The following is a 288,358-nucleotide window of genomic DNA, read 5'->3' as shown; positions in this document are numbered from 1 at the left end:
TTAGTAGAGACAAGGTTTCTCCACGTTGGTCAGGCTGGTCTCAAACTTCCAACCTCAGGTGATGTCATGAACTTCTATGTCATGAACACTTGAGATATATAATTTATTTCTGGGAAAAAAAGAATGAAGTCTTATTTAGTAGATGGGGAACTTCATAGAACAAATGATTTTCACCTTCCCTATGTCTCTATTTTAGCACAAATTTTATGTTGCAATTTTTTTTTTTAATATACTAAATTCTTTTTTCTTTGAGTTGGAGTCTCAAGCTGTCGCCTGGGCTGGAGTGCAATGGCACAATGTCAACTCATCACAACCTCCACCTCCCAGGTTCATATGATCCTCCTGCCTCAGCCTCCCAAGTAGCTGGGAATACAGGCGCCCACCACCATGCCTGGTTAATTTTTGTATTTTTAGTAGAGACAGTATTTGACCATGTTGGCCTGGCTGGTCTCGAACTCCTGACCTCAGATGATCCGCCTGCCTCTGTCTCCCAAAGTGCTGGGATTACAGGTGTGGGCCACCGTGCCTGCCCAGAAGCATAGAAGTAAAAAATTTCGTTTACACTGGGTGTGGTGGCTCATGCCTATAATCCCAGCACTTTGGGAGACCAAGGTGGGCGGATCACCTGAGGTCAGGAATTTGAGACCATACTGGCCAACAGGGTGAAACCCCGTCTCTACTAAAAATACAAAATTAGCTGGGCATGGCGGTGCATGCCTGTACTCTCAGCTACTTGGGAGACTGAGGCAGGAGAATCACTTGAACCGGGGAGGCAGAGAATCACTTGAACCGGGGAGGCAGTGAGCCAAGACTGTGCCATTGCACTCCAGCCTGGGCAACAAGAGCAAAACACCATCTTAAAAAAAAAAAAAAGGCCGGGTGCGGTGGCTCAAGCCTGTAATCCCAGCACTTTGGGAGGCCGAGGCGAGTGGATCACGAGGTTGAGAGATCGAGACCATCCTGGTCAACATGGTGAAACCCCGTCTCTACTAAAAATACAAAAAATTAGCTGGGCATGGTGGCACGTGCCTGTAATCCCAGCTACTCGGGAGGCTGAGGCAGGAGAATTGCCTGAACCCAGGAGGCAGAGGTTGCGGTGAGCCGAGATCGCGCCATTGCACTCCAGCCTGGGTAACAAGAGCGAAACTCCGTCTCAAAAAAAAAAAAAAAAAAAAAAGTCAGTGGCTGGAACAGAATTTCAAATCTAGAGGAGCAACTGGGATTGATTCTGTATTTAAACCAAGAGTCAAATGACAGTGGATTAGGGTTGACAGGCATCTCCTATTGTCAAGAAATCCAAGAATCTGTGGCTGACTCTACCCATTAGATTCCCCTTCCGGACAACAGGGCTTCCTAGCCAAACCATAGCAAAAGTCACGTCTGTAGGAACATTCTGAGCCTGATTTTGCAAGCTCATTCTTCTGCTGCTCATCAGACATAAGCTCAGCTAACATGCAGTACAAATTCTCTGCCTTAGAGAGTACCCTTTAGGTAGCAATTTGTCCGACCTTAACTCACACTAGAAGAGGATCCAGTGATGCAAATCAATCTCTTAGCCTTTTTTTTTTCCATGATAAAGCAAAAAGTTCATTTCATTCTTTACTTAGCTTCACAAGTAAAAGGTACCCAGAAATGGTTGTGTATGTGATATGTAAATTCACCAGTAAAGCTGAAGCTCCTCACACCCTCATTTATGCCCAGCAGGTGAGTCAAGACTGCACACTGGCAAGACGTGATGCCGTTACTTGGCTTTTTTTTTGCTTTTTTTTTTTTTTTTTTTTTGCTCTCTGATTTAACTGAGATCTATAATGATATTTGATGCAGGTTTCTGTATTTAATTAATTTAACATTCCAGATTTTTAATTTGCATTTAATTTAACATTTCAGGTTTTTAATTTACCAGAAATTGTTTATCAAATATTCATTTCAGAGACTTTCACGGTATATACAGTACACACCGCTCTTTAATTACTGTGTGGTAAATTAATTCTTCTACCTTTGCCCCTTCATCAGATATTGGATTAAGGGCGTTGCACTGTTTCAACACAGCACATAAACTCGTTTATTAAACCAAGATGGTAAATTGCCTCATGCATGTGCATCGCTAGTCTGCTTACATGCTTAACCTGATAAAAACTGTTAAGAGTTAAAACAAGAAATCTCTTATTATTTTAAAGCCAGCTGCTTGGCTTGACAATGCCAGTGTTAAATTTTATATTCAATTCAGTTATTTGATCTAATTTTGTTCTTCTCTCAGCCCTAAACCTTTAACTCTGCCGTCTCCCTTCCCACCCTTCTTCCTCTTTCTCCATCCTTATGACTATCCTCTTCTTTCCTGGGGAATTCTTTGAAATGAGATTACATTTATCATAGCTCTTGCTAACTTTTCTCCGAAACTTGGGCTACCTCGGATTATAGACTTACCTTCTCATCTAAATTTTACACACTACTTCCCTCTTACCCCCTTTCTACTTTTCTGCAAATAATCAGTCTTCTCATTTATGCCACATTTAAATTCTGTTGGTCAGGATCATTTTGGAGGGAGAAAATCTTCTCTCTCCCGTTATATTGTAAGCTATTTGAGGACACATTTTATTCAACTTTGCATTGTGTCTTACACAAATAGGCAAATAGTAAATGTTTGTTGGATGTGTAGATAGATGACCAAACAGGTAAGTGATTGGGTAGATGGGTATCTGCAGTGTGCCTAGTGCCATTGACATGATCTCGGCTCACTGCAACCTCTGCTCCCAGGTTCAAGCAATTCTCCTGCCTCAGCCTCCCAAGTGACTGGGACTACAGGCACGTGCCACCGCATCCAGCTAACTTTTGTATTTTTAGTAGAGACAGGATTTCACCATATTGGCTGGGCTGGTCTCGAACTCCTAACCTCGTGATCCACCCGCCTCGGTCTCCCAAAGTGCTGGGATTTACAGGCATGAGCCACCATGCCCAGCTGCCAAGCTCGTTCTTTAAATCACGTTTTCCCATTTAAGTATTTCTCACAATGAGAAATTGTCCCCACTTAACAGATGAGGACACTGTGGCTTAGAGAGTTAAGTGAAGATTTATTTATGACGTCACAGCTAGCAAAGATCTGAGTCTGAATTCGAACCCCAATCTGTCTGATACTCCTGCACTACACTCCAGCCTGAATGACAGAGCAAGAAAAAGTACATAAACTAAAGGCAATTTTTTTGTGTTAATTTGTCTAAAAAACCAAAAACTTTTAAAATTACTATAAATGACTGCATACTATTCCATTACATCAGTTTATTTGGAACAAACCATCTCCAAATTGTTTCTATTTTAAGTAACATAGTGATAAATACAAACCTTTGGCTGTAATTATCAGGTCTTTGAGGGAGCATTAAAGGTGAGAAGGGGCTGGGCGCTGTAGCTCACACCTGTAATCCCAGCATTTTGGGAGGCCAAGGCAGGTGGATCACAAGGTCAGGAGTTAGAGACCAGCCTGGCCAATATGGCAAAATGCTGTCTCTACTAAAAATAGAAAAATTAGCTGGACCTGGCAGCAGGTCCCTATAATCCCAGCTACTCAGGAGGCTGAGGCACAAGAATAGACCGAACTCGGGAGGCGGAGGTTGCAGTGCGCCGAGATTACGCCACTTTATTCTAGCCTGGGCGACAGAGTGAGACTGTCTAAAAAAAAAAAAAAGTAAAAAAGTATAGGCTTTGTTTTGAGGTATTTGATATATGATGCCATATTCCTGATCAGAAAGGATATTAACACTCCCTCCAGAAGGGAAAGCTCCAACTTTACCTGTACTATGCCTTCTGTCTTCCCTTTGACATCCTCATCCTACTCTCTGTGGCTGCCCTCAGTTTCCCTGTCCTCCTCCAGTACAAGCAGCCTGAGCTGTCAGCCTGCAGCCCTGAGCAGCCCTCTTGGCTGTCCACCGAGGCATGCCATGTACCTCCCACCAAAACTCCTTTCACTACGTGCATGCCACACACTCATCTCACTTCAGAGTATCCCATCCCCTCGGGGCCCTGCACTTAATTTCTCTAAGCCCAGCTTCCCGGCTATAAAACTGGCACATTCTAATCATGACTGCAAATCTTTATGTGGTGTTTGCATGTTGACAAATCGTTTTTTTTTTTTTTCTTTTTTGAGACAGAATCTCGCTCTGTCACCCAGGCTGGAATGCATCGTGTGATCTTGGCTCACTGCAGCCTCCGCCTCCCGGGTCCAAGCAATTCTCCTGCCTCATCTTCCTAAGTAGCTGGGATTACAGGTGTGTGTCACCATGTCAGGCTAATTTTTATATTTGCAGTACAGATGGGGTTTTACCATGTTGGTCAGGCTAGTCTCGAACTCATGACCTCATGATCCACCCGCCTCAGCCTCCCAAAGTGCTGGGATTACAGGCATGAGCCAATGTGCCTGGCCGAATGTTGACAACTCATTTTTTTTTTTTTTTTTTTTTTTTTTGAGATGGAGTTTCGCTCTTGTTACTCAGGCTGGAGTGCAATGGCACGATCTCGGCTCACCGCAACCTCCGCCTCCTGGGTTCAAGCAATTCTCCTGCCTCAGCCTCCTGAGTAGCTGGGATTACAGGCACGTGCCACCATGCCCAGCTAATTTTTTGTATTTTTAGTAGAGACGGGGTTTCACCATGTTGACCAGGATGGTCTCGATCTCTCGACCTCGTGATCCACCCGCCTCGGCCTCCCAAAGTGCTGGGATTACAGGCTTGAGCCACCGCGCCCGGCCCTGTTGACAACTCTTGATTGCTCCTAGAGAACCAAGCTAAACTTCCATGATCTCAGAAGGTGATACAGGACCATGAAAAGTATATAAACTGAAGACAGTTTCTGGTGAACTTATTTGAAGACCCACTCTTTTTAACTCCCGATATTTCACCTTGTTCTTGTGAGTACAAGCATAAGAGATTGCCCCTCATTCGGAAAAGTTCACTGTCTTTATCCTACCAAATGCAGTGATAGGTACTGGAAACAATATGGTCTTTGAAGGTGGACAGACCTGGGTTTAAAAATTAATGCCATCGGCTGGGTGTGGTGACTCACACCTGTAATCCCAGCACTCTGGGAGGCTGAGGCCGGCAGATCACAAGATAAAGAGACTGAGACCATCCTGGCCAACATGGTGAAACCCATCTCTACTAAGAACACAAAAATTAGGGGCCGGACGCGGTGGCTCACGCCTGTAATCCCAGCACTTTGGGAGGCCAAGAAGGGTGGATCACGAGGTCAAGAGATTGAGACCATCCTGGTCAACGTGGTGAAACCCCGTCTCTACTAAAAATGCAAAAAATTAGCCGGACGTGGTGGCACACGCCTGTAATCCCAGCTACTTGGGAGGCTGAGACAGGAGAATTGCTTGAACCCAGGAGGTGGAAGTTGCAGTGAGCCGAGAATGAGCCACTGCACTACAGCCTGGGCAACAAGAGCGAAACTCCGTCTAAAAAAAAAAAAAAAAAAAAAGAATACAAAAATTAGCAGGTGGTAGGTGCCTGTAATCCCAGCTACTTGGGAGGCTGAGGCAGGAGAATTGCCTGAATCTGGGAGGTGGAGGTTGTAGTGAGCTGAGATTGCAAGACTGCACTCTAGCCTAGGTAATGCAGTGAGACTCAGTCTCAAACAAAAAAAGAAGAAGAAAGAAAGAAAAAATGAGTGCCATTATTTGTTAATTATGTGACCTTGGACAAGTAATATAAAAATCTCTTACAGGCCGGGTGCGGTGGCTCACGCCTGTAATCCCAGCTCTTTGGGAGGCTGAGGCAGGTGGACCATGAAGTCAGGAGTCCAAGACCAGCCTGGCCACGATGGTGAAACCCCATCCCTACTAAAAATACAAAAATTAGCTGGGCATGGTGGCGGGTGCCTGTAATCCCAGCTACTCGGGTGGCTGAGGCAGGAGAATCGCTTGAACCCAGGAGGCAGAGGTTGCAGTGAGCTGAGATCACATCACTGCACTCCAGCCTGGGCAACAAGAGCGAAACTCCGTTTCAGAAAAAAAAAAAAAAAAAAAAATCTTACAACCCAAATTGCTCATCTCTAAAGTTGAAGCACTAATAATAGCTAAGCCGTGGCTGGATGCAGTGGCTCACATCTGTAATCCCAGGACTTTGGGAGGCCAAGGCAGGTGGATCACTTGAGGTATGGAGTTTGAGACCAGTCTTGCCAACATGCTGAAACCCTGTCTCTACTAAAAATACAAAAAAAATTAACCAGGTGTGGTGGTGGGCACCTGTAATCCCAGTTATTCAGGAGGCTGAGGCATGAGAATTGCTTGAACCCAGGAGGCAGAGGTTGCAGTGAGCCAAGATCATGCCACTGCACTCCAGCCTGGGCTACAGAGTAAGACTCCATCTCAAAAATAAATAAATAAATAAAAATAAAAAAATAGCTAACCCTTGAACAGAACCTTTAAGTAGAGTATAGCACGTGCCAGACACTGTTGTGTCTTATTTGTACTGACTCATTTGATCCTCAATGCGATCTAATGAGGCAAGTTAAATTATTATCATTCCCATTTCACAGAGAAGCAAACTAAGGCAAAAAAGGGTAAATGGCCTACTCTAGGTCATGCAGCTAACAAAAGGCTGTGACTCACACCTAGAGAGACTGGTTCCAGAGTCTGTTTTGTTTTGTTTCTGTTTTAGAAGACAGGGTCTCATGTAGTTGCCCAAGTGGATTGCAGTGACATGATCCTGCCTCACTACAGCCTCAAACTCCTGGGCTCAAGCAGTCCTCCCACTTACTTCAGCCTCCCAAGCATCTGGGACTACAGACATGTGCCATCGTGCCTGGCTAATTTAAAAAGAAGAAAATTACAGCAGTGGGGTCTCAATATTTTGGCCAGGCTGGTCTCAAACTCCTGGCCTCAAGGAATCCTCCTGGCTTAGTCTCCCAAAGCACTGGGATTATCGGTGGACCCAGTGTAAATTCCTAACCCCTACACTACACGTCCTCTTACTGATACTGCATGAGATAATTCTGAGCATTAAATAAAACCACCTGTATTAAATAAAACCACAGTTCATGTCACACAGTCAATTCTATGCTGCATCCATTGTAACCCCGTTGCCTTCCTGGTCTTGGATACTCAGATCTCAGCCAAACAAGTAAAGAACAATCATACCATTTTGCCTACAGATCAGGCGTAGCATGGCACACACAGGGAGCTCAGAACAGTTCAGGCATTCCTAAAGGGAGCTGTGAATGGAGAGAGATGAGCCCGTTTCAAGGCTAGGAGCGAAGCTAGGGAAAACCTTGAGTGTCCATGGGGAGGCACTGTAATGTAGGGTAAAGAATATGGGCCTTGGCTGGGTGCGGTGGCTAACGCCTGTAATCCCCGCATTCTGGGAAGCTGAGGTGGGCGGATCACCTGAGGTCAGGAGTTCAGAAGCAGCCTTGTCAACAGGGCGAAACACAGTCTCTACAAAAATACAAAAATTAGCCAGGTATGGTGGTGCATGTCTGTAATCCCAGCTACTTGGGAGGCTGAGTTAGGAGAATTGCTCGGACCCGGGAGGCGGAAGTTGCAGTGAGCTGAGATCCCACCATTGCACTCCAGCCTGGGCAACAGAGCAAGGGAGACTCTGTCTCAAAAAAGAAGAAAAAAGATTTAGATTAAATAACCCTTGCAATTCTCAACCATGCACTGCTCACAGTCTACATTTACCAACAGCCTTCCAATTAATACCTAGATCCCCAAAAGGGTGTCCTGGTAGAGTGCACAGAAATATTTCTGGCCCTAGAAAGACAGTTCTCTGTTATCAAAACATAGAAACTAGTCTTGTATGAATTAGGAGTTATTGCTGCCCAGAGCTACAATAGTCTCTTAATGTTTTTTAACCCCTTTGGCTCTCTCATTGGAGAAATTTTGGAAATCACACTCTGAATCTCTGGCTGCCTGAACACCTACCATGTGACAAGCATGACCTTGGTGGACACAGTGAGGAATTCAACACTGAAAATGACACTGTCCCTGCAAAAACAACTTAAAATCTAGTTGAGATAATAAAGCAAATATACCAGGAACTAAAATAAGGCACAAGTTGGACAGAATGTCATCTCATTATCACCTCGGAAACCCTCCAAGGCCAAGTCTAGGCCTCCTACTTCTATTCAGCTTAAGGAGGTGATAATGAGGAGAAAATGCTCATTAAGAGAGTTCTGAACGAGCGGACCCGGACTGGCAGCTAAACGGTGGCGTTTCACTTCCTAAGTTACACAGGTATGACATTTACCTTTCACGGTATGTGCTTTAGGAGGACTATTTCTACAAAAGGAGGAGAAAACAGACCTGCGAACGGAGAGGAGCAGGGGGATAATTACGGACAGACAAAGAAAAGGCAAGAGGAGCTGGTGGCAAAGGCCATCTGTCCTCCAGTGACAAACGAGGAAACCAACAGGCACAGCTCTGTAGTGCCCGAGCCCAGCCAGTGCAGGCAAGGCTGATGAAAACCCCTAGCCACACCCCACCCTCAGGCATGGACCACACTTCCCTGATGCGCACACAGACGCCTCCTGTTTGCCTAGAACCCCCGCAGCTCAGACTCCAGCACTGCCTTTGACTTCAGCTTTCCTTGCTCTCAGCCAACAGAAGAACCCTCTTCCTCCTCCACATTCCCATATCGGTTGCCTCAAAAGCCTTAGTGGCGTTCCTCACTTTTTATCTGCAGGTAGCTAAGAGGTAGCAAAAAGAATATTGGAATTTGACTCAGGAAAACCTAGGTTAGAATTTGGATTTGCCACCCACTACGTATAGAACCATGGGGAAATCACAGTTCTCCCATGTCAACAAATGAAGAAATTGTGTCCACTTCAAAGAGGGGTCTGGGAGGTTCAGATGAGGTGCTTTATGGTAATGATGGGCCAGCCAAAAGTCTGCGCAATGGGAAGGCAGGAAGGCAAAAGGATTTGCATTTTGTCAAAGATGGCTTCCAAGGAAACAAATCTAATTTTTGGCCAGGCACAGTGGCTCACACCTTTGATTCCAAAACTTTGGGAGGCTGAGGCTGAAGGATCACTTGAGGCCAGGAGTTCAAGACCAGTCTGGGCAACATAGTGAGACTTCCCCACCCCCTGCCCCCCACACAAAATTTATAAATTAGCCGGGCATGATGGTGTGCACCTGTACCCCCAACTGCTCTGAAGTGGGAGGATGGCTTAGCCCGGGGAGCAGGTAACTGCGGTGGGCTATGATCTCCTGCTGCGCTTCAGCGTGCGCAATAGAGTGAGACTGCGTCTCAAAAAAAAAAAAAAAGGGCTGGGTATAGTGGCTTATTCCTGTAATCCCAGCACTTTCGGGGCCATGGTGGGAGGATCCCTTGAGGTCAGGCGTTCAAGACCAGCCTGGCCAACATGGTGAAATCCCGTCTCTACTAGAAATACAAAAATTAGCCAGAAATCTCTTAAATCCAGGAGGTAGAGATTGCAGTGAGCTGAGATTGTGCCACTGCTCTCCAGCCTGGCCAACAGAGCAAGGCTCCATCTCAAAACAAAAAAAAAAAAAAAAAAAAAAAACAAATTCAAGGCCTGGCGCAGTGGCTCACGCCTGTAATCCTAGCACTTTGGGAGGCCAAGGCAGGCGGATCACAAGGTCAAGATATTGAGACCATCCTGGCCAACGTGGTGAAACCCCGTTTCTACTAAAAATACAAAAAAATGAGCTGAGCGTGGTGACACACACCTGTAGTCCCAGCTACTCGGGAGGCTAAGGCAGGAGAATTGTTTGAACCCAGGAGGCAGAGGTTGCAGTGAGCCGAGATCACACCACTGCACTCCAGCCTGGTGCCTGGCGATGAAGGAAGACTCTGTCTCAAAAAAAAAAAAGGAGAAAAAAAATCCAGAAGACAGAAAGGGGTATGCAGGCAGAGGCTGCTTACAGTAAAACTGATGAAACTGCAGCTTCAGAACATGAGCTGTTCCAAGATCTTGGGAGAACCACAGCAATGGGTTCACATGATGACACACTTATATGCAATTTGCAAAATGAGGTATTTTTGCATTATTTTAATTTAATTTTTTTAAGACAAGGTTTCTTTATGTTGGTCAGGCTGGTTTTGAACTCCCAACCTCAGGTGATCTACCCACCTTGGCCTCCAAAGTGCTTGGATTACAGGCATGAGCCACCATGCCCGGCCTATTTTTCTTAAAGAAGGCAACAAGACTGAGGCCTGGCAAGGCACAGTGGCTCACGCCTGTAATCCCAGCACTTTCTGAGGCCGAGGTGTGTGGATTACCTGAGGTCAGGAGTTCGAGACCAGCCTGGCCAACATGGTGAAACCCTGTCTCTACTAAAAGCACAAAATTTAGCCAGGTGTGGTGGTGCATGTCTGTCATCCAAGCTACTTGGGAGGCTGAAGCAGGAGAATCGCCTGAACCGAGGAAGCAGAGGTTGCAGCAAGCCAAGATTGTACCATTTCACTCCAGCCTGGGCAACAAGAGCAAAACTCCACCTCTCCCACCAAAAAAGACTGAGGCCCTATAAAACTTGCAACCAGCCCTATATTCAGAGAAGAATTTCCTCCCTTCTCTCTCCTCTCCTCCCTTCCTCTCCTAGTTCTCCTCTTTTCCCTTCCCCTTCCTTCCTTCTAGGACTAGAAGGAAAAGTTGTTTGATTGTTTTTATGAAAATGAATAGATAGGAGATCAAGAATGCAGAATAAAAATAAGAAGGGGCCGGGCACAGTGTCTCATGTCTATAATCCAAGCACTTAGGGAGGTCAAGGCAGGAAGATTGCTTGAGCCCAGGAGTTAGACAGGAGCCTAGACAACGTGGGGAGAGATCATCTCAACAAAAATTTTAAAATTTAGCTAGGCATGGGCCAAGCACAGTGGCTCATGCCTGTAATTCCACCACTTTGGGAGACCTAGGTAGGTGGATCACCTGAGGTCAGGAGTTCCACAGCATCTCTATTAAAAATAAAAATAAAAGATTAGCCAGATATGGTGGCAAATGCCTGTAGTCCCAGCTACTTGGGAGGTTGAGGCAGGAGAATCACTTGAACCCGGGAGGCAGAGGTTGCAGTGAGCTGAGATCATGCCACTGTACTCCAGGCTGAATGACACAGTGAGAATCTATCTCAAAAAAATAAAAAATAAAAAATTAGGCCAGACGTGGTGGCTCATGCCTGTAATCCAAGCACTTTGGAGGCCAAAGCAGGTGGATCACCTGAGGTCGGGCGTTCAAGACCAGCCTGACCAACATGGTGAAACCACGTCTTAAAAAAAAAAAAAAAAAAAAAAAAAATTAGCCAGCCTTGTTCACGTGTTCCTATAGTTCCAGCTGCTTAGGTGGCCAAGGTGGGAGGATGTCTTGAGCCCTGGAAATGAAGACTGCAGTGAACGATCATACCACTGCACTCCAGCCTGGGAGACAGAGAGAGATCCTGTCTCTAAAAAGCAAACAAAATCACACATACCCTATAGATATGTATAAATATTATATACCAATCAATAAACAAAATCTAAAAGAAATAAAAAGTGAAACAGATTCATTTGCTGGCACAGTCATGAGTTCTGCTGGTGAGGTTTTTAAAGCAACTACCAGGTGCTGGGCTCAGTGGCTCACATCTGTAATCCCAGCACTTTGGGAGGCCGAGGTGGGTGGATCACCTGAGCTCAAGAGTTTGAGACCAACCTGACCAAACTGGTGAAACCTCATCTCTACAAAAAATACAAAAATTAGGCTGACGTGGTGGTGGGTGCTACTCGGGAGGCTGAGGCAGGAGAATCGCTTGAACCCAGGAGGCAGAGGTTGCAGTGAGCCAAGAACACCTCACTGCACTCTAGCCAGGGCAACAGAGAAAGACTCCATCTCAAAAAAAAAAAAAAAAAAGAAAGAAAAGAAAAAGAAAGAAAGAAAATTACTCCTAGGAAAATCCCAGCAGAAAACTCATTTAACTTTTATCTTTTCTTGCATAAAAAGAGAAGTAGCCAACTTTAATTTCTAAACTTCATGAACTAGAACCTTCTGTTTGGGGATATCTACTTCATAGTCAATGAGAATACCTTTTGTACAGGAAGGGTATTTTGTTGTGCCCACTCAGGATACCACATAAATACATTCTGCTTGTAACCAAGCCTCTCCCCTTGAGAAGCCCGTATGCATCTGTTAGAGGAAATAGGGTGTGGTAAGTTGTGAAACTGTAAGAGTAATTGAATTATGTAGCTGTTACCAGATGCTTCTACCCATTATAACATCAAATGTTACATATTGCCTCACAAATTTCTGAACTCTGCAATTAAAATGAAAACTTCTGTGCAGAAACAGCAGACATTTGATTTCCCTTGTCCTAAAAAGGAAAGAAAAGCCAAATATCCTAAGCGCATGCGTCACACTCGTGAAGCCAGACGAAGACCACTAAGGGTCTATAAAGGTCTTGTACCGAATGACACCCCGGACATGGAGATCCCTGTCATTCTGGAGACTGACATTTGCCATTCCAGGTGGAAAAGGTCAGCCTAAAGACAGGACAACTCAGTGAAATATCACTTTCCTCTCAAGATTCTAAAACACTGGGTTTCCCAAACTTGACAGATAAGCATTACCTGAGGCCGTTTTTACAAAGCAGATTTCCAGGCAAGGCTTAGGTGGAGTCCAGGAATCTGTATTTTTAACAAGCATCCCAGATGATTCTTATCACTATCACAAAGCCAAGGCCCATGGCTCCCAGAGTCATCATTATTGGAATAAATATAGCAGCTGTGGGGAAATGTACTTTAACCCGCACACAGCTAGAAAGCGGCTGGGATTCACGACTTAGAATTCCAACTTCAAGCCAAGATGGCAAACACATCAATGAAGGTACATTCCTTATTGTCACCCACACTGGGTTCCTTCTTCGCATCTTAGAGTGCCGTATGCCCAGAGTTTCCGGCAGCAGAAAACCAAAATATTAACAGAATGAATTACTTCAAATTAGATATGTGCTGCTGAACTACTGTCAGGTATTTGGAATATGGGCACATATTGTGTAGTGTTTTGTTTTGTTTTTTTTTTTAACCTTTTTTTTTTTTTTTCAAAGATGGGGTTTCACCATGATGGCCAGGATGGTCTTGAACTCCTGACCTCAGGTGATCCACCCACTTCGGCCTCCCAAAGTGCTAGGATTACAGGTGTGAGCCACAGCGCCCGGCTATATGGGCGAATTTTGGACCAGGCGGAGGATCGTTGACGGCATGTCCTCTGAGCATATGCATTGCTTTCAGCTACCCCAGTGTTAGCGTCTTCATCGTCACACGAAGAAAGCAAGGCGTTGGTTTTGCCAGCTCATCAAAGTGCTTCCTCAGTGATACCTACAGTCAGAGGCAGCTCACCTTGGGGACAGTGCCAGAACTCGTGGCTGCCTCCGCCCCTTGCCTGCCAGCCTCTGCAGTGCCAGTGCCAGCATGATCCAGACAGCTAAAGAATGTGAGGGAAACAGAGGAGGGACTGCCTGCGGGAGAGGAAAAGGCTCTCCCTTCCTCTGCACGGATACCCTCCAACCAAGAACAGCAGCCAAGACACGAGGTCAAGCCCATCACACATATCAACAGTGGGAAGAATCCCAGAATTATGAATAAAATAGAAACCTATAAGAAAGTGCCTTCTTGTTACCAGGGACTGGCCTCTATTCGCACGCTATTAATATGTCATGATTCTGTTTCCTGAATGCAAATGCAACTCTTCTAAAATATTGTTATTAGCCTGGCATGGTGGTGCACGCCTGTAATCCCAGCTACTTGGGAGGCTGAGACAGGAGAATCGCTTGAACCCAGGAGGTGGAGGTTGCCATGAGCTGAGATCCTGCCATTACACTCCAGCCTGGGCAACAAGAGCAAAACTCTGTCTCAAAATAAATAAATATAAAATATTGTTATTAATTTTTTTTTTTTTGAGATGGACTCTCCCTCTGTAGCCCAGGCTGGAGTGCAGTGGCTCAATCTTGGCCCACGGCAACCTCCACCTCCAGGGTCCCAGTTCAAGCAATTCTCCTAGCCTCCCGAGTAGCTGGGATTACAGGCACAAGCCACCATGCCCAGCTTGTTATCAAAGTTTACGAAGAAAATGCATTCACATGTTTGAAACAAACAAGATACAAGGTAACAATCTTGCTCCTACCTTTGTCGGCAATCTGCCCAGTCTCCTTCCTCCTATCCAAATAGATTACTACTGTATTTAGTTTCTTGTATGTCCTTTTAGAAGATATGCAAAAACTGGCAGATTCAAATACAGATTTACATTCTTCTTTTTCTTTTTCTTTTTTCTTTTTTTTTTTTTTTTTTGACACAGGGTCCTACTCTGTCACCCAGACTGGAGTGCAGTGTTCATAGTTCACTGTAACCTCAAATTCCCGGCCTAAAGTCATCCCTCCAACTCAGCCTCTTGAATAGCTGGGACTACAGGCATGTGTCAGCATGCCTAGCTAATTATTTTAATTTTTGTTGAGATGGGGTCTGGTTGTATTGCCCAGGCCAGTCTCGAACTTCTGGCCTCAAACAATCCTCCCACTTTGGCTTGACAAAGTGCTGAGATTATAGGTGTCAGCCATTGCACATGGCCCTATTCTTCCTTTTTTTACATAAAACAGAACGTCCTATGCACACCATTCTAAACTTTGCCTTTTTGCACTCATTAACTCTATCTTGTAATTTTTCCACATTGGTACAAAAAGAGCCTCTTCGTTCCTGTTTGCAGTTGCATGTAATCTGTTTCCGTGTGCACCTATTTGCAGTGGAACTATTCGTCTTCAGTTTGTTTCCTGACAGTGAAATAAAGGTCTTCACTTTAGAATGCCTGAAAGTGAAGAAAGTCCAGAAACACCAAGAAGTTTTGTGAAGACATACATGCAGAACTTCTAGATTCTCAGGTTATGATTTAATAAATACATTCTGGTTCACATCATTACAAAAAAAATCAATGTTATAGAATAACAGCAACCAGAAAGCATCAAAAATAAATTAGAAAATATTTTAAACTCGAATATTGGTCAATTAAGGTAAGCAATGAAAAAACAAGAGAGACAAGCCCAGCTTCCTTTCTGAACTCCCTTCCAGTTTTGTCACACTCCCCTCAGCTCTTGGAGAGACTAAGGCTTGTTAGAAAAGCCTCCCGAAGAATATGTATCAAGTGGTCCATCTAATTAGGAGGGGAAAAGAAGCGGTTAGGGAAAGGGAAGGCCAGGAGAAGATCAGGAGAGCAATTTCCTAACATTTTTATTATAAGAGGCTAAACTGTTTCCTAAGTAGTCTACTTCCAGGCTGTGAGTTTACAAAAGAAAAACTTTTACCTTATAACTCAAGTGTGTTTGACCACAACGCTATTTAAAGATACATCCTTTATTTTTTAACAAGCCTTGAACTGTTGAATCATGCAGGGATTTGTGATCTCTACTTTCTAGGGTTTCCCTCTCAGAAGACAAAAACAAGATTTCACCTCCTGCTATGAATTTACGAGTATCTCAAAGTAATTTTAAACATCAGAATAAAGCAGCTCCAAATATTTCCAAAAAGTTGGGATAACTTTAACCTGATCTCCACCTTTGCAAGCGTAGCTTGTGCTCACTGGTCTATAGCCTGGGATGTTGGTGAATTCAGTCAAAATTAAATGGGCATAGTCATCCACATGTATGACTATATATAGGTCTGGGACACAACACTCAAAAATTTTGTCAGTGATGCACTAAAAAAAAACAAAAAACAAAAAACAGGAAGAACAGCGCCAGACACAGCCAGCGGCTCACACCTGTAATCCCAGCACCTTGGGAGGCTGAGGCAGGTGGATCACCTGAGGTTGGGAGTTTGAGACCAGCCTGACCAACATGGAGAAACCCCACCTCTACTAAAAATACAAAAGTAGCTCGGTGTGGTGGTGCATGCCTGTAATCCCTGCTGCTCAGGAGGCTGAGGGAGGAGAATCACGTGAACCCAGGAGGTAGAGCCAAGATTGCACCATTGCACTCCAGGCTGGACAAGAGCGAAACTCCATCTCAAAAAAAAAAAAAAAAAAAAAAACAGAAAAGAAAAAAGAACTGCATTAAAACAACCGCATAACTTCATACAAGTTAAATGTGCACTTTGTAAATACAGCAGGTCCTCAAATGACATTCGGATCAATGTCTTTTCATTATAACTTTAAAGATCGCAAGATCAGAAGTTCGAGATCAGCCTGGCCAATATGGTGAAGCCCCATCTCTACTAAAAATATAAAAATTAAGGCCGGGCGTGGTGGCTCAAGCCTGTAATCCCAGCACTTTGGGAGGCCGAGGTTGGTGGATCACGAGGTCAAGAGATCAAGACCATCCTGGTCAACATGGTGAAACCCCGTCTCTACTAAAAATACAAAAAATTAGCTGGGCATGGTGGCGCGTGCCTGTAATCCCAGCTACTCAGGAGGCTGAGGCAGGAGAATTGCCTGAACCCAGGAGACGGAGGTTGCGGTGAGCCGAGATCACACCATTGCACTCCAGCCTGGGTAACAAGAGCGAAACTCCGTCTCAAAAAAAAAAAAAAAAAAAAAAAAAATTAGATGGGCAGTTGTTCCCACCTGTCATCCCAGCTACTCAGGAGGCTGAGGCAGGAGAATCACTTGAGCCCAGGAGGTGGAGGTTGCAGTGAGCCCAGATTGCACCACTGCATTTCAGCTTGGGCAACAGAGCAAGAATCTGTTTCAAAAAAATAAAAATAAAAAAAGGTTGTAATATCACATATCAATGGGTATGGCTGACTGTCCTTGTGAGGAGTGTGTGTGTGCTCACGTGTGCAAGTCATGTGTGTCTCCACGGGGCTTGATTCAGTTGGGTGAAGTTTTCTGTGCTTGCAGTGTTTTCCATGGATGAAATCGTGCATAAGAAAAACAAAATTCACATTATCCTCAACCTGTTCCCTAATATTATCAAGTGTTACAACAATTTCATGTTTTCAAAACAAGAATTTTACCAGAATTGAGTGTATTTAGAGGATATTTATAAATCTGCAGGTATGTACACCTACTATTTATGTCAGTTAGATCTTGCATTGTAGGTGATTTAAATTTTCTTATTTCTGCTAGTTTGTATTTGGTAAGTTTCCTTCAAGTGACATCTACCCATTTGTAACAAAAAATAGCAAAAAAAAAAAAAAAAAAAAAACAAGTTTTTAAAGTCAGAATTCCAGGCTGCAATCCCAGCACTTTGGGAGGCTGAGGTGGGTGCATCCCTTGAGGTCAGGAGTTTGAGACCAGCATGGACAATTTGGTGAAACCCCGTCTCTACCAAAAATACAAAAATTAGCCAGGTATGGTGGCACACACCTGTAATCCCAGCTACTTGGGAGACTGAGGCACAAGAATTGCTTGAACCCAGGAGGCAGAGGCTGCAGTGAGCTGAGACTTCGCCACCACACTCCAGCCTGGGTGACAGAGTAAGACTCTGTCTCAAAAAATAAAAATATAAATTAAAAAAAAATAAAGTCAGAATTCTGCCGAAAGCTGATCTGGTTCTACAAAACAGCTGCAAACCTGCGATTCTCTCCGTGAACTACTCAAATGTGAGTCACCAGCTGATCTCTCAGGATGACACAAGAGCTCCATTCTGCACCCTCAGGTCAAAGAATCATTGAAAGGTGAAACTGCACCTGAGGACTTGTCTTGCCTCGACTCCTCATCTTACATTTAAGGAAAAGAAGGTCCGAGGGGGTGAAAGGACCTGCCCAAGGTCACGTAACTGGTGACAAAGCTGGAACAAGATTGCCAAGCCACCTCTAGCAGTTTAATTAAACTTTTCACTCTTCACCTGCTTGTTTTTTTTTTTGTTTGTTTGTTTGTTTGTTTGTTTTTGTTTTTTTTTTTCTAACAGTCACAGAAGTCTTGTAGAACTGGGCTTGGTTTACACGATACCAAATCAACAAATCATTTCAGTCCAAAGAAATCTAACAAAACGAAACAAAAGTGTCAACTAGGTGAAAAATAAAATCATGGCCGGGCGCGGTGGCTCAAGCCTGTAATCCCAGCACTTTGGGAGGCCGAGGCGGGTGGATCACAAGGTCGAGAGATCGAGACCAACCTGCTCAACATGGTGAAACCCCGTCTCTACTAAAAATACAAAAAATTAGCTGGGCATGGTGGCGCGTGCCTGTAATCCCAGCTACTCAGGAGGCTGAGGCAGGAGAATTGCCTGAAACCAGGAGGCGGAGGTTGCGGTGAGCCGAGATCGCGCCATTGCACTCCAGCCTGGGTGACAAGAGCAAAACTCCGTCTCAAAAAAAAAAAAAAAAAAAGAAAAAGAAAAAGAAAATCATGCCAACTTCTGGCTTCGCACTGCACAGACAAAACAACCAGTAATTATGTGGCTGTTTCCCTTCCCAGTGGTTGATTTGGTGTTAGGCTCTCAAAGCCTCTGTGTTAGAAAAACTATCCACGAGGTTGGTGGGAAGAAGAAGAAGGGAAATCTTTTTTTTTTTTTTTTTTTTTAAAGCAAATTAAGCTCCTCAAAACTCTACCGTCTATTTAAATAACTGGATTTGAACATTCGATTTAACTACATTTGCCCATAAAACCCAATATTCTACACTACATAAGGAAACAGACTCACTGAGAAGTCAATACTGCTTGATATGAAGACAAGGGAGGCTGAGGCAGAAGAATCGCTTGAACCCATGAGGCTGAGTTTGCAGTGAGCTGGGATCGTGCCACTGCACTCCAGCCTGGGCGACAAGAGCTAAACTCTCTCTCTCTCTCTCTCTCTCTCTCTCTCTCTCTCTCTCACACACACACACACACACACACACAGACAGGGTACCCACAAATTCCATGTATTTGAGGATTCTCAATGACTTAACAAAAATGAAAAAGGAAGCATGGAACACTTTGATGCCAAGTTTAAGCAAAGGAAAAACTATTTTATGTCACTGACACCAGGATGGTTGCATTCATCTGCCTTATTCAAATGGATTATCTACGATCAACAATAGAAAAATTTTAATTTGTTTTAGTAGGCAGCTGTTTCTGTATACAACTCGAGGCTAAAGTCTCAGCGACTACACCAGAGAAAAAGTCTACCGTTTCAATTAGAAAGGATGGAAAACCTGGCGAGGCCGAGCACTGGCTGCTCTCAAGAACATGATGGGAACTAATGAAAGAGCCGGGTTTCTGGCCTTCCGCAATTAAGTGATCAGCTGCCTTTGGTTACCCCTAACAACTTACACAGAGAAGGAGATTACCAGGCAAACAGGCTGCAACAATTCAGGATCCAGAGCCAACTGGAGTGCTGAAATGACATATATTTCCAGACAGTCACTACCTTCTCATGTAAAAAAGAATGAAGAGGAATTATGTTTTAAAAAATCAAGAACGTGACAAACAGTTGCTGCAGTGCACTCATTAAAATAATGCATCCATAGAAAAACAGCCCAGGAGGAATGCTGTGGTCAGAAGGCTCAGGCTCCTCAGCCTCGCCAGAGATCAGGCTGGCTCACAACTAAGGGACCTGCTTTTTCCTGAAATAACATTTAGTGATGATTTAATGTGTGTGTGTGTGTGTGTGTGTGCGTTTGAGACAGAGTCTCACTCTGTCGCCCAGGCTGGAGTGCAGTGGCGCAATCTCAGCTCACAGCAACCTCTACCTCCAGGGTTCAAACAATTCTGCTGCAGCCTCTCAAGCAGCCGGGACTACAGGCCCATGCCAGTACGCCCTGCTGATTTTTTGTATTTGTAGTAGAGAGGGGGTTTCACCGTGTTAGCCAGGTTGATCTTGATTTCCTGACCTCCTGATTTGCCCGCCTCGGCCTCCCAAAGTGCTGGGATTACAGGTGTGAGCCACCATGCCCCGCCCTCTCTTCTGATTAGAAAGATAATGTTCAAGAAACTTAATTCCTGACCTTAAGGGATGCATCCACCTCGGCCTCCCAAAGTGCTGGTATTGCAAGCGTGAGCCACCAAGCCTGGCCTAAAATAAATTAATGACGTTTTCCTATTTTTTAAAATAGTGCTTGATAAAACCTGTGGTAAGATGACTAAAGAGTTTCCACCTTCCATGCCAAGTACTGTCAACTGGACGAATGGCTTAACCTGTCTGAGCCTCTGCTTCTTATCTGCAGAATGAGGGATAACAGGATCAAGGTTACAGGGTTGTTAAAACCAACCTAGCCGGCCATGGTGGCTCGCACCTGTAATCCCAGCTGCTCGGGAGGCCGAGGCAGGAGAACTGCTTGAACCTGGGAGGGGGAGGTTTCAGTGAGCCGAGACCGTGCCATTGCACTCCAGCCTGGGTGACAGAGCAAGACAGTGTCTCACAAGCAAACAAACGTAAATAACTGAGTTTAAGTAAAGCACTTGGAACAGTGCCTGGCCTTATTTTGGCTATTTTTACATGACCGATTGTGGCTTCTCAAAGAAGAATGATGAAAATGACTCTGAGATTGCATCCCAGTAGCCGTGAGTTAGTGGGATCTGCTGTGGTGTCGGGAGCACAGAAAGACGTGACTGCCTCCCATTTGTGAACTTTACAATGACTGCGTGCTACAAGGATGCGTACAAACTGACACGTACCAGACGAGAACAAGACAGCTAATGGCTGAGGCGTTAAAGGTGATCAAACTGTAGCTAATATTTTTCTCTTAAAAACAATTTTCGGCCGGGCGCAGTGGCTCATGCCTGTAATCCCAGGACTTTGGGAGGCCAAGGTGGGCGGATCACCTGAGATCAGGAGTTCAAGACCAGCCTGACCAACATGGTGAAACCCTGTCCTAAAAATAACAAAAAAACAATTTTTGACTCCAGCATGGGCAACAGATTAAGACTCTGTCTCAAAAAATAAAAATAGACCGGGCTTGGTGGCTCACGCTTGTAATCCAAGGACTTTGGAGGCCAAGGCGGGCGGATCACCTGAGGACGGGAGTTCAAGACCAGCCTGACCAACATGGTGAAACCCAGTCCTTATTTAAAAAAAAAATACATATATATATATATATATATATATATATATATATATATATGTATGTATTTTTTCTCACTATATCGTTTAATTGTTTTTTGAATAAATTTTCATAGCTTCATAGGGAATGATTTACTTCTGAGCCCCTATTTTGGGGCATTCAATTTACGTACACTTCTCACTCTTAAAAATGAAGTGTCAATGAGCATCTTTGTTGATAAATGTGTGCCTTCATTTCTGATTATTTCCTGAAGAAACTGGGCCACATGTCATGCTGTCAATACTCCAGATGACGTCACCATTTGGGCAGCAGCCTGAACACACTGCTCGTTCATATTGAGCTTTTAGTCAACCGAAAGAACTCCTTTCTCAACTTGTTCCTATGTGTCCACACGTCCACCCAGACTCCAAAACGTCTCGTTTTTAGACTACTCATTCTAAGCCTATCAAGATTATTTAAAAATACTTTTTGTTAGGCAGCAAAGCAGTACCAGTTCAACGTAGAAAACACAGAAGCTCACAGTACTTGCCGTCTCACAAGCCAGAATGTTTCTCTTTGTTGCAGAATGGAGAACGGTTTTTAAACTTGCCCAGAACTCCCCTATTCCCACCCCACTTTATTGAAGGGACTTCTACGTGGAGATATCCCTTCTCCCCATATTCCCCTCCCCTTCCTTCCACAGTCACTCCAGAAGGCTTGGCTGGATCCGACTTGCCTGCTCTAGAACCTCCTGGCTTTCTCCTAATTCAGAAGAGTCACAGCCTCGTGGAGATGCCTTAGATACCTCTCATGCCTTAGAAGCTGCAGGTTTGAAACACCATTCCCAAGTTACATTTCACGTCTGGCTGTCTCCTTGATGTGGAATCATCAGAGGAGTGAACTCGATTTCTGGTAATACCAAATGGGGTGGCCGTTATTAGAAAACTATTCGTATCAATGCAACTTTGTTTTTCTTGTTGTTTTGTTTTGAGACGGAGTTTCATTCTTGTTGCCCAGGCTGAAGTGCAGTGGCACGATCTTGGCTCACTGCAACTGCTGCCTCCTGGGTTCAAGCGATTCTCCTGCCTCAGCCTCCTGAATAGCTGGGATTACAGGTACCACCACTGGGTGGTTGTAATCCAGCTAATTTTTGTATTGCTACTAGAGACGGGGTTTCGACCTGTTGGCCAGGCTAGTCTTTACTTACCTCTGCCTCGGCCTCCCAAAGGGCTGGGATTACAGGCTTTAGCCATTGCACCCCAGCTCAATGCGACTTCTGATTTCAGCAAATATTTATTGTGGGCCTACTATGTGCCCAGCTTCAAGCTGAGACACCCTGCAGGTTCACTGACAATACGAAAAGAAGTTACATCCTTCAAAGAGCTCAGAATTCAGTGAACCTGTATCAAATGGGAAAATGAAGTAGAAACATCGCTCAGGGAATAATTCACAGATTGCCTGCAAAGCGGCATCTTAAGGCTTTGAAGCTAATTCGCGTGAGGACTGGCTCATCTCACTGCTCTTGGCAGAGGTGATCACTCCTTTCCTGGAGTAGCACATCAGCACCTCTAACAGAGCACTTATCTTACCTTTGGAATTATGTGTATACCTTCTGTCTCCCCTGCCAAACTCAGTGCTCCAATTCCTTGCTGCGTTCCCCAGCACCAAAGCTGTGCCTGAACAGAACAGGCACTCAGCAAATGTTCACACGAGTTTGAAGTCACAGATGTTTTAGATATGTATGTAATTGCCATGAGGAAAAATAACCTTTTTTTTTTTTTCGAGATAGAATTTCACTTTGTTACCCAGGCTGGAGTGCAATGGTGCGATCTCGGCTCACTGCAACCTCTACCTCCCAGGTTCAAGTGACTCTCCTGCCTCAGCCTCCTGAGTACCTGGGATTACAGGCACGCACCACTACAGCCAGCTAATTTTTGTGTTTTTAGCAGAGACGTGGTTTCACCATGTTGGTCAGGCTCATCCCGAACTCCTGACCTCATGATCTGCCTGCCTCAGCCTCCCAAAGTGCTGGGGTTACAGGTGTGAGCCACCGTACCTGGTGGAAAAATAACTTTTAATATAACAAATACCTGCCACCTTAACATATACCATTCTCTTGAAACAGTAATTAAGTGAGCTGGGAGGAGAAAATAAAAATTATTTTGAAACTTTGAAGCTAAAATGCACTTCTCAAAATTTTACAACTTTGCAGCCACCTTATGGATTTTCCAGCAAAGTGTTTGCATCTGGGTGGTGAAACTCATGAACGTAAAGTGTCAATGCCAAGGAATGCGAGAAACAAATTCACATCAGATTTCAGAAAAGAAAGATTAAAACCCGCAAGTGGTCATCTAACTTCAAACTGACAAAATAAAGACAAAGTAATACAGGCTCTCTGGAAAGTCTGGAGCTGAGTCAGCTATAGTGCTTGAAAAATAGGTAAACAGTTCCTTCTTCTGGTCATTAGCTTTTGAAGTACATGAGACATTAAATCAACAGTCATATTATGTTCAAAATAATTCTAAGATGAAAAAGACTGTCAGCCAAGCATTTGAAAAAGATAATGCCAGAAGGAAAGACATCAGAGAGGTAAGACTTCCAGAAAATAAAATCATTTACCAGGCTTTCAGAACCAACAAACTCTGAAGGATTTACATACATTTTGCTGTTGTTGTTTATTTATTTATTGTAGTGCCTTAAGGGCTGTGAGAGGATTTTGGAATGCTTAAGTCCAATTCTCCCATTGTCCCATTGGCAGGTTAAAAAAAAAAAAAAAGGCCTTAGAACTTTTCAAAGCCAAATGGCAGGGCAAATCTGAGATCTCAGTATATAACTCCTGGCCAAGCAGCTAGGTCCTAACGAACACAGTCGCCTCTGAACTTGATTAAAGGGCACATGCTCAAAAGAGTTAGGAAAAATACCAGGCAGGGGGCTTTTAAAAAACCAAGATATCCGAGTCACAGCACCAAAAAATAATAATGATAATAATAAGACAAATAACAAACACGAGCACCAGACTAGATTCTGTACTGAGGGACGTTTCTGTAAATGACATTTTTTTTTTTTCTTTTTAAATTTTTTTTTAGGAGAGACAAGGTCTCGCTATGCTGCCAAGGCTGCTCTTGAACTCCTGGGATCGAACCATCTATCCTGAGTTAGCCTCCCCAAATGCTGGGATTACAGGTACGAGCCACCCTGCCTGGCCGAAGGACAATATTGAGGTCCTTTGTAAAACTTGAATATCAGTAATAGTATTTAATAAATATTAAATTTTCGGGATTTAATAACTACTGTGGTGATGGAAGAAAATGCCTTTGTTCTTAGGAGATACATGCTGAAGTTCTTAGGGGTAAAGGGGCAAGATGACTGGAACTTAAATGGTTCAGAAAAGAAAGCACTTTTTTTTTTTTTTTTAGTGAAGGAAGTAAAACAAATTGGGCAAAATATTAACAATTGGTAGAGCTGGGTGAAGGGTATATAGGAATTCTGTGATTGTTACAACTAAGTTAAAGTTATTTCAAAGTAAAAAACCAAATATTACATATAAAATCCGATGTTCTAAATACTTATTCCGGCTCACTGAGCAAAAGTACTTTTTTTTTTTTTTTTTGAGACAGAGCTTCACTTACGTTGCCCAGGCTGGAGTGCAGTGGCTATTCACAGGCACGATCCCACTACTGATCAGCATGGGAGTTTTGACCTGCTCCGTTTCTGACCTGGGCTGGTTCACCCTCCTTAGGCAACCTGGTGGTTTCCTGCTCTTGGGATGTCACCATATTGATGCCAGACTTAGTGCAGACACCCGACTGGCATAGTGCACTGCAACGCAGAACTCTGGGGCTCAAGCGATCCTCCAGACTCAGCCTCCCGGGTAGCTGGGACTACAGACCCACGCCAGGCATTTTTTTTTTTTTTTTTTTTTTGGGGGGCTCTGCTCACTGCAACCTCCATCTCCCAGGTTCAAGCGAGTCTCCTGCCTCAGTCTCCTCAGTAGCTGGGACTACAGGTGTGCGCCACCACACCCAGCTATTTCTTTCTTTTTGCTTTTGCATTTTTTTTTTTTTTTTTTTTTTTTTTTTAGTAGAGACAGGGTTTCACTGTGTTAGCCAGGATGGTCTGGATTTCCTGACCTGGTGATCCACCTGCCTTGGCCTCCCAAACTGCTGAAATTACAGGCATGAGCCACTGCACCTGTAAAAAAAATTTTTTTAAAGAATACATACAGCTGGCCGGGCGTGGTGGCTCACGCCTGTAATCCCATCACTTTGGGAGGCCGAGGCGGGTGGATCGAGGTCAAGAGATCGAGACCATCCTGGTCAACATGGTGAAACCCCGTCTCTACTAAAAATACAAAAAATTAGCTGGGCATGGTGGCGCGTGTCTGTAATCCCAGCTACTCAGGAGGCTGAGGCAGGAGAACTGCCTGAACCCAGGAGGCAGAGGTTGCAGTGAGCCGAGATCGCGCCATTGCACTCCAGCCTGTGTAACAAGAGCGAAACTCCGTCTCAAAAAAAAAAAAAAAAAAAAAAAAAAAAACCAAAAAACAAAAAAAAACAAGAATACATACAGCTGGCCAGGCGCTGGCCAGGGATTATACACCTGTAATCCCTGCACTTTGGGAGGCTGAGGCGGGCGGATCACAAGGTCAAGAGATAGAGACCATCCTGGTTAACATGGTGAAACCCCATCTCTACTAAAAATACAAAAAATTAGCTGGGCGTCATGTTGCGCGCCTGTCTGTAGTCCCAGCAACTTGGAAGGCTGAGGCAGGAGAATTGCTTGAACCCGGGAGGCAGAGGTTGCAGTGAGCCGAGATTGTGCCACTGCACTCCAGCCTGGCGGCTGGCGCCTGGCACCTGGCAACCAAGCGAGACGGTCTCAAAAAATAAATAAATAAATAATACATACAGCTATTTTAAATACGGGATGGTAGGTATAAGTCTACATTGGGAATAGAAATTTTCTGGAATATGTTGAATTTATTTACTGATTGATTGGTTGATTTTTGAGACAGCATCTTGCTCTGTCACCAGGCTGGAGTGCAACATATAAGTGTATATACCTTTAAATGCGTGTGTGTCTCTGTGTGTATATATATAAAGTTGGAAGAGGACAAAGAGAGCTCATTGTCCCCTTGAGAGATGCAAAGAGAGTTCATTCAACACATATGCATTCAGGTTCCGCTGTGCACCAGGTACTAGTAGGGATACAGCAGTGAACGACAATTTCAGGGGTGCTTCCCTCATGGAGTTTATAGTCCAGCAGCAGAGACAGACCATTAAACATGTAATTATAATAAGGAACGAAGGCACCTTGCCCAGGAGTAAGCAATTAGGTCTTAAAGGGGCTGAGGAGAAATCAGGGATGGCTTCCTGAGTGGGATGGCCTCTAAACTGAGATCCGGAATGTTCGGAGGAGTCCCTACAGCAGAGGACGCTGCATGTGTCAAGGCTAGATGAAGGCTGCAGAGATCCTGGCTGGCAAGTAGGTGGCTATGTTGGGGCCTACTGGGAAAATAAGAGATGAAGCTGGAGGTTAAGTAGGTCTGGGTTACAAAAGGGCATGTGTGCGCCATGCCACAGGGTTTGGATTGTATCTTCACTGTGAAAACCATTGGTAGGTTTTTAAGTAAGGCAGTGAAATCCTCAGATTTGCTTTTTAATAAAATCACTGTCAGCAGCTCCTCTCAATTGTGCGCCCAGACACATGAGGGGGATCAGCTGGAGTGAAAAATGCAGAAAGAAGATTGAGGGTCCCTGGTTTGGAAAAGAGGAAGCCTGGCTGTACCAGACCAGATGTGTTAATCCAGACAAGAGATGTTAGCAACAGAGGTGGAAAGCCTACAGCTGACAATCAGGTGGAAGAGAAAAACAGAGAGCTGATATACACAAATAATCATTTTAAATATTCAGACAGGTTAAGTAAGTGCTAGATGTGAAGTTCAAATGCTATCCATGCTGCACAGAGGAAGGAGAAGCTAGTCCCAACAGGAAGGACCAAAAAAGGGCTCTTGGAGAAGGTAATATCTGAAATGAGTAGTAAAGGATATTCAGGCCAGGCACAGTGGCTCACACTTGTAATCCCAGCACTTTGGGAAGCCTCAGCTACTCAGGAGGCTGAGGCAGGAGAATCGCTTGAACCCAGGAAGGCAGAGGTCGCAGTGAGCTGAGATGGTGCCATTGCCCCTCAGCCTAGGCAACAAGAGTGAAACTCTGTCTTAAATAAATAAATAAATAAATAAATAAATAAAAGGATATCCAAAGACAAAAATACACAGCAGCATATTTTGTTAGAGGTAACTGTATGGGTACAGGCACAAAGACAGAAAAACCCAGAAAGTAGTTCCATGGAGCTGGAGGGCATGGTGCTTGCGAGTATGCGAGGATGTGTATCATGGGAAAGACAAATGGAAAAGTAAGGCCAGGCACAGTGGCTCACGCCTGTAATCCCAGCACTTTGGGAGGCCGAGGCGGGTGGATCACGAGGTCAAGAGATCGAGACCGTCCTGGTCAACATGGTGAAACCCCGTCTCTACTAAAAATACAAAAATTAGCTGGGCATGGTGGCGCGTGCCTGTAATCCCAGGTACTCAGGAGGCGGAGGCAGGAGAATTGCCTGAACCCAGGAGGTGGAGGTTGCAGTGAGCCGAGATCGCGCCATTGCACTCCAGCCTGGATAACAAGAGCAAAACTCCGTCTCAAAAAAAAAAAAAGAAAAAGAAAAAGGAAAGAAAGAAAAATGGAAAAGTAAGTTGGGGCCAGATACTGATTCTATCAACAGCCAATGAAACACGTGTGCAAAGCTCTGTCTTTCACAATACCTGGCACCATAGGTACATACTTCCCTATCCATTGTCTGACTCCCCACCAGAATTCCATGAGGGAAGGACCTATCAGGCTCATTTACCACTGTCCCTCAAAGCCTACTTCAGTGCCTGGTCTCTAGTAAGTATTGCATTTTTAGTAGAGACAGGGTTTCACCATGTTGACCAGGCTGATCTCAAACTCCCGACCTCAGGTGATCCGCCTGCCTTGGCCTCGCAAAGTGCTGGAGCATCACGAAGTCAGGAGATCGAGACCATCCTGGCCAACATGGTGAAACCCTGTCTCCACTAAAAATACAAAAAATTAGCCGGGCATGGTGGCCCACGCCTGTAATCCCAGCTACTCAGGAGGCTGAGGCAGGAGAATCACTTGAACCTTGGAGGCGGAGGTTGCAGTGAGCCGAGATCGCACCATTGCTCTCCAGCCTGGGTGACAGAGCGAGACTCTGTCTCAAGAAAACAAACAGGAACAAGAAAATGTTGGGAAGAACCTTGTCAGTCTCACTGACCGCTGCCCCTCAAACCTGCTTCAGTGCCTGGCCCCTAGTAAGTGCTCAGCAAATGTTCATTGAGTGAATAAATGAGCAGGTGAATAAGTGGGTTAATACATGAAAATGTAAAGCACCTAATACACTGGGTGGCATAAAATTGGTATTTAATATGTGGCAACTATTAACAATAATAGTCATTATTATCAGATATTGGAAGAGTAATACCTGATAGGTTGGGGAGGTTGGCCAATTCTGTACCTAAATTACCTTATTTAAAATTTATCAGGCCGGGCGCGGTGGCTCAAGCTTGTAATCCCAGCACTTTGGGAGGCCAAGGCGGGTGGATCACAAGGTCAAGAGATCGAGACCATCCTGGTCAACATGGTGAAACCCCGTCTCTACTAAAAATACAAAACATTAGCTGGGCATGGTGGCGCGTGCCTGTAATCCCAGCTACTCAGGAGGCTGAGGCAGGAGAATTTCCTGAACCTAGGAGGCGGAGGTTGCTGTGAGCCGAGATCGCGCCATTGCACTCCAGCCTGGGCAACAAGAGCGAAACTCCGTCTCAAAAAAAAAAAAAAAAAATTTATCATTAACTGGATTCCTAAGAACCCTCACTGGACAACTATGCAGTCTATACATGTGACAGAATTGTGCAGGTCCCCATAAATTTGTACAAATCAAAAGAGGAAAAGTGAAATATATCATTATTCCTCAAAGTTCATTGGTTATAAAATCGTTAGCAAGGTATCTGAAGTTCTTTATTCTTCAATTCCAACCTAACTTTTATTTATTTATTTATTTATTTTTAAGACGGGGTTTCACCATGTTGGTCAGGCTGGTCTTGAAGTCCCGAGCTCAGGTGATCCGCCCGCCTTGGCCTCCGCAGTGCTTGGATTACTGGCGTGAGCCACCATGCTTGGCTCCAACCTAACTTTTAAGAAGTTCAAGGTTCTGGCAGGCGTGGTGGCTCACACCTGCAATCCCAGCACTTTGGGAAGCTGAGGCAGGCGGATCACCTGAGGTTGGAAGATTGAGACCAGCCTGACAAACATGGAGAAACTCTGTCTCTACAAAAAATACAAAAACTAGCCGGATGTGGTGGCGTGCGCCTGTAATCCCAGCTACTCCGGAGGCTGAGGTGGAGAATCGCTTGAACCTGGGAGGTGGAGGTTGCAGTGAGCCGAGATCACACCATTACACTCCAGCCGGACGACAGAGTGAGACTTAGTCTCAGAAAAAATTACAATTCAAAAAATAAATACAAAACAGTCACTGTTCCTTCACTGCAGGATGTTCTTCCTTTCTTCCCACCCTTTTGTAGTCAATGGTTTCAATCCTGCTAGTTCACAGATGGCAAACAAACACTGTACCTTGGGTGAGGGGTACAGATAATTACCGTAAAGGTGTTAAATAAATGACAATGGCAATATCCAGCACTTAGCCCAGGCCCTGGAACTATGCAAAGCAAATTACTCACTAACAGCCAAGAGGTATGCATTATTCCTACTCCTATTTCCTGGGTAAGTGATTTACCAAAGGTCAGAGCTCCTGGTGGGGGAACTGAAACTTGAACTTGCTCTGGAGGCATGTGAATAACTATTTTCCTTGCTATTGATGACAGAGCTTCAGTGCCATGCCAAAATTTGAGTTTTATTCTGCGGGCAGTGATGGGTCAGGCTTTACTCTGAGGAGGGAGGATCCCAACTCTATCTGGGGGCTAGCTCACAGTCACATTTCTCCAAAACACTGGATGCATTTAGGGTGAAAAGGCAAGATAAAACTGGGAAGTTAATTGAAACCAGATCCCAGGAAATTGTCCTTTACTTGGAAAGGAAAAAAGGGGGTCTGAACAGGTAAGTGGCACACCAGTTAAATATTTATTAGTCACTTATTCTGTGGCTTCCCCTGGTACTTGGTAATATGGTAGCTGCATGAATTTAAATGAGTATTCCTGCCTGCCACCAGCTTGTGGTCTGGTGAAGGAGGTGAGGCACATGCGTTTAAATACAGACGGTGCTGAACTTGACAAAAGTCAAATCTATCCGACAGAAACGTGCAGAGTTCACCCCAAATAGGCAGGAGAGTGAAGGGCTTGGAGGTTGGGCTGAAAGTTTGATGATTCAGCCCCAGGCCACAGGCTCCTTTCACTGTCAGTAAACACTAATTGAAGATAATGAAAGCCTTTATCACCTCTTCACCAAAAATCTGCATTCTCATTCATATTAACTTTTCCAAGGAACCAGAAATGTCTGGTTCAAAATATTTCCCTCAAACCAATCTATCTCATTTGCATTAAACTAACTCCAACTACTCCAGGCTGACTTCACCTAGTCTTGGCCTCCTCCACATTCAAGGTGCTATAATGTATTACAATTGTCATCTGCAGAATGCAGAAGAAAGATTAAAGCTCCAGGGGATTTTTTTTTTTTTTTTTTTCCGGTAAAGACAGTCTCACTATGGTTACCCAGGCTGGCCTAAAACTCCCTAAGTGCTGAGATTACAGGCATGAGCCTGCAATGAAACTGAATTGCCAAACTGAGTTAGCCTGAGTTTGAAACCAAGGCACAATAAATGGTCTTTAGAATATATCTATATTACTTTTTAGAAAAGCTTATGCTTAACAGTTTCGTCTTGGTTTTGCCTGATTACAAAAGCGAAGCAATGAAAAAATGCAGCTTACTGTAGAGATCAAATTCTCTGTGGCCCCACCCTCCAAAGATAACCACTGTTAGCGGTATGTGTATGTATCACCTCTTAGTTCTGACTAATTTTAGATCCAAGATAAGAGGATAAGCAGATAACGTTAATCCACACACATAAGCAAATAAACATTACCTGCTATTTTGCATTTCTCTCACTAGCTCCACCAGTCCCTGCTTATCTGAGGTTTTGCTTTCCATGGTTTCAGGTAAATACGGTAGAATAAGACATTTTCAGAGGAGCCCATTCACATAACTTTTATTACAGTATATTATTATTTGTTCTATTCTGGGGCGGGAGCGTGGGGAGATGGAGTCTTGCTCTGTCGTCCAGGCTGGAGTGCAGTGGCATGATCTTGGCTCACTGCAACCTCCGCCTCCCAGGTTCAAGTGATTCTTCTGCCTCAGCCTCCCGAGTAGCTGGGATTACAGGCATGCACCACCACGAATTGGCTAACTTTTGTTCGTTTGTTTGTTTGTTTGTTTTTAAATAAGATGGGGTTTCACCATGATGGCCAGGCTGGTCTTGAACTCCTGACAGGTGATCCACCCACCTCGGCCTCCCAAAGTGCTAGGATTATAGGTGTGAACCACCGCGCCCAGCCAACTTTTGTATATGTTAGTAGAGACGGGGTTTCACCATATTGCCTAGGCTGGTCTCAAACTCCTGACCTCAGATGATCTGCCTGCCTTGGCCTCCCAAAGTGTTAGCATTATAGGCATGATTTGTCCTATTTTATTATTAGTTGTTATTATGAATCCCTTCTTGTTCCTAATTTATAATAGATACGAATCTGTAGGGGAAAAAAATACAACGAATATAGAGTTTAGTACTCTCCAAGGTTTCAGGCATCCACTGGGAGTCTTGGAACATACCCACCTCAAATAAGTGGGGGCTGGTGTATATAGAGTTCACTCAGTTTTACTCTCATATAGTATTCTAGTATGTATAGAGTCTGTTTTTAAAATAAAATTCCACATCAATAGATCATTATTTTCTTTCAGTTGTTTACTTACATATAGTTACTTTTTTTTTTTTTTTTTTTTGAGACAAGGTCTTGCTCTGTCACCCAGGCTGGAGTGCAGTGGTACGATTATGGCCCACTATATCCTCAAACTCCTGGGCTCAAGCAATCCTCTCTGTTCAGCCTCCTAAGTAACTGGGATTACAGATGTGCACCACTACGCCCAGCTAATTTTTAAATTATATTTAAATTATTTTAAAACAGGGTTTCGTATGTTGCCCAGGCTGGTCTTGAACTCCTCGACTGAAGTGATTCTCCCACCTCGGCCTCCCAAAGTGCTGGGATTACAGGTGCAAGCCACAGAGCCCAACCTACTTATTTACTACGACTACAAAAATATCCTGGTACATATGTTTGCATACTTGTGCTAACAATTCTATAGAATAATTTCCTGGCCGGGTGCGGTGGCTCAAGCCTGTAATCCCAGCACTTTGGGAGGCCGAGGCGGGTGGATCACGAGGTCAAGAGATCGAGACCATCCTGGTCAACATGGTGAAACTCCGTCTCTACTAAAAATACAAAAAATTAGCTGGGCATGGTGGTGCGTGCCTGTAATCCCAGCTACTCAGGAGGCTGAGGTAGGAGAATTGCCTGAACCCAGGAGGCGGAGGTTGCGGTGAGCCGAGATCGCGCCACTGCACTCCAGCCTGAGTAACAAGAGCGAAACTCCGTCTCAAAAAAAAAAAAAAAAAAAAAAGAATAATTTCCTAAGAGAACTGCACGAAGAATGTCTACTTTTTTTTTTTTTGGAGATGAAGTCTTGCACCGTTGTCCAGACTGGAATGCAGTGGCACCATCTCAGGTCACTGCAACCTCTGCTTCCTGAGTTCAAGTGATTCTCCTGCCTCAGCCTCCAGAGTAGCTGGGATTACAGGCATGGCCTGGCTAATTTTTGTATTTGTAATAGAGACGGGGTTTCCCCATGTTGGCCAGGATGGTCTCGATCTCTTGACCTCGTGATCTGCCCGCCTCGGCCTCCCAAAGTGCTGGGATTGCAGTGTGAGCCACCATACCCAGCCCAGAACGCCTACATTTTACTCTGCATCTGTATTGCCAACTCTCCCTCTGAAAGTGGCACCAAGTCCATCCCAGTTTGAGTGGATTACAATGCCTCTACCACCTCACTGCACCAGGCATTATCAATCAGTTTACTAAGGAGTCCTGTTAAGTAGGCCAATTGATTCACTCCAGAAGGATGAGGGCACATAGCAGGCATTTCAGAAATATTTTTGTTGCTGAGGCCTCAGGAGGCCAAAAGGAGCAACCAGGTATTTTCATAGGAAAAGAAAACGTATCATTTTCTACTCCTTTTATCCCCTACGCAAAATAAAAACAAAAGCAGGAGCAGTATAGTAACAAGCGCCATCCTGCAGCTGTATCATTTGCCATGTGTAGACTCGGGTTGTGAGGATATGAGTTAAAATCCAGGCATCAGATTGAGAAAAATCGGCGAAAATTGATAAACACCTTTAGTTTAGGTAGGAAACTGAAGAAGTGAAAGTCCTGGATAGATGGAGATATGATTCTCTCTTTTTTTTTTTTTTTTTTTTTTTTTTTTTGAGACGGAGTCTCGCTCTGTCACCAGACTGACTGTGATGGCACCATCTCAGCTCACTGCAACCTCTGCCCCCCCAGGTTCAAGTGATTCTCCTGCCTCAGTCTCCTGAGTAGATGGGACCTACAGGCACCCACCACCACGCGCGGCTAATATTTGTATTTTCAGTAGAGATGGGGTTTCACCATGTTGGCCAGGCTGGTCTCAGTCTCGTGATCTCGTGATCCACCCGCCTCAGCCTCCCAAAGTGCTGGGATTACCGGCGTGAGCCACCGCGCCCGGCCTGGAGAAGTGATTATGGAAAATAATAACGTCCTAATTTGGAGAGGTTAATTTGGAAATTTCTTCACCTTCAACTGAAGAATTTGCAATGCTTTAAAAGCTTATCTCAGGGGCCACTACATAGAATACATTGTTCGCAGACAGAATAAGTACTTTTGTGGTTAGGTAAGGCAGTGCTAGAAACTCTCAAGGGCAGCTTTCTCTGGGAAATCACACTTGCTTCTAACAAGAGCTGTGGTTGAGAGCCACCGACACTGCAGGGACACTGGCGCACCTGGAGCCCCCTAGACAGCAGAAAGGAGGGAGTAATGCCCTGGTCATGGGCAATCCAGAAAGAAACCTGTCTTTGGGGGGTGCTCAGGCCCTGGCTGGCTGTGCAACCTGCAGCAGCCACCTAACGTCTCCAGACTTCCATCAACTTTCTTGTAAAGGAAAGCCATCAGCAGGGTGATTTCTAAGACGACTTTCAGCTCTGAAAGCTATGGATTGTAAGCTAAAAGTTACTGATTCACAAATGTTGCTGTGTTATCAGATTGACTTGGAGAGATAACAAAGAGCCCAGAGGATAGGATCCGGGCTCTGGTGACTGTATTAAGTTCTCCAGATGATTCTGACAATGACCAAAGTTTAGAACCACTGAGTAGGCCGGGCGTGGCAGCTCACGCCTGCAATCCCAGCACTTTGGGAGGCAAAGGCGGGCGGATCACCTGAGGTTGGGAGTTTGAGACCAACCTGACCAATGTGGAGAAACCCCGTGGTCTCTACTAAAAATACAAAAATTAGCTGGGCGCCATGGCATGCGCCTATAGTCCCGGCTACTCGGGAGGCTGAGGCAGGAGAATCGCTTGAACCAGGAGGCGGAGGTTGTGGTGAGCACCATTGCACTCCAGCCTGGGCGACAAAAATGAGACACCATCTCAAAAAAGAAAAAAAGAACCACTGCCGGACATGGTGGCTCACGCCTGTAATCCAAGCACTTTGGAAGCCAAGGCGGGCAGATCACCTGAGGTCGGGAGTTCAAGACCAGCCTGACCAACATTGTGAAACCCCATCTAAGAAAAAAAAAAAAGAAGAAGCAGCACTGAGTTAGGGAACGGATGAGAATCAGAGCATAGATTTTTGAAAACATGTAACTGTTATGAGAATTAGTGGGATGATACAGTAAAGTGTAAATTGCCACTAAAATATGATTACTGTATTACCGTAGGGCTTTATTTACCAAATGACTTTACTTCTGGACATGATAACTTGTCAGTGACGGTCGTGTCTTTGCCCATCTGTTGAAAAGTGTCTCCATGGGCCAGGTGCAGTGGTTCATGCCTGCAATCCCAGCACTTTGGGAGGCCAAAGCAGGCGGATCGGTTGAGCCAAGGTGTTTGAGACCAGCCTGGTCAAGACAGTGAAATCCCGTCTCTGTTAGAAATACAAAAATTAGCCAGGCGTGGTGGCCGGCACCTGTAATCCCAGCTACTCTGGAGGCTGAGGCAGGAGAATTTCTTGAACCCTGCAGAAGGAAGCTGCCATGAGATCATGCCACTGCACTCCAGCCTGGGCGACAGAGCCAGAGGAAGACTCCATCTCAAAAAGAGAGAGAGAGAGAGAGAGAGAGAGAGAGAGAGAGGGAGAGAGAGAGAGAGAGACTCCTCACAGTAATATGATCAGTAGTCACCAGGGATTAGAGGGGAGGGACTGATGAATAGGCAGAGCACAGAGGATTTTCAGAGCAGTCAAAATAGTCTGTATGACTAGGATAGTGGATATTGTCATACATTTGTCCAAACCCATAGAATGTACAGTACCACAGGTGAACCCTAATGTAAGCTGTGGACTTAGGGTAATAACCATGTGTTGATATAGGTTCACCAATTGTAATAAATGTGCCACTCGGATGGGCAATGTTGATAACAGAAGAACTCACTGCAACCTCCACCTCCCAGGTTCAAACAATTCCTCTGCCTCCGCCTTTCAAATAGCTGGGATTTCAGGCATGTGCTACCATGCCCAGCTAATTTTTTTTTTTTTTTTTTTTTTTGAGACGGAGTTTCACTCTTGTTACCCAGGCTAGAGTGCAATGCCGCGATCTCGGCTCACCGCAACCTCCGCCTCCTGGGTTCAGGCAATTCTCCTGCCTCAGCCTCCTGAGTAGCTGGGATTACAGGCACGCGCCACCATGCCCAGCTGAGTTTTTGCATTTTTTTTTTTTTTTGAGACAGTTTCGCTTTTGTTACCCAGGCTGGAGTGCAATGGCGCAATCTCTGCTCACTGCAACCTCTGCCTCCTGGGTTCAGGCAATTCTCCTGCCTCAGCCTCTTGAGTAGCTGGGATTACAGGCATGCGCCACCATGCCCAGCTAATTTTTTGTATTTTTAGTAGAGACAGGGCTTCACCTTGTTGACCAGGATGGTCTCGATCTCTTGATCTCGTGATCCACTCGCCTCGGCCTCCCAAAGTGCTGGGATTACAGGCGTGAGCCACCGCGCCCGGCCTAATTTTTTATATTTTTAGTGGAGACAGGGTTTTGAACTCTTGACCTCCGGTGATCCTCCCACCTCGGCCTCCCAAAGTGCTGGGATTACAGGAGTGAGCCACTGCGTCCAGCACACACACACACACACACACACACACACACACACACACACATAAATATATTTTTTTTGAGATGGAGTTTCACTCTTGTTACCCAGGCTAGAGTGCAATGGTGCGATCTCGGCTCACTGCAACCTCCATCTCCTGGGTTCAAGCAATTCTCCTGCCGCAGCCTCCCAAGTAGCTGGGACCATAGGCACGCACCACCATGCCCAGCTAATATTTTGTATTTTTAGTAGAGGCGGGGTTTCACCATGTTGACCAGGATGGTCTCGATCTCTTGACCTCATGATCCACCCGCCTCGGCCTCCCAAAGTGCTGGGATTACAGGCTTGAGCCACCGCGCCCGGCCTTCAATAATTACTTTTTAAAATAAACAATATATTTGTATCTTTAATGCCTAACCTAGAGTCTGGCCCAGAAGTACACTCACTAAGTATGGGATGAGTGAAATACTCTACAGGAAGAGAAAAGAGGGGAAAATTTAAACATCAAAGTTAATAAAAGCAAATTATCTCACCTATAATCGACTATGAAAGGAATTTCTAATATAAGACACTACCAAATCACCAATAAAATGACATTTTATTTTTATTTTATTTATTTATTTTTGAGATGGAGTTTCGTTCTTGTTGCCCAAGCTGGAGTACAACGGCATGATCTTAGCTCACTGCAACTTCCACCTCCAGCGTTCAAGTGATTCTTCTGCCTCAGCCTCCAGAGTAGCTGGGATTACAAGCACATGCCACCACACGCAGCTAATTTTTTGTATTTTTAGTAGAAACTGGGTTTCACCATGTTAGCCAGGCTAGTGTCAAACTCCTGACCTCAGGTAATCTACCCTCCTTGGCCTCCCAAAGTGCTGGAATTACAGGTGTGAGCCACCACATCCAGCTGACCATTTGATTTTTTTAAGTACATATATGCATTTCTTTGGTTGAAAAAAACAGATTTTAAAATGACATTTTTTTTTGCGAGGTAAGTGGAAAAGCAGCTTAGAATTCAGTAAAATAAAACACCTGCATTTAGGCCGGCACCCCGGGTCAAACCCGTAATCCCAGCACTTTGGGGGGCCAAGCTGGTTGTATCAAGAGGCCAGGAATTCAAAACCAGCCTGGCCAAGATGGTGAAACCTCATCTCTACCAAAACTACAAAAATTACCCAGGCTCAGTGGCAGGCACCTGTAATTTCAGCTACTTGGGAGGCTAAGGCAGGAGAATCACTTGAACCCAGGAGGCAGAGGTTGCAGTGAGCTGAGATCACACCATTTCATTCCAGCCTGGGCAACAGAGTAAGACTTCATCTAAAAAAAACAAAAACAAAAAACATACATTTAAAAAGGATGGGGAAGGTTCATTATGTCTGGATAAATAAAGGTTTTGTTTGTTCATTTAAAGTTATTAATTTAAATAGAGACAGGGTTTCACCATGTTGCTCAGGCTGGTCTTGAACTGCTGAGCTCAAGCAGTCTGCCCGCCTCAGCCCCCTAAGGTGCTGGGAGTACAGACATGAGCCACCTCATCCAGCCAATAAATTAGTTAATGGCTGATTTTTATGTTCTTTTCTTATCTCTACTTTCTGAATTTTCTATACTACACATCCATTGCTTTTATAATAAGGAGAAAAGAGTGAATACAAAAGAAAAATCCATAGAAGGAAATACATTAAAATTCAAACAGTAACTTAATGGAGTGTGAGGACATGGATTATAATTTTAAAAATCGTCCATTTTTAAATGTTCTTGAATTATTTGCATTACTTATTTTTTATTAATTTATTTATCCTTTTCCTTCTTTTGTCTGCTTGCTAGGGAAATATTTGCATTACTTACTATATGAAAAATTTAATATCGGAAACTTGTAGGAATCTAATTTGCTGTGTGTCTGAAATTCACTCTTCGAAGTCAAATATTTGTGAGTAACTTGAAGCACACACCAAGTGTCAGGTTTTGAAAAGGGAAACTTTTAAGGTTATCAGCCAAAAACATAGTTGTGACTTCCCAGAAAATCTCAGGAAATTCTGCCTGTGGGCACCAAAGTATGCCCCAGGTGGCTCCTAAACGGAGTGGGGGTGGATGTGGTGGTGGGGATCCAGTGGGGGCTGCTGTGGATTCCTTAATATTCACCTAGAATGTCTTTGGCAGCAGTGATTGATGGATGATATACAATTAATTTCACTTGACAAGCATAAAGGAAAAATTTCCCTGAGCCACTGTAACCTGAGCTAATGAAACCCTATTTAACCAAGGGTGTGTATTTAGACTGGATCTTACCTTAGTGACTTAGCCATTAGTAGGAATTCATTATTTACCTTTAGGATTCTTATCAGTACTTAGACTCTGTTTGCATGTGATTTTCACCTGATTGCTCAACATACTCAGCGTTATATGATTTGGAAATAAGTGAAAACATTGCAAGATCACGAAAAGCTAATCTCGACTATCTCATCTCCTTAAAACTTTATGATTTTCTCTTCTCTTTCAGGATACATTACAGTATCCTCTGGAAAGATTCTGCGAACAAACGAGACACCTGTCTCAGCTCTCGTTAAACACTGGTCTTTCCATTTCCTTTAAAGCCTTTCAGAGATTCAGGCCAGGACCTCATAGCTGATCACTTCTCTAACCCACAAGGGCAGCAGCATCCTCTGGGGTCTACTATCCTTGAGACGCCTCTAGAGAAAGTCCCAGAAAACAAGATGAGTTCAAAGAGTTCATAAAGAACTGGCTTTTTGTTTTTTGTTTTTTGTTTGTTTGAGATAGAGTCTCACTCTGTTGCCGAGGTTGGAGTGCAATGGCTCGGTCTCAGCTCACCGCAACCTTCACCTCCTAGATTCAAGCGATTCTTCTGAGTAGCTGGGTTTACAGGTGCAGTTTTTGGTTGAAACAGGGTTTCACCACGTTGGTCAGGCTGGTCTCGAACCCCCGACCTCATGATGCTCCCGCCTCGGCCTCCCAACGTGCTGGGATTACAGGCGTGAGCCACTGTGCCTGGCCTCATAAGGAACTTTTGGGGAATCTGCAACTATTTATAGTTAACAGGCATAGGTAGGGAGCCAGGAGCTCTGGATTCGGCAGATGACCCTGCCCTCTGCCCAGCAGGCTCACAAGAGGTGGCGCAGATCTGTGGAGGGGAGGAGGGAGCACTCTGGCAGCAGCCTCCTCACCTGGGAGCCATGTGACCCTTTGCTTCTCTTTGACTTCCAGGCTGAAGAAAGTTTTAGACTTCATTTCTACACACCAACCTTTGGGGCTGGGCGCAGTGGCTTACGCCTGTAATCTCAGCACTTTGGGAGTCCGAGGCAGGTGGTTTACTTGAGGTCAGGAGTTTGAGACCAGTCTGACCAACATGGAGAATCCCCATTTCTACTAAAAATACAGAAATTAGCTGGGCATGGTGCTGTATGCCTGTAATCCCAGCTACTCAGAAGGCTGAGGCAGGAGAATTGCTTGCACCTGGGAGGCGGAGGTTGCGGTGAGCCAAGATCGCGCCATTGCACTCCAGCCTGGGTAACAAGAGGAAAACTCTGTCTCTTTTCTTTTCTTTTTTTTTTTTCCGCTCTTGTTACCCAGGCTGGAGTACAATGGCGTAATCTCAGCTCACCGCAACCTCCGCCTCCTGGGTTCAGGCAATTCTCCTGCCTCAGCATCCCGAGTAGCTGGGACTACAGGCACGTGCCACCATGCCCAGCTAATTTTTTTGTATTTTTAGTAGAGACAGGGTTTCACCATGTTGACCAGGATGGTCTCGATCTCTTGACCTCGTGATCCACCCGCCTCGGCCTCCCAAAGTGCTGGGATTACAGGCTTGAGCCACCGCGCCCGGCGAAACTCCGTCTCAAAACCAGCAAGACAGATGTGCCTTTGGCAGGCAGCTTACATCCTTCCTGAGCCTTGCTGGGACCCCTGGCTCCCTGCCTTCTGCCCTCTGCCACCGTTCTGGGCACCTCAGAGGCACATAAGAGAGGCAGGCCCTGTGTTCCTTTCCCGCCTCCTCCAAAAGGATGGTGCCATGTTATTTTTCAGCTCAAAATTCCACAACCACTCTATTTTCTAGTAAACAAAAATTCTGCATTTTTAGCCCAACCGTCGATGTTCCTTGTTACCAACTTGCCTCCAAGTTCTCTCTAATGTATCACAGTCCCTCCCACCCAAACGGAAAATCCCTGTCAAGGCGGCCAGACTTCCTCACCGTCATGTTTTGCGTACTCTACACACACACACACACATACACACACACACACACACACACACACACACACACGAACACACTGTCCACCTTTGCAGAGCTCATTTATGTTGCAAGGTTCAGCTTTCATGACTTTCCCTTGGAAATCTACACAGTATCTCTCAGCCCAAAACATTCTCTCCTCTGAACTCCTGTAGCTTTCTGGTTCCTCCGTGGTAGATACCCAGCACTTTCTTTCTTTCTCTCTTTTCTTTCTTTTCTTTTTTTCTTTTTTTTTTTTTTTTTTTTTTTGAGCCTCTGTCGCTCAGACTGGAGTGCAGTGTCGCGATCTCAGCTCACTGCAGCCTCCGCCTCAGCGTCCAAGTAGCTGGGATTACAGGCATTCACCATCATGCCCAGCTAATTCTTGTATTTTTTTTTTTTTTTTTGAGACGGAGTTTTGCTCTTGTTACCCAGGCTGGAGTGCAATGGCGCGATCTCAGCTCACCGCAACCTCCGCCTCCTGGGTTCAGGCAATTCTCCTGCCTCAGCCTCCTGAGTAGCTGGGATTACAGGCACGAGCCACCATGCCCAGCTAATTTTTAGTATTTTTAGTAGAGACGGGGTTTCACCATGTTGACCAGGATGGTCTCGATCTCTCGACCTCGTGATCCACCCGCCTCGGCCTCCCAAAGTGCTGGGATTACAGGCTTGAGTCACCGCGCCCGGCCTCTAATTCTTGTATTTTTAATAGAAATGTGGTTTTACCACGTTGGCCAGGGTGGTCTCAAACACCTGACCTCAAGTGATCCACCTGCCTTGGTCTAACCCGATAGCCAGCGCTGTCTAACTGAAATCACAGTTATTTTTCCGTAAGTTGCTAGGTTGTAGGTTTCTCAAGAGAGAAAGAATTACTAACAATTACTTGTGTTTTACATTTGTGTGTCTGTAGCAGAGTGTACACTACTGGCTGGGTGTGGTGGCTCACACCTCTAATCCCAGCACTTTGGGAGGCTAAAGTAGGAGGATCACTTGAGGCCAGGAGTTCAAAACCAGCCTGGTCAACATAGCAAAGCCATGTCTCTACAAAAAGGAAAAAAGAAAGGTGGGTGTAGTAGCAAGGGCCTTTAGTCACAGCTGTTGGGGAGGCTGAGGCAGGAGGATCCCTTGAGCCCAGAAGATTGAGGCTGCAGTGTGCCATGATTGTGCACAGTGCTCCAGCTTTGGCGACAGAGTGAGACCGTGTCTCTAAAATGTGTGTGTGTGCGCGTATGCGTGCTACAGGGTAGGTTCTCAATGACTGCTCAGTGAATGAAGAGCAGAGGTCACCCAGATACTGCAGACTCGTTTTTACATACTTCTGGATTGCTAAGGTGAAAAGCAGACGTGAGTACCAGGAATTGGAATCCACAACCCGAAAATAATATGGTTCTCCTTTTTAAAGTGCAAATTTCGGCCGGGCACAGTGGCTCACACCTGTAATCCCAACACTTTGGAAGGCCGAGACGGGTGGATCACCTGAGGTCAGGAGTTCGAGACCAGTCTGACCAATACGGTGAAACCCCATCTCTAAAATAAATAAAATAAAATAAAGTGAAAATTTCTTACCAATAAAGAATAAACCATCCTTTCTTTTTTTCTTTCTTTCTTTTTTTGAGACAGAGTTTCATTCTTGTAGCCCAGGCTGGAGTGCAGTGGTGCTATTTCAGCTCACTGCAACCTCCACCTCCCAGGTTGAATAGATTCTTGTGCCTCAGCCTCCTGAGTAGCTGGAACTACAGGCTATTCCTGACCTCAGGTGATCAGCCCACCTCAGCTTCCCAAAGAGCTGGGATTACAGTCATGAGCCACAGCACCCAGTAGAATAAACTGTTCTTCACAAATCAAGATGCTACATCCAAGTCACTTTCCTCTGTCACACTCTCATGATAACCTGAGAAAACCCATGGGCCAATCCTCTCCCCAGAATTATGCACATGTACACATCCAGACAAATACTTATGTATAAATTTACATTTTTATTGAGTAATAGTATCAAACTTACAAAAAGTTGCAAAAATATAATAAAAATAACATTAGAAACATCCACAGACTGGATGGCATGGGTGTGGTTGCCATTAAAGAGATTCAGCCAGCTGGGCGTGGCAGCTCACACCTGTAATCCCAGCACTTTGGAGGCCAAGGCAGGCGGATCACCTGAAGCCAGGAGATTGAGACCAGCCTGACCCACATGGTGAAACCTCATCTCTACTAAAAATAGAAAAATTATGCCAGGCGCGGAGGCTCACGCCTATAATCCCAGCACTTTGGGAGGCCGAGGCCAGCCTGGCCAACATGGTGAAACCCCATCTCTACTAAACATACAAAAATTAGCCAGACATGGTAGCAGTCACCTGTAATCCCAGCTACTCGAGAGGCTGAGGCAGGAGAATCGCTTGAACCTAGGAGGTGGAGGTTGCAGTGAGCCAAGATCACACCATGGCACTTCAACCTGGGAGACAGAGCAAGACTCCGTCTCATTAAATAAATAAATAAATAAATAATAAATAAAAATAGAAAAAGTAACCAGTCGTGGTGGCAGGTGCCGAGCTCCTCAGGAGGCTGAGGCATGAGAATCACTTGAACCAGGGAGGCGGACGTCCCTGAGCCGAGGTCCTGCCATGGCACTTCAGCCTGGGCAACAAGAGTGAAACTCCATCTCAAAAAAATTTGAAAAAATGAGTTAGGGCCGGGCGCGGTGGCTCAAGCCTGTAATCCCAGCACTTTGGGAGGCTGAGGCGGGTGGATCACGAGGTCGAGAGATCGAGACCATCCTGGTCAACATGGTGAAACCCCGTCTCTACTAAAAATACAAAAAATTAGCTGGGTATGGTGGCACGTGCCTGTAATCCCAGCTACTCAGGAGGCTGAGGCAGGAGAATTGCCTGAACCCAGGAGGCGGAGGTTGCGGTGAGCCGAGATCGTGCCATTGCACTCCAGCCTGGGTAACAAGAGCGAAACTCCGTCTCAAAAAAAAAAAAAAAAAAAAGCAAAAATGAGTTAGCAGGCATGACATGTGGCCCTCAATCTCAATTGTAGGAGGAAATTGCTTTTTTATTAAAAATAAATATGTGCCCCACTCCCCCACAAAAAAGAGAAACATCTACTGGGCATGGTAGCTCGTACCTGTAGTCCTGGCCACTCGGGAGGCTGATGCAGGAGGATCTCTTGAGTCCAGGAGCCGGAGGCTGGAGTGACGGCAGAGCCAGACCCCGTCTCTTAAAAATAAACAAATAGATGAATTAAAAAGAGGCTGGGCACGGTGACTCACACCTGTAATCCCAGCACTTTGGGAGGCTCAGGCAGATCACAAGGTCAGGAGTTCAAGACCAGCCTGGCCAACATGATGAAACCCCATCTCTATTAAAAATACAAAATATGCCGGGCATGGTGGCTCAAGCCTGTAATCCCAGCACTTTGGGAGGCCGAGGCGGGTGGATCACGAGGTCGAGAGATCGAGACCATCCTGGTCAACATGGTGAAACTCCGTCTCTACTAAAAATACAAAAAATTAGCTGGGCATGGTGGCGCGTGCCTGTAATCCCAGCTACTCAGGAGGCTGAGGCAGGAGAATTGCCTGAACCCGGTAGGCGGAGGTTGCGGTGGGCCGAGATCGCGCCATTGCACTCCAGCCTGGGTAACAAGAGCGAAACTCCGTCTCAAAAAAAAAAAAAAAAAAAAAAAAAAAAAAAAAATATATATATATATATATATATATAGCTGAGCATGGTCGTGGGTGCCTGTAATCCCAGCTACTCTGGAGGCAGAGACAGGAATATCATTTGAACCCACGAGGCAGAGGTTGCAGTGAGCCTAGATCACACCATTGCACTCCAGCCTAGGCAACAGGGTGGGGCTCCATCTTAAAAGAAAAAAAAAGAAACTTTCATATATCCTTTACCAGATTCACCTAGTAACATCATTCGTTCTGTAATTTTATTCCTCTGGCTTGCTGATTCCCACTGTGTGTGTGTGAGTGTGTATATGTGTGCATAAAACTTTTTCTTGAAGTATTTGAGGGTTAGTTGCAGATATTAAGAATTTACCATAAACATTTCAGTGAGTACTTCTCAATAATAGGATATTGTCCTATGTTATCATAGCAGTTATTGCTTCATAAATTTACATGCTTTTTTCTAATTCACCATCTCTATTCCAATTTTGTCAGTTTATCTAACGGTATCTTTTAGAGCATTGTTTTTTCCTCCCATACAGGATCCAGTCACGAGGATGGGGTCCCCTTGATGGGATTACTGTCTTTATAAGAAGAGGAAGACAGCCAGCCTTCTTTCCCTCCAGTGAGTCAGAATACAATTAGCAGGTGGCTACTGTAACCCAGGAGGAGGGCTTTTGCCAGAACCTAGCTATGCTGGCCCCACGATCTTGCTCTTCTAGCCCCCAGAGTGTGAGAAATCAGTGTCTGTTGCTTAAGCCACCCCAGTCTGTGGTATTTCATGATAGCAGCCCAAGTGTCTAAGACGGTCCCCTTCTCCCCTTACGGATGACGTAATAAAACCAGACCCTGGCTTTCTACCTGTAATCACAGCAATTCGGGGGCCAAGGAAGGGGGAGCACTTGAACCCAGGAGTTGATGATCTGCCTGAGCCATGAAGTGAGACTCGCAAAAACAAAATTAGCCTGACATGGTTGTGGGCACCAGGAGTCTCAGGTACTCCGGAGGCTGGGGTGGGAGGATTGCTTGAGCCCTGGAGATCACGGCTGCAGTGAGCCATGATTATGCCACTGCACTCTAGCCTGGGTGGCACAGTGGCACCCTGTCTCAATAATGATAATAATAATGTAATACTGATGAGGTAGGGCAATTTTTGCCCCACTATCTAAAAGGTAGTAATACCCTGTGGGAGCGCTCAACCACGGTTTTTGGTTTAGATTGGATGCAGGTGACCTTAGGCAAACATCTTCATCTCTCTGTGAGTCAGTATCAGCATCTTTTTTTTTTTTTTTTTTTTTTTTTTTTGAGACGGAGTTTCACTCTTGTTACCCAGGCTGGAGTGCAATGGCGCATCTTGGCTCACCGCTACCTCCGCCTCCTGGGTTCAGGCAATTCTCCTGCCTCAGCCTCCTGAGTAGCTGGGATTACAGGCACGCGCCACCATGCCCAGCTAATTTTTTGTATTTTTAGTAGAGACGGGGTTTCACCATGTTGACCAGGTTGGTCTCGATCTCTCGACCTTGTGATCCACCCGCCTCGGCCTCCCAAAGTGCTGGGATTACAGGCTTGAGCCACCGCGCCCGGCCAGTATCAGCATCTTTAAACAGGGACAATAACGCCACCTGACTTATAATGCTGTGAAGGTTCAAGATCCAAATAAAGTGCTTAGAAAAGTGCCAGCACATAGTAGGCACTATATAAACGTTAGCTATTACAGATAGAATATAAGCTCCATGAGGGCAAGGATTTTACTTCCTGACATATTCCCACTGCCTGGAAGAGTGTCCACACAGATTAAGACAATTATCCCACAAAATGAGTGAAAAATGCAAAGAAGTCTCATGCCTGTAGTCCCAGCTACTCAGGAAACTGACAGGAAGATGGCTTAAGGCCAGGGGTTTGCAGCTGAGTTGGCTATGACCTCAACTGGAAACATCCACTGTGCTCCAGTCTGGGCAACATAGAGACTAACATCTCTAAAACAAAGTAAAATAAAATTTAAAAAGGAAAAAACCAGCTTGGGCAACATGATGAAGCCCTGTCCCTACAAAGAATACAAAATATTTAAAAACCAGCAGGGCACTGTGGCACATACTTGCAGTCCCAGCTACTCAGGAGGCTGAGATATGAGGACCACCTGAGTCCAGGAAGTTGAGGCTGCAGTCAGCCATGACTGCACCACTGCATTCTAGCCTGGGTGACAGAGTGAGACCCTGTCTCAGAAAAGAAAGAAAGAAAGAAAGAAGAAAGCAATTAAATTCAAGAAATCAGAAAGATGCTGGAATTCTCCAGCTGATGTACAAGTTCCTCCTTGGCTTGATGTTGACTGCAGCGGGCTGAGAACTCCTCAGCTCCTGATCAGGGCTGAACTCTTGAGGGACACTTTGCTCCTACTGGCTCAGGCAACCAATTCCTCAGTTGGAGGCTTTGTTCTCTTACCACAGGACAGAAACACAAAGGCCAAAAGGCAGGTGCAGCTAACCAAGACAGATTGAACACTCTGGTTGATGGAAAAGCTTCCCCGGTCCTCACCTCCAGCAGACAGAGGGAAATAACCATACCTAGCCTGCCTAGCCTGCTGCCTTTTTTCAAAACAGTTTGACCTCTCTGTTTAATGGCTTTAATTGCAGGGTAGGGGATCCTGAGCAGTAGGTTGCTCCAGGAGGTTGTGGGTTAGCAAATGGATATTCAAGGCAAGCAGTCTGTAGACTGAATGAACAGTGTGTCCCCTTCATACATGAGCTATGTCCTTGGCCGGACGGGGAGTAGAGACCAAGATTTCTGAAATCGATGCTTTCTACCCCTCATCAGAAATATTAGCATCCTTGCTAAAAATGCAGGATTTAGGGCTTCACTTCAGAACAGCTAAATCTGCATTGGCATTGGCAGGGGGCGGAGGAGAAATGAGAATGGCGTGTGAAGTGGAGTAGAGCATGAATCTTTTTTTTTAATTAATAAAATTTATTTTTTAGGGTTGTTCTATGTTCATAGCAGAATTGAGCAGAAAGTGCAGATACTTCTCATATGCCCCTTCCCCAACACATTTGTTATAATTTTTATTTATTTTTTTTTTTTTTGAGACAAAGTCTCACTATGTCACCCAGGCTGGAGTGCAGTGGCATGATCTCAGCTCACTCTGCCTCCCGTGTTCAAGCGATTCTCCTGCCTCAGCCTCCCAAGTAGCTGGGACTACAGGCACACACCACCACACCAGACCAATTTTTGTATTTTTAGTAGAGACAGGGTTTCACTAGGTTGGCCAGGCTGGTCTTGAACTCCTGACTTCAGGTGATCCTCCCGCCTCGGCCTCCCAAAGGGCTGGGATCACAGGCATGAGCCACCACACCTGGCCTACGTTTGTTATAATTCACAAACCTCTATTGACACATCATTTTCAACCACAGACCATAGCTTATATTAGGGTTCACTCTTGGTGTGGTACATTCCATGGGCTCTGACAGATGTATAGCGACACGATCCATAATTATAGGATCATACAGAATGCTTTCACTGATCGGAAAATCCTCTGCGCTGTGCCCATTGCTATTTTTCCCTCCCTTCTCTTTCCAACCCCTGGCAACCACTGATATGCTTTTTTTTTTTTTGAGACAGAGTCTCACTCTGTCGACAGGCTGTTGTGCATTGGCACATGCTTGGCTCACTGCAATCTCTGCCTCCCAGGTTCAAGTAATACCCCTGCCTCACCCGCCGAGTAACTGGGACTACGGGTGCACATCACCACGCCTGGCTGATTTTTTTTTTCTTTTTTAATTAAAAAAAAATTTTTTTTTTAAAGACGGAGTTTCACCATGTTGGTCAGGCTGGTCTTGAACTCTCGACCTCAGGTGATCCGCCTGCCTTGACCTCCAAAGTGCTTGGATTATAGGTGTGAGCCACCATGCCCCACCTTTTTTTTTTTTTTTTTTTTTTTTTTTTCAGTAAAGACGGGGTTTCACCATGTTGGCCAGGATGGTCTCGATCTCCTGACCTTGTGATCCACCCACCTCAGCCTCCCAAAGTGCTGGGATTACAGATGTGAGCCACCACGTCCTGCCTGATCTTTCCACTGTCTCCATAGTTTTGTCTTTTCCAGAACGTTGTATAGTTGGAATCACTCAGTATATAACATTGTCGGACTGGCTTCTTTTATTTCATAATATATGTTTGAGGGTTCTCCGTGTCTTTTCATGGCTTGATAGTTCATTTCTTTTTAGAACTGAATAATATTTCATTGTCTGCCTGTACCACTGTTTATCTGTTTACCTACTGAAGAACATCTTAGCTGCTTCCAGGTTTTGGCAATTATAAATAAAGATGGCATAAACATCCATGGGCATGTTTTTGTATGCACATAAATTTTCATGGAGTTTGTTTTGTTTCGAGTTTTGAGGTCTCGCTCTGTTGCCCAAGCTGGAGTGCAGCGGCGCTAACATGACTCACTGCAGCCTCATCCTCCCAGCTCAGCCTCCACCTCACCCTGAGTAGCTGGGACTGCAGGCATGCGCTTTAATGTCCAGGTCATTTTTTAAATACTTCTTTGTAGAGACGGAATCATGCTGTGTTGCCAGGCCTGATATCAAACATGTACACTCAGAATCCCGCCACAGCCTCGGCTGGGATTAGAGGTGTGAGCCACCACACCCAGCTCTTATTAAGACCTTAATAAAATTGTAATTCATTTGGACAAATACCAAGGAGCAAGATTGCTGGGTCATGTGGTAAGAGTATGTTTAGTTTAAACCTTCTTCCAGAGTGGCTGTACCATTTTGCATGCCCACCAGCAATGGGTAAGAGTTCCTGTTTCATCCCCACCAGCAAGGCATGAGAGTTCCTTTGCTCCATATCCTTGCCAGCATTTGGTGTTGTCAGTGTTCTATGTATTGGTCTTTCTAACACATGTGTAGTGGCATCATGTTGTTGTTTTAACTTGCAATTCCCTGAGGAGGACATGTGATGATGAACATCTTTTCATATGCTTACTTGGAATCTGTTTATTTTCTTTGGTGAAATGGCTATTCAGGTCTTTTGCCTATTTTAAAAATCAGGTTCAATTTTCTTATTGTCAAGTTTTAAGAGTTTCTATATTTTATTATTATTATTATTATTAAAATAGAGATAGGGTGTCACCATGTTGGCCAGGCTGGTCTTGAACTCCTGACCTCAGGTGATCCACCCATCTCGGCCTCCCAAAGTGCTGGGATTACAGGCGTGAGCCACCACGCCTGGCCTATTTTATTATTTTTATTATTTGTATTTTGTATTTTTTTGAGACAGAGTTTTGCTCTTGTTGCCCAGGCTAGAGTGCAATGGTGCAATCTTGGCTCACTGCAACCTCCACCTGCCAGGTTCAAGCGATTCTCCTGCCTCAGCCTCCCGAGTAGCTGGGATTACAGTCATGCACCACCATGCCCAGCCAATTTTTTGTATTTAGTAGAGACAGGGTTTCATCATGTTGGTCAGGCTGGTCTCGAACTCTTGGCCTCAGGTGATCCACTTGCCTCTGGCTCCCGAAGTGCTGGGATTACAGGCGTGTGTCACAACACCTGACCAAGAGTCGTTTGTGCATTTTAAATAACAATACTTTATCAAATGTATATTTTGGAATTATTTCTTCCCAGGCTCTGACTTTCCATTCTCTTGAGGAATCTGCCTTTTTAACCAGCTTGTTCATACATGCAATAAAGTTTGAGGGTCACCTGACACCTAAGAGGTGAGGAAATATTATTTCCAACCATCAAAACCTAACCCACTGAAGTTTTGCTTGCAAACACAATCCTATAAATAACACACATTATAAACATAATATAATTAAAATATACATCAGTGAACTTGACACACACACACAAACCTTCATTAGCTCTTAACTAGTTTTATGAAAATGGATAGAGCATAAGAAAAGGTCAGGAGATCTGCATTCTAACAGGAATTTGACTACTAATTAGCCATATGACTTAAACTGATCTTTTTCTGCGTCTCTAGATCCTAGTTTCCTTGGGTGTGAAATGATGGGGGTTCATGAGATGAGCTTTAAAGGTCCCTATGGTCCTGTGGCTTCATCAAAACCAAGACAAGGAGCCTATTTCTAGCAATAAAAACCCTGAGTAAACATGGGTGGTACATATTAATAAGAAATGCCTTTGATTTGGCATCTTTTAGACTTTGGGTAACAATCCTAGAGTTAGGATTTAATGCACACTTGACTAGTGCATGAATTAAGCAAGGTTAGCGTCCCCACCAAAGTGCCACTGTGGTCGGTAAAACAAACCCAGATTGATAATGGATACATTTAAATGAGAAAGTGTGTGTGTGTATACACAATTACGTATAGGGCAGAACATAGAGAATTTCAGACTCAACAGACTTTGTGAATGCAAAGAGAAACAAAAATAGAAACCATGGAGTAGCCAGATGGCTGAGCCTTCTATTTTTAAATATAGCATGAGTTCTGTGGGAGTATGTCAATGAACAGCACTAGGAAAAATGTGGTAACCTTTAGTGTTTCTGCTTTTTAAACAAAGCAGTATCATATAAGGTATCAGATATCAAGGAAACTATGTTATGAAATGAAAGAAGTGAGTGCTTTTAAGACCATCCAGCTCAGCCTTCAGTATTACGCCGTGATTCAAAGCACTAATCAAACGTTCTTCATGCTTGAAGCTGCGAGTTATTTACAATGACTGTAATATTTCCAAGAAACACCGAAGTTAGTAGGTGAAGTTTCCTTCCCCTCCCCCTCATATATCTGCCCTTAACTTCTTTTCAAATGCCCCGATACAGTCATGGGGTAACAAAACGTGACAGAATACACACATCCGTGGGTCATCGATGAGCCAAACGTTGTGAAACATCTAAGAAAATGTGTTTGAGAAAGAATCGCACGGTTCAGAATTTTAGAGTAACTCACGAATCAGTGAGCCCGGTCAGCAGATTACTCACTTAAGAATGATATAATTACTTTCAGTTTGCTTAAAGCCAGGGAAAAGTTGACACAGCGATTAAAGGAAAATGGGTGAAAAAAACAGAGTTACATTACACCGACTAAATTCAGGCTGTTCCAAGGATAGGCCCGAAGCTTATTTGAGGAAAGATTATCTTGACAAATTGGATAAACATTCTCTGCATGACAGGACGCTGATGGAGGGTCGGCTCTGCAAGCACACCTGCCGGCGCTCTGCTCAGTGTTTGACCAAGGTGTTCAGCTTGCCCGAGTCCTCCCAGGGGCTTTGTTTAACGTTTGGCAGGTAGAGGCAGAGCCAGGAGAGGCCTTGGTAACGGTTGTTGGGCTCTGCAGATGTCTTACCCCACCCCACCCCCACCCCCATCTCCCCATTTGGGTTAAAACGACTCTGGCTAGACCAGTCCACAAAAGGCAACACCAGACTTTAACAAACAGTTCATGCTTAAGGAGGCCTGCAGTCTAATGTTCCCAAGGCAAATAAAAATGGCAAATGCAAATAAATGCATCAACACCCCCCGTCTTTTCTGGCTTCCTTCCATAGTCAACTGGGATGGAGAGGTCAGGTCCAACACAGGGGATTACTATGGATGCGAACTTTCCAGCACACCAAGCATCCTGGTGCCAGGGGAGAGGAAGCAGCAATTCCGTGCATTTCTGCTCAAGGCCAGGCTTACCTGGGCCAAAGGACTATAGATATGGACAATCAGTGGCCTCCCGAAAGTTTCTGTAGCAACTCTGGCATTGTCAAATTGTCTCAAAGTCTTGGATAGCCTGAAAGTGCATCTTTGCTAGAACTTGGGATCCTTGGAAAGCAATCACCCTAGAGGCAGTAATTTGAGAATGGCTTCTTAGTGTTGGCCATTTGATATTTTCTAGTGCTGCTCTATGACTCAGGGAAGCACTAATTTGGGGAGCCGTATACCTAGAAATGTCATTAGACAGTGTGGGGATTTCCAAGACGTTCGGGACCCCCAGAGTGAAATGAACAACTTAGAACAATTTCGCATTTTGCTAGGTCAAATTGGCTCAACCAAAATTGCTTTGTGTCAACTTGTTTTAAGCCTGAAGTCAGCTTGTAGGCAACCCAGTGGTTCCAAGCATAAAGGCCTCACATTATCGTGTTGGCTACATTGGTTAGAAATTGAGTTAGGAATAACAGTGGTTTTAATTTGTTGATTTTATAAGTCCTTGGGAAGTTATTCCTGGGTGCTAGGATGGGAAGCACCACGGAGCTCCATCCTCCACAAAGTCCACTTTGCAATTTTCAAAGGAGAACTTCAGTTTTATAGATGCTAAAGCCACACTCTCATCTTCAACGTGAACACGCCTCCTGCCTCTCTCCACCCGCTGCCTCATTTCTCTGCCCCTCCCCTTAGACTTTTCCAACAAATAAACAAACTGAATATTGTGAAAATCAAATCCTAGGAAAAAGCCAGAATGATGACCCTACTTGATTCATGGTCAGCTGACATTTAATGTGTGTCTACTGCATCCTAGACATATCTTGTAAAATCCCCATGCAGGGAAATAAGTATTACTTATCTTCACCTTAAGTATGTGAAATCTCTGCCGGAAGCAGTGGCTCACACCTGTAATCCTAACACTTTGGGAGGCCGAGGTGGGTGGATCACCTGAGGTCATGAGTTCAAGACCAGCCTGGCCATCATGGTGAAACCCCATCTTTAAAAAAAAAAGAAAGAAAGAAAGAAAGAAAAAGTATGTGAAATCTGAAGTTTAGAAGACATTGAGTTACGAATCCAGGTTCACACAGCTAGAATGTCAAGAACCCAGGAGTTATTTTCAGTGACTTTGTGCTGGATTCAGTCCCAGGGCTTATTTTCCAAGACTATACTTCTATGTCTTTTAAAGATTGATAGGGTTGGCCGGTCGCTTTGGCTCACGCCTGTAATCCCAGCACTTTGGGAGGCTGAGGTGGGCAGATCACCTGCAGTCGGGAGTTCCAGACCAGCCTGACCAACAAGGAGAAACCCTGTCTCTACTAAAAATACAAAAAATTAACCGGGCATGATGGTGCATGCTTGTAATCCTAGCTACTTGGGAGGCTGATGCAGGAGAATTGCTTGAACCTGGGAAGCAGAGGTTGCCATGAGCCAAGATTGTGCCATTGCCCTTCAGCATGGGCAACAAGAGTGAAACTTCATCTCAAAAAAAAAAAAAAAAAAATTGATAGAGTCAATCGGGTGTGGTGGCTCACAGCTGTAATCCCAGCACTTTGGGAGGCCAAAGCGGGTGGATCACCTGAGGTCAGGAGTTCAAAACCAGCCTGACCAAAATGGAGAAACGCTGTCTACTAAAAATACAAAATTAGCCAGGTGTGGTGGCCGATGCCTATAATCCCAGCTACTTGGGAGTCTGAATCAAGAGAATTGCTTGAACCGGGGAAGCAGAGGTAGTGGTGAGCCAAGATGGTGCCATTGCACTACAGCCTGGGCAACAAGAGCCAAACTCCATAAAAAAAAAAAAAAAAAAAAAAAAAAAGAGTCAAATTTGACGGTTTTTCCTGGTATTATTTCAGAGCATTAAAAAAAATGTTTTGGGCCGGGTGAGGTGGCTCAAGCCTGTAATCCCAGCACTTTGGAAGGCCGAGGCGGGTGGATCACGAGGTCAAGAGATCGAGACCATCCTGGTCAACATGGTGAAACTCCGTCTCTACTAAAAATACAAAAAATTAGCTGGGCATGGTGGCACATGCCTGTAATCCCAGCTACTCAGGAGGCTGAGGCAGGAGAATTGCCTGAACCCGGGAGGTGGAGGTTGCGGTGAGCCAAGATCTCACCATTGCACTCCAGCCTGGGTAACAAGAGCGAAACTCCGTCCCCAAAAAAAAAAAAATGTTTTAATGATATATATTAATTATATGTTATTTTCTAAGCTTGGCATTTGAAATATATTTTAAATGTAGTTTACTGGCAATGGGAGGTGTTTTGGTGTTATTTGAATCTTAGTTGAAATCCTGCCTTTGGTTGTGTAATCATGAATTCATCACTTAACCTTCAGTGGCCTGTTTCTGAATCTGTAAAATGAAAAGAAAGATGGTTACCTCCCAGGGTTGAATTTATTTACGCTGCTATTTATCCTTAGACTTTATCCGTCTCTCTTAGTGGAATCTGTTAAGCACGGACTTTGTCCTAATCATCTATGTATCCTTCATTTATTTCATTGGGTTGTGCATATATTATTGGTTGAATAAATAAACTATTTATATGATTGTGTTTGTCACATGTTAGGATCTCAATAAAAGTCTTATTTTCCTTTTTTCTTTTCTATTTAAGGACTAATAAGGTGTTTATCAGAGAAGAGGAAAAAACTGCTCAAAGAGGCCGGACGCGGTGGCTCAAACCTGTGGCCGAGGTGGGCGGATCACCTGAGATTGGGAGTTCGAGACCAGCATGACCAACATGGGAAACCCCATCTCTACTAAAAATACAAAATTAGCCAGGCATGGTGGTGTGTGTCTGTAATCCCAGCTACTCGGGAAAGTGAGGCAGGACAATCACTTGAACCCAGGAGGTGGAAGTTGCAGTCAGCTGAGATCACGCCATTGCACTCCAGCCTGGGCAACAAGAGTGAAATTCCATCTAAAAAAAAAAAAAAAAAAAAAAAAAAAAAAATCTCAAATAATTTTAGGCAACTGTAAACAAAAATGGAAGAGATACACAGCTATATCCTTTTTTGTGGAGGCAAAAGAGTCTCTTCAAGTGATCTACACTGGTGCAGGGAGGTGTCTCAACAGGTGCATTACAACACGATGCCACAAGACCAGGTCATAATGGAAGAGTCAAGGTCCAGATTTTCAAAGAATTAAGAGAGCACATGGCCGGGTGTGGTGGCTCACGCCTGTAATCCCAGCACTTTAGGAGGCTGAGGTGGGCAGATCATTTGAGGGCAGGAGTTTGAGACCAGCCTGGCCAACATGGTGAAACCCCATCTTTAAAACAGAGAAAAAAGAGAGAGCACAATGGGCCATCTTCCCTATGTCTCAGAAATGCTGAAGTAGTTGAAGAATTGGTCTTGCCATTCTCTAGGAATTACGTTCCTGTTTAATTCACCTGGTTGCTGCTGCTTCACCTCTGTGTGGGTATTGAGACTGTGTAGGGACAAAAAAAGCCAAAGAAAAATGATTAAACACAAAAGAAGACAAAATATTTGCTCATATTTTATACATAAGTAATATTGGGGGTCACACCTTTCCTGAGATCAGTCTGGATTCCAGAGCAGGTCTGACTTTAGAGAATACTAAAACATTTGCCTATTTGTCTTAAATTATTCAAATAGAGGGTACAACAGGAGGCAGAGAAATGAAGGAAAGGGTACTCATTTGAGGGAACGAAACACTGAAGGAGCTGGTTATGCCAGGCAGTGTTCATGGTGCTTCGGGCCAGTAACTTCAGTTATATATTATCACGGCCACCTGCTTCCTCCCTGGAAAACTAGAGAAGAGTGGGGATTGGTTCAACTCTGGTGTCAAAATATGTGTGTGTGTGTTTGTGTGTGTGTGTTAGTGTGTGTGTGTGACTGTGTGTGTCTGTGTGTGTGCCTCTGTGTGTGTGTGAGAGTGTGTGTGTCTCTGTGTGTGTCTGTGTGTGTGAGTGTGTGTCTCTGTGTGTCTGTGTGTGTGTGTGTGTGTCTCTGTGTGTCTGTGTGCGTGTGTCTGTGTGTCTGTGTGTGTCTGTGTGTGTGTCTGTGTGACTGTGTGTCTGTGTGTGTGTCTGTGTGAGTGTGTGTGTGTGTCTCTGCGTGTGTCTGTGTGTGTCTGTGTGTCTGTGTGTGTCTGTGTGTCTGTGTGTGTGTGTTCGTGTGGGGATGGAGGAAGGTTTGGTTTTTTTGTTTGTTTTTGGTTTTGGTTTTTTGAGACAGAGTCTCACTCTGTCACCGAGGCTGCAGTGCAATGGCTGACCTGAACTCACTGCCACCTCTGTCTCTGAGGCTCAAGCAATCCTCCCACCTCAGCCTCCTGAGAAGCTGGGACTAAAGGGCGCACCCACCTAATTTTTGTAAGTTTTGTAGAGACAGGGTCTCAAACTCCTGGACTCAAGCAATCCATCTGCCTCAGTCTCCCAAAGTGCTGGGATTACAGGCATGAGCCACTGCACCCAGCCAATGTTTTTATAATACTATTTTTCTGCAACTGCATTTGCTGGAGAAAATCAACACAACTGTGTTGACCAGGCATGATCACAAATCAACAGGACTGTCTTACATCGTTTCATCTCTTCTGTTACTTCCAACTTATCCCTACATTCTCAGCTTTCAGCTTCACTTTCTTTTTTTTTTTTTTTTTGAGATGGAGTTTCGCTCTTGTTACCCAGGCTGGAATGCAATGGCACGATCTCGGCTCACCGCAACCTCCGCCTCCTGGGTTCAGGCAATTCTCCTGCCTCAGCCTCCTGAGTAGCTGGGATTACAGGCACATGCCACCATGCCCAGCTAATTTTTTGTATTTTTAGTAGAGACGGGGTTTCACCGTGTTGACCAGGATGGTCTCGATCTCTCGACCTCGTGATCCACCCGCCTCGGTCTCCCAAAGTGCTGGGATTACAGGCTTGAGCCACCGCACCCGGCAGCTTCACTTTCAACCAATGAATCCACCTCATCTTTCATATAGAGCTACACTGTCCAATGGTAGTCACTAGCCACATGTAGCTATTTACATTTAAATTATTATTATTATTTTGAAACCGAGTTTCACTCTTGTCGCCCAGGCTGGAGTGCAATGGTGCAATCTCTGCTCATTGCAACCTCCACCTCCCTGTTCAAGTGATTCTCCTGCCTCAGCCTCCCAAGTAGCTGGGATTGCAGATGCTCGCCACCACGCCCGGCTAATTTTTATATTTTTGTAGAAATGAGGTTTCACCATGTTGGCCAGGCTAGTCTCAAACTCCTGACCTCAAGTGATCTGCCTGCCTCAGCCTCCCAAAATGCTGGGATTATAGGCATGAGCCATCATGCCCGGCCCTATTTAGATTGATTTAAATTAAAAATTCAGTGCCTCGGTTGCACTAACCACATTGCAAATGCTAAACAACCACATTTCCACTTACTATCATATTAGACAGTGTAGACACAGAACATTTTCACCATCTCCGAAATGTTTATTGAACAGCACTGTCTAATATAGAAAAATCCCCTCGTCTATTTAACTCTGACTCTCTAGACCTGTCTGCAGTTTATGTCCACCTACCTTCCCTTTTGTGCCAACGGAAGAAGTGTTCCCGATTCTATCAGAGAACGAACCCCGCCACGTGTCATCTGAATCACCGTTTCTCTCACCAACTCAAGGGACTTGCTTTCTGTCTCGCCATTCCGTATGGTAATTTTCCCTCTTTATACTAAATTATTATTATTGACAAAATGTCAAATCTTTTAAAAAATAATATTTCTTGGCCGGGCGCGGTGGCTCACGCCTGTAATCCCAGCACTTTGGGAGGCCGAGGCGGGTGGATCACGAGGTCCAGAGATCGAGACCAACCTGGCCAACATAGCGAAACCCTGTCTCTACTAAAATATAAAAATTAGCTGGGCATGATGGCGCATGTTTGTAGTCCCAGCTACTCGGGAGGCTGAGGCAGGAGAATTGCTTGAACCCGGGAGGCAGAGGTTGCAGTGAGCCAAGATTGCACCACTGTACTCCAGCCTCACACCTGGCGACAGAGCGAGACTCTGTCTCAAAAAAAAAAAAAAAGAAAAAGAAAAGAAAAGAAGAATAATAATAATATTTTTCGCCGGGCGCGGTGGCTCAAGTCTGTAATCCCAGCACTTTGGGAGGCCGAGGCAGGTGGATCACGAGGTCAAGAGATCGAGACCATCCCAGTCAACATGGTGAAACCCCGTCTCTACTAAAAATAGAAAAAGTTAGCTGGGCTGCCGGGCGCGTTGGCGCAAGCCTGTAATCCCAGCACTTTGGGAGGCTGAGGCGGATGGATCACGAGGTCAAGAAATCGAGACCATCCCGGTCAACATAGTGAAACCCCGTCTCTACTAAAAATACAAAAAATTAGCTGGGCATGGTGGCACGTGCCTGTAATCCCAGCTACTCAGGAGGCTGAGGCAGGAGAATTGCCTGAACCCAGGAGACAGAGGTTGCGGTGAGCCGAGATCGCGCCATTGCACTCCAGCCTGGGTAACAAGAGCGAAACTCTGTCTCAAAAAAAAAAAAAAAAAAAAAGTTAGCTGGGCATGGTGGTGCGTGCCTGTAATCCCAGCTACTCAGGAGGCTGAGGCAGGAGAATTGCCTGAACCCAGGAGGCGGAGGTTGCGGTGAGCCGAGATTGTGCCATTGCACTCCAGCCTGGGTAACAAGAGGGAAACTCCATCTCAAAAAAAAAAATAAATAAAAAAATAAAAATTTCAGTTGGGGGTGGGAGAATTTTTTTTTTTTTTTTTTTTTTTTGAGACGGAGTTTCACTCTTGTTACCCAGGCTGGAGTGCAACGGCACGATCTCAGCTCACCGCAACCTCTGCCTCCTGGGTTCAGGCAATTCTCCTGCCTCAGCCTCCTGAGTAGCTGGGATTACAGGCACGTGCCACCATGCCCAGCTAGTTTTTGTATTTTTAGTAGAGACGGGGTTTCACCATGTTGACCAGAATGGTCTTGATCTCGTGACCTCGTGATCCACCCGCCTCGGCCTCCCAAAGTGCTGGAATTATAGGCGTGAGCCACCGCGCCCGGCTGAGAAAATTTTTTTAAAGTAAAAACAAAAAATAATATTTCTCACTTCTGGGAAATGAAATAGACTGACTTTTTTTTATTACTCCTGCTAAGTACAATCAAAAAATTCTGGAAATTTTATATATAAATATATCTATATATGATATATAGATATATGTAGATGTTACATATATATTTGCATCGATATTATTTATAAAATATGTTGATAAGATCTATATCTATATCTATATCTATATCTAATCTCAAGGCTCAGCTCAGAAAGGTGGAGGGAAAAGCCAGGCTATCTGGAAAACTTGGGGCCGAAAGGAAAAACACAGTCATGAATTTCCTGGGTTTTCTTTTTTCTTTTCTTTTTTTTTGGACAGTCTCGCTCTGTCGCCAGGCTGGAGGGCAGTGGCACCATCTGGGCTCACTGCAACCTCCAATTCCCTGGTTCAAGCGATTCTCCTGCCTCAGCCTCCAAAGTAACTGGGATCACAGGCACACGCCAGGACGTCCAGCTAATTTTTGTATTTTTAGTAGAGATGATCACCATGTTGGCCAGGATGGTCTCGATCTCCTGACCTTGTAATCCGCCTGCCTCAACCTCCCAAAGTGCTGGGATTCCAGGGGTGAGCCACCGCACCCGGCTCCTGGGTTTCTTTTTGTCTCATATATCTCAGACTTGGAGCAGAACAAACTGGCAACCCAGAAATGCTAATAAATGCAGACAAAAGCACCCCAACAAAAACCTACTCTCTCTTGCCAAAGAACCAGGAAAGGGACAGCCTAGCAAAACAGAGAAGTTTTAGATAATAACTGCTTCACTCCAGCCAAACACCACAGAAAAACTACGGCACCACCTCCACACCAGCCAGCAAAGGCCAAATAGGGACCTAGAATTTCACCCTTTTGAGACCGTGGGAGATGCCACGGCACCCACACTGGGACGGTGTCAGAGAAGGCCATACATCCCTACCAACCCGTAACAAGACGCTACTCTCAGCCCAGTTTTCCGTAGAGAGACACCTAAGGATTCTAGACTTTCACCCCCACCTGGCAGTAATAAGCATTCCTCCTCATAGCCACTGAACAGTGTGGAGGAAAGCCCAGTGGGGAGTCAGGATATTCGCCAGCACTGTGGTAGAAAGGCCACTGACAAGGTCACTGACGAGGCCACCGCAGCGTCGGTGGAGACCATGCCGGGAGCTGCAGCCTCCTGTGACTCAGTAACAGGGAGCACCGCCATCTCAGCTATAAACAGAAGCATAATGATTAAGTGGGATTTTTTGCGGGGTGGGGGGGAGACAGAATCTCATTTTGTCACCCAGGCTGGAGTGCAATGGCACCATCTCGGCTCACTACAACTGCTGACTCCAGGTTCAAGCAGTTCTCTTGCCTCAGCCTCCCGAGTAGCTGGGATTACAGGTGCATACCACCCACCCCCTTACCCCCGGCTAACTTTTTTGTACTTTTAGTAGAGATAGAGTTTCACCATGTTGGCCAGGCTGGTCTCAAACTCCTGACCTCAAGTAATCCACCCACCTTGGCCTCCCAAAGTGCTGGGATTAAGTCGTGAGCCACCGCACCCAGCCTTAAACTGGATTTCTAAGTCAGGATGGCAGTGGTAAGGTGGCATTCTTCCTTTCCTTGCAAGAAGGATGTCAGAGAAAGACAACTAAAACGGAATATTTAAATAAGATGCAGTCTCAAAACATAATATGAAAATATCTGATTTTCTTTTTTTTTTTTTTTTTTTTTTTTGAGATGGAGTCTTGCTCTATCTCCAGGCTGGAGCACAGTGGTGCAGTCTCAGCTCACTGCAACCTCCGCCTCCCAGGTTCAAGCAATTCTTCTGCCTCAGCCTCCTGAGTAGCTGGGACTACAGGCGCATGCCAAATGCCTGGCTAATTTTTGTATTTTTAGTAGAGACGGGGTTTCACCATATTGGCCAGGATGGTCTTGATCTCTTGACCTTGTGATCCACCCGCCTTGGCCTTCCAAAGTGCTGGGATTACAGATGTGAGCCACTGCACCCGGCCTGAAAAATATCTGATTTTTCAATGAAAAATCACTCATCTTCTTTTCTAAAAAAAATTAAAAATAAAATAAAAAGACAATCAGTAGATTCCAATTCCAAGATAACAGAGACATTAGAATGATCTCACGAAGATTTTAAAGCAGCCATGGTAAAATGCTTCAGTGAGGCCAGGTGCAATGGCTCACCCCTGTAATTCCAGCACTCTGGGAGGCGGAGATCCAGATTCTTTAGGAATATAGACATCAAGGCCGGGCGTGGTGGCTCACGCCTGTAATCCAAGTACTTTGGAGGCTAAGGTGGGCGGATCACCTGAGGTCGGGAGTTCAAGGCCAGCCTGACCAAAATGGTGAAACCCCATCTTTAAAAAAAAAAAAAAAAAAAAAAGGAATATAGACATCGAAAATTTTTTTTTTTTCTTTTTTTTTTGAGATGGAGTTTAGCTCTTGTTACCCAGGCTGGAGTGCAATGGCGTGATCTCGGCTCACCGCAACCTCCACCTCCTGGGTTCAAGCAATTCTCCTGCCTCAGCCTCCTGAGTAGCTGGAATTACAGGCACGCGCCACCATGCCCAGCTAATTTTTTGTATTGTTAGTAGAGACGAGGTTTCACCATGTTGACCAGGATGGTCTCGATCTCTCAACCTCGTGATCCACCCGCCTCGGCCTCCCGAAGTGCTGGGATTACAGGCTTGAGCCACCGCGCCCGGCCGAAATTTTTTTTTTTTTTTTTTTTTTTTTTTTAGACGGAGTTTCGCTCTTGTTACCCAGGCTGGAGTGCAATGGCGCGATCTCGACTCACCGCAACCTCCGCCTCCTGGGTTCAGGCAATTCTCCTGCCTCAGCCTCCTGAGTAGCTGGGATTACAGGCACACGCCACCACGCCCAGCTAATTTTTTGTATTGTTAGTAGAGACGGGGTTTCACCATGTTGACCAGGATGGTCTCGATCTCTTGACCTTGTGATCCACCTGCCTCAACCTCCCAAAGTGCTGGGATTACAGGCTTGAGCCACCGCGCCCGGCCGAAATTTTTAAACAATTTGAAAAGTTTAATAAATTATATTAGCAAGTAGAACAAATTTTGTTAGCAAACAGAATTCAGTAATATATAAAAGTAATATAGGCTGAGAGACCAGCCTGGCCAACATGGTGAAACCCAGTTTCTACTAAAAAATCAAAAATTGCTGGGCACCGTGGCTCATGCCTGTAATCTCACACTTTGGGAGGCCAAGGCAGGTGGATCACCTGAGGTCAGGAGTTCAAGACCAGCCTGACCAATATGTTGAAACCCATCTCTACTAAAATTATAGCCAGGCATAGTGATGTGTGCCTATTTTCCCAGCTACTCAGGAGTCTGAGGCAGGAGAATCACTTGAACCCGGGAGGCAGAGGTTGCAGTGAGCTGAGATCATACCACTGCATTCCAGCCTGGGTGACAGAGCAAGACTCCATCTTAAAAAAAAAAAAAAAAAAAAAATACAAACATTAGCTGGGTGTGGTGGTACACACCTGGGTGGGAGAATTGCTTGAACCCAGGAAGCAGAAGTTGCTGTGAGCCGAGATGGCACCATGCACTCCAGCCTGAGAGACAGAGCCAGGCTTCATCTCACAGAAAAAAAAAAAAAAAAAAAAAAAAATAATATAATGTAAAGATAATATAGAACAAGAACTATACACATGACCAAGAGAGATTTATTTCAGGCACGCAAGGTTGATTCAATACTTAAAAATTAGCTGGGCCCAGAGGCTCACACCTATAATCCCAACAGTTTGAGGGGCCAAGACATAAGGATCAGTTGAGCTCAAGAGTTCGGGACCAGCCTAGGCAACGTAGTGAGACTTTATTTCTGCTGAAAATTAAAAGCATGGCTGGGCATGGTGGCCTGTGCCTGAAGTCCTAGCTACTCAAAAGGCTGAGGTGGGAGGATAACTTGAGCCCTGGAGACCAAGCCTGCAGTGACTCATGCTATGCCACTGCACTGCAGCCTGGATGACAGAGACAGACCCTATCTCAAAAAAATTTAAAAATATAAAAATTTGTAAACTAATTAATAAAACTCACCATATTAACAGGTTAAAAAAATTACAGGATTATATCAATGAATACAGAAAATTCTTTCGACAAAATTCAATACCTATTTATGATTTCAAAAACTTTTGGAGAGGCCGGGCGCGGTGGCTCAAGCCTGTAATCCCAGCACTTTGGGAGGTCGAGGCAGGTGGATCACGAGGTCGAGAGATCGTGACCATCCTGATCAACATGGTGAAACCCCGTCTCTACTAAAAATACAAAAAATTAGCTGGGCATGGTGGCGCATGCCTGTAATCCCAGCTACTCAGGAGGCTGAGGCAGGAGGATTGCCTGAACCCAGGAGGTTGCAGTGAGCCGAGATCGCGCCATTGCACTCCAGCCTGGGTAACAAGAGCGAAACTCCGTTTCAAAAAAAAAAAAAAAAAAAAAAAACTTTTGGAGGCTGGGCACAAATATATATATATAAAACATATATTATATATAATATGTATCATATATATTAAAAATACAAATATATATTTTTATATATAAGTATATATTATATAACAGATAATATATATATTAAAAATACAAATATATATTCGTATATATAAGGATACTTTATATAACATAGATAATTATATATTAAAAATACAAATATATATATTTGTATTTTTAGTAGAGACAGGGTTTCACCATGCGTGGTGGACACCTGTAATCCCAGCTATTCAGGAGGCTGAGGCAAGAAAATTGCTTGAACCTGGGAGGCGGAGGTTACAGTGAGCCGAGATCGAACTATTGCACTCCAGCCTGGGCAATAAGAGCAAAACTTTTTCCAAAAAAAAAAAAAAAAACGGAAGGCTAAAATTGATAAGACTATAATGATTCAACACGGGTGGAGGCAGAAATTAAAAGAAGGACGTAGTCCATATCGTCTCCTAAATGTCCGTCTTCAATAACCAGGTGGGTGGTGTGGGGAAAAGGGGTGTGTTTATGAGAGAGGTTTTGCATTATAAGGAGTCGATTGCGGAAGATCAAGAAAATTAACGTGATCCATTCCAGTGTGCCTGGGAGTGGTGAAGGCAAGGAGTCCCTTGGAGGGTTCTCCCAATCAAAACAGTCGGTGAATCACTGCTACCTTGGGTTTGAACAAGAAGTACTCAAATGCTAGAACTCAAATGAACTCTGGTGAGGCCAAGAAAAAAGCCCCGCTGGGCGCGGTGGCTCAGGCCTGTAATCCCAACACTCTGGGAGGCCGAGGCGGGTGGATCACTTGAGGTCAGGAGTTGGAGAGCAGCCTGACCAACATGGTGAAACCTCGTCTCCACTAAAGACACAAAAATTAGTTGGGCGTGGTGGTGGGTGCCCGTAATTTCAACAACTTGAAAGGCTGAGGCAGGAGAACCACTTGAACCTAGGAAGCGGAGGTTGCAATGAACCAAGATCATGCCATTGAACTACAGCCTGAGCGAAAGAGTAAGACTCAGTCTTGAAAAAAAAAAAAAGGCCCCAATATCAATCCTTGTCCCCAGAATGCTACCAATCTATCATTAAAACATATTGGTTTTCGGCCAGGCACAGTGGCTCACGCCTGTAATCCCAGCACTTTGGGAGGCCGAGGTGGATGGATCACTTGAGGTCAGGAGTTCGAGACCAGCCTGGCCAACTCCTAGCTGTTGTGAAACCCATCTCCACTAAAGACAAAATTTAACCGAATTTGGTGCCAGACACCTGTAATCTCAGCTACTCAGGAGGCTGAGGCAGGAGAATTGCTTAACCCAGGAGGCGGAGGTTGCAGTGAGCAGGGATCATGCCACTGCACTCCAGCCTGGGCCACAGAGCGAGACTCCATCTCAAAACACACACACACACACACACACACACACACACACACACACACACACACACACCCCAAAAAATGGTTTTCAAGAAATCAGCAGAGAAGACAGTGACAGTTCAGACTCGAAGTGGCCAAAGGCAGAGTAAGGACGGCACTGTGGTGAGTTGCTGTGCTCACATCTGCTTTCCAAACAGCCGCTGTCCTCCCCCTTCTGCATCTGAACAAGGAACAAGGAAATACCACGTATGTGGCATGACAGGATGCCAACAGAGAGGCCCCGATCACTGTGTAAAACATGCACAACCCTCTTCTGTCAGGTCCACGTGGTCTTAGCCCGCGTGCTTTTCTGCCCCTGAACTCACTTCTCTTTTACCTCTCATCATCCTGCATCTCCCTAGAGCACGTGGCTCTATCCCTCACGTCCCAGCTTTCTCATTAATTGGGTGGTTTACGGTGTTTCCATTTCAGGATAACAGAGATAAAAGGTCCTTTAAAAAAAAAAAGCAAAAAGCTGATGCGGTAGCTCAAGCCTGTAATCCCAGCACTTTAGGAGGCCGAGGTGGGTGGATCACCTGAGGTCAGGAGTTCAAGACCAGCCTGGCCAACATGATGAAATCTTGTCTCTACTAAAATTAGCCGGACAGTGGCGGTGCATGCCTATAATCCTAGCTACTCAGGAGGCTGAGGCAGGAGACTCGCTTGAACCTGGAGGCAGAGGTTTAGGTGAGCTGAGATGGCACCACTGCACTCCAGCCTGGGCAACAGAGCGAAACTCTGTCATAAAAAAAAAAACGTGTTCTCCTATTACAGGTACCCCTTTGCTGATGAAGTTTTCATTTGCTTCCATGTACAGGAAACTGTGAGCTTTCCTTCTGCTGTCTGCAGTCTTAGTCACAACCCCACGGAAGGATTAGCTGCAAATGTCACTCTGCTGTTTCCTTCAGTAGATTACGTGAGTATGAACTGGATTGTGTAAATGCATATTAGCTCTTTCCCTTCAATGCTGATACAGCAAGCTGTATTTGAGATCGCTTTCTTTATTCCCTTCAGAAGGATAGAATGAGAAAGCAAGGAGTCACAACTTTCTTTCTCTTGGCAAGCAGAATATTGAACTGACAAGCTTGCCAAACTGCCAATCTCTGTATGAAATGTATCCAATAACCTGGGGATTAAAATTCAGGATGGCCACTGACTATGGAGTTATTGGAAATGATTTCTTTATGAAGATTTCTTTTTCTTTTGTTTTGAGATGGAGTCTCTCTCTGTCGCCCAGGCTGGAGTGCAGTGGTGCCATCTCGGATCACTGCAGCCTCCTCCTCCCAGGTTCAAGCGATTCTCCTGCCTCAGCCTCCTGAGGAGCTGCTCTTATCTGTGTTTCACCCTTACTTTATATCTGTGTTTATATATATCTTTCTTTTTTTTTTAGATGGAGTCTCGCTCTGTCACCCAGGCTGGAGTGCAGTGGTGCGATCCTGGCTCACTGCAACCTCCACCTCCCGGGTTCAAGTGATTCTCCTGCCTCAGCCTCCTGAGCAACTGGGATTACAGGCACCTGCCAATGTGCCTGGCTAATTTTTGTATTTTTAGTAGAGACGGGTTTCTCCTTCTTGGCCAGGCTGATCTCGTACTCCTGACATTGTGATCCACCTGCCTCGGCCTCCTAAAGTGCTGGGATTAAGGGCATGAGCCACCACGCCCGGCCATTATATATATATTTCATATAGTTATTAGTTTACCTGTTTCTTTCAAATAAAGATGCTTTGTTAGTTATTCCAGCAACCAGCATAGTGCTCCACGTAGAGGAGACGACTGTTTATGTCAGTATTAGGAGTTAAGACATGCTTGCTTTTTTTTTTTGAGACGGAGTTTTGCTCTTGTTACCCAGGCTGGAGTGCAATGGCGCGATCTCGGCTCACCGCAACCTCCGCCTCCTGGGTTCAGGCAATTCTCTTGCCTCAGCCTCCTGAGTAGCTGCGATTACAGGCACGTGCCACCATGCCCAGCTAATTTTTTGTATTTTTGGTAGGGGGTTTCACCATGTTGACCAGGATGGTCTCGATCTCTTGACCTCATGATCCACCTGCCTCGGCCTCCCAAAGTGCTGGGATTACAGGCTTGAGCCACCGTGCCTGGCTAAGACATGCTTTCATTTATTCATTTATTTATTCATTCATTTCTTGGGGACCACATGTTCCAAGCTCTCAGGATCTGGTTAGCAGTGACTAAGATAAAGGTCGCAGCCATCATAGAACTTACATTACAGTGTAGGTGACAGAAACAGGGTCATAAACAAAAGAAGCGAATAAACAAACAAGATAATTACATGTTGAGATTATTGCTGGGAAAAAAATCTAAACAGATGTATGAGAAAAGAGTCAGCCTATGGAGGCCAGCCTAGACAGGGGGGTCAGGAGAGACCCCGAGAAGCTGACACTTGAGCTGAGATTTGAAAGGTTTGAAAGTACAGAAGTGAGAACGGGACTGACTTGTTCAAGGAACAGAAAAAAGACCAATGCGGCTGGTGCAGGGTGAGCAGGGCTGAGCAGTATCAGTCAACGTGGGGAAAATGGGCCCCAGGACACAGGAGCTCGATAGGTTACAGTAAGGAGTTTAGCTTTTACCCTGAACAGCAGAAGTCCGTAGAGGGTTTTAAATAAGGGAGTGGCTTGGATCTGATTACAATTTTAAGAAATGCACATTTGTCCTTGTAGAGAGTGGATTAAAGAAGAACAAGACGGAAGATCAGGGAGCCGATGAAGGGATTACTCTAGAATTCTCCGCCAGAGGTGATGATTGCTTGCGGGTAGGAGGGGGCAAAGGTGCGGATAGAGAGAAGTAGATAAAGCAGAGATGTCATCTGGAGGTCAAATTAAAAGGACTGGGTGGTTATTTTAATGCTCGTGGAGCTAGGGGGAGATAAGGTCAATGAAGGAGTTAAGAACTACCCTGAGTCAGGTGTGGTGGCTCACTCCTGTAATCCCAGCACTTTCGGAGGCCAAGGCAGGAGGATCACTTGAGCCGGGAGTTTGAGACCAGCCTGAGCAACATGACAAAACCTTGTCTCTACAGAAATAAAAACCCATGCACCTGTAGTCCCGGCTACTTAGGAGGCTGAGGTGGGAGGTTTGCTTGAGCCCAAGAGTTTGAGACTGCAGTGAGCTATGACTGTATGACTGCACTCCAGCTTGGGTGACAGAGCAGGACCCTGTCTCGGAAAAAGGAAGAATGACCCCTGATGTTTTGGGTTGCTAAAGGGTGCACGTTGGTGGTATTAATTAAATTAGTGAGGGAGCTTTTGGGACCAGATTTTGTGTAGAGGGCTGGAGGAGAGGTAGTGACTAGAATTAAAAGCTCTGGGCCAGGCATGGTGGCTCACCCTGTAATCCCAGCACTTTGGGAGGCCAATGCAGGTGGATCACCTGAGGTCAGGTGTTCAAGACCAGCCTGGCCAACATGGTAAAACCCTGTCTCTATTAAAAATACAAAAATCAGCCAGATGTGGTGGTAGGTGCCTATAATCCCAGTTACTCAAGAGGTTAAGGCAGGGGAATCACTTGAACCAGGGAGGCAGAGGTTGCAGTGAGCCGAGAACATACCACTGCACTCCAGCCTGGGTGACAGAGCGAGACTCCATCTCGAAAAAGAAACAAACAAACAAAGCTCTGTTTTGGTTGGAGATGTGTATTAGACATCCAGGAGAAACTGTCAAGAATTAGTAAATAACTAAGTGGTAGAGAAAGTGAGGCTGAAAAGAGTCATAGAGTTACACAGGTACCAAGTGTTAGGGCTATCCACGTCTGTCTGACTCATAAACACTAAGCTAAGTATATGCAACAACTAGAAGTAAGTACAAAATATTGGGAATAGAAATACATGGTAAAAAATATTTATAGCAATTTTTTGGCTGGGCATAGTAGCTTACACCTGTAATCCCAGCACTTTGGGAGGCCGAGGCAGGTGAATTATGAGGTCAGGAGTTTGAGACCAGCCCGACCAATATGGTGAAAGGCCGTCTCTACTAAAAATACAAAAATTAGCTGGACATGGTGGCGCACGCCTGTAATCCCAGCTACTTGGGAGGCTGAGGCGGGAGAATCTCTTGAACCTGAGAGGCAGAGAGTGCAGTGAGATCTCACAATTGTACTCCAGCCTGGGCAACAGAGCATGACTCCATCTCAAAAAATAATAGTAATACAAATTTTTTTTTACAAATAATAAAATTTGTTTTGGGTCCCCCCTGCCACCAGCACAATCTTAAATGAAAGAAATAAAAATGAAACAAAATAACCTCTGTCCTGGGATCTAGTTAAGAGCATGCAGCTCTGGGGTGGGTTGGGTTCAGCTGATGTCTCTATCACTTACTGTTGTATGACCCTGCATAGGTTCCCTCAAAGCCTTCTACCTCAGATTCTGATCTAGAAAATATTCTAAAATAGGGCACACCTTCAAGCATTATCATGAGGGCTGCTGAGTTAATTTGTATGGCAAAGGGCTTCCCATACTGCTGACTCACAGTAAGAGGTTGGGGAGCATCAGCTATAATCCAAGCTTCTGCAAGGAGGGGGTGCCCCAGCAATGCTGAATTGCTTTCAATTATCCAAAGAAGCCAAGATTTCCTTCCACTGAGTCTTTTCCCAGTTCTACTTATCCTGAAATGTAAGTTTTTTTTTTTTGTTTGTTTTTTGTTTTTTTTTTTTTTGAGACGGAGTTTCGCTCTTGTTACCCAGGCTGGAGTGCAATGGCGCGATCTCGGCTCACCGCAACCTCCGCCTCCTGGGTTCAGGCAATTCTCCTGCCTCAGGCTCCTGAGTAGCTGGGATTACAGGCACACGCCACCACGCCCAGCTAATTTTTTGCACCTTTTTTAGTAGAGACGGGGTTTCACCATGTTGACCAGGATGGTCTCGATCTCTTGACCTCGTGATCCACCCGTCTCGGCCTCCCAAAGTGCTGGGATTACAGGCTTGAGCCACCGCGCCCGGCCGAAATGTAAGTATTGTTTAAAACCACCATGCTATAGAAATCATGCAATAAAAACCGTTAAGACTTATGGGAAAGTGGGTGGGCACAAAACTCAAAGACATTTTGAGTGGACACATTAAAAAATATAAAAAAATTAAGACATTAATTTGTGCATTAAATAACACTGTCAAGAGAGTGAAAAGTTAATAGTCTCTACAAAGGTTACAACTCATTTAATCTATGTATAAACTACAATTACTCCCATTTCGTAGATTTCAAAATTGAGTACAAACCTGGGACTTTAAATAATCTGGTTACAGAGCTTGTGGTTTTTTTTTGTTTTTTTTTTTGTTTGTTTGTTTTCTTTTTATATAAAGATGGGGTTTCACCATGATGGCCAGGCTGGTCTTGAACTCCTGATCTTAGGTGATCCACCCATCTCGGCCTCTCAAAGTACTAGGCTTACAGGTGTGAGCCACCACGCCCAGCAGAGCTTGTGTTTATAATGACTATATAACACTGAGTAAAGACATTCAGATTTGAACTTCTTCTTTTTTTTTTTTTTTTCCTAGACAGGATCTCATCCTGTCGCCCAGGCTGGAGTACAGTGGCGCAACCTCAGCTCATTGCAACCTCCGCCTCCTGGGTTCAAGCGATTTTCCTGCCTCTGACTCCTGAGTAGCTGGGACTATAGGCATGCATCACCACACCAGCTAATTTTTGTATTTTTAGTAGAGATGGGGTTTCACCATGCTGGCCAGGCTGGTCTCAAACTCCTGGCCTCAAGTGATCTGCCCACCTTGGCCTCCCAAAGTGCCGGGATTACAGACTTGAGCCACCGCACCTGGCCTGAAATGCAGTGAGCCAAGATTGTACTATTGCACTTCAGCCTGGGTGACAGGGCAAGAGAAGAAAGAAAAGAAAGAAAGAGAGAGGGAGAGTTGGAGGGGGAGGGGGAGAGGAAGGGGAGGGGGAGGGGAGGGGGAGGGGAGGAGGGGAAAGGGGGAGGAGGAGGGGGAGGGGGAGGGGAGGAAGGAAGGCAGGAAGGAAGGAAAGCAGGCGGGCAGGCTCTCTCTTACAATCTGGACATAAAGTCTCCTAGTGCATATTTTAATACTGGATAGTGGGAAGGAGGCAATAAGAAACTGACATTTGTTGAATGCCTATAATCTGTCAGGTAATGTGCTTAAGCAATTCGGAAGTATGTTCTCATTTAGTTCTCAAAATAACACCTTAAGGTGAGTATTAGCATCAGCTGAGTAAACTATTCAAAGAGGTTATGTAACATTCATCACGCATGTGTCAGCTGGAGAGAAGTTTTGAAACAAGGTCCTCTGATTCTAAAATCAGATTCTTTTTTGTTTTTCATTTGTTTGTTTGTTTTGTCAACGCTACCTCCAGATAGAACGCTTACGAATTAATTCATTTAGTCAGCAGAGATTTATTTAGCATTATCACTTGCCAGGCATTTTGCTGGCCCCTAGGGTTATAAAGGTGAACTTGATGAAAACAGCCCCTCGCCGGGCGAGGTGGCTCAAGCCTGTAATCCCAGCACTTTGGGAGGCCGAGGCGGGTGGATCACGAGGTCGAGAGATCGAGGCCATCCTGGTCAACATGGTGAAACCCCGTCTCTACTAAAAATACAAAAACTTAGCTGGGCATGGTGGCACATGCCTGTAATCCCAGCTACTCAGGAGGCTGAGGCAGGAGAATTGCCTGAACCCAGGAGGCAGAGGTTGCGGTGAGCCAGATCGCGCCATTGCACTCCAGCCTGGGTAACAAGAGCGAAACTCCATCTCAAAAAAAAAAAAAAGAAAGAAAGAAAACAGCCCCTCACAGGGCTCACAGTATAGCTAGGAAGACAAAAAACTGGGGTAATTTAAATCTTCAACGTAGCCAGGCTGAGTCAGCAATCCCAGCACTTTGGGAGGCTGAGGCAGGAGGATCACTTGAGGCCCAGAGTTAAAGAACAATCTGGGCAGCACAGCAAGATCCCTTGTCTCAAACAAACAAATAAATAAACAAACCTTCAACACATCGTATGATTCAGGCCTGGTGTGATGGCTCATGCCTATAATCCCAGCACTTTCGGAGGCCAAGGAAGACAGATCCCCTGAGTTAGGAAGTTCAAAACCAGCCCCACCAACATGGAAAAACCCCATCTGTACCAGAAATACAAAATTAGTTGGGCTTGGTGGTGCATGCCTGTAATCCCAGCTACTCAGGAGCCTGAGGCAGGAAAATCGCTTGAACCCAGCACGCAGAGGTTGCTGTGAGCCAAGATCATGCCACTGCACTCCAGCCTGGGCAACAAGAGTGAAACTCTGTCCTGAAAAAAACAAAAAAGATTCCACTCCCTTTATTGAATTTCACCATATTCCAAGCGCTCTTCTGCATTCACTCAGACTCCAGTCCCAATCTTCCTCCCCACGCCTCTCCTACCACTTTGTCTGAGACCCTCCATGCCGGAAACACTGAACCCTTCCCAGCAATCCCCGAATTTATATTCTTTCTTCTTCCTCACTTTCCATTTCCCCCCACCTTCGTACATTCTTCCCATTTTGTCCTTCCCTATCTTTTAGGAAAAATAGATTTAAAATGAAGTTGGGGTGAGTGATTTCTAGTAAGAAAGATCTTTTTTTTTTTTTTTTTTTTTTTTTTGAGACAGAGTCTAGCTCTGCTGCAGGGCTGGAGTGCAATGACGTGATCTCGGCTCATTGCAACCTCCGCCTTCCAGGTTCAAGCAATTCTCCTGCCTCAGCCTCCTGAGTAGCTGGGATTACAGGCGTGTGCCCAGCCGATTTTTTGAATCTTTTTTTTTTTTTTTTTTGAGACGGAGTTTTGCTCTTGTTACCCAGGCTGGAGTGCAATGGCGCGATCTCGGCTCACCGCAACCTCCACCTCCACCTCCTGGGTTCAGGCAATTCTCCTGCCTCAGCCTCCTGAGTAGCTGGGATTACAGGCACGCGCCACCACGCCCAGCTAGTTTTTTGTATTTTTAGTAGAGACGGGGTTTCACCATGTTGACCAGGATGGTCTCGATCTCTCGACCTCGTGATCCACCCGCCTCGGCCTCCCAAAGTGCTGGGATTACAGGCTTGAGCCACCGTGCCCGGCGATTTTTTGAATCTTTAGTAGAGACAGGGCTTCATCATGTTGGCCAGGCTGGTCTCGAACTTCTGACCTCAGATGATCCACCCGCCTCGGCCTCCCAAAGTGCTAGGATTACAGGCGTGAGCCACCGTGCCCGGCAGAAATATTATTTTCTTTCTTTTTTTTTTTTTTTTTTCTTTTGAGACGGAGTTTCGGTCTTGTTACCCAGGCTGGAGTGCAATGGCGCAATATCGGCTCACCGCAACCTCTGCCTCCTGGGTTCAAGCAATTCTCCTGCCTCAGCCTCCTGAGTAGCTGGGATTACAGGCACGCGCCACCATGCCCAGCTAATGTTTTGTTTTGGTTTTTTTTTTGTTTGTTTTTGTTTTTTTTGAGACGGAGTTTCGCTCTTGTTACCCAGGCTGGAGTGCAATGGCGCTATCTCGGCTCACCGCAACCTCCGCCTCCTGGGCTCAGGCAACTCTCCTGCCTCAGCCTCCTGAGTAGCTGGGATTACAGGCACGCGCCACCATGCCCAGCTAAGTTTTTGTATTTTTAGTAGAGACGGGGTTTCACCATGTTGACCAGAATGGTCTCGATCTTTCGACCTCGTGATTCACCCGCCTCGGCCTCCCAAAGTGCTGGGATTACAGGCTTGAGCTACCACGCCCGGCTAAGAATAATTTTATTAGCGAAGAGCCAGGTGTGGTGGCTCACATCTGTAATCCTAGCACTTTGGGAGGCCGAGGTGGGTGGGTAGATCACCTGAGGTCAGGAGTTCAAGACCAGCCTGGCCATCATGGTGAAATTCCATTTTTTTAAAAAAAAAGAGGCCGGGCGCGGTGGCTCAAGCCTGTAATCCCAGCACTTTGGGAGGCCGAGGTGGGTGGATCATGAGGTCAAGAGATCGAGACCATCCTGGTCAACATGGTGAAACCCAGTCTCTACTAAAAATACAAAAAATTAGCTGGGCGTGGTGGCGTGTGCCTGTAATCCCAGCTACTCAGGAGGCTGAGGCAGGAGAACTGCCTGAACCCAGGAGGCGGAGGTTGCGGTGAGCCGAGATAGCGCCATTGCACTCCAGCCTGGGTAACAAGAGTGAAACTCCGCCTCAAAAAAAAAAAAAAAAAGAAAGAAAATAATATTTCTACAGATTGGGCAAAGGTAGAAGTAAGTGAAAGGCAATTCCTTTTTCTTTCTCTTTCCAGGTCTTACAGGACTTATTTAACAATTAATTAAAAATTTAAATAGGCCGGGCGCGGTGGCTCAAGTCTGTAATCCCAGCACTTTGGGAGGCCGAGGCGGGTGGATCACAAGGTCAAGAGATCGAGACCATCCTGGTCAACATGGTGAAACCCCGTCTCTACTAAAAATACAAAAAATTAGCTGGGCATGGTAGTGCATGCCTGTAATCCCAGCTACTCAGGAGGCTGAGGCAGGAGAATTGCCTGAGCCCAGGAGGCGGAGGTTGCGGTGAGCCGAGATTGCGCCATTGCACTCCAGCCTGGGTAACAAGAGCGAAACTCCGTCTCAAAAAAAAAAAAAAATTTAAATAAAAGAAAACCACAGTAAAAATTTAGTATCAAAAGCATAAATGAAAAAAGATTTTTTGCTGACCCTTGCTGCATCATCCAGAGTCACTTCTCAAAGGTAACCTTGTATTTCTTTCTTTCTTTCTTTCTTTTTTTTTTTTTTTTTTTTTGAGACAGAGTTTTGCTCTTGTTGCCCAGGCCGGACTACAGTGTCATGATCTCAGCTCACCGCAACCCCTGCCTCCCGGATTCAAGCAATTCTCCTGCCTCAGTCTCCCCAGTAGCTTAGATTACAGGCATATCTACCACTCCAGGCTAATTTTGTATTTTTAATAGAGACAGGTTTTTTCCGTGATCAGGCTGGTCTCGAACTCCTGACCTCATGTGATCCACCCGCCTCAGCCTCCCAAAGGGTTGGGATTACAGGAGTGAGCTACCACACCAGGCTGCAAAGTACAATGTGCTGGAATGCAATGGTTGGATCTTGGCTCACTGCAACCTCTGCTGCCCTGTTCAAGTGATCCTCCTGCCTCAGCCTCCTGAGTAACTGGGATTACAGGCATGTGCCATGCCTGACTGATTTTCATATTTTTAGTAGAGATGGACCTTTCACCATGTTGGCCAGGCTGGACTCAAACTTCTGACCTCAAGTGATCCGCCTGCCTCAACCTCCCAAAGTGCTGGGATTACATGTGTGAGCCAACCTGTTTTGTATTTTTTTCACTTGAAAATATATCATAGACTTGTTTTCATGTCAATAAATTACAAGCATTGTCATTTTCAATGACAGTATTTCCTTCCATTATATGGAGGATCATGAAATATTGGATCAGCCTGCGCAACATGAGAAAACCTTGTCTTTACAAAAAATACAAAAATAATTAGCCAAGAGTGGTGGTGAGTGCCTGTGATCCCATCTACTTGGGAGGCTAAGGTGGGAGGATCACCTGAGCCTGGGGAGGTCAAGGCTGCAGTGAGCTGTCATTACACCACTGCACTCCAGCCTGAGGAACAGATCGAGACCCTATCTCAAAAAAAAAATAATAGTAAAATAAAATATTGGAACCAACTCTCCATGTTTAGATATTCAATTGATTCCAGTGTTTTGCTGCCATAATCAATGCTGGCATTAAATATTGTTTCCTGTATTCTCAGCACTTTGGGAAGCTGAGGTGGGCAGATCACTTGAGTTCAGGAATTTAAGACAAGCCTGGCCAACATGGCAAAACTTCATCTCGACTAAAAATATAAAACTTAGCCAGGTGTGGTGGTACACATCTGTAGTCCCAGCTACTCAGGAAGTGAGACAGAAGAATCGCTTGAACCCAGGAGTCAGAGGTTGCAGTGAGCCGAGATCATGCCACTGCACTCTGGCCTTGGTGAACCAGCGAGACTCTGTCTCAAAAAAAAAAAAAAAGTATTGCATATTTTCCTTTTTTGAAAAATATTTTTATTTTACTGCACATTTTTTTTCTCTAGCCCAAAGATGCAATTTACTGCACATTTAAAATTTTTCTTTCATATCGGAAATACCTTTAGTGTAAGTGTCCTTTTACATACTTGATTCAATAAGTTTGTATAGAACTTCAAAGGGGGAAGCACTAGAATGAATACAGGCTTCTGGAGAGTTAATATATATAAGAAGGGATAAACAATTCCTTTTTGTTCTCATGCCTTACTTTACTAGATTAACACTTAGTTTGCTTGTAGTGAGTGTGGAGGGGGAGGGGATTGGAAACAACCTAAATGATTATTAGTAGATTAAAGTACAAATCTGCTGTACCACATGGTTAACCACAAGCCATGCCACATGTACCTATTTAAACTTAAATTTAATAAAATTAAAAATTTAGTTCTGTATTTATACTATCCACATTTCAATTGCAACCTGGGGCTAGTGATGATCACAGTGGAATGTACAGATACGGAACATTTCCATTATCGCAGAAACTTCTGTTGAACAGTGTGGCTATACAACACTCATCATATGAAATACTATTAATATATGGGATTTTAAAGTGATCTGGAAGATCTGTATATGCTGACATGGAAGGTTACAAATTTTTGTTTTTAACTTTTTATTTTGGAATGATTATTGACTCACAAACCTAAGAGATTTTTATAGTAATTTTGTAAGAATATGCTATGTGGGCTGGATGTGGTGGTTCACGCCAGTAATCCCAGTACTTTGGGAGGCCGAGGCAGGTGGATCACTTGAGGTCAGGAGTTTGAGACCAGCCTGGCCAGCATAGTGAAACCCCATCTCTACTAAAAATACAAATATTAGCCGGGTGTGGGGACAGGTGCCTGAAATCCCAGCTACTCGGGAGGCTGAGGCAGGAGAATCACTTAAACCCCCCAGGGAGGTGGAGATTACGGTGAGCCAAGATCACCATTGTACTCCAACTCCAGCCTGGGCCACAGAGCAAGACCCTGTCAAAAAAAAAAAAAAGTTATGTGAATTTTTAAAATAACTAGATTTAAAAAAAAAAAAAAAAATTCTGGCCAAGCGCAGTGGCTCACACCTGTAATCCCAGCACTTTGGGAGGCTGAGATGGGCAAATCACCTGAGGTCAGGAGTTTGAGACCAGCCTGACCAACACGGTGAAACCCCATCTCTACTAAAAATAAAAAAAAATAAATTAGCCGGGTGTAATGGCGCATGCCTGTAATCCCAGCTACTCGGGAGGCTAAGGCAGGAGAATTGCTTGAACTTGGCGGGTAGAGGTTGCTGTGAGCTGAGATCATGCCATTGCACTCCAGCCTGGGCAATAGGAGCAAATTCTGTGTCAAACAAACAAACAAACAAAAAAAAAAAAAAAAAACCCCGTATAGATTAGTATATCTATAGATTAGCAAAGGGATACAGTGAGAGAGGCAATCACTTATTTTACTGGAGAAAGGCTTCATGGAGGAGGTGACCATGAGCTAGGTCTCTAAAGATAAGCAAATAAATAAAGGATGTACACCAGAGAGAAGAGGAAGCTTACAGGGCTGGATGGAAGCAGAATGCCACAGACCAAGATTTAAAGCCCAAAGTACTTTGACTAGTCTTACACTGGGAGAGTATCACGAGAATTAAGTAGCATAATGGATATGAAAACACTGTCTTCTTTTTTTGACACCAAGTCTCACTCTGTCCCTAGGCTGGAGTGTAGGTGGCTCAACCTCAGCTCACTGCAACCTCTGACTCCCTGGTTCAAGCGATTCTCCTGCCTCAACCTACTGAGTAGCTGGGATTACAGGCACGTGCCACCAAGCCTGGCTAATTTTTGTATTTTTAGTAGAGGTGGGGTTTCACCATGTTGGCTAGGATGGTCTTGAAATCTTGACCTCGTGATCCTCCCGCCTTAGCCTCCCAAAGTGCTGGGATTACAGGCGTGAGCCACCTCGCCTGGCGAAGACACTTTCTTTTTCTTTCTTTTTTTTTTTTTTTGAGACAGAGTTTCGCTCTTGTTGCCCAGGCTGGAGTGCAATGGCGCGATCTCGGCTCACCGCAACCTCCTCCTCCTGGGTTCAGGCAATTCTCCTGCCTCAGCCTCCTGAGTAGCTGGGATTACAGGCACGCGCCACCATGCCCAGCTAATTTTAAGTATTTTTAGTAGAGACGGGGTTTCACCATGTTGACCAGGATGGTCTCGATCTCTTGACCTCGTGATCCACCCGCCTCGGCCTCCCAAAGTGCTGGGATTACAGGCTTGAGCCACTGCGCCCGGCGCGAAGACACTTTCTAAACTGTAAAGTACTGTCCTGAGCAACTCAAAGAAATGTAGGAATCAAGCAGCACCATGTGTGTGCCTAGAAAATGTGTATGCTTTGAAAACAAAGTGTAAGACAGCATTCTTCTTTATATAAAACTAAATATTGATAAATGCAATTATATGAATAACAAATACATATATAGCATTACATATACATTAAGACTTAATTAACAGACTATTTACTTGTTTCGTATCTCTAAAGAGCCACCATTTTAAATTGTGTTCTCATATTGTGTTAAAAAAGAAAAGAAGCTAGTCAGAAATATCATTCTACCTCACGATGATTTCGTTTTTCTTTTGCATAAGCCTGTGTCTTTCAAATAATCCACAAGCAAATAGCTTCATTCTGTAGATGAGAAATTATAAAAGACCATGTAATCAGCTGACAAAGGAACTGAAAACAAGCCCGGCGGAAATGCAGGGCTGTTCTTACAAAGTCACAATGTACTGTTCCGTGTGCCTCCCACTCTCAAAGTATATATTCCTGACATTGCTTGTCTCATAATTGGACTTTATGAATGAGAGCCGTAGGCTGCTGTCTGGGGAATGATCTGAAAAGGACACGCGGCAGCCATGGAGGTGCTGCACAGACTGGAGGCGGCGCTTGGTGTGGGAACTTCAACCACAGACAAGAATTAGATGTAGAACCCCAAATTTTCTCGTACATAAAGTGAGGGCTGTTGTCTTAGTCCTGAATGATGGAGACTTTGAGTAGGTTCAGGTGACATACAATGTGAAAACCAAATGCATAAGCTTGGTTTGCAGAATGGTCTGGGGTCCCGTGGCTTTCCAGAGCTTATCCTTCACAACTGTACTGGCAAGAAAGAGAGGTGAGTCCAGTCACTTCCATCTTCTTCTTCTTTTTTTTTTTTTTTTTTTTTTTTTTTGAGACGGAGTTTTTACTCTTGTTGCAAAGGCTGGTTCAAGCAATTCTCTTGCCTCAGCCTCCCAAGTAACTGGGATTACAGGCATGCGCCACCAAGCCCGGCTAATTCTGTATTTTTAATGGAGACGAGGTTTCTCCATGTTGATCAGGCTGGTCTCGAACTCCCGACCTCAGGTGATCTGCCTGCCTCAGCTTCCTAAAGTGCTGGGATTTCAGGCGTGAGCCACCGGGTGTGACACTTTCATCCTCTTTAGCTTCTTCATCCTCAATGTGGAGCCACTGCTAAAGCCATACTTACTAACATTTTCACACCGTGGTGGACTTTCTAAAGTGCATTTAATTCCATATCTCATGTGATTTACCTGATGAATAGGACCAGTTAGGCAAGAACAAATTCACTGGGTCCCTGGAAATAACCAGTCATATTTAATAAACCATCTTTCCTGTGCACCTACTATGTAGGTATTACATGACAGTCGCTGAGAGCTTTTATTCACATTCAGAAGGGGCACAGCAAGGATTCTCTTTTGTTAGCAAAAATACTGCAGGAAAAAACAAAAACACGTCTAAGCAGGGCATGCAGAAATAAAAAAGTAGGCTTGAAAAACTTCTGCAGGTTGGGCACAGTGACTCATGCCTGCAATTCTAGCATTTTGGGAAGGCAAGGCGGATGGATTGCTTTGAACTCAGGAGATCGAGACCAGTCTGGCCAACATGGCGAAACCTCATCTCTACAAAAATACAAAAGTTAGGCAGGTATTGGTGTCTCTCACCTATAGTCCCAGGCACTCGAGAGGCTGGGCAACAGAGTGAGATTCTGTCTCAAAAAAGAAAAAAAAAAAAAAAAAAAAAAACTCTCCCAGGAAACAGCCCACTGTGTTAGCGGTCTCTCTATGTCTCTGGGTAGTAACGTTGTGGATTTTTTCTCTTTGTTATGTTTTTCATATTTCTCTCTCTCTCTCTTTTTTTTTTTTTTTTTAAGACAGGGTTTCACCAAATTGGTCAGGCTGGTCTCAAACTCCTAACCTCAGGTGATCCACCTGCCTCAGCCTCCCAAAGTGCTGGGATTACAGGCGTGAGCCACCTCGCCCAGCTTTTTTTTTTTTTTTTTTTTTTTAACTTCATCTTGGGGGCAGTCATCTTTGACTAAGGTAAAAACAATTTTTTTAAGAGACAGGGTCTCAGCTGGGTGAGGTGGCTCACGCCTGTAATCGTAGCACTTTGGAAGGCCGAGGTTGGTGGATCACCTGAGGTCAGGAGTTCAGGACCAGCCTGGCCATCATGGTGAAAGCCCATCTTAAAAAAAAAAAAAAAAAAGAGAGAGAGAGGGAGAGGGTCTCACTACGTTGCCCAGGCTGGAGTGCAGTGGCTGTTCACGTGTGCAATCCCACTACTGATCAGCACGGGCATTTTAGCAAAAAACATTTTTTGTTTGTTTTTGAGACGGAGTTTCGCTCTTGTTACCCAGGCTGGAGTGCAATGGCGCAATCTCGGCTCACCGCAACCCCCGCCTCCTGAGCTCAGGCAATTCTCTTGCCTCAGCCTCCCGAGTAGCTGGGATTACAGGCACGCACCACCATGCCCAGCTAATTTTTTGTATTTTTAGTAGAGATGGGGTTCCACCATGTTGACCAGGATGGTCTTGATCTCTTGGCCTCATGATCCACCTGCCTCGGCCTCCCAAAGTGCTGGGATTACAGGCTTGAGCCACCACGCCCAGCTGCAAAAAACATTTAAGAGATGAAATCTCACTCTGTCGCCCAGGCTGGAGTGCAGTGGCATGACCTCAGCTCACTGCAGCCTCAACCTCCTCAACTTAAATGATCCTCCCACCTCGGCCTCCAGAGTTGCTGGGACTACAGGTGCAAGCCACTACACCTGGCTAATTTTTGTACTTTCTGTAGAGACGGGGTCTTACTTTATTCCCAGGCTGATCTCAAACTCCTGGGCTCAAGCAATCCTTCTGCCAGCCTCCCAGAGTGCCAAGATTACAGGCATGAGCCACCGTGCTGAGCAGATAAAAATCTTAAAGGAAAAAGTCTCCAAAAGACTATACGAGGCCGGGCACGGTGGCTCAAGCCTGTAATCCCAGCACTTTGGGAGGCCGAGGCGGGTGGATCACAAGGTCGAGAGATCGAGACCATCCTGGTCAACAGGGTGAAACCTCGTCTCTACTAAAAATACAAAAAACTAGCTGGGCATGGTGGCTCGTGCCTGTAATCCCAGCTACTTAGGAGGCTGAGGCAGGAGAATTGCCTGAGCCCAGGAGGCGGAGGTTGCGGTGAGCCGAGATCGCACCATTGCACTCCAGCCTGGGTAACAAGAGCGAAACTCCGTCTCAAAAAAAAAAAAAAAAAAAAAAAAAAAAAAAAAGACTATACGAAATAAGGAAGAGAGAGTCAAATGTGAATAAGTCAATTGATTAGAGTAGTTGACTACCAGTCATATTGATGGACTTCATGATTCTAATTCGTTTTTTTATTCTTTTTTTTTTGTTGTTGTTCTTTTTGTAAGAAGCCTCTTCCAAGAACCACCTATTGCAGTGCAGTGGCATGATCTTGGCTGACTGCAACCTCTGCCTCCCGGGTTCAAGCGATTCTTCTGCCTCAGCCTCCCGAGTAGCTGGGACTATAGGTGCGTGCCACCACACCCAGCTAATTTTTGTATTTTAATAGAGACAGGTTTCACTATGTTGGCCAGGATGGTCTCGATCTCTTGACCTCGTGATCCACCCACCTCAGCCTCCCAAAGTGCTGGTATTACAGGCGTGAGCCACCGCGCCCGGCCCTGAATTTTTTATCTTCTTTTGTCAACAGTAATTATGAGATTCTGAGGACAATAATATTGCATTTTTGGATTAATATATAGCATTTTGGGGTTAAAAAACAGTCGCCAACACCACAAGAAGAAAGTCACCCATTGCCTTCTGTTTTTGCGTTTGTGTGGACCTTTCTGCTGTTAGAGGTCTCTATGCCCCACTAAGGTCTGGTTTAGTCAGAAAATCAGAGGGAGCCCACAGTGTATGAAAGGGTCATTCATCTCGAGGGCTGAGCACGAAGGTCCTCAGTCCACAGTGAGTGGTCCTGTGCACAAGCCCTCACAGTACAGACGGCTCCTCGGGGCAGGAATTAAAGATGAAGAGAGAAACGAGTCTCAAATAGAACACAGTACATTAATTCACTCAGAGGCACCAGGGTGTGTCTGCTTCACTGACTTTTCGGAAGACACAGAATTTGGCCCTATGTCCAGTTGCAGTACATGAGTTTACGCCTTCAAGTGTGCCTCTGCGTGTCCTCTAATGAGGGCCGTGGCTTATCACCGGATTCTACTAGAGCCGCTTGCTGGTTTGAAAGCTCTTGAGGCAGTCTGAGTGTCAAGAGACACTGGAGGCCCAGACTTCACCGAAAAGCAGGCAATGCCTTTCACTCAGGATTTGTGGCAGTTGGCGGAGGCCTCCCGGAGGAGAAAAGGAACGGGGGCACTGCGCTGGGTGAGGCTGGCCTCTCCTAACTCTTATTAATGGAGAACATGTGGGCTGAGGCAAAAGCAGGCGCTGGGCTTGCTGAGTAAACAGGATGGGATGAGAAAGAGAATGCTGCTTTTATATTCTTGTGTATTATGGATCCAGAGAGTCTCTTTAATGGAGATGAAAGGGAGAGACAGATTTAAAGGAAATCGTTTCCAAAGCTAAATGTGCGGGCCACAGATAGGTCTTCACTTCCGTTTCTCATGGATGGGGTCCAGATGGTCAACTGGCATCGCTGGCCAGATTGCACTTACGTTTTTAAATCTATGGCTCAGGGCCGGGCGTGGTGGCTCACCCCTGTAATCCCAGCACTTTGGGAGGCCGAGGCGGGTGGATCACGAGGTCAGGAGTTCCAGACCAGCCTGGACAACATGGTGAAACCCTGTCTCTACTAAAAATACAAAATTTAGCCAGGCATGGTGGCGGGCACCTGTAATCCCAGCTAATCGGGAGACTGAGGCAGGAGAATTGTGTGAACCCGGGAGGTGGAGGTTGCGGTGAGCCGAGATTGCGCCACTGCAGTCCAGCCTGCGACAGAGTGAGACTCTTGTCTCAAAAAATAAAATAAAAGCAGCCGGGCGCGGTGGCTCAAGCCTGTAATCCCAGCACTTTGGGAGGCCGAGGCGGGTGGATCACGAGGTCAAGAGATCGAGACCATCCTGGTCAACATGATGAAACCCCGTCTCTACTAAAAATACAAAAAATTAGCTGGGCATGGTGGCGCATGCCTGTAATCCCAGCTACTCAGGAGGCTGAGGCAGGAGAATTGTCTGAACCCAGGAGGCGGAGGTTGCGGTGAGCTGAGATCGCGCCACTGTACTCCAGCCTGGGTAACAAGAGCGAAACTCTGACTCAGAAAAAAAAAAAAAAAAAGCGTCTCCTCCTCTCAGGGAGAAGAGAGAAGACAAAGGTATCCCTAAGGACATTTGAGGAAGGCTGCATAAACAGGACACAAACATTCTGCAGGTGCTCCAGAGAGCATCCCGATGAGACTCCACACTTAGAGGAGGAATAAAAAGGTGCTGTTTGCATTGGAAACTTTCTTCCACCAACGAAATCATTTTTTATTCAAGTCCGTGAATGCCTTTTTTAAAAAAGAGCAATTTAAGAATATAAGGCAGGCAGATTCATACAGGAGTTTTCCCCTACCTTATCAAAAATGCTAATATATTGCCGGGCGCGGTGGCTCAAGCCTGTAATCCCAGCACTTTGGGAGGCCGAGGGGGGTGGATCACGAGGTCAAGAGATCGAGACCGTCCTGGTCAACATGGTGAAACCCCGTCTCTACTCAAAATACAAAAAAAATTAGCTGGGCATGGTGGCGCGTGCCTGTAATCCCAGCTACTCAGGAGGCTGAGGCAGGAGAATTGCCTGAACCCAGGAGGAGGAGGTTGCGGTGAGCCGAGATCGCGCCATTGCACTCCAGCCTGGGTAACAAGAGCAAAACTCTGTCTCAAAAAAAAAAAAAAAAAAAAGCTAATATATTTACATATGTACATATCTTAAGTGACTTCTTAAGTAATTTGCCTCTGTTGTCTCAGAAGCAGCAGTTGCTAAAATAAACTACGGGGCTTATCACATTTTAAATTTTGTATTGACTCCTGCATATCAGAAAATTTTATCATTGAAATTTAATTTTAATACCATATATGCATATATCAGTGAGATTCAGAAGATTGTTATAAAACCTTGCATCTTCCTATATATATAAAAAACACATATAAATATGTTTAAAACAAAAGTTTAACCAAAAAAAAAAGGCTAGAATTGGAGAACCAAACTGCTTCAGATGTTTTTCGTTTATCAAGTTTATTCCAGACAATATAAAAGAAATAAGAACTGTCAGTATTAAAAAAAAAAAAAAAAAAAAAAACAACTTTATTTCATGCCATTATTTCTTTTCAATCTGCTAGCTAAAAACATGTCCATATCAAGCTTTGTTTCCTGATCCTTATTATAGCCTCCATAAAAATCAGAAATACACTGTCTCAGAAACAGAAGCTGATTCCTCTTCTGCCCCAATTGTTAGTTTTCTGATTGACTTTGAAAACCAAAACTTTACTCTCTTTGAGGGAAAATAATCTATTTTTCTAGAGAATTTCAATCTGTCAGTCACCCTGATAGACGCGTATCTCCTCCTGTGTATTTTTTGCTTCAGCTGACATATGTTAAAAAACAAAATCATTTTTAAAGCTAAAGGCAAGCCAACATTCCGTTTAGCTTCAGAAGTTCCTTAGTTAACCAATGACTGCCAAGTTTCCCCAATGTAAAGCATGCTCTTGACTCATTATCTTCCAGTATCAAAGAGTGTGTTCTGCCCCAGAATAAGAGCTGCATCCAAATATTATGTCTTAGCGGAGAAGTTACCGTTGCTAAATTTGTAACTCATATATTTTTAGTTTTAAATCTCACAGAAAGAAACTTTAGCTCTAAGACATGAAATGACTAAGAGGGGAAAAAAAGTTCAGGAAGTCTTCACTGTGCCTTATTTTTGGTCAATGAGCCATTTGTGTGATGGCCAAAAGCATTGTTACAATGAATTACTGTAAGCAGACCGAGGCTACAATTTTCACTGATATTTCCTCTTAGGGACTAGAGAATTCAGCCTCCTTGGTTAAAAGTATAGATTGAGTTTAGGTAGTCAGGGTATTTTTCAGCATTCTTTTTCAAAGAAATACTTGTATGAAAAATTGTTTTGGTCTATGCTGAAACAGCACGTCATTGTCCATAGTAACTGAAAGTTTTGTATGTCAGTCATCCAAAAGAACCCAGACATCTGAACACATGCCAGATTCACTAAATTGCTACTGCAAAGGAGGAAAATTGATTAAAATGTTAAATAAGTCAGCGGAATAAAATCAGGGAGCCAGGTGCTTGCTTGCCGGCCTGCCTCTCTTTTCTCCTTCCTTCCCTCCCTCCGTCCCTTCTTTCTTTCTTCCTCCTTCCTTCCTTCCCTCCTTTCCTTTCCTTCCTTTTTTCTTCCTTTCTCCCTCCCTCTCTTTCTCTCCTTTTAACCCCATCTCTTTTTTTTTTTTCTTTTTCTCTTTTAATCCAGATATTTTTAGCCTGGAACATGTTTGTCATGTTCTTACAACTCATCCACATTAAATCACATTTCTGTCAGCCAGAATAGTTAGAGCATACCAATTATTTGAATAATCAGAACCCTCAGGTAAAAACGATTCAGGTGCCAGAAAACAGCAAGTCTCTTCAGCATGCAGAGAAGTCGTTCCTCCCAAGAGTTTAGAACTGAAATTTCCTCCGGATCGGAGAGACAAATGCACGTGGACGTCAAGCTAGAATTTCTTCTCTGTGCTCTAGAAATGGACATTCTGAGACAGCATTGCCACAACCTTCCAAGACACTAGAGCCAGTGCTGCAGGGACGCCCAGAGGAAAAGGCACGTAGACTTCTGCTTCTCAGGAATTAGCTGCTCTTTAGTCATCTGGAGACTTTTAAAAAACAATTCCGGGCTGGGCGTGATGACTCACACCTGTAATCCTAGCACTCTGGGAGGCCGAGGAGGGTGGATCACCTGAGGTCAGGAGCTCGAGACCAGCCTGGCCAACATGGTGAAACCTCATCTCTACTAAAAATACAAAAAATTACCCAGGCGTGGTGGTGGGCACCTGTAATCCCAGCTACTCAGGAGGCTGAGGCAGAAGAATTGCTTGAACTCCAGAGGTGGAGGTTGCAGTGAGCCAAGATCGTGCCATAGCACCCCAGCCTGGGCAACAAGAGGAAAACTCCATCTCAAATAATAATAATAATAATTCTGGTGCCTGGGTGTCACTTGCAGAGTTTCCGTCATTGACCTGGGATATGGCCTGGGTCTCAGTATTTTCAAAGATCAGCAAACTTGAGGATCATTGTTTCAAAACCTGCAAATTTCAGATGTAGGCCTTAGACAGATTATGATAAAAGAAGCTGTCATTTGGCCTGGCATGGTGGCTCATACCTTCATTCCCAACACTTTGGCAGGCTGAGGCAGGAGGATCCCTCGAGGTCAGGAGCTCAAGGCCAGCCTGGCCAGCATTGTGAGACCCTGTCTCTACAGAAAATTTTTAAAAATCACCAGTCATGTTGGTTGTTCACCTGTAGTCTTAGCTCCTCGGAAGGCTGAGGCTGGACAATTGCCTAAGTCCAGGAATTGAAGGCTGCCGTGAGCTACGATTCTGTGACTGCGCCTCCACACTCCAGCCTGGTTGATAGACTAAGGTCCTGTCTAGAAAAAAAAACAACAGCACCTCATCTGAGCTGAAAAATTAAATGAAACGAGGAAAGAGTTCTTCCTGATGTTTCTTATAATTATTCTGTTGTCAATTAATACAATTAAATAGCCACTTATTTATTTTTCGATGATTTTTTTTTTTTTTTTTTTTTGAGACGGAGTTTCACTCTGCCCTAGCTGGAGTGCAGTGGCGCAATCTTGGCTCACTGCAACCTCCACTTCCAGGGTTCAAGTGATTCTCCTGCCTCAGCCTCCCAGTAGCTGGGATTACAGGCGCACGCCACCGCGCCCAGCTAAGTTTTGTATTTTAGTAGAGCCAGGGTTTCACTGTGTTGGCCAGGATGGTCTCGATCTCTTGACTTCATGATCCACCCACCTCGGCCTCCCAAAGTGCCAGAATTACAGGCATGAGCCTCCATATCTGGCCTAATTTTTTTTTCTTTTTTGAGATGGAGTCTCACTCGGTTGCCCAGGCTGAAGTGCAGTGGCACAATCTTGGCTCACTGCAACCTCTGCCTCCCAGGTTCAAGTGATTTTCCTGCCTCAGCCTCTCAAGTAGCTGCGACTACAGGCACCCGCCACCGTGCCCGGCTAATTTTGTATTTTTAGTAGAGATGGGGTTTCTCCGTCTTGGCCAGAGGAGCCTCAAACTCCTGAACTCAAGTGATCCACCTGCCTCGGTCACCCAAAGTGCTGGGATTCCAGGCGTGAGCCACTGTGCACAGCCTATTTTGTATTGATTTTTAATCACTTATTTTGCTGCTCTTGAGATGGTAGACATGAGAAACTTTATATTCAAGCCACACCAGACAGCGGTGGAAATAAATATCCTGCTGTGTCTTTGCCTCTCAGGCCTACTGTACCAAAGAGTAGTGGAAGAGTCCATTTTCTGGTTTGACCATAGTGAGTTGGCCCATTCAAAGAGAACAGTCGATATGTGGGACCAGCTATTGCGGCCACACAGGAATGTTGGCCCAGAACCTTCAGCTTGAGAGTGTTCTCAAGAGAAGTCGGAAATCATCATCTTTATGTGAAATCTCCCAGTTTCTAAATGTCGGCAAGTAATTAAATTGTGGGCAGTCAAAACACATCTGCCAGCCAAATGGAAGCTCCCACTCTGCAACTTCTGTCCGGGAAGGCACTTCATCTCATCCTCAGTCAGTCAGTGCCTACTCAGATTTCAACTCTCAGTTCTGGAGACAGTTCCTGCGAAAAACTTCCCCGGCCACCTCTCCTCAACCCTAGCAGCCTGCCGCTCCAAACCTGAGCACTCAGGTGTGTCTCCTAAGCTTTTCTCCCTCCAGCGTGATGCGTGTCTGTCTCCCCTAACAGACTGCCTGATACTGGAAGGCTGAGATGGTGTCTTAGCACATACTGTGTGTAAATATAAAAATTCGGGTCAGGTACAGCGGCTCATGCCTGTAATCCCAGCACTTTGGGAGGCCGAGGAGGGTGGATCACAAGGTCAGGAGTTCAAGACCAGCCTGACCAACAAGGTGAAACCTCGTCTTTACTAAAAATACAAAAAATAGCCAGGCGTGGTGGTGCATGCCTGTAGCCCCAGCTACTCAGGAGGCTAAGGCAGGAGAATCACTTGAACCGGGGAGGCGGAGTTTGCAGTGAGCTGAGATTGCACCACTGCACTCCAGCCTGGCCACAAACCAAGACTTACCTCAAAATAAATAAATAAATAAAAATAAATGGGCCAGGCGCGGTGGCTCAAGCCTGTAATCCCAGCACTTTGGGAGGCCAAGGCGAGTGGAACACGAAGTCAAGAGATCGAGACCATTCCGGTCAACATGGTGAAACCCCGTCTCTACTAAAAATACAAAAATTAGCTGGGCATAGTGGTGCGTGCCTGTAATCCCAGCTACTCAGGAGGCTGAAGCAGGAGAATTGCCTGAACCCAGGAGGCGGAGGTTGCGGTGAGCCGAGATCGCGCCATTGCACTCCAGCCTGGGTGACAAGAGCGAAACTCCGTCTCAAAAAGATAAATAAATAAATAAATAAATAAACACCAGGAAAAAGTTTTCCATCTTTGAATGGACGTCATTATCTTTGTGCTTTGCGTCTCCTCCCAAATCTAATTCACTTACGAGCATCATCAGAATGTCTGCATGAGGAGATCATCGTCCCTCACAGAGGGTCAAGTAACTGGCAGAAGGTCACACAGGTGGCACCTTGAACCCAGCTTGGCTTCAAAGGCCACTCTCTCAACTAAGCTTCTTCTTGACTATTTTTTATTTAACTGGGAATAATAATATTAATAGAACCCGCCATAAAGGGTTGTTGTAAGGCTTAATTATGCCAACAACTCTACATTTTGCTGGGTCATTATTATTACTCATGATTCAATGTAGTACCTCTAAAGAACCCTATGTTTTGCCATCTTTCAAATGAAGATTCAAGGTCAACTGCCAAGGCCACTCCGCTAGGAGGTTGCAGAGCTGAGGTTGAAACATGAATCTGCCCCCCAGTCCATCACTTTGCCAGTTACAGTAGAGGAGAATCAATCCACTCCCCTAAATGTTTGCCAAACTGCCAGTGCTTAAAACCCACCCTCACACATCGGGCTTGTACTGTTCACCTTCATCAGTACCCAAATACAAGGAAATGCCTTTTATCTTTATATTAATCTTTTATATTAATGAAGATAAAAGCTAACATTATTGTGTTCCATGGTTTCAGCCTTGTACTAAGCATGTGCCTTTCATTATATTCATTAATCTCTGTGAGGCATGCATTATTATTTTCAGATGAGGAAATCGAGGCTCAGAAGGTTAAGTAACTTGCCCAAAGACACAAAGTCGTGTTTAAGCCTAGACTCTGACTCCAAAGTCAATAAGGTTCTTAACCTCTGGCAGCCACTGAGGTTTCCCAGACCACTACGATGTCATTAAAACAAATAATAATAACATTGCAAACCAACTTACCAACTCTTTATTGCATTACCATCAAGTCGTAAAAGAAAGAACATGCTAACATAAAATCTGCTGAGAGCCACAATCTCAGAGGAAAAGAATTAAACACACTGCATGAGAGCTTCGGACTCTGACTGTTTCATATGTGCTGGCGGAAGCTTCATCCTCTCCACGGCCTCTCTGCTGCTGCTTTTTCCTCGTCCTCTTCTGGGAAGTCGCTGCAGCACGCCACCATTCCTTCTCCTTCACATTCTTTCTACGTATTCTTTCATTTAGAGCTGGGATAATTGCCCCACAATTAGCACTGGAGTCATTTGACCTGGGAGAAGACAGCCCTGGGAGAGAAAGGGGGGTGGTCCCACCCAGGCAGTGGGGAACAGGCTGGGTAGCCAGGGGCGTGGGTGGCTGTCCCTGCTGCATGCTCAGTCATGAAGGGAGGTGCCGGAGCACCGCGGTATGTCACGCAGAGTTGAGGAAGGGCTGGGCATGGTGACTCATTCCTGTAATCCAAGCACTCTGGAGACCAAGGCGGGCAGATCACCTGAGGTCCGGAGTTCAAGACCAGCCTGGCCAACATGGTGAAACCCTGCCTTTAAGAAAAATAATAATAATAAAAATTAAAAAGGAAAAAGAAGGATGAAAAAGGACAGGCAAAAGGGCAAAGCGCCTCTCTAATGCTACCTTCTTAACACTCAGTCAGAGAGAAACAGTGGGCCAACGGCAAGAAGAAAGCCTGTTGGCAAAGCAAAGGATGTTCCCCTTGTGCTGACATACCTCCACAGGTACCTCTCAGAAAGCGTGACCTCGGGTCCAAATTCGGTCCTTGTGGCTGCCAAGTCTGGGCATGTTGCCCCACGCCGCAGGATACCTGCCCAAAGCGAAAAGGCTGAGAAATGATGAAGCTAGGTTTAGAACCCAGGGCCTTTGACTTCTTATCACTCTGTTTCCGTGATACCAGTTTTTTTTTTTTTTTTTTTTTTTTTTTTTTTTTTGAGACGGAGTTTCGCTCTTGTTATCCAGGCTGGAGTGCAATGGTGCGATCTCCACTCACCGCAACCTCCGCCTCCTGGGTTCAGGCAATTCTCCTGCCTCAGCCTCCTGAGTAGCTGCGATTACAGGCACGTGCCACCATGCCCAGCTAATTTTATTTTGTATTTTTAGTAGAGACGGGGTTTCATCATGTTGACCAGGATGGTCTCGATCTCTTGACCTCGTGATCCACCCGCCTCGGCCTCCCAAAGTGCTGGGATTACAGGCTTGAGCCACCGAGCCTGGCCTGTGATACCAGTTTTAATTCCCACAGCTGACTCAGGCCACACTTCACAACGAGGCCAGATGTAGTATCAGCAATTGCTGCCTCCTGGTGACTTCTGGTTGCCTGATCAAGAGCACAGGTAGTGAGGAAGGAAAAGGCAGGAGAAAGAACAGTGTGGAAAAGAAGAAAGTTGAAGGCCCAAAGAACTTTCTAAGATGAGGAGACTGACAAATTCCCTCGCCACTGTCTCCAGAACATAACACTCCGTGGTATTCACCCCATACACGACCCTGTGCTAACCACGGTCACAGTCATTTTGAACAGTGTGCTTTTGAGAGTCTTGAGATTAATAAACCTATTGGTGATGAAGCTCATTCTCAGTGGGGACATACCTGACAAATCCAATTATCTGTAAGAAGAAGGCAGTACACAATTGCTTAAAGAATAAGTAACTCTTTTTTTGTTTGTTTTGTTTTGTTTCATTTTGAGACAGAGTCTCGCTCCATCGCCTAGGCTGGAGTGCAGTAGTGCAATCTTGGCTCACTGCAACCTCTGCCTCCAGGATTCCAGTGATTCTCCTGCCTCAGCCTCCCCCAAGTAGCTGGGATTACAGGTGCCCAGCTCCATGCCCAGCTAATTTTTGTATATTTTAGTAGAGCGGGGGTTTCACCTTGTTGATCAGGCTGGTCTTGAACTTCTGACCTTGTGATCTGCCCACCTCCGCCTCCCAAAGTGCTGGGGTTACAGGCGTGAGCCACCGCGCCTGTTCAAGAATAAATAACTCTTTCGTGAAGGCCAGAAGCAAAGCCTGAGGAAGAACAGGTCCGGTAGCCCTGGTTGGAACACACAATTTGCCAAAATCTCCAAAACGGGTAGTCATGCTTTGTGCAACCAGTACATCAAAGGATATTTAACCCGGGGGATCTGTTTTAGTGAGTTTTTCTACTAGCACATTAGCAAGACAGGTGTTTGGAGGTCTTTTTGGAGGGGAATGGACAAAGGTGGAGAAAAAGAAAAGCTAAAAAAGGAAGCTGAAACCTCTTTCCCTTGTATCAGGAAATTTTCATGTGTTTTATACCCAATCTGTGTTGACCGTATTTGGCTTGCAGTCAGTGTGAGCAGCATCTGACCCTCGGAAGTTAATTTTGCAGAGCAGTGGAATTGAGTTAGCAAGGTCTCATCCTATTACCTTCTGATAAAAAATTAATTCTTCTTTTTCTCTGTCTCACAGAGTCCCTGACACTTTTAGCTATTCGTGTTGCTAGTGAAAAGAAATGGATTAAAAATTCAACCAAGTGCTTTACCTGAAACTCTTTGGTGAGTTTAAGGGTACTTTATTTATTTTCACTGAACATTTGTTTTCCCTACTAACTAAAATAAGAAAATGTATACATGGGGACATGGGCAGGATTTGACCTCCAAATGCAGGGGCGGATTTACTAATTTGGTCAGGTTTCTTACTAGGTTCCAAGAAGCATTTACCAATGGAAAGCTAGAAGTCTTTTTTTTTTTTTTGAGACAGAGTCTCACCCTGTTGCTCAGGCTGGAGTGCAGTGGAACACTTTCGGCTCACTGCAACCTCCACCTCCCGAGTTCAAGTGATTCGCCTGCCTCAGCCCCACCAAATAGCTGGGATTACAGGCACCTGCCACCATGCCAGCTAGAAGTCTTAAAAGTCATTTCTGAAAAGTCTTCTATGATATATTGGTAAGTAGAAAACAACTAAAAAACAGCATTAATTATGTCACCACAATTTTGAAGAAATAAAACACACACATGTAAATACACACATGTAAAAAGAGGAGGAGGAAATACACTAAAAGGTTAGCAGTAGTTTCTCTGGATATTGAGAGTAGGGGTAGTCTTTTATTTCCTTCATTTTTGCCTTGGTCTACTTTACAATTTCTCTCTGTCTCTCTCTCTCTTTTTTCTTTCTTGAGATATTCTCAGTCACGCAGGCTGGCTGGGTACAATGGCACGATCTTGGCTCACTCCAACCTTCACCTCCCAAGTTAAAGAGAGTCTCAAGCCTCAACCTCCTGAATAGTTGAAATTATAGGTGTGTGCCCCCATGCCTGGCTAATTTTACTTACTTACTTTTTTAAAAAATTTATTTTAATAAAGACGGGGTTTCACCGTATTGGTCAGGCTGGTCTCAAACTCCTGACCTCAGGTGATCTGCCCACCTCAGCCTCCCAAAGTGCTGGGATTACAGGTGTGAGCCACCACACCTGGCTACTTACTTACTTTTTATTTATTTATTTATTTATTTGAGACAGAATCTCGGTCTGTCGCCCAGGCTGGAGTGCAGTGACACAATCTCAGCTCACTGCAATCTCCGCCTCCTGGATTCAAGGGATTCTCCTGCCTCAGCCTCCCAAGTAGCTAGGATTACAGGCACGCACCACCATGTCTGGCTAATTTTTTGTATTTTTAGTAGAGACGGGGTTTCACTGAGTTAGCCAGGATGGTCTTGGTCTCCTGACCTTGTGATCTGCCAGTCTCCGCCTCTTGAAGTGCTGGAATTACAGGTGTGACCCACCACGCCCAGCCTAATTTATTTTTTTGAGATGGAGTTTCGTTCTTGTTGCCCAGGCTGGAGTGAAATGGCACGATCTTGGCTCACTGCAACCTCCGCCTGCCAGGTTCAAGCAATTCTCTTGCCTCAGCCTCCCAAGTAGCTGAGATTACAGGCATGCACCGCCATGCCTGGCCAATTTTGTATTTTTGTACAGAAGGGGTTTCACCATGTTAGTCAGGCTGGTGTCAAACTCCTGACCTCAGGTGATCCACTCGCCTGAGCCTTCCAAGGTGCTGGGATGACAGGCATGAGCCAAGGCACCCCGTGGACTTTTTTCTACTTTTAGCAAATATTTACGCTTTAATAAGAAAGAAATCCACTAAGTGTTATTTTTAGCACGTTTACTATTTTAACTATTTATTTTAACATTTAAACAAACGCTTAAACCTACTCTATTTCTCCTAGGGGACTCCCAAATCCCCTTCCCCACCCTGTACAGCTGGGTACTCCCCGCCATCCCTGCAGGAGGCTGAAGATTTATTCTCTGGAGAGAGTGAAACAGTCTCTGGAGTATGGAGACCAGGCATAGCTGAGGACAGAAGTACTGTACCAGGTCAAAGGGTCACTGAATGAAGACTCTGACACTACCCTGACACACACACACTCACATGCCACTAGCCCTCTTTCTATATTTGGTCCCCATAATACCGTTACCCTCTGGCTGAAAATGGAAGTGTCTTCTCTGATAGCACGAGAAAAAAAACTAAAGATACTAACTCCAGAGTTTCCCCAGCTGAACATTCTAGGCTTTTTTTTTTTTTTTTTTTTTTTGAGACGGAGTTTCGCTCTTGTTACCCAGGCTGGAGTGCAAAGGCGCGATCTCCACTCACCGCAACCTCCGCCTCCTGGGTTCAGGCAATTCTCCTGCCTCAGCCTCCTGAGTAGCTGGGATTACAGGCACATGCCACCATGCCCAGCTAATTTTTTGTATTTTTAGTAGAGACGGGGTTTCACCATGTTGACCAGGATGGTCTCGATCTCTTGACCTCGTGATCCACCCGCCTCGGCCTCCCAAAGTGCTGGGATTACAGGCTTGAGCCACCGCGCCCAGCCCATTCTAGGCTTATGGCCTCACAGTGACTCTCAGTCTTTAATCCTTATCTCTTAGATCAGGCCTGTCCAACCTGATGTCCGTGGGCCACAGGCCAGCTTTGAATGTGGCCTGACACAAATTCATAACCTTTCTTAAAACATTATGAGTTTTTAGCAGGGCACAGTGGCTCACTCCTGTAATCGCAGCACTTTGGGAGGCTGAGGCGGGCGGATCAAAAGTTCAGGGGTTAGAGACCAGCCTGACCAACATGGTGAAACACCGTCTCTACTTAAAAATAAAATTAAAAAAAGGGCTGGGCGTGGTGGCTCACGCCTGTAATCCCAGCACTTTGGGAGGCCGAGGTGGGTGGATCACGAGGTCAAGAGATCCAGACCATCCTGGTCAACATGGTGAAACCCCGTCTCTACTAAAAATACAAAAAATTAGCTGGGCATGGTGGTGTGTGCCTGTAATCCCAGCTACTGAGGAGGCTGAAGCAGGAGAATTGCCTGAACCCAGGAGGCGGACGTTGCAGTGAGCCGAGATCACGCCATTGCACTCCAGCCTGGGTAGCAAGAGCAAAACTCCGTCTCAAAATAAATAAATAAATAAATAAATAAATAAATAAATAAATAAATATAAAAAAATAAAAAAATAAAAAAATAAAAAAATAGGCCAGGGGTGGTGGCTCAGCCTTTAATCCCAGCACTTTGGGAGGCCGAGGCGGGTGGATCACCAGGTCGAGAGATCGAGACCATCCTGGTCAACACAGTGAAACCCCGTCTCTACTAAAAATACAAAAATTAGCTGGGCATGGTGGCTCGTGCCTGTAATCCCAGCTACTCAGGAGGCTGGGGCAGGAGAATTGCCTGAACCCGGGAGGCAGAGGTTTCGGTGAGCCGAGATCGCGCCATTGCACTCCAGCCTGGGTAACAAGAGTGAAACTCCGTCTCAAAAAAAATAAAAATAAAAATAAATAAATAAATTAGCCAGGCATGGTGGCGCACACCTGTAATCCCAGCTACCTGGGAAGCTGAGGCAGAAGAATTGTTTGAACCTGGGAGGCACATCACTGCACTCTAGCTTGGGCAACAGAGCATGACTCCGTCTCAAAAAGAAATGAAACATATTATGAGTTTCTTTTGAGTCTGCAAAATTCTTCTAATTAGTAAACATTATGAGGTTTTTTTTGCAATTTTGTTTATTTATTTATTTATTATTATTTATTATTTAGCTCATCAGCCATTGTTCGCATTCGTGTATTTTATGTGTGGCCCAAGACAATTCTTCTTCCACTGTGGCCCAGGGAAACCAACGGATTGAACACCTTTGTCTTAGATACAACTAAACAACCAAAAAAAAGCCTTTAACAATAAAACGATAAGTTAAGCGAATGGATAGAAAAAAGCAACTGGAGTGAAACAGATTATACAATAAAAATAACAACCCATGGCCGGGCATGGTGGCTCAAGCCTGTAATCCCAGCACTTTGGGAGACCGAGGCGGGTGGATCACGAGGTCGAGAGATCGAGACCATCCTGGTCAACATGGTGAAACCCCGTCCCTACTAAAAATACAAAAAATTAGCTGGGCATGGTGGTGCGTGCCTGTAATCCCAGCTACTCAGGAGGCTGAGGCAGGAGAATTGCCTGAACCCAGGAGGCAGAGGTTGTGGTGAGCCGAGATCATGCCATTGCACTCCAGCCTGGGTAACAAGAGCGAAACTCCGTCTCAAAAAAATAAAAATAAAAAAAATAACCCTGAGGATGTGAACACCATGAGGTAAAATACTGTAATTATGAAACAAGGACAAAACATTATTTTTAATGAAAATTTAGAAAACAAAAAGGAATTATTGGAAATTTAAAAATATGAAAAAGGCAATAGAAGATTGAATGATAAAACTAGTCCTGGACATAAAGCAAAATGACAGAGTTAGAAAATATAAAAGCAGGCCCAGCATGGCGGCTCAGCCTGACCAACATGGGGAAACCCCGTCTCTACTAAAAATACAAAAAGTAGCTAGGTGCGGTGGCTCATGCCTGTAATCCCAGCACTTTGGGAGGCTGAGGCAGGTGGATCACCTGAGGTCAGGAGTTCAAGACCAGCCTGACCAAAATAGAGAAACTCCATCTCTACTAAAAATACAAAATTAGCCAGTTGTGGTGGCACATGCCTGTAATCCCAGCTACTCAGGAGGCTGAGGCAAAAGAATTGCTTGAACCCAGGAGTTAGAGGTTGCAGTGAACTGACATCATTCCACTACACTCCAGCCTGGGCAACGAATCAAGACTCAGTCTCAAAAGAAAAAAAAAAAAATAGAAAGAAAAAGAAAAGAGAAAAGCAAAGATAAAATTAGAAGACAGCCTTAAAGATATGATATCCAGAGAACAGGAGTTCCAAAAACTAAATAAATATAAATAAAATAGAAGATAGAAACCTACAATGAATTAATTTTACAATTGCGCCTAGTCCAGAGGATGAGTTTTCATATTCAAAAGGACTTACTGAGTATCCAACAAAAAGGATGAAAATAAACCCACACGAAGGCGTATTATAGAAAAAGATAATATCATGGAGATGAAACGGTCTTACAAGCCTCCAGAGAAAGGAAAAAAGTCACAACAAAAGATTTTCAGACTTTTTCGTAGCAACACTGGAAGTTAGAAAGCAAAAGAATCATGTCCTCAGAATTCTAAATGAAAATGATTACTAACACAGAACTTTATATCGAACTAAACTTTTATCATGTATGATGGTAGGGAAAAGAAAAAAGACATTTTTAGAAATTACAAGGTTTCCAAACATTTACTTCTCTCCTTTGCTTTCTCAGAAAGCTATTCGGATGTGGCCAGTAAACCAGAAAGCAGAAGCAGTGGATACAGAAAGCAGAATTTCACACAGGGACTGTTAAAGGGAAATTCCAGGGTAATGGCGAAGGGAATTGTGAGAGCAGCTAGTCCAAGGTGGGACAAGCCATAGAGTTCCAGGAGAGAATCTTCAAGGAGGTGAAATTGGGAGGCTATGAGATGTGTCTGAGCATCCTAAGAGAATACAAATACCAAAGAGTATGCATTGAACTAATGATTAAAATAAAACCCAGAAAAAGAAAACAAGGCAAAAGGAAAAAAAATAAAATAATTATTAGGAAAAAAAAATTGTATAAGAAAGAAAAAGCAGGCCGGGCATGGTGGCTCACGCCTGTAATCCAAGCACTTTGGAGGCCAAGGCGCACAGATCATCTGAGGTCGGGAGTTCAAGACCAACCTGACCAACATGGTGAAACCCCATCTTTATTTTTAAAAAAAGAAAGAAAAGAAAGAAAAAGCAGTGTTATGGTTTACAGTATGACTCAGCTGTGAAGAATCATTGTGATATAAACCCTAATGCTGAGCAGGCAAAAGTTATGACATAAGTATATTGGAAGGAGAGGGGTCAGCGAGTGTAGTATGCACAGTGGCGTGTGGTGGAGACAGGGAGAAAGAATTAACCTTCTCTTCTGTAGTGGGAAGTTATTTTTTGACACCTGAAAAATCAAGAAGTTAGCAATATAAACACATTGTATAGGAACATAAAAGCAAATATGAGAAGCACCCACTGGCCAGGCGCGGTGGCTTACGCCTGTAATCCCAGCCCTTTGGGAGGCCAAGGCAGGCGGATCACAAGGTCAGGAGATCAAGACCAGCCTGGCCAACATGGCAAAACCCTGTGTCTACTAAAAATACAAAAATTGGCCGGGCGTGGTGGCACGCCCTGTAGTCCCAGCTACTCTGGAGGCTGAGGCAGGAGAATCGCTTGAACCCGGGAGGTGGAGGTTGTCGTGAGCTGAGATCGCGCCACTGCACTCCAGCCTGAGTGACAGAGCAAGACTCCATCTCAAAAATGCAGATGCAGGACAGGGATTGCTTCTGGGGAGGCGGCTATGGGAGACAGGGAGGGAGGGAATCACTGCTTTTCCTCATAAACCTTGTGGAACCTTTTGCACTTTAAACTGCAGCCATATAGTACTTTGCTGTAAGCATAAAACAAAAAAATCTGAACATTTTATGAGGGAGTGAGTGGCCGACTTTTGGAGCTTTGCATATTTGGGTTACGTATTTTGTAACATAACTCAGTTATGTGTTTTGGACCTCTAAGTATTTGGGTTAGAATCTCACTGCAGCACTAACCTTGATCTTCTGACCTTGTGTAACCTACTGAACCTCTCTGAGCCTGTTTCTTTCCATCTGTGAAACTGGGACCATGGTAGTTGTGAGGACTAAATAAGGTTTCACGTGTAAGGCCTTTTGCCAATATTGGACAATTAATGTCAGTTCCCGTTTCAAATGGCCAAGGCTCACTTGGCCATTGTGGTAGACTAAAGCCAAAATGTCTCTGCTGTGGCCGCAGCGAAATTTCTTTTTTTTTTTTTTTTCTTTTCTTTTTCTTTTCTTTTTTTTTTTTTTTGAGACGGAGTTTTGCTCTTGCTACCCAGGTTGGAGTGCAATGGTGCGATCTCGGCTCGCCGCAACCTCCGCCTCCTGGGTTAAGCAATTCTCCTGCCTCAGCCTCCTGAGTAGCTGGGATTACAGGCACGTGCCACCACGCCCAGCTAATTTTTGTATTTTTGGTAGAGACGGGATTTCACCATGTTGACCAGGATGGTCTCGATCTCTTGACCTCGTGATCCACCCACCTCGACCTCCCAAAGTGCTGGGATTATAGGTGTGAGACACCACGCCCGGCCTGTTCTTTTTTTTTTTTTTTTTTTTTTTTGAGACGGAGTTTCCTCTTGTTACCCAGGCTGGAGTGCAATGGCGCGATCTCGGCTCACCGCAACCTCTGCCTCCTGGGTTCAGGCAATTCTCCTGCCTCAGCCTCCTGAGTAGCTGGGATTACAGGCATGTGCCACCATGCCCAGCTAATTTTTTTGTATTTTTAGTAGAGACGGGGTTTCACCATGTTGACCAGGATGGTTTCGATCTCTTGACCTCGTGATCCACCCGCCTCCGCCTCCCAAAGTGCTGGGATTACAGGCTTGAGCCACCGCGCCCGGCTCGGCCTGTTCTAATTACACCAATTGCCCAATTGTTTGAGGAGAGAGGCTTTAGATCACTGCTGCTCAATCTCAAACAAGATACAGGCCCCTTTCAAAGCAGAGACAACAACAAAAAGCCTCACCAGACTCTTAGGGGTCTAATGTTGACTTAGACCACTTTTATTGTAATGTTATTTAATTGTGTATTAATTTCTTATATACATAGAACTAGGAAAAGTCTAAATTTATAATAAACACGGATCAAAATAAATAAAAATGCAGAAAAAATAACAAGACCAGTGAAATTCAAATGAACACTAATTTAACATGGCAGTTGACAACACTTTGCTGAAACCGAATCACACCTCTTCAAGAGCACACGCAATTGCACGTCTCGCGTATCTCTGTGCCTGGGTTACTTCGTGCTGGTTGAGGACCCAATTTCCCACTGATTTTCTGTAAAGCCTTCTTTCACAAACAGCTGCATAACTCCATGGCCTTTGCATGGTTCTAGCATGTCTCTTATATGTCAGGTCTACCAATAATCTTTTCTTGTTAGTTCAGTAAAATGAAATAACACAACTTGGCACCAACTCAGTCAGAAACAGAAACTCAGATTCAAAAACTTGAGAAGAACCCCAAATTAAAAATCTTTACAGAAAACCAGACAATCTCTTAATGAAACTTTTTGGAGGTTAACTAAGCCCTCCTGGGGAACCATAACCCAATGTCAAGAGTAAGGCCTGACCAGGTGCAGTGGCTCACGCCTGTAATCCCAGCACTTTGGGAGGAGGAGGCGGCTAGATCACAAGGTCAGGAGTTCAAGACCAGCCTGGACAATAAGGTGAAACCCTGTCTCTATGAAAAATACAAAAATTAACCAGGCATGGTGGTGTGTGCCTGCAATCCCAGCTACTCAGGAGGCTGAGGCAGAAGAATTGCTTGAATCCGGGAGGCAGAGGTTGCAATGAGCTGAGATCATGCCACTGCACTCCAGTTTGGATGGTAGAGTGAGATTCCATCTCAAAAAACAAACAAACAAACAAACAAAAAAAACAAAAAAAAAACATTAGCCAGGCATCATGGTGTGCTACTCCGGAGGCTGAGGCAGGAGAATCACTTGAACCCGGGAGATGGAGGTTGCAGTGAGCACTTTGGGAGGCCGAGACAAGCAGATTCCGCTAGGTCAGTAGTTTGAGACCAGCCTGGGCAATATGGCAAACCCCATCTCTACAAAAAAAAAAAAAAAAAAAAAAAAAGATAAATATTAGCAAAAAGGAAAAATAAAGCATAGTATATTAAACTTCCCCAATCCAGCCTCAACCCTTCCCCTGTAACCCAGGCTGCCAGTCCAGGTTCATAGCCTCAGACTTGGCAGGCTCTCTTCTGACCACACACACCCAGCCACGCGTGTACCGTGTGCCAAAGGCCAGGGGTGAAATGTCCCTTATAGTTCAGAATTTCTCTTTTCTGCAACCACAGTTATCCACAGAAGTTATGACAGTTAGGGCAAATCATGGTCATTTCAGGGACTCCAGGTGACTGCAGTGACTAAAATGGAAGTAAAAGAAGCTGCCTTTGCTCATACCTCCAGCTATATATACATTTTTTTAAAAAACAGATTTTTTTTTTTTTTTTTTTTTTTGAGATAGAGTTTCTCCCTGTGGCCCAGGCTGGAGTGCAGCGGCGCGATCTTGGATCACTGCAACCACCACCTCCTGGGAACGATTCTTCATCCTCAGCCTCCTGAGTAGCTGGGATTACAGGCACCAGCCACCAAGCCCAGCTAATTTTTGTATTTTTTTTAGTAGAGACAAGGTTTTGCCGTGTTGGGCAGGCTAGTCTCGAACTTATGACCTCAGGTGATCCACCTTCCTCGGCTTCCCAAAGTGCTGGAATTACAGGTGTGAGCCACCGCGCCCAGCTTAACAAATACTTACTAAACAACTACTATGTGAGGTTCCACGTTTTCTATGAGGTGATATGAGGGCTATAAAGATGAAGACACGTATGTCCTGCCTTAGAAAAGCAGGCAATCTAGAAGAGGGTGTGGACACGTAAACGAATAATTGCAAAGGTTGACATGCAGTGTGCTGTAGGAGCACAGAAGACTGGCCTGGGCTGACTCTGAGAGGGTCTTCTGGCTGAGTTAGAGTTTCTCAGTTTAACCGAAGGTGAATAAGAGGAGTCCAGTCAGGAGATAAGAGCACAGAAGTATTGCTGGGCGCAGTGGCTCACGCCTGTAGTCCCAGCACTTTGGGAGGCTGAGGTGCGTGGATCACCTGAGGTCAGAAGTTCGAGACCAGTCCGACCAACATGGTGAAACCCTATCTCTACTAAAATTACAAAATTTAGCTGGGCTTGGTGGCAGGTTCCTGTAATCCCAGCTACTCGGGAGGCTGAGGTAGGAGAATCACTTGAGCCCAGGAGGCAGAGGTTGCAGTGAACCAAGATTGTGCCATTGCACTCCAGCCTGGGTGACAGAGTGAGACTTTGTCTCAATAAATAAATAAATAAAAAATAAAAAAAACTAAAAAAAAAAAAAAAAAAAAACCACGGAAGTATTTTTAAAAAGAAGGAAAAAAAAACTTAGTTCATGCAAGGAAGTCAGTAGGTCTGGGTTTACATAATGTATAGTAGATAAAGATGAATCGGAAAAAACACGGGACAGATGATCAACTCTGAATTTCCCCCCGTAGTTTCAATTTGATGTATGTGCATGCAGGTATTTATACACATATGTGATGATATTTATATAAACAAAGCACTGTTCCAGATATTGCAAATCTAGAGATCGTTTTTTACAGTGTTTCTCAGAAGAAAAACTTAGACATGACAGGTAAAGCAAATAATAACTCATGGAAAGCAAGTCTACAGAGAACTACATTGACCAAGTATTTGGCATGATTTTTCAATGAGTAAAATCTAGAATAGTTAGACAAACGGACAACTTGCATGTCCTTCAGACAGTTCTTCATAAATAACATCGAGATCAAACCAGAGTTTGATAAGAAATAGGCAACAAGAAGTTGAGTTTATAGTCTTTGCAAATACTTAAATCTGAAGTTGATTCTGATGAAAGTTGATATTCACTGGAGAGCTGCAATCAGTGAGCTGATATGATTTTATATAATTCATATGTGGGAGTTTTAGGAAGGGGTGTGAGGAAGAGCAGGGAGATCCATTCGGGGATTTATGACATTGTCTGAAATGGAGAAAAAAAAAGACAGAATTGAATTAGGAAGTGATGATACATGCAGGAGTCATTCCAGTGGTGGAATTGCTCAAGTTTTGCAATCTATCAGTGCCAGGGAGCAAGAAGTAAGACGCGTCTTAGAAGCCTCTTAGATTTCTGGTATGAATTTCTGGGTGAGTTTTAATTCCCTTCACTAGAATATTAAAGAGTAGATAGAGAAAGGCAGAGTGTAATTATGAGTTCTGGTAAAACTTGATGTTAGGAAGTGAGGAAAGAGTGGACATGATTTATCTTTTTAGTATAAGAACAAATGGTGATGAGACAGCGATGGTACCATACATTGGCACAGCCACACCAGGAGACAATGTTTCAGTATTAACATAATATTAAATGCATGCACCACATGACCCAACAATTCTATTTCTTGGTTTTTTTTTTGTTTGTTTGTTTGTTTTTGTTTTTGTTTTTGTTTTTTTTGAGACGGAGTTTCGCCCTTGTTACCCAGGCTGGAGTGCAATGGCGCTATCTCGGCTCACCGCAACCTCCGCCTCCTGGGCTCAGGCAATTCTCCAGCCTCAGCCTCCTGAGTAGCTGGGATTACAGGCACGTGCCACCATGCCCAGCTAATTTTTTGCACTTTTAGTAGAGACGGGGTTTCACCATGTTGACCAGGATGGTCTCGATCTCTCGACCTCGTGATCCACCCGCCTCGGCCTCCCAAAGTGCTGGGATTACAGGCTTGAGCCACCGCGCCCGGCCTTTTTTTTTTTTTTTTTAATTGAGACGGAGTTTCTCTCTTGTTACCCAGGCTGGAGTGCAATGGCGCAATCTCGGCTCACTGCAACCTCCGCCTCCTGGGTTCAGGCAATTCTCCTGTCTCAGCCTCCTGAGTAGCTGGGACTACAGGCACGCGCCACCATGCCCAGCTAATTTTTTTGTAGTTTTAGTAGAGACGGGGTTTCACCATGTTGACCAGGATGGTCTCGATCTCTTGACCTCGTGATCCACCCACCTCGGCCTCCCAAAGTGCTGGGATTACAGGCTTGAGCCACCGAGCCTGGCGTATTTCTTGGTATTGACCTCAGAAAAAAACATATGTTCACTAGAAAAAATATACAAAGAAATGTATTGTAGCATTGTTTGTGATATAAAAAATTTAAACTACTGAAATTATCTTTGATATGAAAATGATTCAATAAACCATGATCATGTTTGCAGACTTTCTGAATGATAAAAATCACCTAGGATACTGGTAGAAATTAATTTATTGGCCAGGCACGGTGGCTCACACCTGTAATCCCAGCACTTTGGGAGGCTGAGGCGGGCGGATCACCTGAGGTCAGGAGTTTGAGACCAGCTTGGCCAACATGGTGAAGCTCTGTCTCTACTAAAAATACAAAAAAAAAAAAAAAAAAGAAAAAGAAAAGAAAAGTAGCCAAATAGCCAGGCATGGTGGTGGGTGCCTGTCATCCCAGCTACTCGGGGAGGTGGGCGGCTGAAACAGGAGAATCTCTTGAACCTGGGATACGGAGGTTGCATCACTGCACTCCAGCTTGGGCGACAGAGTGAGACTGTGTCTTTTTTTTTTTTTTTTTTTTTTTGAGACAGAGTTTTACTCCTGTTACCCAGGCTGGAGTGCAATGGCGCGATCTCGGCTCACCGCAACCTCCGCCTCCTGGGTTCAGGCAATTCTCCTGCCTCAGCCTCCTGAGTAGCTGGGATTACAGGCACGTGCCACCATGCCCAGCTAATTTTTTGTATTTTTAGTAGAGACGGGGTTTCACCATGTTGACCAGGATGGTCTCGATCTCTTGACCTTGTGATCTACCCGCCTCGGCCTCCCAAAGTGCTGGGATTACAGGCTTGAGCCACCGCGCCCGGCGAGACTGTGTCTTAAATAATAATAATAATAATAATAATAATAATAATAATTTCTTCAACCCGCTTCCCAGTCCCATGAAACCAGACTCTCTTAGGGGTGAGGGCCGAATATTTCTAGGTGACTCTTATCATTAGGAAACTTGCAGAAACAGTTAAGGAAAGTATTTCCTTAGATGAGAAATTAAAAGAATGCAGATGGAATTGTGTGAAGCAACTACAAATGAGCTCCAAAAATACTGAGTGTTCAACAGAGACTGCAGATGAACCCACACTGTGATACCGTTACATAACCACGGACTCACACACAGAGCAGTGGAGTTGGAGAGGTGAAGATGGGCTTGGGGGTGGTGACTTCAAAGGGAACTTCTGTCATGCCTATAATGTCTGATTTCTCTTTTTACGACCAAAACATAGTCATATATTAATTCTTTATTAAAAGCAAATATTTATTTACTGCTGGTGTGGCTGAGGTGATGAAGGTAGCCTTTGCAAAATGTATGATTTGTCTCAGATCCCACATGCAGTCTGAGGCATGTCCTTGTCAAGGGTTATCTATTTATTTATCAAATATCTGACACTGTTCTCTACACACAATGAGGTAGGTTCGTTGCTTTGGAAAGGCCGGGCAAGGCGGGGCAGTAAAGGTGGGGACTAGGGCCAGGAAATCCCCGGCCGCTTCCACACTCAGCCGTCTTTCAAGAGCCAACTCGAACTCTGCCTCCAGGGTTCACTTCCCAGCACAGGATCTCACCTCTGTCTTCTACACCCCATGACACTTCCTCTATCTAATCACGTATTTGTCTACGGGTCTCACCCCTCTTCCCACAGCATCCCCTCCACTCCACTTCACATTTCCCCAAAGCCCCGCAGTGCCCTGCATAGACAGCGCTCAAGGCTAAATGACCATTGAATGAACTGCTTCCAGCTACGCCTCTGAGGTCTGAGAATGTCTTCTCCTCTCCGCTGGAATTTCTGCTCAGTGGAAGTCACCCGGTCCTCTTCCCCCCGCATCCTCACTTCCTCTCTCCCTCCTCCACACTGCTGCCCAGAACGCCTGCAATAGGAAACATGTGTTTTCATTACATAACTAAAGTGAAGGCTCAATGTCCAACCCGCCTGGAGAGAGCCATAAAAAGTAAACGGTGGCATCCCACTCTTTTGGAGTCCGCGATGGACAGGAGCAAAGGAAGAGAGAGTAGCTAGTTCTGCATCCCTTGGGTAAGGTGAGGAGCAGACTTGGAGAATAGAAGCTCTGTTGGCTCCTTGGGGAGGAAAAATGGCATGGAAAAAGAGGCTTTTCTTCCTGTGTGTGCCACGTCAGTCACCCACAGCCACTTTTTTTTTTTTTTTTTTTTTTTTTTTGAGACGGAGTTTCACTCTTGTTACCCAGGCTGGAGTGCAATGGCGCGATCTCGGCTCACCGCAACCTCCGCCTCCTGGGTTCAGACAATTCTCCTGCCTCAGCCTCCCGAGTAGCTGGGATTACAGGCACGTACCACCATGCCCAGCTAATTTTTTGTATTTTTAGTAGAGACGGGGTTTCACCATGTTGACCATGGTTGGTCTCGATCTCTCGACCTCGTGATCCACCCGCCTCGGCCTCCCAAAGTGCTGGGATTACAGGCTTGAGCCACCGCGCCCGGCCGCCACCCACAGCCACTTCTGCCTTTCATCTACGCCCTGGCAGCCGTCCTAAGAAGAGCAACTGTCTTGACATGAGACAGATGATTCCAAGGCCTTCCCCTTGAGGCCAGTCTACCCAGGAAGATGGGGAACAGCATTGCACGGTGTCGCCCTTCGATCCCCTCATGAGTGACTCAGTCCGAGACCAAGCTGAGGATGTTCTCCATGCCAGGTTTCCCGCTGCTTTCAGACCAACGGCCACAAAGCAATCAACAAACCATTGCTTTTTTATGTAAACGGTATGCCCTGGAACTTCTCGCCTTATGCCACTTGGACTCAGGTCTCCTTGCCCTAGCTCTCTGCACAGTCACATTGATTTTATTATTTATTTAACTTCTATGTCAATCAGGGGGCTGGTACATAGCATTTGGTACCTCCAATTGGGTAGTTTGGAGAAAGTTCCTGAAAGGAATGTTTGTGAACAGCCAGAAGACAGTTCCATCTCTTGGTGCTGGTATTGGTGAGGCACATTTGCCACCCCTCTGTCAGAAGCTGCGAGGAGCAGGAGTCCCCCTCTTGGGGGGTCAGAGCTACATGGACGGGGCTACCTGACTGGTGCTGTCGAGAGAATAAACACCCGAATTTCAGTCTCCCTGCTTCTGATTTCCTCCCTGTGTCATCATTGGCCAGACCCTGCTGGAAGCCAAAGCCCAAAGAAGCTCAGTGATGTTATCTTCAACAGGACTTCCCTCTAGGTCATAGGCAGGTGGAGGAGAATGGACAGTGACTCTGGAGGGGCAATGGAAGACGTACAGGACCACTGCACTGTCTGTCTTTTGCTCAAAAACCACCACCAGTGGCACTTGGGTGTGCAAGGCAATACCACCTCTCCAGCCCATCTCTTACCAGTCTCACCATGTGGCTGTGCTCCGCTCAAGACAGAAGGCAGTGTTGGCCAGGCGCAGTGGCTCAAGCCTGTAATCCCAGCACTTTGGGAAGCCGAGGCAGGTGGATCACCTGAGGTCGGGAGTTCAAGACCAGCCTGACCAACATGATGAAACCCCATCTCTACTAAAAATACAAAATTAGACAGGTGTGGTAGCGAGCACCTGTAATCCCAGCTACTCCAGAGGCTGAGACAGGAGAATCGCTTGACCCCGGAGGCGGAGGTTGCGGTGAGCTGAGATTGTATCATCGCACTCCAGCCTGGGCAACAAGAGCGAAACTCTGTCTAAAAAAAAAAAAAAAAAAAAAAAAAAAAAGATGGCCGGGCGCAGTGGCTCAAGCCTGTAATCCCAGCCCTTTGGGAGGCCGAGGCGGGCGGATCATGAGGTCAAGAGATCGAGACCATCCTGATCAACATGGTGAAATCCCGTCTCTACTAAAAATACAAAAAATTAGCTGGGCATGGTGGCGTGTGCCTGTAATCCCAGCTACTCAGGAGACTGAGGCAGGAGAATTGCCTGAACCCAGGAGGCAGAGGTTGCAGTGAGTCGAGATCGCGCCATTGCACTCCAGCCTGGGTAACAAGAGCGAAACTCCGTCTCAAAAAAAAAAAAAAAAAAAAAAAAAAAAAAAAAGACATAAGGTAGTGTCCCTGCCCATGCCTCACACTTCCACAGCTGTGTGACCCCTTGTGCATCCTCCTCTGCCTGACCCATTCCTCTTTCCGTCTTGGAGAATTTCTACCTGTCATCCAAGGCGAGGCTCCTTCATCTCTCTTTGAAACCTTCCTTGATCTTGTTCTCTTCAGATAGGCTACACAATTTTGCCTTTTTCATACAGCAACACGGTAGAAGTATGTGAGTGCCTGCTTTATTCCTGTACCTGTTCCCTGCTGCTCTACTGAGATTCCTCAGAGATGAAGACTTCATGGTCATTATCTCTGACCACAGCTGTCATTTTCTGAGTCCTATTTTGTGCCAGACCTACCTCCATTAATTTATTTTCTCAATCAATTCTACGAAGCACTTCGTTTTTATCCAAAGTACATGCATGGGCCGGGCGCGGTGACTCACGCCTGTAATCCCAGCACTTTGGGAGGCCGAGGCGGGTGGATCACGAGGTCAAGAGATCGAGACCATCCTGGTCAATATGGTGAAACCCTGTCTCTACTAAAAATACAAAACATTAGCTGGGCATGGTGGTGTGTGCCTGTAATCCCAGCTACTGAGGAGGCTGAGACAGGAGAATTGCCTGAACCCAGGAGGCGGAGGTTGCGGTGAGCCGAGATCGCGCCATTGCACTCCAGCCTGGGTAACAAGAGTGAAACTCCTCCTCCTCAAAAAAAAAAAAAAAAAAAAATAATAATAATAATAATAATAAAAATGAATCCTTTTATAACAATAGCAGCCGCCGTAGACTGAGAGCTTCCTGTGTGGCTAACCCCGTGCTCTGCACTCTACATACGTTATTCCCAATTTTTTAGCAGCCCAGAAAGGCAGGTCTTACTTCTCTTTCTCATTCTCATTTTAAAGAACAGAAAACTGAGGCTCAGTGAGCCTAAGTAACTTGTCCAAGGCCTCCCAAACACACATAATATCTGGGTCCAGAGGCCACACTTAAATTTGCATGGTTCTACCCTGATTCTCTGAAAGACATAAATTAAACACTACAAGCTATAACGGAACCAATATTATCGTAAGGGAAATCCCTTATGAACCTTTGGAAATTCTATGGCAAGTCAAGGTAATTCTGATTATCAAACGTAATTGTAAAACCCAGTTTTAGAATCCTAAAATAACATTTGTCTTCACATAATTACCTCATCGAAATCTTCCTTTTACATCTTTGTAAAGTAGGTAAGAGCAGTGTTATGATTCCATTTATGGATGAGGAGACCAAAGTTCAGGAAAACTAAGCATTTGATAACAACAGCATTGGAACCCAGGACTCTCATAAATTTATATGCAAAAGCATATAAAAGTTGGGAGTATTTAGAACCTATAAAGCTGAAAGTCTGCTTGTTTCTGAAGAGTTGGCTTACGCCACTTCCTCTTCCTTATCTGCCTTTTTCCACAGACACCTTTCTTCCTTATTATGTTCATTCATTGCACAAATATTGCAATGAAACATTTTTTAATCAGAAGAAATTTCAGGCCAGACACAATGGCTCATGCCTGTAATCCCAGTAATTTGGGAGACCGAGGCAGGTGGATCACCTGAGGTCAGGAGTTTGAGACCAGCCTGGACAACATGGTGAAACCCCGTCTCTACTAAAAACAAAAATTAGCCAGGCATAGTGGTGTGTGCCTGCGATCCCAAGCTACTGGGGGCGCTGAGGCAGGAGGATCTCTTGAACCCGGGAGGCGGAGCATACAGTGAGCTGAGGTTGCGCCACTGCACTCCAGCCTGGGCAACAGAGTAAGACTCCGTCTCAAAAAAAAAGAAGAAGAAGAAATTTTATTCATAGTTCCTGTATCCTGACTTATCAATTATTTTTAGGTTTCTATTATTTTCTTCCATTCTTATTACAAAAAAGCACATACACACAGACATTTGCACATATAAATACACACCAATAAATATGAAAACTTCCCTGGGAAGTTATTTGAAACTCGGTGCTGGTGAAAAGATGGTGGTCACATGCACCTGATTCACAGAATCCAAACGGATTCTTTTTTTTTTTTTTTTTTTTTTTTTGAGACGGAGTTTCGCTCTTGTTACCCAGGCTGGAGTACAATGGCACGATCTCGGCTCACCGCAACCTCCGCCTCCTGGGTTCAGACAATTCTCCCGCCTCAGCCTCCTGAGTAGCTGGGATTACAGGCACGCGCCACCATGCCCAGCTAATTTTTTGTATTTTTAGTAGAGACGGGGTTTCACTATGTTGACCGGGATGGTCTCGATCTCTCGACCTCGTGATCCACCCGCCTCAGCCTCCCAAAGTGCTGGGATTACAGGCTTGAGCCACCGCGCCCGGCCTCCAAACGGATTCTTATACATATATTGCTTTCTCCGAGACAACACAGAGATCCTTTTGTTGTTGTTGTTTTTGAGATGGAGTCTCACTCTGTCACCCAGGCTGGAATACAGTGGTACGATCTCAGCTCCCTGCAACCTCCGCCTCCCGAGTTCAAGCAATTCTCCTGTCTCAGCCTCCAGAAGTAGCTAGGATTACAAGTGCATGCCACCATGCCTGGCTAACATCTTTATTTTTAGTAGAGACAGGGTTTCACCATGTTGGCCAGGCTGGTCTCGAACTCCTGACCTCAAGTGATGCACCTGCCTCAAACTCCAAAAGTTCTGGGATTACAGGCTTGATTACAGGCCCACCGGGCCCAGCCTGGTTTTCTTTTCTTGTCTTTTCATTTTTTGTGCCCATTACTCAGCTTTAACAGTTACCAGCATGCATTAAATCTTGTATCACTCATACCACTGTTTATTCTCTTCCAGCTAGATGATTCTGAAGCAAATTCCAGGCATCAAATCATTGCATCTATAATTAACCTTTAATTTCATTTCTTAATTTTTATATTTAATTATGGACACACAATAGTTGCATATATTTATGGAGTACTTGTAATGTTTTGATACAGGTATACAATTTGTCATGATCAAATCAGGGTAATTAGAGTATCCATAACCTTAAGCATTGGTGATCAGGCCTGGCAGGGTGGCTCACACCTGTAATCCCAGCACTTTGTGGGGCTGTGGGTAGATCACAAGGTCAGGAGTTCAAGACCAAACTGGCCAAGATGGTGAAACCCCTTCTCTACTAAAAATACAAAAAAAATTAGCTGGGCATGGTGGCGGGTGCCTGTAATCTCAGCTACTCAGGAGGCTGAGGCAGAGAATTGCTTGAACCTAGAGGCAGAGGTTGCAGTGAGCTGAGATTGCACCACTGCACTCCAGCCTGGGCAACAGAGCAAGACTCCATCTGAAAAAAAAAAAAAAGAAAGAAAGAAAATAAATGATCAACTTTTAAAAATATATAATAAATTATCATTAGCTATAATCACCCTGTTGTGATAATAATAATACTAGATATTATTCCTTGTATCTTCTTTTTTTTTTTTTTTTTTTTTTTTCAGAGACAGGGTCTCACTCTTTCCCCCAGGCTGGAGTGCAGTGGCATGATCATAGTTCACTACAACCTCAAAACCTCAAACCTCAAACTCCTGGGCTCCAGTGATCCTCCCAATGTGACTACAGACATGCCCATCATGCCCAGCTGATTTTTAAAGTTTTTTGTAGAGACAGAATCTCATTATGTTGTCCATGCTGGTCTCGAACTCCTGGCCCCAAGCAATCCTTCCACCTGAGGCTCCCAAAGTGCTGACATTACTGGTGTAAGCCACCATACTTGACCCTATCCTTCTTTCTACCTGAATTTTTGTACCCACTAACTGTCTCTGCTTTACTCCTGCCTCCTGCTATCCTTCTCAGGCTCTGGTAACCACCCTTCTACTCTCTCCATGAGTTCGATCTTCTTTTAGGCTCCCACATATGAGTAAAACCATTCAATAATGAGACAGCACAGATCCTGATGTCATGAACCAGGCAAACGGAAAGAAGAGAGAGTAGCAAGGGAAAGACTCACTCAAAGTTAGGGATCATTTCTGTAAAGACTTCTTTAAGGAGTCACCACTGCTATATCCAAATTCTGAATATGGCAATTATTCCCCAATAGGATGCAATGCCTGGTTCTCTGAGGCAAAACTTTCCTGGACTTTCTTTCCTTCCTCTTTCCCTCCTTCCTTCCTTCTTTCCTTCCCTCTTTCTTTCTTTTTTCTTTCTTCCTTTTCTTTTTCTCTCTTTCTTTCCTCTTTCTCTCTCTCTTTCTTTCGTCTTTCTCTCTTTCTCTCTTTCTTTCTTTCGAGTCAGAGTTTTGCTCCTGTTGCCCAGCCTGGAGGGCAATGGTGTGACCAAACTCTGCCTCCCAGGTTCAAGCGATCCTCCTGCCTCAGGAGTAGCTGGGATTACAGGTGTGTTCCTCCATGCCCGTCTAATTTTGTATTTTTAGTAGAGACGGGATTTCACCATGTTGGTCAGGCTGGTCTCGAACTCATGACCTCATATGATCCGCCCACCTTGGCCTCCCAAAGTGCTGGGATTACAGGCCTGGGTCACCACACCTGGCAGCTTTCCTGGTCCTTCAAATGTTATCTTAATAAGAATGACATTGACCAAAATGTTTAGTTATCCCTGGGTGGTGAGACTTACAGGTGCTGTTCATATTCTTGTTGATTCTTTCTTGCCTTTTCTGAGTTTTCTACAATGAACATTGTAATAGTTTGTAATAAGACTAGAATTACTAGCAATGGTATCGAATACGATGTGAAACTGATCTAAAGAAAAGATCCTGTAAACGTTGGAGTCACACGGACTGATCATGTAGTTCCTACCACTGGAAGGACAGCCAGCCTTTTCTTAGGTCAGGAAGCCTAGAACCTGGGAGGTACAAGTTCTAGCCCAATTCTCTTTCTTGTATAACACCTGCTAAGGAGCTACTGCTTCCTTTTTTTTCTTAGCTTGGAAATATTGTTCTGAAACCATTTGTCAACAGAGAAGATTCAATTCTGAGAACATGGTAAGGATTTTCCGTAGCAATGGTCAAATGTAATTTAGTAGAGAATAACACCCATAGAAATGCGTGGGAGCTTTGCTGTCAAGTCCTGTAGCACTTTAATAAAGGAACATATCATTTTTCTTCAGCTAAATTTTAGCCAGAAATAATATTAGATGAGTTTTCATTGCTGTTCATTCCACAGCCTTTCTGCAATTTGGAAACCTTAATAATTTCATGCAAAAGGCACTGTCTAAAGAGTCTTGGTGGCTTCTGTCTGATCCTCGTTTTCCTTTTGATGCAGATTACTTATGTGCATCTATCGTGGTAAAAACAGCAGAGTTTGGGCAAACACTGCTCTCTCAGACCCCCGCTCCCTTTCAGGCCTGGAGATCCTTCATCTAACCCAGTTCCATTCTTGTGCCTCTTCCCGCTGGCCTCCCCGGTGCCATTTTTATTAAAGCCCCAGCTCATCCCACATTCAGCTGCATGACTTCTTACAGGCTTCAGAATAAATCACCACATTGCTCCGATCTTGGCTTCTCTGCCCTCGGCTTTCAATTAAATTTAGAATTGACTTTAAAGATACAACCTCAATGTACATGGTTGGAAATGACCTGTTTCCCCTTTCCCACCACCTGCGACTTCCTGCGCCGGGCTCTTAGACTCCAGCTCCTGGTTCAAAAAGTAGAAACAGGAATTTGCTACATGCTCCTGTGGCAAACTGTAAGTCTCAAGCTGTTTAAAGTCTTTAAAGTCCCGTCCAAAAGGTAAAGTACACTCTGCAGAGAAAAATCTGGGGGCCTGAATCTCTGGCTGCCTGTGTTCAGGAAGAGACATGTAAGGAGAGGAGGAAGGAGAAGAGGAGAAGAAGAAGAAGTAGGGGGAGGGGGGAACCAGAACCTTTGAGCCAAACACTTTTAATTTGTTTGATTTCTACAGTTTGCGTTGAGGATGATTAGTCTACTTGTCATATGCATCCGCTATTAAAATCAGTGTATTAAGTTAATACAAATGATCTATTACACGATTAAGAGCGCACCAAAGCAGATTTTAACATCAAAACTAACTTTCATCTTTTGTCTTGTCATTTGGCTTTTTGCTCTTACAAGGAACATGGCACAGTAGGCAGCAGGTTTTGGCTGTTTAGAGTTGGGCCTGCTCCTGCCAGCTTCTCCCTCCCACCCTTGGAAGGCTTTACCCACCGGAATGACTGAACCAGAAAACACTTCTTCCTCCCTTCAAAAACCAGTACGATTTGAAGTAGTTCTATCGACCTAAAGGCAGTAAGGTCCCTTTCGATTTGGAAGAGAAGAAGGAAAGAATGACTTGCTCATCTAAAGAAAGGATCACACACTATTTAATATGTGAAAAAATGTGGAAGTTGAAAATGATTTACAAATGTAACAGACCAATTTATTTATTAATTCGCCCATCAGTTATTGAGTATTTACTATGTTTCAGGTTCCAAGGAGGTTGTACAGTACTTAGGAGCTTGAGCCTTAATTTTCTCTCCTCTAAAATGGGACTAGAGACCTTTCTTCTTACTGTATGTTGGAATTAGATGACAGAATAAATGTAAATTACTTAAAACCAGTTATTGGCACATAATAAATACTGAATGAATAGCTCTCTCTATATACGTGGGGAAAAAAGTATCTTCAACTATAAGGGGTCTACAGCTTGATGAATTATTATTTTGAAACTTTTACCCTTTGTGCTGAAAACACCCTGAAATTTGGGAGGCCTCCAAGAGTTAGCTATGCCAACCTCAAATCAAAATACTCTCCTAGTGATTGCCGTTTAGAAATAGTTACTAGGAACATGGGGGTGCTTTCCCAAATAAGGAAGAAAGGAAAAGAGGGAAAATAAATTAGTACTTAGTAACTCCCTAAATGTAAAATCTCAATGATTTTACATCCTTTTTTTTCTAACTGGAATCTCATCAAATTAATTAATAGACAGGCATTACTATTCTCATGTCCCAGATGGACATGTTGAGGCTCCTGCCCATGGCTCTGGGGCTGGAAAGTGCAGAAGAGGGAATTTAAACCAGGTCATGTGATTTCAGAGCCGGTCACCAGCCTGCCCCATCCATCCTGCCAGGTTCCAAGGGGAGAGAGCCTAAAACCTCACTGGAAAGTACAAGAGATATTTGAAATCTTCTTAACGTAAAGAGGAAGTTTTTAAGAACAAACATTCTGCAATAACTAACTTCTCACTCAATTTTGTGAATAGTAGTCTTCTATAATAGTGAGATTTTTTTTTTCCTTTCTATTTAAACTCTTCCAGGTAGAACCTTCCTTTTTCAGTTCTGAAAGATTACTGTTGACAGGGATGTTTTTGATGACTTTGAATTCCTTTCCTTTCTTTCCATAGCACTTACACTTTTCTTGGGAAGGAAGCCATGCAAGAGTTTAAAACTGTGCATTGAAAAGTCAGGAACGAGGTCACACCGTCCTGACCCTGTTGTGAAAGGCTACAGCCACCCCCTAGGTTAACCGATTTTTTTCCACACCAGTTCCACATTTCACGGCCTTCCTGGAAGGACGCTCTTCCTAAGCAGACTCTTCCTGCTCTCAGTTCACCTCCCTCCCTGGACTGCAGGAATAATGATCATCACACATGAAAGTTCAGCCCAAGAGCCCAAATGCCTATGGAGGGGAAAGACTTCTTTGCTGGGCAGCCCTAAAAAGACAGCTCCTTGGCTGGCTGTGGTGGCTCACACATGTAATCCCAGCATTTTCAGAGGCCGAGCCAGGCGGATCACCTGAGGGTCAGGAGTTGAAGACCACCCTGGCCAACATTGTGAAACCCCGTCTCTATTAAAAATACAAAATTTCGGCCGGGCGCGGTGGCTCAAGCCTGTAATCCCAGCACTTTGGGAGGCCGAGGCGGGTGGATCACGAGGTCAAGAGATCGAGACCATCCTGGTCAACATGGTGAAACCCCGTCTCTACTAAAAATACTAAAAAATTAGCTGGGCATGGTGGCATGTGCCTGTAATCCCAGCTACTCAGGAGGCTGAGGCAGGAGAATTGCCTGAACCCAGGAGGCGGAGGTTGCGGTGAGCCGAGATCGCGTCATTGCACTCCAGCCTGGGTAACAAGAGCGAAACTCCGTCTCAAAAAAAAAAAAAAAATTTTCGCCAGGCATGGTGGCACATACCAGGAATTCCAGCTACTTGGGAGGCTGAGGCAGGAGAATTTCTTGAACTTGGGAGGCAGAGGTTGAAGTGAGCCAAGATTGTGCCAGTGCACTCCAGCCTGGGTGACAGAGCAAGACTGTGTCTCAGGCTGGGCACGGTGGCTCAAGCCTGTAATCCCAGCACTTTGGGAGGCCGAGGCGGGAGAATCACTTGAGCCCAGGACTTCAAGACCAGCCTGGACAACATAGTGAGACCCCATCTCTGAAAAAAAAAAATATTTTAAATTATCTGGGCCTGGTGGCACAACCCTAGGGTCCCAGCCATGTTCATGCCACTGCACTCTAGCCTGGGCAACAGAGTAAGACCACCTCAAAAATCAAAAGAACCTGAAATAACTTTTTAGTAGAATATAATGAGGGAAAAACAATTTAACCCCTTTGAGTCTGTTTCCTCACCTACAAAATGGCAATAATATGGCCAATCTCATAGAACTGGTATAATAATTAGATAAACATTTGTAAAGCACTCTGCCAGTAGATTGTAGATGCTCAAAAAGTGTGGGCCAGGCGCAGTGGCTCATGCCTGTAATCCCAGCACTTTGGGAGGCCAAGGCAGGCGGATCACCTGAGGTCAGGGGTTCCAGACCAGCCTGGCCAACATGGTGAAACCCAGTCCCTACTAAAAACACAAAAATTAGCTTGCGTGGTGGTGGGCACCTGTAATCCCAACTACTGGGGAGGTTAAGGCAGGAGAATTGCTTGAACCCAGGAGGAGGAGGTTGCAGTCAGCTGAGATCGTGCCACTGCACTCCAGCCTAAGCAACAGAGTGAGACTCCATCTCAAAAAAAAAAGAAAGTGTTAGAGTTCCTTGCTTTTTCTTTTCTTTCTTTCTTTTTTTCTTTTCTTTTTTTTCTTTTGAGACAGAGTTTCGCTCTTGTTACCCAGGCTGGAGTGCAATGGCGCGATCTCGGCTCACCGCAACCTCTGTCTCCTGGGTTCAGGCAATTCTCCTGCCTCAGCCTCCTGAGTAGCTGGGATTACAGGCACGTGCCACCATGCCAAGCTAATTTTTTTGTATTTTTAGTAGAGTCGGGGTTTCACCATGTTGACCAGGATGGTCTCGATCTCTTGACCTCATGATCCACCCGCCTCAGCCTCCCAAAGTGCTCTGATTACAGGTGTGAGCCACCGCGCCCGGCCCCTTTTTCTTGAAAAAAATGCTGTTCGAGTCACAGAGTTAGGAGACGAGGTGAGGAAAAGCTGAGGTTCTAGGCTTCCCTCATCCCCCTCGAGGAGGACACACTTGCAGACCATATTTCTCTCCCAGACTGTGGGACTCAGAGAGGAAGCAGGATCATAGGTAAGGGCCAGATCGTGTGGCATTAAGGGCAGCCTGGTCGGTAAAGGAATTCTACTGTGTTCTGTTTCCCCAGCTCACCAGGCTTGTTTCTGTCACAGCCTGTGCGCTTTCTTTACTTTGCTGGGAACACTGGGCCTTCAGATGGTTACGTGACTCACTTTCTCACTTTGTTCAGGTCTCTGAAGGCTATCTCTATTTGAGTTAACTAAAATTTCATTTCTCTCGGCCGGGCGCGGTGGCTCAAGCCTGTAATCCCAGCACTTTGGGAGGTCGAGGCGGGTGGATCACAAGGTCAAAAGATCGAGACCATCCTGGTCAACATGGTGAAACCCCGTCTCTACTAAAAATACAAAAAATTAGCTGGGCATGGTGGCGCATGCCTGCAATCCCAGCTACTCAGGAGGCTGAGGCAGGAGAATTGCCTGAACCCAGGAGGCAGAGGTTGCGGTGAGCCGAGATCGTGCCATTGCACTCCAGCCTGGGTAACAAGAGCAAAACTCCGTCTCAAAAAAAAAAAAAAAAAATTTCATTTTTCTCACTACTAGTCACCTCTTACTCCTCAGCCCCTTATCTACTTGATTAGATTCTTTTCTCTCTCTCTCTCTCTTTTTTTTTTTTTTTTTTTTTTTTTTTTTTGGAGACGAGGTCTTGCTCTGTTGCCCAGGCTGGAGTTCAGTGGTGCAATCACAGCTCACTGCAGCCCACCTCCTGGGTTCAAGTGATTGTCCTGCCCCAGCATCCCAAGTGGCTGGAACTACAGGCACCTGCCACAACACCCGGCTAATTTGTTTTCTTTTTCTTTCTTTCTTTCTTTTTTTTTTTTTGTAGAGACAAGATCTCCCTATGCTGTTTTTTGTTTTTTGTTTTTGGGGTATTTTTGAGACAACGTTTCACTCCTGTTACCCAGGCTGGAGTGCAGTGGTGCGATCTCAGCTCACCGCTACCTCTGCCTCCCAGGTTCAAGCAATTATCCTGCCTCAGCCTCCCAAGTAGCTGGGATTACAGGCATGTACCACCACACCTGGCTAATTTTGGATTTTTAGTAGAGACGGGGTTTCACCATGTTGGTCAGGCTGGTCTCGAATTCCCTACCTCAGGTGATCCATCTGCCTCAGCCTCCCAAAGTGCTGGGATTACAGGCATGAGCCACAGTGCCTGGCCTCCCTATGTTGTTTAGGCTGGTCTTAAACTCCTGGGCTCAAGCAATCCTCTTGCCTCAGCCTCCCAAAACACTCAGATTACAGGCACGAGCCACCAAGTCTGGCTTGATTTTTTTTTAATATATCATCAAAAAATTTTTGTGGGTACATAGTAGGTGTATACATTGATGGGGTACATGAGATGTTTTGATACAGGCATGCAATGTGAAATAAGCACATTATGGAGAATGGGGTATCCATCCCCTAAAGCCTTTGTCCTTTGACTTACAAACAATCCAATTATACTCAGTAAGTTAACGCTTATCAATATCTGAATTTATATTACATATGATTGTCTATCTCTTCTGCTAGAACATAAGCTCCATAAAGACAGGGATCTGGTCAGGTGCAGTAGCTCCCGCCTGTAATCCCAGCACTTTGGGAGGCCGAGGCTGGCAGATCACTTGAGGTCAGGGGTTCAAGACCAGCCTGGGCTACATAGCAAAACTACCTCAATAATTTTTTTTTTTTTTTTTTTTTTTTTTTTTTTTGAGACGGAGTTTTGCTCTTGTTACCCAGGCTGGAGTGCAATGGTGCGATCTCGGCTCACCGCAACCTCCGCCTCCTGGGTTCAGGCAATTCTCCTGCCTCAACCTCCTGAGTAGCTGGGATTACAGGCACACGCCACCATGCCCAGCTGATTTTTTGTATTTTTAGTAGAGACGGGGTTTCACCATGTTGACCAGGCTGGTCTCGATCTCTCGACCTCGTGATCCACCCGCCTCGGCCTCCCAAAGTGCTGGGATTACAGGCTTGAGCCACCGCGCCCGGCAATAATTTTTTAAAAGAATAAAAATGGAAGCCGGGCGCGGTGGCTCAAGCCTGTAATCCCAGCACTTTGGGAGGCCGAGGCGGGTGGATCACGAGGTCGAGAGATCGAGACCATCCTGGTCAACATGGTGAAACCCCGTCTCTACTAAAAGTGCAAAAAATCAGCTGGGCATGGTGGCACGTGCCTGTAATCCCAGCTACTCAGGAGGCTGAGGCAGGAGAACTGCCTGAACCCAGGAGGCGGAGGTTTCGGTGAGCCGAGATCTCGCCATTGCACTCCAGCCTGGGTAACAAGAGCGAAACTCCGTCTCAAAAAAAAAAAAAAAAAAGAATAAAAATGGAAGAAAAAAAGAGAAAATGGCTAGGCGCGGTGGCTCCCATCTGTAATCCCAGCACTTCGGGAGGTTGAGGCGGGTGGATCACAAGGTCAAGAGATCGAGACCATCCTGGTCAACATGGTGAAACCCCGTCTCAACTAAAAATACAAAAAATTAGCTGGGCATGGTGGCATGTGCCTGTAATCCCAGCTACTCAGGAGGCTGAGGCAGGAGAATTGCCTGAACCCAGGAGGTGGAGGTTGCAGTGAGCCGAGATCGCGCCATTGCACTCCAGCCTGGGTAACAAGAGCGAAACTCCGTCTAAAAAAAAAAGAGAGAGAGAGAAAAGGATCTCATCTGCTTTGTTCACTGTTTCCTCAATATCTAGAGGATTGAATACCAAATATTAGGTATTTAATAAATAAATAAATAATGAATGAATGAATGTGGATATTGTTATGTAAATGAATCATGCTATTCTTTTTTTTTTTTTTTTTTTTTTTGAGACGGAGTTTTGCGCTTGTTACCCAGGCTGGAGTGCAATGGCGCGATCTCGGCTCACCCCAACCTCCGCCTCCTGGGTTCAGGCAATTCTTCTGCCTCAGCCGAGTAGTTGGAATCAGAGGCGTGTACCACCACACCCAGCTAATTTTTTTTTTTTTTTGTATTTTTAGTAGAGATGGGGTTTTACCATGTTGGCCAGGCTGGTCTTGAACTCCTGACCTCAGGTGATCCACCAGCCTTCCACAGAGCTGGGATTACAGGCATGAGCCACCATCTCGGCTTCCACATAAATATTAGTAGCCCTCTCTTTTACTCTCAAAAGTGTCCTGGTTTAAGAAATAATGTATATGGTCACCCCACCTGTATGTCCCTTTTCCACAAAACTTTCATTCTAGGCAAACCCAAGTCTTGGCATCTCCCCAAACAAAAGAGCCTCTCTTATAACTTTCTCTGGGCAATTTTCCCTGAACCTAGTATAACCTTCCTTCTTCCACATTCCAGCTAACATCAATGCCTCTGAAAGGCTTTCCCAGAACTTTCCTCAAGAGTCATTCAGATGAGGCAAACACCCCAGGGCTACTTTGGAATTGCCGGAGGAGGAGCTTTTTCAAGATACGGCTTCCTGGGTGAGGCAGTTCAGGTCTGTAATCCCGGGATTTAGGAGGTTGAGGCACAAGGACTGGTTGGAGTTTAAGAGCACCCGAGGCAACATGGCAAGACCCCAACTCTACAAAAATAAATAAATAAAATCTTAGGATAAAAAGAAAGGCTGGCAGGGTGGCTCGCACCTGTAATCCTAGCACTTCAGGAGGTCGAATAGGGAGGATCATTTGAGACTAGGAGTTTCAGACCAACCTAGTCAACATAGTAAGACACCATCTTTTATTTTATTATTATTATTATTTTTTGAGACGGAGTTTCGCTCTTGTTACCCAGGCTGGAGTGCAATGGCGTGATCTCGGCTCACCGCAACCTCCGCCTCCTGGGTTCAGGCAATTCTCCTGCCTCAGCCTCCTCAGTAGCTGGGATTACAGGCACGTGCCACCATGCCCAGCTAATGTTTTGTATTTTTAGTAGAGACGGGGTTTCACCATGTTGACCAGGATGGTCTCGATCTCTTGACCTCGTGATCCACCCGCCTCGGCCTCCCAAAGTGCTGGGATTACAGGCTTGAGCCACCGCGCCCGGCCGTAAAACACCATCTTTATGGTAAAAAAGAAAAAGAAAAAAAGTACAGATTCCTGGCTCAGTGTGGTGGCTCACACCTGTAATACCAGCACTTTGGAAGGCCAAGGTAGGTGGATCGTTTCAGCTCAGAAGTTTGAGACCAGCCTGGGAAACCCAGCAAAACCCCACAAAAATTAAACATGAGCTGAGCGTGGCGGTGTGTGCCTTGCAGTCCCAGCTACTTGGGAGGGTGGGGTGGGAGGATGGCTTGAGCCTGGGAGGCAGAAGCTGCAGTGAGCTGAGATCCCATCACTGCACTCCAGCCTGGGTGACAGGGCCAGACCCTGCCTGTCTCAGAAAAAAAAAAAAAAAAAAAAAAAAACAGATTCCTGGGCCTTATCACCCAACCTTTGGGATGTGGAAAATCTAGGGTGGGTCCCAGGAAACCTGTTTGCCCCTCCTAATTTTTCCCGTGACATCTTCTGCATATTTTGACAGCTAAGTATCTCTCTGTTATGCCCAATTTGCCTGCTTCCTTCAGCTGACTACACATTCCTCGGGAGCAGGACCCACCACCCTCATTGTTGGCCTGTCTCCAGTGCCTGGAATGGTGCTCAACAAAAGATTCATGATCAGATGAGGAGACGCCGCAAACCTTTACAGAGCACTTACTATGTGGCAAGAACGTCACATTTTGTGTGTTTATCCAACCCCTTATTTCAGAAAAGTTTTCAACCCTCAGGAGCATAACAGCCCAGAAAAAAATGATATTAGGGATATCTCTTGAAAGTGTCTCACAGTTTCATGAATTATTGCATCATTTTTTAGAGGGGTACCCAGTGTGCCTTACAGGGGAACTTTGTAAGAAGGAGTGGCCACACAAACAATATCATTCCTACTTGCAACTTTTTTTTTTTTTTTTTTTTTTTTTTTTTTGAGACAGAGTCTCCTCTGTGGCCAGGCTAGAGTGCGATGGCACAAAATTGGCTCACCACAACCTCTGCCTCCTGAGGTCAAGCGATTACCCTGCCTCAGCCTCCCGAGTAGCTGGGACTACGGGCGCGCACCACCACACCTGGCTAGTTTTTGTATTTTAGTAGAGACAGGGTTTCACCATGTTGGCCAGGGTGGTCTTGATCTCCTGACATTGTGATCCACCCGCCTCGGCCTCCCAAAGTGCTGGGATTACAGGCACGAGCCACCGTGCCCGGCACGCCTAGTTGCAACTCTTGCTGAATTTTTGTGCTTGGCCAACACACTGCACCTTCCAGTGTCTTATTTTCCAACTCAGACCTCTTTAGCAAGACAGCTTCTCTAACGCCTGCAGAGGAGAACAAGAGTGGAACTGCTTCATTCTTTTAAACTACACCTTCCAACTCCAAAACGTAGTGAACTTCCTATAAAATTAAGGAGAGCTTGTGAAGGGGCTGGTGACCTACAAAGAGCTGACAGCGTTTTTAATGTACAATTCTGGTCACAGTGTCAGCTTATAGGTTTCCAAATGGCAGCCACAATTGTGATTTAGAACAGATGGTCAAACCACAGACAACAGAGTCAACAATATTTTCTGCCATCCCAAGAGGCTAACAGAATCCAAGAGAAGTATCTGACATCACGTAAATTGGTAAACAGCTCAAAACAATCTTAATTAACAGTTTGCTGGAGCACTTAATGACAGAAAGCATGCCTCAGCAGAAACTGGTATTCATGGGCTGCTCTCAAATTATTAACCAGTTAAGAAGATGGTTTCATGCCCTGGAAAACAAAATAGTCAAAATTAGGAATTAGAAAATCTTGTTTTTTTGTCCAAACGGTGACACTGGATGAGCTTGGGTAGTCGTTTGAATTCTCAGAATTTATTTCCTTCTCTCCAAAATGACCTCAAAGTTACCTTCTTTTAGCTGAAGTGTACACCGAATGCAGTTGGATGGGGGCCGGGGGCTTAGTTATAAATGACTTTCGTCATTTTGGATTAGAATGAAGTAAAAATCACCTTTCAATATATAACAAGAGATTCAGCTGGTGACAATCAACTACTATTATCTATTTTGTTACCAGAGTTACTATGGCAGGTGATTTTTTTTTTAACTAGAAATATGAATGCTTACAACACAGCAAATCATAGTGCATCTGAGTAAGAAGCCTTTCTCAAATCAGCAAAAACATGTCACACTGTGAGTTCAGAAATGCTGAACTGTTTTTTTACATGGCCATCTTTGTTCCTTAGTGTTGTAAGTCTTCTGGGATAGATTTTGAAAAGCAGGAGCAATCTTTTCAGCATTGCTTACCAGCAACTCCAGTAAGGAAAGGTTCCACAACTTCACAACTCAGGTTCATAAAGAAGCTAAAATGCAGTCACGAAGTTTCAGCATGAACTCACCCAAATTAGGTCTAGATGCCCACAGGCAAATTTATTCTGTATTTTTTTTGGGATCTTCTCTTGTCTCTTTGATAGAATTTCTTTCAGGACTATGTTCAATTTTTCAAGAAAAGTTTTCTTGTATGTGTATATTTTTGGAGGTGCTGGAAGAAGAGAGGGGAGAGGTTGAAGAGAAGGAGACAGTATTAAGCTTCTGGGAAGGAAGCCCACGGCTTCTCAAGTTACCATTTGTAAACCCTTTACCCAGTTCTGTTTGGGCTATTGTCCTGAGTAAATCATCCATTGAAAATCAAGCTCTTCAGCTCATTATATATTCTTCATTTGAGGTGACCAGAACTATTTCCTGAAAGCTGGTTTGGGTGCTAATTACCTGCTCAAATACCTAGTAAATACCTCTGCGGATTTGTCATAGGAAAATTTCACTTTTTTATTTTCTTTAAATTGAACACACTTACCACAAGGTCGCTTTCAACTTCCTAGTCCTGACAGTAAACGCCGTCTAAGGACAGGCGGGCGTTCTTGCTCCTGTGGTCCCTGGGAAGCGACTCTCCTTCCTCCTCAGCTACCCTAAGGCGCAGCACACAGCATCAGTTTCAGAGAAAAGTTTACCAAAGTAAGCCACATATTTCTGAAGAGAAGTAAGCTGCCTTTTCTTCCTCCAGGTCTCTCTCTCTCTCTCAATCTCTCTCTCCCTCTCTATCTTTTTCTCTTTCCCCAATGAGGCAGGAACTCCTTTTTACAAATACCCTAAGAAACTTACAAAAAAGAACTTACAGACATGTTTGTCTCTTCAGATTTTAAAATAACATTTCTGTTAGCCATCCTTCTATCCTAACTTCCCAAAGGAAAAACCTTCAAGTCATAGTATGTGATTTGTCACAGTGATAAGATATTTCCATCAATTTTGAAAAGAATTATTTTACCTGGGAAAAATGTTCATGCGTGTGTGTGTGTGTGTGTGTGTGTGTGTGTGTGTGGTTCAAACACGTGATGTTGCCTTTTCTTTCCTTCCCACATCTAAATAAATTTAAGTCCAAAAGAATGAATGTAGGTGTCATCTTTAAGAAAAAGAATCATATAAAACCAAAAAAAAAAAAAAAAAAAAAAACCAACCAAGACAAAAATGTAAAACAAAAGCACTAAGAGAAGCCACACTTCAATCCTGTATCCCTGGGAAAGAACGTCCAGACTGGAAATTCATGTATTTCATTCTCTGTCTATTGCATCCTGACTAGGCAAGATTTTTCCCCCTTTCCTTAAGAAAGCTGAAGGTGAAGACTGTCTCTATGTGGCACTGTGGTATAAGTGACCGCTGTTGTGGAGGAGAAAAGCCCATGGAGCTTAAAAATTTTGCAAAGAGAAAACAATCCTCCTGCAGACCACAGTAAATAAAATAACAGCAGTGGGGTGATTTGCAACCATGTAACGGGGCTTTTGTCTGGGTCTATTTCTCTGTGCCTTGAGGGTTTCTGTGTTCCTTCTCTGCAGGACCTCAGTGTTTCGCCCCTCCATTACAAAGGCCCAGGGCTTGAGCCCCTCCTCCAGCTGTTCACCCCCAATCTTGCCCATGCTGAGGCTTACTTACAGCAGACTGAAGAGTTTCAGTGGGGTGCAGGGCACTGCAATTTAGGATTTCTGCAGTACAGGGTGAATTTTCAAGAGTGTATCAGAGAGGGGAGCCAGACTTAAAAATAGCCTTTACTCATCCTATTAACCATTTCATTCCTGAACTGGCTTGCAAGGCAGAACCAGCAGGTTTTTTTTTTTTTTTTTTTTTTTTTTTCTCTAGCAAACTCCAAAATTGCTACAGCTGCCTCTGACAGTATGTATAAGGCAACAATCCCCTGTGTCTTGGATGACAGCTGAATAAATGTTATGATTCACTACAGAAAGAACTACGGTATTTAAAAAATTATTGTATTCCTCTTTGACGTGGGGTTTGAGGGTGGAAAGAAGGGAAGGAATTAGAGAAGCAGGGGGAGAGGGAGAGTGAAGGAGAGAGGAAGAGAGAGATCTTGGTGGGTAGAGGAGTAAAGAAGCCTCTTGTTCTGGTTCGTATTGATCTTATTTAAGCATGGGGAGAACTGATGAGTCTGTGATTATTTTAATGACCATGAAACCTATGCATTCAAAGAAATAAATGAAGCTATGTAATCACATTCTAAGTAATATCAAAGAACTATGGAAAGGGCTGGGGGGAGGGCACTGATGGTATAATAACATTTACATCGTACAGAGCACTGCATGCAAAGGTAAACCAGGGGTTGAAGTACTGTATTTCCAGGGGGACGAGAGCCTACAATTCAATACTCTGTGGCAGTGACCTACCTAACGCAAGGAAGGGTAAGGCATTGAGCAGTAATTGTTTCTATTTTGGTATTTCGGCAAGGGAAACACTGGTGTCCGAGGTTTCTGAGTGGTTTATAAAGTAGAAAAGCTTTGCAGGTGCAACAACACAGATTATAGAAACAGTGGGCAAATAGCGTCCAAAGCTGTCTTCCAATATGCTTTAATTTTTAAATAACGATGACACACTCGTTTCAGTCAAAAGACAAACTTCTGATTATCTTAAATAATGTGACATTATTTTAATGTGACATCGTAAAATAATGTAATTGCTCGCCTAAAGGGAGATATTAAGAGATACGAGACGCTGACGCTGCCTTCAAGACTAGCAAGAAAGACAGGGCGGGTGCACGTGAGAGGATGGCTTTCGTGACAGTGGACGGTGGAGTTTCCTGTGAATTCTAATCAGCTGATTGCAAACATTTGTGATTTTAGTGAACTTTCATGTTTAGCAGGCTAAGCAGCTAAGAGGAAAGAGCCCCAACGCTGGAATCTGATGGAGATGGTCTCCAATTCTAGTTCTTCCACTAGTTAGTTATGTCACTAAAATTGCTTAGTGTTTCTGGGTCTTAGTTTTCTCCTCTGTAAAATGGGGATACCATCACCTGCCTCCTCAGGTAGCTGTGAAGATTAGAGAAAAATAATAAATGGAAACCACCTGGGTGAATTTGGGCATATAATCATAACAGCTGTTAATCTCGTTTCTCTAAATAGGCAGCAGAAATTCTTAAAAATGAACCCCAGAAAAATAATAGCTGATTTAAAAATGTAAGCCCTTCAAACCTAAGGCTTCTGATCATGAGTTTGTTATTATTAAAACTCTGCTACTATTAGGTTTGCCAGAAAAAGAACAGGACATCTGGTGAAATTTAAATTTCAGATGAAAAACAAGTAGTTCTCAGTATGTGGCCCATGCACTATTATATGAAAAAACTGTTAGCTCTTTATCTGAAATTCAGTAACTGGCCACCTTGCTTTTTATTTGTTAAATCTGGCAGCTTGAGTAAAAACAGTAAAGACCTGAGTATATTTAATTCCTGACTTCTCCCTTCCAAGTTCCTACTGAGGTAACAGGGCAGGAATCCTTATTTCAGAAAGTAAAAAAAAAAAAAAAAAATTAATAAATGAAATGAATAGCATTATAACTTTTTACATATCCGGAACATAATTTGTCAACATAAGAGATAAAAACAACGGCCGTTGTCCATGTGGCAGTTTAGAAAGCGACTTTTGGCTGTTTTGCAGTCTCTCCACCCAGACCAAAGCCGTGTGCTGTTTCTAGGTTCATTTGGCCAGTTCTGACCCTGACGGCTGCCAGGCCTCGAGATGAGTTTGGTTTGATTTTGCCTTTCCCGTCTCCACAGAAACTTTATTCCACAGATAGACCTGTGGAGCTGATTGTATACTGACAAGTAAGCACCCTGATTGAGATACTTTATCAAAAAGAAAGGTTCTCTCCAGTAAAGTGGCTTTATGTAGGTCAGGGAATACGTCTGCTCAGAAAATGCTTAGGTCAATGGGTTAAGTGTAAAATATCACGCACATGTCTATGACATTCGCATTTGCTTAACACTTGATATTCCTTTGTTATTTTGTGTTTTCCAGACAGGGTGATAGAGTGAAGGCCTTATCACTTCAATATTGAATGTAGAAATTACAGTATAATAAAATTCAGGAAATTTCATCAACATAAAGTTAATACTATGTACCATGGGCTTTGAGCTTTCAATCCATGAGTCACTACTTATGTACAGAGGGTGTTAATAAGTATTTCTGACTTGACTTTATCAACAAAAGACACCATAGACTAAAGTTTGCTTTCACACATATTTACTTGGCTTTGTAGTAACATGGTTGTTACTTGACATGCTTATATATAAATTCATAAATGCTATTAACTGGTAAGAAATAAAAAGACTTGAAAATAAACTTAAAATGGGAATTTTATTCTAGTCTATAAAAATGGCAAAAGTTTAAAAGTTGCATTAAGTTCCTTTATTCATCACTGACACAATGTATTCTCTTGATTTTTGAATTTTTCCGATATCCCAATATTTATTTAAATGCTACAAATGTCTTTATTTCTAAGTAAATTTTAAAGACTGATTTTAAAAAGTTTTTAAACATATTATCCTATCAAAGTTCTTACTTCGTCTTAAATTAGAGCTTAAAACAATGTAACCCCACCAAAAATCATGAAAGCAAACGAAAAGCAGAACCTTCGAACAGCACATTTTCATTTTGAAGGGCAGAGAAAACTCATGGGTAATCCAGGCCAGTTGATTTCTAGAGAACTCCAGCTATCAGCATGACTTTGTTGGGAGCGGCCACCCAATGGTCCTGGCCATTACATGTCAATCTGTCAAACCAGCAAACAAAAACACCACAGGCTTGAGCACAAATGGCATATGACAGATGCAGATGTGGCTCTGAAAAGAATCCTTCCCTTTTGAAACACCTGCAAGAATTCCTAAACAGCTGGCATGCCTTCTCCTCCGCCACAGCCACTCCCCTTACCCGGAGTTCAGGGGGCTAAAGGAAAACGCCTAGCATGTGCCGGATTCCACTCCCAGTTGGGAGGGCACTGGGGGGCTGAGGAACAGCGAGTGCCGTGTTGATATCACGATGCTATGCACCTGCTTTGGGTGTATTACAGGAACTGCAGCATTTTCCAGCTTGTCATTAAGTAGTCATGAGCAAATTCAAGTGTGTTTTCTTTCTATTAGGTTAACTCATCCTGAATTAAACGGGCCTATTGAGAGGTTTTTTGGTTGTGGTTGTTGTTTTGTGTGTGTGTGTGTGTGTGTGTGTGTCCCACCCATTCCCAACAGGTATATTGTCTTCCTTTCAGAATTAAGGTGCTTCCCACACGTTGGTTTAGGCAGATGAGCCATTTGCAGTACTGTTGCAAAGTAGTGTTTCCTAGATAATAGCCAAAAAGTAAAATTTACTTTACACTTTATTTTTTTATTTTATTTTACTTTTTTTTTAAGACGGGGTTTCACCATGTTGGTCAGGCTGGTCTTGAACTCCCGACCTCAGGTGATCCACCCGCCTTGGCCTCCAAAGTGCTTGGATTACAGATGTGAGCCACCACGCCCAGCCTACTTTACACTTTAATAGACATCTTTTAATTTTAAAAAGGCAAGCATCCCCCAAATAACCTTTCTATTCTGTGAATACTTCTATGTCTGAAAAACACATTGCCAAAGAGACATTATTTATTCCTAGGGAATGTTCCAACTGTGCACACTTTGGCCGGTGTCTTTTGAAGGATCATCCTCATACAACCAGCACCATTAAACAATAACAAGCTTAATTTTTTAAGGTTATCCGTTGAAGAGGAAAATGCCCCTTTTGCCCAGCAATTCTGGTTGTCAAGGTCAGTTGTGTGATAGTATTTTCCACCTCTTCCCTAATAACATTGTTATCTATGTATACATACTAACAAAATAGAATTTCTTGGGTTAGCAGTCAACTGTGGCTGTGGATAGGGCACTACTATGTTATCGGAAAGAATGTCAGAGAGAGCAGGCTGCCCAGTAGCAAATTACAAATTTTGGCTCCCAAGAATGAGATGCGTTGTTTGTTCCTCCACGCTGCAGCTGCCTCCTCACCCCACCCCCCCTTCTTTTGGTGGTTTATTACACACAAGCTACTAATGAATGGGAGCTGCTGTTTTACAGTACACCACACTTACAGGGCTTATCTCTAGGCCTACCACAGATTTGACTGATCAACAGCAGGGCACCGCCATCATAATTCTTCCTAGAAACAGGAGTATAAAAAGGGGTTTGTTGGAGGTTGGCTGGGTCTGCAGAGAATCCTGCCCGCAGGCCTTGCTGATGCCATCACTAGCTGTTGTGGTCTTTGGCCTAATAAGGTACAGAAACAAAGATTGTTCACTTATTCAAGAAGACTAAAGCACCAGAATGATGGAAAGTAGAGGCAGTAGGGCACATATCCAAGTGGGATTAAGGCCACAGTGCAACTTTATAGGGCTGTCTGGGTGGCAGAATGAGGATCTGCAGCTGAGAATCCAGTTCAAACATAATTTATTATATGTCATTCATAGTTAGAGGTAGCTGACATTAGGAGTTAAATTGTTGCATTGTGTGCAACTGATTTTGATAAGTATTTTTGTAGGCTTCTGACATATTATTACAACTCAGAAACAGAAGCAGAAGGTAAACAACAGACTGATTTAAAAAAAAAAACAGTGATAGCTAAGGAATATCTCTAGAAAAAGCCATGGCGGTTCTTTTTTGTCTTTTTCTTTTCTTTTTTTTTATTTTTATTTTTGTCCTCTGCTTTAAAGCTGTAATATGTCCTTCACATTTCTAAATGCGAGCATTTTTCTCATTGCAGTAAAATATAGCAATTTGCATCTTCTAGACTTTTTCAAATTTTTAGATAAACATCAACAAAATTAACTCACCTTATTTCCCAACAAAGCAAGCACACAATCCTGTTTTATATAAGAAGAAATTTTAACTTGGGGAAGTCATTTACTTCAGTCCTAAAGTCATTGAATAATCTAGCAGAAAACGCGTTTCTGAAGTTCAGCCCTCTAGTCTTGCAATATTCTTTCCCAATCGGTGATGCGGGTGTAGCAAGACCAGCAACAAAAACATTCAGGGATTTAAGAAAAACGATTTCCTCTGTTTTTGGATTCCAATCACTGCTAGCATTAGAATTATAAATGATTAAAAGGGTATTTTCACAATGAACCATGTGCAATGAACCGTCTCAAAAAAAAATTAATAAATAAAATAAAAATAAATGGACTATATGTTCTTTTTTTTTTTTTTTTTTTTTTTTTTTGAGACGAATTTCGCTCTTGTTACCCAGGCTGGAGTGCAATGGCGCGATCTCGGCTCACCGCAACCTCCGCCTCCTGGGCTCAGGCAATTCTCCTGCCTCAGCCTCCTGAGTAGCTGGGATTACAGGCACGCACCACCATGCCCAGCTAATTTTTTGTATCTTTAGTAGAGACGGGGTTTCACCATGTTGACCAGGATGGTCTCGATCTCTTGACCTCGTGATCCACCCGCCTCAGCCTCCCAAAGTGCTGGGATTACAGGCTTGAGCCACCGCGCCCGGCTGGACTATATGTTCTTATAGCACAGCACTTTATCCTGATTTCAAAACATTTAAGCATTTAAAACTGGTGTCTTAATTTAATTTAAACAATTTCTTTCTTTTTTTTTTTTTTTTTTCTGAGACGGAGTTTCGCTCTTGTTACCCAGGCTGGAGTGCAATGGCGCGATCTCGGCTCACCGCAACCTCCGCCTCCTGGGCTCAGGCAATTCTCCTGCCTCAGCCTCCTAAGTAGCTGGGATTACAGGCACGTGCCACCATGCCCAGCTAACTTTTTGTATTTTTAGTAGAGACGGGGTTTCACCTTGTTGACCAGGATTGTCTCGAACTCTCGACCTCGTGATCCACCTGCCTCGGCCTCCCAAAGTGCTGGGATTACAGGCTTGAGCCACCGCGCCCGGCAACAATTTCTTTTTTAACTTTTATTTTAGGTTTGGGGGACCATGTGACGGTTTGTTACATAGGTTATGTAGGTAAACTCATGTCCTGGGGTTTGTTATGCAGATGCTTTCATCACCCAGGAATTAAGCCCAGTGCCCCAATAGTCACCTTTTCCGTTCCTCTCCCTCCTCCCACCCTCCTCTCAAGTAGAACCCAGGGTCTGTGGTTTCCTTCTTTGTGTCCACGTGTTCTCATCATTTAGCTCCCACTTGTAAGTGAGAACATGCAGCGTTTGGTTTTCTGTTCCTGTGTTAGTTTGCTGAGGATGATGGCTCCAGCTCCATCCATGTCCCTGCAAAGGCCAAGATCTCATTCTTTTTTGTGGCTGCATGGTGTCTTAATTTTAATGTTATCTTTAGCACTTAGGATCTTGCCAGGCTTACTAGCTTATTCCGTCTTTCGCTGTGTTCCTTTATATCTCTTCACTCATGCCCACTCTGGCAGCACATTAACTTGTAGTTGCCTGGTGCTTATTTCAGAAAGCAGAAGAATGTCTTGTTGTGACATAAGGACAACAGTATTTGTGAAACTATTCCACATCAGATGGGAAGATTTGAGGTGAGGCAGCATGGAACTGTGTTAAACTGGTTCTTTTCTGAAATCTCTGAGTTTTTTCTCTAAGAAAAAAAAAAAGTTTTTTTCTTCCCTTAGCCTGAAGATATATTTCCATATCCTTGGCCTGTAAGGCGGGAGTGGGGAAGTACATGTTTCAGATGGAGTGCTCATTTGTAACTCTTTAATGGGGGTCCGGGAGCATATGACACACAAGAATCTCTTACTGGCCCGGCGCAGTGGCTCACGCCTGTAATCCCAGCACTTTGGGAGGCCAAGGTGGGAGGATCATGAGGTCAGGAGATCTAGACCAGCCTGACCAACATAGTGAAATCCCCATCTCTACTAAAAATACAAAAAACTAGCTGAGCGAGGTGGCGGGCACCTGTAATATCAGATACTTGGAGGCCAAGGCAGGAGAATCGCTTGAACCCGGGAGGCAGGGGTTGCAATGAGCTGAGATTGTGCCATCACACTCCAGCCTAGGCAACAGTGTGAGACTCTGTCTCAAAAAATAAATAAATTAATTAAATAAAATAGACCCATTGATGTATTTCCTCTGGCATATCATGAAATGATAAAATACATATAGTAAAATCTCACTGACTAAAGGAACACCCTTAGTATACATGTATATTCATAAGAATGAGTAATTAACCCCTATAAAATGCTTACTGTGTGCCAAGCATTGCACGAAGTAGTTCACATGTGAACTCACCTAATTCTTACAATAACCTCACGAGATTCTAAAGGTTAAGTATAGCTCACCTGAAATGCCTGCGATCAGAAGTGTTTTGAAATTCAGACCTTTTCAGATTTTGAAATATTTGCATATACATAATGAGATATCTTGTGGATGGGGCCCATGTCTGAACTATGAAATTCATTTACTTATACATATAACCTGAAGGCGGCTTTTTAGAGTATTTTAAATAACCTTATGCATGAAACAACGTTTTGACTGTATTTTGACTGCAATGCCTCACAAGATCAGGTATGAAATGCTTCACTTGTGGTGTCATGTTGGTGCTCAAAAAGCTTCCAATTTTGGAGCATTTTGGATTTCGGATTTTCAGATTAGGGATATTTCTTGTGTGCTGTCGTCGTTCTTGCCTTTATTGATGAGAAACTGAGGTCATACATGCAGAAGCATCAAAGTTTTTCCTGTCTCCATTATTAAGCACAATTATTGGCATAAAAGAGGTTCTCAATACCCATTTTTAGACTGCATTCTAGCCCGGGCAATAAAGCAACACTCCAGTTCTCTTTCCCTCTTCCCCGTCCTCTTTCTTCCTCTCCTTCGTTCTTCTTTTTTTTTTTAATTATTTTTTTCTTTCTCTCTTTCTTTCTTAAAAAAAATTAATCCTGATATTTACCATATAAAAGATAGGCTTAACCTATAGGGTGATACATCAGTTTAAATGTGTTACTGAGACTTGGTACAGCAGTTTTCCATATAATGACATATTCTCATGCATTGTCAGAACAAAACAAAACAAAACAAACAAACAAAAAACAAAGTTTGAGCTGGGACTCAACCCTTGACTGCCTAGATTCAAAGTCTGTGCTCTTAACTGCTCTCTGTCTATCATCTTTCTATCCTTCCATTGATAACATCCGTCTTTCTATATGAAATCTGAAAGGATACACACTTCGGGGAGGGCCACTTTCACTTTTTATTCTGTATATCATTTTCACGTCTGTGTTTACATACTTTTGTATTGTTTGAAGTGCTATAGTCAAGTTTGGAGTTATGGCCCCGCAGACATCTGACATACAGCTCTAGTAATTATAAAGAAAATGCTTTAGAAACAAGTGGTCCTTAAGTGGGTACTGAAGGCAATGTCAATAACTTACTTTGGGTAGAGTCTTAAATATGCATGTTGTTGTATCTCTGAAAGCAGGAGATGTGGCACCTTTGACACCTTTTTCTTTTAATTACAACACCTATTTCTTTCAATAGAACCCACCCCATGTGAGTACTCAAAAGTTTTGTTTGCTGACTTAAAGAAGCCTGTAAGTAAAGTCTTCTGTTAGGGCAGAGCTATAGTTTGAGAATACGTAGCACAGCAAAGTTAAATTGAAGCTGGATATGCGATTTCAAACAACTATCCAGTGCTTTCCCCAACTTGATTAACCAGCCACAGATAAAAACAAATGTTTCTGGGTGGGTATGGTGGCTTATACCTGTAATCCCAGCACTCTGGGAGGCTGGAGTGGGAGGACTGCTTGAGCCTCGAAGTTCAAGACCAGCCTAGGTGACAGAGTGAGACTGTCTCTATTTAATAAAAAAGAAAGAAGAAAGAGAAAGAAAGAAAGGAAGGAAGGAAGAAAGAAAGAAAGAAAACGAAAGAAAGAAAGAGAAAGAAAGAAAGAGAAAGCAAGCAAGCAAGCAAGCAAGCAAGCAAGCAAGCAAGCTATATATGGTGGCACACGCCTGTGGTCCCAGCTACCCAGGGGGCTGATGTGGGAGGATTTTTGAGTCTTGGAGTTTGAGGCTGCAGTGAGCTGTGATCGTGCCACTGCACTTCAGCCTGGGTGACAGAATGAGACCTCATATCAAAAATATAAAAACAAAGATGAGTGTTTCTTTTACTCTCCCAAAGCTTTGGGTCCATCCTCATTATTTGCCTCAAATTTTATACTGATTTGATGTTCAGTATATTTCAACCCATTTCCCCTATAAAATATTACTTGGGCCTGGGTTTCCAAGCCTTAGGCCTCGGGTTTAGTTTCCACTTGATTTAAGATTTCATATTAGGCAGAGTGAAATTGTAACAATCATTCTTCTTCTGGACTCTTGAGCTTCACATCACCAGGAACTTCTGTAGTAGTTTACCATTTTGATTACTACAGGATGACTCTGATGTTGCTAGAATGTATTTAGCGTGTCTTTATTTCCTGTTTCTCTGCTTCTTTGCCTTTTACTATCTTTTTATCAAGGATTCTAAGGTTCTTTGTATAATTGGCTGATACTTCCTGATTGCAAGATATCTCTGTGGGCTCTGAACCTGTTTAAATGTCTTTCTAAACTTTTCATTCACTTGCGTCAGTATTAATGTAGGGCTTCTGAAAGAATGGCAGAGTTAAAGAAATTATTTTCTTCCCTTAGACTGAAGATTTATTTCCATATTCCTGGCCTGTAAGTGGGGAAGTGGGGAAGTACATGTTTAAGATGCAATGCTTATTGTAACTCTTTAAAGGGGCTCTGGTAGCGTTTGGCACATAAGAAGTGACTCATGCAATGTCTTTGAAAAGGAGTGATTGCTTTTTCTTAAGTCTTCATTTTAATATGTTCCAAATGTTAAACATATTGCAAATGTTACTTCACAAATAAGAGAATATATATCCAGAGGAGGACATGGAGGCACACAGAGGCAACCAGATCGAGGAACAAAATACTAGATTTCTAGGCTGGGCTTGGTGGCTCACCCCTGTAACCCCAGCATTTTGGGAGGCTGAGGCGGGCGGATCGCCTGAGCTCAGGAGTTCTCGACCAGCCTGGGCAACAACAGGGAAACCTCATCTCTGCCAAAATACAATAAAAAATTAGCCTGGCGTAGCACTGTGTGCCTGTAATCCCAGCTACTCGGGAGGCTGAGGCAGGAGAATTGCTTGAACCCGGGAGGTGGAGGTTGCAGTGAGCTGAGATCACGCCATTGCACTCCAGCCTGGGCGACAGAGTGAGATTCTGCCTCAAAAAAAAAAAAAAAAAAAAAAAAAAAAAAAAAAAGTACTAGATTTTGATTTCTAAAACTTGCTTCTCTTCACTGAAGTTTAACTCTCTAAAAGTTTTCATCACGAGTAAAATGTTTTCATGGCACTTATGATGATAGTATTTCCTTAGAGATAAAACTATAGAATAACCTATTAAATCAAGTGATATTCAGACTCATTTTCTGTTACCCCAGAAACTTTATTTTAAATCCATTAAATACTTGTTCTAGGAAATACTCTGCATAATCTCACATCTCTGCCTTTCCCTTCCACCTGGAATAAGGTCCCATAACCGTCCGTCACAGCCCTACCTGTTCTTCAAGCCCCGCTTTCTCCAAGACTCTTTAGGCCTCTGCATGTTTTTACAGTTCCTTGTTCACACCTTTACCATAGCTCATTCTGAAGAGAAACGTGTATACATGTCAGTTTCTCTTTCTTGGAGAGCTGGGACCAAATCTTGAGCTATTTTTATTATTTTTGTATTTGAAACTTCCGATCCATACTTCCTCCCAGAACCGGGCACATCGTTCCGTGATGCCAGAGACTTGGTTTTATTCATCTGCGAACAACCTGGAGAAATGTCACGCCTATTACAGAGGGCTGTCAATTACGCTTATTCTGTGAATGATAGACCCCTAACAACACTCACCAGAAACAGAGCTGCTCTAGGTGGTGCTGGTAAATTAAGTCCCATAACCACAAATTGTGTTTGTCAGCACTTGGGTATACTGTAGTCACAATATCAAAAGACAGAGAAAATCTGGTATAACAAAAACCAATACCCATGTTGCTGACCAAATTTTTTACTATATATTGTGATTTCTTTTTCTTCCTTCCCTTTCTTTTGTCCTTCCTTCCTTTCTCCCTCCCTTTTCTTTCCCTCCCTCACTCCCTCCCTCCCTCCCTCCCTTCCTTCCTTCCTTCCTTCTTTCCTTCTTTCTTTCTTTCTTTTGGAAGGAGTTTCGCTCTTGTTGCCCAGGCTTGAGTGTAATGACGCCATACTGGCTCACTGCAATCTCTGCCTCCCACGTTCAAGCAATTCTCCTGCCTCAGCCTCTCAAGTAGCTGGGATTACAGGCATGCACTGCTATGTCCAGCTAATTTTGTATTTTTAGTAGAGACGGGATTTCTCCATGTTGGTCAGGCTAGTCCTGAACTCCCTACCTCAGGTGATCGGCCCTCCTCGACCTCCCAAAGTGATGGGATTACAGGCGTGAGCCATCGCACCCAGGCGTTCATTGTGATTTTCTAAATAAACATGGATATATACTTCTGCTTTTAGAAGAATACAGAACATTTTATGCCTTATTGACTTGCTGAAAAACTTCATTAGGAAGAATTCTCATCATTTTAAATAAATCTTATTTTGTCAAAATTTATTCATCTGTCTAGGTTGATAACAGTCTTGTAGGAGTTGAGAAGAGAAATGGAATTAACATAAATATTTAATACCACAGTATATTGGACAGGGGAGGGAAAAAGTGAGGAATCTCTGACCTTTATTCAGATTTTTCAATGCTAGCTAGTATGGTGCTTTTATATACTTATATACAAATTGTGTGTAGCAAGTTGACAAAATTTCTTGTCGAATTTCTAAAAATGCTCTTTTTTGTTGCAACAGAAGATGCTAACATAAGAACCAATAGTTCAGCTGACTTAGAAAGACTACACGGGCCGGGCGCGGTGGCTCACCCCTGTAATCCCAGCACTTTGGGAGGCAGAGGCGGGTGGATCACGAGGTCAAGGGATCAAGACCATCCTGGTCAACATGGTGAAACCCCGTCTCTACTAAAAATACAAAAAAAAAAAAATCAGCTGGGCATGGTGGCACGTGCCTGTAATCCCAGCTACTCAGGAGGCTGAGGCAGGAGAATTGCCTGAACCCAGGAGGCGGAGGTTGCGGTGAGCCGAGATCGCGCCATTGCACTCCAGCCTGGGTAACAAGAGCGAAACTCCGTCTCAAAAAAAAAAAAAAAAAAAAAAAAAAAAAAAAAGACTACACGGATAGCAAGAGGGAAATGGCCAGAATCTGTAACATTTTAAAAGTTAATCCCTCAGTATTGGAATTTCGTTGTCAGGAAAATCTTGATCCTATACTTGAGGAATTTCTGACTGGATGCAAGTTCATACTGAAGTGAGCGTTTCATTGTTCAGCACATCGGTTTGGCAAAATATATGGCATTAGACAACCCCTTAGCCTAAGCCGCCCTACATTTTAAAACAAAAACAGCTAAAAACTGATGAGTAACAAGAAAGAAGAAGGGAAGAAAAAGGAGGGGAAAGAAAAAAGAGAAGGAGAAGGAGGGGAAAAGAGAAGAGAAAAAGAAAGGAAGAAGAAAAAGAGGAAGAGGGAGAATGAAGGGAAGGAAGGACAGAGAGAAGGAAGGACAGAGGGAAGGAAGGACAGAGGGAAGGACAGAGGGAAGGACAGAGGGAAGGACAGAGGGAAGGAAGGACGGAGGGAAGGAAGGAAGGCGGGAAGAGAACCTGTTCTGAATGGCTGCTAAAGACACATATGAACAAAATGAATGAGATTGATAATATAAGACATTTGAAAATTTCGAAGAATATCCAAACTAACACAGCTATCAGTCTGTGAGACCTTATTTGTGCATTTCCTAATTTGCATGTAAGTGGAGGAGACGCTGGAAGTTTGGATTTGGAGACGTGATCATTTACCTGCACATCAAACTGCACAATCCTCAGTGTAATGTCATGTTTCTGCAGAAAAACTTTAGTACAAACACGGTGAGAGTATGTCATTGTTTTTTTTTTGTTTGTTTTTGTTTGTTTGTTTGTTTGTTTTTGAGACAGAGTGTTGCTCTTGTTGCCCAGGCTGGAGTGCAATGGCGCGATCTCGGCTCACCGCAACCTCCGCCTCCTGGGTTCAGGCAATTCTCCTGCCTCAGCCTCCTGAGTAGCTGGGATTACAGGCACGCACCACCATGCCCAGCTAATTTTTTTTTGTATTTTTAGTAGAGACGGCGTTTCACCACGTTGACCAGGATGGTCTCGATCTCTCGACCTCGTGATCCACCTGCCTCGGCCTCCCAAAGTGCTGGGATTACAGGCTTGAGCCACCGCGCCCGGCCGAGTATGTCATTGTTGATGCCAGAGCAGTCGCTTTTTCTGTACACTTTTTCATGTTGTCTGATGCTAACAAGCCTAACTAGATTTTTCTGGCTGCCAGCATAATTCGAGGGCAAAAGTATTAAGTATATATAAAATGACTAATTTAATTTTACATAATTTAAGAAATAAAAAATAAGAATTTCCAGATTAACAACCACACTGTCTGAATTATGTTTAAAGCAATATAATCAAAAACCTATGAAGAATAAAATAATGTCATCTGTTTGTATTTCTTGATTTCTGTAATGTTTAGATAGGTTACATTAATGTCAAGTTAACTAATCCTTTTATTACTATTTCTTTTTTGCAAACCTTTGTGCGTGTGTGTGTGTGTGTGTGTGTGTGTGTGTTTTGAGACGGAGTTTCACTCTTGTTACCCAGGCTGGAGTGCAATGGCGCAATCTCGGCTCACCGCAACCTCCGCCTCCTGGGTTCAGGCAATTCTCCTGCCTCAGCCTCCTAAGTAGCTGGGACTACAGGCGTGCAGCACCACGTCCAGTTAATTTTTTTGTATTTTCAGTAGAGACAGGGTTTCACCATGTAGACCAACATGGTCTCGATCTCTTGACCTCGTGATCCACCCACCTCGGCTTCCCAAAGTGCTGGGATTATAGGCGTGAGCCACAGCATCCGGCCGCAAACCTTTTTTTTTTAACGCAAAAAATAAAAGCCCAAGGAACCAAGAGTAGTTATATATGACTTTATCAAAACTTGCCAAGATGTTACAAGATTTTTAAAAGTTTTTTAAAATTGAAGGGAAAACTCACCTCTAACACTGAAGAGTTTTGTCAATGGTATATTCTTAAATAATCACTAAACATGCAGAACCTGCTTCTAAAGCCTTATGGTAATTTTATTTTGAAATACAGAATCTATGGTTTTCATATACATGGTTTAAATTCCAGGTGGTTATTTAATTTACATAGAGCTTTCCATATTTAACTTTTGGAAATTAAAACCTTCAGTTCTCAAAGACCATTGAAGCGTATATATAGAAAGGAGAAAAACACCCAGTAAAATTCACTTTTAAGTAAATATAATTCTTTTCAGTCATGTCTTTTAAATTTTTAATTTGTGAGATATAAAATATTTGCTCTATAATACAAAATCTTGGTTTTCAGGGATAAAGAACACAAAAATAATTCAAAAGCCATTGCTACAGGTTAATCACCTCAAACAGAAGCTACAAAATCTGAGTTGGTATCTCAGTTCTTCCCTTTATTAGCTCAATCACAGTGTGCAGTCACAGGTAAAATGGGATTGATGAGTTTTGTTTATCTTATGATACCATTCTAAGGATTAAACAAAATTATGAATTAAAAAGTGCTTTGTAAACTATAGGGTATTAAGCAACTTAAAAAGTTTCAGTAAGAATTTTATCGAAGCGAACTATGATTTATGCAAGACATTTTTATCATTGACTTTTGTATCTAAGCCTAGTACCACTCTGGAATCACCGATTTAACCGACAGGAAGTAGAGTATCTTTCTGGTCACCTCTGACAGATTAACAACCTGGAAAAAAATGACCTACAGTTTGAGCTATATTAGGGGGACAGTGTAATCACTAGGACAATTCTTAACACAAAGAGAGTGGAAACGTTGAGTCTGAAGAGGGGAAATATCAAAGGTACTCTTTAACAGGAGTGGAACTTTGAAATCCATCTATTTAAGATTAATCACTATCCTTTCAGTTAACCTGTTGTCCTCTCTCACTTCCCCTGAGTAGAAAACAATCTACACCTTCCAACTAAGTTATTCATGGTCCAATTTGTTCTCAGAATACTATAATAGGCTTTGTGAAGATAAGTTTTATAATAGGGATTTAACGTAGTGAGAAGCCAAGACACAGAGGCCTCCAAACACAGAGTACATATATACACACTAACTGCTCCATCCTTCCTCGCTTCTTCTACTCGCTCCGTTCCCTCTCCCAAAAGGATATTCACCCCTACTTAAAAATCTAATTTACAAAGTGTTCAGATGAAATGGCATCTCAACAACTTCACAGCACAACTGGTTTAGCCCTGCAGCCCTGCAGTGTTGCTTTTGAAGCCACTTTCAACAGAGCTGAGAACAGGGGAGAACTCTGAGTAAAGCACTGGAAGAAGAAATGCTGTGAATAGTTTTAAGAAAGAGAAACATAATCTTTCCTCTTGACAGTTCATCTTCCTGATGGCCACATTTACATACTGAGTTCACAGACTAGAACTCTCAAAGAGAGAAAATAAAACATTCAGGGTGGCATCCTTGGTGGGGGGTGGAGGGTGTAGGAAGGAAAATCACTGATGATTTATAATATCGTATTTATTTTCTAGATTTCTGATATCTTAAACTGTTGAAAATACATAAAGTTATTCAGAGACTTTTTTGTTGTTGTTTTATTCCTCTTTAGCTCTGTAAGATGTAACTCTCTCTATTTTTCTCTCATTTTTATTCAAATGAGTGTATTGGGTTCTTGTTTTACAAAGTAGAAACCTTGAGTGCAACAAATTTATCTTTATTCCAGACTGTAGGCTGCTGTTCTTTTTTAAAGGTTCTTTATTCTTCCATTTTAAACATTTCAAAACATACATGCAAAATTTGAGTATTTAAAATATTAGAAACTCTTCGACTGTTAATGTGTTTTAATAACCAGCTTGCCTCTTCTGAGCATATTACATTCCTGCTATACCTCTTTTGTAGCATGCCTATCTTATTTAAATATTTGTAATAAAGTATGCAAAAAGATAAACATATGTGACCTATTTACATTCAAAACTGGCTGGAAAACTATAGATCACAGGAATTCTGTAACAGACACACATTTTAAACTTCTTTTGATAAATACTTTTTAAAATTGGTTTTAATGTGCTCTTAATGACTTCTAGCACTCACACCTTCTTACTTGCTTTCCAAACTGTTTATACTGTCCCCAATAACACTCAGTGGAAAGCTGTCACTCCTGGCTAAATCCTTACTTAGGGTGGATGCTATGCCTCCGTGAGACAGGGTCAGGGGGTCAAAATCGATTTTGGAGGCCACCTGGAGAGTCCAGGCCATGAACTGACTCAAAAAATTTATATCAGAGCCAGAATGGTCCACCTCCCAGGGTCAGATCTGGCCTGACACTCCAACCGCAGGCTGGGGCATGCCAGACCGTGCTCACAGAGGCCAGGGTTGCTGGCCCTGCGAGGTGACCTCTTCAAACTTCAGGAGAATTTTTTTGGCAGTTACCACGGTGACTGGGTACTCTAAAAGCTTATCCTTCTTACTGAATGGAGGGAAAAAAATTAGGAAAAAAATATGTTAAAACCTACCTTGCAGAGATGCCTATCATGGTTAAAGTTAAAAAAAAAAAAGGTTGGGCGGTGGGAAGGGAGGTTACGGTCCTAAATTGTCTAAGCCTTTGGTATTAATTACTACTGCTTTGCAAAAAAGAAAAAAAATTAGAATTTACAAGTCTTTCAAACTGCAAAATTTCACAATTGGAGCAGATACTACTTTTTTGTTTCTTTTTTCTTCTTCTCTTTCTTGGTCAATAGTTGGCAACAATATGAACAATGCATTCAAGTATTTTTTAAAACAATGCAATTTACTTGGAAATTCTAATATCTCCCTTTTTCTCTGAGAATAATCAACTTAGAAACCATCATAAATGCTAGTTTGTCAGAGAAAAGATGCTGTAAGTCATCATTCTTGCCTCAAAATCATGTTCAAGATTTTTTTTTTTTTCCTGAAAGAAAAGTATCCAATTTTGCTTGACTTGAAATAATTAAATTAGGAGAAAAGCAAGGGGCCATTATTATACATTTTATCTTTTACCAAATGACTTAATAAAAATAATGTAAACATTAAAAACAACAACTGAAAATACTCTACATAAAACAAGAGAACACTAGGAAGAAAAAAAAATACCGTGTATACTTAATTTTAGAGTAAAGAACATTAAAGCTTAAAAAAAAAAAACCATGGAATATTCTTCTATGTTAATACCAAAAGCTGTCTTGTCCTAAAGTCTCACAACAAGAGAAATACTTGCAGATAAAAATGTTAATTCCCCATGGGGTAAACCTATGCACATTATGAAACTCTATTAGTTGATTTTTGTTGATAGGTTGTAATACAAAATGCTTTAAAATGGCTCCTATGTGTGACTTGAAATTAGATGAGAATCATAATAATTTAGAAGTATAATATACGTTAATCATAATAATACTTGCCTTTAAAAATATCTGAGTACTACACAATGACTTTTTATAAACTGAAATCACTGACTTTTATTGTTATTGCTCTCTATCTCTTACTTCATTTTCTCATCTGCTATGTACATGATCCAGGTCCTAGAAGTCTTGAAAGGACCTCCTCTGCCATTTGGGTGCCGGCTCTGTGCGTGTGTGTGTGCGCGCGTGTGTGTGCGCGTGTGTGTGTGCGTGTGTGTGTGTGTGCGCATGTGTGCAAATAATGAAGCACTGGGTGGATTTGCATTTTAGAAAGCAGCGGCTATATAAGAAAACAATGTCTTTAATTCAAATATCATTTTTCATCTTGACTCTAAGCCAAGAAAAAAATGAGAAATTATAGAAATATAGTAATTGACACTTCAAAAGTGAATACTAAAATTTCAGAGGAATGTTTTAACCTCATCTTAAATGTTGATTTTACTATGACCTATGTTGACTGTTCAGCAATAATCATTATGTTCCTACAATGGGATGAACATAAAACCAAGTATTTATTAATTAAACTTAATTTTTTTTTTTTTTTTTTTTTTTTGAGACGGAGTTTCACTCTTGTTACCCAGGCTGGATTGCAATGGCGCGATCTCGGCTCACCGCAACCTCCTCCTCCTGGGTTCAGGCAATTCTCCTGCCTCAGCCTCCTGAGTAGCTGGGATTACAGGCACGCACCACCATGCCCAGCTAATTTTTGTATTTTTGGTAGAGACGAGGTTTCACCATGTTGACCAGGATGGTCTCGATCTCTTGACATCGTTATCCACCCGTCTCGGCCTCCCAAAGTGCTGGGATTACAGGCGTGAGCCCCCGCGCCCAGCCTAAACTTAATTTTTAAAAACCAAATGTAATTCAGGAACCATTTCCTTTCTCCTCTTGTGCTCAAAACAGCCACTGAAAGGCAAGGTCAGAGGCATAGTTTGAGCTGATCTTGCCGTGCAATCCAATTACACTTTGCTGAAACACAGTTCTTTCAATTAGATAGTGTGGTTCTTGACATGTTGAAGTGGGTAACCAGGTTGGTGAGTCACTTAAACTGTGGTGCCAGCTCATTGTCTATGATGAATTCAAACTGTCCTTCCCAGCCGGGAACTCTTGGCAAGCTTCCTTAAAGACCCATTGGCTGGCAAAGCATGAAGAACTATCACACAGAAAACGAGGTCCTCCTTGGGTTTGGAAAACAGATGATAGAAGTCTTGGAATGATGCAAGCCAGGTCACAACCTCCTACACCACGAGCCTTATCTTGAATGAAACACGATTTCTAAGTTGGATCTGAAAAGGAAAAAAAGTTGAAGTATAAGGCAATAGTTCATTTCTATAAAAGAAGGCAATGCCACGTCTCTTAGTGTGGTTTCCTCTGGTCCAATTCAGAATCTCTCCCACAGAAGACCAAAAATCATTTTTCAGTCCTTTGCATAAACTTTTACTAAAAGGACTATGAAATAAATAGGTATTTTATTCAGAAACGCATAAATCTGGATCTTGTCTTAGATTGAAAATTTGCAGCTATGTTACAAAAGTACAGAACGCAGGGGCTGAGGAACCTAAGAGATTATCTAGTCTTATATTTTTACTTTATATACGCAAAATCTGAAGCCCAGAAGCATGAACTGCCTTATGTACAAAATATTCATTAGATGCCTAAACTAGAGCCTAGGTCCTGGCTGGCATGTTTTTCTTCTTCTTCGTTTTTTTGAGACGAAGTTTTGTTCTTGTTGCCCAGGCTGGAGTGCAATGGCATAATCTCATCTCACCACAACCTCCACCTCCTGGGTTTAAGCGATTCTCCTGCCTCAGCCTCCCTCCCGGGTAGCTGGGATTACAGGCATGCGCCACCACACCTGGCTAATTTTGTATTTTTAGTAGAGCCGGCGTTTCTCCATGTTGGTCAGGCTGGTCTCGAACTTCTGACCTCGGGTGATCTGCCCACCTCAGCCTCCCAAAGTGTTGGGAGCCACCAGGTGTGAGCCACCAGGCCCAGCCCTGGTTGCCATTTCTAACCTAGTATGTTCTCTACTACAAAATGGAGCCTTTTCACTAGGGTAGAAATATTAAAAGTCCATACGAGTAGACATATTCGGAGTCTTAGAGAGAGTAACTCCGGGGCAGGGATATGAAATGATTGCAAAAGATTCCAGTTTCACTTCCAGGAAACAACTTCAGGCACCACAAGCAGAAATTCCACAAAGTCACGTAGTCAAACCGTAAGACAAGCTGTGTTATCGGACGCTGTCACATTTCTCAGGAACCTACATCTCATGGTAAGGCGGGCGTGTGGTGAAGACGATTTCTCCAGCGAATTGTTTTTATTGGTTTGTTGTGGTTATTAAGCACGGACTTCCTTCTGGAGGTATGGAGTCGCGCCCTTCTGCCAGGTTTGTAACTAAGTAACAGGAAGTGGGGCTTTGGTGTAGGTCTGCCTCTGCTACCAAATAACCACCAGCTACATAAGAGAGCAGGGCTACCAGTCCAGGAGGGGCTTGGTCTGGTTTTTCTTTAACATTGTTCTAATTTACTTCGGGTTTAACTTGTATCTGCTAGGATCAATAGATCCTAAAAATGAAGTAAAACAACAACAAACAAAAGACTGTATAAAAATGTGCAATGAATTGCTGATACTCCAAATTGCTGTTTGTCTACTGCATTCAGCTGTAATAGTACTTTTTATTTATTTATTTATTTTCTTGAGTCAGAGTCTCGCTCTGTTGCCCAGGCTGGAGTGCAGTAGCCTGATCTTGGCTCACGGCAGCCTCTGCCTGCTGGATTCAAGTGATTCTTCGGCCTCAGCTTCCCAAGTAGCTAGGATTAAAGGTGCATGCCACCATGCCCAGCTAATTTTTGTATTTGTAGTAGAGACAGGGCTTCTCCATGTTGGCCAGGCTGATCTCGAACTCTTGTCGTCAAGTGATCCCCCCACCTCGGTCTCCCAAAGTGCTGGGATTACATGCCTGAGCCACTGAACCCCGCCTTGTAATAGTACTCTCTTATCAGTGCATTTCTAGTGCTGTCTCGAAGTTCCCTTTCTAACTTGTCATGGCATTTGGAGAAAGATCATGATTTAATTCTAAAAATTTGCTGGGGGTGGGGGGCAAGGGAGAGAAGGGCAAGGGATGAGAATCTGAGAAGAGAAGGAAAAGTATTAAGTATGCCATGGGCCAATCAGTGACTCTCTAGGGGAGGAGGTGGGTGTTCAGAAAGATAGTTACATGTGATTAGCAGATGAAGGCAAGGGCAGTCAGGTGGTCCTTAACTCCCACTGGGAATTTCAAAGAAATGCCGTTTCCTTTCCATAGGTTCAAGAGGGTATTAGTTGGCCAGGCGTGGTGGCTCACGCCTGTAATCCCAGCACTTTGGGAGGCTGAGGAGGGTGGATCACGAGGTCAAAAGATCGAGACCATCCTGGTCAACATGGTGAAACCCCAAATCTACTAAAAATACAAAAATTCGGTGGCTCAAGCCTGTAATCCCAGCACTTTGGGAGGCTGAGGCGGGTGGATCACGAGGTCAAGAGATCAAGACCATCCTGGTCAACATGGTGAAACCCCGTCTCTACTAAAAAAAAATACTAAAAATTAGCTGGGCATGGTGGCGTGTGCCTGTAATCTCAGCTACTCAGGAGGCTGAGGCAGGAGAATTGCCTGAACCCAGGAGGCGGAGGTTGCGGTGAGCCGAGATCGCGCCATTGCACTCCAGCCTGGGCAACAAGAGCGAAACTCCCTCTCAAAAAAAAAAAAAAAAAAAAAAAAAAAAAAAAAAATACAAAAATTAGCGGGGCATGGTGGCGCACGCCTGTAGTCCCAGCTACTAGGGAGGCTGAGGCAGGAGAATTGCTTGAACCCAGGAGGCGGACGTTGCGGTGAGCCGAGATCGTGCCATTGCACTCCAGTCTGGGTAACAAGAGCGAAATTCCATTTCAAAAAAAAAAAAAAAAAAAAAAGAAGGTATTAGTTAAGGGAGGCATATTTTGGTACTAATCACATGTTAAATTTTGGGAGCAGGGAATAAGGAACTCCTCTAAGGGTGGGTCTGAAGAGCATTTGCTTGGCAACTCTCAGTCAAAACGTGCGGATGAGGCTCAGCTACCTAGGCTGTACGTTTGCGTGTACTTTTCCATTTCTCAAAACATTTTAGTGGTCTTGCCTTGGATCAGTAGAAGACTTCTCCAACCAAATGAAAAAGAGGTGTTAAGGGAAGCTTCCTGGTAGAAGGGAACTTTCAGGTATACAAATGTTTTTCTTTTTATTTAGACAGAGTCTCACTCTGTCGGTCAGACTGGAGTGCAGTGGCACGATCTTGGCTCACTATAACCTCCATCTCCCGGGTTCAAGCGATTCTCCTGCCTTGGCCTCCTGAGTATCTGGGATTACAGCCACATGCCACCACGCCTGGCTGATTTTTGTATTTTTAGTAGAGAGGGTTTCACCATGTTGGTCAGCTGGTTTCGAACTCCTGACCTTAAGTGATCCACCCACCTCTCCCTCCCAAATTTATGGGATTACAGGCATGAGCCACTACACTGAACCTATTTTTCTTCTTAGAATCAAGGTTGATAAGTTGGAGAGCTGAGCAGAAAAAAGAAAGTGAGGAATTGCTTGGCAGTGCAGTGGATAACGCTTGTAATCCCAACATTTTGGGAAGCTGAGGTGGGCAGATCATGAGGTCAGGAGATCAAGACCATCCTGGCCAACATGGTGAAACCCCATCTCTACTAAAAATACAAAAATTAGCTGAGCATGGTGGCCAACGCCTGGAGTCCCAGCTACTCGGGAGGCTGAGGCAGGAGAATCGCTTGAACCCAGGAGGTGGAGGCTGCGGTGAGCCGAGATCACACCATTGCACTCCAGCCTGGGTGACAGAGACTCCATCTCAAAAAAAAAAAAAAAAAAAGCAAGTGGGGAATTATGGGATTGAAGCATGAGAACTTTCCCCTGGGTTTGTATTTGGGCTCCAGCCAGGACTAGGAAGGCTGTGCGTCAGGAGCCACGCTGATCCAGAGCTGCTAGCCCTGCCCACTGCTTTGCCCGCCTTACAGCTTTTCCAGAGCTGTTCCTGCAGGGTCCATTCTAGACCCCCCCCACCACAGGACTACTGTGAGAAGGGCATAGTCTGGGGCAACCTGACCAGGGCCTACTCGCTACCAAGCCGCTGCCACCGGAAAGGAGGCCCACCCTTTTGGCATCCTTCTTAGGCTAAAGACAGAATCTCTGAAACTGAATTTTAGCGATTGTCAGAAGATAAGAATGAGGTATAGGCCGGGCGCGGTGGCTCACCCTGTAATCCCAGCACTTTGGGAGGCCGAGGTGTGTGGATCACGAGGTCAAGAGATCCAGACCATCCTGGTCAACAAGGTGAAACCCCGTCTCAACTAAAAATACAAAAATTAGCTGAGCATGGTGGTGCGTGCCTATAATCCCAGCTACTCAGGAGGCTGAGGCAGGAGAATTGCCTGAACCCAGGAGGCAGAGGCTGCGGTGAGCCGAGATCGCACCATTGCACTCCAGCCTGGGTAACGAGAGCGAAACTCCGTCTCAAAAAAAAAAAAAAAAAAAAGAGTGAGGTATAGCAGCCACTCTGAAGCACTCGCCCCAGCTGCCCCATCTGAGGGACAGGCCTGCTCTTTGACCACCATCTTCCCCCACCCACAAAGAGAGGAAGGGAAGAGGAGGGGCAAAAGGGAAAAGGTTTCACCTTGGGGGGCACTGATTCAGGACCCACATCCGCAAACAGAAGACTAAAAGCAGGCTGGGAGCGGCAGCTCACGCCTGTAATCCCAGCATTTTGGATCATGAGGTCAGGAGTTCAAGATCAGCCTGGCCAAGAAGGTGAAACCCCATCACTACTAAAAAAACATAAATGTTAGTGGGGCGTTGGTGACACACACCTGTAATCCCAGCTACTCGGGAGGCTGAGGTAGAGAATTGCTTGAACCTGGGAGGCGGAGGTTGCAGTGAGCCGAGATCGTGCCACTGCACTCCAGCCTGGACAACAGAGCGAGACTCTCTCAAAACAAAACAAAACAAACAAACAAAAACCTAAAAGCAAACAAAACAAAACACTTGCAACTTCAGAGTCTCAGTCCCAGGTTGCCCAAGTAAATTGCAGGCCCAAGACATTAACGTTTGGTGAAGAATGGCGGGGATCGGGCAGAATGTGGAGGCCCCCTACTTCTTACACACAGTCACTCACCAGGGAAAGCGAAGCCACAGTCTAGACAAGGCCTGTGAAGGGCCCCAGGGAGAACGGAGAGTTTGTAGGAGGAACCAGTTTCTGGATGCAAGTGGCCAGTGTTTTGGGGTGACTGCAGTCAGATGAATGCTCCGTTTCCTTCTGTCTGCCTGGTTGTGTCTAAATGAAAAGCAGGCCACAGGACAATGCTCTGCCATCCCGTTTTCTAATCCCAAAACTCAAGTGCCTGAGAGGGAAACTTCACCAAAAAGTGATTGCCAGCAACAAATTCAGGCTGACAAATTGCCGATAATCGCCCCTTCGACATGCTGGATGACTTCTGGGCAATAAATAAGCAGATGCAAGAGGAGCTGCCGGCTGGGTGGGCAAGGTGCAGGCCAGAGCCGCGCGGCAGTTTTCCCGCTGGGACCCCCACAGGGAGCGCGTCGGTGTGGGGACGGCAGGCGTCCGCTGGCCTGCTCCTCTGCCCGCTTCCTCCTGTCACTCACACACGGCACGGAGGAGCTTCTCTCTTTCCTCTCCTCCAGTTAACCCTCTGAGGGGGTGTGGCTGTGCTCTCAGGCACCCTTGATCTACAGTTACATTACCCAGGTTTGCTTTGGATTGAAATCCTGGGCCCCTGGAACGTATTGGACATCGAGTTACTTCCCTATATCTGTATGTATTCTGTGACGGATGGATAAAGAATTGACACTCAACGTAAAACTAGTATTTTTACCTGTGAATGCATTTGAAAAATGCAGGCACGTTACATCATTTAAGAACTTAAGACGCATCTGAAGGAGATCTCTCAAGGGGTTTGCAGGTTAGCGCTCCTGTAATCACCCACCTCTGCTGCTCCTCAGCACACACGGTCACAAGTGTTCTTGGGTTCGTCTGTCCTGTTTTAGACTCACTCCGTGCTTTAAATTTAGGAGCAATTTTAAACACATACATGGATTTAAATATGCTATTCATTATATAAGATAAGATTTCTTGCATAGTTTACATATCCAGTTACCCAATCGTAAGGCTTCCAATTAAATTATTAGTCAAAGCCCTCCTAGGAGTTTGATTTCGCTACAGAAGTTTGGGCTCAAGATTTAATTCACTCTTCCACTTTCTCTAACTTGAATTTTGATTTCTGCATTGAAATACAACACAGCACTTGAATTAAGGGCCCCCTTGTTAAACTGGAGGCTTTTCTAATTTCTCCAAACTCTGTAAATGAACTGCATTGTCACATAATCGATAGGAAAATCTCAGCTGTCACAGATCTTAAGCAACCCTCTGCCACAGAAATAACACGATCTGGCATTTCTGAGTTTGAAAATGTGCTGTTTGGATGACATGAGACCAGAACTACCCAGACAGCTTTAAATATTGTTGTCTCTAAGAACAGCAGAGGACTGACCTGCTGAGAATGACTGAAATACTTCGAATAGGCTTTTCTCCTGGTTAGAGACCAGGTGCTGCCTTTTTTTTCTTCCTTAAATAAGTAATATAAGAGGCAACATATTGGGATCTGGGATTCAAAGCTGTTTCTAAGCTCAACTAAGTTTGCTGCCATACAGTTTTTATCAGAATTTCAAATTAAGTGTTTTCTTCTCCAAACCAATAAGCAATTCAGGCTTGGATTTTAGAGTCGAAATCTGAAACTAAATGCCCAAAAATCTCAAAACCTGTCCTTTGAAGCTTTGAAGCTTTAAGGCAGGTTGATTATTCCCGTCAACATGGGCAGGGTTTCTGCAGTAGGTAAATCCTTGAGCTCAAAAGAAATGGAATGGCATCTGATCATGAATAACATGAACCCATAAAACGACAGCAAGCCGTTTCTCTGCCTCAGAGCCACTGTTTCTTGCTGAACTCTCAGCGTTGTCTTTAAAGTCTGAGTCTGCCACACACAAATGCCGCCATGTCACAGGAGAGCATGAGGAAGACGGATCCTTACCTGCATCCTCTCCACTGTTAGCCGCTGCTCTTAAACTAATGACTTGTGGACTGGGCGCGGTGGCTCAAGCCTGTAATCCCAGCACTTTGGGAGGCCGAGGCGGGTGGATCACGAGGTTAAAAGATCGAGACAATCCTGGTCGACATGGTGAAACCCCATCTCTACTAAAAATACAAAAAATTAGCTGGGCATGGTGGCGCGTGCCTGTAATCCCAGCTACTCAGGAGGCTGAGGCAGGAGAATTGCCTGAACCCAGGAGGAGGAGGTTGCGGTGAGCCGAGATCGCACCATTGCACTCCAGCCTGGGTAACAAGAGCGAAACTCCGTCTCAAAAAAAAAAAAAAAAAAAAAAAGGCGCTAGAGGGGAATCAGATGGTAGCAACCTAAGTGACATAGATTCATTCAGTTTATAACTTCAAAGCATGGATGTGTAAAACTTTTCTGAAACTAAGGCTGTTGGAGGCTGCATCTCCTACCTCTCCCATCGGTAAGATCTTTGGGCTGAATCAAGAAACACCACCTCAATTAGTTCAACTGTCATCAGGGATCCCCTGCCTCAGGCCAGGTATTTTGCTTCTATTCAACTCTGGAAGAAAATGGGACAACTTGGTCTAATATAAAAAGCCAACATTTCAAATTGGCTTCATTTCTCAAGATCTTAGAAGCCCCCAACCCATTGAGTCTATTTTTTGGCAACCTTGTTCTAGTTTCAAACGCTCCCGTCAACACAGCAGAGTTTATCCATGATCATAGTCTACAGGCTTCTCCATAGCAGTGAAGGTGACATTTAGGAACTACATCATGCCAAAGAGGCCCAAACCTATCCAAGAACCAAGTTCTTTATTTCTGAAGCAGCTGTCATTTGTGGAGGTGGAACAGGGAAAGTAAGAACAGGCACATAGTGGCCAGGCTGGGAGTGGCTGACCTCGGATTATCCGTCAAGGAGAGACCACTGGTGAAAACGTTATCTTCTTGGATGCTTGATCAGTGTGTGAATTTGTCTTGCTTACAGTTAAGGGTGATGACTAAACCCCATTCCAGTCTTTTTTTTTTTTTTTAGGCAGAGTCCCGCTCTGTCGCCCAGGGTGGAGTGCAGTGGTATGATCTCGGCTCACTGCAACCTCTGCCTCCTGGGTTCAAGTGATTCTCCTGCCTCAGCTTCCTTAGTAGTTAGGATTACAGGAGGTCACCACGACGCCTGGCTAATTTTTTGTACTTTTAGTAGAGATGGAGTTTCACCATGCTGGCCAGGCTGGTCTCGAACTCCTGACCTTGTGATCCGCCTGCCTCGGCCTCCCCAAGTGCTGGGATTACAGGCATGAGTCATCGGACCTGGCCTCCATCCTGGTCTTAGACACTGAAGAGTTTTATTTAATTTTTGTAAATGGGCTGTATTAAGATATCTTGTCCTTGATTTCCAAGATATAAATCACGTAAGGTCAATACTGCAAGTTTGATGATTTGCCTGCATTCTTAATCACACAGCACAGAGACATGAAGCACTGAATACAAGTGATGTACTGAGAATTCCAGCATGTATGGCTCCAATATTTTAGGCTCAGGCCGGGTGCAGTGGCTCGTGCCTTAGTCTCAGCACTTTGGGAGGTTGAGGTGGGCAAGTCTCGAGGTCAGGAGTTCGAGATCAACCTGGCCAACACAGTGAAACCCCGTCTCCACTAAAAATACAAAAATTAGCCTGGCATGGTAGTGCACCTGAAGTCCCAGCTACTCAGGAGGCTGAGGCAGGAAAATCACTTGAACCCAGGAAGTAGAGGTTGCAGTGAGCCGAGATCACGCCACTTCACTCCAGCCTGGTGAGAGAGTGAGATTCCACCTCAAAAAAAAAAAAAAAAAAAAAAAAAACAAACAAACAAACAAAAAACACCGGGCGTGGTGGCTCACGCCTGTAATCCAAGCACTTTGGAGGCCAAGGCCAGTGGATCACCTGAGGTCGGGAGTTGAAGACCAGCCTGACCAACATGGTGAAACCCCGTCTTAAAAAAAAAAATAATAATACATAAAAATTAAAATTAAAAAAAGGATCATTTCTTTACATATTTGCCCACATTCTCTCTTCTCTACTCCCAACAGGAAATGTGTATTTCTCTGACCCTCTGCAGTCTAACCTTAACAGTACAGAAACCGTGAGCTGAAGATAACTGCTTGCCTGCAGTACTGTTTATGAAACATTCCCTTTTTTTCTTTCCCTAGGTATCTATCCCAAAGGATTGAGCGATGTGCTATGCTGCTACTCCACTAGGTCTGAGGGAAAAGGTGGAGGCTGCAGGAGCATCTTAACCCTTGCAATGGCCTCGCCAGCAACATCTGTTTAGTTATCCAGTTCCCCGAGCTCATTCTGTTTCATTTTACAAACATACCTAGATCTGTATTTATCTGTTTCAATGGCCTCCAGTGTTTGTCAGGAGTACTGTGCCACTAGCGTGGCATAGTAGTTCATGCCGGCAATCCCAGCACTTTGGGAGGCCGAGGTGGGCGGATCACTTGAGGTCAGGAGTTTGAGACCAGCCCGTCTAACATGGAGAGATCCCATCTCTAAAATAATAATAATAATAATAATATTAATAAATTAGCCGGGTGTTGTGGCAGGCACCTATAATCCCAGTTAATCAGGAGGCTGAGGCAGGAAGGTCATTTGTACCCAGGAAGCAGAGGTTGCAGTGAGCCAAGACCATGCCATTGCACTCCAGCCTAGGCAACAAGAGCGAAACTCTATCTCGGAAAAAAAAAAAAAAAAAAAAAGAGTATTGTGCCACCAATCCTGGCACATGAGTCTCTTCTATCTAACATGTGTCATTACACAAAGCATTATAAAAGCCCCACTTCCAACCTTGCAATACACCCTTGCTACAGAAATCATGGCATTAGCATGACAAGCACAAAATTGCAAGGTAGTAGTTGGGTTACAGATCTAAAATCCTCCGGTTCCGTCCGATTTGTGTGGACATGTGGTGTTGCCCTTCTGAGACTAAGGTCTGGGTCAGTGGATCTCCTGCATGAAGGAAGGTCTGCTGGGTAAACAGTTCGTCCTCAGGGACTCAAAGTCAGAGTTGGAACATTTCTTACAGAATCAAGATGCGCCCATCTCCTTTTTTCCTTCCTCTCTCTTTCCTTGGCCACCGAGGAAACATGTCTTGAAAGATACTCTTCCACAGGTGTTTCATTAGACATGTGCAAATATCAGGACTTATCTCATCGGCGCTACAAGCACTTTTTGGTCTTTCTGCTGGGGGATGGAGTTTGGGACATTTTACTTCTATCAGCCTTGCCATTTGTGGAGGTGCAGATTAGCTGCAACTCTGCTGAGGCAGGATTGGTGGTGGTGGTAGGGGTCAGTGGGGTTGAGATGTATTCAGATGTTAATTTACACCTGAAAAGACAGAATGTAGTTACCCACTTGGGGGTGACTTGAGTTTCTGTTGAATACCAGCTGTGAGTGCTTCCTTGTGAAAGATGAAAGTTGAAATTGAGGGAACAAGTTGTCTAAAAGTTGTGGGAACAGGAAGAAGAGAAGAAGCAGGGACAAGCTTGATGAGCAAAACAAAATATATTCAGCCATCAGCCGTAAATCTATTTCCAACTTTTCCTTCTCAGTGAAGGTTTACGATTTAACAGAAGATGGTAATTTCCACTTTACTAAATATTTGGAGATGGTGGAATCCGAAAGTATTGGTGTGAAACAAACATGAAGAATTCCCCTCACTTTTCTGCCATTTGGATGGGTTTTCTTGCTTCACATAGTCTATTTAACAACAGCTATCCACCTTGCTTCATGGAATGCTTAAGTACCCCAGGAGTAACTAAGAAAGAAAAACCTTCTACATTCCGACACTGCCTTTAACCTCAAACGACAGTAAAGCGTTCATTCAGACCCCAAGACCACACTGAGGCATTAATTAGGCTGATGAAATCCATCGAAATGTATGGATTCAGCATAATCAAGTTTCTACCACAGACTATGGTTAAGGAATACGTGAGCAGCTGGGAGAAAAGAAAGTACTGTTAGAGTTAAGTCATGCATGTAATTGAGTATATTTAACATAACCATTTTAATGATCAGTGATTAAAAGTGCATCTTACTTAAATGGTAGATCCCCTGCAATTTGTTCATATCAACTCGATAATGTTCTCAAGAGGAAAAAGTAGGGACACAAATTTCTAAACAAGATCTTGTTTGAGTTTGGGAGAAAAAAAGCAGGAAAGTGAACTAGAAAGAAAATTGTGGCTTTTACATGCAGACAGCTACATGAGCGTGATATCAATTAATCACTGTTTTAGGCATCTTCTGTGCTCAGTTCATACAAAGTGTTAGGAATATATAATAAGTGATTTTGTTATTCCTCAGAAAGAATGTATTTTTCCTTAAAGATGCTTTCTCTGTTTGACAACATTTTTTTAAAGGGGTTGGGGGGTGCTGCTCAAATCCTGTTGATTTTAAGAGCTTCTCTTAAGATCCTGAGAAGTTCGTATTTCCAATTCTTCTTCCAACCTGTTGGGTTGGCTTATCTTAGTGGAACTTGCCTCTGTGAAGATAACAGTGGGAAGAAGAGCAGGCATTGCAAGGAGAAAGATGCACCCACATATGATGGACCAAGAGCACAAACAGTTCAGAAACCCGCCAAGGGAAATTAGCTGTTCAAATCAGCGAGGGGCCTGAACCAAAAGCCCACGCGTTTAGAGGCAGACTCTGCTCTCCTCTATTCACTCGGACCTGGCCAGATAAATGGAGTCATTGTGGAGCCAAGCACAAGCCAGCCCCACTCCCATTGTTGTATTTTCTCAGCTTTTGTGCTCGAAACACGCAAATCACCGATTACTTTGCCCAGGAAAGAATCGAAGGAGAGAGGAAGATCTGTATCTACAACTACAAGCGTGTAAATCACACAACATCCACACATCTACGCAGGTGCTACTGAAAGTGAGGGCTTAGGAGGGACACCCAGCTCCCAAAAGTTGCTTCACAGGGCTCTTTTTATCTCTCTTCACCCCCGCCCCCACTCCTATAGAGAGACACATCTATTCTCCCGCTCAAAGTAGCGTTGAAGAGCGGCAGGCACATCTTGAACGTCTGGGAGTTGCACTGAAACTTTTACAAACCTGAGACAGAAAGGAAGCCACAAGCACGTAAAAGTATGTTGGCACATACTATTATTCTGCTTGCTGCAAACAAAACAAAAATGTCTGAAGGGAAAATTCATTCGATGCCTTTCTTTTCACCCAGAAGCATGTCTTCTTTGGCTTGGAGGGACAGCTCTTGGGAAATCAGGTCTCTCAAGGAGCACTCCCGTCCCCAATGTATAGTCTATAAATATAGTGGAAGAGCTTTGCCAGGGGTAGTAAGTGCGAGAGAATCTGGAGTCTTGAAAGCATCTTTTTCTTCTGGCTATGGTGGCACTTAAATGATAATGCGGGCAATGGAGCTGGGAGATTTATATCTTTTGGAAAGTAGGGCGAGCCAGATGGTAATAGCGTCATTAACACACAAACTTGGGATGTGCAAGTGAAGCTTGAAATTGGGAAAGAGATCAGGAGAACAAAGGGGGCTGCTGTTGAAAGGCTACCCCTCTTCTGCCGGCCAAAGCGAAGAGCCCCTTGGTACTGGGGTCTGCTGCTGCCCAGAATTGGATAATAAACGACAGCTTTGCCCTCCCCTGTTGTGACTTAGAAAGCACCAAGAAAACTTTTGCAATAGGCAAGTTCGCACTTACTTATGTGTAACCCTTTGTAGTCTGAAGTGGCAGGAATGGGCCTTTAAGCCAACTGCACTTCCAACCCCACCCCTTCCCCCAGTTTGATAAGCCCTGGCAATTGTTGACATTTACTTTATGAAATCAAAGTGCCGCTTGTTGCATGTTTCAGACAAAAGTTCATTTCCCTCCCCTTATGTAAACACTCTAAGTAAATATTAAAGGTTGGACAGCACTACATTTTCGTTTTGGTGACGGGGGTTGGTGTGAAGGTGTTGAGGGGAGTTAAACTCCAGTTTTACTCTGCAAAGCTTTAACCTTTAAGTTAACTCCCACTGAATAGATATAATTCAGAGAGAAGAGAGAAGGCATTCAGACAAGATTAACAATGGCGTTAATAATCATAATGCATGTTTATAATAAACACCCACACAAACCTCTATAAACAAGCAAGGAGGTTTGAAATTAAAGAAAACGAAATTAATAACATTGTTCTCCTTCTTAGTAACACAATGGACGTAGGTGGGCACATGCAAACACACACATACATACACACACACATAGGTATGTGGTTTCTAGGAAGAGAGCAAGGGTAACTAACGGTCATTAAGTGTCGACTGGCTTGAGTGATGCCTGTTAGCGGCTAAAAGTTGACGATGTCTGAACTAAAGTCGAACGTTTTTCTTTCTATTCTTAAAAAATAAAAATACTGGAGCTCTTTAAAAGCCCGGAGGACTTACCCTCAGGGATTATTCAGAGAAAAACTCAGACTGGCCGTTCGTCACAGGCAATTGTAAAGGGTTTCAAAGGGCCGATCAAACGCTGGCCAGAGTAATCGACATTCAAGTCGGGATGGCGGTGTTCCGGCACACACCTGCGGGGTGTTTGCTGTCCGGGCCCTCTCCGAGCCACAAATCATCATTAAAGCGAGCTGCTTAAGCTGCTCCCCAGCTTCTGGACAAGAGTGGCTCGGGACAGTTCACTTTGATATTGCTGCAGCTCGCCGCTGACAAGCAAGCTATTTTGGAGTTCGGGCCAGAGCCCCCTATCCTAATGCGTTTCGCGAAGTAAGAAGGTTTGGGGGTTTGGGGGGCCCGGGGCGTGAGCGATTGCCAAGGTCAGTCTCTTCCACCCATTTTCCGAGCGGAATCACCGCCGACAAGGGTAGGAGACCGGGTTGGATCCGCCGAGACGCGCCTTGGACCTCCGGGGAGGGCTCTCCCCAAACTTTTTCCCTACAACTTTGCAGCGACCCTCAGTTTCTCTCCTTTCCTCGCGGACGCGCCCGCACTGGGCTCCGCGCCCTCCCCGGAGTTCGAGCCCGCGGTGTTCGTCCCCAGGGATAGTCCCCAGTTTGGAACTTTCACTTTTGGTTCGCGCGTTTGCGATTATTTCTCCCCCCTCCGGTGGGCACCGTGCCCGCCCCGCTCTCGCCGCCCTCACCTCGAGGGGAGGGAGAATAACGCGGGGCTGGGCCTCTGTCCGCGGTGCGCCGTCCGCGCGGGACCCTCCGGAGGGGGCGGGGCAGGGGGAGGACCCGGCGCGGTGATGCCCAGATCGACGCTCGGGGAGGACGCGGCAGCAGACCGCGGTTCTGCTCTCACCGCGAGCGTTTTCGTTTCGATCCGGAGTGGAGGTGTCTGCGCTGTGCAAGACGCAACAGCACAGAGGCGTCAGGATAAAAAAAAAAAAAAAGAAGAAGAAGAAAGAAAGAAAGAAAGAAAGAAAGAAGAAAAAAAGGGCGCTCGATGCAGGAGGCGCAAATATGGAAATTAACTCATTAGGAAGGGGTGTGGCCACCGCGAGGCCCCCTCCTCCATCCCGTCCTTTCTCCCTCGCTGCCACCGTCCCGGCTGGCTAAATATGAGATCACAAACAAACAAACAGAGCAGGAGCTGACGGCGCAGTCCCGGATCCAACACGCTCCAGATCGTTCGCTCCGCTCAGCCGCGGCCAGACTTGAGGCTCCGCGCCGGCCCCGGCGTCCTGGGCTCTGAAACGCAGGGCGCGCGGCGGCTTCTCGAAGGCACAGCACGTGGCCCTGGCGCCCCGTTTGTATACGTTTTCAAACATCAGACAAACGCTTCCACCGAGATGGGAGCCGTCTGAGGGCGGCCGCTGAGCCCAGGGGTCCTCTCCTAGATGCTGCTTGGAGAGGAGGAGGGGGTGGGGGGTCTTTTGGGGAGAAAGACAAGAAACCAACAAAACCAACTAGAAAGTGACGTCCCAGAGCCCCTGGCCCAGGGGCTTTTCCTGGGGCGCCGCTGGGGCCTGGAGGGGGTCGGAGCTTTCCAGCCCCGGGTTGTGATGTTCACCAGAGACCGGGTTACCAAGATTGAGGGCGAGGAGGTTGGAGAACCTAGTGTGCAAAATTACATGCCGAAATAAAATGTTTCAGTGGGGGAAGGGGGTTAAAAGAACACGCAAAGCCTCTCAACCCCCCCAAATCCCCTAACCCTCCCCCCAGCTGCCCTGCCCCTGTGTCCTCAAAGCCTGCCTCTGTGCAGCACTGAGGGGAAAATGGCACTTTTATGGTTTTCCTTCCTGCGTGGCTCGCCTCCCCGTCCCTGCTCCCTGGCCTGGCGCTCCCCCAGCTGCGGGTCCCTTGGAGGAAGGCTGCCCAGTCCCCTCGTCTCCCGCTGCCTGCAGGCCACAGAGCCTCAAAGCACGCATTGTCCAGCGGGGCGGGGAGGCCACAGACCCATGGAGAAGAATAACACTGCGCCCAACTCTTGTTAGGGAAAGTTTCCCAAATGCACTCCTTGTGGTGGGAGGGGGCGGGGGGATACGTTTTGAAAATCCTCTGCCGTCTCCAATTCTTCGCCCTCTCCCGACACTCTTTAGGTCCTGAGAAAGAGACAAGAGAGTGGACCGGGAAGAAGCTGGAAGGTGGCATGGGCCGAAAATGTGAACATGACTCTAGTGAAACAGCCAATGTGATGGTTTTTAAACGCAGGTGGGAAGAGAGAAGGGGGATGTCTTCTCCCAGGTCTGGTTGGGGGACAGCTGCATGGCCGGTGCGCTGGGGGCTTCGGGAAGACTGACCCACGAGGGCGCGTGTGCAGGCAACACATTTTGCACCTCCTGTTTATCTTAGAAACGGGGCGGAGGGGGGTGGGTGGGGAGCGATTGTTCGGCCTCCCGACAGGCAGAAGTTGAATAAAATGGAGAAGCGGGCACACGCAAAAACAAAAACTGCTGCAGGCTCGGAGTCTCTCTCCTTGACCCGAATTCCAAATGCTGGGGGCTCTTCATTTGCAAAGGTCTGGGATGTCTGAAGACCCCAGAGACAGCAGTCCTCCAGTGACGGCAAAAGCCGTGATAGAGACCGTTAGAACTGAGGCTTTTGGGGCAAATGTAATTAATCTTTCATTGGAGCAGCGGGGACCCATTCCTTCCAAGCGTTGTCGTCTGCACTGTAGTTGTCTGAGTTTCGTGTGCTCTTCCAGGCGTTTGCAAAAGAATGGCAAAACTCTGCCGGAAACAAGTATATTCCCAGACAGTGCGATAGTGAATCCGTTTTTAAAATCAAATGAAAACAAAGTAAGACAAAAAATAAATAAATAAAATAAAACAAAGAAAGAAAGCTAGAGGCCTGTGCTCTTAGTGTCCAACCACCAAAATGAGGGAGGGGCAAGTAAGTGGTTGTGGCTATTTGGAGTCGCGCTAATTTGGTGTGTGGACTTAATACCTTAACGCTAAATCGGCAATATAAAGGGCTAGAGAGCAAGCCCGATAAAAGCTCTAATTACTACTGGAAACTTTAGGTGGTTGCTAGGATCTGAGGACCACCACCACCACCACAAGAAAAAAAAAAAAAAAAAAAAAAAGCCTCCAATAGAGTGTTTGGACTGCGTATATGGGGGTGGGAGTAGAGCTTGTAGAGGCGAATAGTACCCACATCTGCTGAAACTTCCATATCTAAGCTGTTCATTTACGGGAGCCAACTTATGAAATCTCCACAATTAGATCTTCATTGTTCTTCCTCCACAACACTGTCTAGAAAGAAAAGGTCTTCTCGGTCGGGGCCAATGCAACGAAGCGTTTGACGTTATTAAATAATAAAGCGATTGTGATTTACATTGTTGTTCAGAAAAAAAGGCCAATTATCCACTGTTATGTTGCCATAAAGATCATATTAACTCGAATTAGTAATCAAACAATATGCGAGCGTTTAAAAAAGTACAGCCGAACTGGGTGACAGCTACCGCGACGTCTTCACTTTCACCAGCATCCCAGCGCCGGCAGCGCGAGCGAAAGAGCCAGACGCCGCAGACCCGAAAGGAGGGAAAGAGCCGCAAAGTGGTGATTAACGGTCCCCAGTGTTAATTATTCTCAATTAATCCCAAACAGTACAAAGCCTCCCTGGTTCCCTGCGAGTTCCCTGGTTCCGATGCTCTGAGAATTGTGCCTTTCTGGGAGGGGTTTCTAAGAACTCCGGAGGAGGCCCTTTCCACGCAGGTGTATCTGTGAGCACAGGGGCTAGGGGTGCAGGTGTGTGCGCGAGGGTCATGGGTGGGGTGTGAGTGTGAGGCTCACAACCTTTCCCGGAGCCTGGCGGGCACCCCGAGGTGAGCGCCGCGGTGGGCAAGGCCCGCAGCATCTTCACGACCCTGGCGCATCTTGCGTCTTCTCTACTCAAACCACCCTCTCTCGTCCTCTGTTATTAGGTTTATAACTCGTTGCCCACTTAAATTTGTGCAGCCAACCAAGGAAATCTAAATAGGTTGGAGTCGCCCCATGGGTACAGAATGGAGGCTTTAATAAGAAAGATTAATTGTGGGTGTGTACCGGCCGGAAGACGCGTTAGCTATCAAGTGGCGGCTGGCTGTGGGTGGAGGGGCGGGAGACGCCTCTTCTAGGCCTAGACTTTAGTAGGCGCCGTGGGCATACGCTAACGCCGGCCACCCGGCGACTCGTGGCAGTCACAGGCTAGCGAAGGGCTCCACAGCACTCCGACCATCTTTTCTTGTGCTGTTTGAGGTTTTAAAGAACTTCTCCCTTACTTACCCTGCACATCACATCTTCCAGCCCTGCGCCCCGCGCCGCTAGGCCCCTCATTCCTGGTGCCATGCCGGAGGGAGGGGTGTCGTGACCGCTGTCCTAGGAGGCCTGAATATCCCCGCCCCCACCTACTGAACACTATGAAGGCAAATGGTTGAAACATTTTGCTCCTGGAGCTAGAATGTTGATATTTTGTTTGTTGAGTGACGAAGCATGGGTATGTGCATGTGTTTTTAAAATACACGCACGTAAGCAAGTAGGGAGGAATTTTACTGGGCGAGTGCTTCAGCAAGCCAAGGCACAGGGGAGAGAGTCAGCCAGCGACAGGGCGGCGGGGTCTCCCCAGGCACGGCAGGCACTGAGGGAGCTGTCCTCACCTGCGTGGCCTTTCCCTCGCTCCTCCCTCTTTCAGCTAAAACCTTCAGAGCCCGGACTAAGAAGTGGCGAAGTGGGTGGTGGCAGACAGGAGCAGGGACTGGGTCGGGGCTGAAGGAACTGACTGGAAGGGTTTGTCCAGTCGTGTGCCCTCCTTGAGTAATTCCATCTAAAACTTGAGGCCCCAGGGCCTGGGCTTCAGCAAATGGAAAAGGAACTCTTGGAAGGTCCAATCATTGCAAGCAGAGGGACAGCCAAAGGGTGGTCGCATCTTTGTTCAGAGTTTTAAAACAGTTGCTGCCTTTCCTTCCTAACTCTCTTCTTCCCAGTAAAACCAATTCAAAAGGGAGTAGAACTCCACTCCACAAGATTAATGTTCGTTCATTTGTAGGATGAACTCTCTTTTCGAAGCATAATAAAATACTAGAGGTGCTCTTACATTTAAATAAATACATAAAATTTACCCATTCTCTCCTTTCCTGTTTGATCTCTCTCGGGACACGGAAAACAGTGTCTTGGAACCTGAGAAGTCTTAGATGAACTTTTAACTCAGAGTTTTCAGATCATCTGGTGTTGCTGTGGACATTGGCATTGGGAGAGGATATAGAGGCCAGCTTACTTTTAATATCTATAGCTATACATTCTGGTTTGGAACTCACGATTAAAAATCTATTTGTTCCTCCCAGGGCTCCGTGGATTTCAATGTTGGTCACAGGAGCCACAAAATGTTCATTAAAGGAGCCTAACCAAGGCTACTGTATAGCCACTTTGTGAACTCAGAACTAAGGATGGGGGGAAAAGTATGAAAGTGTGAGTTGATGTCACGCTGGCTGTCAGTGTGTGGTCTATTGTGGAGAATGGTGCTTTTTGACTGAACAGAGGGAGCCCCCCTCCCCCCTTCCCCAGCTCTACTGCACCTGCACTGGATGAGGGAGTCCCTGCCATTCAGCCCATCGCAGACTGTTCAAACAGAAGACATCTCTGACAGCACTCAATTCATTACATTTCTTCCTGCTTTTCAAACCAACACACACACACACACACACACACACACACAAAATGAGTGTTGCCAGCCAGTGACAGCCAAAAAAAAAAAAAAATCTTAAAATACTTTATATGCAGCTAATTTGGAAGCTCATACAACTAACCATGAAATATTTTGTATCCTTAACTCGAAAGGCTTCCTTGGAGGGGGAGGGGGAGGGAATTACCTGATTTTTCCAATTGAGAATATATCTCCACAGTTTACATGGGGATAGTAAGTTTGTAGAAAGACAGTGTTAGCATGGGGCAGAAAGACGTTTCGATGAGAGTAAAAGCAGAAATGTGCAAAGGAGAAAGCCTCTGATTTATCTCCGCTGATGAGCCTGTTGATATGCATTCATAATTTATGCTGGGGGAACCAGCTTGCTAATAGAGGTGGGGTACCCAAGAACCAGAAGTGGGCAGTGAGGGAAGTGAGAGTGGCTGGGAAGGGAAGCATTGAGGCTGAAGTGTAAGCTAAACATTTAAATCAATTTCTTAACAAGGCAGTCTTCCCCCATATGCTCAAGTTTATTTTGCCATCTTGGATTCCAAGATGTTTTTGCACCATTTCACAAAGCTGATGAGAGAGTGTTTAGAAAGCTGATGAGTGTGTTAGTCTAGTTTAACAGAAGTTGGGGTAAACACACTCTCTAAGGGAAACTTGATTTTAAGATAGTTTCCTTGGAGGTGGGAGGAAGGGAAAAAGAGGACCTTGAGAAGGAGAAGACAGGTTTGCCACTTAGTATTCCAGACTGATTAAACTGTAATGTTATGCAATAACCCAGATTTGAGCTGTTAAGTGAGATAAAATCGACCTGGATGTGAGCTGATACTAAACTGACTGCATGCAAAATATTGGCTAATTTCACTAAATCATTACTCTGTAAGATCCTGGACCAATATCAGAACATAAGGCCTATTTTCCAGGATCCTTTCCATTGGAAGGGCATTCAATAAATCAAATTGGTTTGAGAGTTGGAAAGAAAACGTGTGAAGTGCGTCTCCCAGAAATGCCCAGGTGCTTTTCTCTCACAAACAATTTTATTCCACTTACACACATTCCACTGACCAAATACCTTTCCTCTTATCTACAATTTAAATCATAGTTCAAAGAAATTATCTCAGCAACACATGACTCTAAAAAGATTATTAAAGGCGATTTAAATCATTGGGAATGGAAGGCAAAGAGAAAACAGAATTGGCGCAGCAGTGGTAAGCCAGGCGCAACTGCCCTAGCTGTGGCTGGACACGAGAGGCAGAAAACTCTTCTAAGTCCGTTTCTTAAATCGCCGCAGAAACTTGCCCCCGGTTAAATAAAGCTATGGTGTACTTCGTCAAGGCTTTTGCTGAAATTTGTCGACCATCTAAAAACAAAATCACATAAACACAACAGAAACAACTCATTCACATCCCGCAACAAATTTTGGCTAGCAAACCAGAAAACTTAAGACACACTGAGAAGAAGGGCGCTCCCGTGACGAGGGTTGTGCGCGTGGCTGGGCGCTTACTGAAGATTACGGCTGCTTGTATATGTGGTTCTGCTCTGGGTTGGGGGGCGGGCAGGGGCCGCGGGAGCCTCCCAAACTGGGGCTCGGTCGTGGTGGTGGAGCCCAGCTGCTCTGGCCTCGCCCTGTGTGCGTTCGGATCGCCCTTTCTGGAACGCTCGCACGAATCATTTCATCCCCGCGGCCCCGCAGGCCCTGACGTCACCAGGTGGGGGTGGGGGCGCAGTCCCGCTTCTGGCCTGGCCGCCGGCGATAAGAACCCTCGGGAAGAATTCACCGCGCCTTATTTAATACAGTAATTATTTTTCTGCCTTGTGCGGGTGGGGGCGGCTCCTGCCCGGAATGCCAGGATCCCTCCCTCCAAGACGGTGCCCAGGGATGGCAAGTTTGCAAGATAACTTCCTGGGCAAACCTGGAGCCAGAGAGAGCACTGGGAAGCAGGCAGGGAAGTGAACACCCAGGGCCAGGAGGGAGAGGAAGGGCCTGGTTTCCGTCTGTCCTCTGTGGTCTAACGTGAGGACTGCTGCCCTTCGCTAATTCGCCTAGACAGTAGGAAAAGTCATGCTTATCAGTTAAGCCTGTTTTGTCAGGCACTGTGTCGTCACCTCTTCCAGGTAACTAACTCTACGTTATTCCTACCTCACAAACGCGAAAGTGAAGGGGCTGTAGCTCCCCATCCCTACCCGCTCTGATCCAGAGGGGCCCCATATTCCAGGGATCCCAGATGGCTCCTGTGGCTTCCCCCAGCCTTGCCAGTCCTCGGCCTCTAACCGGGAAGAACCACGTGAGATCACTCATACTGAGAGTTGGCCACAAACAGGGACAAAGAGCCCCTTGTGTAGACAATCTCTGATGTGCGTGGGAATCTGGGGCCCAGACACCATCTCCCGCGTCACCAGGTCAGCACGGAGAGGGCGTGGGCTGGGGCGCAGGATGCAGAGGACTCCGGAGTGGCGGGCTCCCCAACGCCTCGGGGAGACTTTCTAGACTTGTCTGACGCGGGTCCTCGCTTGAGAGGGAGGGAATGCGGCCGTTCGGGCAGAGCCGCGCCGGAGAGAACTGGAGCGCCACACAGCACCTGCTCGGGGCGCCCTGTGGGTGCCGTGACCCGGGCTGCGGTGACATCAGGTCCACCCGCCGGAGCTGGTCGGCTCCCGGCACTGGGCACGGGCGCTCCCCAGGGCAGTCCGCGGGAGGCCGGCGCGCTCACAGCCCGGAGCCGAGCCCCGGACCGAAGCTGGGAGACCGAGGCAAGTGAGAGTTCAAAGCGCCGAACTCTACAGAAAACAGCGCACCCTTCCTTCTGTATACGCAGGCAGACCAGGGTGATAAAACGAAGGACACCTCCAGCTTTCCGATCACCTGACACTTCTTTGCAAAGTAGAACAAGCATCTCAAGTTCAAACGCCTAGGTGCAGCAAATATCTTTGCATTCCGAAATGAGAGGAAATTCTATTTGCTTTAGGAGAGAAACTGAGCACAGTGCTCAGGGAGTCAGAAATAGCACCTTTATACCAAAGTATAAAATAAAATCCATCTGGAATCGGAATAGAGACAAGAATCTTAGACCTATCTTCATACGCCACCCTTCCAAAGAGAAATCCCCTTAGTCAAAATAAGAAAGTAAAGTCCATTATTTTCTAAAGACCACAGAAGCAAAACAGACAAACTGAAAACAAGAATCCTAAAACTGGACAGTGCTGCTAGCAGGGAGAGAGGAGGTTACAAGACTCCCTTGGTGGTAACAGATGTCAGGTTTCCCGGAAAGTTTTAATAGAAAATAACCATGAAAGACACTAAACTAATTCTCTGGTTTGGGCAACTTTCCTGTCTTTAGAAAGCTCCTTCCACAGCTTTTCTTACTCTAGAACTCCGGAAGCTATGTCCATTTGGACTTTATCCATATTTTCACAGCAAAGGTCAGAGTTTCTGCCCCTTCTTCCTTCTTTAAGGGATTCACCTCATAGGCAAAGTCCTTAGGGAAATCCACCCAGCCCTCCTCCAATTTAGGTCAAAAAAAGAAAGCAAAGCAAAAAAATAAATTAACCCCTATCTGCAACCCTCCTTGCGGCCCGCAAAGCAGCCTTAGCTTCCTGAGCAAGAAAATGCAGCAGAAAAAACAAAACAAACAACAACAACAACAACAAAAAAAAAAACAGAGAATGAGATGCAAATTATTTTAAGGCAGTAATGTGGGTGAGGGGTTGTCCCCTGGGGAATGTGAACTGAAGTCTCTGCTAAAGCTCAGGGCAAAGGCAACTCCTTCCACAAAGAAAAATACGAGGATCTGTTTTTCAAAATTCTCCAAGAGCAAGAAATAAAACGGGGCTGGTGGTGATGAAAAGTTATCTGAATTATAACAGATAGATAAATAAATAAATAAATAAGCAGTGTCAATCAGCAGGTGATCAAACCATAGTGAAACTTCAATCTCAGAGCAGTTAGCTATAAACTGTTAGCAGTTGAAAAGTAAACCTCTTGCACACAAAGGCACTGTTTAATTTTCGTCTTGTAATGGTTCTAAATGAAGACCCCATCACCATGCAGTTAAGCAGTATTTCTTGTCCCCCTGAGGCGCTGATCAGTTCTTTTTAATGTGAGAAAACTGGCAGCTCAAAACCCGTCAATGGAGCTCCCACAACAGAAGTTCTGAAAAGCTGAATGAATTGGGTTTGTAATTACTCTTCCCACCCCCCCTCGCAGCTTATCTCTTATTCATTCAATTTATATTATTGTCAAGGAGTCTTACCCTCAAAATCACTCCCTTACCATTTTACCTAGGGCCACGGAGGAACTTGTGACATGGCAGAAATGGAACCCTGGCCCCCCCACTGCACCTTGCAGCGTTCAGACTAATAGGTGGGGAGAGAAGGAGGGACTACCTTGTACCCCAATTTACTCTGAGACGACTAGAACCTAGAGTACTCAGCGCATGGAACCTTCCACTTTCAAACTTGCATTTTATTGGCAAACAGGAATGTGTATCCTGTCTACATTCAGGGCCTGCCTGGGTCTCTGAATCCCTGTGACAGTTCTACTTAGAAAAGGCAGAGGCTGTACACGAACACCCTCCCCTTTTGCCCCATATTGCAAATCCCTAAAAGACCTTGCCAGACATGAAGTGGAAATTAAGATAAATTATTATGTTGTTTTTTTCTTTTAAACAAAAAAACAGTCAGTGAAATAGAAAAAGAGACTATAATTCTGTGGCCCCCCCCACCTCCCACCAGCCCCCAAAAAAGGTTCTATGAAAAAGTCAGCTTTAGAATGCCAGGGTTCCATGTGTATTTCAATCCAAGATGTTGCTGATGGAGAAGATTCTCCTGAGATTTTCCTACTGTAAGAATGTGTCGATTTCTAGAAATAAGTACAGCTATTACGACCAAATCTACTAGCAGTCTAAATAATTAATTGAAGCGTTGCTCTTTGACCCTTGAAAAGTCCAGTAGGGACACGTTTATAGTAATAATACCTCCGAATGAGCCCTTGTCAAATATTCATTTAGTGGCTAATGTGAGCCATTTTCCCCTGGGATGGTCTGTAATACCAGCTTCCCAGCATTGGCAAGAAACCTTGCTAATCTACTACAGCTCAGCAAAATATTTTAACGCTCTTTATTTAAAGTATGTGGGGAAGGGGGGCAGGTGGTTTGGGGAAAGAAAAAAAATTGCAGAAAGGACAGACTATAATCTCACCCTTTTGCACATTTCTATTCTGTGTATAAGGTTCACAAAACATTTAAATGCACCCTTTTTAACTGGAAATTGAATGCTTTCATTGAGCAGAATGGTATCCCGAAAACGAAAACAAAAACGAAACACTCAACAGCTATGTTCAGCACCATGTGATAACCATCTCTGGGCAATTTTATGGGTTTACTCTCCTTGAACATCACATTATTATTAAAATATTATATGTTCAATATTAATCTAGCCGTGAAATTACATATCTCAGGGAACCATTTCATTTAATCAGATGAATGATGGCACAAGATATGTATCATTTCCCTCAGATATAGTTTATCAGAAGCATTTATATTTGCAAACAAAACATTTTGACTTTCATTTTTCAACTATTTGGTTTGGGATAGGAGGGGGACGGGAGTTCTCTTGCTTTATGCAGACAGTGACAATTATTCAAAGCTAGTTCTACTTCCCAAAATATTGTGCTCCCTTTCCTTTTGCAAAATATTTGAAGCCCAGCATTTTGCCAGAAAGTTGCTTTTTAGCCCGACCCTGTGGACTGTTTTTTGTTTTGTTTTTTTAAATGAGAGGTGAGTGCAGTGCAATTACTCTAAACCTCTATACGTATTTCTAATATATTTCTATTTAAAAAATATATAAGCTATATAGTTGACTGCCTCAAATTCCGGGAATATCCTCCCCACTCCCCCAGCATGATCATTTGGATCTTTATTCAAAGTTTCTTTTATTCGTATGTGTGAGCAAGAACTGGCGAATGTGCTCATTACCACGTGAATAATCCGTATATGCATTACAATGGCTGGCCAGGCCGGGGGAAATTCTTTTAGAGTCTCTGCATTAATTAGGGGGGGGGGGGAAATGCCTAGCTTAGAATTAGGACCTGGAATAATAATTGTCCCTTCCCAGTACAAGGTTACCCTAAAAATGAGGATTAAAAAAGTAATAAATAAAAAACAGTACATATCCAAAACACGGCAATCTAGAAAAAATAGAAAGTACAGAAAATATGAGAGATTCCCACTTCAGCCCAGAACTAACATTGGCAATACCACGAGAAAGCAGCACTTCCTTGGAAATGAGAAAATGCAAGCCAGCGGGATAAGCCAGCTCGCTGGCTGCAGCAGGTACTTCTCTCAAGGGTGGGAGACGCTGCCGCATTCCAACTCCTCCAAAGTTGTAGCAAGTTGACGCGACAAGCTCTTGAAATTGTGGGAAGCAAACCCGTGCTCTTAAGAGCGCCCGACTGTTGGTTCCTGGTCCCCGTGGGTGGGGGAGGATGAGCGAAGCCGGTAGTAAATAAAGTAGAAAAGTCCCTGATTAGGTAACATCATCCGGCTGCCCCAGAGCAAGGGTGGGCTGGGAAGCAGAAGCTTCGCTAAAGCAAAGACCACGGCGATGGCCCAACTTTTCCACCCCCACCGAGGACAACTATGGCCTTTCTTTACCTTTCCTAGGGCAACACACACACACAGCCCCCCCAAATCCAATCTTGTTTCCCCACCCCTCTCCCCTCCCCCACGTCTCTACTACTGTAGTAAAACATTGTTAACAGATCAAAAGCATAATCATCTCCAAATGTGATTAGACAGGACAAAGTAAAATATCTACCTCAGAGTTGACTGTTTTCTTCTTTAATATGGCTGTTGCCTGGCTTCTCTTTTGCTTGTTATCAGCTGTAGAGATTATCCGATTTGGGGCTGCAGGCTTGGACCCGCGCTGCCAATTTAAGAAATGGAATTCAGGGAGGGAGGGAGAGAGAGGGGAAAAAAGAAAATAAATAATAAAACTACGTTGATGATAAGCCGGGGAGTTTTGCAAGATGTTCTTTTCCTTCCCTCGCCCCCGAACAGGAAAACGTAGAGGAGAAAGTTTATGAAGTCAAGGAACAAAGAAAGCAAACCACTTGTTTCCTCCCAGACAATAGCAGGGCCAGAGTCATCCAAACACCCACCCAGCAGATGAGCACTTTGCATGTCTAGTTTGCAATTATTCTGATACAAGAAGCATCATTTTTCCCCATAGCCAGGTTTCAAAGGGCCATTGTGCTGTGAAGAAAATGAAAACAAAACCAGCCAACCTGGTTCTGATTTGGCTCAATACCCCATCTGCTAAACTGCATGAAAAATTTCAGAATTGGATGCTTTCTGGCAACAAGTGGCATAAATCAGTTTGCAGTATAAGTCCCCATCATGCTTATTCATGCTGCTTAGAAAAGGAGGGGGTGGATTTACAATATATGTCTCTAGTTTCTATTTCAGAAATGACAAAATTTTCAATTTTTCCAGTACTTATTATTCATCCAGCCGTTTCCTTTTCGCAGTTAACATTAGCACATGACGCTGGACTAGTAATACCGAGGGTTTTTGGGCTTTTGCTTTGTCGGCTGAGCACAGTCAGATAATTCCCCGAGAAGTTATGTATAATCACAGTGTTAACCAAATAAATGAAAGACTCGAGAATGATTTCAGTGTCCATATTTCAAAAATTTATTTATCTCAAACTGTGCATAATGGAGTAAAAACTTAAGTTGAAAATGTACCTGTTATAAGGATGGTATTAGTTCAAATATATACATGGATTCTCGGCAGACTGATTCAAATAATACAGAGCCGAATCTTTTAAAATACAACTACGGAAAATAAAGGGGAAAAACCTTAAAATATCACAATAAATTTACAGAAATATTACAAACCATAAGAAAATATTTCAAACACAGTAATTTCATGTTTTCTTTTTTTATCTGAACAAAATGGAAAGTTGGGATTGAACAAAAGCTATTATAAATTACCAACGATGTCAACCTGCATGGCCATTTTTGCTTTTAACAGTAAGTTATAAAATTTAGTACAATCTAAAACTTTTGCCCTTTTAAACAAGACCACAGAGATGGTTTGCCAGTACTTATTCTAATTTTTTTCCTTTTGTACAATTTTTAATTAAAATGTCCAAATTTTAATAATTTTCTTCTCTCCACTTTTGCAACTGTCCTAAATTTCAGCTGCAGAATCAAAATTCAACAAGAAGCCTCTCCTTGAAAAATATTGGCAAATTCTCAGCTTATAAACAATGGACATTTTGATTGCCATGTTTATCTCGATAAATACTGTACAAAAGTTGCTTGCAAATATTAAAACATTTTTTTTCGTCGCTTGGAGACTAGCTCTAAATATTATTGGTAAAGACTTTTGCAAACTTCCTGCAAAGCTCCTACCGTACCACTAGAACTTTTAAAAAGTTTTTCGTAGCTTTCTTTCCTCCAGATCTATACAAGGTCCATTCCCCCGCCCTCCCCACCCCTCCCCCCCCGGTTTTCTCTGTACAAAAATAAGTCCCCAAAAAGAAGTCCAGGATCTCTCTCATAAAAGTTTTCTTGTCGGCATCGCGGTTTTTTCGTGAGTGTGGATGGGATCGGTGTTCTCTTTCGCAGCTGTCATTTGCTGTGGGTGATGAGATTCTTCCTCTCCTTTTTTTTTTTTTATTTATTTTTCTTTCTTTCTCCTTTTTCTCTTCGAGCATACCGGGCTTTCTCCACGCTGTTTCCGACTCTCCTCTTTGCACCCCTCCCCTGATTCCCCTCGCTCCTGCCGGAGAATGCCTCCCCCGTCCAGTCCGCGGTCCGGCCCTCACATGTGCGAGAGCGGCAGTGTGCCGTTGATGGCCGTGCCGGGCACCGGGCCGCTCTGGTAGTGCTGGGACATGTGCAGTCTGCTGGGCGCGGCGGGCTCCGGCACCTCGGCGCCGGGGAGGTACATGCTGATCATGTCCCGGAGGTCCCCGGCCTGGCAGGGCGCCCTGGAGTGCGAGGAAGAGGTCACCACCGGCGGGCTGGAGCTCGCCTCCGACTTGACCACCGAGCCCATGGAGCCCAGCGCCATGCCGGGCGTGCCCTGCTGCGAGTAGGACATGCTGTAGGTGGGCGAGCCGTTCATGTACGTCTGCGAGCTGGTCATGGAGTTGTACTGCAGCGCGCTCACGTCGTAGCGGTGCATGGGCTGCATCTGCGCCGCGCCGTGCGCGTTCAGGCCCGGGTGCTGCGGGTAGCCCAGCTGCTCCTGCATCATGCTGTAGCTGCCGTTGCTCCAGCCGTTCATGTGCGCGTAGCTGTCCATGCGCTGGTTCACACCCGCGCCCAGGCCGGCGCCCACCCCGACCCCGCCGGCCATGCCATTGCCGCCGGGCGCCAGCAGCCCGCCGGGCAGCGTGTACTTATCCTTCTTCATGAGCGTCTTGGTTTTCCGCCGCGGCCGGTACTTGTAATCCGGGTGCTCCTTCATGTGCAGCGCGCGCAGCCGCTTGGCCTCGTCGATGAACGGCCGCTTCTCCGTCTCGGACAGCAGCTTCCACTCCGCGCCCAGGCGCTTGCTGATCTCCGAGTTGTGCATCTTGGGGTTCTCCTGGGCCATCTTGCGCCGCTGCCCGCGGGACCACACCATGAAGGCGTTCATGGGCCGCTTGACGCGGTCGGGGCTGTTCTTCTGGGTGCCGCCCGCCGCCGCCGCCGCCGCCGCGCCGGGGTTGCCGCCGCCGCCCCCCGAAGTCTGCTGCGGGCCCGGCGGCTTCAGCTCCGTCTCCATCATGTTGTACATGCGGGCGCTGTGCGCGGGCCCGGCCCGCCGGCGGCCGCCGACCCTCCTGGGCCCGGCCGGGACTTCGGGGGGCCCGCGGGCGGGGGGGGCGGAGGAGGGGAGGCGGGCGGGGGTGCCGGGAGCGCGGGGCTCCGCGAGGCGAAGCCGGCGAGGAACAATTTGGGGGCGAAAAAGCGAGAGAGGCAGAGACTGGAATCAGGATCAAAAAAAAAAAAAAAAAAAAAACCAAAAAAAAAAACCAACAAAAAAAACCACCACCGCGCGTTCCCTCCTCCTCCGGCCGGAGCCGCCGCCGCCGAGGATTGTTATGGTTATTTTTTGGAAAGGCTTAAGCCCGGGGCTCAAACTTCGCTCCTTTCTTTCTCCTCTTCTTTCTCCCGGTCCCCGTCTTAAAGAGGCAGCAAACTACTTTCCCCCTTTTGCAAACACTCTCTTCTCTGCCTTGACAACTCCTGATACTTTTTTGAACAAGTTAATAGACAACCGTCCATGTGACGGGGGCTGTCAGGGAATAAATGGGTTCGCGGCGACCAATCAGCGCGCGGCGGCTCCTCCACTCGGGCCCGGCCTCGCCGCCGGGTTTTGCATGAAAGGGGGCGGGGCCTGGCGGGCCGCGGCGCGGGGGAGGGGAGGGGAGGGGGAGGGGAAGGGGGAGGGCGGGGGAGGGGGAGGCGGCTCCGGGCCTGCCTGCCAGCCACTGGGAAACCTTTGTGTCCCCCTCGCAGCAACAGGTCACGCCACGCGCCTTTTCGAAGGAAGTGGGTAAACAGCACCGAGCCTGCGTGGGCTTTTTCTTTTTTAAACTTAACACTGATTTACTTTTTGGTGCAGGGTGCCGAAGGGGGGATGGGACGCGGGGTGGGGCAGGGCTCCGTGGGTGGCTCGTGTTTCTGCAAACCGCCGGGGCCGGAGCCGGCGTGTCACCGTTCCGCGGCTCATCCGCGCGGTGCCCCCGGCTCCGGCCCCTCCGCGGCCCCCACGCCGCGCGCCCGCCTCGCCTCTCCCCCCGCAGGGGCCGGCGTTCCCGGACGCCCTGCAGACACAGTCCCCACCAGGAGTTAGGAGACTCGAACCTCTGCCCTCAGAGCCTTCCCTGCTTCCGCCTAACGTGCTCGTTCTTCAGATCGGCCCTGCTCGGACCACGAGGCCGACTCCGGAGCTGGGAACGCGCAGGCCCGGAAAGCTGCCCTCTTTCTGCCCCGCTCAGCTCTTGGGCCCAGGAACCCTCAGCTCGGTCTCTGACTCCCCCTGGCCTGTCTCCAATCAACCGAAGAAAAGGGGAGGCTCCTGCGCCCCCGCCCCGCGCCCCATGCCCACCCCAGGCCTCCCCCAAAGAGAGGTTTCAGTCGTGCGGGCTTCGAACGGGGGCTGGGGAAAGAGACGAACGGAAGGGCGCTCCCAAGTGCAGGCGATGGGGGAGGGAAACCTCAACTTCCTGGCATCCCACGGCACTGTGCGGAGGTGGCACTCGGGCCCAGTCACAAACTCCCTCCCACGCAGGGTTCCCTGGGCGCCAGCGGAACCAGCCCTGGCATTTCCCCCGTGGGTTTCCACCACGGGGGCCGCCGAGCCCGGGCCGCTGAGGGGCTCCAGGCCTGGGAGGCGGGGTGCATGCTCTCCAGGCGCAGGTGCAGGCGGCCGGCCCTGGGGCGCGGGGAGCCCGGCGAGGCCCGGCTGGAGGAGGATGAGATGGGGGCGGGGGTAGGGGCTCAGGAATCTTGCCCGCCCAGGACCCAAGAGGGTAATTTTAGCCGCTCTGCCATTGTCCCGACGTAAAGATTTCAATAGGTAGGCGCTCAATGCGGAGGGCAATGGCAGCACGTCCGTTACAAATAGGTAGTTTTGTTTCTCTTGTTGTCGCTACACGGAGTCAAACAAAGCCTCGTCTAAGTTTCCTTCCACTCTCTTGTTGGGATCTTTGTGGCTAAAATGCACTTGACTACAAAGGCTGGGGGGGGGGGGGGATAAAGAAAAAAAAAAACAAAACAAAAACCCTGATGCCGTTTCTTTTTTATAAAGGGCTTAAACCATCAGCGTTACTTATTTTCTTTCTTCTGTAACAGTCTCTCCGCCCCTCCCCCGGCCTACCCTTGCTCACCCTAAGAAAATGTACTGAAGAGTAGCTCGCAGCCACGTTCCATTTATTATCTTTACAAACCTGTGGCTTGTTTTGTTCCTGACTAACCTTCTTCTTCCCAGAATCACTCCTCCGACCCCCAACTTCTGCCATCTCTGGCCTCCCTAGCCTGTTACCGTCAAACTCACACTAAATAATGCCCACAGGAAACTCCGAAAAGTTGTTAAAAAAAAAAAAAAGAAAGAAAAAGAAAAGAACTCTGCAGACTTTCCTAAACTTATTTCCAGTCAACCTCCTGCCCACCCCCCACTCCCCCCCCAGCCCCCCAAAAGGTTCTCTTTTTTCTCCCTTAAGTTGTGGTTCGCTTTAGTTCTTGGGAATCCGGAAAGAGTGACACTGGCTTTCTCAAAATGCACACATATTCGGTGCTCTTCGAAATAAAGCACAGCTTTCTGTTTAATCGAGGTGCAATATGAAGGTAAACCTGCGGACGAGGCAGGAGAAGAGGTTGGCAAGACCTGGGGAAGGGAGGGGCGCGGCCGCCGGTTCTCCGCGCGGCCGGCTTCAGGGACGTGGCTGCCGCGCCCCCTGCTGGTCGGTTTGCTTTTCCAAGACCATTGCTTACACCTTTAAAAGAAGGTGCTTGAAAATGATTAAAGTAAAAAAAAAAATGAGGGGGATGGAAGATCAAACTAATTATATATAATCTAAACAAAAGAAAAGTTAGCATATCGCATAAGCTTCGGAACCAACTCGTAAGAATAAGATTTAATTTGCCTAACTTAGAAATATACATACAACCGCGAGGTAAGTGGGAGGTCAGACCATGGGAAAAAACAGGTACAAATTATGAGACTCAGCGTGTGAATGAATTATGATTGTCCAGACGCCACGAAGGGCAGACCAAGCGCCACTTTATGATCGTGTATGTAACGGTCTGCTTAATAGCATTATTCCAAAAACTTCAAAAAGCTTGTGGATAATTGTGTGAAGAAGCAACCAGGGAGTTGATGTGGATCATGGTGGTGTATATTTGTTAAAATAAATACTAATAACAGATGGAACAGATGGTTATAGACACAAATCTTTTAAATCTCGCTGCCTTTCTCTCAAGGCACATTTTTTTTTCCTTAGGAGGATATATAACAGCTTTTACACATTCTCAGATGCATGTGTTTGTGCATGAACTCTATAATAATGTATTTAAGAGGTTAAAGGCTTTGGCTAGGTCTTTTATTAATTGCTTTATCACATAAATAAGCTATGGAAATACATTACAATTGTGTTATCACTGGTTGCATTTATTTATAGCTTTATTTTAATTAAGCCTGCTGTACTTATCGAGACAATGAACTAACTGTGGCTGGCGTTTATGCATAATAATATGCTATGAAAATAAGATTAAAGAAGATGGTGATAGCAGAAACATTTTCTCATTAGATTTTTTTAGAACATACGCATTTTAAAAAATCAGATCACTGCCCACTCTATTTCAACCCGGCACCATCTCTGATCCCTAAATATAATAACAATTCCAACAGATGACAGAAGCAACACTGTCTTAGATTTGTGATAGACAGCCACAGCACTAACAACAATACACCACTGAGACTAGCAGACAATCAAAGAAGACCTGGAACAGGATGCTTCATCCTCTGAGAATCTACAATGTTGCTATTGGCACAATTTATGAAAATGAAAAGTGCTTAATCTAAAAGTGAGTGTAACACTTCCCTTCCATGGGCAGCAAAAAGCTACTTAGTTTTAGAGCAAGCTTGGTAATTAGGAGCAAAAATGCGTAACTCCTGGAATATTCTAATTTTATATTGTTCTATTATAGGCCCTAGCCCAAAACTCAATTTTATTTAAACATCTTTCACGTTCATTTTTCTCTCCTAAAGTCTCCCCAGCCCTCCTCAAGTATTATATCTGAAACCAACTGACAATTTTGTGGAGATAGGAGACTGCAGACTTATTTTTTCTTCTTAGTGTCAAATAAAGGTTTAACTTGCAGTAATTAGGTGAGAACTAGCCAAGCATCTTACTATTATGATGCTTGTTAAAAAACGCTTCTTTTCTGCATCTGCATTTGAGTGTGTTCCCCTCCTCTCTTAATCTTCTTATGGAAATGAAGGCAAACGGCAGGGAACCTGCAGAGTCTTGGAGAATGTCCTTGTTAACTGGAATTTCTCAGCATTGCTAATTAGCAGAGTTTGACGACCACCAGTATTGGGGGAAAGCTCTGTTTAACCACTCACAAACCATTCTGAGGAAGAGCAGACTAATTTTATTTTGTAATTAAAATCTGAAAAGGGCCCTATTTGACAGTTAGGGCTATGAGAGTTTTATCTCCCCGTGAAATAATTACTGCCTTGATAACTCAATTTTCTGAAAAATGTCAACTGTGGGCTCCAAAAGTTTTAATTTCATTACGTAAGGGAAAAAAGTGAGAAAAATAGAAGAAAATGTACAGGAAGGTTTCTAATTCTAGAACTGGTTATATATACTAGGAGCCAGATTTGGCCAAATGAAGGTTTTTTTCCTCCCATTTTTTGTCATGTTTCCCCCGGACCCTAACCTTCCAACAGTCTCCTCTGAAAGTGGCCATAGCAGCAATCACACGGAGGGAAAGAGCTCATACCAGGAGTCTGGTAAGTGAGAGGCAAATACCACTGAAGAGCAAAGTGTAGCAACTAGAGAAAAGTTTCTAATTTTAAAGGCCAAAAATAAAGGAAAACTTCAATGTTCAGGACAGGGCTGGTACAATTTGGTGAGATGAGACTTTATTTATATTTATCCTGTAATACAAGAAATCTGAGAATTGCAGAGTAAGGAGACTGGCATCAGCCAATGTTAAAAACATTTCCTTCTCCTCTGGAAGTCACAAAAGATCTGAGTCACTTCAAACTGGGGCATGCTACACAACTTCCAGAATGACCAAAGCTTGATTCTTCATTTCAGAAACAAACTCATATGAATGAAGGTACATAAATGCATTCGAGGATTTTGTTTTCCCTTAAAAGAGCATTGCACACTTTCCAAAAATAATCAACAGGAAATAAGCTGGAAAGGGTTAGGATATAGAAAGAGCGGAAATTAAAAATTGAATTGTACCATTGTCAAACTTCATTTCCTTTAGACTGTGAACCATCCCTCACAGGAATTCCTAGAGGGAACAGACACCTTAATTTTTATGACACAATTTTCAAAATGATAGAAACTCTTTCATCCACATTTCCCCCATTTTTTTTTCTCCTATGTCAAACCGGTCAGATTTTGGAAGTCTGAAGGATTAGTGACAGAAACTATATTGACTGTTTCTAGATGAGACAAAGAATAAACATATATCTCCAACCCTTTCTATGTGCTAAGATGGAGATACGCATATGGCTGCATGGTACACTAGCAATTGCAAATTGCTTAATCATATTTTTTTCTTCTTGTCTCTCCCTTCACCACCTTGCTTTTAATTTCCAGAAGTGGTATTACACTTAACAAATGAACAAGGGATAACAATTGCTGTTTCAGTCCAGACCCAATTTCACCAAATAATTTCACTCAAGAGCTGTAAGGACCCTTGAAGCCTAAGGAACGCAGAACTGCTTTGCATTCGGCTCCCCTTTTTACTCATTCTCTTTCATCTAATTCTCACTGATGAAATAAATACATTTTGAAAAGATTTCAATAGTTATAAAACTAAATATATTTCCCCTTGCTTTAAATTATAGCAACAGCAGCAGTGTATAATCGTTTGTGTATGTCTTTCAAGCTGTGTAGCTGTGTATAGTCATCGTCATGTTACTTAACAGTATCATATATGTACATCCTTCTTATATTCTAGCTCAAATATTTCCTGGAGAAATTAACTCACACTTTACGATTTCATTTCCCTTTCTGAATTATCGAGCAATTTTAACATAAGTTAAGATTCTATCTTTGCACTACAGCCATTGTCCAGGAGAAAATGTAGTGTGACCATTAAATGACTTAATTATTTTAAATATAAATTCCCCTTTAAAAATATAAACTAAAAACCTAAAGAGCTGCCACCAGTGGTTTTCAGTTGCATTGAATCTATGATTTTTAGTTTTGAAATTAGGAGAAGAGAATTTTTTAAAAGGCAAGGTGATCGGGAGGAACTCCAGGCAGCCCCAAAAGCCACCGGGCCTTTTACACCTGTAGATCATTGCTTGAGAGTCTCCATACCTATCTCTCTGATTGACCACACTACCTTATGCAATTAATCACACCAAAGGAAAAGGTCTTCCTTAGAATCCCAAGTTTCCAGCGGCTAGAGTCATTACCCTCATTTTGGAGAAAAAAACAATTGTTCTAAATTCTCCAACTGTGATTACTTCATTTAGTTGTGACCACAACTTTTGTGGGGGAAACCTACAGTTTCCTTAAGCTTTCTCTAGCTAGTATGAAATGACACTCCAGGGCAGGGTGGGCTACCCTTTCACTGCAAGGACCATCTACCAAGCAGGGAAAACCTCTTTCCCTTAGCTTGGCCCCTTCCATACCGCATAAATGGAATTTTGTCTTCTTTCTTCTGGAATCTCATGGAACATACTGCTACTGTGTTATCCACAAGTTCCCTTTCCAGAAGCACGGTTGGGCTCAATACAAAGCACAAAAGTGAAAAAATCTCAGAGGGCTGATGTGTTTGGCACCCAAAAAAGCAAGTTGCGGAAAGAAATTAGATCTATGTAACATGCGAAGAACAGAGAGGCCTCCTATCGGAGGAAAAGGAATAAAGCGTTCACCTGCGGCATGAAAAGAAGTTAAAGCGAACCATTGGGGGCGGGGGGGAAATCATCCTACGATCACCATCACCCCTAAACAAAACTATTACCACTTTTTCTCAAAGATCTGCAGCTGTGGCTTGCCCAGGAAAGCGCTCTAAATCGAAGTGTACACCCATCTTGGGCCGGCTGGCATCCTCAAGGCCTCCCATTGACATCTGGAACCCTCTCCCAAAAGCTTTTCTGGTCTCAGAAGAAATGCCTGAGAAGTCAGCCTTCCCAGGGGCCCACTTCTGCTTGCCCCCAGCGCCCCCCTTCCAGGCCCAGCTCAGATGGAGTTGGGCTTCCAAACCCATCCCAATGGAATTCTCAGATCGCTGGCCTGATAATCTTTAAAGGCTCCTTCGGGCTGGGGCTCTGACTTTCATCTTCCCTCCCACCCTTCTTCCTTTTTTGTCGGCTCTCCCCACTCCTTTTTCGTCTCGCCCCACCCCCCCTCCTTAATTTGAAGATCATTGACACGATAGGCTGTAATGAGTCCTTCAGAAACTGTTATGATCTACAGTGACAATCTCTGCACCTAATTCACAGATTATTGACAAGCACCGTGGGCTCAATGGTGTCAAGTTGTACTTGTGGTTTCAACACCCTCCAGCAACCCACGTCGCTGCTGGGCCCGGGATTAGGACCCACAGTCTGGCAGTGCTTATCTGCCCGTCTGAGTGATGGAGAGATGAGTATCAGTCTATACCTCAACTCCTTCGAGCCCGGCTGGGCTTTCTCCCTGGCGCCTTTGTCTGTCTCAGGGTTGGAGCAACGAAACTAAGAGATGTCCAGAGTTTAAAAACAGAGTAAAAGGGCAAATTTCATACATGAGAGCTCATCCTTGAATCTTAATTTTTAATAGTGAGTCGTGTCCCCCACGCCCAAAACGATCAAGCTCCAAATCACATCCAGCTGGAATAGAAGAAGGATGGACATTTATGACACTGTGTGCGTACGTCCTGTTTTGAGAGTTCACATCATGACAGGTGTGAGGGATGAGGGCACAGGGGCTGAGGAGTTGGCACGGGCTCGGCGGGCCTAAGCTAGGTGGGCCCATCCGCCTGGATCGTCCTCAGAACCCGGCAAGATTGGTTACTCACAAAGCAGGGCGCCCAGCCAACCCGCGCGGGCTCGGGCCTGGACGCCGGGACGCGAGACCAAAAATGCCCGCCCCGCCCCTAAAGGGCGCCCGCCGCGGAGAAACGCGGCCCGTTGCCAGCCGCGGCGATTTTCCCTGCTGCTAAGAAACCAGTCACTCGCTGCCCCTCCTCAGCCCCCAAAGACGGAGGGGCCGCCTTCCTGCTGGCCGCCTTGGGGCGTGGGATTCGGGCAGGTGCGGGGGCCCCCTGGGAACACAGAAAGAACACCGCGTCGGGAGAGCTGGGTGGCATGTGGGCCGCCCACTTGTTTGGCTCTTTTTCCTCATCTAGGGGTTATGCTTTCACCATGGGCCCCGGAAAGTTGGGGGCTCGCTCTGGCACGCCCACCCGCCCGCAGCCAGGTGCGGCTTCTCCCTCCCGCCTTCACCCAGCGGCTTGCGGCACAGGCCAGGACCCCTGGGTGCGGCACAGGGCGGACATCCCCGGGGCTCTGCTACTGCACGTCCGACTTCACTTCTGAATAGCGGGCATGGACCCCCTTCCCGGCGTCGCCTCCAGCATTCTGCCGGCTTTGGCCTCCCGACCCCACGGGCGGCGGGAACCACTGCGCAGCCTTCGGACCTCGGCCGCCAGCGCCCCGTTTCTTACCTTACCCGGCTGGCGCGGGGTCACAAAGCTAGCACCGACTAAATATTTCTGGAATGGGGACAAGCCTTCTGGTAGAGCAAAAGGCGGGGGTGCTGTGGCTGGAATCCCGCTTGCCTGTCATTTCGATAGAATTCGGGGTAGAGATTTACCAAAAGGCTTGATTCTTCTCCTGCCATTGCCTCTGAACCTACGTACTGAACACCCTAAGCCGAGATCCAGTGCTGGAACCAGAGGGAGAAGTCGGTCATTTGGCATCGCACTGCACAGCAATTCCCCTTGAAATAGTATCTCGAATTCGCTAATTTGGGGAAGTGGGAGGAATAAACAGAGGTAGCATAAACCTTCCACAGCCATAGTATTCAATATTTTTAAAAAGCCATTCCTTTATGAAAAATTAAGCCGACTTCCGCCAATAAACAAACTTTAAAAAAAAGTCATCTCTCAACTTCTTAAGGTTAAAAGTTAAAATTGGTAACTATATCCCCGAAGATGCAAACATTAAAACGCCTTGTTCATTTGGCACACGAATTATTTCTATTTGATTTTAGACAATTAAGCAAACCCACATTTCCTATTGTTTTAAATTCAGAGGATGTGCCATTTTCACAGTTTCTCTTTCTGAAATAATTCAAAGGCTACTTTTGCCCTCACTTGCTGACCAAAAAAAGAAGGGGGGAAAAAGTCAAAGCTCTTTATTATGTAGACATGTAGTTTTTGGAAGTGTAAAAATACTCCTCTTTCCCTGGGATAATTTGAATTCCTGGTCAACGAAATGCTGAATTTCAAAGAAAACCTTCCTTACCATTGGCACACCTTCCCTAAAATCCTACGGCTACCGTAAAAGAAAAAAGGATCCCGGGAACCTTTCTTAGCCAGTATGTGTTTCTTAGCCAGTATTTGTGAAGGAAAAAGTTTGACCAAGATTGGTCTGGGGGATGGGAAGCACTCAAAGAAGGCACTGGTCTTTTAATTACACTCTGGAAATAAACACGTAAAAGCAAGTTATTTTGTTTACTCGGAGGCTCAGTTACAATGTTTGCTGGACCTCCGAGGGCATTCAAGACGCTGCTGACAACGTCAAAACAGCAGCATCTTCCGTTAAATTTTTTGAAATGTGGACAAAACGGAGAAAGTAACCTTTGCTTGATTCTCCACGGCTACAGAAAACAAAACACAACAACAAAAAAAACCCGCTTCACTTTTTTTTTCTTTTTTCTTTTTTCTTTTTTTTACCTGTTTCACCACCGCAGAACCTTTAAAAGGAGTTACACCACCAAACCGGGATGGCTGGGACGTGAGGAGGAGGAGGACTAGGATAGTCTTTATTTTTTTATTGAATTAAAATGGCAGCATCGCCTCTTTAGTTTTTTATTGAGTTAAAATTATATTATCTCTCAGTGATATAAAAATTGGCTTCCGCACCCCGTTTCTTTTTTGGAGGGCAATAAAGAGTTTTCTCTAACCCCAGGGCAGGATTCTGGCGATTTCCGGGACTGGCGCTGCGCCGCTCCCACCGCGGCCGACAGGGGGCGCTGCGCACGGACCTGCCGCCGCTCACATCTGAGCCGGGTTCCAGCCCCGGCAGGCGCGGGCCGCTCGCGGGGTCGAGGACAGAGCTTTCGTCTTCGCGGATAAAAAGAGATTAAAGGCTAAATTCTTTTTTTGGTATATGTGTGTGTGCGTGTGCGCGCGCGCGCGCGCGTGGGGGGGTGTTGGTTATCAATTTTAACCAACTACGAAAATGTAGAGCTTTTTATCCTTTGATGTTCTCATAAAGAAACTCCTATCGGAGGAGAAATTACACTGTTTCTGAGCCGACACTGCGGCTATAGGGTGTGGGAAATTATTTAATTAAAAATATATTTTTCCATCTGTTCACATGATCTTTTTAGAAGTACTTAAAAAGCTGACACGGATCCCTTTGGCCTGTTAACCCTGACCCAAGTCTCAAATACCTTTAACTACATCGAAGGCCTTTTTATTAATTTGAAGGAGGAAAAAAAAAGGAGACCCAAATATTTAAATCACCCCTAAATATGACTCCTCTGCACTCCCCCGCCCCGCCCTTTCTTTAAACAGGGCCTTTTATGTGAGTGACACATTTCACACTTCCGAGACTGCAAAGCCAGGTATAAATGACAAGGAGCGGCTCTAAATAATAATAATAATAAAATCTAATTTGGGACTACGTAACACCCAAATACAGTATAAGAAAAAAATCTAAATAAAATTGTAATCCACCCGCCCCACCACCCAACTAAAAAAAAAAAAAAAAAAACCCTTCACCTGTATTTAAATAGCGTGTCTTTAATTACAGCAGTTGGGGGTGCATGAGGCTGAAATGAAATTAGCAGTCATTACCAGTCCTTTAACTCTGTGGTGCTTTTGATCAGCACTAAATTAGCTTTCCAGTCCTAACAAAGGCCCTACAGCAAGCAGTGGGCTGTAAATAAGACAGCGTGACCTGCCCTCAACACCTTTTCTCTTGTCAATCATAGCTCTATGATTCAGCCCAAGATTAACCTTTATCTACCAAATGTAAAAAAAAGAAAAAAGAAGGAAAGAAAGAAGAAAAAGAAAAAAGAAAAAGAAGGCGGGAAGGAAAGCCCTGAGCACCGCGTGTCGCGGTAACAGAGGCTCCCAAGAGCCCCCTTAAAATTGTATTATAATGAGCCCGTGTCAGAATCTGCGATTTCTAAATCACCCCTTCCTACTCCACCCCCCCAAACCTCTCGAGTGTCTCCGAAGAGTCAGGATGCGGTTCAGGTAGGAGAGGAATCCCACCCCCTCCCCCGCCCGCAGCGGCTAATTGGGCGTGGACCACCCTCCATAAGTCAATTTGCCATCAGCCTGTCCTCCTCCATTAGTCTAACAAGATTTCGGGGGGGGGGGGGTGTCTGAGGAGGAAACATCGGTGAGTTTAAGACGGATACGTAAGTTCCTAGGCTGAAAACAATCCATTGACTCCACGCATCGTCTCTAGTTTCTAAGTCTGCGGAGGAAAAAACAACAACAACAACAACAAAAAAAACAGCAATAACAAAAACCCAGCTGCGTGTCCCAGCCCTGCAGCGCCGCGGGGAGACGCTGGGCCGAGCCGCCGTCAGAGGGCGCCCGCGAGCAAGCCCCGCCGCCGCGCGGCCCCGCAGCGCCTCCCCCTCCCCGCCGCGCCTCGCTCCTTCCCCAGGTAACGCTTCCCGCTCACCCCGCGCCCCCACATTTCTGCCCCCTCTATGCCAATCTCATAAAAAACGAGGTATCGCCATGTCTCCTTCCTCCTGTTTTGCGGACCTCCCCCGGCCCCTAACCACCACCAAAACGGTGAAGACGCAGATGGAAGTAGCAGCCCCTGAATGAGCTGGACCTCTGGGATCAGAGCCCTCTTCCCCTCCTAGCAACCTTGGTCTGGAAGAGGTTCTTTGTGGGAGTGACACGCCAGAGTGTAACATGTTTAAGATGGAAGCCTGCGTTTTTCATGAGTGGGTTTCCTTCTGGGGGCTCACGGATCTATGTCTTCATTTTCATAGAAAAAGCAGCACACCCTGGCAAGACCACTGATTATGTTCAGTATCAACACCGTCCAGAACAGAATAAAATCATGTCATCTCATTTCTGCATTCGTTAAAGAAATCTAAATGAGCATTTAATTCCAAAAGTGAACGCTTTCAGACATGAATCTGCCAGTGTTATATGACTGCCACACAGGGTGTACGTCCAGATCTCTTAAAGGTCAAAAGCGAAAAAAAAAAAAAAAAAAAAAGCCACAGAATGAGTGGGGAAGAAAGTGAGGTGTGGGGGAGGAGTGAGCTAGCAGTGGATGTCAAAGTTGGGTTGCAAGCTACTTACATGTCCATGCCAGATCAGGGTGTTGTCTTGTAGCAGTTTGATTGGCAGGTAAAAAAGCGAAAGAACGTGAGGGCTCCCTGAGCCTCTTGTCAGCCCAAGCTTGATCACTTCTCACCGGACAGAACGAGGTGAAGGAGCAGTTCCCCTCTCGTCCTTCATCCAAAGCACCGTGAATCCATTTCGGCTTTTCTTCCCCCCAGTCTTTCCATCAGCCTCCTGGCTTCACCCGCATCGCCTTACACCAGCCTCCAAGACCTAGCCTAGCTTTGCCACTGCAATCCCTGCAACAAGAAAAATCGTTTATGGCTTAAAACCCCAAATGGCTGATTTTTTAAAAGAGAGAGAGAGAGAGAGAGAGAGAGGGAGAGGGAGAGAGAGAAGAGAGGGTGAGGGGGAGAGAGAGGGGGAGCGAGAAGAATGCACCCAGAGAACAACAAAAAAGTCAGTTATCCTAACACTGCTCTGTCCCCCCACCGTACAGAAGAAGAATAAAAAAAAAAAAAAGCTTTATGTTTTTTCAGTGGGTATTCAAAGATAATTTGATGCCATTGTTTCTGCTACAGATGGTTCTTTTAAATACAATAACACGGCTCTTTGTGCAGGCTACCCACAATAAAAATCGAAAGCGTTCCCCTGAATAACCATTTTGTTCTCTCTTGTATGGGGCCAACAAAAGATGCCGTGAGGTAATGGGTTCTGTTTATTGAAGGCATAGAATAGGGGTTTGATAAAGATTTTTTTAAAGCAGAAGACCTTGCAAGGTCGGGCTGATCTCTTCATATTTTTTTATTAAAATATTTGTCCAATAGATTATTCCTTGGTGCAGCTGCAGGTTCCCTCCTCAATTCTTAATCAGCCCAAACATCTGTCTCTTTGAGGAGGCTTTTAAAAATCTACAATTGTATCATTGGTGCAGTAACCTTATCAAACCCTGAGTTTTTAGGCTCAGTACAGGCAAAGGCAATGAAGTTTCAATTCTATTTGGTCCTGATGGGGTGAGGCGGAGGGTTGGGGGAGAGGAGATAAGCAACCCCACAGATAGAGTGACTGAATAAAAAAAAATGAGGCTTTCCTCTCCCCCACTGCCTGGTTGGCCGTGTACAACTGTATGAGCCAGACGCACAGATCACTGAGGGCTTCTTTCATCCTGAGGTGTTTCTCCTCATCTCTGCAAGCCCCCGCCAGTATGCGCATGCTAGATGGGGCTAGGCATGTTTCCTGACCGTCCTTGCCCTCTCCTCCAGTAAGGTCTCCAATCCTGGAAAACCTAGGATGGAAGCCCAGTGGGAGGAGTGGAACAGGCTAAAGGTTAGTCTCCAGCGCCCAGAAGGTCCTACTCTTGGCTCTCTTTGATTCATCATTAGCTAGCTTTGACTCACTGACTGCAGCCACGCGAGGCACTGGTGGCCACAGCCCTCCTGTTACAGCACCCTACCCCTCATTGCTCTTACAGCCACTGGCTTCCTCCCTCTCAGCTCCACAGACAGCATCCGCCTCCTCTCACCGGGGAAGCCCTGCCACCTAGACCCCCAGGTCTGTATCCACTCAGAGAGCCTGAGCACTCGGCAGTGAGGGCGCTGCAGGGGACGGCGTTAGTGACTGAGTAGGTCTGTCCACCTTTCCATAGGAATTGATGCCAGGGCTCTCTGGGCCTCCAGTAGCCCAGAGCAGCAGTAATCCACTTTCGTGACTCCTGCTCTGTGTGTTGTCACTTGCGGCAAGACCACAGTGTGGAAAAATGGCTTTAATCTGAAAAACACGTTTCACTGGATTCTCTACCTCTGTCCTCACCCACTTCATTCCTCCCTTTCTTTTCATAAACCTTTTAAAAGATAAACACTCAAATGAATCCCTTGGCATAACTGATCTCAACTTCTACTTTCCCTTTGGGAAACAATTATGTTATTGGTTTGCAATTGGTCTGGAGTCATCTAATAAGGAATTTTCATGGACTATCACTTTGTCAACACCAAGTCAAGCCTTTCCCATGAAGCTTGAACACCAAAGACATCAAAACAGAAATTAAGTAATTTTTCACATGGTTGTTTCTCAAAAATTCATTTTGTATCTCAGGATAGAGTCCTATGTCAGAAAAGAATGAAATTCAAGACAATACTAAAAAAGTTATGCAGCTTCCAGTACTCTCTGGATCAAGAAAAATGTGTCTGTAAAAGTGTGAGTGCATTGGGGGTAGAAAAGAAATGAAGAGAGTAAATCAAGAGTGACTTTCAACAGAACAGGCTAAGGAGTGTGAATTTGTTACTTATGGTATTGTAGGAGAGGGTAGGGACATAATGCAAAATTCAATCAATACTAGAAACTTCTTCCAGCTCAAGGTGGAATGGAGGAGGAGGGCGAATGTAAAATGTTTTAGGCAGTCTTTTCATAAAAAAGTAAGCCACTGGAATAGCTGAACGATCTCTTCCTGCTTCTTGTGTCATATATATTTTTCGGATATCAAAACTTACAAAGGATGCACTAACTGAAAAAAAAGCCATTTTCTTTTTTACAACCACCTTTAAGAAGAATTTCAACTGCTGTCTTGTTTCCACTGAGGGGTTCTGGGCGGAATCTAAGAGTGTAAGATAGGAGTGCATCAGCGAGTAGCCCAAGGTGAGTCAAGGTGGGGAAACCTGTTATGTCTTATTACTTGGATCGATTCAATCTCAGACATAAGAAAGTTAAAAAATCCCTCAATTGACCTCGCTCTCCTGTGAGAGGTCAGGGAGACATAATTTTTTTAGGCAAGTCAGCAAAAGTTGTTTGAAAAACTGTAAAGCAATGACATTTCATCTGACAAAGGGGAAGAGTTTGCATTTAACTAAAAAATGTAGAATTCGTGAAGACGCAAGGTGCGGGGCCGAACCGACCCACTGTCTTGACGCATGAGGTGGTCAGGAACCAGCGGCCCACACCCGGAAAACTGCCTTTAAAAAACAAGCAGTGAACGCACAGGGACGCGTTCTGAATGCAGAGGGCAGACACCGAGGTGACCGGCCGGGCCCCCCTGTCTGGGGCAGACACACGTCGCGAGCCGACGCTGGTCCTCGAGGCTTTCTGACGGGCTGGGACATTTGCGGACGTTTCTGTACAGGTGGCTCTGAACGGCAGTTGTTCAAAAGCGCTCCGGAGCCGAAGCTGCACCCCCAGTGTTGCGAGCGCCCAACCGGGGAGGCGTGGAGGGTGGGGTTTTCCGCTCAGCCTCCGACTGGGGCGTCGGGGAACACCCGCCATCCCGCACAGACGGCCCGCACGGAGGCGGGAAGGAGAAAGGGGAAAGGGAGAGGCGGACGGAGGGGACGGGGGGGGGACGGGGGGGCGATGCGGGGCGGCCGGCGGCGGGAGGCCCAGCCCGAGGGCTCCGGGCGTTTCGGGGTCGCGAGCGCGGCTGGGGAGGAAATGCGGTACGCACGAGCGGGGTCCGGGGTCCCGGGGACCCGCGGCCGGACGCAGCGCTCGCAGAGGGCGGCGCGTCGCGCTTTGGGGTCCCCCGCGCCCTCCCGGCGCCTCCGCCCTCCGCACGTGGACAGACGCGGGCCCCGGCCTCGGCCTCCCGCGACGCGCGCGCTCCCGCCCCCTGCACGGGCGCCGACCGCGGAGAAAGCGCGGCTCCGGCGGGCGGTGTAGACACGCGGGGCTTCTTAGGGCACCCGGAGACGGCGCGCGTGTGACCGTTCACCTGGACACCCCGCCAGGACGCACTTCGGGGCGTCCAGGGGCCGCGGCATGGGGCTTCGAAGCGCCCCCGGGGGCTGCGGAGACCGGAGGACGCGCGCGGGGAGGGCGCACGGCGAGCGCAGCCTGGCGGGCCGGGCCCGGCTTCCGGGCGCCGCGGGCTCGGTGGGGGGCGGGGCGGCCGGGTCGCGCCCGGTGGGGGGAGCGGGGGCGCGGCCGGGGGGGAGGGGCTACCCGGCGCCCCCCGAACTGCGCCCCCGCGCGGCCGCGGCCCGCCCCGCGCGCCCCCGCGGGCTCGTGGGCTGCTCCGAGGCCCCAGCGCGGAAGCGAATCCGGAACCGCCCGTCCCGCCGGGCGCACAGGCGACCCCTGGTTCGCGGCCCGCACCCAGCGGGCGGATCGGCGAGCCCGGGAGAGCCTCCCCGGAGCGCTGGAGACGCGGGGTTCGGGGGAGCCCGCGTGGGGAGGGGTGCCTGCGCTCGCCCGCGCGCCCCTCGGACCCCGGGGCTCCATCTGCTCCCCGCCCCGGGCCTGGAGGAGGGGTCCCTACGCGCACACCTAGACGGAGAAGCGGGGCCTGAGCGCCTTCCAGCCCGTCGGATTCTTTTGTTATATACAGAATGAAGCGATACGTACGAGCGCGCTTTGTCTCCGTGTGTTAAAGTGTTAATTTTAACATGCTGAACGCTTAAAATAGGCCACAGATTTTGTGACCCTTCTTTTCAGTTTCTTAACGGTATATCCAGTGTTTGAACACGCGGAAATAACTCTGGTCTCTCACCTGTCTCGTATTTCTCTGGCATATCCTTACCAGGACCATGCTTTGAAAAGAGCCTCTTGCATCAATCCCAGTTAAATTAACTCGTTTTTTTTGGGGGGGGGTGGTGTGGGCAAAATGTTAATGTCATCTGTTGGACTTCAAGAACCGTGGAAACTATGGCCATTTTCCAAATGCACACCTTCTGCGTATTGTCATTACCACTACGTGGTTGGATGTGCTGGGTTTATAGTCTCTAAACCAACATTCACATGCGGCAACCCCATGAACGCAACTGTAGACTCAGTGCCATATCTGTACATAAAAGTTGGAAAAGACATCTCAAAGTGTAATGGTCATTTTTTTATTTCTCTAATTCGTATGCCCAACAATAGGCAGCTGGTTTGGGTGGCTTACTGATACATCCTTAAACAGAATACGCATTGTGGTGGATTTGGAGAGAAAAGGAGAATGCATTTCGGGTTTTGGCGGTGGCAAGGAATTAATGATCCAAGAAACTGATTCCAGGAATTTTTGTTCATACCTTCCCCTCCAGCTCCTCCTCCTAACACTCTCCCTTCACCCTTGAAGAAAGGGCGGCATTTCTATTTGCTTGCGAGTGAAAGAGGAAAGGAACTAATCTTTAATGAGTACCTATTATGTACCAGATACTTTCTCTTATTTACTTCTCATGATAATACTATAAAATTGGAATTATTATACTTCCCCTCACCCCAACAACCCTTCATTACAGACTAAAGGAAGATCCAGCTAGGTTAAATATCTGTGGTTTCACAGCTGGGATGTAGTAAATCTTGGTCTCGAATGTACCTCTGTAACTTTAAAACCCAGTTTGGTCGTTAGAATCTGGTAGACTGAGTCCCCACAGACTCAAGCAAGCATCATTGGTTGCTGACTCTTGTGGGTATGAGAGAAAAAATTATTGTGAACGAATTCGTTGTGGGTTTGTCTTTTTCTTCTCTTCTTTCTCTGGAAGGAAGCCTCTTAATTCTGGCTCCCCTTAGGATCTTTTGGCTGCAGAGAGATTGACTAAAAGCAGTAACATAGAAGTCTGTGTCTTTTTCCATACCAAAGTTGGGCCTAGAGTTTAAACTGAGTTTTCAGAATATAGGTCTCAATTGGCATTAGTTCTAAGGCTACCCATAGGCTGGCTTCATCCAGGTAATGATTTCATGAGGACGGACTCAAATAGGTCAGACTAAATATCACTCTTAAAACCCTAGCCTCAGAAACCCAAAGGATGGGAGGGAAAAATAGTAGTAGCAGCACACAGGACTGGTAATTAACCTTATTAACATCTGCAAACCAGTGAACATTTATACTTTTATTTTTTTCAGGAAGGCAATTACAATTTTTTGTCCTTTATTAACTACCTTCCCCCACCCTTGATAGTCACCTGTATCAAAACTGCCCTTTAAAAGGTCAGGAGAAATTATTTTAAAACATTCAAATATAAAAAAGTATTGTTATTTTAATGGGCACTGTGAATAGTTTAATTTGTATCTTGTATTAAATTAAACATATGGTGAACAGGGTATAATAGATTTTCTATAATTTTGCTGCCAATGTGGCAACAGCAGCCAGTGACTCTCACCAGCAGACTTGTCAGTGGTTTGTTTACTAGCTTATTTGAATTAAAATAAAGCTTCGCTTCTGCTGACTGCACATCATTATCTATGAGACCATAATCCTGCTAGCAAATCCTATATCTTCCAGAACTGGCTCTTTTGTTTGGGATTACTGAGAGCTTAGCCTATAACAAAGAGGAATAAGGCATCCCTCTCATCCTCATAATTAAGTGTGGGGACTAATTTAGAAACAAACCCAGAAAGATGTACTATTTGGAGTTATATTTCTATACAGAATAGGGGAGAAACAGGATAGGCCAAACACCTGATTGTTAACAGAATGTTTAAACTATTAAGCAAGTGTACTACAGGAATCCGGCTTGTTAAAATTAAGAGCAACAGCAAATAAGGCATTGATGGCCTCTGCACGGGGCAGTAATTCTGTATGAGGGATCTGAAGGTATGTTTGGGAAGAGGAAGTATTGGGGTGTCAGGCTGGAGAAGATGTGCTGTGTGCTTTCTAAATGCCATTTATTTTCTTCTTTCATTATTTTAACAAGCTGCACCATTAAGAGTTATTGTTATGAGCAGAGCTGTTAAAATGCCGAATAAAAATAACAAAATACTTCTTTATTCACTGGAACAAATGTAACTTTTGAAAATTTTCATTGGAAATGGTTAACATTTTACTTCCAAGGTGCATGAAATTTATCAGAAAGAAAAGAATGGGTGATTTCCTGGCCCTTTCCGTGGCTCAAAACAAACCTCCATGTATCCTTATAGCCCAATTCTATCTGTGTTTGAGGAGCTAATTTTACAAATAGGATGTATATAAAAACAGATTTTACTATCTACCATCCATATATAAACTGTCTGTTAGTTAAAGAAGAGAGAAAACACAAGGGTTGATTTATCAATGTCTTCAACATTAATTGTCACAGATGGGAATTCTGAGAACCTCTGTGAAACCAAACCAGACTCTGGCGAATTATAAAGCAGATCCTTAGACTTTAAAAACATTTAGGCAAAGTGACAGTTCAGAACATCTGTTAGCCTTCTGTCTGAGTATAAACTAGATGTCATGGAGTGCACAGCTGTAGGCATTTTAGGCTTTTTTTTTTGCCAACATCTGTCACAGCAGTACAATAATATAGGTAATTATCAACACCTTATATAAACTGTTTGCTATTTTAATTTTTAGAAAGAGTAAAATTAGTGTTACAGTCCTTGGCAAAAATAATTGAGATGAATATAATCATCTTTATCTAAAGATGAATAAATGATCTGATCAGTCTTTGAAAAGCACACATTTTAAATATTTTCTGCAGCCAATATGGGTGTTATATCATTTTTAAAAGCAAAAATTTTAAGTGATCTTGTTTTTGAAAAATAAAAGAAAAATACAGACAAAGTAATTTAAAGGAAAAGGAAGAGAGGCGCCAATGATTTGCTATCCAGAGCAACCAAACATGATATGATTTGTGGTAAAAAGATAGCATTTGTTAATACCACACATTGTGGCATTGATTTCATTCATTTTATAATGTCATTATAGCATAATCTAGAGTGGTGAATTATTTTAAAAATTGCCTTCCTCCTTTATCTTCTCCTAGCCCTAGAATTTTTGTGGATAAATGGCAAACAAACTTGTTATTCATATTCTGCCACCTTAGTTAATTTGAAAAGGGTCAGCTCCCCATGTAAGTCTAAGGACCCTTTATTCCATTACTACCACCTATGAATCATCTACAGTGTCTATCCTGAGGTACTAGGCGTTACTGTCTCATACCTGATTCTCTTGACCTATGCCATACTTGCTTTCCAGTCTAAAGAACTCAGAGCAGCAAGACTATATTCCAAAGCATTTGTTCTGGGGAAGATGCCAGTCAATAATGTCTTATTGAAAGACCAGGTCCAGCTAGAGGAAATAAAGGAATTGAGCTGCAGTTGGATTTCATCATCTAAACATGCAGTGTAATCTTAACCAATTCATTACACACGGCCTTTGTTTCCACTACAAAAGGGATGTTACCTTTGTCAGAGGTTGTAATTCCAGTATGTTCAAGCAAAGACAAGGGAGAAATTGAAAAAGTGCTATCAATTCTACCCACAGCCAGGAAGAGCCATAGGGTCAGAAGGCCATTGTCACTGCCCCATGTACAGTTCAGACTAAACTACAGATAGCTAAAGTTTCCACTGCACTAGAAAGGGATAATACAGGAGAGTCACAGGAAATACTGGGTAAGAATAGGAGTAGGAAATTACTTCTGAACACATTTGGTTTAATATACGTAAAGTTGAGCCAAATGGTTGTCTCTATTTGGCAATAGTTGTGGATTCTTAAAAGTATGCTTTCTTAGAATAATCTTGTGGAGGAAGCAAATTCTATTAATAGGAGGTCAGTAGGGCAAAAACAATCAGTCAAAAATTTCAGCATTCATAATCTAAAGGTCTAGGAAAGGTTAAAGGGGAAAGAGAAGGGGGAAGTAAATATAGCTATAAACGGCAGACACCTTGGCCCAAAAGGAAGGATTAAGAATGAGGAAGGTGGCTAAAAAGAAAGAAGAGAAAGAAAATGTGATAGATGGGGAGGAGCAAAAGAGGATATTAATTATCAAATGGAGTATTAGAGACCGATTTAAAATTTAGGGCCTGTGAGTGTTAGTACTTCCTAAAGAGTGTTCCCATGCCCAAAATGCGTCTTAGAGAAACATTTTAAAGTAATACATTAGTGATATGGTTTTGAAGCCTGTTAAAGTGGGTTCACTTGATATTCCTCAATGTTATGTTTCTTTACCAGTGAGGAAAACTCAATGTATTTTCAGGTCTAGAAAAGGGGGAAAAGAGAAAGTAAACCATTTTCCAAACAACTTGGAAAATATCTTGTTTTGAGAATGAATTTGACTTCTTAAGGACATTACTTGTTTTCATCTGGTTTTAAATATTTGGAACGAAGTCATGAAATAAGGACAGCTGCAAATATTAGATATTTCAGTGAACTTCAAAAATCATTAGACTAATCATTCTTTCCTAAAGTTAAGCTTGTGAGGAAAGACATATCACTTCAGAGTTTACACTGTGAAAAGGAAGGCGCATGCTCGCCACTCTTGGACGAGAATCGTACTTTGTTATGGTCCATGTTACATTTGGAAAATTACTTGCCGGAAGTGAGAGCTGGCAGATCCACCCCGTGACACACACACAGTTTGCCGTCAGCGGTGCTCTGTCTTCACCCCTCTTTTGTGCTGTCGCCTCCCCCGGCCTGGGCCCGCTGCCCTCCTCTTCCTTCATTAAGTGTCTTAATCCAGGCTCATCTCCCCTAGGTAGGATCCTAGGCTTGTGCCATCCTTCAGCTTTTCAAAATCAGAAACAAATGGCTAATAGATGGATTCACCAAAATGTTCTGATGACTGATAACAATGTGCTTTTTCTTCAGTGTGACGAGCCTTATGCCATAAGCTCTTTGAAGGAGGGGGGTTGCGGATCTTGGCCATTTCCGCGTCCTCCATGTCACTGGGCAGAGTGCCTTCTCCATAGCAAGCACTCATTAACTTGTAAGCGAGTATTTGTTGCGTTTTGTGTTTTTCTCCCTAAGTCTGGTCATAAGTCACTGAGAGTATTTTTATTTATTTTAAAATTTTGGTGACTTACATTTTAGGTTCCACTAGCTAGGGATACAGTGGTCAGGTAGAATTAGAGTCTTTAAAAGTGATATTAATTTTTTCCCTATTGATGTTTATTATAAGCATAGTAAAGGGAAATTTTAAAATGAAGATGTAATCTGTAATATTACCTCCTCAATGCCATAAATAACATTTCTATATTCTCTCTTGATCTTTGGCCCACAAATACTTAAAAATTATATTTGCAGAATACATATTTATTTTTACATTTACTGTGTTTTGAAATTGAATTTGTCAGTAAAGGAGAGAGCATGACTCTAAATATTAAAATTTCTAATGATGGGATTTTAGGTCTCCACAAAGTCTGGGAAAGACATTTTTTGACTGGGGGCACCTTTTCAGAATTTTCTGTCAAACTAATACAAGGCCAGTGTCCAAAAACAGCTAATCTTTTATGATTTAAATCACAGGATCTTCAGTTGTAGAAGGGGAAATTGGAAGCATGGAATTTTGGGGACTTAAAGTAGTCCTGAGAGAAAGAGAAACTCCAAACTGGGATTTAATAGTCGCAATTAGCTCCCATTTTAACCATTGCTAACTGGAGATATTTATCTGTCCTTCCTGGACTCCATTTAGGAAAGAAAACCCCAGATCGCCAAGTTTTTCTGTCCTTATTACAAATATGTTCCTTATAATAGAGTTTCATCAAAAGGGTTTGGATGCCTAGGCCATATTCACCAGCATGGAAAACAATTAATTTTCAATCAGCCAGTTCTACCATCACCATTGCTGGCAGCCCAAAGTCCTTCACAGAAGAAACACTGGAATCTTTTATTAATCAAGGGGTCATATTGGACATTTTCAAGTGTTATGGAATTAATATTTTTACCACTATCGAGCCAAAAAGATTGGGAAGAACTGCCACAATGCAGAGCTTAGCCTTGAATGTCCATTACCATCAAACAGGATGATTAGAAGAATACGAAAAAAAGTAGTTTATTAGACATATGCACTTGATGCAGCCCACGTCTCTGCTTTCCCATACTCTGTTATGACCTTAGTATTCGCTGTGGTACTTATATATTCGATAAGTAGTGATTCCCTCTCTCTCTCTCTCTCTCTCTCTCTCTCTCTCTCACACACACACACACACACACACACACACACACACACACAGAGAGAGAGAGAGAGAGACACACACGCCACACTCTACATACTCCTGGACACCCAGTTCAGGAGGCTGATCTGTTATGTCGTGCAGTTTAATCCGCCATTTTTTCTTTAAGTAGGATGGCATTGAGAGCATTTTTCTTTCCTAATGTGAAACCAAAACCCTACAAGGCTGCCACCGATATGTAACATTGTCAGTCTAAACGTAGAAGGAGATTGCTTCCTTTTGAAGAGCTAGAGTTCATAGGCTCACAGAACAAGATCTTCTGGAATTCTCTGTCTTATAATTCAGCTTATCCCAAAGAGGCCAGGAAATCAGGCCACAGGCCAGGCAGAGACAACTGTGCTATGTAGAAAATGCAGAGCTGATTCCCATCTTGCACCTGCAGAATCTGCTGTCAGCTGTTCAATTCTAAGTTCCGTGGCTTTTCCCGATTCCTGCCTGTTGGCTGTCTAATTTATTAACTCCTTAATATCTGCGGCGAAGACAGCACAGGCAAATATTTATGGGACCAAGAAAAACACTAAAATGAAAGGGTGATTGAGCAGGCTGACTGAATTTCGTGTTTACTTCAAAGTCTAAGTGGTCGCTGCTGAGAATTGTTTCAACAGCTGCACATGGTCCAGAGTTGGCGTCTCAAAATTCAGCCTTGACTTTCTAGCCCGGGCCGTTCATTCCACCTTCACCAGCCCGCTAGCCCTTCAGGACTTCATCCGCATTTTATGTTGTTGCAGGCAAAAAGCCAACAAAAATATGGTCACCTTTAAAAGGCTTTTAAACAGTGAGCACCTCCCTCCTTTCCCAATTGTTCCTGCCTTTGCACATTCCTAGTTAATAGGTTTTTAAAGCAGTTTCCCCAACTCTTTTGCTGCCACACACGGTCTTGCCTGGCGTCTATGCAGCAAAAGGCTGTTCAAGAGGCTTTTAAATCCATTGTACTTCTTTGTGCCTTTCAACTGCTAACTCTTCAGGTAGGGGCTAGGTTTCTTGTTTCGCATATTTTGCATGTTCCAAGCCATTTACAACAACGACTGCAAGAGTGAGGATAAAAATAAAAATAATAAATACAGTCACTTTACATGAAGGTTAGGGGCCATGTTTGCAGTTTTCTATTTGCAAAGGAATCTCATAAATATCCAATAAGAGGAACACTTTCAGGGAGTGCACAATTTTGGGTTTACATGTGAAGGTTAATATAAGGTTTCTTTTCTTTCTTTCTTTTTTTTGAGACAGAGTCTCGCTCTGTTGCCAGGCTCCAGGCTGGAGTGCAGTGGCGTGATTTCGGCTCACTGCAACCTCCGTCTCCCAGGTTGAAGCAGTTCTCCTGCCTCAGCCTCCCGAGTAGCTGGGACTTTTTTTTTTTTTTTTTTTTTTTTTTTTGAGATGGTGTCTCATTCTGTCACCAGGCTGGAGTGCAGTGGCATGATCTTGGCTCACTGCAACCTCCATCTCCCGGGTTCAAGCAATTCTCTTGCCTCAGCTTCCTGAGTAGCTGAGATTACAGGCATGTGCCACCACGCTCAGCTAATTTTGTATTTTTAGTAGAGACGGGGTTTCACCATGTTGATCAGGCTGGTCTCTTACTCCCGATCTCAGGTGATTCGTTCACCTTGGCCTCCCAAAGTGCTGGGGTTACAGGTGTGGGCCACCGAGCCCAGCCCAGTTTCTTTTCTTTTCAGGAGAATTAAAGTTCCCTGCTAAGTCTTGGGGCTTTAATTTGTTGAAACACTGATACACTATTAGGCTATTTGGAAATCCTTCTCCTTTGTTTGATTTTACCAAGAGAAAAAAACAAGAAAAGGTTGTAAATAATGGGCACTAGAAAACTTGAATACTGAGAGTTGGCAAAGAGCTAAAGGTCTATATTTACATTTTTCTTTTAACAAGTATTTATTGTCTGCTGTGTGCTAGGAATTGTGCTTAGGCATGGGATATAAAGATCAATAAGAAAGGCCAGGCGCGGTGGTTTACGCCTGTAATCCCAGCACTTTGGGAGGGCAAGGCGGGCAGATCACGAGGTCAGGAGTTAGAGACCAGCCTGACCAACATGGTGAAATCCCGTCTCCACTAAAAATACAAAAATTAGCCAGATGTGGTGGCGTGCACCTATAATCCGAGCTACTCAGGAGGCTGAGGCAGGAGAATTGCTTGAACCCGGGAGGTGGAGGTTGTAGTGAGCCAAGATTTTGTGCTATTGCACTCCAGCCTGGGTGACAGGGCAAGACTCCATCTCAAAAAAAGATCGATAAGAAATACCTTCTGTCCTAGATGAAGCTCACAGTCAAGTGAGAAGAAAGCAGAGTAAATAAAATATTAATTACATATGTATTTTGAGAAATAATGCTTAAAATTAAAATGGTTTGCTTAGCTCAGGGATAAGAAATCTAAGATAGGTAAATATGCTGCTAAAATTTGGAGTAAACAGGCAATTTCACTCCTGGCCACTGAAAATAATAGTGACTTTCATTCTCTTAAAATACTGTAATTACCATTGGATTTTTTTTTCAGGCCCTGCAATGCCGTATGCTTTATCTTCCACACTGAGACAAGTCATCTCATCACATTGCCAAAATGAATTGAAGTTTTCCAAGCAATGAGGCCATTGTAAATTATTCAAATACTTAAGTCTTAAAATATGTTCTTTCTTCCTGGCTTTGTCCAGTAGGTGATATTTTACAGTAAGTTACAGAAAGCCAGATTAGCAAAGCCATTCAAAGATGAAACTGTCACAAATTTTCTCCTCCTCTGTGCTACTGCTATGCCTGGCACAAACTTTACATTTGAATTATCTTCCTATTGTTTGTAGTTCTTTCTTCTCTTTAAAGAAGGGATCACACATTTATGCCTTATGATATCCCTCGTGCCTAACATAGTGCTTGGCACATAGTACAGGATTATGAATTACTGAATGAATGAACGTGTTTAAGCTTTTCTTCAGATGGAAGTAGCAGGGAGATCTACTCAGCCACCCGGGTCACTCTGTCTATCTTCAGCACCACGCCCTTTCTATTTTATTTTATACATAATAGTTCACAGATTAGCTTCTAAGACAAGCTGGTTATTCAATATATTCAACTTCTGATGGCCAGAAGTACCATATTTATTTTTTATTTTCACTGATTATTTATAAAAATACAATTAAGATAGTTTCATGAAGATAGATTGGGATGGTGTATTTAGGGAGGAAGTACCCACAGAAGTACTTGAGTAAAAGGCCCAGCAGACTGAGAATTTTCATTGTACTCTTACTTCCTCTTAAAATTTGGCTAATACCGCCGGGCGCGGTGGCTCAAGCCTGTAATCCCAGCACTTTGGGAGGCTGAGGCGGGTGGATCACAAGGTCGAGAGATCGAGACCATCCTGGCAAACATGGTGAAACCCCGTCTCTACTAAAAATACAAAAAAAACTAGCTGGGCATGGTGGCGCGTGCCTGTAATCCCAGCTACTCAGGAGGCTGAGGCAGGAGAACTGCCTGAACCCAGGAGGCGGAGGTTGCGGTGAGCCGAGATCAGGCCATTGCACTCCAGCCTGGGTAACAAGAGCGAAACTCCGTCTCCAAAAAAAAAAAAAAAAAAAAATTTGGCTAATACCAAAGTCACACTTACCTTTGATTAGAAATTATACAATTATGGGTTGTGTTGTGATCAGTCTCACACCCTATGTTGAGAGGAATATTCTGTACACAGTTTACAGAATCTACAACCTTTACAAGATCTAAAAATAAACAGCTGCTACAGAATATAGCTATGCATGCATCTAAGAAGAAAAAAAAGCCCTAAGAAACAAAGGAAGTGGCTTCCAAATCTTTATTTAAAAAATTAGTTATTTCTGATGATTTCTCATTTATTAATTTATTCAATGAATATTTAAAAATCACTGATTATGTGAAAGGGGCTTATAAAGGTGCTGTGAGAAAAAAAAAGTGAGTAAGAAATAGTCCCTGCCCTCAGAGAACTTTGAATCTGATCTATAAGATGACAGTACAAAAATAATATATTATATGCCAGGCGTGGTGGCTCATACCTGTAATCCCAGCACTTTGGGAGGCCAAGGCAGGCAGATCACCAGAGGTTGGGAGTTCAAGGCCAGCCTGACCAATAGGCAGAAACCCCATCTCTACTAAAAAATACAAAATTAGCCAGGTGTGGTGGTGCATGCCTATAGTCCCAGCTACTTGGGATGCTGAGGCAGGAGAATCTTTCGAACCCAGGAGGCAGAGGTTGCGGTGAGCCAAGATCACGCCATTGCACTCCAGCCTGGGCAACAGGAGTAAAACTCTGTCTCAAAAAAAAAAAAAAAAAAAAACATATATATATATGCAGAATATAATTAAAGTCTTATGAAAAGCACATTAGGGAGGTAAGATTTGAGTTGAACTTCGAAGAATGTAAATCCACGAAGATGTTTGGAAGTTTTGATAAGCAGAGAAAACAGTATGTGTTAGTTAAGGTTACTTAAGTCTTCATGACTGGAACCTGGGGTACATACTGGGATGGGGGCTTGTACAGGTTAAGGTCACATAGTAGAGACATGCAGATACAGACTATGAAGTCTAGAGTTACATTCAGGGAACACTGGGCAGTTATTTTTAAAATCAGAGAACAGAAATATTATATTTGCGGGGAAGATCAGGCTGTCAATCTGTTAGATGGCAAGGTGCGAGGGGAGGAAAAACCAGCCCTGGCAAGCTGAGTTGGGAGGCTGTTGTGAAGTTCTGGGATGGGAATATCATATTGGACTTTGGCTGTGACAACTGAAAGGAGATGATACTGGATGCATATTGTAGCTATAGAAGTATCCTAAATAGGATGGATGAGAAGCAACAAACGGGAGTTAAGTATGGCACCAACATTTGGAGCCGAGAAGAGATTGGTGGTGTTGGGAATTGAAAGGGGAAAGTCAGGTGGAAGAACTACTTTAGTGGGAAAGATATGAATTCGGTTTTGATCCCCTTATATCTGAATTGCTGTTAGGATGTTCAACTTGGGGACAGCCTTCAGAGAGTAATGGCAATGGATGAATTTGGGAGACAGGTCAGGACTGGAGATGGAGAGTTTGGAATCTTTGGCATAGTAATGATAATTTAAGCTACGCAAGGAAATAAGACCTGGAAGAGAGAGAGGGTGAGAGTGGTGAGAGAAGAGAAAAATGGACAGAACCCAGATGCCTGCATTTAAGAAGATAAGCACATAAGGGGAGATGGTGAGTCGTCAAAAAGATCAAAGGAATACTCGAATTGTGAATGGTTATAGGGATCAGGAAAGGAGTTTACAAAATGAAGCCTGGTCAGTAGCAACTAGAAATTTTCGTTTTTTAAACGAAGTTCTCATCCGGGCACAGTGGCTCACGCCTTAATCTCAGCACCAGATCACTTGAGGTTGGGAGTTTGAGACCAGCCTGATCAACATGGAGAAACCCCGTCTCTACTGAAAATACAGAATTAGCTGGGCGTGGTGGCATATGCTTGGAATCCCAGCTACTCGGGAAGCTGAGGCAGGAGAATCACTTGAACCTGGGAGGCGGACGTTGTGGTGAGCTGAGATCGCGCCATGGCACTCCAGCCTGGGTAACAAGAGTGAAACTCCATCTCAAAAATAAAAATAAAATAAATAAGTTCTCATTTTAAAAACATTGTCTGTGTTTCTTCCATATGTCTTTGGTGTTATATGTCTCACAGATAATGTTCTGTGTTTGGAGGCATGCACGCACAAAACTATTAGTAGTCATCAATCTGGAGGAGTGTGTGTGGTGAGGAGGTGGTGGTGTCAGGTCTTCTATTAGGCATGCTAGTCAAGGTCCCAGGAGGAAACAGATGGCATATTCAAATTGAGATAATTCTACTCTTACTAAACCTAAGAAGGGCTTTGTAAAGAAACTTTACAAACATGTAGACAAAGTGGAGGGAAACCACAAAAAATAACATAGTATCCCAGTGCCAGGAATCGCAGAAGTTAACATCCCTAGGTGAAGAGCAGAGGGGCCGGGTGCGCTGGCTCATGCCTGTAATCCTGGCGTTTTGGGAGGCTGATGCAGGTGGATCATGAAGTCAGGAGTTCGAGCCCAGCCTGGCCAACATGGTGAAACCCCTCCTTTACTAAAAAATACAAGAAATTAGTTGGGCATGGTGGTGTGTGCCTGTAGTCCCAGCTACTTGGGAGGCTGAGGCAGGAGAACTGCTTGAACCTGGGAGGCGGAGGTTGCAGTGAGCCGAGAATGTGCCACTGCACTCCAGCCTGGCACCTGGTGACAGAGTAAGACTCTGTCTAAAAAAAAAAAAAAGTCACTAGCTTACAAGACCTAAAAATCACAGGCAACCAAAGCAAAAATGGACAAATGAGATTATATCAAGCTGAAAAATCTTCTACACAGTAAAGAAAACAATCAACAAAGTATCAAGACACCCTAAGGAATGGAAGAATATCCAACAAGGGATTAATAAGCAGAATATATAAGAAACTCAAACAACTCAATAGAAAAAAACCAAACGATCCAATTTAAAAAAATGGGTAAAAAGAACTGAATAGATATTTCTCAAAAGAAGACATACAAATGGCCAATGGGCATATGAAAAAATGCTCAACAAACCTAACGATCAGCGAAATGCAAATCTAAACCACAATAAGCTATTATCTTACCCCAGTTAAAATGACTATCAGCAAAAAGAAAATTTAAAATGTTGATGACTATACAGAGAAAGGAGAACCCTCACACATGGTTGGTGGAAATGTAAATTAGTATAGGCACTGTGGAAAACAGTATAGAGTTTCCCCCCAAAAAACGAAAAAATAATGCGGCCAAGAAACATATGAAAAAATGCTCATCATCACTGGTCATTAGAGAAATGCAAATCAAACCACACTGAGATACCATCTCACGCCGGTTAGAATGGTGATCATTAAAAAATCTGGAGACAACAGATGCTGGAGAGAATGTGGAGAAACAGGAATGCTTTTACACTATCGGGAGTGTAAATTAGTGCAACCATTGTAGAAGACATTGTAGAAGACCCTCAAGGGTCTAGAAATAGAAATACCATACGACCAAACAATTCCATTACTGGGTATATACCCAAAGGATTATCAATCATTCTATTATAAAGACACATGCACATGTATGTTCATTGTGGCACTGTTTACAGTAGCAAAGACTTGGAACCAACCCAAATGCCCATCGATGATAGACTGAATAAAGAAAATGTGGCACATATACACCATGGAATACTATGCAGCCATAAGAAAGGATGAGTTCATGTTCTTTGCAGGGACATGGATGAATCTGGAAACCATCATTCTCAGCAAACTGACACAAGAACAGAAAACCAAACACTGCATGTTCTCACTCATCGTCTGAGGAACGTGAGCTGCCGTGTTCCTTTTTTTTTTTTTTTTTTTTTTTGAGACGGAGTTTCGCTCTTGTTACCCAGGCTGGAGTGCAATGGCGTGATCTCGGCTCACCGCAACCTCCGCCTCCTGGGTTCAGGCAATTCTCCTGCCTCAGCCTCCCGAGTAGCTGGGATTACAGGCACGCGCCACCATGCCCAGTTAATTTTTTTTGTAGTTTTAGTAGAGACGGGGTTTCACCTTGTTGACCAGGATGGTCTTGATCTCTTGACCTCGTGATCCGCCCGCCTCGGCCTCCCAAAGTGCTGGGATTACAGGCTTGAGCCACCGCGCCCGGCCATGTTCTCACTCATAAGTGGGTGTTGAACAATGACAATACATGAACACAGGGAGGGGAGCATCACACACTGGGGTCTGTTGTAAGGTAGGGAACTAGGGGAGGGATATCAGTGGGTGGAGAGATTGGGGAGGGATAACATTGGGAGAAATACTTAATTTAGGTGATGGGGGGATGGAAGCAGCAAACCACCATGGCACATGTATACCTATGTAACAATCCTGCATAATCTGCACATGTACTCCAGAACTTAAAGTATAATAATAGAAAAAAAACCTAAAAACTAAAACTTACCACACAATCTAGCAATCCCACTGCTGAATATATATTCAAAAGAAATAACTGAACACATCAAAGAGATATCTGCACTCCCATGTTTATTACAGCTCTATTCACAATAGCAAAGATATGGAATCAACCTGAATGCCTATGAACAGATGAATGGATAAAGAAAATGTGGCATATATATACAATGGAATATTATTTAGCTAAAAAAAATGATAAAATCTTGTCATTTGTAGCAAGATGTATGGAGCTGGAGGACATTATGTTAAGTAAAATATGCCTGGCATAGAAAGACAAATATTGCATGCTCTTACTCACATGTGGGAGCTAACATAATTGATCTTGTGGAAGTAGTGAATAGAATGGTGGTTATTGGGAAAAGTAGTGCGGGGGGAGATTAAAGAGGCATTGGTTCACAGGTACAAAAATACAGTTAGAAGGAATAAGGTCTCATGTTTGATAGCACAGTAGGGCAATTACAGTTAACTAATTTTGTATGTTTCAAAATATTTGAAGAGAAGATTTGGCATGTTTCCAACACAAAGATATGATAAATGCTTGAGGCAATTAATAGTCCAGTTACCCTATTTTTATCATACATATTGTATGCTTGTATCAAAATTTCACATGTACCCCATAAACATGTACAACTACTATACAGCCATAAAAATTTTTAAATAAAAGCAACAAAATACATATAAATAATTGTGTGTTACTTCTCTGATTTTAATTATTTTATTTTATTTCATTTCATTTATTTTTAAGATGGGGTCTTGCTGTGTTGCCCAGGCTGGAGTGCAGTGGTGCAATCTTGGCTCACTGCAGTCTTTGCCTCCCAGGTTCAAGTGATTCTCCTGCCTCAGTCTCCTGAGTAGCTGGCATTACAGGCAGCCGCTACCATGCCTGGCTAATTTTTGTATTTTTAGTAGAGACAGGGTTTCACCATGTTGGCCAGGCACGTCTTGAACTCCTGACTTAAGGTGACCTGGCTGCCTCAGCCACCAAAGTGCTGGGATTACAGGCATGAGCCACCATGCCTGGCCTCTTTTCTAGTTTTTAAAAGGGGTGTGTGTAGGTATGTATGTATGTGTATGTAACTTTCTGCATGGTTTATGCATCACATGATCTAAATTTTGAAAAGTACATCAGTGTATAAAATAACAGCTAAAGAAAAAGGAGCTATAACCGCCTCACTGAAAAGCCCCTAGTTTACAGAGTTTTCCAGTGGGGTTTTACAAAACTTCAAGAGCTTGATAATATGTATCTTATTTTATTTTTTCTTTATTTATTAAAATTGGCAAGTAAAATTATTTATCATGTACAACATGTTATAAAATATGTTTATGTTGTGGAATAGTTAAATCATGCCAATTAACATATGTATTACCTCACATATCATTTTTTGTGAGTGAATACCTATTTTGTATTAATGGATTCAGAAAATGAAAAAAAAAAATAAAAGAATAGCTGCCCAGTTGCCTAGATAATTTTATGAGTCTGTATAATCTCGATTCTCAAACTAGATAAGGAAGCTATAAAACAAGAAAAGCATAAACCCATTTCACTTATGTGCAATAGTCCTAAATAAAATATCAGCTAACCAAAGTTAACAGTTCATGGAAAGATAACACATATTGATCAAGTAGTATTTATCCAAAGATTGAAAAGATAGTTTGACATCAGAAAATGTATCAATATATTTCACTTTAATACTATGCCAGAGAAGAAATAACATATGATTATTTCATTAGACACAGAAAAAAAGCATTTTATTTATGATAGAAAAATCAAAATAAAGTATTAATAAAGTACTTATGATAAAATTTACAAAACATTAAGACTATCAAGGAACTTCCTGGACTATTTACAAAAAAAAAAAAGTTATGAGAAAAATTGACAGAATACGTTTAGAAGCATTTCCTTTAAAACAAAGAAGAAAAGGATGTTTACAATTTCTAATTATGTTCCATTTACATGTTTATCATCGTAACATAGCATTAGAGGTCCTGTCTATTTTTAAAGACAGAATAAAGGCATAAGGCATGTTAGGACTGGATAAGAAGAGATAAAAAATCATTACTGGTAGATGACATGTTTACCTATATAGAAAATTATATTGAATCAAATATTCTATGAGTACTAACAAAAGTTCAGCAAGATTGATAGAAATATACAAAGCACTTTAAAAAGGGATAGCCAATTTAGTCATAAAATAAAAATAAGGTACAATATTTTTTTTGTTGTTTTTTTGTTTTTGTTTTTTTGAGACGGAGTTTCGCTCTTGTTACCCAGGCTGGAGTGCAATGGCGTGATCTCGGCTCACCGCAACCTCCGCCTCCTGAGTTCAGGCTATTCTCCTGCCTCAGCCTCCTGAGTAGCTGGGATTACAGGCACACGCCACCATGCCCAGCTAATTTTTGTATTTTTAGTAGAGACGGGGTTTCACAATGTTGACCAGGATGGTCTCGATCTCTTGACCTCATGATCCACCCACCTCGGCCTCCCAAAGTGCTCGGATTACAGGCTTGAGCCACCGTGCCCGGCTTAAGATACAATATTATTTTAAGAAATATAAATCTGGCCAGGAGCAGCAGCTCACACCTGTAATCCCAACACTTTGGGAGGCTGAGGCAGGTGGATCGCTTGAGGTCAGGCATTTGAGACCAGCCTGGCCAATAAGATGAAACCCTGTCTCTACTAAAAATACAAAAATTAGCCAAGCATGGTGGCAGGCACCTGTAATGCCCGCTGCTCGGGAGGCTGAGGCATGACAATCACTTGAACCCTGGAGGAAGAGGTTGCGGTGAGCTGAGATCATGCCACTGCACTCCAGCCTGGGCAACAGAGCAAGACTTTGTCTAGAAAGAAAAAGAAAAAGAAATCCATACTCAAAACAATCTACAGATTCAATGGCATCTCTATCAAATTCCAAGTGGCAATTTTTACCAAAACAGAAAAAAAAATCCAAAATTCATATGGAAACACAAAGACAAAGAATAGCCAAATCAATTTTGAGAAAGAACAGAACTGAAGGCATCACACATCCTGATTTTAAAATATATTGCAAGGCTACAGTAAACAGAACAGTATGGTACTGGCATAAAGACAGGCAAATAGACAAATGGAATATAATAAAGAGCCTAGAAATGAATTCATGCACATACAGTCAACTGATCTTTGATGAGGGTGCCAAGAATACATAATGAGGAAAAGGATAGTCTCTTCAACAAATGATGCTTGGAGAACTGAATATCCACATGCAAAAGAGTGAAACTGGACCTTTATCTTACTTCACACACAAAAGTCAACTCCAGATTAAGGACAAATCTAAGTTCCCAAACTATAAAACTCCTACAAGAAATTGTAGGTGAAAAGCTTCATAACTTTGGTCTTGGCGATGATTTTATGGATATGACACCAAATGCATAGGCAACCACCACCATAACAAAAACCTAAAACAAAAACCAACCAAACAAATGGGACTGCATCAAACTAAAAAAGTTTCTGCACAGTAAAGCAAACAATAGTTTAAAGGCAACCTTCAGAATGGGAGAATATTTGCAAACCATGTACCTGATAAGGGGTTATAACCTCCAAAATATGAGGGAACTTATGCAGCTCAATGCTAGAAAAAACCCTAATAACCCCATTAGAAAATGGGCAAAAGACTTGAATGGACATTTCTCCAAGGACATACAAATGGCCAATGGGCATAGAAAAAGAAATGGTTAATAGCACTAATCATCAGGGAAATGTAAATCAAAACCACAATTAGATATTACTTCACACCTGTCAAGATGGCTATTATCAAGAAAACAAGTATTGCCAAGGATGTGGAGAAATTAAAACTCTTACACACTGTTGGTGGGAATGCAAAATGGTGCAGCTGCTGTAGAAGACACCATGGAGGTTCCTCAAAATACAGAACTACCATATAATCTAGCAATCTCAGTCTAGGAATTAATCCAAAAAAATTAAAGACAGGATCTCAAAGAGATATTAGCATTTCTATGTTTATTGATGCACTATACATAAGAACCAGAATGTGAAAACAGCTGAAATGTCCATCACCAGATGAATGAATAAAGAAAATGTCGAGCCAGGCGCGGTGGCTCAAGCCTGTAATCCCAGCACTTTGGGAGGCTGAGGCGGGTGGATCACAAGGTCAAGAGATCGAGACCATCTTGGTCAACAAGGTGAAACCCCGTCTCTACTAAAAATACAAAAAATTAGCTGGGCATGGTGGTGCGTTCCTGTAATCCCAGCTACTCAGGAGGCTGAGGCAGGAGAATTGCCTGAACCTAGGAGGTGGAGGTTGCGGTGAGCCGAGATCATGCCATTGCACTCCAGCCTGGGTAACAAGAGTGAAACTCCGTCTCAAAAAAAAAAAAAAAAAAAAAAAAAGAAAATGTGGTATATACCTAAATGGAATACTATTCAGCCTTAAAAAAAAAAAAAAAAAAAAAAACCTCTACAAGATGTAACTACATAGAGGACATTATTCTAAGTGAAATAAACCAATCACAGAAAGGCAAATACCATATATTATTCCATTTGTAAGAGGAATCTAAAATATTTAAATTCATACATCAAAAGTGGAATGGTAGTTGTCAAGGGCTAGAGGAGGGGTAAACTGGAGTTACTAACAATGGGCATCATTTTCAGCCATTTCAGGACAAATCAAGAAGGATTATTTCTTGTTCCTTTATATTTCTTTCTTCATCCATTCAACAAACACTAAGTGCCTCTCACAGGCTTACTATCAGAAGGCTGCCCAAGCTGACATTGCATTCTTTCTGTGACTTCTACTAAGAGACATCTTTTTTCTTATGCAAAGCATATATACAAAGGTGTTTAGAAGGCAAAAATGAAAGTAAATTGCAATGCCAGAACTCCTTCTCCTTTGCATTAGCTCCTTCTGGGTGATTTAATAATCACAGCTATATTTTTCCATTTCTTTCTTAAGTGTCTCACTAAGCATCTTCCTTATTCACATAATTCCTATTAGGCATTATGCTATACATTTTCGGGTGAAAAACCACTGCTGAGGGTGAAATCAATGTCACCAGATTTGCTATCTACTAAACCTCTTTTAAATAAAAATGTTTGTTAAAATAAAAACTATATAAATCCTCATTCTATTATTTCCTTTAGTAGAAAGGCAGTAAAGGACATAAGTAAGATTTGAATAAGTGAAGAAATATACTATATTTACAGTTGGTATGTCATAACCTCGTAGAGTTATCAATTCTGTGTAAGTATACATACAAAGTACATAAAATTCCAATGCAAATTTTAATTAAATTTTTAAAGAACATGACAAATTCTGAAATTTCTATGGATGGCTAAATGCCCAAAATGTTTAAAGAACAGCATAAAAATCATGGGCCAAATAGATGGTATCACTCTCACTCATCAGATATTAAGACATCCTATAAATGATGATAAATGTTATTAACCCAGCAACATACAAATAGACCAATAAAACAATTGAAAAAAAACAAAAACAAAAAATGAACAAACAAACAAACAAAAACAGAATTGAGAGCTCAGGAGTAGATCAAGTTTGAGTGAGGACTTGTTATATGATGAACATATAATGGCTCGTGCCTGTAATTCCAGCACTTTGAGAGGCTGAGGTGGGAGGATTGCTTTAAGCCAGAAATTTGAGACCAGCTTAAGCAAAATAGTCTACAAAAGAAAGAAAAAAACCTAAACATTCATATCACAAAGCAATTAAAAATGGACAAATCGTTTAGTATAATAGATGATGTTAGGATACATGTCTCATGAAGAAAAATACAGATTATGAGTTGCTAAAGTTTATTATAAAGAGGCAAAATGCAGATTAAAACAACAATGAGATATCACTTTATATGTATTTGAATGGCAGCAATTAGAAAGGTTGATAATACAAAGTACTGGAGAGGAATTACAGGTGTGTACCACCGCCCCCAGCTAATTTTTGTATTTTTAATAGTGACACGTTTCTGCCATATTGGCTGGTCTGGTCTGGAACTGCTGGCCTTAAGAGATCCCCCTACCTGAGCCTCCCAAAATGTGGGGTTTACAGGGTTGAGCCAACACATCTGACTGCAAATTTAAATTTAAATAGCAAACACATCATTCTTTACAAAACAACCATAAGTATTTTTTAATTCTTCACACATTAAAAGATACACATCAATTTCTTTAAAATGGGCAAGTCTTTGAAGGACAAAAATAAAAGTGAGAATTGAAGAAAGGGCAAAATAAAGTGAAGGAGAGGCATCTTGCATGGGCCCATGACAATACACTAAGAAATTAAGGCCACAGTTAAATCAACCTGCAGCCTCTGGGCATCTGAGGTTCAAAAACTAACAAGGCTGGGCATGGTGACTCACAGTAGTAATCCCAGTGCTTTGGGGGACTGAGGCAGGAGGATCACTTGAGGCCAAGAGTTTGAGACCAGCCTGGGCAAAATAGCAAGACTCCATCTCAAGAAAAAGTAAAAAAAATAAATTAGCCAGGCATGGTATTGTGCACCTGTGGTGCCAGTTACTCTGGAGGCTGTCGTGAGAGGACTGCTTGAGCCCTGGAGGTAGTGGCTGCAGTGAACTGTGATTGCACCACTGCACTCCAGCCTGGGTGACAGAACAAGACCTTGTCTCAAAAATAAACAAACAAAAAACTACAATGACAAACCAAAGTGGATTTAGGTGCTTTACAATTTCAGTCTTACGCTATTTCAAATTATGCCACAATGGTTGTCATGTACTATTTTGTAATGTTATTTTTATTGATTGATTGATTGATTGATTGAGATGGAGTCTCACTCTGTCACCCAGGCTGGAGTGCAATGGCCTGATCTCGGTTCATGGCAGCCTTTGCCTCCCAGGTTCAAGTGATTCTCTTGCCTCAGCCTCCTGAGTAGCTGGGATTACAGGTGCCCGCCGCCATGCCTGACTAATTTTTGTATTTTTAGTAGAAATGGAGTTTTGCCGTGTTGGCCAGGCTGGTCTTGAACTCCTGACCTCAAGTCATCCGCCTGCCTTGGCCTCCCAAAGTGCTGGGATTACAGCAGTGAGCCACCATACCTGGACCCATTTTGTAATTAAAAAAAATAAAACATTTTTCTTGGACTATGCATTTTTGGGGTGTCTCCTCTACTCTTTTTTTTTCCTAAGAGATAATCAGGGTATTTCAGCCAGAGATCAAATTATAGTTACATTCCTGGCAAATATAGAGGGTGTTTTCTTGGCCTCCATGATTGTTCTGAAGTTTCAGTGATCTGAGGAACAAACTCTATTTCAGTGACTCTCAAACATTTTTGTTTCAGGACCCTTTTATACTGTTAAAATTATTGAGGATCTTGGGGCCAGGCCAGGTGGCTCACGCCTGTAATCCCAGCACTCCAGGAGACTGAGGCAGGTGGATCACTTGAGCCCAGGAGTTTAAGACCAGCCTGGGCCACATGGCAAAACCCCATCACTACAAAAAAAAAATAACAAAAATTAGCTGGGCATGGTGGCACATGCCTGTGGTCCTGGCTCCTGGAGAGGCTGAGGTGGGAGGATCACTTGAGCACAGGAGGTTGAGGCTTCAGTGAGCCGAGATTGCCCCACTGCATTCCAGCCTGGGCAACAGAGTGAGAGCTGCCTCAAAACAAACAAACAAAAATTACTGAGGATCTCAAAAGCTTTTGTTATTTACCATATTAGAAATTAAAACAGAAAAGTAATGTTTAATAATTAAAAATACAATCATAAAATATTCACATTTTTAAATGAAAAATAATGCTTTTACAACATAAACATTTGGTGGGAAGAGTGTCATCGTTTTACGCATGTACAAATCTCTTTAATGTCTGACTTAATAGAAGACAGCTGGATTCTCATATTTGCTTCAGCATTCAATCTCCTGTGAAATGTTGTTTTGATTGAAGTATATCTAGAAAATTCAGCTTCACACAGACATATAGTTGGAAAAGTGAGGAGTATTTTAACAGCCTTTTCAGATACCTGTGGATATTTTTCTTTGATACTGCACCAAAGCTTGACCAGCGGTAGTTTCTTAAAGGTTACTTGCAACATAGAATCTGAAACGATTATCAGTAAACTTTTTGAAGTTTATTATATTAAAGTCAATTGGCATGTCTTGTACGTTGATGAATGTTTTACCCATTTATAATTTTATGCATTTGTCATTTAGAAAATATTGCTTCACTGAGTAATGCGTGTCACATATAATATTTAAAAATCATAGTTGTTAATATGATCTCATCAGAAAAGTTCTTAAGTATTGGTAAGATGTGAAGCTCACAGTGGTGGATATAAGTTTTCCATAATTCTAATTTCCATTTGAAAGCTTAAAATTTATTACTGGCAATACTGCTGTCATTTTTTTCTTGTTAAGATTACCTACTCATTTTGTTTCTTTTTAATAAAATTTTAAAAAAACCATCCAAGTCTGAATAACCATAGTATGTTTGCCAATTATTCTTTCAAATAAAATTGTATTTCATGAGAAATAGGTGCCAGTGGTTTGGTATGCAACTCAATTGCTACTGAAACTGTGATGAGATTACTTGGGCTTCTTTGTTCAATATGCAGAAGTGCTTTATGTATACTTCCTATTTTATAAAACAGAATATTACAAAGACTTGTTCTCTAGGGTTGGGATTTAATAACAGTAATAATTTCTACAAATTAATTGAGGACATTCTTAAATGAAACTGGCTTTCCCTCCTGTATGGTGGTGAATGACATGGGTTTGTGCCACTGTTTTAATATATGTGCTGAGGTCTTGATATACGCTGAGGTGCCAGCTGTTTTGATACCTGCTGCTTGATTCCACACACCCTTGGCCTCCATCTCTTCCCATTTTCTATATTTGAAGCAGGATTTGTGAATTAGGATAGCTCAACTTCTCCCAGGAATTCAGAGCAATACTAGGAAAAGGACCAATAAATTACCTGAGAAAGAGGGGAAGAAATACATATTGAAGAGGGGCAGGGCCTCAGTGTAATCCCAGGCGGGCAGGTCACCTGACGTCAGGAGTTTGAGACCAGCCTGGCCAACGAGGCAAAACTCTGTCTCTACTAAAAATACAAAAATTAGCCGGGCATGGTGGCAGGCACCAGTAATACCAGCTACTTGGGAGACTGAGGCAGGAGAATCGCTTGAACCTGAGAGGCGGAGGTTGCAGTGAGCCGACATTGCGCCACTGCACTCCAGCCTGGGTGACAGAGTGAGACTCAGTCAAAAAAAAAAAAAAAAAAAAAGAAAGAAAGAAAGAAAGATAGAAAGGAAAAAGAAAGAAAGAAAGAAGAGACAGAGAGAAGGAGGGGAGATTTGTTCTGGACTATATTGTCTAGTCTAATTGTATCACAGCTTTAGAAATCTCTATATCCAAATTTAAACACATACATACATACATACATACATATATACATACATAAATGATGCTGGACTGTATAGTGGGGAAGGTATTTCTATTAAGTTCAGAAATTACACAAGAAAAAATATATTGCAATTTTTTAATGAAAGCACTTCCGCATGACAATATTCTCTAACACAAAGAGACAAATATTTGTAACTTGTGTCAAACAAAATACTAACCTCCTTAATGTATAAAGAATTCCTAGATTATAAGAGAATAATGGAAAAACATATAAACAGGTATTTCACAGAAAAGGAACTTTGAATAGCTCCTTAACATATGAAAAGATGCTTGACACCACTCTTCATAATTGCAAACTACAGACAATAAAATGCCATTTCCCACTTGTCAATTGACAAAATATTTAAATTAGGCAATATATTGGCAAGACTGTAGGAAAAACAGTTGTTGTACACTGCTTGTAGGAGTATGAATCAGTATATTCCCTGTGAAAGGGGATATATGATTTAGAAATTAGAAGTATTCTTTAGAATTTAGAAATACCTATTGAATTTACAAATTGCCCTTTGCCCTGCAATTCTTTTTTTTTTTTTTTTTTTTTTTTTTTTGAGACAGTCTCACTCTGTTGCCCAGGCTGGAGTGCAGTGGAGCGATCTTGGCTCACTGCAACCTCTGCCTCCTTGGTTCAGGCGATTCTTCTGCCTCAACTTTCCAAGTAGCTGGAACTACAGGTGCGTGCCACCACGCCCAGCTAATTTTTTTGTGTTTTTAGTAGAGACAGGGTTTCACCATCTTGGCCAGGCTGATCTCGAACTCCTGACCTCGTGATCTGCCCGCCTAGGCCTCCCAAAGTGCTGGGATTACAAGCATGAGCCACCGCGCCCGGCCTGTGCTGCAATTCTTACAGAAAATTTTCCTATAGATGGACCTGCACGTGCATATATGTGAACTGACATTTAAACAAATTTTCTTTGTGTTTTGGTTGTATTTGCAAAAGTAAAGAAACAATTAGCTGTCCATCAGTAAGGGACTAATAACAGTGATTACATGTTGAAAGAATTAGTGATACTGGGGCATACTGGGGGCAGGAATAGGAGGGAGAATTTTTACACATATATTTTATTGAAAAATTTTTTTTTTTTTTTGAGACGGAGTTTCGCTCTTGTTACCCAGGCTGGAGTGCAATGGCGCGATCTCGGCTCACCGCAACCTCCGCCTCCTGGGTTCAGGCAATTCTCCTGCCTCAGCCTCCTGAGTAGCTGGGATTACAGGCACGCGCCACCATGCCCAGCTAATTTTTTGTATTTTTAGTAGAGACGGGGTTTCACCATGTTGACCAGGATGGTCTCGATCTCTTGACCTCGTGATCCACCCGCCTCGGCCTCCCAAAGTGCTGGGATTACAGGCTTGAGCCACCAAGCCCGGCTGAAAATTTTGAATATATTATCAATTTTTTTAAAAAACGAAAAAACTTTTCTAGACTCTCTGGCAAATACTAAATTTCCTCTTTTGGCCGGGCTCAGTGACTCACACCTGTAATCCCAGCACTTTGGGAGGCTGAGGCAGGCAGATCACAAGGTCAGGAGTTCAAGACCAGCCTGATCAACATGGTGAAACCCCTTCTCTACTAAAAATACAAAAATTAGCTGGGCATGGTGACAGGCGCCTATAATCCCAGCTACTCAGGAAGCTGAGGCAGAAGAATTGCTTGAACCTGGGAGACAGAGGTCGCAGTGAGCTGAGATCGTGCCACTGCACTCCAGTGTGGGCGACAGAGCAATATTGCATCTCAAAAAAAAAAAAAAAATTATCTTTGTATCTGAATTGAATAATTGAAATTATGTCCCTAATTGTATGTTAGGCACATACATTGATAAAATAAATGAAATAAATGAACAATGACGCTGCACTGGTGTAAGGTAGCTAATGACAAACCTACTAGACTGAAAGGTCACACTTACCATGACTCCGAAATTATTTTCTTGGCTTGGCTTTAAGAAGTGGGATTTTAGTTCAGTCAAATAAATCTAGGACTAAAAGATGATCCTTTCTGCAACCTTGACAAATTAGTAATGATATTAATCTAGGCATCTAGTGATTAATGAAGGTCCAAAAGTAATTATACTTGGGCTACAGAAGCTGGGTGTTGTTTGCTATTTGAGTCCTAGGGCACAGCAGGTGCTCCATAAGTATTTGGTGAATAAAGAAAATGAAAGAAAAAAGAGAAGGTAGCGGATGGAAAGTACAGTGAACTGAAAACAAAGAATTTTAGGAATAGCTAATAGATTCAAAGTCTTTGGAAAGCCTCTTGAAATCCAGGCAACATAATCTGTTTGCTATCATTTGCTCTACCAATACAATACAGATGATGACACTCAAAATTACTCATTTGAAAATATTTTGTATTGGCCATTAGCTGCCACTACTATAATTTTCATTGTAACCAGAAGACTATAGGATTTATGGTTTAAGGCCAGGAGTGGTGGCTTGCTCCTGTAAGCCACTTTGGGAGGCTGAGGTGGGCGGATTATGAGGTCAGGAGTTTGAGACCAGCCTGACCAACATGGTGAAACCCCACCTCTACTAAAAATACAAAAATTAGCTGGGTGTGGTGGCGAGCGCCTGGAACCCCAGCTACTCAGGAGGTTGAGGCATGAGAATCGTTTGAACCTGGGAGGCAGATGTTGTGGTGAGCAGAGATTGTGCCACTGCACTCCAGCCTGGGCGACAGAGCGAGACTCCGTTTCAAAAAAAGAAAATTGTGCTTTCAGATAATTCTTAATCCTTTCGAAATTCTAAAACTTTAGTAAATTCTTCATGCAAAGAATTGCACTTTTAGTTACATATTTATGAGCCTATGAGCCTAAAATAACTGTCAACTCTTTAATATTAACAAGTAATAGTGTTGGAAAGTGATTCCAAAGATAATTAATATCCTCTTTCCTATTTATAAAGAATAAATTTCAAAGATCTTATTGATACACTAGGTTATATTGCATCTGGCCTATTTTTAGATTGTTTGTACATATCAGAACTAAACTGCTTGCTATTGTTTCTTAGCAGCTCTTTGGCCAGACTGTAAAAATTTGGTAATGAATGAGTGTGAATGAGATTTGTAAAGATTAGCCATTTTGTAAGATTAGCCTTTTGAAGTATGACTAAATATAAGATCTAGGTTTCATTTGTCTTCAAAAACCGTAACTACCTCATCTACTAAAAGAGATGTCATTTCATGAGCAATTGCCATAAGATAAATACATTGACGTCTTGGTGATTTAATCCTTAAGTGTACAAAAGTTTATGTTTCTAATAAATAAAAATTTTTGGTGTACAATTTATGTGATAAGCAGACAACACAGGACTATTTCTGTAGGATTTTACAATTGTCAACAGTATATTTGCTCTCACTAGTTCATTTTATGTTAACAGATTTAAGTTCCTCCCACCACCCTTGTCTCAATGTATGAGGTAAAGAACTCACCAGTTTTTTTCTAGTGTGTATGCTAGACATTTGAAAGTGTGTGGTCTTGCAAACTATGAGGCAAATTGGAATTCTTCATATGTAACGTTAGTGACATACAGTGCTTCAAAATGTATCTACCACTCTGGTAGCCGAAAGAAATGCAGTGATACAATAGAAATTGAGGCTGTTTCCTTTTCTATTTATAATTAAGTTTCCCTGAAAAACATAAAAACGATCTCTCTGATTCAGTGATGAACTCAGGTTTGCAAAGTCCGTCTTGTTCTTCTGAAGGCATATTGCTTTCTGAAACTTGTGCATACCTGTATGTCCAACAGTTGTTAAAATCACTTTATCAGACTGTCAGCGATGAGACAATCTCGTTATTCAGAGTCTTCCTGATATTCTATTTGTGCGTATGCTGTTCTTCCGCTGTTGCAGTCCAGGTACTCCTCAGGTCGCGGCCTCACTGCTTCCTTCCTGCGACTTACCCAGACTTGCGTGGAATACACATCAGTTAATTCATTTCTTCTCTTTATTCACTCATTTGCAGACTATTTTCTCCCTTTGACTCTGGTTGTCTCATGCGGGAAAGCATCTTATTTCTGAAGTATAATGTCTCATGTGTGAAGGAGGCCCTCCAGGATGGAGTTGCTGTTACTACATTCTCCCTGTTCTGTCTTCACTTGCCCTGCTTTTTAAAAACACCATTCCCTGATCCACCTTTCACCGAAGTATGCTTTGCTAGTTTGAGAGATTTGCAACTGTCAGTCTACACTCAAATAAATGGAACAAGTATGCTAATGAGATTCTAATAGAGACTGTGCAATCACTTTCTCACAAGTGTTAAGCAACATGTTTCTAAACTCCCTAAAAATAGAGCACACATCATGCAAACAGCTGATATCAACCGCAAATTATGGAATCTTGTTAAAAGCACTCCTCCTGCGTTTCCTTCTTTCTGGCCTGAGGAAGGTGTTCATACAGATGAAGTTGTGAGGAAGAGGAAAACTTTTCCTGACTCTGTCCTTACACACTGAGCTTCCTGACCCAGAACAGAAGTTACTCAAGTATAGGGAGAAAATAAGTAATCTATGTCTGAGGACTTTTTCATGTAAAGTTAAATTGTACCCAGCTGCTCCAGCTGTTTTCATTTCACATTTGAATGTTTACTATTTTACTTAGCTGGGAAAGCAGCTATTGAGTGTTGCATGTATTATTCTAAAAAAGGAAAATTTTCTGTCATTAGTAGCTGAAGTACCAGAACTGTCCAGGAGGTCAGAGGCCATGTCTGTCTTATTCAACACAGGAATTTCCAGAATCCAACCTGGTTCTTGCATCTCACAGGTTCTCAAAAAATATTTAAGAGAATACAGAATATCCCAAAGTGCTGGGATTACAGGCTTGAGCCACCACACTGGCCCTGTTTGACTTCTTAAAGCATTTTCCACATCACTTGTTTTGATCTAACTGACCAGACTATTTTCTATCACTCAAAATTCAAAACATATAGAAAGTTTTCTCTCTCATTTTTGACTCCACCCCAGACACTTAGTTTCCCTATTCGCAGGCCATGTGAATAGCTTCTTACGTAGTTTTCCAGAGATAATACATGCTTTTAAAATTTAACACTGTGTCTTGTACAGCTTTCTACATGAATTATTATATATAGAACATCTTCATTCTTTTTTATGGCTTCAGATTCTATTGCATCATTCTATCATAATGTATTTAAACAATTTCTTAATAATGGAAATTCAAATCATTTTCAAGGGTTACTGTTACAAGCAATAATGTCATGAGTAATTTTATGTATAAATTATTCTGTACATGTGCACTTCGTTAGAACAAATTCCTAGATGTAGAATTGCTGTATTAAAGATACATGCATTTATAATTTTGATAAATATATTCTAAATCACCTAAAGGATAGATTTAATTACTTTTTTTCTGAGCAGTTTGTCTCAAAGTATTCTATAAGCTGATTTTTTTTAATATTCTGTAGTCACACCCTAGAAAATGAAATCTTTTTTTTTTTTTTTTTTTTTTTTTTTTTGAGTAGGAGTTTTGCTCTTTTTGCCCAAGCTGGAGTACAATGGCACCATCTCAGCTCACCGAAACCTCCGTCTCCCAAGTTCAAGCGATTCTTCTGCCTCAGCCTCCCGACTAGCTAGGACTGCAGGTGTGCACCACCACGTCCAGCTAATTTAAAAAATGTTTTTAGTAGAGACGGGGTTTCACCATGTTGGTCAGGATGATCTTGATCTCTTTTTTTTTTTTTTTTTTTTTTTGAGACGGAGTTTCGCCCTTGTTACCCAGGCTGGAGTGCAATGGCGTGATCTCGGCTCACCGCAACCTCCGCCTCCTGGGTTCAGGCAATTCTCCTGCCTCAGCCTCCTGAGTAGCTGGGATTACAGGCACGTGCCACCATGTCCAGCTAATTTTTTGTATTTTGAGTAGAGACGGGGTTTCACCATGTTGACCAGGATGGTCTTGATCTCCCGACCTCGTGATCCACCTGCCTCGGCCTCCCAAAGTGCTGGGATTACAGGCTTGAGCCACCGCGCCCGGCGATCTTGATCTCTTAACTTTGTGATCCGCCCGCCTCGGCCTCCCAAAGTGGTGGCATTACAGGCCTGAGCCACCGCGCCCGGCCGGAAAATGGAATCTTATAGACCATAGGAGGCAGCCACCTTGGTGGGATGATTTAAGGATCATTGAGTGTCCCACTAGCCCAAATATCTGGAAGTCACCAGCTTGTCATAACGCCCTTAAAAGCAATCCTTAGAGGATTTTTATATGACAACCATACCCAATGCATTATTTTTTGTTACAATAGTTATTATAAAATGCCTCTCCCATGCTTTTTCTTATGTAGACTCCCTATCTGTTTAAAGACTAAACTGACATATTTTTACTGTTATAAGCTGTGGAACATTCAAGTTACATAGAATATTGATATCATTGTGGAGGCTGGGGAAAAGAGAGAGAAAGGGAAAAAGCAAGTTAACTTTTTATAGTTTCCCTGTAAAACGTTCTGGAAGATTCTCAGTTTTAATGAAGATTTCATTGTGAATTTGCACAGCCACTCTTTTGTGAACTTGCTTCTGCTGACGGAGTTAAATTAGTCTGAGTAGAAGAATGTCACTCTGAAAAAAAGAGTAATGTGCTCTACGGGCTGATGCTCTTACCCCACCACAGCACTGACCTGGGTGCAGGACTGGGGAATCCTGGCCCCACTTAAAACTTGAAGATTGACTTAACATCGGCCACTGCTCTTTAGACTAAATGGCAGGGTTGTCAATTATGTCATTTAGGAAGGAAGTTATTTTTTCCCCCTCTGAGGTTTACAGTATTTGCTAGCTCTTTTTCTTTTTCTTTGAAGAAGGTCGGTAATGTCTCAGGAATATCATACAGTGCCTCAGAAGCTAGTGGTGTGGGTGACATGAGAGGAAGGGGTGCAAAGAAAGTAAAAAAGAACAAGTGAAGCAGAAACGGACCTCTTTATAAAAAAGTAACGGAGGGTTGAGTGCGGTGGCTCATGCCTGTAATCCCAGCACTTTGGGAGGCTGAGGCGGGCGGATCATGAGGTCAGGAGTTTGAGATCAGCCTGGCCAACATGGTGAAACCTTGTTTCCACTAAAAATACAAAAATTAGCCAGGTGTGGTGGTAGGCAACTGTAATCCTAGCGACTCGAGAGGCCGAGGCAGGAGAATCACTTGAACCTGGGAGGTGGAGTTTGCAGTGAGCCGAGATCACACCATTGCACTCCAGTCTGGGTGAGACCGAGCGAGACTCCGTCTCAAAAAAAAAAAAAAAAAAAAAAAAAGAGAAGTAGAGTGGTTGGAATATGCAACCTACTTAACAGGCAACATATCAAAATTGTAGTGGCTTCTAATACAAGTGAGTTATGGAACATTCCTGCAGTCCAGCTGTATTAGTGTCAGAAACGCTGAATTCAGCAACCACAACAGACTAATCCATTCAGGCCTGGTTCGATGAGGGAGTCACGTTCATAATGGTTTCTACTCGGTATTAGCATTTTGTTTTTATTACGCTTCATGCAGTACCAGATGCTCCATACCATACATGTGTGTGTGTCTTTTTAAAAACGCTTTTTATATGAAAGTGTTCCATGAATATGATTTTATATGTCCCAGAGCTACAGGTGTTAATTATTCCTGGGTTACAAATGAAAAATGGAGCTTCACAGAAAACTCAAGGACACGAGCAAATAAAAAACAAGGCTTTGGACAAGATGAGATGATAAACACAAGACTCCATTTCCCACTGCTAACTTCTATCACTAAATTCCGGTGATTCCTCCAGTGAAAAACATCTTTCCCTTTCTTCTTGATAATCTGTGTTTGTTTGTTGTCAAATACGAAAAAAAAAAAAATAACTGATAGAACAAGAGTGAAAGCTTTTTGAGAAGTGTGATTTTGGTTTATGTAAAGCAGCTCTACAACCAATTTTTTGTTGGGTCAACAAGCCTGAGTGTGTTTTGGTACAGAACTGATGCTAGTGCCTAATGCATCGGGATAACCCCTTCAGGGAGGTTGAAACATCCAGGCAATAAATAGACAGAAATAGAGGATGCAGTATTAGGACTCTATCAACTACTAAGGAAAGCTGCAAAAACTAGATTCCCTAGTTAGTAGACTTGAGATTTTCTATCTAGATGGTTATTGGAGTTTCTGTTGTAACTTTCAGACGATCTCTTTCTTTTAGGATAATATTACATCATTAGATCATCTCCTTCCTTTCCTCTGTTCCCTCCCCCCTCCCTCCCCCCTCCCTCCCCCCTTCCTCTCTTCCTTCCTCCCTCCCTCCCTCCCTTCCTCCCTTCCTTCCTTCCTTTCTTTTCTTTTTTTGAGACAGGGTCTAGCTCTGTCACCTAGGCTGGAGTGCACTGGCATGATTACAGCTCACTGCAGACTCGATCTCCCAGGCTCAGGTGATCCTCCCACCTCAGTTTTCCAAGTAGCCATGCACATACCACCACACCTGACTAATTTTTTTATTTTTTGTGGAGACAGGGTCTCACTTTGTTGCCTAGGTTGGTCTCAAACTCCTGGGCTCAAGTGATCCTCCTGCCTCAGCCTCCCAAAGTGCTGGAATTAAAAGTGTGAGCCACCATCCTGGGCTCTATGTGCTTATTTCAACAAGGCAGTGCTATATGGAAAGAAGATGGACCTGAGAAATCAGGAAGGTCTGAGTTGAATCCTGTCTCTGTTACTTCTTGGCTGTGTGCATTTAGAGCAATTATGTCACATTCTCCAAACTTCAGTTTCCTCATCTGTAATCTTATAACTCATCACATTTATAAGGACTAAATAGAGTAATTTATGTTAACCACCTCCCACAATATCTGAACTCTCTTAAAGACTCCTTAAATGTTCATCCTTTTTCTTCTGTTGTCTTCCTGACCGAACAGATTATACAAGTAAACTTTTAAGGATGCATGAGTCTTCTAGAAATTATTTAAAGTGGCTATAACTTGATGATTGGAGCCAACGGTTTCTTAATAAAGTCTGAAAACAAGGAAATAGTTTTCCTTTCTCATAAGAGACATTTTAAAGCTAATAAGGTTTGCTTCTTCTTTCTTCCATCCTATGCATTTGACCATCTTTGAGATCAGTGACCCGAAAACATGTTGACAAATCGTACATTGGGAACATACTAAATGTCACTTACGGTAAAATGTATGTGTATTATGCCATACTATTTTTTTTAAAAAGGAAGACAAAACAATAAAAATAGATTATTATTCTTTCTTAAAAAACATATTGACAAATCTACTGGTTTCAGATAAATAGTATGTGTTCATCCACTGTTTAATACCTAAAAACGAACAGCTGAAGCAACAACAAAAAAATGGCTGAAGAGTTTGGATGGTGAAGAATATCTTTCAAAACCCATTTACTACAAAGATGATGATCAGAATTATTTGTAATGGTTAAAATGGAAAGTAATCTAAGTGGGTCATGTTAGGGAAATGAATAGCACAATAATTATTAAGATTTATTGAATATTTACTATGTATCAGACACTCTTTTAAGTATTTTACATGTATGACTCATTAAATCTCCATAATAAAGTGATGAGGTAGGTAGTACTATTATTCACATTTTATAGATGATGAAATAGGCACAGAGTGTTAGTAAATTGCACAAATCACATGGGTGGTAAGTGCAGAGCAGGATTTCCAATGAGGCATGGAGATTTGGAGCCCAAATTTGATGTGTTGAGACAGCGTAATATTTGTAACCCTTAAAATCATGCCTAAAACATTCTCTTTTTTTTGGAGACAGGGTCTTGTTTTGTCACCCATGCTAGAGAACAGTGGCTGGAAGACAGCTCACTGCAACGCTGACCTCCTGGGTTTAAGCAATCTTCCTACCTCAGCCTCCCAGGCAGCTGAGGCTAGAGGCACATGTCACCATGCCTGGCTAATTTTCTTCCTTTTAAAAAATGTTTATTTAATTTTTGTGGGTATATAGTAGGTGGCTATATTTATGGGGTAGATGAGACGTTCTGATACAGTCATGCAATGCTTAATAGTCACATCACGGAGACCTGGATAATTGAAAACATTTTGTAGAGACCAGGTCTCCCCATGTTGCCCAGGCTCGTCTTGAACTCCTGGGCTCAGACAGTCCTCCCACCTTGGCCTCCCAGCGCGCTGGGCATATAGGTGTGAGCCACTGTGTCTGGCCTCCCAAAACATTGTTTGATGACACAAAAATGATTATGACAAGGCAAAAAACTGTAAGATAAAAATTACATGTATAATACAGTCTCAACTTTGGAAAAACTTGTGGAATAATGATGGAAAATCTTTACGATGGAAGTCTCTGGAAGAGCAGAGTCATGATTGCTTATTTTCTCTTGTGTATGTATTTGATACCTTATGAATTTCTTTTTTTTTTTTTTTTTTTTGAGACGGAGTTTCACTCTTGTTACCCAGGCTGGAGTGCAATGGCACGATCTCGGCTCACCGCAACCTCCGCCTCCTGGGTTCAGGCAATTCTCCTGCCTCAGCCTCCTGAGTAGCTGGGATTACAGGCACACGCCACCATGCCCAGCTAATTTTTTGTATTTTTAGTAGAGACGGGGTTTCACCATGTTGACCAGGATGGTCTCGATCTCTTGACCTCGTGATCCACCCGCCTCGGCCTCCCAAAGTGCTGGGATTACAGGCTTGAGCCACTGCGCCTGGCCTTACCTTATGAATTTCTTCAGTTAACTTATATTCATTTCTATTCAGAACAATAAATAACTTACAATAGCACCTCATTTGGTTAGCATTTTTATGCATCTATAAATTATTCCACGTAAGTGAAACATTGTTTGGTTTTGGAAAGGACCATGATAAAGTAATTTAATTTAGCTTTCCAGTCAATGCTTAAATCCATTTAATAGCAGTCATTTCAAGAGAGTTTGAAGTCATGTCTGAACACACCTTTCTGTTGATGAAAAACTCACTAATTTCTCAAGGCAATGCAATCCACTTACAAACAATTTTTGCTTTGGGAGCTTCTGAAGGCTAATCTTTTGCGGGGAAAAAACCCTTTTCTTTCTTTTTCTAAATTTTATTCATGTTGGTCAAATGCTCTGCCACAGGCTCCTAGGCCCCAACTTTGGAAGAGGGCCTGGGTACCTGGGAGTACTCTATTCCTGCCTGAATTCAGCCCCTGAGATCCCGCTCTGTATCCTGACCCCAACAGAGCAGGACTCTTTCTGTTTCTGCTAGTCTGTGAGAATCAACTACTCAAATTCTTCTTCTTGCTTATGTAATCACGCATGGCTGTTTGATTTTTATGCCTACCATTCCAAATAAGCCATAACACCTGCTGTCATAAACTGACCCAGTTAGCACTTCTTAGGTAAAAACCCTACTAGTGGGCCGGGTGCAGTGGCTCATGCCTATAATCCCAGCACTTTGGGAGGCCGAGGTGGGCAGATCATCTGAGGTCAGGAGTTTGAGACCAGCCTGGCCAGCATGGTAAAACCCCATTTCTACTAAAGATATAAAAAATTAGCCAGGTGTGGTGGCGTACGCCTGTAATCCCAGCTACTTGGGAGGCTGAGGCAGGAGAATCGCTTGAACCCGGGAGGTGGAGGTTGCAGTGAGCCAAGATCACACCATTGCACTCCAGCCTGGGTGACAGGGCGAGACTCTGTCTCAGGAAACAAACAAACAAACAAGCAACAACAACAAAACACCTAATAGTGATAATCTTGTAAAGTTTCTAGCCATTCAGGGTAATATTCTTGTTACACAGAACACACAGGACTCCCCATCGTGGTGAATGACAACTTCCCTTGACTGAGCCGCTCCCAGACACTTCCCAAACACAGTCCTGGGCCTCTAAAAGCACGATCACATTTCATCGTGACTGTCATGCTTAGGTAAGTATTCTTCCCATTTTGCAGATTATGCCAATGCTAATCAGGGTTAAATCCCAAGGGGTTAAATAATTTACTCAAGGTCAAGGCTAGTGAGTGGCAGAGTGTTCGGACTACGATTTAGGCCTTTCTGACTCCACAGCTTCTCCATTTAAGTCACCTTCTTATTGATGACTCAAGATCGTAATGATGAAAATCAGTTCGTGTGCTGTGTTGTGGAACAGTGGGATCTTCAGAGGCTATAGGTTTCTAGGCCACAGCGCGTGTGCTTTGGAGTTCTTCTGTCTGGCTTCTCGTAATGAGGCTATCGAATGTCCCTCTGCTGCTTTTGACTGTGTCAGGCTCATTATATTTTCTGATATGCAACTTCTTATTTCTAGGACTGTGGGTTGGAATTCGTTAACTGAATGTGTTAACAAGCTGTGTCTCAAGGAGGATTCAGTAAGCTTTGAGGGAAGGGTTGAGGAGCTTCTTTTTCTGGCCTTTGAGGCACGTACATGTTAATGGGTGGGCTCTGCCGGTCGGAGACTCAATTCTAGGTTACATTGCATAGAGCTGAGCTTGCTGAATAAATCAGGTGAGGTATGTTTCTAAGCATTTATAGCTATCAAGCTATATAGCCTAGTGGACAGACTTTACAAACACACTTATCACATCGAACATGGTTTGTTAAATGTAGAAAAATTATATTTTTTCTTATCTCTTTACCATTCCCTCTGCTCAGAATCATATTCCTATTTTTGCATGCCTTGAGGGAGGATAGCTATACATCCCTGTTTCCTAGGACTACTCTACTTTAATAATTATTATAAGCATATATGATTATAATTAATCCTTATTAACAGCACCCTTTAATTGGTAAATGAGTTAAAAGTGATAAAGTATACCATCACTCTAGGTTTATGGCAATACAATTTCATGGGGCTTCATCTCGCATGGGTCTGTCCATTGGATAATCAGGCCCTTTGAGCTTTAAGTCCTTGGTATTCAAGAGTATTTGCTAAGATTTTTTTCTTGCCTCCTGTTTTATAGAACCTATTGGTCTATGGGACACTTTTTTCTTCTTTAGAGAAATAGGAGGGTACAATATCTACTGTTTTCTGAGTGGTTAGCATTGAAAAAATATTTTCAGGTTTCTCTTACAGATTATAATGACCTCTTAAAGACTATGAGATAGGCATTAGACAACTGCTATTTTGGACTCCTATTTTGATGTCTTATCATTTACATAAGATTTCAAGCTGATCTAGTCATTTACTTGGCAGTACAGAGCTGTATCAAGGCTCAGTTCCCAAGAGAAGCAAATGAAAAATGTAATAGCCTTGAGACAGAGGGAAAGAAAAAAGGAGAAGGAAACGAAGAAGCTGAAGGAGGGAGAATGGGAGAGGGCAGAAACCCTGTCTCTACTGAAAATGCAAAAATTAGCCAGGCATGATGGCACATGCCTGTAGTCCCAGCTACTCAAACGGCTGAGACAGGTGAATCGCTTGAACCTGGGAGGCGGAGGTTGTGGAGAGTCAAGATCGCACCATTGCACTCCAGCCTGGGCAACAAGAATAAAATTCTGTCTCAAAAAACCAAAAAAAATAAAATAAAGAAATTTACTTATTATGAAACTCACTTGAGCAGAAACGTGAGCAGCAACTGACTTTCTAGAACTTCGCTTCTCAAATGTTGCTGTGTGAATGCATCACTTGGGGTCTTGCTAAAATTCAGGCTCTGATTCAGTAAGTCTGAGATTTCACATTTCTAACAAGCTGCCAGGTGAGGCCCTGTTGCTGGTCTGCTGCCTACACTTTGAGTGGCAAAGGCCTAGAACCAGGAAAGATAAGAAGACAATTCTGCGGTACTTAGTTTTGTTTTGTTTTTTTTTTTTTTTTAAAGAAGGAATCAAAGGAAAGTCTGGGAAAAATGAAAGTTTGCTTCAAGGGCAAATTTAGGTGGCATTTGTTCAGAAGGGCATGGGAAAAGGTTTACAGATTTGCGGGAATTTAGGAGAGTGTTCTTTTAGTCAACATGCTTATTTTATTTTATTTTCTGTATTTTTTTGAGACAGAGTCTCTGTCGCCTATGCTGGTGTTCAGTGGCACGATCATGGCTCACTGCAGCCTCTATCTCCAGAGTTCAAGCAATCCTCCAACTCATTCTCCGGAGGAGCTGGAACTACAGGCGTGGGCCACCATGACTGGCTAATTTTTTGTATTTTTGTAGAGAGAGCTTCCCAACATGCTGTGATTATAGGTGTGAGCCACTGCACCCGGCCAACAAGCTTTTACATACCTACTCTGTGCAAGTCCCTGTGTGAGTGAGAGGAGGCACCATCAACATGTTATTCCTAGGTCTTGCTGTGGAGTTGTGATGATTACCAGCTTGCTATGTGTTTTCTGGGATTTGTCCTCAAACTTGAACATGCACAAGAATTACCTGGAGAGCTTGTTCAAACACTCTTTTCTGGTCGGGTGTGGTGGCTCATGCCTGTAATCACAGCACTTTGGGAGGCCGAGCTGGGTGGATCACCTGAGGTCAGGAGTTCGAGACCAGCCTGGTCTACATGGTGAAACACTGTCTCTACTAATGTTACAAAAATTAGCCGAGTGTGGTGGCAGGCACCGGTAATCTCAGCAAGTCAGGAGGCTGAGGCATGAGAATCACTTGAATTTGGGAGGTAGAGGTTACAGTAAGCCAAAATCACACCACTGCACTCCAGCCTGGATGGCAAGAGCAAAACTCTCTCCAAAAAAAAAAAAAAAAAAAAAAAGCAAACCTCACTCTTTTCTAGGCACCATCCCCAGAGCTTCATATGCATCGAGTTGGGAGGGACCCTTGATCTTGCATTTCCAGCCACCTCCCAGGTGAAGTCACAGTTGCAGGTCTGGGGGCCACAATTCCAGAGCCATGTTTCTAGAGCAATTACCTTAAACCCTTAGTTCCTTTCAGCTGAAAACCTAAAATCTGTGTTACCCAGAACGTGAACAGAGGACGTCAGGTTAGCAGGCCAGAAACCTGGGTCAGTCAACAGAGTCCTCTGGCCTTTGTGATCAGAGAAAAAGCCTGAAAGTATCTATTAATAAATAACAAGCTCAGCCTCAATGAGATAACTGGCTAAAATACGTAGAATTGAAAGGAATTCCATTTAAACGTTAGCTGTGGTCAACTATGACTAATTTTTCCATCATATTTTTCCATACATTACAAATTCAATATAATAAATAGATAATGATTTAAACACTTTTTTTCTGCTCTTCTTGCCCAGGCTGGAGTGCAGTGGCACAATCTCAGCTCACTGCAACCTCCGCCTCCTGGGTTGAAGTGATTCTCCTGCCTCAGCCTCCCGAGTAGCTGGGATTACAGGCGTGTGGCACTACAACCAGTTCACCCAGTTAATTTTTTGTATTTTTAGTAGAGGTGAGGTGTCTTGCTCTATTGCCAGGCTAGAGTGATGTGACATGATCTTGGCCCACTGCAACCTCTGCCTCCTGGGTTCAAGCAATTCTCCTGCCTCAGCCTCCCCAGTGGCTGGGACTACAGGCGTGCATCACCATGCCCAGCTAATTTTTGTATTTTCAGTAGAGATGGGGTTTCACCATGTTGGTCAGGCTGGTCTTGAACTCCTGACCTTGTGATCTGTCCACCTCGGCCTCCCAAAGTGCTGGGATTACAGGCATGAGCCACCGCTCCTGGCCCTTAAATACATTTTAAATAAATTTAATACAACATAACGATTTCTTATGTAGAAACCAAACCCTTTAAGTCAAGGTTCAGGATGCCGGTTATGACTTTCACAACCACATTTTCTGTGACAAACATCCTTCAACTAAATGACACATGAACCAAAGGAATCTTTTTTCAAACTTCTTTGTTCCTAGCAAAGATGGGATCTCACTTTGATTGTTTCTTAGTAATAAGGTCTTTGGAAGGCAACTCTAGCTAAAATACAAACACCTTGTAACGAAGCATTCTGTAGGCTGTCTTTCAATCTAAGGATAATCTATGTATACTTCTAAAGTACGCTGCAGTCAGTAGGCATTAAATGTATGTGTGTGTGTGTGTGTACATGTGTGTATGTGTGTGTATGTGTGTATCTTTGTCCAGATCAGTAGGACAAATGCTGCGAAGTGATCAGTTTGATTCGGAGCGCTCACTGGTCTCTTCCCTCTCAGAGCCCTCAAGCTGCACCCCGGACACCCAGGTCTCCTTCCTCCCAGTCCCAGCCCCCAGCCCTACCCTGAGGGTTCCCTTGCTCCGAACTGCTCTTCGGCAAAGGTCTCTTCCACTCAAACCAGTATCTTATCTTTTCCTACCAGAGAACAAAAATGAAGGTCTTTGGAGACAAGTCATTTCTACTTGTTTTTACTGCACACATCAAAAGCATCTGGTCCAGGGCTTAGCTAAGGTTTCGAGAATGAATGTCAAGCCTGGGCATGGTGGCTCATGCCTGAAATTCCAGCACTTTGGGAGGCTGAGACAGGAAGATTGCTTGAGCACAGGAGTTTGAGACCAGCCTGGGCAACATAGTGAGACCCTGTCTGTACAAAAAAAAAAAAAAAAAAAGTAGACAGGTGCAGTGCCGTGTGTGTCTATAGTCTCAGCTACTTCGGAGGCTGAGGTGGGAGGATGATTTGAGCCTGGGAGGTTAAGGCTGCAGTGAACTGTGACTGCACCACTGTCCTCCAGCCTGGGCAACAAGGGACACCTTGTCTCAGCCAAATGAAAACAAATGACAAAGGTCACTAGCCTTTGATTCCGAACACAGATTCCATCTACCCCACCCTCACCCTCCCAAGCACACTCCTGTCCTCACTGTCTCTCCTCAGAAAGTCTTTCCTCTCCTCCAGGAGGGCTTTGGAGGCTGCTTTCTTTTCTTCTGGAACATACCGTTTCCTAAGCCACCGCTGCGTAGAAATCCCACCCCATGGGTTACCATGTGCCCTTTATTTTTTGTGTGGGTACAAGGGTTCTGACGTCTCACACAGACACACAGTCTGACAGGATTTTGTAGCTCTGGGTTTTCCACAGTTTCAGAACAAGCATGTTATTTTGAAGTGAATTTCTGAGTGCTTCCGTCTGACAACTGTTTTTCTAGAACAAATGTTAACGAGTGGCAACGGCGTGACGCATCTTCCTCTCCATGATGATACCAACATAAATAGAATACATTCATATATCACCTTTCTGCTCATCGCTGCTCATCCCACCCTTCCCCACCAGCTTGAACGCTTCAAGGCCTCTCCTCCTCCTCCTCAGGATACAACGGGCCCTCGGTGTTAGCCCTTACTCTCTGCTATTTACTCTCCAGCTCCTGCCACTTCCTCCAGCTCTGGGTTCCACCATATCCATGCTCATTGATTGGTGTGTCTCATCTTCCTTTTCTCCTGAGTGATGAATATCCTGACCTTGTGCTAACACTGTCCTCTCTCCCTCCCACCCTCCGTTCTCCCCTCCCTTCCTCCTCCCCTCCCTCCTTCCCTTTCTTTCTTCCTTCCTTCCTCCCTCCCTCCTTCCCTCTTTCTTTCTTCTTTCTTTCTCCCTTTCTTTCCCTCCCCCTTGTCTTTTCCTTTCTTTCTTTTATTTTTGAGATGGGGTCTCACTCTGTTACCCAGGTTGGAGTGATGTGACCACAGCTCACTGCAGCCTCGACCTCCTGGGATCGAGCAATCTTCCTGCCTCAGCCTCCTATGAGCATCTGGGACTCTAGGGGTGTGCCACTATGCCTAGCTCATTTAAAAAAAATTTTCATAGAGTTGCGGGGGGGTCTCACTATGTTTCCCAGGCTGGTCTCAAACTCCTGAGCTCAAGCAATCCTCCTGCCTCGGCCTCTTAAAGTGCTGGGATTACAGATATGAGCCACTGCATCTGGCCCACATCACTCTTCATTTAAATTGTCTTATTTCTTGTCTGACTTCTATCTAGATTTTAAGTTTCTCTGGGATAGAGACTCTTTATTATTCAGCCATCACTTTTTTTGAAGGGAAGTGTGAAGAACAGGTTTGGCAACTAAATCCTTGATATTTTTTCAATGTTGAGTATGTAGATAATTCTTCATCTCCAACAAATGAGTCCTCACTGTGGGCATATCAAGTATGTCAGCAAGTCACTAGAGGACACATTTCTGAGGTAAGAGGACTGTTTTTCTCAAATCATATGTGTAGGTGCCTGTTTATCCTCAATTCCCTCTTAGATATCTTTTAAGTCAAAGTGCAAATGAAAATTTAAAAAAAAGTTGAGCACTCTTTCTTTCCCAGTCCTTGGTTTTCCATGAATGGAAACTTTCCTTAGAACATAGGATTTCAGGCCGGGTGCAGTGGCTCAAGCCTGTAATCCCAGCACTTTGGGAGGCCGAGGCGGGTGGATCACGAGGTCAAGAGATTGAGACCATCCCGGTCAACATGGTGAAACCCCGTCTCTATTAAAAATACAAAAAAAAAAAAAAATTAGCTGGGCATGGTGGCACATGCCTGTAATCCCAGCTACTCAGGAGACTGAGACAAGAGAATTGCCTGAACCCAGGAGGCGGAGGTTGCGGTGAGCCGAGATCGCGCCATTGCACTCCAGCCTGGGTAACAAGAGCGAAACTCCGTCTCAAAAAAAAAAAAAAAAAAAAAAAAAGAACATGGGATTTCAGAGTCTGTAACACCGGAGCCACTGGCTTGTTCTCAGGAAAATGTGGTTGAGGGAAGTGACTCTGACTGCAGGTGTGAAAGCTCACATGTCCACAGTCAGTCCGCATCCCTGTCTCCTCACCCCGCCTTCACCTCCACTGCCGTTATCCGTAAAGGAAAGCATCCGTATTGTTGTGGACACGAGCCCCTCAGATGGAATGTCACTAAGTGTTGTCCTGTCAAAGAACTCTGCCAGCGGGAATCAGGCAGCCTGGGTTGCCGTGCTGGCTTTGATTCTAACTATAGGATTAAGAAGGTATTCAATACTTTGGGTCTCATTAAATCTTTCTGCCATAGAAAGAATGGGACTACATTTTCTTTTCTTTCTTTCTTTCTTTCTTTCTTTCTTTTTTTTTTTCTGAGATGGAGTCTCACTCTGTCGCCCAGGCTGGACTGCAATGGTGCGATCTTGGCTCGCTGTAACTTCTGCCTCCTGGGTTCAAGCGATTCTACTGCCTCAGCCTCCTGAGTAGCTGGGACTACAGGCACGTGCCCCCATACCCAGCTAATTTTTGTATTTTTAGTAGAGACGGAGTTTCACCATACTGGCCAGGCTGGTCTCGGACTCCTGACCTCGTGATCCGCCTGTCCTGGCCTCCCAAAGTGCTGAGATTACAGGCGTGAGCCACTGTACCTGGCCAGGACTACATTTTCTTGCTACAGTGCCTTCAAGTTTTCCCGATACCCGTTTTAACCTGATTTCACTCAGATAAAAAGAAAAAATGAAAGAAATAAAGAACAAAAGAAAGAAAGGAGGGAGGGAGAGAATAAGAGAAAAGAAAAGGCAAGAGTGTTTGATAGGATTATAGTTTAGTTAGAGGTTGGTGCTAGACAGTTATTTTTCCTCAGAAACCACACCCTTGCAAGTGACAAATGCAGATTCCATTGTATTGATCTGACAGGCTCAGCCCACTGGACTGGGCATTCCCCCCACTCAGCACATTGCCTGGAAGAAAAGTGCCTCTGATCTCAAAGGATGGTTTTTGAAAAGTAGAGACAGTAGGTTTAGGGTAACTCGCTTTGTTCATCCTTTTTGTTAAGAAACCCACAATTCACGGTAGCTTGCTCATAAATTGTTATTTCAAAGTACTTAAAAACAGGCTGAGTGTGGTGGCTCACACCTGTAATCCCAGCACTTTGTTGGCCCAAGTTGGGCAGATCACTGGAGTCCGGGAGTTGGAGATCAGCCTGGGCAACATGGTGAAACCCCATCTCTATAAAAAGTAGTTGGCCATGGCTGTGTACGCTTGTAGTCCCAGCTGCTCGGGCGGTGGAGGTAGGAGGATCACCTGAGCCAGGGAGGCGGAGGCTGCTACGTTAGTGCCACTGCAATCCAGCCTGGGTGACAGTGAGACTCTATCTCCAAACAAAGAAACAAACACACCAAAGTACTTAAAAATAGTACCTGAACTTCTAGATCATTAGAACATAGGAAGAAATAATTTTTATATCTTAATTGAGATACTAATTTTTTATCGTTAAAAAAGGCCAGCTGAGGCCGGGCGCGGTGGCTCATGCCTGTAATCCCAGCACTTTGGGAGGCCAAGGTGAGCAGATCACTGGAGTCCAGGAGTTGGAGATCAGCCTGGGCAACATGGTGAAACCCCATCCCTACTAAAGATAGAACAAATTAGCCAGGTGTGATGCTGCATGCCTGTAATCCCAGCTACTCGGGAGGCTGAAGCAGAAGAATCACTTCAACCGGGGAGGAAGAGGTTGCATAGTGAGCCCACATGGCGCCACTGCACTCCAGCCTGGGCGACAGGGCGATACTCCTTCTCAAAAAAAAAAAAAAAAAAAAAAAAAAAAAGGCCAGCTGCTTTTTCATATTCTAACGTCTACAGAGAGAAATACGCAAAATCATCAGAAGTCTCAAAACACTGAATTTTAAATACCTACCTTCGCTGCAACAATAATAATATTCATTGCTCTACATTTCAACATTACTGGTTTTATCCTAGAATTATCTACTTTAATTATTTTTAAAAATGCAACATGTGTACCTTTCTGAAAAAAAAATTTAGAAAATATTGTTAAGTAAAAAGAAGGCAGGAAATCCCCATAACTCCCTCATCCACACACAAACAACCACACTGACCTGTTTACTTCTTCCCATTGCACTTTTACATTGTTTTACATAAATGTCATTACAGTATACAGACTATTCTTTAACTTCTTTTTCTTCATATCTGTGTTTCACTAACATCTTTCTATGTAAGTACATACAAGTCTTCCAAGAATTTCAGTTTTGGATTGAGACGGTTGTATGTTTTGGGGTCACTTAACCTCTCTGAGTCTCAGTCCTATCATCTTTAAAATGAGAATTCTGACCTCAAAGCATTGTTGAAAGGACTGAATGAGGTAACGTATTTAGCTCAGAAATGGACCTTTGCTAATGGAACTTAAAAGTCAACGCACTTGTCCCTTGGAATCTGCTGGAGATCGGTTCCAGGAAAGCCCCCATTCTCCAGATGTTAAGCAGTTCCATTAAATGGGGAAGTGTTTGCATATAACCTATGCACACCCTCTCATACACATGGAATCATCTTTAGATTACTTATACTACTTAATATAAGTGCTATGTAAAATCATTGTTATACTATATTTTAAGATTTATATATATATATAAATTATATATATACATATATATGTATGTACACACACACACACACACACACACACACACAATCTTAAATCTATCTATATATAGACAGAGACTTGCTCTGTTGCCCAGGCTGGAGTGCAGTGGCCCAATCTCAGCTCACTGAAGCCTCTGCTTCCCAGGTTCAAGTGATTCTCCTGCCTCAGTCTCCCGAGTTGCTGGGATTCCAGACGCCTGCCACCATGCCTGGCTAGTTTTTATGTTTTTAGCAGAGACAGGTTTCACCATGTTGGCTAGGCTGGTCTCAAACTACTGACCTCAAGTGATCCACCCGCCTTGCCCTCCCAAAATGCTGGGATTATAGGCATGAGCCACCACGTCCGGCCAAGATTTATATTTTTAATGGGAGCATTGTCATTTTTAGTTGTATTTCCTTAATATTTTCTATTTGCAGTTAGATGAACTCACAGATACGGAACTGGATGCAAAGGGTTGACTGTACTATTACCATCTTAATGGCTGTACAGTGTTCTAGCATATGGAAGTACCATAATCTATTTAGTCATTTTCTTCTTGGTGGACATTTAATCATTCCCCTTTCATGTGCAACTATAAACACAATATACTGTGCTAAGCATCCTTTTACACAGGACTGGCAACATGTACAATTTTTTTTTACATAAACTCCTGTAAGTGAAATTGCTAGGGTACAAGATAGGTGCATTTTAAATCCACATAGTGATAGATTTTTTTAAAGAGATACTGTAGCCACTTAAACTCCCTCCAACCATTTTTCTTTTAACTTTCATTGTGGCATTATTGGATAGACAGAAGTTTGTCATTATTAAATTAACACTGCCAGAAATTTTCTTTATTTTTTTCTGGTCTTGGTGTCATGCTAAGATTAAATATATATTTTTATATATTTCTTTTTAGTAATTTTATAGTTTTCAAAATGTCATTAAGTTCTTAATTCATAAAAATGTATTTTTATGTATGGTTTGAGGTAGACAAAGATTAATGAGAGTTTTTTTTTTTAAATGGTGTTGACAGTTGTTATACATGTATAAATGAGGTATATTTACCTCAGTATATGATACTTTGTGTAATAATATTCTGAAGTTTGCTTTCTTTTTTTTCCTACTCAGTAATATGGTTTGAAAATATTTTTGTGCCAGGGCAGAGAGCACTATCTCTCTCTCTTTTTTTCTTTTTTTGAGACAGAGTCTCGCTCTGTCACCCAGGCTGGAGTGCAGTGATGCGATCTCTGCTCACTGCAACCTCCACCTCCCAGGTTCAAGCAATTCTCCTGCCTCAGCCTCTGAGTAGCAGGGATTACAGGCACATGCCATCATAACCGGCGACTTTTTATAGATTTAGTAGAGATGAGGTTTCATCATATTGGCTAGGCTGGTCTCAAACTCCTGACCTCAGGTGATCCGCCCATTTCAGCCTCCCAAAGTGCTTGGATTATAGGCGTGAGCCACGGTGCCTGGCACCTCTATCTTATCTTTTTCTACTTGTGCGTCATATTCATAGTCTGGTCCTGGTATAGTTTATTTAGCCAGTCCCTGTTGGCAGTCATTTGGAGTTTCCTATTTTTTACTATTCCAGACTATTCCCTTGTTGTACTGTCTTATTACGAACATGTTCCAATGTTTCTTAGGGAGATATAGAGAAGTGACATTATTGGGTCAATGTATGTCTTTTATTTCAATAGGCACTGCAAAATTGGCTTCTAACTTGGCTTACCGATTTTACATTCATACCAGTAGTATATAAAAGCAACCTTGCTTATTTAAGATCTCACTTTTATCAATACCAAATTCCAGAGTCCTTTTCCAGACTCTACTCTATTGTACTGATTTGTCTGTTTCACTGTTTTGGGAGAATTTGGAAAATTTATGAACCAGGGTCAGGCCTAAAAGCCACATAATGATTCCCACTACTTTATACATAAACATGTAAGCCAACTCTTTTTCTATAATCAGTTCCAAAAATGCTTGAGTGAGCTTTTTGTGTAGAGTTGTCTTCCTCTCTTTTCTGCAAAGGTGTCTGAGTTTTAAAAGAATTACTAAGGTGTTAGAATTTTAACGCTTTGGGGAAACACTGTTAACTATTTTAAGGCACAGCTACCAGAACTATGACTAATGCAATAGAGACAAAAATTGGAGAGAATATTTTTAAAAGTTCTCTATATGCCCTTCTGAAATGAATTCTATTGGTTCTGTGAGATGGGACAATAGATGGGCATCAGGGTTTCTCAGCCACACATGGTGGTTCATGCCTGTGATCACAACTCTTTGGGAGGTTGAAGCAGGAGGGTTTTTGAGCCCAAGAATTCGAGACCTATCTGGGCAACATAGTAAGAATCTGTCTCTACAAAAAAATAAAAATTTAGTTGGGCATAGTAGCACATGCCTGTAGTCCCAGCTACTTGGGAGGCCGAGGTGGGAGGATTGCTTGAACCCAGGAGGTTGGGGCTACAGTGATTGCACCACCATACTTTAGCCTGAGTGACAGAGTGAGACACTGTCAAAATAGAAAGAAAAAGAAAGAAAGAAAGAAAGAAAGAAAGAAAGAAGAAAAGGAAAGAGAAAGAGAAAGGAGACAAATAAAGAAGAAAAGGAAAGAAAGAGAGAGAAGGAAAGAAAAGAAAGAAAAACAATTTCTCAGTTCTTTATGTGATTGCATGGTGGCTGTCATTTCCCCTTGGTTCTCTGTCCAGGGGGAAATCCAAGGTACAGCGGTAGGGAAGAAAGGTCTCTTGTCATCGCTGTTACTGCTTTGCCTGTTTTCTTCTCCTTGAGGTTTGGAGCGTGCTTTAGGGTATAGAACATGTGCTTTGCGAGTGAACATTATCAGAACTGGGGACACAAATTCCTAGAACAGAAATTGTTTAGTGACTGAAGTTTTACAATATGCTTTGCCAACTGGTACAAGTCCTTTCTCATTTTTCTTCCTTATAAACACTTTTTGGGCTTTGATCACACATTTATTCTTCCAAATAAACATTACAATTAGCGTACAAAGTTTGAATATGGGATTAGAGTTTTTGTTTGTGTCACATCTATACATTTACTTGGAAAAGTTAATCTGTTTATCATAATGAGTCTTATCAAATGATTTTTCTTTAATTAGAGAAGGTTTAGAATAGAGTTATTACTGTGGATTGGCCATCATTAAAATATTCCCATGAAATATGAATCTGTCTCTCAATATTACACTGTCACATATTATATATTGTAGAACAGAAACAAATGTGGCATCAGAGACTTTATTTAAACAGAATCAGACTTTGCAGTAATGGTAAAAACCACAGCAAGCTAGAAACCGGACAGAATAGTCAACTGAGGCCAGGCACGGTAGCTCACGCCTGTAATCCCAGCACTTTGGGAGGCCAAGGCGAGCGGACCACTTGAGGTCTGGAGTTCAAGATCAGCCTGACCAATATGGTGAAACCCTGTCTCTACTAAAAATCCAAAAATTAGCCAGACGTAGTGGTGCACGCTTGTAATCACAGCTACTTGGGAGGCTGAGGTAGAAGAATCACTTGAACCCGGGAGGCACAGGTTACAGTGAGCCTAGATTGCGCCAGTGAACTCCAGCCTGGGTGACAGAGTGAGACTCCATCTCAAAAAAAAAAAAAGTAGTCAGGCCGGGCACAGTGGCTCAAGCCTGTAATCTCAGCACTTTGGGAGGCCGAGACGGGTGGATCATGAGGTCAAGAGATCGAGACCATCCTGGTCAACAGGTGAAACCCCGTGTCTACTAAAAATACAAAAAATTAGCTGGGCATGGTGGTGCGTTCCTGTAGTCCCAGCTACTCAGGAGGCTGAGGCAGGAGAATTGCCTGAACCCAGGAGGCGGAGGTTGCGGTGAGCTGAGATCGTGCCATTGCACTCCAGCCTGGGTAACAAGAGCGAAACTCCGTCTCAAAAAAAAAAAAAAAAAAAAAAAAATAGTAGTCAACAGAAAGATCAGTGTTTGGAACTCCCTCAAGGCTCAGCTGTCTCTCATTTGCTGGTTCATGGGCCCTCCTGGAAAGTTTTTAAGAATTAATATGTTTTTAAAGAGGTGGGGAAGTTAAGATGAAATGTAAATAAATGAAACAAAAACAGAAAAACAGAAGGTGAGGATAATTAGAAACTAAACTTGATTTTTTTTTTTTTTTTTGCCTCCCACCATGATTTCAAAGCTGAGAACTACTACTTAATTTCAAAAATAATTCAGGTGTTAGGAATGTGAGGGAGATATCATTTCTCTTTTTGCTTTGTTATGAAGTTCAGTTGAAATTCTGTTAAATGTATAAGAATCAATGTGAAGTATATGCATTATGTGACAGGTCCATCTAAAGTTATCTTGTATAGAATATAGGGCAGATACAATGGAGCAGCCAAGCACGTGTAATTTACCCAACAAATCTAAAGCATTCCCACATTGATTTTTTTTTTTTTTCAGTTTTCTAGCCCCCAGTCACTGAACAGAGAAAAAATGGCTTACTTTCATAACATGGGATACTTAAGGCTACAAAACATTCATCTTCATGCTCTCTAATTCAGAACTGTCTTTCTCTTGCTTTTCTTGATGGGTTGTTTTTTTTTTTTTAGGTCATTTAAAAAACACTTGACCTCTCTAACATGTTATGACAAGAGAATAAAAGTTTTAAAAAATGTTCTAATTGGTGATTAATTTTGCCCCTAAAATTATATTATACTAGTGTTGTTTTTAATGTTTTTAATACTTCCAAATGCAATTATTTTGAAATAACTATGAACAGAAAAATGTAGATAACTGAAAAGACAAGCTTTCATAATGTGTTAAAGTACCTAACTTAGTAACTAGAATAAAAGGGACACCAGGAACCATTTTGGATACTGTAATTATAAGTTAATTCACTATTGAAATTACATGCATCCATATTTCCAGTTTAGAATAATTAAGCTCCCCCAAATGCTTTCACTGGCAAGATGAGACAGTTGTGAATGTATGAGTTCATACATACACAAAAAATGAGCCATGGGATTACCCACTGTACATAACAACAAAGGATCTGTCTGCAATGTCCAGATTGGCATAAACAAGTGATATTTGATTCCCTGAACCACACACCACCTTCACCAACTGCAGACTGACTTGCATTTTAATGAGAAATGATGACTGTGAAATATGGTCAGATAAATATTCAAAAATACAAATAACAGTAGAGCAATGATACTTAAACATCACCAAGCCTTAGGGATGTTGTATGTCTCCAGCTGTAGCTGCCCCTCCTGTTTTATTTACTCATAAGTATCATTAATACCAAAGATCTATAACCTTTGGTGCCAATATGTCATTCTCTCTCTTCAAGTCTTTAGTAGTTGCATGCTTATCTATTTCAGTCAAATGTATTTCTTATCAAAAAAAGAGTGAGACACCCGACAATACAGTTATCGAATTTTTTCAGCTGAGACCCCCATGCCATTCAGCATTCAGACATGCTTGCGCTTGATTGATGGATGGGTTTGTGACAAATAAAACTAGGATCAACAGCTTTGCACCTTTTCCCCCATCAGAGACCAGAGGAAAGCATAACTCTACAACAATAGTGGGATTAGGGATGCATTAGCTCTCCATCGACCAAAACCATCCATTCCCATCAATACTTTGCACGTAATAACCTGGAGCTATGATAAGGAAACAAAAGAAGGAGCAAAGGGACAGGAGAAGACAAATCAATAAAAGAAGGGAATGTCTCAAAGATGCAACGTCCAAATGAAGATTGTTTTTTTCTTTTTCTGCGTTACTGGGCTAATGTCCCTGAATGTGGAAACAATACCTCACCCAGAGTTTTGTCAGGGGAAGTAGATTGACACGTTGTTTAAACACAGGGTTAGCATCTACAGATTGATATTTAGATGAGTTTGTTTGTTTTTTGAAGGCAAAAAGATGTGTTATAGTATTTATTGTTAACCTGTGTCTCTAAATTGCTCTTGAACAAAAAGAATGTTTTCACCTGAATGATTCTGATTCTGTGGGGCAATTCTGTGATAATTAGAACACTCTCCTGTATAGACAGTTTTAATGTACAAATCCTTAGCACAGTCGCAAACATTCTCTTAAATCTGATTTAGAATGAAGAATCATAATGGACTAGTTAACTAAGATTTGTATACAGTATATTTTTTTCTATTAACAGAAAGAGACTGATACCCCTTTAACAAAAACTAATACTGGTCCTAGAAGAGTCTTACTTTTCTGGGTAGAATTTTTTTTTGTAAAAATCTTTCTACATAAAAAAATGTATCTTCATTCTCAATTCATAGGATATTTTGATGATAATTTCATCATTTTCCCCACAAACAATGGACCGTTAAGCTTATTTATTCAGGTTTTTTGTTCCTTTTCTTTAGAGCGCTTTTGATTTTTGTATCACCTATCATATTTTTCTTAATATACAATTTATTCTAATTGGCCATTGAATGGGCCAGTATGGTTTTCTCCTGGTGCGGATGAACATTAGTGATATTTGTTCTCCCTGAAGAAGATGAGTGAGGGAGGACAAACCCAAGTTCTCATTGTGGAGCCGCTGATCTTGGGAAAGGCACTTCATCATTTTGCTTCAGTTTTCAGACTTAGAATAAGAAGAGAATTATACTGTCTAATTCATCATTATCATCATCATCACCATCATTATTAATATTATCATTCTTTTTCATTGACACACTGTAGTGCTTCATTTCCTAGTCAAAGTTTGCAAAGTGTTGAGAAGAAAAAAAGCCATTAAGTTTCATTTTCTTTTTTAGTTCTGTGGGAGGATGGAAGCCCCTTCCCTTTATTTAAGTAAATGTACAAAGAGATGAGAGAGATTGCCCCATCTCCAAACAAATGTGTAGGAGATTCTTAGGATAAGACAATGGCTTCTAAACTACAGACCAGAGAATCTGAGAGATTCACAGAGTTTCTAGGTTAAAAATAATGTAGGGATGCTTTATTGTTTTATTTGTAAGAAAAATTCTAGTTTCATCATCAATGTTCAAATCTCATTTTGATGGGGAGAAATGCCAGATATAGGTGATGGGGAGGAAGGCAGCACATCACACTGCCATGTGTGTACCTAGGCAATAATCTTGCATGTTTTTCACATGTACCCCAAAACCTAAAATGCAATTTAAAGAAATCTCATTTTGGGCAATATGAAGTCAGCCCACATGTGGTTATGGAATCAACTGTAAATGTAAAGGCAGATGTTGGCTTGTGTTACTGAAAGTCATGGGTCTTTAGTCAGGAAATGTGATAGTGTTTCTATACTTCCAAAGAGAATACTCTATTAGTTACGATTTTAGAAGTCTTCTTTGGACCTAAAATGGTTAAGATTATTAAAGCCATACACATTTGACATTTTCAGTTGTATAGCATTTCATATATGTTAGCGTAGTTGCTATTTGCTCTAAAAATCTCTGAACTGAAAGCCTTTAAGGTAAAAATCAGATTGAAAGGAGCTACTCATTTAATTTCCCAATTTGACCTATTTTGTAATTTGTATAATCTAGCAGGCATTTTCTTTCACCTTCTAAATACAAGACCAATCTTGGCGCACTCCAGGTAAGTGATTTTGAGGGAGCATCTTTGCTGAAGCTGAATGAGCCCCCAGTATCCAATACTGATGCCTGTGAGTTTCATTTTCAGTTAAGACCTGTCACTACCGGCACATATATTACCTTAAAAGTTCAAGCAGATGCTGACCTCTGACTCTAGCTGCCTTTATAACCATGTGGAGGAAGAGTTCCAGAGTGTCACTCTTGTTGCCCAGGCTGAAGTGCAATGGTGCAATCTCAGTTCACCACAACCTCCGCTTCCCGGGTTCAAGCGATTCTTATGCCTCAGCCTCCCAAGTAGCTGGGATTACAGGAATGTGCCACCACACCTGGCTAATTTTGTGTTTTTAGTAGAGATGGGGTTTCTGCATGTTGGTCAAGCTGGTCTCGAACTCCCGACCTCAGGTGATCTGCCCATGTTGGCTTTCCAAAGTGCTGCGATTACAGGTGTGAGCCACCATGCCCTGCCAGGCCTAGTATTTTAATATAAAATAAGCTAGATCTAAGTTTTAATATAAATGGTAGCATGACCTTCGTTACTACTGCAAAACATATAGTATGTGCCTGATTAAATCTTTTCCTTACTGCATAGTCAACCTTCAAGTTTTCTGTGACAGCCTTTTAAAATGCTCTTACATCTATGACCCTGCACAGAATTCTCTAACTTGGTCCCATGAAGATCCCAAGTGACTATGCAGTATAAATGAAGATGTGAGATTTTCATATACGCACTTATTTGGACTCAAGCAGAACAAAGCAATTGTCCTCTGTATGTCAGTTGTGTATGCAAATCTTTGGAAAATGCTTTAATAGATGTTGTATGTTATCTATTTTCTTTGTGTATATATCTTCCAGGAGGGTTATGTGTCTTTGGAAAAATATGTCTTGTGCAGGATTCATTGTATATAGCCTAACATATTACCTGCAGGTACTCTGGAAACATTAAATATTAAAGGGAAAAGAATATACCCATGTATTCACAGAGGTTAAATATAGATACATTTCTAAATAAACTACAAATCATGAGCAGCTGTTCATGTTTCAGACATATTAATACAAAAAAATCAAAGCGTACAGGTATAATGTCAAATGGAAAAGACTCTGCTGTCATTGTAGAGCTAATGGTCCGAAGACAAAGTGTATCATGTTTACTAGGGTCACCATTATAAAATTTATATCATTTGGCTTAATTGAAACCGTGTAAAAAATCCAGAGTGTATCTGAATGTAGAGATAAGACATTAAAGCTAAACATAAAACATGACGACTGAAATTCCAAATGTAAAATAGGCATTTTGAAAACTTGCAAAGTTTTTTCTCCTCTTCTATGCCAAGTGCCCAATCTCCTCATGGATGTGTGTTTTCTTTTTCATATTCAGAAAGACTCAGAGCTACTCTGAGGCAAGTGTTCACAAACTACTGCCTACAGGCTTGCCATCTATTCAAAAACACATAAGTATAGCTTTACTGTGGCACAGCCATGCCATTTGTGTAAGTATTTTTCCATGGATGCTTTTGAACTTCAAGGGCGGAGTTGATTAGCTGAGACAAATACCATATGCTATTGACAGATACTGTTATGGGTTGGATTGTGTCCTTCCCAAACCCCACCCTAATTCATATGTTGAAGTCCTTGCCCCCAGCACCTTTGAATGTGACTTTATTTGGAAACATGGTCTTTGCAGATGTAATTAGTTAAGTTAGAATGAGGTCATATGGAGTAGGGTGGGCCCCTAATTCAACATGACTGGTATCCTTCTAAAAACAGTGAACTAGGACACAGATATCCACCCGGGGATAAGTCACGTGAAGAGGAAGACAGAGATTGGAGTGGCACAGCAGAGGAATGACAAGGGTTGCCAGCAAACCACCATAAGTTACGAGAGAGGCATGCAACAGATTCTTGCAGCCCTCAGAAAGAATCAACCCTGTCAATACCTTGTGCTCAGATGTCTGGTCTCCAGAACTGTAAGATGACCCATTTTTACTGTTTAAACCACCCAGTTTGTGGTACTTTGCTACAGCTGCCTTAGCAAACTAGTATACTGCATGAGTCACAAAATCCATAATGCTTACTATCTGGCTATTTACAGAAAAAGTTTGCCAACTCTTACTGTAAGGCACTGCTTTATGATCTTGGTGGAATTAGTAAGAATTAGTCATAAGCAACTTGGTAGGATATGGAGGTCTCTTTGCTGTTCCAGAGTAGGAATGATGCTTGTTGATTTTGCCTGTAGACATTTTAAAACACACAACACAGTGTTCAAGTCTTTGGATAGCTTGAATTTCTATGAAGTAGTATCTATAGCAGATAGTGAGGAAGTTGACTAAAGGATTAAAAATTAACGTAGTCTGAATTTGAGTCATCATAAGGTCAAAAATGGTCATTTGACTAAATTTAAGCTTTTCAAACCTGAATGCCATTCCATTAGCTGTTTGCTTAGGCCCATCTTTGGTTTAAGCAAAACACTGCCTGGAAGTTTGAAGCTTTTTAACAATAAAAACAAAATTTATGAGAAATTTCTGTGATTTATGTATCAGCGGAACACAACCATCTGCTTTACATTTCTCTTGAAATGCGCATGAGGTTAGAATTAAAGCCCTGGTTGCTTGGGAAGGGACGGTCATCATGTGACAAGATGTTTGCTTTTGCTGATCCCATCCCTATTTGGAAAGCATATGGAGACATTTTGCCTACCTCAAAAAAAAAAAAAAAAAAAAAAAAAAAACCTCAATCTTTTGCCTTGTAATGAATGATCAGAAAGGAAAAATCACTTTTGGAAAAATCACATTTTGGAGAAAATGACCAAATGCTTAAGAATTCAAAATATTTCATGTAATCCAATATTGAATACCTATGCCATTTTCCTTGAAGCAGTATCTATTTTCAAATGTTTTCTTGACCCTGACCCATGACCAAAATTGACAAAAGGGCTTTGTAAACAGATCTCTAGAGAGCTCAACCTTAAGAAAGAGACCATGTAGGCTGGGCACAGTGGCTCACACCTGTAATTCCAGCACTTTGGGAAGCTGAGACGGGTGGATCACCTGAGGTCAGAAGTTTGAGACCAGCCTGGCCAACGTGGTGAAACCCCATGTCTACTAAAAATAAAAAAATTAACTGGGCATGGTGACACATGCCCATAATCCCAGCCACTCAGGAGGCTGCAGCAGGAAAATCACTTGAACCTGGGAGGTGGAGATTGCAGTGAGCTGAGATTGTGCCATTGCGCTCCAGCCTGGGCAACAAGAGTGAACCTCTGTCTCAAAAAAAGGAAGAAGAAGAAGGAGGAGGAGGAGGAGGAAGAAAGAAGAAAGAAGAAGAAGAAGAAGAGGAAGAGGAAGAAGAAGAAGAAGAAGAAGAAGAAGAAGAAGAAGAAGAAGAAGAAGAAGAAGAAGAAGAAGAAGAAGAAGAAGAAGAAGAAGAAGAAGAAGAAGAAGAAGAAGAAGAAGAAGAAGAAGAAGAAGAAGAAGAAGAAGAAGAAGAAGAAGAAGAAGAAGAAGAAGAAGAAGAAGAAGAAGAAGAAGAAGAAGAAGAGGAAGAAGAAGAAGAAGAAGAAAAAGGAAGGAGGAGGAGGAGAAGAAGAAGAAGAGGAAGAAGAGGAAGAAGAGGAAGAAAGAAGGAGGAGAAGAAGAAAAGAAGAAAGAAGGCGGCGGCGGAGGAGAAGCAAGAGGAGAAGGAGGAGGAGGAGGAGAAGAAGAAGGAGAAGAAGAAGAAGAAAAGAAAGAGACCATGTGGCACTTAGGAATAGGTGTTCTCTAAACTCTTGCTCCTCAAAGGGTGATCTTCAGACCAGCGGCATCAGCATCACCTGGGACCCTATTAGAACTGCAGAACCTCCAGCTTCACTTGGACCTAATGGATGAAAACTCACGTTTGAACAAGCTCTCGAGGTGACATAAGCACATTAAAGTTTGCAAAGCACTGATATCTGTTCCTTAACTCTTGGAACATGAGCTAGTGAGACACATATGAGCTAGTTCTCCTCTGTCAAACTGTTTGGGATCAGTGGCTGTGGCTTCTGGGCTCCTGTCTCCCTCTTGCACCTTTCTCTTCTTCCTGAGGTCCTTGCTAAAGAATGAAGCCCTTACCATGTCAGTCACTTTTCTAAGTGACATATGTATATTTGATTATTTAATCTTTGAAACAAGCTTACGAGGCAGCACTATTAACCTCCTTGTTTGACAGACAAGGAAACTGAGGCACACAGAAGTAACTTGCCCAAAGTTAGATAGCTTGGACATTGTAAAGCCTGGGTTCAAACAAAGTTGCTCGGGCTGCAGAGCCCACACTCTCAACCATCAACCACTCCACCGTATTGCCTTTCACATTGTGAAAACACTGTTCTAAGTATTCTTCATGAAAATTAATGTAGAGAAGACACCACTTTATAGAATGGACAAAGGAGTCCCAAATACACTGAAAGTAAGCGAGGTATGGTTGTAAACTACTTCTTATACCTGCTCAAATCACTGGGTAGAATCCTAACATGTCTAAGAAATAGAGTCAGAGCCTGGAACTTACAGAGTTTATATTGCTCACAATTCCAAACAAATTTATTTTGACAGATTGGAAAAACCTGATCTTATATTCATGTCAGTCCTGCTGCTGCAGACGTAGTTTTGTTTTAATACTGTTCCTGTAACATGCTAGTTCCAAATCCCTTGGTTTGTTTGGATATACTTGGATGCCCTGAGGGCACTTTATGGCATGGTACTCAGAGTTCATCTCATGGGACTGTTCCGTGGGACCAGTTCTCACCATATTCCAAGCCTGCATGGCTACAGAGGACTCAAGGCTACATCTTGGTTTTTTTGGTTGCACAGGGGAAGGCAGCTGTCAGACTGAAGTCAGGAAGCTGTGGCCCTGGCTTGAAAGTTCTTCATCCGCTGGGCGCGGTGGCTCAAGCCTGTAATCCCAGCACTTTGGGAGGCCGAGGTGGGTGGATCACAAGGTCGAGAGATCGAGACCAACCTGGTCAACATGGTGAAACTCCGTCTCTACTAAAAATACAAAAAAAATTAGCTGGGCATGGTGGGGCGTGCCTATAATCCCAGCTACTCAGGAGGCTGAGGCAGGAGAATTGCCTGAACCTAGGAGGTGGAGGTTGCGGTGAGCCGAGATCGCGCCATTGCACTCCAGCCTGGGTAACAAAAGCGAAACTCCATCTCAAAAAAAAAAAAAAAAAAAAAAGTTCTTCATCCAAATTCTTGCTTTACTCAGTGAAATCATTCCATCCTCTACACGCCCCAAATGAGATGGATGGTCTTACATATATGTGGATGGAACTCCATCCACACACTCATAGCCTCTCTCAGCGAAATGAATTTCAAACATTAGCAAACAGGTAAGAGTATATTTGTTTGTGTTTGGGAGAGGTTAACTAAAATATATTGTACCCTAGGCTGATTCTGAGCTTCGCTTTTGGTCATGTGGGAAGCAGGGGAAGGGGAATTGCTTGAAGATAATGGGTCTACTTCTCTTTCTCCTGAACAAGACACAGCTCCAGTGTACTCCCTGAGATCTACTGGTCCTTAGCACAATTCAGCATGACTAAGAGGTCTGAAGTACTGTCACGGAACAAAGAACACCAGGACTCTGAAGACTCAATCTTAACTATGTCACTTTTTAGCTATGTGAGCCTGAGTGTGTTACTTTAACACTACTGGAAACTAGGGTTCATGATTCTTACCTAAGGATCTTTGTGATAATTAAAGAAGGTCACTTGTGTGAAAGCCTTGGCACGATGATGCCTGCCAATTTTGAAATATCAATATGTGTTCATTTTTTCCCTTCCAGCTGCTTTTTTTGTTTTGTTTTGTTTTTTTGAGATGGATTCTCACTCTATTGCCCAGGCTGGAGTACAGTGGTGCAATCTCCGCTCACTGCAACCTCCACCTTCCGGGTTCAAGTGATTCTCCTGCCTCAGCCTCCTGAGTAGCTGGGATTGCACGCTCGGCTCCTTTCTGTATTTTTAATAGAGATGGGGTTTCACCATGTTGGCCAGGCTGGTCTCGAACTCCTCACCTCAAGTGATCCACCTGCTTCAGCCTCCCAAATTGCTGTGATTACAGGTGCAAGCCACCATGCCTGGCTCAGCTGCTATCATAAGACTTGGTCTCTTTTAATCGTAATTTTACACAACTGATGATTCTCCTGTGTGTCTTCTACACTTTAATGCATTTACAGCCCTTTGCCTAAGACTCGTGAAGGACCTAGCGTTCATTTTCAGCACCCTATCTTGGCTTTGGTTTCTCACTTCCTAGCTCCTGGAGTATGATGCTAGTGACAGTCACATCTCATGGGCAAGAGTCTTGCCTGCCCTACGTTCTGCACCCCAGACAGCCTGGATAGCAATGAAAGGATCAGCAGAGGGTCAGACTAGAGAGGACCAGAGGTTCAGGTGCTAATGATGTGGGTCCTATGTATGCGTATGTGTTTAGGGAGAAACTGTAATTATTAGTAATAATATATAACAATTTAATAAAGTATTTCCCCATTTAATCCACACAGCAGCTCTGCAAGGTAGGTATTTTTATCTCTTCTCTGCAAGTAAGAAAGCTGAGGCTCAGGGAGGTTAAGTAACCCAAGTTACACAGCTGTGTGGCTGTGGTGGAGAGAATGCTATTCACCACATAATTTTCTCTTCCTTGACACAAGGGAAAATATTTCCTAGCCTCTTGTAATTTGGTTGGGCCTTGTGACTGGATGTTAGCCAAAGGAATCAGGGCACAGATGTCTTGTAAGCCATTTCTGGGAGTGGTCCCCAAAATGGTCCCTTCAGGTCTTGCTTTTCCTGTGAAGGTGGTCTTGGAAAACATGAAGTCCATGGTGGAGCCATGGGATAAAGAGGGCCACCCAGCCCTTATGACAAGCAATCATGACACATTGGATATTTGGGGGCGAACTGAGTGACAGAACTGGACTTTAGAGTCAAGTTGTCTGGACATCAACGTGTCAACACACTGGGGCACATGGATTTTTCTTTCTTTTTTTTCTTTTTGAGTTGAGGCTTTACTCTGCCACCCAGGCTGTCATGCAGGGGTGTGCACATAGCTCACTGCAATCTTGAACTCCTTGGCTCAAGTGATCCTCCTGCCTCAGCCTCCTGACTAGCTAGGACTACAGACTCATGCCACCCTCCCTCCCCCAGCTAACTGTTTACTTTTTTGTAGAGATGAGATCTGCTATGTGGTCAAGGCTAGTTTTAAACTCCTGGGCTCAAGTAATCCTCCTGCCTTGGCCTCCCCAAATTACAGGCATGAGCCATCATGCTCAGCCTACAGTTTCTTGATATTGACATTGATGATTGACATTAGAGAGTAAATAAAATACAAAGAAAGAGATAAAAGAAAAGTTAAAAAATGTGTCTCGGTTACAAAGAAATAATACTAATTGCAATTGTTCAGGTGAATTAACACATAATTACAACTCAGAAAATAACAAATAACTGTAGATAAGTTTTGTTTCATTTTGGAATTCTCTGTTAAAATGAAAAAAAAACTTGTAAGTTAAAAGGCAACTAAGCACCAACTTCGATGCTTAGAGATCCATGCTTGATGGCCATAGTTATTCCAGCACAGTAATCGTGTTTACAACCTTAAAAGATTAGAACAATTTGGGTTACCAGTGAATAAATGCTAGAATTTTCCTTCTGAAAATCCTAGGCATAGGATTCTGGGAGTATAGGCTGACCTATACTAACTGGATTTTAAGCCATACAAGATAATATTATACAAACACTGCAGAGGTTGTTAGAAGGAATCTCAGACTTACCTGATACTGTGTTTTCAGTCATATGTTTCCTGCTAGATAGATCATTTTCAACAGCTGTGCTGCATTATCACAAGTATCTTGAAGGCATGTTTATAGGTTATGTGTTTTATACAGTACAAGCCTCTCCCAGTCAGAATTATAATAATCACCTGCTTGAAAAGTACATTGATTGGCTGGGCACAGTGACTCATGCCTGTAATTCTAGCACTTTGAGAGGCTGAGGCGTGCAGATCATTTGAGGTCAGGTGTTCGAGACCAGCCTGGTGAAGATGGTGAAATCTCGTTTCTGCTAAAAATACAATAATTAGCCAGGCATAGTGACTCATGCCTGTAATCCCAGCTACTCAGAAGGCTGAGGCAGGAGAATCGCTTGAACCCAGGAGGTGGGGGTTGCAGTGAGTGGAGATTGTGCCACTGTACTCCAGCCTGGGTGACACAGACTGTCTCAAAAAGAAAATAAAATTTATTGGAATATTCTCTTTCAGTATTAAAAAACTCAGACCTTTTAAAGGAACTTAAATACAAGAAAGGTATATTTTCTCCAATAGCAGAAAACTTACATAGCATCTTTTATGTATAATTGCTTTCAGTATATTAGCTTATTCAATTCTCACAACTGTGTGAGAACAGGGAGGCCACAGAGTGGTGATCTGTCCAAAGTTACACAGCTTGTAAGGGGAAAAGCCAGGATGTGAACGCAGCCAATTTGGCTGGAGAGCCCACCCCTTTCACCACCATGCAGGCTGCTGCCTCTTGACCCCCTATCCATAGCGCTTCCTATGGGCCAGGAACTGTTGGAGCATGCTCACTACATACTCTGCTTTTTGTCTGCAAACAGCTCATCTGACAAGTCAATACGGGCTTTCACAAAACCTTCATTTTGAGCATACTTCACACTTAAACCCGTAGGGTCAATGTCATGCTGCCAGAACAATTAGAGGCAATTTGATGAGCTACTCCATAGGCAGACTGTTCGAGCAAGAAGATTTTGCAAATAAATTAACTTTTAGTGTTGGCAAACATCAATTATGACTAACAAGACAGGAAAATGCCAGAGTTTACAAACATCACAGTGTATAACATTAATTGGTATTCTTTACTTAAAGTCTTCTGTGGGGCAGGTGTTATAGGCCGTAAGGTTCTACATCATTATTTTATTTATATCTCAAAACAACTCGATAAGGTATATGTTAATTATTTAATTGAATCTCAAATGTCATAGGTTGTAATTACACAATTATGTACTAGTAAGAAAACAAAAAGTGTTGGCAATTGAATGAAGACACACCATCCATTGGTTCTAACATGCATTCTAATGTCAGAGATGTTAAAATGTGAAAAAAAAATGTATCTTACTCTGATGAAATATGGCCTCATTCCTATCACATAGATGAAGAAATAGACTTCATGAAGTTAAACTGCCCAAGATCACACAGTTAGCAAGTGGCACATCCAGAGCTCACATCCAGGTGGCTCTGACTGGAAGCCCATGCTCTTAACCACTTGATAGAGCGTCTCAGTCTGTGTTTGTGGTGCATAAAGTGACATCAAATATTGCTTTGTTGCTGTTCAATGGATCAACAGTACATTGCAGGCTGGCAACTGAAATCCTGAGATGACTCTTCAGGGTTTGATTACCCATTAAGATAGTTTAAACTGACCAAACAGGCCTAGAAAAGGAAACCAGCCTGCTCCATTTCAGCTATGTAGGTAGCTTCAACACTACAGCTTTCAAGCAATAGTTTGTGTCTCATGTCCTGAAATCATTCCTCACTCTACCTTAAAATAAAAAGAAACTTTTTATATAAAATAAGACCTTTGTTTCTGAAGACATTGCTTGGCCTGCTCTTCAGCTCACAAACAAAATACAATGTCTTTTTCTTTTAACAACTCAAGATGTTTCCTAACTATGGCAGGTTTTGAGATTTGAGAACAGGCAAACAAGACCACAGGAAGCTTAAAGAAGCAGACAGCAATTTCATAAAACGCTTTTCGCCATAAAGACCCACAAGACAGGAAAACAGAAAATGCATACATACTTGACTCAGAATTCCAGTTTTTTTCCTAAGAGGCAACAGCAGCTTTAAACATTGCCTTCCTCTTGTGTAGAATTACACATGTACAGTGCCCAACTTCAGTTTCTGTTCTAAAAGCATTATGAGCTATTGTTTTTTGAGGGTCTCTTGAGGCTGAGGAAAAATGTTATTGGTAGTCTGAAAGAATAGGTTTTAATATAGGCATTTAATTTTCTTTCCATATACTCCCTGATTAAAACAAGCTTTGCCCCATTTTCTACTTTTCTTTTGAAAACCCTCTCTTTACCCACATCAACAAAACAGCATACTGACTATAGTTGTGACTCTGGCTCTGTTGCCCTAGCTTCAGATGCAGCATGGATTCTTCTCTTACACTGTGGCCAAGCACTGGGTCAACTTCGATGACACTGGCATCATTTAAGTTCTAGTTTTAAAACTGTTTAGTTTTGTTCTCCAAAAAGTTAAACTAAATGATGGTATGATATAGTTTATTAAATATAATTCTTTTTGAGATTAGTTGAGAAGTTTCAAAAAAAAAAAATACTGCTCCTGCCAGGAGTGGTGGCTCACATCTCTAATCCCAGTACTTTGGGAGGCAGAGGTGGGTGGATCATGAGGTAAGGAGTTCAAGACCAGCCTGGTCAACATGGTGAAACCCCATCTCTACTAAAAATACAAAAATTAGCTGGGGGTGGTGGTGGGTGCCTATAATCCCAGCTACTCTGGAGGCTGAGGCAGGAGAATTGTTTGAACATGGGAGGCGGAGGTTGCAGTGAGCTGAGATTGGGCCATTGCACTCCAGCCTGGGTCACAGTGCGAGATTACGTCTCAAACAAACAAAGAAACAAAATGTACTGCTTCTTACCAATTACTAAAATAAACAGAATATTTAAATTATCTAGGATAAATATATATAAATTCAACTTACAAAAGTGGGGCTATTTGGGGCATTTAGAGTTATCCCCCTCATCTGTAATATTATAATATTATTAGTATTTCTGGGCTATAGAACTAATATGCTACTTATTTATATAAGTATTTTTCTATTTCATATATTTTTCCTCTAATTATTTTTAAAAGCAAATAAAGTAACAACCCCCCTCCCCCAAATTCAACTTAGATATTACCATAGTTTGGAGGGGTCAAGAAAACCACTAGATAGTGGCAGTTTAGATTGACCCAGGTTTAACTGCAAACCACGTGCTTTAAAAAAAAGCACACTACTTTTTCATGATCGAATTTAAGTTATACCTGTTGGAGCTAGATCAACAAATGTGCTTTGATTTCAAGAGACAGAATATGGGATATTCTGATAAGACTTAATACTGACATAAACATAACCAGAAAAGAAAATGTTAAAGTACACAAATTGGAAGTCTGGGCTTGGATCCAGTGTTCACACAGCTAGAATGAATGTTTGAGTTGTGTTGGGATTAAACAGTCAGTTCTGATTCATTCAGTTCCACTGACATGAGCCCTTTCTGTGAGCTGGATACCGTGTCAGGTATTTTTAATAGAAAATTTCTTCCTAGCAACTGCCAGTTAGGTATTATTGCACCTACTTTTTGCACAGATGGGGTAGGAGACCTGCCTTAGGCAACCAACCTGGCCAATGGTGGAGCCGAGCTGAGGTCCATGCTCAGGCCTGTGGCGCTCAGGGCTGAGTTCTTAACACTGTGCTATCTGAACAGTATCTGGATCCACATCCTCCTGGAACTTAGACACCATTACAGAAATACTAGATTATAAGAAAAAATGTAAAGAAACTATCCAGAGGTATAAACACACTGTTACAAAAATTCAAACAACAGGTGGGATGCAGTGGCTCGCGCCTGTAATCCCAGCACCTTGGGAGGCCGAGGTGGTTGGATCATGAGGTTAGGAGTTCAAGACCAGTGTGGCCAACATGGTGAAACCCCATCTCTGCTAAAATACAAAAATTAGGTGGGTGCAGTGGCCGGCACCTATAATCCCAACTACTTGGGAGGCTGAGGCAGAAGAATCGCGTGGGTGGATTGTCCACCCAGTGGGTGGAGGTTGCAGTGAGCCAAGATTGCACCACTGCACTTCAGCCTGGGTGACAGAGTGAGACTCTGTCTCAAAAAAAAAAAAAAAAAAAAAATTTCAAATAACTGAGAGACCTAACTAGATACGTGTGGGAGTTTTGGGGCACAATGGAGGGTGGAGAGCAGGAGAATGCTTCCAGCCAGAGCCTGGATGAAAGAAGGGACTTCACGGAAGGGTGGGATTTTTATGGATATGATGAAAGGTTGGGTAAGACAAAGGTGAATGAGAAAAGACGAAATAGGAAATCTGTGTGTTAGTAACACATGAGTATCAGTAGGAAGTAGGAAGAGATCAAGCTAGAAATACGACTTGTATTACATCAGATATTTGAGGCTCAAGGGGAGGTGTGTGGATGTCACTCACCAGGCCATGGGGCTCACTGGAAAATTCTGGGTGAAAGCAGCTTTAGAAAGATTAATCTGGTTAGTGTGTTGTGGAAACAGGCCAAGTCACTAAAAGTCAATTCCCTGCAAGCAGTTTGGCTTTCAATGAGCAAGATATGTATTATCATTCTTATTTTAAGGATCAAGAACCAGGCTCAGAGGGGTGAAGAAGCTGCCCAAGGTCATGGTTAGTAAACAGAAGAGGTAGGATGTGAATCAAGCATCTCTGTGCATTCGACCTAACTGCTCTAAGTAACGTCTATGGACTGGCAGCTTTGGATCCCCTGGGAGCTTACCAGGAATATAGACCTCCTGAATCAAAATCTGCATTTTCACAGGATCCTACATGCACATTAAAGTTTGAGAAGCATTAGACCAGGCTATACTTTCTTTTTATAATGATCTATAGAATTACTGGAAAAATATTCACCTGTCTACAAACCTAGCTTTTGGGGGGTACATTGGGTAGTTTCCTCACACAAAAGATGAGACTTAACTAAGAAAAGGAACTCTTCTGTATTTCATTCTCATAAGGAGGCAAACAAGTTAAAAATTTAAAAACTGAAATTGCAACCTAGCTGTGTGACCTTGGGCAAGTCACTTAACCTCTCTGAATTTTAGTTTCCTCATCTGCATAGTACTTGGCCTGTAAGAATCAAGTGAGATGCTATCTGTGAAAAAAGCTTCTACACAGGGAACTCATTATAGACATGGAAAGCACTGCTATAAGGAGACATGGCTATAAAATATGTTATTTCATAAAACAAATAGGAAGAAAGAAAAAAGACAGAACGAAGAAAGAAAGAAAAAGAAAGCGAAAAGAAAGAAAGGCAGGGATAATAGGCCAAAGTAAGCTGAAGGAAAACTAGACTCACTGAAGCAGGAACATGAAGAGCTAATGCGTAAAAGCCCTAAGGAATAAAGGAGTCCAGGAAAGCTAATTTCTGATTCTCACAGGTGTTTCTGAAAATACAGAGACGGTACCACACATGCACGTGGGAAGAGTAACAAGGGCCTGTGTGGTCTTGGCCCAAAGTCACAGACCTGAGGTCGGTAAAGCCATAAAAAATTAAAAATATAGTTACATGGTAATTAAAGGAATGAAAAACAGCTCATATGAGGAAAAATTAGTACAGATTTTAAATCTTGGAGCAAAGACACCTACATAATGAATGAATAATGAAACATCTGTTACCAATGTATTGCAGTTACCACAGAAAATTGAGATACATTGACTGATTTCAAGCAAGAGATTCTTTCTTTAGCCAGAGCACCGAGGGAGGGTGGACGCTGAAGTCCAAGGGTGTCCAGAAAGCTGGTTCGCCATCCCTCCCCTTCCCCCAACCCCTGTGAGATTAGCAAAATATCTGTGAGGCAGGGAAGGGGGAGTAATGGTTGTAGCATGTATTGTGCGGGTAGTTTGTGTGCATAAGACAGTTAAAATTTTTTATATTGGTCACCAGGAAAAATTAAAAAAAAGCTTCCTTTTCACACGTGGTAAATCTTTGGTATATTCAATAAAAATCAAGTAAAACATATGTCAAGTGATTACAGTTGTGAGATGTGCTAATCAATTGTCCCACTTCAAGAACTAAAATCTTCATAGTTTGGTTAAGAGGAGAATAATGAAAATCAGAAAATATGTCAAATTTTTTTACTTCTGTAATTGCTCTAAGGCTAAGCAGTACTCCCTAGGAAGATTTTAGGAGGATGCAGTAACATTAGACATACTAGAGATATCTAGATGGCAGAAAAAAAACCCTAAAATTTGTTAATGGAAGAAATAGAATAGAGTGTTAACCAACAATTTTTTAAAAAAGAAATGTCATGCATGTGATATATAAAGTGAATTTTTTGAAGGGGTGCATAAGCTCTGGGTTTGCTAAACTTCTGAAGGACAGGAGCCTGTAATTGGCCTTTCTCATTTCTGTCTTGTTAACAAGTATATAAATACGAGAAGGCTTCAGTAATTGGCTCAGAGTTACTAATGAATTAATTAACTTCAGTCTATTTTACCTAACCTTTAATAATAAGAGTCTTTTTTGTGGGGGGGGGGGAGTCTAGCAATAGGTCTGACAGACATGCAGCAAAGCTCTTGAAAATTAATGAGAAACGAGGAAAGAATCAATGTACATTCTGCTTGCAGAGAACTGACACAAAAAAGACACAATAAACCATGAACAAACACAGTCAGTTTAAAAAATAGGTTAGAAAAAGTGGGCAAATTCAATTATAGAAGTAATTAGAAGATATAGGGCAAGCTGCCTTTTGGGACTGTGCCAGAAAACATGAATTAATATGAGTGAATAGAAAAAGCCCATGTAGTAATTAAGAAGCAATCACCTATGGCAGTGAGTACCTGAAAACAGGCTGCAAACTATTAATTCAGTGATCAAAAATATTTTTAGATGATTAATATGGCAAATTTATTTTAAAAGACTAATTTCTGGAAAGATATCAAGACAATAGCACACTATTTGTTCCTCTGGCATTTATATAGCTAATTAAATTTTATAATTTGAACAACAGTCACCATTATCTGAAAACAGTAAAAGCAATATTTCACCTCTTTTTAAAAAGAAACAGCGGTTCTAAAATCAATAAGTTAAATCCAGCTCCTGCTGTCCTCCTGTAAGTACCTATACCTTGAGTATTACATTTTCTTAATGCGTATTTTTCTTATACATCTGTTTTAGTAATATTGAACATTTGAATGAATGTACATATTCTCATACCTGGGCATGGATTCCACACACTGTTTAATTTCAACACTATCAAATAAAAGCAATTTAATGTACTATTTGTGCATCAAAGACTGTCTTACTTGGTCAACAGAGGTCTGTTACTTCAGTACACACCATTCCTCCCCTTAGAATACAAAGGCACAGACATGTTATAGTGAAGAGTGCTCTACAACACACAGAAGGCTAATGGCTTCTGAAATAGGTGATTATCAGAGCCCCGTAGAGCAAGATGAGGGTCTGGCTGGTAATAAATAACCTCACAATATGAATTATTCTATTTCCACAGCCTTAAGAAAACGTATGTTTCATTGTGGATCAGAAACGTCTGAAAAATGCTGTCTTTTTGGAAATACCAGGGAGCTACTAAAACTAATCAGTCTGTCAGGAGGAAGTAATTGAGCACCTACTAAGGGCAAGGTGCAAAGGTAAGTTCTGAAATACTAACCTGGTAACAGAAATCTTTCTGTGTAATTTCCTTTCAGAAACCAATAAACAATAACCCTTGCATGCCATGCTTTAGAGAGGCTAGATTTTTAATTACTAAATCTGCTCATAGATTCATGCTCTTTTAAATGTAAAAACTTTTTTTGGCTGGGATGGGATCGTCCTATGTTGCACAGGCTGGTCTCAAGCTCCTGGCTTCAAGTGATCCTCTCACCTTGGCCTCCCAGAGTGTGGACCACACCTAGCCACCACACCCAGCCTAGGATTAAAGCTGTTTTTGACGTTAAGGTGCAAACTGACGACCTCCAAAACAGAGCAAACCAGACACTCACGGTGAGTCACCATTGCAGAAGGCGTGGAAGGCAGATATATGGGTACTGGAGAAAAATTTTAAATGAAGGATTTTGACAGGATACCAAATTAAGCAGATTTTAGATCCGTCTAGTGTTTTTATTATCCATATTTTTCTCTTTTTCTTAAAAACAAACTGGGAGCTTTTGAAAAGAACACCTAAGAAAAGAGAGCTGCTAACACGAGTCTCTGGTTCCCCAAGTTTGTTTCATGTTGATTATCAGAACACAGGTATGGCAACAGCAAGCAAGCGGCTCCTCTGCTGCCACCTGATGACGACGATGCAGGGCTCCCCAAGGAGCTAGCGAAGTGAGGACAGCTTAGAGGTGTGGGGCTGAGAAGGGCTGCCAGCTGAACAGGGCCCACTCACCATGAAATGTTAATGTGTCAATACAGGAGAAAAGCATGAATGAACCACAATAAATCTGAAAATGACTCAGCTGGCTGGAGATGGAATGTGGGCTTTTTGCCAAAGTAAGGTATTCAGGGGCACATACCCTAATACCTAGGGGAAAAGCAAAGGCTGCTCCCTCATTTTAGAAAAAGAAAATATTTGGGAAAAAGGAGAGAAACAGTGTTTTCTTCGGAAATAAACGTCGTTCCTTTTTTTTTTCTTCCTCCCTTCCTTCCATCCAACAAACATTTTCTGAGTTCTTACTTCTGCTAGGCGCTGAGACAGGAATGGAGAAGGAAGAGCAGGAGCGTGGGATGTAAAGATCAATGGGACATAGCCCCTGGTCCAAAGCTCCTACGATACAGGAAGGAAAGACGGACAGAGCTCACTCCGACACAAGACAGTGACCTAAGTGCAAAAGAGGGGTGAGGTGAGCTACAGAGGTCGGGCAGAGGAAAGGAGCCATTAGCTGGGGCTGCAGCAAATCAAAAACAGGTTTTCAGAGGAGGCAGCGCTTACGCCTTGTCTTGAAGAACGAGAGGCAGAAATGGAAAGAGGAAATTTCAGTTGGAAGGAAACTTCTCTTACCCTGCTTTCATCTCTAACTTCCTCTTTTTCAAATCACGGTTATTTCAGGAAAGGCAAGCACACAACTATGACTTGTGTATATATACAACAATGGTGTGTGTGTGTAGGGGTGGGTGTGAGACAAAAGGCGGGTGGGAAGGGGATTTTTCTGGAATTTATAATACTTCCTCCTCATGTCTCAAACTTTTGTCTCTATATGTTAGTATATTTTTTGTTTTAAATCACATTATTATTTTTTTTTTTAGCTATTTGAATAATATCTGGGTCCTGTTTAACTGGAAAATGTGATCTTCCAATAGCTTCTATTTTTTATGTTTGATGGCTTTGTCATTTTCGTCAGTGATAAGTCCTTATTCTAGCTTATGGCTTGACGATTCTCTTGGGTTTTACTGCGTTTATACATGCACTCGATTATTGCTTTATTAATGCATTCTTTCCTTTTCTCATCTTACCAATAGACAAGTATTCTTTCTGCTAACATAGTTTATTCCTTTTTCTAGTCTGAAATTATGCCATTTCTAACATGAAACACGGAAATTATTCTAAATACAAGGACTAAAAGATCAGACTTAAGCATATATGATTGTGTCCTATACAGAATTGAACATCAAAACCAATATTGTTTTTTGTTTTAATTTAAATTTTATTTTTTTTTGGGGGGGTGGGCTCAAGGAATCCTCCTGCCTCAGTCTCCTGAGCAGCTGGAACTACAGGTACGCATCACCACGCCCAGCCCAATTTTGTTCCTGACAAATGTATAGGCCAGTGGGATCACGTAGACTGGTCTGTTTTTCTGTTGAGAGGTTTTCAAAGGAAGACTCTAGAACAGTACACTGGTTAAGGTAACTAGAATAGGCTTATCTATAAATGGTGAATTTCAGACTGGGACGGGTCAAAAGTTTCCTACCTACAAAACCAGCCTTGTTAACTGGATGAACAAAATTTGTTTCCATGTCTCTCTAGAGGCTAAGAAAGGAAAAGTGACTATCATGCATGAATATTAAGTCATTTAAAGGATTCTTTTTAAGTACTCTGCTAGAAACGAGGGATACAAAAATGATTAAAACATGAGCCTTGCCCTCAAGGAACTATTTCTCTCAAGAAGGTAAGCTGGATAAGCAAATCAATTATCATCATACAGCCATGATAAGACATAAAAGTGTAGCAGGCCATGAGAGCACGAAGGAGGTGTATCTAAATTAGACCAGGACAGTGGGGTAAGAGGATAACATGCCGAAACTGAGTTTTTGGGAACGAGAATTTAATTAGCTGAAGAAGGTACTGCATAAAACAGCACGATGAACTTGGGAAGGTCTGTCTGTGAACGTACAAAGCACGGACCTGACAGGGTGGGGATGGTTAAAGTCGCCCTTATGCGGACCAGGCTCTCCAGCGTTTTCAGTTTCCTGACTCATTTCCTTGTCCCAACTCCTTTTCTTTTACTCAAGGTTTCTGGACCGAGTGAAATGGAAAGTCTCGTCCGTGGACATTTCAGAATTTGAAAGCTTCTGGCCTAGAGTGCAGTGATGGGGTTTGTCAAACGGGCATTCAGGCTGGCGACCCAGGTGAAACAGTAACAGGTGAGATCACGATACACCTGTGTGTGTCTCACAAAGATGCTGACATCTACGGAAAGGCGTGCTTTCTCTAGACCAATGTTTTCTTTTATTTGAATGTAGAGCCTTGAATAAGCAGCTTGTCCAAAGACCTCAAAATGTTTCTTACCTGAACAACATCAAGAAAAGGACCCAAGATAATTGTTAGCAAGAATATTGATCTAAGAATTAGCTCCACAGTATTGAATGTTAAAGGTGTGTATTAGAAATGTCCACTCCGCCGGGCGCGGTGGCTCACGCCTGTAATCCCAGCACTTTGGGAGGCTGAGGCAGGTGGATCACGAGGTCAAGAGATCGAGACCATCCTGGTCAACATGGTGAAACCCCGTCTCTACTAAAAATACAAAAAAAAAAATTAGCTGGGCGTGGTGGCGCGTGCCTGTAATCCCAGCTACTTAGGAGGCTGAGGCAGGAGAATTGCCTGAACCCAGGAGGTGGAGGTTGCGGTGAGCCGAGATCGCGCCATTGCACTCCAGCCTGGGTAACAAGAGCGAAACTCTGTCTCAAAAAAAAAAAGAAATGTCCACTCCATTTATAAATTCTCTGCTGAGCTAAATCCAACTTACTTGAGAGAGAGGGCGAGGTATCAATTCTCTTGTGCTCTCTCTCTAAAGATATGTCTCATTTATCTTTATATTCCCCTCTCTTTCTTTCTGTCTTCCTATGTGTGCGTGTGTGTATAGTTTTCATTTCTGAAAAGGTTTGCCTCATATTCTATATTAGATCACATTCTTCTGTTGTGTGTTTTTTCAGTACTTTGCACTTTTCCTTTGTAGCATTTAATATGACTCCAATTAAATACTGAATTATATAATTAACGGTCTCACATCAGTTTCTTTAAGTAGGATGTTAGCTTCAAGAGGGCAGGAATGGTGGTTTATACAGCAATGTCCACAATGCCTAGCCACATTTCTGGTATATAGTAGGTGCTCAATATATATATTTTTGAATGTTTTATTTACTTTTATATCAATTCAATGAAACTCAAATGCAACAAATTAAAATGGACCAGAACTGCTAAGTAAAACCAGATCTATAGCTTCTAAAGCTAACTGGATCCTTCAGAAGTCTCTCAAATCTGACCCCAGCTCCTAGGAGAATTCAAATTATGGGGACAGGTTATGCCCTGTTAATGCTTTTAGCTGACTCCTCATACCAGTTTGGCTCAAAATAAATTCAACATCTTCCCATTCATCTGTGTAATGATATCTAGATTACTGTAACTCGTTTTTCTCAGGCCAGAGCTTCCTTCATTTTTGAGTTCCGACTGGACAAATCACTGTGCCAAGCATTTGGGATAAAAACATGAATCACACCTGTAATTCCAGCACTTTGGGAGGCCAAGGTGGGTGGATCACGAGGTCAGGAGTTCAAGACCATCCTGGCCGAGATGATAAAACCCCATCTCTACTAAAAATACAAAAAAAAAAAAAATTAGCTGGGCATGCTGGCATGTACCTGTAATGCCAGCTACTCGGGAGGCTGAGGCAAGAACTCCTTGACCCCAGGAGGCAGAGGCTGCAGTGAGCCGAGATGGCACCACTGCACTCCAGCCTGGGCGACAGAGCGAGACTCTGTCTCAAAACAACAACAACAAAACCAAAAACCATGTAAAGGCATGGCCCTGACCTCAGGAGAGTGGCCGGCTGCCACCTGAGTGGCAAGACTGTCTTCAAGAAAACCCTGCCTGTAATTATGCCACAAGAACATCACTCTTTCAGATTAAATGATCTGGTCCCTGTTATAATACATATCATTCTGAAAATCATAACTTCTTTAAAGCTACGGTTAACCACATTTACCTTCATGGTAATGAAGTATCTGAGAGTGTGTTTTGTTGTTGCTGCTGCTGTTGTTTTTTCTTTTTTAAGACAGAGTCTTGCTCTGTCGCCAGGCTGGAGTGCAGTGGCATGATCTCAGCTCACTGCAACCTTTGACTCCCAGTTTCAAGTGATTCCCCTGCCTCAGCCTCCTGAGTAGCTGGGACTACAGGTGTGTGTCACCTCACCCAGCTAATATTTTTTTTGTTTTTAGTGGAGACGGGGTTTCACTGTGTTGGTCAGGATGGTCTTGATCTCTTGACCTGGTGAATCGCCCGCCTCAGCCTCCCATAGTGCTGGGATTATAGGTGTGAGCCACCACGCCTGACTTGAGAGGGGGTTCTGACCCATAGGAACAAGGACAGGGAATACGGATGTTGGGAGCATGAGAGGGAGAGGGACAAGAAGTGCCAGTTAAGTCGGGAATGATCTGGAAGAATGGTGACTGGCCCATAACAGACACAACGCAGTGCTTGGTTGAGTAAATAAAAGATAAACTACTTTCTTCACATCGGTTGAACGTTGGCCCTACCTTAGGCTGCTTCCTTAGGTAACTGGCAGTTTCTGGTTGAGAAAAAGTTTACAAAATATGAAACAGATGGCTGCAGCTGTTTGGAGTTGATGCCAAATCCCAATTACACTATCACATTCTAAGACTTTACAGGGAGAACATACAAAACGTTTTTTTTTTCTTTTTTTATCACCACTAAATCAAGAGGATTTCCATTTTCAGAAATATTATAAGAAGGAGTTGTACCCTGTTTTCAGAGGTTTGATGGAAGCTTCAGCTTAGATGCATGTGCTGGGTTCTCTTAGCTATTCCAACCTTGTTTTTTTTAATGGAAGAAACTCCAATAGACTTAAATTGGTCATGAGAACTAGTGGTGATGTTTCAAAAGAGGACAAATGCCATACTGATGTCTGAATACTGAGGTTCTTTTCCATGTCTGTGAGTAGAATGCTTGCTTACACATACTAGCAAAGAACACAATTAGCATACTAATTTGATTCTTTATCTAAAGAATGGAAGATTCTTTTGACACAGACAGCTGTCCATGAATAGCAAGGGTGACCTCTGGTCAGTTTTCCATCTGTCTTAGAGTAAAAAGTCCAGACTTAGGCACACATTAGCTGTATGACCTTGGGCAGCTTTCTTGCTACTGTTTCTCAGTGTCATCCTCTGTAAAATGGGAGCACATCTAATACTTGCTCCACAGCGTTGTAGTAAGGATTCAGTTAGCACTTTGTTCACAATAGACCCTGTAATTTTTTTTTTTTTTTTTTTTTTTTTGAGATGGAGTCTTGCTCTGTCTCCCAGGCTGGAATACATTTGCTCAATCTCAGCTCATTGCAACCTCTGCCTCCTGGGTTGAAGCGGTTCTTCTGCCTCAGCCTCCTGAGTAGCTGAGACTACAGGCCCAGGCCACCATGTCCAGCTAATTTTTGTATTTTTAGTAGAGAGGGGGTTTCACCATGTTGGCCAGGCTGGTCTTGAACTCCTGAACTCATGATCCACCTTCCTTGGCTTCCCAAAGTGTTGGGATTACAGGCGTGGGCCACTGTGCCCGGCCACTGTAATATTTTTAAACTCTTGTCTGAATTTTTTTTTATTCTTAGGAAATTTGCAGTAATCCTAGGACTCTTTACTTGTGCCTGCCTTTAAAGAGAGGGATAGAGAGAGGTTTTCCCACATCCATTTTGAGCCTCCCTGTGAACTATGTGGGATTAAGTTTACCTTGACTTTATTTAAGAGGTCACAGTTTCCTTTTTGCCCTTGGTTCTCGGGATTTAAGTCTCCACAGGGTGCACAGAAGCAGGGGGTGGAATGCCTTAGGCTCATCTAGTGGTCACCGGAAGCTCTCAGAGCATCAGGTTGACACATCAAAATAGCACCAATTACAGCTGCATGACTAAAGTTTCCCAACATCTCTCTGTGCCGATTCCCTCTCCCCGACCTCTTCCCCTTCCTCAGACCAGTGGCTCTCAACCTTGGCTGCCCTTCGGAATCATCTGAGGAGCTTTAAAAAATACTGATGTCTGGGTCCCATCCTCAGAAGCTCTAATTTAACTTACCTGGAGCCTAGTCTCAGCACCGGGCTTTAAAAAAATTCCCTAGAAAATCATCACACTTTGAATACTAAAAACTTTAAAAATAATTTAGTTTCCAATGTAAAGCCTAAGCTAACACATGCCAATAATGCAATTAGTAAAAAGACAGAAATTTAGTCACGACACAAAAGATTAATATTATGCTATTGATAATATTTCGGTATTTTGTGATTATTTAGATCCTGCTTTAAGGTGAACGATAACTCTGTCCACTCTTGTTCCATAAACAAGGCTGTTGAGTGAAAGCTGGTGTGAAGAGACACCAGGCTGGAAGGAAACGAGCAGTAAGACATGCTCCATCATTTGCTGAAATGCCCCTGAGAGCCAACGGTTGGTCAGAGGACCCTCTCATGTCTCAGCTCCAGGAACCTAAGAATCTCTCATTTCTTAGTAGCTCTGCCAATTTAGTTGCCAATTTCACTAAGAGGGTATGTTTTAACTCCAATTTCATGAAATTAATGTGCCATGATCAGTTGTGATTATGTGGTAAGAAATATGAAATAATAATAAAGTTCTGGTGTTTGCAGACAATATATTTAAGAATTAATTACAGCACATTCAAGATTACCCTTGCAATAGTATTGCTTTCACCCTACCTCAACACACTGCTCTGAATGGGAGAATATGATGAAGTTACAATTACCACAGGGGACTGCTATTTGACATGAGTGTCCCTGTGGAACAAAGCTTGGGGTTTTACAAAAACCAACCTCCCAAGTTAAAGAAGTTCTTCACTGGCCTCAAGTTTGCAGCAGCGCATACTGATGGAGGGTGAAGGAGAGGCCTGGGCAAAGGGGCGTCTCCGTGGTCCAGAACCCAGGACCCAGTCTCTTTTTTGGGGACAGAAAGAACCTTATTCTTTTACATTGGTGAAGGAAGCTTGTTTATGAAGCTATCTCTGCACTGAAAATGAAAAAAAAAAAAAGTCTTAAGTAATTCTATCAATCTCTTCTCATCACCAAAAATCAGCTTATAAACATGTTAAGTGCAAATGCAAACTTTGTAGGAAAAAATAAGGCCAAGTCATTATATATATGTGTGGGGTGGGGATTCTCCTGATATATGAAGTGCTTGTGATCTCACTGGTAATTTTAATGTTTTCTGCTGAAGATGAAGGAATACTTCATTCAGCTTTTTCATTTGCTAACTAAACTTGCTAGCTGCATGAAAAGAGAAATTATCAGTTAAGTAATTTAACCCAACACTGAGTTTTTTTAAAGTTCTGAGCAGAAGGGAAAATGAGGCTTGAAGATGAGGCCTGGAGAAGGGAGAAGAAAGGAAGGGGAAATACGGTAAACACTCAATAAATGATGGTCGGGAGGTAGTTGTCAGGGTGGTGAAGATGGTAACGAATTTCCCTGACAACTGTTTTCCAAGTAGCGATGTGCAGAAGGGAGTATCCCACGTTGCCTTTTTAGAGCAATGAGCTATTTTGAATATTACTTACAACTTTTGGTGCTGGCAGTCATTTTTTCCTGGTAAGAAATTTAGAATATAAAATAAAGGATTTTTGAGGAATTTAGTATATGCAAATTGAAATCACCTGGATGCTGTTTTTCACTCTGCTACTAATCTCCATGGTTTAAGACAAATTGCATAACTGTTCTATCCTTTAGTGCCTCAATTTTCATTTCAACATTTCAACTTATTAGTGAGTCATCTTATGTGGAGTCCTTTGAGTTAACTCAGTTAAGATCTTACTTTTTAATTTTTAAAGTAAAATGGATCAAAATGAGCAAACACATTTAAAATATACAGTTTGTGATTTAGAGTCCTCATTTTCATATGGCCAGTGGAGGGAAAGGCCACAGTCAGACATCGAGCAAAGTGTGATGGATTCCTAGTCCTCTCTGTTACTGCCAGTTCTCTTAGTAACAGTAAGTTGCAGAAAATTAATGGGTGATAGCTCAGGAATGAACTGCTTGTCAAGAGAACACCAGGAAGGTTTGGGGGTACTTCCCTAAACTTTCAAAGCAGACAACTCTCCTGACTTCCCATAATCCATTTCACTGGGTCACTCCCTGAGACACAATTCTACAAGGGCCAGTCTGACACAGGCAGCATTTGCTGCACTATTGATGTTGAGACACTACGTTTGCTTTTCCTTCTATCTCTTGCTCCTTATTCTAAACTGCTATTTATTCTATATTGCCATTTATTTTACACTGACCCTAGCCTACAGTATAGGGAATCTCAGTTTTCTCATCCTGCAGATAATTTCTGGCTCTGTGATTTTAGATCCATTACCCTTTACCGAGCTTTTATGTCACTAGAGGCAGCTTTGCATTTTAATAAAGTTTCCAATCCTCTAGGGCCCTCTCCCCTGAAACAGCCCCAGCTCCCCAGGGCTGCTGAGGAGTTGAGCAGAGAGAGTGGAAGCTTTTGTGGACAGTGATGCTGATGGCAGATAACTCCAGCTGTCATCACAAGATCATCCAGATAAGGAGGAACAATCAAGTAGGGGCTTACGGTCCACTTGAGTTTTTCTGATTGTAAAACCAGCCATTTTTCAATTTAAATAATTTAAGGATTCCAGCTTCTCTATACTCTAAGGCTCATTTAGCCTCTTATTAGCTAACTGTTTCTCCGGTTCAAGAGGTGGAAGGGAAGAGTGCAGATTTTTTGTTATTGTTAATTCACAGCAGTGGGTAGTGGCATGTAAATAAAAAATAAGCCAAACAAATCTGATGAGAAGAGAGAATAGGAATCCATAGAAATAATCAGAACTGATTTTTAAAAGTTAATTAAAAGGAATAAAAAGACATGAGTGCTGCATGGCCTAGCATGTATCAATAGGCAAATGGCAGAGAAGAGAGACCGAATTAGAAACTCAATTCCCAGCTAACCAGAAGCAGGAGGCAGACGAACACGGCTCTTCATCTGAACTTGAAAATCTCAAACCCTGTTCTAAGTCCTTTTCCTCACAGTATTCCGATATCAATTTTATGTCACATTGTTCCCATTGAAGGAAATGCTGGGAGGAGAAAGAAAAAAAAAAGCAAAACAAAGTTGCAACATCCCAGACAATCCAGCTCAGCACTGATCCACAGAACTCACCTGTAACACATCCGTGACGGAAAATGCAGCTAAGAAACTACAGTTGGCATAAGGTCCTCTTTCTTTTTCTCTTAGTTATACGCCTTTTTTTTCTTTTAAATTTTGCAATCCTTCCTGCTTCCCTACTCTCTGTGCTCAAAGGCCCGTCACCTACAATGTTTACTTTCTAGTGGTATACACAGGAGGTAGCGTGCAAGGCATTCACTTCATACCGGAAAGTGAGACATTAGACAACAGTTCAACGAGAAGGTGAGGCCCTTCTTCAGCCTTTCAAGTGCTGCTCTTGGCAGGATCGTGATTCATTTTTTTGTGTAGGAGCTCTAAGGATGAGAAGGATGCTGCAGAACCATGATATGCCCATGGGCCTGTCTTTCCTTTGCTTAGGAGACACATTCCACTCCCATGCAGACAGGTTACCCAGCATGAAGGTCAGAGCCTTAGAGACAGCAGGTTGGATAGTCAGAGGAAATACGTTCTGACAGAGGTAGGACTCATGGTTACGACCAAGAGTTGAATCTGACTGGCAGATACTCTTTCAATTATGAGAAAGACAATGATCACATGCACACTCTTGATCAAACAGGGTCTCCTGCTGACACTTGAAAGGAATCTTCTTTTTTTTTTTTTTTTTTTTTTTTTTGAGACGGGCTTTCGCTCTTGTTACCCAGGCTGGAGTGCAATGGCGCGATCTCGGCTCACCGCAACCTCCGCCTCCTGCCTCAGCCTCCTGAGTAGCTGGGATTACAGGCACGCGCCACCATGCCCAGCTAATTTTTTGTATTTTTAGTAGAGACGGGGTTTCACAGTGTTGACCAGGATGGTCTCGTTCTCTTGACCTCGTGACCCACCCGCCTCGGCCTCCCAAAGTGCTGGGATTACAGGCGTGAGCCACCACGCCCCGGCCGGAATCTTCTTAAATGGAAGGTAACAACAACAGCTAAGACGCCGCGATAGGAGGGAAGACCAGAAAATATGTTTTCTCTTCTCTTTCCCTCCTCCTTTCCTCCCTTCCTCTCCTTCTCTTCCTATCTCCTTCTCTTCTAAGCAACAGAAGCCCATCTTTGAATTGCTAGAGAACTATCATAGACTCAATTGCTGATACATACATAGCTTTCAAGAAAATATTTCTATCTCTATTCAAAGACCAGACCACCGAACTGGTGGGCTTTCCCCCCCCTTTCCCTCTTGTCTCATTTCAGAATGAGGAAAAACAACGATGACATAAAACAGCCAGATAAGCTACGAGCGTCAGAAGTCGCTAACACTGCTTGTGCTCCCTGTCTTCATTGAGTCCTTCCTCTCTCCCTCCCTCCCTCCCTCCCTCCTTCCTTCTCTCATTTGTTCTTTCCTCCCTCCGTTGCTTCCTTTTCTTTCTTCCCTTCCTCTGACTTTCACATTAGAGAACTTGTAATGACTTCTTTCCCAGGCTGTAAGCTCTGTAAGGTCAGGGGTTCTGGCTGATTCACTCATTACTGTATTCCCAGCACCTAGTCCTATGCCTAAATATTTGTCGAGTGATTGAATTAATGGGATTTACTACCCGTGAGATAAAGATAAAAGATTTGTAAACACAGAACCAGTTAACATAAATAGTACAAACATTACTTTATAGATCCTTTTTATCTGCAAAGTTTTGATTAGAGGAGAATTTCCTAAAATGTGTTAAAAATATTAGCTCTGAAGAATAAAAATACTTTTTGACAAAATAGGTTGGTTGGAGGAACTTATGGAAAATAGTTTGGGGTACTCTACATTATACAGGGTTCAAAGAGATCTTTACTATTTCCCAGAGTTTTTCAAGTACAGATTTTCATTGTGAAGTTCTTAGAAACAGACATAAATTATTTGTCCGTGTTATTTTTTTACCTGGCATAGCTTACAGGGATGGTATTCCATAAAACATGTTTTGAATAACTAGCATCTTAATTTAGTTTTTCAAAAAATTTTTCTTTCTTTTGGATTTAAGGGCTAATTATTTTTTCTACTGCAAAAATTACCACCAAGTTAACACTACTGAACTGTTCAGTTAAAAATGGTGAAAGTGGTAAATGTCACTTTATTTTTATTTTACCACAATTAGAAATGCTATTTTAAAACCTCCAAAATATTACTTTACTGAAAAGTAACAGGAATCAATCTTTTCCCTAACGACTATAACAATCCAGCCAGAATTAATGATATTGCCTAATAAAGGGTTTGCATTTGGTCTATAATGTTAAAAAATTCCATTTACCACCTAGATACTATCTCTTCAGGAAGCATCCTGATTTTGAACACATGGCTGTGACTCTCTTGGTGTGAGCTTTTAGTAACATAGCTTAGGATGCCTGCACATATAGACCTATGACTGCGTTTGGTTAGGAGGGTAAGCCTGGAACCAGGAGACAAGAAACTGGGTGACAAAATTGACATCATCACTCTCTCAGTGTACAACCCTGGGCAAACCCTGTTTTCCTTTTCTAGAAGAGCCTCAGTCAGTAATTTTTCACCTCTTCCCTCCAGCATGGGATTTTCATGAGTAAATCCTAATGGAACTCTAATATACACAGCAGATAATAGCGGAGGTACTCTGGTCTCCAGGGGGCAGGCGGCCGCTTGGCTCTTTCCAAGTCTTACACCTGCTTCTAGGAGTTAAGACTGAAATAGAGAAGAATGTTTGTGTTCATTATAAAGCTTGTGACCCACACAGTATTCAGATGTTAAAGAATATAGAACACTGCTGCGCTACATGTGCTGAGCACCTTTTGAATTTCAACATATATTTTAGATTTAAAAATCAGAAAAATATTACCAGAATGTACCCTTCCCCCAGTCACTTTATGTATACATTTTAACATAAAAGCTTGATGGCAAGTTAAAATTGAATGCAAATATTATTCCTGAAAAGTTGTCCATTTATATAGTTTTCTTAGGCTCTCTTAGTTTATAATGGGAAGGTTTTGCTAATAACAAAAAGTGTTAATTACATAAATATGCGTGTTCTTTTTAAAGCCTTACACTATATTATGGATAATACACAATAGAAATAAATAGAAAACTGCTTCAACAGAAATACTGCTTCTTGAACAGCCTTTAACATTAGGACATGTTTACTGGGAAAATCTACTACTCATGACAGGGTTACCAAAGCAATATTAACCTTCTTGAAATGTAATACCAAAGTCAGATGTAAAAATCAGTACCAGACACGGTAATATAACTACATTGTTAAGATTATATATAGAATAAAGCAGATATTTAAAGCTACATTAAGGTATGGATAAATAAAGAATCCTTTAGAAGATTTACAACACACATGCATCACAACTAAAATCGTGATACAGATCGTCCTAAAGACAGTATTCTTAGAGATGAAAACCTTGTGCTTTCTTTTTATTTATTTTTTTCTTTTGGCACTGCTGCTTTTGCAATTTTGTGCAGGCTATCAAACATTAAACTTGTCCTTAAAGCAAATTAAAAAAAAAAAGATAGACATGTCTATCTTTTGGGGTAGGCATTTGTTATATTGACAATTTACCAAACACTTTCACTATATCTGATAAGACTAATGAGTCATTGTAATCTATAATCAAAAAGAATGTTTGCTTCTGCAAAAAATAATAATTTACCCCAAACTAGCTTTTATAATAAGCAAAGGACTCAAAGTAGTGGTTTAAAATGTATGATGAAATACACACTATAAAATTGCAATTACCATCAAATGCAAGTTAGATTTACAAAATAATTTTTCAACAAATTAATTTTGTTGCTATTGTTTTATTGTAAGACCCATTACTTGCCTAGTCTTGTAGTGTTGATGTTTAAAAGGAATTCATGTTTTAAAATAACCCTAAAATATTTCAATAAAATCTCTTAGGGAGTTTTTCTTATTCTAGAGAATGTTAGCTTGAGGCTTCCTTAAAAAATAAAGGTCAAAAGTCAGAAAGGATAATAGCTGATGGTTTTGATAATGCTAATTATATATTACTGAGAATAAAGGTAGAAAGGGAAATATGAATACTAAAGAAAGATAAACATCCCAATGCTGGATTTTAAAAAAATAATGAAAAACCCTTAAAATGTCTTTGTACGTCACTGTCATAATTCAAAGACATAATGAAGCCTGAATTAAAAATGTCAGTTTCTGTGAGTGTTGATAACTTGGTTCTTTGTTGGGCAAGTCAAAATGTGTCTGTTTGATAGGCAAAAATGACAGACTAAAAATGGGAGAAGTTGAATCTAAAAAAAGAAACACACACACACACACACACACACACACACACACGACTTTTAAAAAAGGCCCATAATGTACTTTAAGGAGAAGACCTGTAGGGTAGGAGGCAATATCTTTAGGAAGTCATCAAGCAGCACTAAAAGGCAATGTCCATGGCCAATCAAAACAGTTTCTCTGACTGCTGGGGTTCTTGCATCTCTGTCTTTACACTAGACTGGAAACCCTTTGTACTAATTACCAGACTGTACCAGATTTTCTGGTTCAGTTCAATCTTATAATTGACTGACAGTGATGGGCAAGGAGGGGGAAAAATTCAGGCTCACCACTGCAAGCAGAGGGTCAGAAATGGTTTCACAGAGAGCTAGTCACAGCCTGGCACTGGAAGCAGGGTTAAGCAAGCATCATCAGCAAGTTCTTGTAATTCCCAGGTTAGAAAGGAAGTTAGGAGGAAAAAACAACAACCCGTGGCCGCTCTCCTCTTACAGATCAATCCTTAGCACGCAACCACCGTACATAAAATCAGTGGGGAATAGCCCTAAGCGTAAATTGTAATTTTAGGTACCACAAAATTTCAGATGATTTCCATTTTGCTATTGGGAAGTAGATAAAGGTTTGTCTCCCAAACTCCAATATGGTTGTCTTTCTTAAATTAAGTAGGCTTTTGTTCTACTTACAGTAAGGAAGAAAAACAATGCTGCTATTTCATTCCTAGGGCTCAAAATAATTAAAGTGCAAGGCATATTTAGCCTATAATATGTTACATAATCAAAGTTAAGCATTTGAAAGCACTTAACATCAAAATTCTCACATCCTTCACTTGTTTGTAATTCACTGATTTGGATTTACTGTTTATCCGTGGTTAGTAAAATTGTTACCCATGAATCCATACTTTTTAAAATAAAAGATCAAATAATAGTTTACATGAACTTAGAGTCAACGCATTAAAAAAATAGAACACATTGAGCACTGTGTTAAGGACTCATTCGGCTGACGACCATTTGTTATTTACTTAGAACCGTTCTTTACTCACTTTATTTCTAACCAAAAGAGCAACCATAGCTTTAGCTACACCGAACATTAAAAACGCAGATGTGAGAATCAGGGTCAAAATGAGAACTCAGGCCATTTGGTAGGCAAGTGAGAATTATGTACTATCATGTTGAGGTCAATTGACTTGAAATTTAATCACAATTTAAGCCCCTTTTCTTTCCAGGCTAAAGAGTAAGCACACCTGTGCCAGCAGCAGCTCACATTGCAGTTGACATAGCAGCCAGTTCAATTTTTAGTTACAAGTCAATTACTTACTGGAATAGAAAGAGAACATTTCATTCATTCCATGGATGGCCACTTTTCCGAAGAAACCTGCCAGGCTTTCTTTCTCCAAAAGAAGAAAAGAGAAAAAAAGGGAAAGTTAAAAATAAGTGATGGACTGCAAAGTTTTAAAGCTAGGCCAGTACACTACAGCAGAGAAGTTGTGCAGATAGCTTACCTTCCAAATACTGAACAGAGCTGTCTTGTGAGGCCTATCCCAGCTGGTAAGTCCTGGGCCTTTCTTTATCAGAATTAGGTAAAATTGTAAGAGGTGATCTACACCTGAGAAGAGGGACCAGCTGACCGTGTTAAAGGAAAGAGCAAATGAGTAAAATGTCTTCCCCCAGCTACAGTCAGCCCTGGTGCAAGGGGAGTTTCAAATGCACTGGCTACAGACTTTTGTCCAAAGCTGTGGTTCTTTTTTTTTTCCTTTTCTTTTTTTTTCTTCTTTCTTTCTTTTCTTTTCTTTCTTTCTTTCTTTCTTTTTTTTTTAGGGAAGCTAGATTAGTTCATACAAAACTCAACAATACAGCACTGAAACCCATTGTTGATATTCAACATTTTTCACATAGCGGAACAGAATAGACAATACGGTATCTAGGAAACCACGGGCTGGATTACAAACTGATGATATCTCATCCTTCTGGGGGCCTGTAATCCTTTTTATTACCTACCACAGTAAAAAAAAAAAAAAAAAAAAAAAAAAAAATCACTGTGTGTGGGGAACTCTCTCAGAATAAATCAATAACATTGCCATTCTTAGGAAAACAGGATAAGTTAAAAGGAAATCTTGCTTACATCACTAAGTCCCTAAGTGCTATTTGCCTTTTATGCAAGTTAATGATTTTTAAAATTGTTCTTATCTTAACCTTTATATGAACTTCCATAGGTTTGAAAAAATTAAATTATCTGTAAATATTTGCTTAAAGACAATGTTCACAATTAACTTGGGTGTTCTATTTCTCATAATAAATACTTGGAAAGTTACTTAATTCAAAGTGCCCAAGATTAGAACCTAAGGCATAAGTACAAAGTAATTTTCATTAATTTGTTTTAAATACATGTTGGGTTATTAGTAAACTATATTTATTCCTTCATTAAGATCACACTGAAATTCAAGATTTTCTGGGCTTATTTACCTGCTCTAGTTAAATAATTAATTTTTACTTTTAAACTTTTCATTGTCTTTTAAATTTTTCATTTTAAAAATGCATTTCCTGATTACGCATAACTGCAAAGCCATTCTTTACAAGGAAGTTACGCCTGTTAACCTTCTTGAAAATCTGGTCCAATCCCTTTTTAAAATGTAATCCAGTTCCCATACTTTTCTTATGCTTCCAAATGGTCTAGGTAGCCACAGAAGTGATTGTTCCTACCAGTTTCTTTTCATCACTTCTGCAATTGACCAATTGACAACTGATTGATGGTTATCTTTTCACTTCAACAATGAAAGAAATTACCATCACTATAGCTATGTACAGTAAATGCCTCCAGAGTAAATTGCATGATTCTAAAATTCTCCTTAGCTCACTTAGTAAAACATCAACACAAAAAAGTTTCTTTTTTGCGCCTCCTTTCCTGTACCAGAGATTTGGCCTTTCCTGTCAGCTGCAAAAAAAGAACTTGACAGCTTCTTTAAAAAGAGGAGTATAAAGGAACTTGAATAAAGGATGGCACTGGGCCTGTCTCAAGCAAGTGGCCATTCTTTGCACTTGGAAAAAATTAGGCATGTGAGCACAGATAAGCCCTATAAGAATACTCTGAGGACTATTCCTGGTGACCTTCAGATTCTCCTTCCTGCCTTAACCATTCCTGAACATTAGAGAAACAACATAGATTCTAAATACGGAGTTGCCAACTTATTTCGATTAGGTTTTTTTTTTTTTTTTAATTGAAAGTGAAACATCCTTACATTTTTTAACTTCCTTTTTTCTTTAGCACTGGAAAGACTCTCTTGCTCTAACAGTGCTCAAAAAAATGCCATTATTCAAGTGCCATATTCATTCATTACATGTTGATGGACAAGAGCTTTAAATTCTACCCCCAAATCTAAATTTACTGTAAATGTAAATTTACTGTAAATGAAAGCCTTGAATCTTGTCAGGGAGAGGGATTCAAATATCCTTTTTCTATCCCTGTGCAATTAAAGTCATTTTTTCTATGGGAAGTAAAGATACTGCTATAAAAGATGGGGCTGATTTACTGTCTTATTCCCCCACCCCCACTTTAAGATCACATTTTTAAAGTGAAAAAAAACTACACACACCAGAGTAGATGAGAAGCATGATTTTTCACTATTTCCCTGGATGTTTCAGGTTCATCAAATTTGTTCTACTGCATATTTTTTAATGGTTCTCCTAAAAACCATTTTCTAAAAATTAAAAAAATGAACTATGGTTTTATTGTGTAGAATTATTTCACACAGTAAAACTTTTCCCACTCCATCAATATTATTAGGAATAAATAATTTTTATTCACTATCGATTCCGTCTAAGATGGGCTAGTTTTCCCTTATATCTGGCCTCAGTTATTTAACCAAGTAATAATTTTTTTTATTAAGTACCAACTTTATGGTTTTTTACATGGTAGACTCTATAGAATGCATGAGAAATATGAGATGAGATTCTGCCCAGCAGAAGTAGGTAGTTTATATTTGGAAACAAGATATAAATGTGGGAAATAGATACTGAATGAAGGTGTACATATTATGTCGATACATACATGTGAAACATTATGTATTTTCAAATACTTGGCATCAAGATGACACTAAATTTTGTTCACATAAAAATGATTCATAATCTTTCACATTATCTTTGCTATATTTGTCAGTGATATTATTCTTCAGACCTCCCAGGTGACATTTATAAACGATCACATTTATATCTATAGTTAATCTCTAAACACATACTCATCTGGACCTACCACAGGTCATAGCTGCAATAGTAACACTGATTCAAGATGCTTCAGATCTTTTAGCCTCGATCTTTAGCCTCCATCTTTTTCTTTTTTTAATTTTTTCAGAAAATAATTTCTTTCCAAATTCATGTTGAAATCCTATCCTTTTTCTTATTCTTCTTCAATTTTTTTTTTTTTTTTTTTTTTTTTTCTTATTGCATGAAGTCTAAACTTCCCTGCTCAGTTCCCAGGGCTGGGCAACATAGAGTCCCATGGCAGCACCTGTCTAACGTTATTTCCCGCCAGCCAGCTTACTATTTATTAATAATATTTCTTGCTATTATATACATGCCTAGATGCACGCCATGACATTTCATCTTCTGTCTTTATCCTAGGTATTCAAGGTCCAACTGTCCCATACTACACTTAGGGATCTTGTCCTGCAGTGGCACCCATGCAGATCTCTCTGTTCCTACGTATTTTTTACACATTATTATTAGTAGTATTTGACACAAGCTTTTGCTCTGTCACCCAGGCTGGAGTGCCGTGGTATGCTCAAAACTCACTGTAATCTCAGACTCCTGTGTCAAGTGATCACCCTGCCTCAGCCTCCTGAATAGCAAGGACTACAAAGATGTACCACCATGCCTGGCTAATTTTATTTTTATTTATTTATTTTGGTAGAGACAGGGGTCTTGCTGTGTTTCCCAGGCTGGTCTCAAACTCCTGGCTTCAAGTGATCCTTCCATCTCTGTCTTCTAAGGTGATGGAATCATTATTGACTTTGATACACATTGGGCTCAGTTCTAATGCCACCTCTCTTACGAAGATTTCCTTATCACATGAGATAAAATAAATCTGTTCTTCCACTATACTCAAGAGTTCTTGGCACATATCTTTATTATAAGTCATAATCTTGAACTGCATTTGCATATTATTTTTCCCAGGTAGAAGTTAAGTTAAGCCCCACGAGGAAAGGAACTAATTACATATATCTTTTTTTATGTCCAATTATTGACATATAGATGCTTAATTAATGGTTATTTGATAAAGACATATACCTGCTGACCATTTGTCTGTCTTCTTTTGAGAAATGTTTATTCAGATTTTTTGCCCATTTTTAATCAGATTTTTTTTTTTTTTTTTTTTTTTTTTTTTGAGACAGAGGCACCAGGCTGGAGTGCAGTGGTGCAATCTCGGCTCACTGCAACATCCACCTCCCGGGTTCAAGCAATTCTCCTGTTCCTAAGAAACTCTCATTTCAGGGAGGAGTTTCTGTCAGCTGTGAGATTAAGATGGTAGATGAGTAGCTAAAGAAAAAGAATTGGCAGTTGGAACAAGAAATTCCTTTAAAAAGTAAATTGAAAATGCAAAGTGAGTACTTAAGTGTTTTCATAGTGAAGATTATCTATCTCAAAGCCAATCACTTGGAACACAGACACTTGCAACTGATACACAGTTACATTTTTAGGCCAGTCCAAAAAATGCCTAATTTGATCATAACTTAGCTGAGTAGTGGTAACACAGCCATTTATTGAACACTTGGTAGTCTGAAGCACTGTAATAAGTACTAAAATTATTTCATTTCCTTTTTCATGATAACCTGATGAGGTGGGTATTATCATTGCCATTTTAGATAACACTTGGACTTAAGAGAGGTGAACAGTTGCTCCGGGCCACCTAGACACTGAATGGCAGGGTTGGGAATGGAGCTCTATGATACTACATTATCAACTGCAATTGTCCGTGTTCTAAGGCTCCCATGCTTTACATTACTCAAAACTGACCCCACTAGAAGAGATCATGTTAGTCCTTAATGATTCTGAGGAATCTGTATATGAGGAATATGGGGGAAGAAAAGAGGAAGGAAGACGATTTTCTATTTGTTTCTTCAATGTACAATGAGTCTCAGGTACCATCATTAAAAATTACTCTGTGTACTCTGATTTTGCTTGACACACATCTTACTGAGTCAGATGCCCTTCTCAGTCTTTCAGGCTCCCTCTGTCCTGTTTTTTGTTTTTTGTTTTTTGTTTTTTGAAAACCTCTCCGTGGGGCTCTACTTAGACTGTCAATGTTCTTCATACTCCCCTTCTCTGCTCATTCAAAATACCTATTACTTTCGGACATATGGTAACATAAAACCAATCTAGATGAAGTGATTCTTGCCAATATGTCAATGGTGGATAGATGTTGGATTCTTCTTCTTAGTAAGCAGTTTGAAACAAATGCTTATTAACCTGAGTGAATCTGCAGAGATAAACGTTTCAAGCCTTGAAGCTATGCAAAGTAAAGCCGATATTTCTCACAGAAGCCTTAATGTATGAACAGAATGGAGTTTGAAACGTAGGTGATGGTGATGTGTATGCGATGTAAGATATTGTGTAAGCAGGCCAGGCCCCCTGAGAATCAGCTTCCTCAGCGATTTTTACTTTGGGTGATACAGTCACAGATCCTTTGGAGAATATGTTGAAGGCTATGCACTCCCTCCCTGGTTACACACAGCCTTTTTGCTTATTATTTTATGGAATTAACAGACCTCTGAGGAAACCATGGGGTAAACCCCTACCCAAAGCTATTGCTTTTCTGAGTGGGATTTCCTTTCCTCTACTTCTAAACATCTGTATCTTAACTATGATTGCATGTTAGAATTAACTGGGGAGTCCATGACCAGATATTTTGATTTAATAGGGCAGTAGTGTGTCCTGAGGAGCAGTAATTTTCAAGGCTATTCTAGTGATTCTGATGTGCAGCTATGTTTAAAACCATCTTTTCTTTCTTTCTTTCTTTCTTTCTTTCTTTCTTTCTTTCTTTCTTTCTTTCTTTCTTTCTTTCTTTCTTTCTTTCTTTCTTTTCTTTCTTTCTTTCTTTCCTTTCTTTCCTTTCTTTCTTTCTTTCTTCTTTCTTTTTCTCTTTCTTTATTATTTTTCTTTTCCAGGAACACGTGCACTTTATTGAATGCCATTGTAGAAAAGCACGTGAGGATAAAGTGGTGATACAGGGCTCAGCTTGGGGGGCAGGGCAAGGAATGGAACGGGGAGGGAGTATGTGGGCAACAGGTCATGGGCAGAGCCCCTGGCCTGGATGATTCCTCTTGATCTATTGATATGCTTGCAGAATCAGTATTGGGATGATGATAAGCAGAATGGTCATGATGATACCCAAATTCAGGGCCCAGGCATTCAGGCACTTGGCGGTGGAGGTGTAGGCCTGGGCCCTGGTCAGGTCGCCAACCATCTTCCCGTCCCTGGACTTGACGGAGTAGGCGACCGCTATGAAGCCCAGGCAGCAGAGTTCATGAGGAGGGTGTTGAACAGGGACCATGTGACATGGGCATGGAGGTCCTGTTGCGGATGTGGATCACGGTGGATGTCGGGGGTGCAGGGTTGTGGGGTGCCCCCAGTGCAGCCACCTCATGCTCCTCCTTCAGCATCTCATAGTTGGGAGGATGGTCGGTGTTGGTGGGAGTGAAGAAGGTTCGGACAGTGTGGTTCATGGAGTCCAGGGAAGACGAGCTGTGGTCCGGCTGCTGAGTGGTTCTCCTAAAAACCATTTTCTAAGCCAGTGATGCTCAAAGCATTGTCCCTGAAGTAGCAGCATCAGCATCACCTGGAAATGTTAGAAATACAAATTCTTGGACCCACCACAGACTTACCAAATCAGGAAACTCTGGGGATAGAGTCAAGCAAATCATCTTTTAACAACCCTTCCAGGCAAATTCTGATGAAATCTTGAGTTTGAAAACCGCTGTTCTAAGCTGTTGGAGACCTTCAGAACTTTGAGTAACAGGTCAGTGGCAGTGGCCTCCTACTTGACTGGTTCTCAGGGCTGTGGTCACTTTGTGAATGCATGGTTGTTTCAGTGTACGGATGGCATAAGAGGGTGGCAGCACAGAGGTCATTCTGTCAACAGCAGATCTAAACATGAGACACATTGTCATAGAAGGCGCAATTTAAGCTGGCAGAGTGGATGAATTGTCTGGAAGTATGTAGCATGTACGGTGAGAAAATACACCAAGGGAAACAACACAGGGAATACTTACAGTTGGAGACAAGATGGGGAAGAAACACCAGCAGGAAGGAGAGAGAACACTGGCAGAGAGACAGGAGAAGGACCTGAATGAAGCAGTGACGTAGAAACCCAAAGACAGGCTGGTCAATCTGCAACTTAAAATGGGCCTGAAATTGATTCACTTGATCTTAGAAATTGAAAAAGGAGCCAGGCGTGGTGGCTCATGCCTGTAATCCCAGCACTTTGGGGGCCCAAGGTGGGCAGATCACAAGGTCAGGCTTTCAAGACCAGCCTGACCAACTTGCTGAAACCCTGTCTTGCCTCCAACTACTGGGGAGGCTGAGGCAGGAGAATCACTTGAACCCACGAGGTGGAGGTTGCAGTGAGCTGAGATCATGCCATTGCACTCCAGTCTGGGTGACAGAGTGAGACTCTGTCTCAAAAAAAGAAAAAAAGAAAGAAAGAAGGACAGAAAGAAAACAGAAAAGAAAAAAAGAAAAAAGAAATTGAGAAGAGATTTGGCTAGAACAGGGTTTCCCAGCCCAGTACCAGTCGGCCACACAGCAGGAGGTGAGTGGAGGGTGAGCGAAGCTTCGTCTGTGTTTACAGCTGCTCCCACTGCTCGCACCACCGCCTGAGCTCCGCCTCCCGTTAGATCAACGGCGGCATTAGATTGTCACAGGAGCACCAACCCTATTGTGAGCTGCACATGTGAGGGATCTAGGCTGCACGCTCCTTAGGAGAATCTAACGCCTGATGATGGGTCACTGTCTCCCATCACCCCCCAGACGGAACCATCTAGTCACAGGAAAACAAGCTTAGGGCTCCCACTGACTCTACATCATGGCACGACGTGCAGTTGTTTCATATATTACAATGCAATAATAATAGAAATACAGCGCACACTAGATGTGATGCTCCTGAATCATACCAAAACCATCCCCTCCGCCCCTGGTCTGTGGGAAAATTGTCTTCCACAATACTGGTCCCTGGTGCCACAAAGGTTGGCGAACCACTGGGCTAGAAGGTAGTCATTGACGGCTTTTGAGGAATTTAATACTGCGATAGAGGTAAAGCCAGATTCAGAAGAGAACGGGAAGAGACAGATGAGACTTTGTGGGTATAAACAATGTCTTTTAAGGAGTTTTCTCAGAAAGAAGAAAGGAGGGCAGTTGTTGGGAGCAGCAGGCTCCAGGCAGCCAGTGTCAGCTGGGAGAAGCATATGTATTTTAAGAAGAAAAGCAAGAAGCCTTCAGGAGATTATATTTATTAAAGAATGTGGCAGAGGAGCGATCATGAGAACAGTCAGGAGCAGGTAAGAAGTTAAAGGACTCAGAGGTGCCTTAGGAACAGAAAAAGAAAGGAAAGGGAAGGGTTCGTGCAGGAGAAGGTTTGTGAAGGTAAAGAAGATGACTATGAACTAGGTTATGCCTGATGGCATCAAACCTATTTGTGAAGTAGGAGTCAGGTCATTTACTGAGGCACTATTGTTTTTATTATTGCATAAAGGATGGCAGAAGGTGGAGGTGCAGCACAGGATTAACAGGAGGTGAAAAACTGGAAGATAAAATTGCATTTCTCTATGGCCTGGCACTGGCTAACTCCTTCTAGTTACAAGTTTCTCTTTTGCATAGTTCTATACAGTTAACTGTCTCCTGCTTAAATTAGCTTTCCTGACTCTTTTGGTGGCTGTTTTGTATTTTTTTTTATTTTATTTTATTATTTATTTTATTTTATTTTATTTTATTTTATTTATTTTATTTTATTTTATTTTATTTTATTTTATTTTATTTTTGAGGCAGTCTTACTCTGTTGCCCAGGCTGGAGTGCAGTGGTGCAATCTTGGCTCACTGCAATTTCTGCCTCCTGGGTTCAAGTGATTCTTCCTGAGTAGTTGGGATTACAGGCATGTGCCACCACATTTGGCTAATTTTTGTATTTTTAGTAGAGACGGGGTTTCACCATATTGGTCAGGCTGGTCTCGAACTCCTAACCTCATAATCTGCCCGCCTCAGCCTCCCAAAGTGCTGGGATTACAGGGGTGAGCCACCGTGCCGGGCCTGGTGGCCCTTTTTCTCCGCACTCCGTGGCAGTCCATGATCCCCAGGCTTTGTTTGCCATTGGCCTCTTCTCTTCTCAGTGCCCACGTCTTTCCTGGTCCCACTTCTGTAGCTTTATCCATCTGGTTATCAAATTCACACACAGCCTCAGTCCTTCTTTTGAATTCTAGGTCTGAACTTAGCTGATTTTAGTATCTCGGTTTCACTGTGCGTAAAATCAAACTCCTCATCCACTTTGCTGTAAACCAACTCAGACCCGCTCCTCTGACTGCAGCATGTTTGTCTGTTTTAACAGTGTCACCACGACTTGCTTGGGTTTCCAAAGCAAAAAGCCATCAGTGATCTCTACTTATCCATCAATCCTGCTAACAATTGTCTAATTTTTAAAATCAATTTTATTTCTCAAATGTTGCATTTTTTTCCCTGAGACATATATCTAAGCTTGTTTTTCAACTTTTTTTTTTTTTTTTTTTTAACTTCAGGGGTATGTGCAAGACAGACATCCAAGTTTAATGTTCCATCCTCTTTCATAATAACCTTCTTGTAAATCTCTTTGGTTCTAATATTTCCCCTCTTTAACTAACTCATCCTCCATTTTATGAGCCCAACTGTAGGTTAATGTAAATGTTCTGAACACTTGTAAGACAGTAGGCTAGGCTAAGCCATAATGTTCAATAGATCAGGTGTTAAATGCATTTTTGACTTACGGTGTTTTCTTTCTTTCTGAAATGCAGATCTGTTTATGTCTCTCACTTTTCCATGTCCTTCAGCTATGGTTTTCACAGTGTTCTGAAGAACTCAGCGTTGGCTAGAGATGTTTTAAGGATCTCAAACTATATATCTGATCGTGAAAATCAACTTATATCATTGATCACGGTCGTTTACTGTATCATACCTGATAGAGATGACTATAACAGTGGAAAGAAGTACGGATGTTTCTTGACTCATCATGGGGTTACACCCTGATAAACCCACTCCAAACTGAAAACATCATAAGTTGGACTAGGTGCGGTGGCTCATGCCTGCAATCCCAGCATTTTGGGAGGTCGAGGCGGGCAGATGACCTGAGATCAGGAGTTTGAGACCACCCTGGCCAACATGGTGAAACCCTGTCTCTACTAAAAACACAAAAATTAGCCAGGAGTGGTGGTGGGCACCTGTAATCCCAGCTACTCAGGAGGCCAAGGCAGGAGAAATGCTTGAACCCAGGAGATGGAAGTTGCAGGGAGCCCATATCACACCACTGCACTCCAGCTGGGGCAACAGAGTGAGACTGTCAAAAAGAGAAGACAGAAAGAGAGAGAGAGAGAGAGAGAGAGAGAGAGAGAGAGAGACAGAACCATAAGTCAAAAATGCATTTAATACCTGATGTACTGGACACTATGGCTTAGCCTAGCCCACTGTCTTATGAGTGCTCAGAACCTTTCCATCAGCCTACAGCTGGGCAAAACCATCTGGCAACACAGGACATGGGAAAATACTGGATGCTTACCGTTGTACTCATGTGGCAGACGGGAAGCTGCGGCTCCCTGCCACTGCCCAGAATCTTGAGAGTCTTGTACTGCATATTGCTAGCCCAGGAAAAGATCAAAAGTCAAGATTTAAAGTATGGTTTCTACTGAATACACATGCTTTCTCACCCTTGTAAAGTCAAAAATTCTAAGTGAAATCATTGTAAGTCAGAGACTATCTGCACATCAAGTCACTAGATAAATAGACTATTAGAGAAACACAGTTGATACTGTTATCTTAGAACACATCCAGAGAAAAATTTTTTAAATGCTCCGTGATGTGTAAAGAATAAGCATGAAGGCACAAAAACTTTCCAAACCGACTGGACCCGAGTCCAAAATTGCCAGTTCCTCTATTTTGTATATCTTTGCATGCAAAAAGAGATGTATTATAAATAAAATATATAACATACACATAACAGGGGAAAGCGCTTAGATCAGCTTTGATACATTAAATCAGGTGGAAAGAATGTGGAAAGCTGAATTTGTACTTTTGTCACAAAAAGAATAGAAGAGAAAATAGGAGTAGTGATTTTTATAAAAGTTACTACTGAGAATGCATTTGATTAATCGTTTAATTTGCATAAACGAGCATTAGCCCTTACGCAAAGTGCTGTTTGCTTCTCAAGCCAGTTTGCTTATTCTATGGAGATCAGCAATTTTACTAAGACACAGTCTTTAATATTCCAGGACATTGGTCTGGGCAAAAATTTCTTGAGTGAGACTTCAGAAGCACAGGCAACCAACACGAAGATGTCCAAACGGGGTCACATCCACTTAAAAAGCTTTTGCACAGAAGAGGAAACAATCAACAAATTGAAGGGACAACCCACAGAATGAGAGAAACTACTTGCCCATCTGACAAGGGATTACTAAGCAGAATATAAAAGAAACTCAATAAGAAAAAAACAGCCGAGCGCAGTGGCTCACGCTTGTAATCCCAGCACTTCGGGAGGCTGAGGCAGGCAGATCATGAGGTCAAGAGATCAAGACCATCCTGGCCGACATGGTGAAACCCTGTCTATACTAAAATTTGAAAATTAGTTGGGCGTGGTGGCGTGCACCTGTAATCCCAGCTACTCAGGAGGCTGAGGCAGGAGAATTGCTTGAACCAGGAGGCGGAGGTTGCAGTGAGCCGAGATTGCGCCACTGCACTCCAGCCTGGCACCTCTGTCTCAAAAGAAAAAAAAACCTGATTAAAAATGGGCAAAAAATCTGAATAAACATTTCTCCAAAGAAGACAGACAAATGGTCAACAGGTATATGTAAAAATTCTCAACATCGCTAATCACCACAGAAATGCAAATCAAACTATAACGAGATATGATCTCACCCCAGTTAAAATGGCTTTTATTCAAAAGGCAGGTAATAACAAATGCTGGTGAAGATGCAGAGAAAGGGAAATGCTTGTATTCTGTTGGTAAGAATGTTAATTAGTGCAACCACTATGGGGAATAGTGTAGAGGTTCTGCCAAAAACTAAAAAAAAAAATTATCAGAAAGATATGAAAGCTGGCACAATTACTGTACTGCTGAGAAAGATGTAGCTAAGTGGGATTATTGTTTATTTGAAATATTCATATCGGTGCCTTGTGGGAGACCGACAGCAAGACTCTGTCTCAGAAGAAACCATTTGCTGGCCGTGTCCCCACAAGGTACATGCTGGGTATATAGCCACAGGAGAAAAGATCAATATATTAAAAAGATATTTATACTGCCATCTTTATTGCAGCACTATTCACTATGGCCAAGATATGGAAATACTCTATCAGAGGCCAGGAAGGCAAGTGGGAGGAGGGAGTAGAGATGGTTAAAGGGACGAAAACATTCGATTTTTATCAATATAATAAATAAGATCTAGAATTTGGTAGTACAATGAGTTGACTACGGTTTACAATAATTTATTATATATTTAAAAATAAATAAGAGTAGTGTTGAAATGTTTTTAACAAAAAGAAATGATAAATACTTGAGGTGATGGATACCCAATAGCTCCAATTCAGCTGTTACACATTGCATGCCTGTTTCAAAACACCACGTGTCCCATAAATATATACAACCATTATGTACTCATGATTTTTTAAAAGGCATAGTCATTAAATAAAACACTATTTTTTTATTTTTCACAAATTTTCCAACATTTATCAACTGCCTACTGTGTGTACTAGATAATATAGTCTGTTTCAAAATTCACTTTTTGGTAAATGAAGTTTGCTGGTGGCCAGGTAGGGTGGCTCATGCCTGTAATCCCAGCACTTTGGGAGGCCGAGGTGGGCGGATCACAAGGACAGAGGATTGAGACCATCCTGGCCGCCATGGTGAAACCCCATCTCTACTAAAACACAACAATTAGCTGGGCGTGGTGGTGTGCACCCGTAGTCCCAGCTAGGCAGGAGGCTGAGGCGGGGCAATTGCTTGAACCTGGGAGGCGGAGGTTGCAGTGAGCCGAGGGTACTCCAGCCTGGGCAGCAGAGCAAGACTCCATCTCAAAAAAAAAAAAAAATTGCTGTCCGTCTCCCAACAAGGTATTGATATGAATATTTCAAATAAACAATAATCCACACTTAGCTACATCTTTCTCCACGGTACAGTAATTGTGCCAGCTTTCATCTTTCTGATAATTTTTGAACGGCTGAAAAAGCCCAGTTTTATAATGTTTACAAAAACAGAGGAAATGCTAGAAGGGAAACAGAACAGTATTGAGACTCAATGTATAAAACAGAATAAATAAGGGCCTTTAAAAAGTTGAATATCTGGCCCTACTATAACTTATTAGTATCAATATCTACTACAACACCTTCCTTACCTCATCCCATCTAGTTTTACTTTAAGAAGCTGTATACATCTACACGCTTAAGGTCATACCTCTGTCATGGTGTACATGTTTTGCGTGTGTGTGTGTGTGTGTGTGTGTGTGTGCGTGCGCACACACATGCACAGTTGCGTGTGAGTGTATTTTCCAAGTAATGATTAAAACTCTGATTTCTAATATTAGACCTAGGTTTAAATAAAAACTCTGCCACTTATTAACTGCATAACTCCAAGATCAGACTGTGGATGACTTAGTTTTCTCCTATTTGGAAGAGAATAATAATAATAGCCTCCTTATTCAGTTGTTAGCAGCAAAAGTTAGATAATATATGGGAAACTGATTTTCACCTCGGTGTTGTTGCTGCAGTGGTTGTGACTCCATTACCGGCTGTTGCCATTGTTGTTACCTAACTTCACTCTAAAAGCCAGTTTCAGCAACTGCCTTCTTCCTGGATCTGACCACAGGAGGGATGGAATTTGGATCAGGCTTTGATGGGGAGACATGACCCAAACTGCATACCTTAGCCTGGGCATCAGGGGAGAGAGAAAGATTGAGGATAGAAGGCCTTGTATGGGTTTGGACAGTGTAGTTAATCCCTTTATGTCGGCTTCATCAATAAGGATAATGATTAGAAATTTCTACCTTTTTCTGGGAAAAAAAAAAAAAGGGTAGCCGATGTGAAAGCTCCTAAGCCAGAGGCTAGCACTTAGTGGGACACCGGTTTCCTCGCCTGCTGTCAGTCACACCGTCTGCTTCTCTTTTTCCTTCCTTTCTTTCTCCACCTGAACACTAGCTGAGGTCCCTTCCTTAGGCTGTGGCCACAGATGATCTCCACGCAGTGCTTCCAAGGACCTGCTGTAAAGAAATTACTTTCCCCTCATCAAAGTAGACACTTTACTGAAAACCAACTCTGCTCCTCAGTTGAAGAGAAAGAAACCAGCATTATCACGACGATGATCATCGTTTTGAAACATCTACGGAAAAGGTCCTGCAGACTCCCTGAAAAAGCATCTTACTGTTTTCATTGTTTCTTTCCTCGAAGCATATTAGACAATTAAAGCAAGTTGGATTCCAGCCTTTTCAATATTTTGATTAAGATTTTATGTTCAGTTGTCAGTGGTATGTAATTTTGGAAGCATAATAACAATTTTAATTAATTTTCATAGGTTTGCTAATTAAAACAATTAAGAGGTAGGACTTACTGGAAAAATAATTGGAGGATCTCTAGTGAGTGTTATCCTTGAGGCTTCACACAAGCACAAAACGGTGCAAATTTGTTTTAAAAATAGCTAGAAATCCAAAAGAAGTAATTATAACATCAAACCAAAGTTGTTTCTGCATTTATCCTTTTTAAAAATAGTAGATAACGTTTTCGTTAAGCTTCTGGAAGCTGCTTTTGCCTGCCTCTGTGTTCACGGCAGTAGCAATAATTAGAAGCACCACCAGACTACTTTTTAAAATAACAGCATGATACGTAAACTTTAAACTTTGGAGATAAGTTTGACAACACAAAGTACGGAGAGGTGAGAACATGAAGAAAACAAACACTGAGGAAGCCCAAGAAGGTAAAGGAAATATCGGATGTGAACTAAACTACTCTCTGCTCACAGGATGCAGTCCAGGAAGTAAAAGGGTTTCCAGCTTTTTAAAAGTCACAGAACCTTTAGGGACAAAAATATTTTTCAGAAACTTAACACGGGACACAATCCTTGATAGCAGTAGAACCAT

General features: G+C 43.3%; 1 protein-coding gene and 1 pseudogene across 1 annotated transcript; both read right to left on the bottom strand.

The window, feature by feature from the left end:
* Positions 1-139,549: 139,549 nt before the first annotated feature.
* LOC120367610 (interferon-induced transmembrane protein 3 pseudogene) lies at positions 139,550-282,031 on the bottom strand (annotated as a pseudogene).
* Positions 171,294-173,294, bottom strand: SOX2 (SRY-box transcription factor 2). Its single transcript, XM_010337877.3, has one exon. It carries the CDS (start codon positions 173,097-173,099, stop codon positions 172,137-172,139), a length of 963 nt encoding a protein of 320 aa, XP_010336179.2. The 5' UTR covers positions 173,100-173,294; the 3' UTR covers positions 171,294-172,136.
* Positions 282,032-288,358: the final 6,327 nt, after the last annotated feature.

The sequence above is a fragment of the Saimiri boliviensis genome, chromosome 8 (assembly GCF_048565385.1).
Source record: "Saimiri boliviensis isolate mSaiBol1 chromosome 8, mSaiBol1.pri, whole genome shotgun sequence".
NCBI lineage: Eukaryota > Metazoa > Chordata > Mammalia > Primates > Cebidae > Saimiri > Saimiri boliviensis.
The sequence above is the reverse complement of the archived record's forward strand: the minus strand, read 5'-3'. Positions and strand labels throughout refer to the sequence as shown.

Coding starts and splice junctions, on each gene's coding strand:
- SOX2 (XM_010337877.3), bottom strand. CDS start 173,099: ATGTACAACATGATGGAGACGGAGCTGAAGCCGCCGGGCCCGCAGCAG.